Genomic DNA, 288358 nt, shown 5'->3' with positions numbered 1-288358 from the left:
CATAAGTGGCTTGCACGGAACTTTTACAACACTAAAGTGGTGGCGCAAGCTCTGCACAATTTAGGACGCTTGCAAAGGACCCTAGGGGCACCCTAAACTACCGCACTAAAGCAGGGCTAACATGTCAGTCGCTATGAACCGTGTAGCGAAGATTCGTGGTCGGCATCAACTGTACCTCGCAATACTAACAACGTCTCATTTTTTTTTATGCTGTGGGTGCCGTACGTTTTGTGCTTTTCGTTAGCAACATCTCTCAAAATGATCGCCGCGCGAGGTGCCTCTCACCGGCACTGCCGGTGGCGATAATTTCCCAATCATCGAGCAATTCGAGACATACTTTGGGCCACAGGCTTTATTTTATTTAACGAAAGTAAGGCAACAAGTGACCTAACGCGTTCTTGCAGCTACAATGATATTACAATACCTTATTTTGGTTCTACAAACTGTTTACGTGCGACGGCAGAAGCAGACGACAATCCAAACATGCCGTGACGCACGACTTTCTGGGATGAACTCCGGAAGTGCTCTTTCCACCAATGAGAGCCCCCGAAAACTGCTACTGCTCGTAGCCACGATCCACTTTAGAACACTTTAGGGTGGCCGTCGAAGTGTTCCTGCAAGCCACTTAACTGCAACCCTAAACTCAGTGCACTAACGCGTTAGTGCAACACTTGCCAAGTGTTACACTTAGGAAGGTTTCGTGCAAGCGGGCCCTGAATTATGTTTGTGTACTACGACCGGCGTTCTTTCATGGGGTACCATTATTTGTGAAATGTTTTATAACCTGTTTATGGATCCCTTAAGTATCAGCAGCAGCCACGATGAGAGAAACCACTACATAACTAATTTTCTAACATGCTCGTAAGAGATCACACCATCATACAAAACCGAATTGTTGTTGTTGTCGTTTTCAAGTAATATTACCAACACTGCTGATCGCAGCTGAGGATGCAAGAAAATTGGTGGCAAAATAAAGAAATTCAGCTACTGTTATGGCTTCGGTCACGCTCACAGTGTCACGTGGCAGTTTGATGACTGTGACTCAAATCACACGGCAGATACCCCACCAATTCTTCACCTCTCAAGTGACACGAAATAGTGCAGAGAGACGTTGTGTCAAAAGAAGAAGAAACAACAGAAATTGGTAGGTCCGCGGTAGTTCATAACTAAAAACGCTGAGACCCCAGTGCCAGGTAGCTAAAATGAAATGTTTCTTGGTTCCTCGTACGAAACTGAAAATGGTTGCTGGTTGTCAGTCAGTGGTATGTGGTCGTGTCGTTTTATTTTAGCTCCCCGGCACTCGGCGTTCTAACGTTTTTAACTAAACTGTTCTATCAGTGGTTTCCTTTTCTAAATTGTATATGAATGCTACATCGTATGTCTTATCACGTGCATCATATTCTAAATAGAAACCCAACATTAATAAGGCACAAGGCTTGGTGCAATGGCAGAACACCTCACGCTAAGTTTGGTGTGAGTTGTAGTGCGACACTCTAAAAACAGAACTTCACCATATAGGCCGCTGTGCACCAACGATTGCGAAGAATGACAGGCGTATCACTTCCGATTCGAAGAGAGACGGGGTGTACGGTTTTTGTGGAGATTTTCATATATCCAATTCGTGGCCATGGTTGGTTCACAGCGTGCTATGCGGCGAAGTTCTGTTTTTAGAGTGCACCGGTGGCACTTCCTTCTGACCTTCCCGTCATCTGCCCACACGATCAATGGCTGTGATCAGAACTGTCCTCCTTCGGAACAATGTGGAAATTACGAAAAGAAAATCAGAAAAATGAGAGTGGGAAGCTGACTATACATACTACAAATCACCTTGTTAACTGCTTAGCAGGAGAATCCTTAACGAAACTGTTGTTGTTGTTATTTTGTAATGCCAATAGGATAACATCAAGTACATATACCATGTGCAAGAAAATGGAGCCCTTTGCCCAAATTTGCCCAAGTCTATTATTTACCTGTGTGTCCCTTCCACTGCTCCAGTGCTTTCCTGAACCTCTTCACGTGAAGGGGCTTCCTGGTCATCTCTACCAGATCAACGACTTCTCCGAAAGCTTCATCCGTCAAGTCACAAAGCTGCTGCACATTGTCTGCGCCTAAGAGAAATTTCGACACTGAGATTAAATTCATCTCGGGTTTGACCAACATTGCTTACTCATTGTAAGTCTTGTAGGTGAGGCAAACCGTTGCCCTACCCGGATATTTAAATGGTATTGAGAGAAAGGTCTAAATGCCACTAGGGATACATTGGTAAAAAGCAGCTGAATACCTTACTCGCTACTACACCGCAGGTTCTTGTGGAATTATTTTCAGATCCGGATGAACAAAAAAATATTTTTGGCTTGCTCTGCAGTGCTATATTCGACGTACAAGTCCATGCTTCGCATGCTACCTAAGACATATTTTGCATGATAATGCACAAAGAGTGCATATTTTGTGTTTTCCCGATGGGCGGGCGAGACAGCCTTCTCCTTTTCATGAAGCTTTTCCTGTTCCCGGAAGGGTTTCGGTCTTCTTTTTCGAAATCGCAGCTGAGAAGGAATATTTTGGACGTTCGAGCTGGGGTGTGGATTTTATCCGCCAACATTGCTTCTGCATTGCACGAACTGTGTAGATTCAACATTAAAGCAGTGCCAAGATCACGATATCCACAAATGGTTGAGATCTTCTCCTAGTGCAGCGCTGTAGGGCCCACGTTTGCATGGCATCAGAGGGTGCTCGCGGTGCATTCCTGGCAATGGGCAGTGGTTTGCCTCTCCAAAATCAATGGTGAAGAATCGAACTTTTTGTGCATCGTCCTGGTCACCAAGTGTAGAGTAGGTGGGGATACGTACTCTACGCGAGTTCAACCGGTGCGCCATTGGACACAGGCCTCCGTCATCGCCTCTTCATGGCATACTATCCTCACCGCTAGCCTGGGCTCATGAAGAGGAGCTCCACCTCCTCTACAAGTTATTTGAGCTTCTCTAAATTTCAGCAGAACACTCAACGTATTTGGCTACCACACCAGAGGAGAACATGACAGAGCAACTTCTGTGTGCAACCTACAAGTTTTCAGACCCAGGACCTCGCTCGCTTGGCGAGCTGTCACTCCTCAACCACGTAAACAAAGCCTCTTATTAGCTGTTCTTCTTAACTTTTGCAACTTCTGTTCTTCTATTCACGGCAGAAGAACATTACACATAACTTCTTAACTCTTACAGAACGAACGAAGCCTGGTTTGGCTCACCTATCTCAATGAATTTGTCGTAGTACTCGAGAAGGTCCACGTGTTCAAGGAGTTCATGAAGCTCCCGCTCTGATTTCTTTTGAGGAATGGACGTCATCGCAACTGCAAAGTAAATGAAATTTGAGAGCGTGTTGGTGGTACAGTAAAAATACTACAGTCCAAGTGGGTAAAATAATACACAGTCAAGCTTGTTGAAATGTCGTCAAGAAAAGGAATAACGAAAGAATGAAGCATGAATTCAGGGTAACTGTTTAATAGATGAGCTTTCGGGCAGACTCTGCCCCTCTTCAGACAAAAGCAGCAGTTCAGACATCGCTTATATAAGGTGTGAGATCGGTTTCTCTCTTAATCTTTCGTTCCTTCTCTCACCGATCCCACACCTTATATGAGCAATGTTTTAACTACTGCTTTTCTCGGAAGTAGGGCAGGCTCTGCCCGAAAGCTCATGTATTAAACACTTACTCTGACTTTGTGCTTCGTTATTATTCTTCTTGAGGAAACCTTGAAATCGAATTAGGCGGTAATGTAAGCTGAAATATGCGATGCGGGCATTCATAATGGCCAGCAGCAGTGCTAACATTATGATGTGACTCAAAAGGAACATCTTTCTCCAGTGAATGACATAGTTCGTATCTCGATCGTTACCAACAGTCATTATCTTCGCTTGACTTACGGATATTGGTTAGTCCAATGGTAACATGTCAATACCTAGCAAGTCATCGATCCCCCTTTTTGTCTTTTGCAGCGAGACATACAGTATGTTGCAACCTTTGCCTACGTTTCTTTGCATTTCTTGCTAGCCGTTCTGTATTTTTTTCTGTGCCGGTTGCCTGGTAATTATTCCCATAGAAGCAAGGCTCCTAGGACTGTCTCCAACGATATTTTCCGTTTGCTTGCGGCCATCCTGAAGTCACGCTGTCACCGCCACTCAACTCGCGATAACAAGTTTCTGTCACTGTGACAACTGTCTTTAGAGCCACACGTTGGTATCACATGATATCTTTAAGAGCTCCTCCGTTGTCCCGAGAGCGTAATTCGAATACTCTACCTTGTACAACAAATTACGCTGTGTCTAGCTGTACAGGGTGATAGCTGATCGTCTGGCGACCTGCGTTACTACGGCAACAACGAGACGGTCCTCCATTCTGAGCGGTTTCAAATATCCCTATAGAAAAAGGAGGCAGATAGCTTTTCCATGTGAAATCTTGTCAGCTTGTCCTTTCCAGACGTTTGATTCCTTTGCGTACCCCGTTTTTGTAATTCCACGGCTCGGCTTACTGAGATAATCGATCGTGATACGTGGAACTGTGAGCATTAAGTGCGTGGCATTGTGTCTATCCCTTTCAAAACGAATGAGTTTTCCGATAGATGTGCTTCGCTGAATGGTCATTCGACGAATGACCATGCAAAGTATAAGATGACACGTTGCGAGTGGCGTGAAAAGAGACATAGTCAAAATGGCGCATCCTGCTGGTCTACCACTTCGGACTCAGAGCTTCGGAACCGTTGTGGTCTCTTTATTATTATTATTATTATATTTTTGTTTAATTTCATTACAAAATAGATCGCGTGCTATCTGTACGAAACTGAACATGTTCACCGCCTACAGACGAAAGTCGTACACTTAAAGGGAGACTCCGGGATAATCCGAAACTATTATAATGGCAGTGTAAATAAGTTCGATATATTCTTCCGCAATGAGAAATACAGCTGGTTTGGCAATAGGGGACTCATTAGTTGTCAAAAGAGCTGGGAAGTTCAAAACGAAACCGAAACTTCAGAAGGGTCCTTCTACTCCCTCCTGTACCATGCGTGACGTCACCGGTAGTCTCGTGTGGCCCACCGGCTGTTTTTCGGGCACGCGCTTTCTTACTTCTTCGTGTAGCGCGGATGACAAGTCGTCTACTTCCTCGATTTCGTTCTAAGATATTCGCCAGCGGTAACAGCAAAACCTACAGATAGCCGTACACGAGGAATACCGGTGAGGTGAAGCACAGTGTTGCTGGACTGCTTTTCCGTGGAGGAGCGCCTAATCACTCGAAGGAAAATATTCGTTTTCTAATCATCTGGGCCACTTGGGGTTGTGAAATTGTATTCACTGAAATATCATACGGTACGGATTGATGTCGCACTGTTACCTCTACACGGTTTTGGTGCGGAGTCTCCCTTTAACTGTACCTCAGATATATTTGACAACTAGTTTCTAGAACAACAGTGAAACTTACGTCGGTGCTTCTTATGACGGTCCAGAGATGAAGCAGAGTTTTGCTGAACGACCCTGAGCTGGAAATTACAGCTGCTGCATATGTACCCTTTGTGCGATATGAAATCGTTGATGACTTCATCGGTGAACTCATTTTCATTTCATGAGGAAGCGTGTCCATGACAGGCAAGCCTGAGTGATGGGCAAGACACGTAAACAAACACAAACACGAGGACTCAAAACCAGCAAGGCGTTTCAGCACTCGTGTTTGTGGTTGTTTACGTGTCTTGCCCATCGCTCAGGATTGCCTATCATGGAATTTATCTACCAGCTAGCCTGCATTTACGCCATTCTGTCGAGGAAACGTGTCCTTTGTATCGTAATTCAGTTCTCCTGCCCATCGTCTTGACCGTTGTCTTTTTTTATGCATGGACCTTGTATTTACGATATAGTGATCTAGTAATATAACTCTGATGTAATGTCATATGTATAACATAGAGAAAAATATTCGCGGGTCCTGACATGCTGCTACCACCTCACTTCGATGAAAACGCTCGCACTACGGACACCACGAGTCTCCACAGCTCCGAGCGTCTCCAAGGCACGCCACGTTTTTCTCACAATTCAATTCGATCATCAATGAACGCGAAAACGCAACCTTCGAGGAACTATGCGTTTCTTGTATCCGACCTTAGTAGTATCAAGCCGATTGGTTAACTGCTCTCTCCCCACTCTAAGAAGAAGTGTGCTTCTGTTCATCGTGAGTCACAGGGCCCTGATTTAACACAGTCAGTCTGTTGAGAAGGCTCCACATTGTCAGTGTCCGCAATTTAACGCACCTTACATCAAGTTCGGCGTCAGCAGGGGATGGGTACGCCCACAAAATGTCCACGCATTCTTTCCTTCAAAGGTATTTGAAACTACCAGAGAGCTGCGCCATGTACAGGAGCACGCAGAAGGCCGTAGCGTCTCCGCATCGCCACGGCGACGTAGGTTGCCAGAGCATCACATATCATTCTCTAAGACTAAAGGTAGGGCTACCTGCTGTACTGGGTAGTGTGGTTTGCAATTACACGGTCTGAGATAAGAATTTCTCAGGACAGATGATGTCGGAAAGAGGGAAATCTTACCTCTGTCACTTGGTCCCCTTGTGTGAGTTATGACTTGTCTGACATGAGTCTACCATGAACACGAAGGTGCCGCTAAAGTGGATAGTGTCCTCAGCGGGTTGTCCTTGGGTTATCGCCTTCAGTTGAATGGTATGAGACGATTTGGAGTGAGTCTGCCTGGCAGGACTTCCATGCTGATGTCCTAACGGCGATGTGTTCTGGGTGGTCTGCATGAAAACAGATGTCGAAAAGTGAAACATCCTGGAAACTGGATGTGTAGACCAGCACCTTGAAGCAACCATCGTGCGCCACGAAGTACACATTCCCCTAAATCACAATCGTTCAAATTCTTGTCCATCCCATTTATTAGGAATGCATGATTACTGTATTTCCAACACCCCATGAATTGCATCGGGTGCCGATGCCCTATCTCACGCAAGTCGTAGTCTTGGGTACAAAAGACTCCCCATGCCGCACTCAATGGGTTGCTATTTTAGAGTATGGCAATTACTGAATTCTTCCCCAAAGGGTGCCGGGTGCACGCCGCTAGGAGTCTATGATGTGGTAAACCACTTCGCTCATTCTTGATGTCATAGTTGTTAAAGCGTTCCCCTAATTCCTCACGGACTTTACACTTTTAAATCGAGTTAAATTGATAACTTACGCGTAAATGGTCGTTTTGAAATGTAAGAAAGGCAATAAGCGTTTAGTGTAAGATGTACCCACAGCAGTATAAGTGCAATAGTTCCTGCGAAAACACGCGATGTTGTCAGGGTTATCGCATGTCAGAACAACATCCCCCTGTCCTGATCAAGAAAACGAAACAGTGAAAGAACTACAGAGTAGACAAAGGAAACGGCGATCAGATAAATCAAGTAGTTAAACACAAAAATGGTCAATATTCGAGCCGCACAAAGCCAAACCTTGGTTTAATATGATGTTAACATTTCTCCAAGTACCGTGTTCGTGCTGAAATCATCATTCACTCTACTCAAGCGTTCCTTGACGTTGCAGCGTTGTACCTTTGTTGGACCTGCAAGTGTTGCAACTTGCAAGGGACCTCTATGACTTTCCCCCACTTGAAGTCACAGGTGACTCATCCATGTTTTGGAAAAACATCCAAATGAATTCAGTGCTTGTCCTATATCTTGTATAACATAGTCCTTCTATGTGAAGGGAAGTGCCTCAAGAAAAGAGCCAACGATATTTCGAACAGGAAATGTTCTTCTTCTGGGTCACAGACTGTTCTGATTCTCCCACAGGAAGTAGAACAGTCTCTGTTCGAAATATCGGCTGCTCTCTTCCTGAGGCACTTCCCTTCATATTTTGTTACCCGCTCGCTGGATTTCCTACACGTCATAGTCCTTCTATAGCAGTGTATAGCAGTTTCCCAAACTGTGAACCCCGAACCCCATGGGAGTCGTTACCGATTCAGCGTGGCGTCGCTAATCGGTGCAGGAACTATAAAGAAGAGGTGTCCAGAGATTCATTTTATTCGTTGGAGAACACTCTGCGCCGAAAAACTAAAATTATTTTGGGGTCACCTCGTTGCTCTGTTAGACCTAAGAGCTCAAGGGGTGCCGTAATTCCCCGGCAGGTTTTCCAAATGTGTTACCTATTACCTCGTTATCACGTGATACCTAGCCACCAATGAGGGACGTGTTGCGGAGTTGTAGTAGCGTGGCCTGGAATCGACTCTTTACTGTACGAGATTCTGGGGCACAAATACCAGTACAAGCAGCGGAGGGGCTCTCCCAGTGGGAGCCAGCCAGCGGTGTAGCTCGACATTCGTAGATTTCGCTAAAAATATACGCTGTGCAAGCGCGTCTCTACACATGAGAGGAGGCAGTGAGAGGGAAGAGGGAGGGCGCCGCCGTAGCCAATCAGGCTTTTCGAGTGGAGTAAGAGGGAGAGGAGATATGCGCAGAACGCTGGATTACTTGCAGAGCATATATAACCGTGAATTCCCTTAGTGGTGCATCCGTAGTGTATTAGCTTTTTTCTTCTTAAGAGTTTCCCTTCTTCAACACTGCATGGGCCTCGAACTTGACCCGACGATGAAACATTGTTGTCCGATTCGCGCGTCCTTCTGACACAAAGAGACGACATCTCTGTGCTCTCCTTGCTTGCAGTTACCTGGTGCGAAGGGTGGACCAATGTTCCCGAAGGGCATACGGTGGGATAACAAATCTGGTGGCGTGGTGACAGCTTAAAGGATTGGAGCGCGTTTGGGAAAAGTCCACGATTAACATTGGTATCCTCGTAGGAGCCCGTGATTGTTTCACGAGGTCAGCTTCACGTAAAGATATGAAGCTGACCTGCATTTCTTGTTTAACTGATCGAGCGAGAAGACATCGAGCATTCGTAAAAATATGACACTTTTGAGGCTGTGTCCTCAAGTACCCGGGGCGGCATCGTGCCATTTGTAGAACAGGTCCCCAGTTGAACGTATCTACAGTTGAATTTTTTGATAACCGAGAAAATAATCGTCACCGTACCGTGCTGTTCTTCATTCGTTTGTTGACGTATTTTAGGAGGTAAAACATGATGCCTTTGTGGCTATCTCCTGTTCCATTCTGAAAATTTACCAGTAATGGGGTAGCGTGTCGCCTCCGGATGTGCAACTCCCTAGTCATCGTCGTAGAATAAAGTTGTCGCTGATCCGCACTCGAAAGGGTCGTTGCAAGCTTTCCCCATGACTGTCAACCTTTTGCACGGTACTGCCAACGCCGTCTCTTTTGACCACGGGATGAGGCAAAAATGTGATGTAGCATTCAAGCCAAAGTCACTGCTTGTTTACGCACAGAATAAGCAGTCCTACTTTCTGTTTCTTTGTCGCGACGTAGACAAGAGTAGAGCGATCAGACAAGTAGTAAATTTTCGCACGATGCTCAATAAACAAGTGACAAATCGCGTCTACCGCAACATTGTCGTGAGCCAGGCAATTAAAAACGACGACGACGACGATGCTAGGATACAGCTGCTGCGAATACTGGCGGTACAACTTGTAGAACAGTAGAAGGTGAACTTCCTTCAATTAGTGATAATCCTACCTTACACGCAAGATGTGAATGCGCTGACGATTTTTTTTTTCTCGATTAAGAAACAAATGGGCATGCAAACCTGTAATATGTTATGCGACGAGGTGTCTTCCACAAAGGCACATGTTTTTTAACTTCCTAGACAACCTCAACTATAGAAGAAGCTGCAGCTGAGAATGGTGACGAAATTTTGTTTTCTCGCGTAGGAAAAATGCACCTATAGATTTTCAAAATAAAAAGGAGAGGGTCTCTTTTCACGGGAGACGGTAAAAAAAAAAGAAAAGAAGAAGAAGCGCATTTTACTTGGCAAACGACTTCAATTAACGAGTGAGTTGCAGCGGAGTGTAGTGACGACTTTTTCTATTTTTTTTTTAATTTATCTGCTTAGGGCCTCGTTCGGGATCGCCAACCTTCGCCTGGTGGTTATGCCTGATGCCTTCGTGCGTTCTTATCGTCTTATCAGTTGTTTACTCGACCGCGGGATACGCCAGATGACCTTTCGTAGTGAAGAGACCGTTACGCATATATGGGACTTCGTAATCGATTCCGACAAAACCCCATCACGGCAGAATAAAAACAACAACTGTTTCTGCAACCACCTTATGAGACCATAGAATGAAGAGCGAACTGAGACTGCTCTACCACCGCTAATACTTCCTGTTACGTAGGTTACCGACCACGGGAGGAGAACTACGTCCATGTCTAGCAATAGGAAACGTAGTCGGAGTGATTTGCTTTTTTTATCAAATACTCCTGGAAAATGAATAGGATATTCGAGAAACAGGTGGCAGATTTCGTCGAGACATTTAGCGGGAATGCTGCTTCATATACATCAAATGAAGACAACACAGTGCCTAAGGAACACTTATGGGACCTGCACGCATTGTTTACTGCTTATGAGTATCAATATGGCATCATATAGTAGCACTGTCAGCCGTCAATGAGATGTGGGACGATGAAAGGTCGCCACAATCCAAACTCATTACTGAAAATACGCTGTATCATTCCTGAACAGCAATCATGAGACTGCGCTAATAGGAAAAAAAAACACATACCAAATGCATACGAGGATAGTTCGCACTCGAATCTCACCTCACTTTTCGTCCTCCATTGCCACTTAGACGGGGCTGAGATCGAGATGAACCGGTCACCTGAAGGAGACTGGAGCGACGCTTACGTGAAACATGCTTATGTGAGATGCAGATAAGCGTTATCATTCACTGTGCACTTGTGCACTGTCCAAGTAAGCGTCGCCTTTTCGTCAGAGAAATGTGGGCGTCAGCTCAGAATGGAGGAATTCAGAACGTGTAATTGTTAAATGAGCAGTGACGCAACATTTGACACTTTTCACTGGTAAAGCTGTTTATCAGGAGTCGCCATGTAATGTTGTGCGTGCGCTGCATTGTCAATCTGCCATCCAATATATTTACTTACACATGTATAATTATGGGTAACTGGGTACAGATGGACGCGAAAAAGATGTAGACTACAAGTAATGAAGAGACTTGGGAAGCCGTATAAGGATTAAATACAGCTGCTGCTTTTATTACATTAATAATGAAGGGGTACTAGAAAATGATTTACAGTTAGTGGTCGACGTTTCGGCAGTGAGCTTTGCCCTCAACATGACTAAACTTAGAAATAGGTGGTTATATAAAAGGGAAAGGTGGAATATGAGAGGGGAACAGTACACGTGGACCCGCTTTGGCTACGTTGCAGGAGGATAGTTGCTTATAGTCCATTGAGCAGTTGCAGAGGCGTTGGCTGTCTTCCAGGAGAGTTCTCCCTGGTCGCCCGATAAACCTGAAATGATAAAAAGAAAGACAGCAGAAGCAACTGAAGAGGATTGGGTTGGGGAGGAGGGGGGGGGGGGGTGAGTTAAAGCTGCGAACTGTAGACAATATGCAGGAGTCCTCGTTTATCGTGGACTGGAATTTGTGGATTAGGAATGATTCACGCTGTTGTCTGCTGCGGTCTGAGGGGAAACCAGATTGTAAGATGATCACACTGATGTCCTTGAATGAGTGGCCTGTTTCATTGAAATGACGGGACACAGGGAGATTTTTTTTAAACTATTGGATCTCTGATTATTAAAACGAATTCGGAATGATGTTGTAGTTTGGGCAACATATTGTGCTTTGCATGTGTTGCATTCCAATAGATATATTAAGTTGGACGAGATGCATTCGGAAGCACTTTTGATTTTTGCTTGGAAGTGGATGTTTGTGCTTCGTACAGTGTCTGCGGTCTGCATTACAGTACACATTTGACGTATTCGTCCTTTGCATGGGTGGCAGCCTTCGGTCGTAGGAGGTAGCTTATTTTATTTTTGCGCTGACTAAGTGCTCTTGTAGGTTCCTTGCACGACGATATGCTATGCGAGGCTGTTCTGGGAATATTTCTCCAAGGCGCTCCGACTGTGTTAAAATTGAGCGAGGGCATTTGTATGTTTTTAAGGTTAGGGATCGCGCCATTGAAGGTGACCGTAAGATTAACCGTTAACCGGCGTTCGGGCCGTTCTGAGTTTTTTAGAAGTTCACTGCAATTACTACGGCAGGCTCTACCTATCGCGTCCTGCACAAGATCATGTTGGTGTTCCTGCTTACCAGCGTGTTTTGAATATCGTTAAGGTTTGCGTCCAGCTCTTCATCTTGGGAACAAATGTGCCGGTAGCGGAGGGCCTGGCTGTAGGGAATGGCCAACTTCACGCGTCGGGGATGGCAGCTGTGAAATGATAGGTACTGTAGGAGTCAGTCGGTTTTCGGTTAAGATTTGTTACGAGGGCGCCATAGGAGATGCGTATATGGACGTCTAGAAAATCTGTGCTATCCACAGAATAAGCGTGAGTGAATTTTATAGTGGGGTGAACGTTACCGAAATTTTCAATAAAGGACAAAAGGGAGTCTTTGGAATGTGGCCATAGCATGAATATGTCGTCTAAAACACGCTTAAAAATTAGGGGTTCAAGTTGACAAGGTGTCAAGAAACTGTCCTTCTAGATCGCCAATGAAGAAATTTGCATAATTTGTGGCCATCTTAGTGCCCATAGCTGTGGTGTTAATTTGAATGTAATGCATGTTGTCAAATTCAAAAATAATTACATGTTAGCATTAGCGAAATTAGTGTTTCTACGAGAGCAGCGAAGTAACGGTTTTTCGGATTTCTTTTTCATATGCTACGATAGTGGCATGGATGCCGTCATCGTGGGGAATATTTGTGTACAATGAGGTAACATCGAGGGTTACAAGCTAGGGAACTGGTCGGGACTTCGATATCCGAAATTATTTGGAGGAAATTGTTCGTATCCTTTATGTATGAAGGGAATTTTGGTGGATAGGCCTTGAGAAGGTGGTCGACGAACGCGAAAATATTTTTCGGCTGATGGTGCCATTGGAAGATACCATGGGGCGACTGGGATTTCCTGGTTTATGAATTTTAGGCAGCGTGTAGAATAGACCTGGCTTGGGGTCCTGCGGCAGGAGGTATTCAAATAGGTTAACATAGGTTAACGATTTTTTTACGGGTCTTTTATTTGTTTAAAGTTTTTGTGATCTTGGTGCTAATGTCATTAGTGGGGTCGTTTTCTAGGGGCCTGTAGAATATGTTTGGCAACTGAGCTGCCACATTCCTTCTGCGATACAGGTTTCTTTTGTCCATGATTGCTAGGGCATCATTCATCCACCATTCACCATTCGTTCTTCCTAGTCATATATTATTACTTAATTTGATAGTGAGGATGTACCGTTGGTCACCATTAAGCTCGTTCCATTAGCAACTGACTTCTGAATTATTGTAGTGGTGGCAACGCAACATGTTGGATCCCATTAAATCAATTGGAAAGCAGTTTCTCATTGATACAAATTAGGCCAGTTCCTCATTTTTTCTATTGGCGCGGTCTGTAACAGACGACACTCATGTCTTAGGATGTCACTAAATCAATTGCAAATGAACATTTCTCATTGACGGGCACTAAAACAATTCGTTGAGTTGGTTCCTTGCTTCGTTGATGTGGTGTTCGCCGCCCAACACGACGGAGCCGGTTTACGCAAGAGCAGCTTCCCTGCTTAACTTCCAATTCAGTCAATAAGAAAGAGTCGGCTTACGCACGTTGAACGAATTGTCAGTCTCATTTGTCATTGAATATCATTAAAATTTCGTGAAGAAATGAATGAGATCGTGCCTACTATTTCCAGCAGGGCATCATTCAGTGAACGTTCAGATTCCAGCCTCAGTCAATTTCCATGTCTTTCTCTGAGCAAGCTGAATCGTCTGCTTGAAATAATATAGCATGTACTTAACATCTCCAACATTTATTTTCAGATGGCATGCCACTTTACACTGAAGTTTTCACTGACCTACCAAAAGAAACGAAGCAAAAGCTAGTCAGCGAATCCTTCCAGATTTCCGTACAGAGATGTTGCCGGGCAAGGCAAAATAAAAAAGTAAAAACGCATAAGTGACGTAGTAAAGAAAAACATCTGGGAATAGTGAGTGTGTTCCTCCGCATTTCTCTATCTACACCACCATGCATGCAGATTAAGACCACACCGCACTGCTTTTCTACCTCTCAGGCAACGACATTGCATGCAGAAGAGGTTTAGCAAAACCCGCTGGGCGCACACCTATGTGACCACACCGAATTCTCCAGTAAAACCAGTGTCCACACTGTACGCTCCGGTAAGGCCAATGCCCATGCACTGTGCAGTAACACCAGTGCCAACACTGGGTTATCCAGTAACACCACTATCCAGAGTGGGTCTGTAATCCGGCCTGACGTTCGGTACTGGTTCCCAGTGTGTCCCGAACGCTTTTTCCTTTTTCTAAACGAGTAAAACCCTAAAAACTAAAACACACACACAGACAGAGAGAGGAGAGTACACGCGCGGCACCAGAGCACGACCACGGGGTTAGCGGTGTGCTGTTTGTTTTTCTCTAAGCGTTGAAAACTATGCACAACTTTTAGAGCACACTGGGGCTGCTGAGGAGCAAAGTACCTCGCGGGATCGAATGCGTGAAAAAGCAAACTGTTCAATAGTCGAGCGTCAGAAAACACCATGAAGGTATCCTGGTTTGCACCATGCAGGCAAGAGTGTGCAGCATTGAACCAACACGCATTGCCTGTTATTCAGTTATTAAAGCTGCTTGTCCAGTGTGGACCCCACGTTCAAACTCCCTGCCTATGGTGCTTTCGCGCAGAATTCGGGTGTCATGGGTGCTTCCTAGGGTGCCCCTAGGACCAGCGTCCTGAATTGCGCGGAGCTAGCGCCACCACTTCAGCGTTGTAAAAGTTTCGTCTAAGCCACTTACGGCTCCGGCTCTGCACTAAGTGGGGAACTCGTTAAGTATTACACTAAGTATATTTTGTGCAAGATGGCCGTGAGGTGGCGTCGACGCCTTCACTACCGCCAAGGCCGCCATGAGAGTGGCGAGGAACAAGGAATGTCACGTGCGAGTGCGTAAGCGCGTGCGGCAAGGGCGCGGGGGAGTTGAGCTCGTGCCTGGTGTCGGCTAGGGAGGTTGGACGGGTTGCTGCGGCTTCTTACGCGCATGGAAGATCCCTAGTGTCGGCGCGCCCTTCGAGCCACCTCCTGCTCGGCGACGGTGTTTCGTCGTTTTTACTCAAAAAGTACTGAAAAAGACAGATACAAGTTACTGAAAAAAGTAATCAAGTTACAGTTAGAGGTACATCACTGCACGGACCGACTTTTCCGGGCCCGACCCGGCCCGGGCGCATCGAAAAATGGCCCGGCCCGACCCGGGCCCGGACCTTCATATTTTTATGCGGCCCGGCCCGGCCCGGCCCGGTGACCCAGTGACTAGAGCCCGGCCCGGCCCGGCGTCTAAGCAAATAAGGCCCGGCCCGGCCCGGCCCGGTGACCCGGCGAGTAGATCCCGGCCTAGTATTTCCAGCCGCGACGTACGCGTTTCTGGCGATTATCAAACAAATTTATAAGTAAATTTATAAGGAGAGAAGACAAACATACGAGTGATGGCGGTTTAACACCGTAACCGCACGAGACCAAATTAAATCCAGAACGCACGGGGCGTTATCGTTACACTGTCAAGATTTTGCGGAGATAGAGCATGCTGTCGACAAACTGCTTCTCCCAGTCCCTATCCCTCTCACCAAGCTTTGCCAGAGTGATTGTGAAATATGTGAGGAGTGAGGAGCAATGTAAAGTGGCTTGGAGAATGTTCTAGACGGTCGAATCATATGCATAATGCAGTACCCTTTGCTTGTCTTTACAAAATATGCACAGGAATGACGCAAGCGCATGATGATATGAACTAATGCATCTCCAATGTGTGGGATTAGCTGCGTGGCCCGGCCGGGCCTGACTCTTGGGAACATATTTGTCGGCCCGGGCCCGGCCCGGCCCGTGGTGCTGGCGTATTTTGTCGGCCCGGGCTCGGCCCGGCCCGGAGCACACAGCCAATAACAAGCCCAGCCCGGCCCGCGGGCCGGGTCGGGGGCCCGGGCCCGTGCAGTGAGGTGCGTATTTGAAAATGTATCTAATATTTCCTCAAGATACACAAAAAGTATCTAAGTACACGCGTACTCAGATACTTTTACTAAGTTACTTAACAACCCTGCACAGAAGTTGTCATGCTACCTGAACGGAGCTGACCTTGTTTCTGTAACTCCGGTTACAAAAACATAGCCCACTGACCTGGTTAAGGCAGATGTTAAAAAATATCCCACGACTTCACAGGTGGAGCCTGGTCTTGGAGCAATACAATTTTGAAGTGAAAAGTGTCCCTCCCTTGTAAAAAGGAAAAGCCAAATGTGAATGTTGATTGCCTTAGTCGCATCTAACTTGCGATGTTCAATACCGTCCGGCCTAACCCTAAATTCGTAACAAACAAAGAAAACCATATTGCAACGCACAGAACCCAACGCTGCGGAGATGTGGAATTGCAGCACTTCTCGAGAGGCTCTGCTGCTCTCCTTTACGAAATGGCGAACTGAAAACATCATAATAAGGTGAGGGGGTGCTGGAATGCAACAAGTTAGCGCTCCTGGCTAAGTGGCGATGAGATGTAGCCACTGCGATGTTGTCATACTGTGTTTTGTGGTGTCTTCTACCGTCGTACGGGTCACCGTGTTGGAGTGTGTCACCAACAGTTAACCCAGCTGGTCCACACCTGTTGCTTGAAGAAGTTCACCTTTGGAAACTGCCTAGCGAAGTCCTGAGAATCCATGCTACTGTTTCAGTCCCTGTGAGAAGAGTGACAGTCATCTAGGAAACACCAAGCAGCGCAAACAGCAAAAGGGCGACATAATGACAAGCCTAGACTGACACTTCGATATTAGAGGTCTAAGGTACCAACCATTTTCGTCCACTACACCCGCGTCGACCAAGAAAGTCAGTCCTCGTCAGTCGTCCACTGTTGGACTCCAGCGCCTTCCAAGGTCAACCCGGCCGGGCGACGGGCTGTTACGATAAATGCTGCTAGTCATCTTGGTCATCTTACCGGACCCAGGAAGCCATCTTCCCCAACGCTCAAGCCACACCTTCAAGAGGGTATGGAAAGGCGGCCAAGGTTCGCTTCGCAGAAAAGTCTACGGCGATCGACCTCGTTCTCACGACGGCTGGCTATTTAAGCGGCCACAGTGCATCTACTGCGTTCTCTCTTCCCAATGTAACGAATGTAAATATACGCCGCTTCTCTGCGTCTTCTGCTAGCCTCGTTCTTGCCAGGGTCTTGGTATTCGGTAACACGGCTGGATACTATCGGTAACATATCCTTGAATAGGCGGTCACCGCGAGGCCTCTCACAGACACAACAAAAAAGGGGTAAAGTGTATCCCAAAAGTGTATCCTGGACAGAAGACCTACAACGCGTCTTCGATGCACTGAAGAAAGTACTTTACAGCATCCCTCTCTTGTGGTTGCCCGACTTTCGGCGTCCATTCAAGTTACGGACAGTCGGGTCCAGCACGTGAAGGACTAATTGCTTGAATTCGAACATGTATTAAGAGCATTCATCCATAATAAGCAGTTTAGCATCGAGGAGAAAGAGTTACTTCAAATGCAAAAAAAAAAAAAAAAAGAATTGCCTCCCTATCGTTCGCCATAAAATCTTCCTAATTAACAAACTCGGACAAAGCATTCGTGCGGTATGGTCGCGTGTCCTTGTGCTGTTATTATTATCTGGTTTCAACAAGGGCAGACGGGAAACAATAAAATACGGAAATCGTTGCCAGCCACGTGTTCCGTGCCAGCCATGATGCTGGTTACTCCTTATTGAAACGACTTTGCTTTTCTTCAATTCTTTCTGCATAAAAAAAAAAGGTGTTCGTATGTTCTCCATACGTGCGCAGATCACGTGCACTTTGATGGAAGAATACCCGAAACCCATAAAATGTAGGTTTAGTTGCTTGAAGTATGAACTGTTAAGAGCATTCACGCTTAACGAGCAGTTTAACATGCAGAAGAAAAAGCCGTTTTCCCGTGCGCACGGCATAAGACCATCCTAATTAAGAAACATAAACAAAGCATCCGTGCCGTTTGTTTACCTGTTTACGTTTTTACAGCTGGTCATAGTTAATGGCTTAAAATAATCACGACTCGTTCAGAACAAGGGGACAAGCTTTAATGGGACGCCATTTTGAGATACACTGTACCAGATACAAGCCTGTTCTGTGAGTGACGCTCATTTTGCGCTATTCAACATCCACTGAAGTCATGGGGTTCTTCCTGCTGAGGATGTTTTTCTTTCTGATTGGCGACCTGGACCGTGCATTTAAAGGAGTCTCAGCGCTCGGTAGGTGGCCGTTTTATCAAATTATCGTAAATGTACCATGTGTGTGTTTCTCACTCGTGCAACTCTCATCTCTCCTCATGATAACTGCCTACCGCAGAGTGGCACTAGATTAGAAAATGTTTCAGCGTCACTAAGGCTGAAAACGAAGTTCTCCACGCAAGTCGTGACTCCGTATGAGTAGGACCTTCTAATGGCTATTTTATCCTGTTTCAGACTTTGTTCCCGTTCAAGACACGAATCCCCACAGCACAATGCACCTTTGGCGACCAATTAGCGTCTTCTTCGTTGGCGACGAACGGTTCCGGACGCTACAAGACACAGCCGTAATGCCAGACAACGTCACGGAGTTTTATCTATACTCACAGAGCATGCTAAATATCGTAAGTACCAAGAACTGCATGAACGTTTTCCCGTCATATAATACTTCGTTTAATTTATTTCTAAGTGCTTTCCCCAAAAACACGGTACAGATTCCTACTAATATGATGCAAAAATCACGGCATCATGCCCAATTAATTAAAACAACACCTAAAATATCCTGCGGGGAGCAACAAGAGGGCATTGGACATTACTCCAAACCCTGTCTCATCCCTCAAGCCATAACATTCATGTCATTCACATTCACTTAATTACGGAGTGCCCATGCAAAATATTTTGGCTGTGGCCTGCACTGCTACCACGCAATCAAATTTAGACCACCAAAAAGGAGTACACGGTTCCATATAGCGCACTGACAAACGTGTACACAATGCGACACAATTTCAGTAGGCGTAGGTGTATGATCCTTGACAGTACATTTTGCGTGGTGGAGCAACGGAAAGCACGACTATACAGGGTGTCCCAGAAAACGTGTCATTGAATTATAATAAAAAAACTACACCACCTTGAGTCATGCGGTCAACGGCATTTGTTCTTACTGGGTTTTTGCCACCTCCTCATGTGAATGTCGTGTAACGTTAGTTTAATTATGTAAATTTTTGCGAGCTTAAGTCGGAAATTTGCCTAGTAAAGGTCACTTTTTTACCCCACCAATGTGAAGAGCGTGTCTAATTTAGTCAAATTAATGATGATTGACAGGGATATTCAGGGGCTATCCCATTGGAAAAAATAGCCGAACATCATGCTCTACGGAGGTCGCACAGAATAGCGCACGATGAATTTTTCAGCGCAATCTTTGTCAGTCCGACGAAAGGAGGTTGGAAACCCAGCCCTCCCCGACATCGCAGAAAGAGATAAAACAGGCACGGCTTATCACGTCCGATTTCAGCTGGGATAATGCTTTCCTTCTCCCAATTTTAGGAACTGTTGCTTTTTCTACTATCACTCTGTGGGCTGGCTTCGGAACCTCCTTTCGTCGCACTGAGAGCGATCGCGCTCAAAAAGTCATCGCGCGCTATGTTCCGGTGCTCCGAAAAGCATGATATTCGGCTATTTTTTCCGATGGGATAGCTCGTGAATATCACTGTGAATTATGACGAATTTGAGTGAAGTCGGCACGCTCTTCATATTGGTGGCGTAAAGAAGTGACCTTTACTTGGCAAATTTCCGAGTTCAGTTCGCAAATATTTACATAATTAAACTTGGAGTACATTACATTCGCATTAGGAGGTGGCAAAAACCTAACAAGAACAAATGCTGTTGACCGCATGCTTCTAGGTGGCGTAGTTTTTTTATTATAATTCAATGACACGTTTTCTGGGACACCCTGTATAGGCTGCCATGGTTCTCGAATCATGGGCCTCGAAGCACGGCAGTCGCACGGCAAATGCGTTCACTTCCTTTTAAGTTATGCACTGTATTTTTCGGTGCGCCTTACGTGACCCAGTGTAATGAGGTACGCTTTGTCGGACGCAGCTTACGAACCCATCACGTCTGCATCTACCGCAGCAATGGCGGCGTATCAGTGACAACGAGCTGTACACTTGCGTGAACGCTAAGCGCCACCCCGCTTTTCGATTTCAATTTAAATTTCAGTTTATTTTTCCTTAACGGAGGGAGGAGGGGCAAAAAGCCAGTGAGGCTTGACAGAGGCTCCTCCACCTTTTACGTTGTGCAGCTATTATAGGAATAACACACTGGTATTCTTTCGATACTATGTGTATGCAAGTGCTGACGAACAATATATGAAACAACGTAATTAGGATACAACAGCAACAATTGCATAGGTAGTGATAAGTTTGATAATCATTACGTACACACACACACAATCTTAACTCTTTCGCTTTTGTAAATTCTACAAAATAAAGACAACAGTAGAAATATTAGTTATACAGGGTGTTACCCTATAAAAGTCTACCCGCACCGGCATGCCGTGATCGCCAATTACTCAATGCAGGCGGTACAATGTGTTGCCTACGTATAAAACTCATAAGGACATTTCATCATGGTAAATATCGATGTGAATGAGCACCGTAACGCAAAGTTATAGCGCGAAACGTGAGATTCCTGTAGTCAAAACAGCCAAGATGGCGCCTCTCAGTTAGCAGACGACATCCCTTTTGGGTGTCGTCTGCTGAGTATGCGTCGGCATTTTTCGTTCCTCACGTTGCTTACTTCTGACCGAAATACGACAGTTACACGAAAGCGAAATGAAAACTGCAGTTCCATCCGGCTGGCAGGATATGCGACACGTTGTCGTGTGGGGAGCAGCATGTCAAGTGCTCTTCTCAACGCCGCCATCTTGTTTGTTTTGACTATGGGAATTGCACGTTTCGAGTTATTACTTCGTGCTGCGGCACTCAATCACTTTGAAATTTACCAAGATTAAATGTCCTTATGAGCTTTATATAAAGATCGCACAATGTGCCACCTGCATTGAGTAATTTGCGAATACGGCAGGGCGGCACGGGTAGACTTTTATAGGGTAACACCCTGTATATCAAGAAGAATTTAGAAAGTTCCCTTTTGGTGATCAGAGATGGGTTAATGTTTCGTTCAGTATAGTGGTTAAGCAATGAGGACGTGGTGCACCTTAGTGATTGTCTGTCGTAATTTGTCCGGCAAAAGGAATAGCTTTGTATGCCTAAACCCCGTAATTCCAAAAGGGGAGAAGCGACCGCCGAAAAAGTACTGTAACTTCGCGGGGCAATATGCCATCACACGAATGACTCAAAATCACGTATAAGAAAAACTACTATAGTGCAGACAAACTACCAGCTGTATACATACCTAGTGAAATAACTTAGCAACCGGACCCGAGTCCTCTAGATGCAATGAACATCCACCTGCTGCTGGAAGCACACTTGCAAAGACGTGAACACTAAACTGATGATGCATTAGTTCGAAGTTCACAGCTGGCTATAAAATCTTATAAGTTCTTCATAAGCGCACAAGGAAAGCTTTCGAGGAGTGATGGGCCTGTCTTCATTATCTTGTCACATTTAGTTCATGATGTCTTGCGCAAAACTTTTCCCAGAGTTTTCAAGGATTTTTTCATGTCAACAAGGAGTTCTAAGGCGCCTTGCTCAAAACCTCAAATTATACAAGATAGCATATGTCATAAAAGCTGCCCTATGCAAGTAGAATGGGGCCCTTACTCTGAGCTCTTCCCAATAAAATGGCGTCGCACAGGAACGACATTTTGGAAGAAGCATCAGGCTCTAAACACTGACAACGATCACAAACGTACATGAATGCACAATAATGACTTCAAGCGCAAGTCATATGGACCTAAGATCATATAAAAAGTAATAGCGGTGGTGCAGTTCCGTGTCGGGACCAGTCGTTTTCACAAACTACTGAAAGCGTTTGGAAGGTAAATATTGCGTAGGTGTGAAAGTTCATATACTCAACCTGAAAAGGTAAGAATTAGAAAATTCTGTGGAGTACAATTTTCTTACATGCGTTTCACCAACCCCATATAATGCACTTCTAGCAGAATGCTATGCCTAATGTGTTGGAGGCTTGCCATCTTCCAAAAGTTAGGGGTGAAGCATTGCGTTGTACCACCTCACTCTAGTGAGGTTAGTGCAGGTCGAGTTTAACAGATTGGGGGTCTGGGGGCGCACCCCCACCCCCCCACCCCCGTAGGCATGCAGTTGGAGCCGCGGGCGTGAGTCCGTCCTGTCGGAACGTCCAGAGTAAAGATGGCGGATAGCGTTCAGGAAACGAACGACAAAATTTAATCTCTATACGTTCTGCGAAATATGCGAGGAACATTGCTGTTTAATTTCGTTCCTAATTAGTTTCTATTTTACGTAAACGCGTTGGATTTCTGCTTTCATTGCTTTTTCTTTTAAACAAGTCAGTGATCTTCATAAGTCCAAATGGGAGTTCCATCGACGTCGTCGATGCTGCGACACCGCGTCACCGTGTCGACGTCGTCACTGCGACACCGTGTCTACACTATACCACAAGGATAATCCTATTTAACTGGAAAAACCTTTGCGCGTGTCGATAAAACCCACCTTCTTTGCATCATCCACCGGCTCCATCAGCAGGTTAGCTTGGGAGAGATCAAGCTTTGAGAAACTAAAGCCTCCATTTAGTTTAACCAGTTCCCGTGGCATAGCGGATAGGATGATCACTTTCCACGCCGAAACTGGCAGGTGGCACGCGTTCGAATCCTGTCACCGGCTGAGCTGTTTCAGGTTTTCCCTGCGTCTTCTGTAGACTTTCCAGACGAATGTCCGCAGAGTTTCTCTGAAGTAGGCCCAAGTCACATACTAATTAACCACTCTGTTCCCCACTCCTTCCTACTGCCCTCTTTCCATCTGTCCGCGTGTGTACGCTGCTCATAGCCACAGTTGCTTCGCTGCGATAACACGGCGTGGCGGCCCGTGGACGACGATGAAGACGTGCCTGTTCTGGCACGCGCCTGCGCGCCTGCGAACCAGTTTCACCGGCACCGTCCTTGCATGATGATTCGACCATCTGTCCGCGAGGACATTCCATCACCTCCGGTCAGGACTCGTGTGAAGGAAGACCATCGTCCTCTAGATTTGGTGACCCGAACGCATGTTCGGCGAAATTCGGCACAGTGATATCCGAAATATCTGGAAGACCACATTCAAAGCCATCACTGAAGGTTCGGTGCACCGTTCTACCGACAAACGGCTAAGCGACGACATCAATTCACCGCGGCTCCCTCAACGTACTTGACCGCAAAACCCAGCCGCTCAACACCATGGTTCTACCCAGCTCACGTCGCCAGGGTCTCACACTCTGCGTCACGTCGCCACACGCTTCGCGATGGACCTCCTCGGGCTTCCACCAGTGCCACCTTCAAGAGGATCACGCTCCCTTACCGGTCGCGGTACGCCGCTGGCGACTGCAAGGCCACCATGCGCATCGCCATCTCAACCCCAAGGGCCCTGCCCGCCTACTGACACGATACCTACTCGATACTGACAACTCATCCAGATGCGGTCAAGAGGCAAAGGGACGAACGCTCCACCGGGGACACGGACGAATCACAGCGAGTTTCACTTCCTGTCTGCCCGTGCTTCACGATGGCCATCCCGCACTCTCTCCTCGGCGACAACACTACGATCCCAGCTCTCACGAACCGGTCGCGGTTCTCTCACTCTTCTCTGGATCACATCGGCGTACGAGCCTTCACTCCGCCCCTGGAACCCGCCCGGTCAGCGCGTGCCCGCACTAACCATTCTGCAGCTACTGCGCTTTCTGAACAAGACGCCAAGCCCGGCCGTTCCTATTCCACGTGTCGCCCCTCTTGTTCCTCTTCACGTATGGACGCGGACATCATCTGCCAGCTCTGCACCGCTCCGCACCCGAGAGGAAGAGTGATGTGGCCACTCGTAGATGTCGTCGGAGACGTGCCTGTGCTGGCGCGGCTGTCAGTCAGTTGTACGGGAACCGTCCTATCGTGAGGCCACGACCATCTGCGGGCTGGGACATTTCATTGGAGGAAAGAACGACGAGACAACCTTTATTGGCAAAGATGAGAAGAGAAGTGACTCAGGTTTATTCGCGCCTTGGTGGCGATGGCACTAGGCCGCCACAGGATCCCCCCCCCCCTCCTTCTAGCGAGCATGCGAAGCGATGGAGCGGATGTTTTCCAAGACCGGTACAAAGTGGAGTTGAGCGCGCAGCTTGGCAGGTGCAGAATCTGGAGAGGGAATGGACAATGGAAATGGGTTGAAGCGGGAAGTATGGAAGACTCCATTTAGTCGAGCTTCAGCCGATCGATGGAAATCTGGTCGCGTTTGCCGTTGTTGACGAGGGTGCAAAATTTAGGTGTGCGACTCACGACGGGGCCGTTGTAGGGTGGCTGGAGCGGCTTGCGTACGCTACCGACACGTACGAAAGCGTGCGTGCAGGTACGGAGGTCTTGATGGACCTCGTATTGGCTCGTATGGCTATGGACATCGTATTGGCTTAGCCGAAGAGCCATGGCGGGAAGGCACGGGCACTATGGTGTCGAAGATGGTCCTAAGACGGCTGACGAAGTTTGTGGCGTCCGGTACACCCCAGGTCTTGCTGGGGGATATAAAGTCGCCGGGAAGCCGAAGCGTAGTCCCGCACACAAGTTCGGATGACGTGCACCCCAGGTCATGCTTGCAAGCGGACTGGAGGCCAAGAACAACGACTGGGAGGGCAGAGATTGAGCTGGTGGTGGAACCTCTCCACCAAATCATTTGCTGCCGGGTGGTGGGCAGTTGTGCGATGCGGTGCGTACCCACTAGAGTGGTCAGAGCACCAAAAAGCGCTGACTCAAATTGCTGTCCACGGTGAGTCCCCACGGTGGACGGAACTCCAAAATGGGCAATCCACGTGCTCATGAAGGCAGAGGAAAAGGTGGTCGCGGCTATGTCTGGGATGGGCGTTGCATCGGGTCATCGGGTGAAACGATCGACGTCATTCATGCATGACGTCATTGGGCGTAGAGGCGCCCTCCATTAAACACAGTTCCTAACGACCGGTTCCCGTGGCTCCGTGGTTAGCGTGCTGGCCATGTCACGTCGAGACTGGGAGGTACCCGGGTTCGAATCCCGGTGCCAGCTGTGCTGGCAGGGGTTGTTCTTGGGTTTTCCTCAGACGCTTTCAGACATATGTCTGTACAGTTCTCTTACAAGTCGGCCCAGGACGCACATCCCCCCAGGGCGTCAGTTGCGACGTTGCCCACATCTGTGATACCAACAGCGGCGAGCCCTTCCACCACCGCCATCATCACCACAGTTCCAAGCGCGCGCGTAACGTTGTCTGACGTCAGAGCGGACGTGCATGTGACGTTAGAGATCGCTCCCAGATAGTGTTTCCTATACTACTTTCGGCGTCTTCAACGTTATCTCCAAGAACACGTAGTTGCTCACTGAGAGATTCCAGACGTTGCATGTATTGAGAGTTGCATGTTCCCTGGTGTTTCCACTTGGGTAGGTCAGGTTCTCGCCATAGACTCAATTTGTTTCCGAGGGTTCATCCTCCATTTACTCGTTCCCAACAATCGCAGGCGTCTTTCGCCGTCGTCTGGTTAATAGCGTACTAAGTCTAACCGCTGGGAAGCGTCTGAGCAATAGTATTGAAAGCTTCCTGATCTTTCCGGTGCCACTCACGGCGTACATCTGCAATAATGGTGGATCACCTTCAATTGGTTCCATAGGCCTCGCGTTTTTCAATGAAGTGATACTTTCAAACTCCAGGTTGGGTAGTTCCAGCTTCTCGATCTCGATGTGGCCAGTCTTGGAGAAGTATCAATAATCTCTTGTAGACTGCAAGTTACCTTTTAATAATAGGGGGTTTTCATACGTAGGCGCCATCTGGTTTAAGGCCAGCCAACTATGCTCTGGCCGCGCGCGTCCGCCATATTTTGGTCAAGGGTGGAAGCGTTGCCCGCGCGCGGACGGTATGGCTCTGTTTGAACAGCGCGTCTGGGGTGATCTTTTGGTCACTTGGTCTGCTTCCTCATCGAAGCATCGCTCTTCTCATGAGTGGATCGTCCGTCTGCATTTATAATGTCAGTCTGTTGTTGCGTGCCCTTCTGCAGCCAGCGTGGGGCGAGAAACGCCGAAGGAAACAAGGCGCGTGCGCAAACTATTTGGCGGTTAAAGTTCATATGATACATGGCTTTCAAAGCACCTCTCGTCAGAAGCGTTCTGTTGCCATTCTAAATGGACGAACTATAAATACCTTGCAGGCGAAAGCGTTGAATATATAGTAGGAAGCATCGGCGAAAGCATGCAACACGGTAAGGTCCCACATTCAAAATACATAAAATACACGACTGGTCTTGAAATGTGCATAGGAAATACAATACAACATGCAAAATATGGTGTACTGTATCTGAAAGTCCGCAAGGCGACAGGGATGGAAGTAGAATCCATATATGACACGCATAATAACTGTTCTCGCTAGCGCGGCCAGTCGTGCCAGATGCACTATATGTTCACAAAAGGCGTCCACACGTCTTTGGGAAAGCCCATCTGGTATGTTGGTCAAGTCTCTCGAGTATTGAATATACTCGTTCGCCGTCGCGCGCTCGCTTAGCATACACGGCACCACATGTACGACGTGCCAAAGATATGGCCGAATATCGTCGGCTAGAAGGTGGCCAGACTGATTCTTGAAAAGAGTCTATTCCGGGGAGGTCTGTATGCTTCATAGAACTCGGACCCTTCTGTTCCCACAACCAATGTAGGAATGTCAGAGAATAATCCAGACACCGCAGTGCGCTCTTCGCTGGCTGCTTCCCAAGTGAACGAACGAAAAGCAGCGCGGGCATTGCTGCAGCCAGCCGTTTATTTAAAGCTCAGCTCCGCCGATTTTCGACTGCGACAGAATGGAGCCATGCTTGGGCTGTGCGTTCGTTTCCGCACAGGGAGCATACATGTGAAAATTTTTCACCCATTTGTTTGTAGTTTTTAAGAAAACAATTTTTAAATTTTCCTGGCACGGCGGTCCTGTGGTCGGCAAACCCTGACCAATCCCGGCTTCGTCCTGGCTTAGCCGCGCTCGTGGCTTGGCTAACGCCAAATCGTCGATGCGATGGCGGAGATCAATGGGCGAAGGTGAATGTTTTGGGTGCGTTCCGTGATAATTGCTGTCGTTAATAGCCTCAAAGATAGTTTTGCCGGTCTTCTGTAACAAGCCTTGCAGGATGGCCTCGTTGTGCAACGACGGCCGTCGTGAGCGGACATTCTGTGCCCGCACTGTGCTTCATGCTACCAACAAGACCCAACACCTAACGTGTGACGTACACTTACGCATTCTCAACACCTTTGGCAGCGCACTATGCGCGGACTTGCTGCGCGTGCAGAAAGCACCACCAAAGCTATTGAGAACGAGAACGTGCTCGAAGACGAAGTATTCCTTATAAGAAACATGATAAAACGGTGCGGTGGTCCCCGATAGCTCGTGACAGCTGTTTCAGCACGATACAGCGGCCATGACGGAGTGTAAACACAAACTGGTTGCCAGGCAGAGCTGGCTAGGTGTGGCTATCCAATCCGCGCAGTTCCAAGTATGACGTCACAAGTGGAACCGCCGCCCGGTAGTTTTTCTCAAATTTCTCACGAAGGAGTATGGAAATTTTGAAAGCAATGTGCGTTTATGAATGAAGTTGGGACCACGGTTCTGAATATCACAACGTCTTCATACTTTCGGAACAGCAGCGGAGCTGCACTTTAAGCAACCGAAACGATTGCGTAAATGAGGATGATGAGTGTGATGCCAGAAGAACCTATGGCAAATATATCAATATACCATGTGGTAGGCTAGTAAGTACATTCTGCTCCAGAAATTGCATGAAATTACAGCAGAGTGTGATAACACGGTGATAAGAGCTGTGCATGAAGACACTGTTTAATCACACGTTATGTGGACCATTGTCGTAGAAAAAACGGGAAGAAAGGAAGGGAAGACGTTCCGCGAAGACGTGGCCACGGTTCTCAGACATTGCTCTGTCCGTGCGCTGAGTGAATGAGAGAAGAATACTTATTGTCCTGTAACTGCGTTTTTTTCGCTGCGGTTTCAGCTGGCTTTCAAGTACCGACAAGAGTTCCCACGGTGTGATATAAAGTTGAAAACCAGCGGAACATATGCGGTACGTGTAGTTTTCCCCCGTGTATTTTTTATTCAATACATATTTCATTGCGGATTTTAGATGAATGACAAGGAAACAGACAAGTATATCCCTAAGAGACCCAGTTGGTTTGATGAGATATCTGACGATGACTTTATCGACGCCCATGACCTAGGTAGCTTGGAAGACTTCGTGGAGCAGAACACTGCCGCGAGTTCTGCTGACATTGTTGTTGCGCTGATTCGGTGAGTTATTTTCGCTTTTGTGTTTTGTAAGTAGCGGTATTTTGTGGACCAGTAGAAAACGATCAATATCAATAGAGCTGTTCTCTTTCCTGCCTGACGAGGAAGCAAGCAATGTTGTTCCTCTGTTTTCCTGATGGTGATGGCCGTGTGTTGGAGAAGAAACTGAGTGTGTGTGCGGGGACATACCTTTATGTCTAGTTTATTGAATATGGATGATGTTTTGGAAAGACAAATTTGGACCAGAAGACCCTAAACCAGAAGACCAGGCCACACATTACTGACCAGGCCTGACACGCATGTTTCAGGATGCACGAGTTCCCCCGAGTGGGCACTAATGCTGTTATTTTGTATTATAATGCTAACACACTATCATTCTCAGAAATCAGTTCTGTAACGCTAATATGCGTAATACACAAGTAATACCTGTAATACACAGAGTCTTGGATGGAGGGGTTTTCAAGAAAGAGAAAAAATACGTATTTTTAAGTGTTTCCTTATTTATTGAGACAGTCATTCTCAAACCAGATTTTATTTCAGGAGCTTACATTTTAACATGTTTTCAGGGCGTAACCCTCTGGTAGGTAAGTTTCGAGCACAGTGGCCACCTGCTGTCAGCATGTCAGTGTCTTGATTTCGATGAAACCGCCGGACGATAACAAATGGACGACCCAAAATTTCACGATGGTACATGCTGGAAGCGCTTAGAAGATTTACTGAATTGGATGAGTTATTCTAGACGATGAGGACCTCGTTAATGGAATGATTCATCGTCAGAGCCGCTGAGCTACAAATTATGCGAGGAAGCCTTGAGAGCAACAAGCGTAGAATGGCATTGAAGCACGAATAAACCCGCGAAGACATTTCTATCAAGTGTTTTGTTGATTACACACCAATAAAACATGAAACACAGCAGGATGCCGTGTCGGCCGTGGAGTCTTGAAATATCAGGCGCCATCAATCACGCTATCCGCACTATTTGTTCCCGTGCCCAGCATGGAGAGCGCCATATTGGGTGGAAAGTGGATTGAATGGAATTGGAATGGACACCTCTCGCAGAATACCAATCTACAGAACTAGTGGATTTTTGGTGCAAATCTGATGTACGCCGCCTAGGGAGCGAAAGGCACGTGGGAGTTGTCGTATGTTTAAGTCGTTGCACCGGCAGAACAATCTACTGGGACACATTCTGTCGTCGGTATGATTTTTCAACAAATCTACGTGAATACTAAAACTGTGGGAGGATTTAGGGAATAAAAACGAACAGATTATCATTCCTATTCTGCACAGGATATCAACAACATCATAAATACCCTTCTGTCCCTGTTTGCTCGTCGCTGCCTCGGAGTTCCAAGAATGGCAGAAACACGGCAAGTACTGGCTGAAGCTGGTGAACTCCCAACTCCCGAATGAGGTTATACGTGAACGTGAAACGGCCCGGCACTTCCTCCGTTTGCATGCTCACATTCCCCGTCACCTGCTCTTCGGGAAAATTGGATACCGCCCTGAAAGCGACATCTATGAAGTAGCGCAGAGGACTCGCCTTACTCTAACTCGCTTCATAGCTAAGGACATTATACCGCTGGAAGCCCCCTGGTTTTTGCCGGTACCGCCCACTTTTGTACGCCTTCCAAACCTTCTGGAAAGAAGAGATCAGGTCTCCCCTCAAGTTCTCCTAGCCCATTTTCATGCTCTGGTAGACGAGAAGTTTTCTACGTTAACGGCAGCATATACCGATGGCGCATCCCAAAACAACAAGTCCGCCTCAGCATCCGTCATACCATCCGAAGCCGTAGTACACGAATGACGCCTTTCACATCCAACCTCCTCCACAGCTGCGGAACTCTCCTTTCTTTGCCATCCTTTTCTTTCTACAACATATCGCTGATTTTACACCGCGGGAATGGGCAATCTTCACAGACTCCAAATCTGCACTCCATGCAATTGAAAATTCCGGCATAGGAGGCCCATCTTCACCCGTAGTCACAGATGTGTTAATGCGTTACCACACTATCTACGCCACAGGCTAGTTCTACAGTGGGTTCCGGCCCATTGTGGTGTCGTGGGGAACGAGCAGGTCGACAGCGCCGCAGAAGCAGCACTGTCGTATCGGAAACGGACCAGTATTGTTCTGCTGAGAGGAGACCGCCGTTCCATTCTGCGACGCATCGTGACACCCCTGTCTTCCCGTCAATGGACAACCGACGTTCTCCGCCCTCCTCTATGTTGAGCAGAGTTGATGCAACGCTCGCTTTCCGCATGCCACGAAACACCTCTCGTCAAGATGCTGCATTAATCCACCGAATGCGGCTCGATGTGGCCTTTACAGCTCAGTGGCGTTACCGCTTGGGACAAGTTGATTGTCACTCCTGCTGCCACTGTGGTGCTCTTGAGGATCTGGAGCATACTCTTCTTCATTGCCCCCACTACCAACCCTCCGGAACCGCACTCTCCGAGTCTCTTCGTCAGCTGGACTCTCGCCCCTTCTCGCTATCGAAATTGCTTGCTCCCTGGCCCAATCCAGCCCAGCAACGATCTGCGCTCAAAGCTCTTTGGACATTTCTGGACACCATCGGACCTCGATCGTTATTGTGAAGGGGTTCATTATTTCATTCCTCACATCCCCACCAGCAATGGGGTAGAGTATCGCATCTGGCGATGAACCTCCCCACTCTCCAAAGTCAAAATAAAGCTGCTGTTGTTGTTCTCTGCGTACTTGGGCCAGCTAAACTTATACAAAGACGCCTAAACATAACACAGCAACAACAACGGTTATGATGGTTTGTGAGAATGATGTGTATGCGGCAGCTATGTGTGGCTCTGAAAGCAATTATTGGCTCTTTATGAATCAGTGCATTACACTGGTGAGAAAATTAAGTGAGTACACTTGAGCTCATTCACTGGAAGCTAAGGCAACATATCCCTCAGTCTTGGCAACCAAATACAAAGACACAAACAAAGTGGAGGATCTCCTCCTCTTTCATCCAGCTGTTTTGTGCCTCGGGGTCTGGTTCCTCAGCATCAGGGAAGTGGTTCGTTGTGCTGCTCATCAAATCTAACATTGCATACGCACGACAAAAAGCTTTAGTTGGAAAGCAACGTTATCGTTACAGCGCTGTCTTGAACTACCGATCCTAACGCTATACACGCAGCTTTTAGCAAAAAGAAAAAAAAGCAGAAGCACAAGCAGGCAACCGGTGCTAAATGCTTAAAATACGTAGTACTTTAAAGTACGAACTGCCACGGCGACGCGATCCGACGTGCCTCTCCACTCGCCAGTCTAGACTGTTTGAAACGGCGGTTGGAGAATGTCGATGGCGATAAGGCAGACGTGGTTGCGCTGGGCTCGCGCTTGTTGGGAAATTGATTTCTTGTTATATTCCTCTACCTCCCTGACTGATCATAATAATGTCGTGGAAAAGGTAAAATATTTTTCGTCATTGTTTACTGAATACGTGCGATTGGTGATGAGTCGTTTACAAACATATGGTCAAAAAGTGTATGGCGATGAGGGTATAAAATAAATAAATATTATTATTAATGGCAGCATGAGTGATATAAATACCACGTCATACAGGATTTACTCTACACGTGACCGGTAGAATAGAATGTAGGAATAAAATACAGTGCGAAACAACTGGATGCGCACTGAAGAAGAAACGACTTTTCCACTCTTGATAAAGGTTGACAATATGTTGAAGGTACAATGTAAAATCAGCGAAAATATTTGCTGCGTATATCTACAGTTGAGTGGCTCATGGCTTTACGTTCAATAATTCGCCATTGACCAGGTACTGTTGAAACACCGTTGATTCAGCGTTATGATTCTACATTCAACATTGTTCAACATTAGTCAACATTAGACAACGTTGATTCTACGTTCCACCAACAGTCGGTGTTGACTGGGTACTTTGGGAGGCGTTCTTCGTCTCAGTTTGGAGTAGAATCTTTCATTTTGACGTCCCTTGCTGGACATTTTTTGGGGGACCTTAGCGTTTCGTAGATATTTGCAAGCAGAGACGTACGTCCAGCCGTTACTCCGTAGAAGAAAAGCGAAAAAGCCAAGGTTGGTCATGCAAAAAATTGTGGTTCTAGAGGCGCGATTTTGGTATCAAAATGTCGTAGGGGTTTCATCCGTTCGTCCGGGCATGGACATTTTCTGGCAACACTGGGTTTATTGAGATACAAGAGAAAGGTGTGGTGCAATTCATTGCACCTATGGGATATGCAGGTATAGCCGAATTTAGGGAGAGTGTTCCGCGATTCTCGGAATGATGAAGCTTTATTTCTTACTTTTAGCGAATGCTCCCTCAGACGATCATTTCAGCAACGTTTTGTCTGGCCAAAATAACAGAAACCACAAGCTAGTGGGTCTGATAAACAACGTTTGAAGAACAGGGGACGAATTTGTTCCTGTGATTCTTGCACGTAACTTCAGGTTTCGCGAAAGGCATGAGGCGAGCAAGACGGAAGTTGTTCTTGAAAACAAGGTTGACTCGAAATTTCTCCGCGACGGTCAACAAGCTGTGAGAGGGCTTTTGAGAGAGATCCTTGCATAACCTCTTGTGGGAACTGCGTCAGCAACGCATCCGCAATCCTCGGTCCAGCCGTGAGCAGACTTCTCGTTCTCCCGAACTGACCTCATATTTTGTCCTCAGATGGTTGTCCTCTTTCCTCTGTTTGTGTATATAATTCTATATAATTGTGAAGTAAAATCTGCAGCTGTGTTTGAGACTTCGTGTTGCGTCTGTCCTTTCGTGTTCCCTAGTCTCAGGGTTTTACATTAAGCATGAACCATGTTCCGCGAAGAAACGCCCTTCTGAGTACTATTAAAATAAAGTGTTTCTTGTTTGTTTCATTCTGTTGGCGAAAATGTTCCATTGTGAGTGATAGTGGAAGCTCCGGAAGGCTCGTTAACAAGAAGATTTAGTCTAGATTAAAAAGACTACGTCGGGGAAACAGGAGCATGGCTAACAATGTTTATTGCCGAAAAATGCACATGATAGACTTACGGTCTCGATACATACAACCCAAATATCATCGTGATATAGTTACAGATCATTATTATGATGTTATTATAATATTATGAATTCTATATTCGTACTGCTGATATCACACTGCGAGATGGTTAAACGCTATGATCTCGTGAATCTGGCTCCATTCAGGCGCTGTTTCACCAGCAAGGGTTATGCCATCAGTAATTAAACGTTGTTAGGACCAAGAGCGTGGTTTATTCAGGTTGTTGCTAAATAATTTGCAAGCAACACAACAGAGATCGCGTTGGACACATTAACATCCGCTGCAAGATGTCACATTAATAAGCAGGAAAATGGTGCAGGACATCGGAGAAGTAAAGATGATACCACAAGAAACGGTAGCACCCAAGAATGGCACCACAGTACTATAAAGCTTATTTAGTTTCACGAGCAGATGTGAGCTCCAATAGAGGAAGACGATCATTTGCCAGCCTGGTGCGGCAGATCGCCACGTTTTATGACGCTACCACCACCGGTACGACAAAGACAGACAAGGCGCGCGTAAACAGCATTGACCAATGAATGGCGCTGCACGGTTTTCAAATGGTCAAAGTTCCCAGCATTATAGGGTTATGCATGGCAGTCTTTTCCTCCAGGGAGCAAATCGAGACATCGATATATGCGGGCGTAACATCTTCATCGCCTCAATGTTGATGGCGCTCCCGTCGTGTGGCAGAACCCGATCTGCACGCAGTGTGCCGGAGTTCGAGTGGAGGATAAGCAGCTTTAATACTTTCTTATCTTCGAAGTTCATTTCGACATTCCGTTTATTTTCTGCCTGCGATGACTCTGAGGTGGCACTTGACACCTTGGAAGCACTCAGCAGTAACGACTTGTTCTGACTGATGTCGCTATCACGTGTTTCTGCGTAAGGCAGAAAGAGCCGCACCGTTGCCCAGTGACCTCGGTACACACTTTGAAGCCACAGCGTCGATTCCATTGTTGTACGAAAGTTCAGGTCAACATGGGGCAGAAACAATTTCGTCACAGCAGCGGCCCATGTCTGTATGGTTACATGAATATGTAGCAGAAGCATATTCCACAATACCGCGATATCTTCGTCACTCACACACTCCCTAAGGCTGGCTTGAGCAAGAAGATGCCGCAATTTCATCAAACTTTCATACAGTGCTCCGATGCCTTTAGCCAACGTACTGCAAAGGCTACGTTTCAAGGAGTGCGGGAGGAGCAACTTAACAATGTCATATGCCCCTGCAAGTTTACATGAGATCCATGGCAGGACCACAGGGGGTGAGACAACATGAACTACTGTAAGGGGAAGCAGCAGCTTCGCCACTCTCGAGTATCCATGAGAGCAGCAGTGATCGAGCGGCGTGTATCCATTTTCATCCCGAGCATTAATACGAGTGCAAGTGATCACATAGTCTAGAACACCCTGCTCTTCAATGCTTGCAAGGCACTCGATGAACTCTGCTACGCTTATACTACGAGAAGCGGGTGGCGAATGAGGAAATACGAGCTTATTCACAGATGAATGCGAGCAGAGAGACTTCATTAAGTGAAGATTGACGACGCTCCCTCCTTGTGGCAGAGCCCGATCTGCGTCCCATCCACCGAAATCAGAGTGCAGGATCAGCAGCTTTAATATTTGGATCCCTTCATTGTTCATTTTCACATTTCGTTTATCTTCTGCCTCCGATGATTCTCTAATGGCACTTGACATTTCCATAGCACTCAACACTAACGGCGTGTTCTGACTGATGTCGCTATCACGCGTTTCTGTGTAAGGCAGAAAGATCTGCACCAGTGGCCAGTGACCTTGACATACACTTTCAAGCCACATCGTCATTTTCTCGGTTGTACGAACGTTTACATCAACATGGGGCAGAAACATTTTCGTCGCAGCCGTGATTGCTTGCTTCACCGTAGCAGCCATCTTTCTCCGAACCCACACATCAGGAGAGTCCGTCAAGAAATCCCACACATTCTCGATCTCTGTAACGCTCTTAGCCGTCACTGCTTTATAAAGGCTGGCTTGACCGTGGGTCTGACTAAATTCCGTCAGAATTTTATACCATGATGCGATGTAAAAAGCCAACGTACCATAAACGCTACGTTTCAAGGAATGCGGGAGCAGCAACTCAACAATGCCATATTCCCATGCCGACATCCCTAAAATTAATGACCTGGCCATCATCAATGAGCCGAAATCGGCTGCTGTAAGGGGAAGCAGCAGCTTCGCCGCTCTCAAGTATCCATGAGAGCAGCAATGAGCGAGTGGCGTACTTTCATTCTCATCGTGAGCGTTAATCCGAGTGTAAGGGATAAGAGAGTTTAAGATATCCTCCTCTCCTGCTTTTGCAACATAATGGACTGACATTACTTGACTTATAGAACGACACGTGACTAACATGTAAAGAAGCACTTGCTTAAAAACGGGAAAGTTGTCTTTACACTTTATACACATCCTCAGAGCCGTCTTGCCGTCCATGTCAAGAAAGTCGATGTCACAATAAAGAATTAGCAGTTTCGCGATGTCAACATCACACGTTCGATGTCTGTCCCATGAAACTATGTCGTCAGCAGTTATGCGAAGCGTAGTTGTACCACGTTCGTCACTTCCATCCAAGTCAGTGTAAGGAAGCATTAGTCTCACGACATCTATGTCAGCACAGCCAACGCATGCTTGGAAAGTCGGTCTGCCGTAGGGCATATAACGACCACTTGCATCAGTGTGAGGAAGAATAGCCTTCGTCACTCCATCGTTCCCTGAAACAACATTCTCATACAACAGGCCCTCTTTAATAGATGTTCGGGTCAAGAAATGAGGGATTAGAAGTTCTGCAGCATCAGGATTCCCTACGTATAAAGCTGCCCACTTTTGTTCTGAAACCGTGTTGTCAGATACGTACCAATCATGGGCTGACGCTAGAGGAAGTAGATGCCTCAGGACGTTTGTATGACCGACATAAGCGCAACTCTGAAACACAGTCATGCCATAAATGTCGCGTACGTTTAGTGAGGAATACGGCAGAAGTACCTCGACAATATCAAGTTCGCCAACCCTGACAGCGACATGCAAGGGGGTACGCTGCTCCTTATCCCTAATGCGATCAATATCCATCGGGATATGTACGGTGGCTGCTGAAGGGCGCACGTTTTTTGTGGAATGTTGAATCTCTCTCTTGGGGCAAGTCTCGGTAGGGCACATCTTATTTTTGCAAAACATTTTAAGCAGCACAGATAAAAGCCCCTTAAGACGCTTGCCGATTACGATCATTAAAACTGATCTCGAAAGCTCGGTTTCAGTCGTAATGTTGCTGGCCGCTGTTGGAATTTCATCAGACCAGTTCGTAGCAGAAGTACCAATACGAGCACAGAAGATGTCTAGTGTTTCCCATGAACGCATCTGGTCAGCATACCTGAGAGGTGTCATCCCCAGCATATCTCTCTGTGTTAGCACTTCGTTAAAAGCAAGAAGCTTTAAGATATCTTGATTAGCATGCAGCGCAGCGACATGGAGAGGTGTTCTCTCGATATCGTCTAGATGGGACCAATTTGGTGCAGATGCTTTAAGATTTTCAATGTCGTTATTCATAATACTGCAATGCACTGCGTGTCCCTCCGCTGCGAATCCATCCAAGAAGGTCAACATGCCGTCATGGGTAGAATCACCGTACATGCCGGAAACGATGAGTTCCACGTCTTCGTCCCCTTTATCATTCGCCTGTTTTACCCTCTTGAAGATCGAATATGCTGCGAAAAACTCGGCGAAGATGTGGTGCACAAAACGTGGGAGACCATTCCTCAGCTCCTGTATTAGGCCGTGTTTTTGCTTGTTCTCTTTGACCTCCATCGTTAGTCGCCCTCTGTCTTCCAGGAGACTGCTTTCACTTTCACTTAGAAGTCTCGTGAGATCGTCCTTGGAAAGAACAGCCTTCAGTGCTAGGAGCTCGTGATCGTGGTAAAATATCTTCTTCAACCTCTCGTCATCAACTTTGTTTGCGTCTTTTGTTATATCTTCACACTTTTTTTCTTTGCGATACCGCAGGTATGTGTACTCGATGAACAATCTGTACACCAACAGAGGGGTATAGCAATCACGGCAGCTGCACGTACGCTGCACCAATTCGCAGTAATCGGAGTCAGAAGCTATTCCTTGCTCCACCTCAGTCACCATCTTGAGAATGAGAGGATTTCCTAAAAGGTAGTCAGCTTTTGCCCTAACGTGATAAAGGATCCCTTGGGAAGTCTTGTCATCGATCATTATGTTCGGCACAGATGGTTGTATTTGACGAGCGTATTTCTCATATTTGTTCTGAAACTGAGCTTGATCTTCGCCGGAGAACGGAATCATACGGAAAGCTACCGAGTGCATTTCGTCTTCAGTAGGATTTCTACAGATAGTGCGTGTGAAAAGCAATACCTTAAATAGTCTTGCTTGCGCCAAAAGCTTCGTGAAATCAATAATCGTTTTCCTACTTGCCTCATGAATTTCGTCAAGGGCGTCGAAAATGACCCAGACGTTAAACGGACTTCCTTTAGTGACACTTTGTTGGAACAGTTGAAACTCTTCTCCGCTTGTCTTCACGCAACATAACTTCGCGAATTGCTTGAAGTTGATGCCACCAGTTCCTTTATTAAACATTTCAATCGCTTCTTGCGTGTTCGGGTAATTACTGACGTAAAGTACCCATGCTTTCTTGTCCGCTTTCTTGATTTCTCTGCAAAGTTGCGTTGCCAGGACGGTTTTCCCCATTCCTGGGTCTCCAGACACAAGGATGACTTTTTCATTTGTTTTAAGCAGGGAATTCGCGGAGTAAATTTCTTCCCCGGTCATGGGAAGGTGGCTTACAGCACCGTTTGATTTTTTCCATATAAACCGTTGTTCCTGAAATTCTAGGAGGTGGATTGTCCTCCCCGTGTAGTGTTCATGCTCAACAAGGAGATCGTATTCACGGTCACTCTCCAGAATTACAATTTGTTGGAACTTGTCCAAGTCGCTCATTCGTTTCACAGTAAGACCCGCAGGTAGAAATGAGTGGAGATTTTCCTTGGAACAGCCGAAGACAGCGAAAGCGTCGTCCTGACAACGACCTGTGATCTTGTGCAAGTCAACTTCAACAGACTTTCCACACTTTTGCTCAATGTAGCACTCACTTATATTTTTGGGAAGTTCTTGTAGTCGCGGCCCTAAAAATAAGACTTTTTCCCTGCAGAGTGTCAGAAACGTGTCCTCCTGACAAATTTTCAGGAAGCTATCGATATCCAGAATGCGATGAATGTATGTCTGTGCGTTCGAAGACTGAAGAGCTATCTGTGAATTCCGAATAACATCACTCTTGCACTTGGAAGTGACGTTCTCAAAAGTGGCGCTGTGTATAACGTCAATGTAAAGTTTGCTGTCATGTGATGAGGTCTTTTCAACTTCTTGGAAACAGTGCTCCAGGTTGCCCTCTGACGTCAGCAGAATTATTTTCGTGCCAGTGACGTCATGCAGCTCTTCCCAGAATTGGAGAATCCTCCTGAGGTCACCTTTGCTGTCACACGGTACAAGCAAAACTTCGCACTTATTCAGGCGTAGTACGTCCTTCGTTCTCTCCCCCAAACGCGATGCCTCGAGAAATAGGTACGAAACTGTTGCACATCTCAGGAGGTCGTTCACCATTACCTCGAGCAAAGTTATATTTGATGCTATAAGGATAAGGAGCGGCTCGCGTTGTAGAATAGACTCATCAAGGCCCGCCTCAAATTCTATTCCAAGTTGCTCCGTCGAGGATGCCTTCCCTAATCTTCCATTTTCTTCCTTGATGATCTCAATGTCCTTTATGGGACAGCCGTTTCGTATGCACTGCTTCATATCTTCGACGACCTTGTCCTTGTAGAATTCGTAGAGCTTCTGGACTTGCTGCTCCAGAACAGTGTTGGCTTCAGCAGGAAGAAGAGCAAGAATATGGGGTATTCGAACTATTAATTCTTCTTCGACATTCTCATGAAGTGCCAATTGTAAGATTTTATGTAAGTCGCCCTTTCTTCCTCTGACATCGTTGACGATGTCTGCGTAGCGCTCTCTGCTCACTGTATCCGTGCTCCGGTACGGCTTTCCTTCATTTCCGTATACAAGAAAAACAGCCAAATGACACAGTTCGTGGATTAGTGTCCCTGCGACTTCCTTCGCGCGATCTTTCGAGGCGCCTGATGGTTCAAGTTCATTGGCTCCGATATAGACGATTTGTTTTTCTTGACGAGTTAAGCCAAGGACATCTTTTAAGCCGCCTGCCATGCACTGGACATGCTTTTGCTCAAAGTCGAAGCGAATACTCAAATAAGGGGCCCTTGAAGCTACTTTCAAAACAGGCTTGAGTAAATCAATGCTGTCGAGGGCACGATACAAGTTGTCCAGAATATCGTCAAATCCGTCACAATCGGCTATGCTCTTCGACTTGCTCTTGAGGTACTTGATATGAGATCCTGTGGGTTCGATTGCGAAATTTTCTTGTCGCTCGAGTTCGGATATATGGAGCGGATTCAAACAGCAAAGACAATCGCTTTCGGCAGTGCTCTTGAATTTGCACTTCTGCGACAGCAGCAACGCATAGATCTGAAACGCGTTATTCTCCACTGCTCGATGCATAGCTGACTCTTTTGTCTCTGGATGAAGCCACATCTTCAGTCGCGGTTCTGCTTGCAGACACTCTGTCACTCGGTCCACATCTCTCCTGTCAATGGAACGATGCATCTCAGTCCTGATATTCTCAGTCTCAGGAGATTTCTCCACCGCTATTGAGTGGTCGTCTTGCGCTGACTTCTGCGCGGGTGTGCCAGAATCGCATGTACCTGAAAAGTGACAGGACGGCAGCGATAAATTACAGCAAGGTTACCATGGTTTTGTTTCGGTTCTGCCGTGTCAGATAGTTTGGTAACGTGTCTGTCTACGTTGAAGATTAGAAACTATGGATCGAAATAAACGACTTGGCAGAGTACAAGTGGACTAGACACGCTCTATTCGCGGTGCACGGCGATGTATTTTCTGAGCGTTTAAATATGTCCTTTGTGTTTGATGTGCTTTAGGTAACGCGTGTTCGCACGCACATGTAGGTTCCTATTCTGTCGTGGATAATTGCAGACGCGGCATATGCGATGGTGATGATATTGTAACTGCATTTTCACTATCGGAAGCCTAAGAATGCGTATTACTTTACTGTACTACTGAGGATCAAGTTCTTACGTATGAAACATTCTCAGGCTCGTCAGTGTTACGTCCTCAAAGCACTCCAAAAGGAAGGAATCGTCAAATATGGGCACGTCTCGGCTTGAGTGATCCTACCTTCTACCCGCGTCTACTTGACTAGGAACTCAACTATATTTGAGAATAATTTGCTACCATGTCTGCATAATGTTCTCTAGACTATTAACTGTAATATGCCTGAGGACGACATAAATTTAACGGCGTGAGCTGCGTAGGCACCCGGCTATATACTGTATGGTATGACCTCAGATCACGCCAACGAAAACTAAGGCCAATAAAATCAATTCGCGATTTCTTGCAGACAGTTTTTCGTTCGCATTGCACACACAATGTTTGCTGCATATATGCTATGTAGAGTGGGTTTGTGCTTACCAACTTCCTCGAAAGCAACGCAGGTCGGTTTACGTTGATATTGCAGAAAGGTATTCAAATGTGCTAGTTCGCTTTGAGCTTTATAACCTCAAAAAGTTGGCTCAGCCGGAGCTGTTTCTCATCTCTCACTTTATCTTTAAAAAAATCTGCAGAAGCCCTCAGCATCAAAAGGACCGAAGCACTGTTGCATTGGCTGAAACACACGATAGTGAGGCAGTTATTCAATGACTACTGACGCTCGCTTCTGACTTTTTGCGTGACCTGCCTGCACTTTTCATGAAGGTGATAGATGCGGGTGTCACTGAGCTAATCGTTCCCCGATACTGCGATGTTCTTGACATGTACGACAACCACTATCAGAATATCCGAGGTTTAAAAAGAGTGCTATCACTTTCGAATCAACGAAGAAAGATTTACCGGCCTGGCCTGTGCTGTTACGCGCATCGCTGTGAAAAATAACGCGGAGTGGGCCGAAATGGGGTCCTTCCCCGCGTTTGCAGATTTTTCATTTACCTGCATGCTGTACCCACTGTTCCAGTGCTCTCTTGAATCGGTTCACGTGAAAGCGCTTCCTGGCCATCCCTACCTGGCGGACAACATCTTGAGAGTCTTCTTTCGTGGAGTAGTAAAGCTGGTACACATTGTCCCCGCCTAAGGGTAATTCCAATACTACAATTAAAGACGCACTAAAGTGTAAATATTTCACCTCGCGAAATGAATGCTGCCGTTACCTTGGCTTCAGGAGGTCACGTAACACGTGATTCCTCTCATCAAGGTGAGCTAACTCATCACTGAGAGCCCAGTGCAAAGCCAGTGAAGTATACTAGGGAAAAAAATAGGCAGAGCTCTTTGGCTGCACGTATAGCATATGTTTGTAAGTCAAACGCCGCCACGCCAGTACTGGACAGCTGTTTCCACTTTCTTGGGGCTTCTCAGCAGTATGCAGGCAACGTTTGAGCAGATGGCGTCAGAAGGACATGTAACACGTGATTTCTCCAGTCAGGGTGAGCTAACTCATCACTGAAAGCCCAGTGCAAAGCCAGTGAAGTATACTAGGGAAACATATAGGCAGAGCTCTTTGACTGCACCTATAGCATATGTTTGTAAGTCAAACGTCGCCATGCCAGTACTGGACAGCTGTTTCGACCTTGTTGGGCTGAGGAGGCCCAAGAAGGTGGAAACAGCTGTCCAGTACTATGTAGAGGAACGCTATCTTCACAGAAAGCCTTGGCTCCTTAGTCACTATCTTTCGTGTTTCCAACGTGCCAAATACATCTGAGAATAGGTTCTTTAGGAAAGCCAATGATCTTGTCCCGCGACAACAGCCTAGAGCGATGTACGTTGGCGTTCGGTATCAGGTGCACCAGGACTATCCACTCTCACCTATTTCGATGAACCTGCCGTAGTAGGAGAGAAGCTTCGCCCGTTCAAGGAGGTCGTGAAGCTCACGTTGTGATTCGTTTAGCGGAGCATACGGCGTTGCGCCTGTAAATGACGTTCATTTTTAGGAATTGCTCGGAATATTAAAAAAGAAAAAGTAAGATTATGGAAATGCTGACTGAGATCGGGTACCAATAACCCGCGAAATAACGCCGTGAGAATAAAGACCGTTGTGTTTGTTAAAGGCACCATTAGAGAGGCCCTGCGACATATCCCCAGAGTTCGAGGTAACTCGTTACTGTAACTAAGTTCTTTTTTTTTTTTTTGTAACTTAACTCGGTACTTTTGCGCCGTGGTAACTTTCAGAGGAACTCGTTACTTCTTTAGGTAACTTTGCCAAAGTAAGTTAAGTTCCAAGTTACTTTTAATTCCTTTTCACTCGCGTCCACATATTTTCTGGCTTTTTCTCCAGTTCCTTCATGATTTTTTTTTGTCATAAAACGTGACATTCAATCAATGACTGTATGGTATTCAGGAAGAAAGCTGTCATTGAAATGAAACTGAACCATTGCGCGCCTACAGGGAGTAAGATGCAAAGCGCTCAAATAGACTTCAACCACAACCAGAGAAACGTCATCACAACGTTGGTAGATCGACTGAAACCGAAACAAATCGGAAGGAGAGGGCTGGGTTCCACGAACGGGCACTTGTTCGCTGCTTCCCATTGAAAGAAAAGTAGGACCGAAGTTTGCCTCCCTTCCAGGACTGAGAGCGCAAGAAACACGGACAGAGAACGGGGAAACAGACATGAAGGGGGGGGGGGGGGGCGCTAACTACGTTTATTGAAGAAAATCAGCAAAAAGAAACCACCTTCATAGCACACGTGCCACCGTTCTGGGCGCACCGTTTCTGGGCGCACCGTTTCTGGGCACACCGGTTCTGAGGAAGAGCAGTTCCTTTTCGGTTAAAGATATAGAAGGTGTGCTTACGCTCGCATCTTGATGGCTACTTAGCTGGTGTATAAGTTACCACTCACTTGTGGAAAATGCTATACAGGTCAAACAGGGCGATGCAGTAATGATGGCTTGCGTGAATACTGAAATCATGTAAACAACAAGAAAAAAGAGGGTGGTTGGCTTATCATTGTAACACTCATGGATGTGAACCCATCTATCGAAACTGCCATATCATCGCAAGAAACAAGACTAAACTAACGAGGGAAATAATAGAAGCAGAAAATATGAAGTACCCATTAAGATGCGTGCGTAAGCACATCTTGTGTACCTTCAACCGAAAAGGAACTGATCTTCTTCAGAACCGGTGTGCTCAGAACTGGTGAACGGTGACACGTGTGCTATGAAGGTGGTTTCTTTTTTGCTAATTTTCTTCCATAAACGTAGTTACTGCCCGTCCTGTTTGTTCATCCGTTCTCTGTCCGTGTTTCTTGCTCTCTAAGTTCAGATGTCTCAATACCAACTAGCCCAATCCTCAACTCTTTCAGGACCATCGTAATGACCTCAAGATCGTGGCTTTCCGGCGCGACCTTGTTCAATTCTATATTCTAGCGTAGTTGAACTCTACCAAATATGTGCTGCTGTCGGACACTATGACGTCATTTGTTTACAAACATTGAGAGGTCTATTGTTGGACATAAACAAAAACGATCTAATCGTGTTGCACCCCTCCACAGGCAACTCAGGGTCTAACTCAACTGCTTACGCCCACCGCACCTGCGTAATACTATTTTGTGTCAGAAGTAACTTGGAAGTAACTTGTAAGTAATTTGAATTGTATTGAAAAAAAATGAAAGTAACTCTTCTTTTTTTTTAAAGTAACTCAGTAACTTCCACTTACGTTTCAGGCTGAGGAACTTCGTTATTAATGCACGTGTAGTTACATTTTTCACACGGTAACTTATCTTGTAACGAGTTCTTTTTGACGGGTAACTTCTCACTCTATGCTTATCACCTCAGCACAGATGAAGGTTGTGTGCATCACTTGTGCCTTCAAGTTCCTTCTACAGGACGACTTCTTCTAACGGGACGACTATTATTGGCACGATTGCAGATTTTCGACATCGTTACCACAGTGAAAACATAGTCTCGCACTCGTTGCCTGGTTCTCTGCTGGTTGCGTGTGACAGGAAACGAGCAACTTCCTCTTCCTCATCAAAGGGAGTACCCATCCACTACTGTAGCCTTGTGAATCGTGCTTACGGTGCCGTCGTGCGCGCGTCGCAGGCTGTGACGTCTTAGCGCATCATATACCCAAAACTGATGCAGGATCCACATCGCGCACAATGGTGATTAGGCACCGATTGTGATCTCCCTCAGTGGCGGACAAAGCGAGTCTGGGCGACAGAGATCGACAACACAGACACTTGTCCCCCGTTCGCGAACATAATCACACACTTCAAGGAAGGTTGGCGCAGGCGCCAGTGGCTTCTTTTCACCGTCGCCTTCTCGCTTCTCGCACTGCAGGCTCCGGGTTGGCGAGATGGCGGCGATGACGGTGTCCCGCACGAAGAAAACAACATCGACAAATGCCGAAACAGATGAAGTCGTATTTGCATTAATGTGAATTTCTTTCAAGTAGGCATCCCGAACCAATGTTTTCCTTTAATTTCAAATTTCAGGGGGTATTGTGCAAATGAAAACTAAAATCACTAACGTGAAGTGCGGACGGCCCAGCGTCGACCAGTATTGGGGACCGATCCAGATTGTGTGTGACATTGCGTTTTGGGTATTAGCGCTTGTGGATCCGACCCCAGATGCCCCTCTTTCGTGCGACAGACGAGCTGTGGTCGCCGCTCGGCTTTCTTTGTTGCACAGCATGCCCCAGACAAAGACCGGAAAAGGGCGTATTCGGGCACCTGGGCGCCTTCTCGATGTCTCATATGAGACCGCTTCTTGGTTTGAGATCGTTAGTGAAGAGGACCTGGATCAATGAGCTAAATATGGAACCTCACGTGAACAGCACATATCAAATGCTACCAAGATATTATGGACTGCTTTGCATATTTCTTCTGGATCAAACGTTACCGGCTGTTTCTGTGCTATTATACTCCTGCGTGAACAATACCGTGGTATGCCATGGAGTGTGCGTGTGATCATGGTGTCATCTTTCCAGATTTAGTGATATATCGTTTACCTGCATCATTTTTCCATCGTTCCAGTGCATTCTTGAACCTCTTCACGTGAAGCGGCTTTCTGGTCATGCCTACCCGGTCTGTGGCCTCCTGGAATTCTCGGTGGTCGTGAAGCTCCTGCACTTTCTCCCTGCCTAAGGGCAATTGAGGCACTTTGGTTAAACATCTGTGACGCTTTTCAAGAGTCGTCATACACACGCATTGTACATGACGAAAGGTCATTTTTCGACAGCCAGCCTCCATGGAGCGACTGTGCGACGAAAGGCGACAAATTTCGCCCGGCATCAAAAAGGTCGGCATTCGCTGGCAAGCTGGTCAACCCTGCTATTTTATTCTGGGATTGGGAAATGTCATCTGCGAATCATAGAGTTAATAGCGAAGAGTCTAGAAAGCGGACTGTACCTATGTAAAAAAATGCTGTGACAGTAACATTGGTGCCATTATTGACTGGCTGTCGGATTACGTGGCCAGTCGGACGTCCTGCTTCCTTCTCGTATACTTCTTGAACGCGGCAACCCCGCACATTTTGGCTCACTCACCTATCTCGATGAACTTCTCGTGGTAGGAAAGCAAATCCGCTTGTCGAAGTAGTTGGTGAAGTTCCCCTTCTGTCTCCTTTGCCGTAATGGACATCTTTGAGACTGTAAAATAAGTTCCCTCTTACGTAACGGTGGCGACGATACTGAAACTATTCCCTGTCCGGCAAAACTAAAATGGCAGGGTACTGTGTCGGAGGACAACGAAGACGTCACCCGCTAGAACAGCAGCCTTAAGGGACTAGTCGAACGAAAGCGAAACAGACGAGAACTGGTTAAAGCGGCACTGAAATGCAAAAATAACTTGCTTTCAAATGAAAGTATGTGTTTCAATTAGTACAACTCGAACAAGATTAGTTCACGTAACGCTACCGTTTACAAGAAAACGCAATGAAAACAGAGGCGTCTCATCGGCAACGAATGGGAACCCAGGAGGATCCTCTTGCACGAGCTGAAGCTTAGGGCCGAAGCAAGAAAGGGATCTGTAGAATTTCAATTGTAGCTCCGTAACGGAATCAAAGTTTTGAATTATAATAACAAGTACGCACCTAACATAGCATGTAACTTATCTTGAAGTGTACTTGTTTTTGCATTTTAGTGCTCCTTTAAAGTTTAGGCTGCGACGTTTCAAACTGCCTCGAAAATGTACATCCAAATCATTAGGTAGCTGGCATCATTGGTGCTTGAAATACAGTTCCACGTACCACATTATAATCTTACTTATATTAAAGTAACATTACTGGCAAAATTTTCGAAGCACAAGTAAAGTATATTTATAAAGTATAAAGTTTGCGTCGCTCCACGTTCATGTTTGCAAAATTGGTTTTCGAGTCCATTGCGACAAAAAGGCAGAAAGGAATTAAGCAATCCATCGACGTTTTACGAATGCAAGACATGGTGACCTCGTTGTTTACTCATAGCTATGAACTGAAATGAACAAGTTATATTTGAATTCCTGTGCTGCCTCTCGCAGTCTATGGGTGGGAACTTTGAACTACCCAGCGTTTTCTTCTTCTGAAATGGCTGATACCGATGCAAAAGTTATTTACCGTCATTTCCTTCGCTTTTCTGCATGGCCACCTCCGCACTTCAGTGCCTTACTGTACAAATATACAGGACCTTACCCTGTAAAAGTCTACTCACGCCGGTAGCTCAATTTACTTACTGGCTCATTACTCAATGCAGGTGGTATTCAATCATGGTAAATATCGAAGTGATTGAGCACCGCAACCCAATCTTATAGCGCCATATGTGCGATTCCCCTAGTAAAAACAGCCAAGATGGCGGTGCTGCGAAGCGCAGTGCTGTCGCAGCTCCCCAGACGGCGACGTGTCGCTTTGGCACGTAGTGATACCTCCGCGAAATGGGATTTCACTGCCTTTCAATATAAGCAGACGATATCCCTTGTGGTTGTCGTCTGCTAATTATTTCGGCAATTTCGTTCCTCGCCTCTGGTAGCACGTATTCTGGCCTCATGGTTGCAGCAATGTTGCGAATGTTGTCCAATGTGGCGCAAACTTTCAGCAACATTTCATAATGTTCCTGCAACACGATGAAAAGTGGACTAACATTACTTGACACTCAGCAATGTTCAAGGAACGTAGCGGGGTGACGATTGAGCAAAGTTGCGGCCGAACGCGCCTGCAGCATTTTTAGAACTTAGCGCAACATTTCTTGACATTCACCGATGTTCAGGCAACGTTGCACAGCAACGCTGGAACATTGGGAACATTGCCTCTCCACATTTCCTGAAAGTTGTGTATTGACTTTCCAGTAATATTACACTGCGTAATACACTTACGACCACACTCCTACCCACAGACGAAACGTACTGGTTTTACAGCTCCAAACAGTAGGTGATTACATCAGAGACGAAAGCCTGAATTAAACAATCAGTACATGACAGAAAGGGATGCCAATAATCTTGTTGAGTGCACTTGACTTTTGCAGATGGAAGAACTACCTTCAAAGATGCATCCTGTTCGCCGCTGCAAACGTTGTAGCCCCTGCTACACTCAATGAGCATGCCCGAACACTTTGTCCTTTAGGATGTGCTCCATCCTGCTCGCAAATAGAGGTTCCTGTATATTCATACCGGATACCGAAGCAGTCTCCTCTAGCCCCGCGACAGTAAGTTAACCGGAGGTTTGCGGAGCTCAAGTCGGCTCCCTACGGCGTACGAGCGCTACCAGTCTGCGTGCATCTGTGTTCCGAAGCAAAAAAAAAAATAAAGGAAGAAGTAAACAGCGCGCAAATAAATCCGCCAGCCTCTTGCCAATATTGCCTAAATGTCGCCATAACGTTGCCCCTATGTCGAAAGTTGCGGTTTTCATGTTGCAGTCATGTTGTGCGAATATTTTCAAGCAGCGTTGCTAGAATGTGGCCTGTAGAGGATATTAGCGCTTTTAAATCTACATAATGTGGTACCTGAGCATTTGGTACTTCAACTACTACACATCACTTGGTAAGCTTTAGGTTCAACTTCTTTCAACTCAACCGACTGGCTCTATATCTTCTTGCGGCAGCGTGAGACATTGTTTAAGTGGCTATGACAACCCAAACACCATGTTATACTGGACACCTGACCTTGGATTGGCACCTTTCGCATTGCAAAATACCGGCAAGAGGAAAGCCTTTGGCCTTTGCCTAAGTTCAGTAGTTCTTAATTTACCATCGCGTCCTGTCCACAGTTCCAGGGCTTTCTTCAATCTCATCTCCTGAACTTGATCTCCGGCCATGGCAACAAGATCCATGAACTCCTGGAACTCTTCTTCCGTTGAGTCGAACAACTGCTGCACACTGTCTCCGCCTACGGGCAATTCCAACACTTCGGTTAAACGTCCCCAACGTCTCGCGGAGACGCTGGAAGAATGGCTAAGTAGCAAGCGAGGTGCTTACTACACTGATGTAAAACCACGATGTAGAAAAGAGAAGTAGTCTATGGACACGACCAAAACGGGCCATGCGCACACGAAGTGGCCGCCATTGTTCTGTCACTAACGTAAATTACCCCCCTTCTCCTGCCCATTCTGCCTGGAACCCTGCACATGTATTCCTTTTATGCAACGGTCTTCCTGCTTTTGATTAACCGCGTAGCTCATATTTAGGCCCTTAATTCGGTATAACAGGCAGACATTTATTATATGAAAACGGACCTGTCTCAATCCTTATCTTACAGCGTTACATGGATGAACGTTTGTTTTGGGAAGATGGTAACCAGCGCTTTTCGCATGCAAAATGGATGAAGAAGAGGCCCTGGTTGACAAGCACATCTCAATCATCTTTGAGACCATGTTCACGTGTTCCTTGCACACACTTCGCCTCCTCCCCCCCACCAAAAAAAAAAGGAAGAAAACATGTGGTGTAACCTAGTGGGTTGCACACGGGTGCGAAATATTTGAACCATCCGTTAGTGTCGTTTCAATATGTTCCAGTGCGCTTGCAGCTTCACCAAGCGATCTTTATGAATCAGTTGGCAAAGCGTCTACTTGCAAAGCTTACGGGTTCGAACCTACCCTAGGAAGCCTCTGATGGCAAGTGATGACTCGCTTTCACTTGCGTAGGGAATTTCAATTCACATGTCCGTGAGTTGATATTTCACCGCATGTTGTGAAGTACCCCTGTGTGGGCATAAGTGTTTCACTCACCAATCTCGATAAACTTGTTGTAGTAGGAGAGTAGATTCGCTCGTCGAAGAAACTCGTGGAGTTCACGCTCTGTTTCGTTTGCAGGAACGGATGTCGCTATTGCTGCAAAGTAAGTTCCCTTTGAGCGGTTCATTCACTTAGGAGAGAAATGATACTTGATGTTGTAGTTGAGATAAGATAAAATTAACGTGCCAGCATAATGCAACCGACGATGAAACTGTCAATAACGAATACGTAAGTTGCTGGATTATCAACAGGAAGAGTACAACAAAGGGGCTGTGACATGTTGACGCATGTTATGAAAGGGCGACGTAAGAAAAGGTTATTACGTATGATGTGTGCCGGCATTGCAATTTCTGTAAAACAGAAAGTATAGACACAACGAACATGGGCTGTGTGAACCTTGAACGAAACTTGAAGGACAGCAGGACGGCTCATCACATAGCTCCACGGCAGCAGTGTGGTGTGCCTTCCTCCTGTCCCTGTGTTTTGCTCCTAGTTTCAAACCTAAATGGAGTTTAGTAAGCGCGCTTGGTGTGTTCAAAATTTATACGACGATCCACGCGTCGGCGCGAGCATGCTGGACAGTAGGAACTAGCTCAAGAACTGGATCCATGAGGATCCACAACGAAATCCAGCCATGGAGACACCTTGCTTCTCAAGCCACCAGTTCACCACATCAGCTTGTCAGGCTCACAGGGCGAAACGATGATAGAGCATTTGGGAACTTCCTCCGGTTTCTGCAATGGAACAACTGTGTTGTAAGTGGTAAAGAGTTTTCTTGACAAGACGTGTTATACGCATGAAGGACAAGTTGGAGTGACCACAGTTCAATGTTTCGCAGTGCGGCATAGGTGATTTTATCTGTTCCCGAGAACGAGCCCACAAGCTTCAACGGCGTATTTAGCTCGATTACAGGGAAGTCACGGGTTATAATATCCGGTGGACTAGGCTAGTCTTGGCGAATTTTACCCGTCAAGCTCTGGACATAACTGCTGTGTACTGGACTGCTCGAGGCTTCCACTCCCGTCGTTAGTACCTCACATAGCTTCGTCGCTGGAGTGTTTTCTTCTACACCCTTATCCATAGCCAAAGGAGGGAGAGGATTCCTTTGAGTGGGAACCTTTTTGTGAGATCGTATTGTCCTTCAGATCTTTTCGGCCCGGTCAAACGGTGAAAGGCGTGGACCAAAGTTATGCTAAAGATCCCGGTCTTCTTTCATAACTTGTTGCGTTACTTCAGCTTTTATCCAACGGTTTGTCGCAATGTCAGTAAGTTGCCCTGTCCGACGAGCCGTTCTTTTTGTTCGGTGACCCGATACTTTGAGGTCGGTAATGGCTGGAGAATGGCCGACGTGTACCATTATCGTTTTAGATATGACCACCGCGTCCTGAATGTCGTAGCTAATGGCTTGCGAGGGATGCTCTAGTGGAATACTGGTGTGTACAGATGTGCGGAGGCATTCACGAAAGAGTCTCCCGTTCCCGAGAGAAATCAGTCCAGTAGCGCAAGAGATTGACAGCCTATGGTGTGAAATGCATAAAGGAGAATAGTCGCTACCTCGGGTGATGTTATACCTGGTTGTTGTACCCTGGTTCCGGTTGGTCATGAGTATGCAACAGACTGTAAGTTAAGAACGTTTATTGAATAGAATACAGCCACGGCCGAAGGATTCCAGAGCCCAGTCATGTCAGACGAGCAAAGAACGTCAGTTGACGCGAGCAGCACGGTTTTGTCCCTTCGCTCCTCGTAACACGATGATCATACAGGTAGTGCTGGCCGTCAGGATGGTGACGATAACATTGGGCATGGCGGTCGTTACAGTGTCTACATCCGTAGCGCACGGCAGGTGGCGAAATATGTCTGTTGAGCACCGCCAAATTCCCAATAGATCGACGGACGTGGTAATCGCATATAAGTTGGCTCAGGTACATGTAAACGTTCTTCATTGCTTTCAACAACCTCCTTCCCTTGCCGTCCGTCCTTGACTTCCCCGGGGCCGTGTGATGAGCATTGAACGCAAGCACCCAGCACGAGCGCCGTAGCTTTCAGTGAATCGACTAACCGTTCAAGGTCACTCGACGGAAGCTGTGCACGTTGAAATAAAATTGATTTCAAATACTCCGAAATAGCTTCTTACCCGCTTAGCATGTCACGTACGAATAAACGGATGACGTGCAACCTGTTACTCTTGTGCGGCTAGTTACCACGAACACACCAACGCCACACTCTAAGGAAAAAAGAAAAAAAAAAGAGGTAGAATGACCTGACCCAAGCTGTTGGCGGCTTCTGTCCTGAGTCTGTCCTGTCTGCCCTGTCTCCCTTCCTACATCTCCACCGGTTCGGTGGATTTCTACCCATCTATGGTAGAACCACAGTACTTCTACCGTTCCGGGCCAATCCATGCGCCACTTCTCCTCCGCGGGTACAAGCGTCGTCGTCTCTTTCCCTTGCTCCTCTCTCTCACGTTTGCTCTATATAAAAAAAGGGTAAAATTTCCTACCCAAGGTGGTAGAACGACAGTTTCTACTCCGTAGTTTGTTTCTACCCTGCAGTAATACCCAATAAGTAAAATTGGTTTGAGTAGAAATGCGGTTGCAATACAGCTCTACCGGAATGGGTAAAAAATTTTACCTTTTTTCCTTAGAGTGCAGTCATTTCCCTAAATCTGGTGGAATTTCATTTACCTGCACTGCTTAGCCGCCGTTTGAGCGCATCCTTGAATCTTTTCACGTGAAGGGGCTTCCCGGCCATGCCGACTCCGTCGATGACTTCTTTCAGGCCTTCTTCCGTTAAGTCATAAAGCCGCTGCACGCTGTCTGCGACTAAAGGCAAATCCAACACTGCGGCTGAACGTCGTTAACACCCGTTTTGAGACACGTTAGACGCAAGCATTATAGAACGCGTAAAGCCATTACCGTACCAACTTTTCGTGAAAGCCTACACAGATCAAGTTAATGTTCACGGGCCTCTTTGGTAAGGGGTTAAAGGTGCGCTAAAGATGAGATTAAACCTGATAGGCAAGAAGTGTGCTATTATTCAACAGAAAGCGGAATAAAGCTACGAGGTCGTGGGGGGTTATTGCCAGGCTGCCGTACACTATAGGAGGGTGTATGTATATGTAATTAGTACGCAAGACGTTTTATTTATTTTTTTTAGTTGCAGGGCATTTTCATAAAAAGAGTAATTGGTTTCGGGTGCTGTCAAAACTTTGTCAAAGACTTACCGTAAAGTTAAATTTGTTTTTGTTTCTTGTGAAAAGCTTACCCGATATGGCGGTCATTCGACAAAAGGTTCTGGTAAGGATTATTTCCGCTGTGAGGTGGTAATTAACAGATATATTTGGTTTTTTTTTTTTTTCTTAATTTGATCTGTCGAGGGAGATGTCACATGGAACTATAGGAGGTGTCTTTCATTTAAAGCTAGTCAGTTTCTTTAAGATACTGAAACGCGCGCCCACATTGAGATATGCGAAATTTGCTACGCAAATTAGCCGAAAGCGAAAAAGAAAAAAAAAAAAGAAGAAAACGTCTCAGGCCACAAGGAGAGTGGTGTTCATTCCACGTCGGAGGGACTCGCGCCTTGGAGCGATTAAGCTCATTGGAGTAGGCGCTGATCTTCTGGCCACATAAAGTGTTCTGCGGCCCAGATGAGCTCCAGTATAGCGCTATATAGAGCTATATACAAGGTGTTTCAGTTAAATTCCCGGGCTACACAACTTGTGAACGGCTGCACTAATCGAAGAACTTTCTTTTTTACAAGTATCTCTCCGATACCATCTACAACATGCGTACCGTGTGAATGAGTGAGGGGCGCTCCTTGTTTAAATAAAAAATTCAAATGAGTCTGCTGAAAAAAAGCACGTAACTTCTAAAGTAGGGCGCAGTCGGCAATAAAATGCGTAACACCCCTTTTCTGACCTACAGTGCACACCTTTTACAGAAAAATATGTCACTTAAGCCGGTCAGCCGTACATGAGCGATCCGTCACCTGTGATTCACGAATGCTGGTCAGTGGAACAAAACTGCCAAACAACGATTGTCCTTAAGCGTTCCAATGTATTTGAAGCACGTTCCTGGTTGAAGTATGCGTTAGCACGAAGTTCCGTTTTGGCTTACCTATCTCTTTGAATTTGTCATAGTAGCAGAGAAGGTGGGCTCCTCGAAGGAATTCGTGAAGCTCCCCCCTCTCTGATTCTTCTGCTGGAATGGACGTCATCCTCACTGAAAAATTAGTCAGTCTTAGTGGGTGATTTAGATGTGGGAAAACTTCGTGAGTGAATGGTCGTTCGAGGTAAAGTAAAGTCTACGACACAACATAGCGCATATGGTAACGATGAAGACATCAGCTGCTAGGCTATGAGAACTAAAAGTGTCCTAAATACAAGGAAGAGAAAGCAGTAGCCGCGCTGAAAAATGGAATTGCGTATACCAAAAGTACCCCCCTCCCATCCCTTCCCAAAGGGACGAGTGCAGCAACGAGGTCATTACGAAAGTATAACGCTGTTCTGCTCTCAGAGCATTGGTGAGATCGCTAGATTGTATAACCATTAACACGATGTGCAGCATCCATGCAATGTTCGCATATAGCTATGAGAAAGAACTTGTTACGTGGGCTGCGAGGATTCCACTACATCGCGATGGCCTTTCTATACAATTCCATCAAGCGCACGTAAAGATAATGCCTCCAATGCCAGGAGCGCTTGAACCTCAGGCAGTTGCGACACGCCAGGAAATGCAGAGACACTTGCCTTGACTACCGTGATAACCGCAGAGAAGAAAAGGGTGTCGGAGAGACAGCTTCGGTGGTTGATTCCAAATGTTGAAGCCACACAGCACATCGGCATTGTTGCAGACTTTAGCTGCCGCTAATTCTACTTGAGTTGAACGGGCATTACGACTGTTGCTCAACCGGTTGACGACATACCAGTTGGAAGGAAGAAAATGCAGCTGTGTTTCTTGTATTTTCGGGTAGAGAACTCCATAGTTTCGATGAGAAGTAAATAGAGAGAATATCAATATAGTTTGTTCTGCAGGTTGGGGCTGAGAAAAGATGCAGTTTAGTAAACGATGTTGATGTGTGGCATAAAAACCTGGTTACGTAGTAATTTATGCGTACTCAGGTAACGCGTGGTGAGCTAGTATGCGTCTAAAAATGCGCTAACTTGAGACTTTAGGGATACCGATAAATTTAGACGTTTCGAAGCCGTCCATACCGCTATACATTATTTAGTCGTCTAAGAAGGGGTGGTCAACGAGACATGGCCGAGATATTTCGCAGTAGCCGTCTACCGTTAGACGTCTAAAAGGGGCTCACATGTTGGCCACATTTAGACTTGCATCACAAATTTATGCAACCGTTTTTACAGAAGATATAACAGAGCGTTGCCTCTGTGCTCTGCGAAAAATTAGTAAAAAGTAGAAAAAAGTAGAAAAAGTAGTTTTTTTCTGCTGCTGTCATGACAGAGCGACTACAAACCGTGTGCCTTGCAACCGTGAGGTTCAACGTGATTAAATTCAATTTTTATTTGCGCTGACCCCATGAGCAACCTAGTCTATACAAAGTTAAAGATCGTTAGAAGCACGCAAAATAAAATACAACTGCATAAGTGTGTTGCAATGTGTTGCAAAATGCGAAGAAGCCCTCGGCCCTCGGTGCGCCAGTTTGGAAACGCTGTAGCGCAACCAAGGGCACGAAACTCGCGAGTTCCGTTGCGAACTAAAGTGAGGCGCTGCGGGATTTCCGCATCATCAAACGTCATGAAACGTCAGAATGCTTACGTCGAAGCGCGACTTCTCAACTGTCACCAGCCCATTGGCTCCTGTGGCCGCTCCCCCGGTATGCGAGCGCTCATTGGTCGGTTTGAAATTATGAACTTTTCTCGGCACTCTCAAGCCTGTGACGCTGTGTCGCCGGAGCCGGAGCAACTTGTCTTGAAGTTTCCAAATGTGGTGTTTGCAGCTAGGACGCAAGCAAAGCATCTATGCCGGTAAGGCTTTGGATGGTTTTTAGTGTCCTTCCCCTGACATGTTGTCGATACCAACTCCGAAAAACTCGGTGCCTTCTGGAAAATTCTACGAGTCAATTCAGTAATAGATAAGTGGAAGGAAGGTCTGCTTCGCTTGCTTGATGCGACAACGGTTCAAGAAGGACCAATACTGCTTTTTTTCCGCTACCTATACTCGCAAGTTAATTGGCATTCCACTCTGCCGCTTAGCATGGCATAGTACCACACCTGCGGCATATAGGCAGCATTTTGGCATTCAGAATTTTTGGTTTTCATGTTTCTGGTCCCTATCTTTCTTGCTTATGTATAAGCAACTCAATACATATCTGCTTCAGAAGAGCATCTGCATGGATGCAGTACAATGGATCAGCCACTCTGAGTGGTTGGAGCATCATCTTTCGGCATACAAGCTGCACAAGTTCCTTTGTGACGGGTCAAACAAACGCCTACACAAGCAGCAAAGGGATATAGACATGCTCGATGTCATGCTGGATCTGCGAATGTGTGTGCCTGTGCAGCCAATATACCGTTGTTCTACTGTGAAACTACAGTTTGTGATTTGGGAATATCTATCCCCGAAAAATAAAGCGCTTTGTGTAACAGAAACAGTCAACGCTTCCGTATTTTTTGTTATTTCATGCTTACTAAACTCTTTGAACAGTCGCTGGGGGTGGGCGAGCTCCCGGATGCGTGGAAAATCGGAAAGGTCATCCCTACTTATAAATCAGGCAACAAATGCACTGCTGCTAACTACCGTCCCATATCACTAACGAGTATACCGTGCAAGATATTGGAACATATCATCTGCAGTCATCTAGTCCATCACCTTGAATCAAACTCTTTCTTTTGTCCTTATCAACATGGTTTTCGTAAACATTTTTCTTGTGAGACTCAGTTGGTATCTTTCATTCATGACATCCATCTCCTTTCGGACAGAGGAACTGATGTTGATTGTATATTTCTTGACTTCAGCAAAGCATTCGATAAGGTCCCCCATAATCTGTTGCTTTTAAAATTATCCTTACTAAATATTGACCCTAATGTATTGTCCTGGATTCAGTCTTTCCTTATTGGGCGGTCACAATTTGTCACAGTAAACAATGTCACCTCTGCCCTAATCCCTGTATCATCCGGCGTCCCCCAGGGTTCCGTCTTGGGCCCGCTACTTTTTCTCATATACATTAATGATTTACCTGGGTGCGTCAGGTCTTCCATTCGGCTTTATGCCGACGACTGTGTAATCTATCGAGCCATAACTAACCCCTCTGACCTTCATATTCTGCAGTCAGATCTAGACTCCGTTCTTGACTGGTGCTCAGCTTGGTGCATGGAAATGAATATTAAGAAATGTAAATGTTTAAGAATCTCGCGCTCACGTAGTCAGCCACCCGCGTTTTCATATAAAATTAACGATGTCCCTCTCGATCAAGTAACTGAATATAAGTATCTCGTGTTCATGTCTCATCTGACCTCTCTTGGAAGTCCCATATCACGCATATTTGTAATTCAGCTAACTGTTCTCTTGGCTTCATCAGACGCTCATTCTACATGGCCCCGTCCAAGGTTAAGCTACAGCTATATAGGTCTCTCGTGCGACCAAAATTAGAGTACGCATCATCGGTATGGGATCCTGGAACAGATAACCTCATCAATATGTTAGAATCGATACAAAACCGAGCCAGCCGCTTTATACTCTCAAACTACCATCGTACATCAAGTGTCAGTACCATGAAAAGGTTTCTGGGTCTACCCTTGTTAGCGTCTCGTCGCAAGAATGCTCGTTTGTCACTTTTCCATAAGGTATTCTATCATAACGATCCCATTCTCTCCTCATACATTTCATCTGCCACTTACACTTCGCACCGCATTGACCATTTTCGTAAAGTACGCATTCCGCATGCATGTACTAATGCCTTCTCTAACTCCTTCTTTGTTCGCACCGCGTTGGAATGGAACAGGTTGCCTCGTACTGTTGCTTCCATCCAGGACTCGCCCACCTTCAGGGACACCTTATCTGATATACTTTGATGACTAACCTTTTTGTGCTATTTTATGTGTCATTATCTCTACAGAGACTGAGACTTGTTCCATGTTGTCCTTTTTTTTTGTTTCGATTTGTTTCCCAATGTTGTACTGCCCCTCCCCTCTTCAGTGCCTCATGGCCCTGAGGGTATGGAAATAAATAAATAAATATATGTATTGTCCCATTTTAGACATTCAGTCTAAAAAAAGGTCTAAGTCAATGGTACAATTATCCGGCTATTAGCTGTATTTTAGCGAAATGCAGTGTAGCTGTATTTTAGCCTAATGCTAGCCGGGCTGGGGAATGGCTAGGGAACGCATACGGAGCAATAGAGCTACTTTGTTAGACGTCTAATAGACATCCCAAAGTCTACATTGACATCTTTTAGACATATACTAGCGCACCATGCGTCTCCTGGGAACGCAATAAAACGCCATGCGCCATATGCTTACTCACAGATAAAATGTTTAACAGAACGTACAGGTGCCGGACACTTTCGTTGTGTATAATCTTCATGAGGGTTCTGCTGCACTTATTCTGGTCTACCTGGAGTTCGTGTTGTCATGATTGGTAGGTTATGCCGTAGACAAAAATAAACACAACTTGCCGTATACAATTCGAGTGCAACATACGCGTATTGCGCCTTATATTTACCATACAATAAGCTGCAGAAGTGTTGTCAACATTTGTAACACTTATTTATTTTTCTTTCTTTTTAGATTCAAGACGTCGCTCTGCCAGGGTAATCAAGGCGAAAGTTGAAACGCTTCTGTGTGACGTCTGACATACTGTGTACAACGTAATCCCAGTTGGAGACAGGGCACACACGTGGTCAACGAGGTTCGTAAAAAGAGTCCGTGAGCTATAGCCTTATCAGAACTTGCATGTAGAATGTGATACAAACACTTTCTTGCTTGTTCGGTTCTTGCAGTACTGATCACATCAAATCACCGCATTAGTGACTCATACAACGGAAAGGGATATAAAATCGCGCTGGTCACTCACCTGAAGAAGAATCAGTAATCCACGGCCGACCTATATTGCCCCCCTCCCCCCTCATATGTGAACACAACATGACACTTTCCCATGTACATCACATACGTGTGTTGAATTCCAATGGCAGATTCGAAGCGCTTCCAAAGCACAGTCCGTTGCTCAACCGGGAGAAAGTCTGTTCTATTTGCAGATCGGGAACAGTGCTGGAGCCAGCGGGAGCTTCGGAGGGGCCTGAGAGCCAAGGTCGCTGCCACGGCAACGCAGACTTCTCCGCCAAAATAGGCAGACTCAACAGTTATTCTCGGTGGCATGTCACTTATCGCTGGCACTTCCTATTTGCTGTCCCTGCTTTGCCTACATTACCGCTACGCAATATGTCTTCGCCGTGACTGATATTTCGCGTCTTACATGTCGGTGATTTTGTTTCTTGAAGAAGCCGGTGTTGTCAGATGCTACCAGCGCAACGTTAGGAAATGAGGAGGACCTTCATGTAACAAAATACAGGATGATTCACGAAGCATGTCATCTGTGGTTTGTCAGGAAAATGTAGAAATATGCGGTCAACGGCTCTTGCGCGGAAATTAAGTGTGCCATCTTCAAAAAATACACTTATCGAATTTCAATTGCAAGAAATTGAAATTTTTCAATCGAACTCTGAAATTTGCCTAGTGAACATAGCCGTTTTTTACAGCGTAAGCAACCGTGTGGCGAACTTAGTCGAATATACCGGAAGCCGAAATGTCTAACGCAACGGCGAGTTCAAAGAAAACAAAAAAGAAACGCAAATGGAAACCGGCTGTCTTTTTGACGCGCGTATTTGAAGGGGGCACGGAATGGGCTCCAAACATGCGATGAGAGGAGGACATTCCCCTGCCGAGATGATAGATAGAAGACAGCAAAAAAAGAAGAAAGAAAAGATAAATAAATAAATAAAAGAAGAAACAAGAGTAAACGGCTAGGAAGAGACATTGCGATTATATCTCCTAAGTGTTAATAAAAGTAACCGAAGCCAGCAGGTCCCCTCTCCTCTTGTTTCTTTTTCTTTCCTTTATTTATTTATTATTATTATTTTATTTTTTTAATGCTCGTTCCATCTTGTGGGCAGGTACATGTCCTCCTCTCATTGCATCTTTGTGGCCATCTCTTGCGCCTTTAAAATATGCGAGTCAGGAAAAGCAAATTCTAACCTTTTTTTCTTTTTTTGTGCAGTCGCTGTAGTGATTTCGTCTTCCGGTGTATTGGACAAAGCTCACCACGGCCTTCCTGACACAGCAAAAAAGAAAAAGAAAGAACAACAACAAGAAACGCCATTTTGTCTATGCAAATTTCAGAGTTCAAATGTGAAATTTCAATCTATTGCAATTGCAACTCGACAAGCGTATTTTTTGAAGATGACAAACTACAGCATGGTTCACACACGTTACATGGTGCGTTCTGCTGCGTGCGGGCGCCTACGTGCGTATGCGTGCGTTGTAAGCAATCCGTTCCGCTGTTCACATACCTGCGTCCGAATGCGTGCGTCACCAAACCGTAAGCCAATGAGCGCCGCCAACGCCTTCCACTCCGGTGGCCGCCATGTTGAAAACACTCTCGCAGAGAAAAACCTACTGCGCACGCTCTGAAGGCAGCCTCCCAATTCGTTCTCCGTTCGCGGGCTGCTGCGTCCGCCGGAAAAAGTTGAGCTCGGGCGAACTGCTTGCGTTCTGCTGCGGGAGGTCCCGCACGTATCTGTTGCCACGGTAACCAGCGCCCGCACGCATCCGTACGCAGCAGAACGCGCTAGTGTGAACCATGCTTTAGTTGCCGCACGGGAGTCTTTGACTGCATATTTTCCCATTCTACCGTTTTCATAGAAACTCCAAACAGCATCGTTCCTGGATCGCCCTGTGTGGCGTTGTAGAGGAACATGAGTACGTTCTTCTTCTTCTTCTTCTTCCTCCGACGTCAACCAAGGGACATTGGCTGGGGCTAAACTCCACGTTGGGCGCATGTGATCCAATCCAGATTCGAATCACTTGCTCTAGGCCAGATCAAACCGCTCTCCCTGCGGACTCCGACTCTGCCATTTGATCTGATCGGTAGAGTCACGGACAGTGATATAAAGAAACAAATCCTTCGGATTGTCCCGAAAAAGTGCCCGAGGGTGAGAAGAAATTGGTTTCGCTTCCTACTGGCATGCCTCCTCTTTTTATACCTGCATGTGGCCATTAGTGTAGGGTTCTCTTTTTATTCGCTGTTAGCGCCGCGAAGCAACTGTGGCTATGAGTGTCGTACAGACATGGACAAATGGAGAGAGGACAGCTGAAGCAGTAGGGACAGGGGAGTTAGTAGGGGTCCTGGGGAAAGCGATCATCTTAACCGCTATGCCACGGGAGCTGTTAGTGTAGAGGTGAAAAGAAAGGGGTCTAAATGATGTCTGAACACTGAGAAAAAGAATGTCTATAGAACGTCTATGCCCTAGCCGTCCGCCGTCCATAAGACGTCAGATATCACGTCTAACCTCATGCCACCTATCCATCTCGCCCTAGACATCCAATGTCTATGTACCTCGCCGGCATTTAGACACGTTTTCGACCAGATGTCTGGTACTTCGTCAGACACCTAACCATGTATTATACACGAGGTCTGCGGCTATACCAATTTTATTCCTTCATTCAGGCGACAGGTCTAGGGTTATACATTTCCTGTACCTTACTTTAGCAACCCTTAGACATACTTTAGACCATGACTAGTCCTGCTACCATCCTGGCACGCATTCAATTGTGATAGAATTGATAGCGAACGTGATTCTCAGCATGAACATTTATTCACACTAAACCGCACACGAAGTCTACAGTCTAAAACTGGACTGACTTTGCTGCCAAACGGGAGTCTTGTGTTTTGAGTGATGAGTGTTGAATTGGCAGGAGGGTGTTGAGGGCTAGAGTCACTAAATAGGAAACAGAGTATCGCATTCCTTTTCCGCGCGGAAGCCGCCGTTCGGTGTCCGCGATTGGGCCGATCGTGTCACGTGGTTTCTCCTTCCAAGAAGCGGTCGTCATGTTGAGTCCCCTGGATCCAAAACCCGTTTCTTCTGCTGCGCGCAGTACACCGGCGGAGAAGGGGGCGGTTGCCCGTCCCATTGCTAGGCGAAGCAGCCGCGCCGGACCCAAGATGGCGGTCTCGCTCGCAGGCGTCGCTTAGCGTCGCTACTCTGCTCCCTATTTAGTGACTCTATTGAGGGCCACCTCATTCCTTTCTTCCATTGAGTGATTGTTGGTGCTGCAGCGCTGCCTCCAATGACTCACTGTGGTAGAAAATAGAACAAAACATGTCAGAAAGTATTATGTAGCCTGCTAATTTATTTAGTGCCCATCCATGACTTGAAAACCCGAGACGAGGTAGGGACGAAAACAGACACACACGTGTGTGCGTCTGTTTTCGTCCCTACCTCGTCTCGGGTTTTCAAATCATGGATCGTCACCACCAGCTCGCTTGCTACCTAACTTTCCTTTCGTTATTATTTAGTGCCTATGCACACTCTTTCACGGGATGCTTGTCTGGACACGTAAGAGCAAAAACGGTCAGCACACACTTCCCATGTGTTTCAATCGGTGACACGAGGCCGAAATACATAAAGGAAACGATATTTCTGTATTGAGCCACGCATCTCTACTACATGTGATCTTGGTGCACACAAACAGGAACATAATTTAATGAAGAGTGAACTCACCCCTGAGACTTGGAAAGCCAGAGAACAAAGGAACGCTGTTCGCCACAGTGTACTCTGGGAGCTCTGCTGCGCTGAATCGTTTTTGTCACTGGACAGCACTGAGTACGTTCTCGCGATGCCCAAAAATTGCGAGAAAAAATGTGCGGGAGATTCAAACTTCCAAAGATTTTCGTAATAACAACCAGTGGAATGCAGTCAAGAACCAACTGTTACCCGTTGTGTGCGACTTTTCAGTTCTAGTTTTGTGTTCTTCCTTTCCTTTAATTTTTTTCTTTCTCTTTTCCTTTTCTTTTTTGTTCTTTGTCTTTTCCTTTTCTTTTATTCCCCATTCTTTTCCTCTCTTACTTCTCTTTCCTTCTTTTTCTTCCCCAATTTTTCATTTTTTGGAATAACAAGCCGACCTCCGTCTGGCTGACCTTTCCTGTCTTTCTTCTTCATAAACATACCCCACCCCCACCCCTCCGTTGCCCTCCGTTGCGCGTCCGGAAAGTTTGACGTTTCAACGGTTGAAACTGAACAAGTTCAAACTGGTTGGATGGATGGATGATGGATGGTGATTGGTTAGACGGGCAGGTGTCATTGCCATTGCTTCAGCTCGTGCTTACTTTTTGCAATGTCCCTTAATTTCCGTGGCCGTTCATTATAATTGACTTGGCGGAGGTTAAATGTTAAATAACACATGTGTCAATCCAGCAGAAGTGACACCAACATCATCATCATTATGCCATCGCCATCGTCGTTGCAGCGATGAGTATCGTATTTGGGTGCTCTGTGTGCGTTGAAGATCGCTGTTCTTTTTGCAAACATTTTATCAGTGCCTTTGCTACTGAGCTGCAGGTGTGCATAATGTTTAGCTTATTGCCTGTTCAGCGGTTTCAAAGAGATACCACGGGCAGTTTCAAGATTTTGAAAGGGTCCTGAAATCCCTGAGTCGCGTCAGATTTCATTTTACTGCCGCAGCTGTGTACTTTGAGGGAAAATGCAATGTGCAGTAAACAAACATCTGCCGCCCACAGTACCGGCAAAGTGCTTCTGTGTTTGCGGAGCAATGGTTTGTATACTGTGTCGGACTTGTCGACAATTTTATTAATATTTCAGTTGTTCGATAATTCAGTTGCTGATTTCTTTAAGTTCGTTTAGCGTAGTATTCTGCAGGGGCGTTACTGACGGGTAAAATTTATTTTTACCAGCAACGATAAAGGCATCCGGAACGCTAGTTCAAGAAATATTTACCCGAACAAATGCGAGCTTTCGCAAAAAAAAAAGAAAGAAAAGAAAAAGAAAAGATACATATTCAGTAAAATAAAATATTACTTTGTGGTAATGTTTGCTAGTTGTGGATGCTTTATATGTGCATGTCAATGAGCCAAAAAACTCGAATCATCACATGTATGGACATTAATTAAATTATCTACGTACCTCAGTCAGACTGCCTTCAATTCATCCTACTGATATTTTGTTACAATATATGGACATACAACTCACATAGCACGAAAGACTACATACTGTACATTTGGTCATAATACAATCGGACAAACTTAATGTGGTCTATTCGTGCATAGTTCCTGAAAATTGTTGCAGAGTCCAGTTTTATTACCTCAGTATGATCATTCGCAAACAGATTGTACTTGCTGCTTCACACATGTGTGATGGAAAGTAAGACAATAAGGAATTTCCTTCATGTATGAGGGTCATCTAACAAATAAGTTTCCCTGTTGTGAACAAAATAATAAATCTATAGCATAACACTGGCTTTACAATTAGTCGCCAATTACCATATGTATACCAGATGTCTTGTACATAACTACTTTTGGATGTCTAAATAATGGTAAGACTTCTAGACGTCTAGTCAACATCTAGTCCTCCGCTCTGCGCAAAGCTCTCCTTCTGTTACGGGCGTGCGCAGGGCCAGCAACGCTATCCCTTACGTACCCAAAAGCGATACCGTTCGATGTACTAAAGCTCTATAATATCGCGAAGATTACCGTTAATACTACTTCAAAAATAAATATTTAATGTACTAATATAATACTTAATTCCCCAGGGAAACGAATAAGGCATCCTAGAATAAGTTATTTATTTTTTTTACAGACCATTGGAAGGAACTGTGCTTCATATTTATGAAAAGAGTAGAATGGAATGCTGAAGTAACCCGAAGATAGGGAAGAAGCAACACGGATTGTCTGCGGTGACGACATATATAACTACAGCGTAATAGTAACACTACTATATGTCTACGAGCATCGGAAGGAGAAGATGTAAGGCAACCTATTGTTAAAAATAATCGTTCAGAAGCAATTGTAGGTTCGCAATTACAGTCAAGGAGAGACAAGATTAATAGAATGCACGCGGGGATGGAAATCTCACCTCAATTGCGACGTCCACTCCCATAGCGGCAGCTGAGGTGGCGATCCATGCTGTTACCTGAAATAGACTGGGGGAGTGCTGCCGAAGCAGCTAGCAGAAAACTCGCTAGAGAGGACTCAAAATGTCGTCAGATGTCGCTAGGTGAATTTGTAGTGTCGCCAGAAAAAGTCGCCAGATATAAAATTACCGCGAACCTATTTGTAACAGCAAGCTTTGCTCTTACAATCCGTCAACATCGGTTTCTTGACATCATTTCCGAAGTTTCTGCTTGGAAGAATAGCACATACGCGGGCGAGCTGGTGGCAGAAATGCATCGTAAGAAAGCTTGAGCATGAGCGAGGAAAAAAACAGAACGCAACTCGAAATTTGAGTTATGTGTGTCGTCTCTGTTTTTTCTGCTTAAATTCAAGCTTTCTTATGATATGAATTTCTGCTTGGTCTCAACTTCCGACATCGAGTGCGGATTCTGCGTGCCTTCCTTTTTGTTTACACAGGGTGTTTCACGAAACATGAGCTACAGTTAAAAAAAAAATCGTTCTGTCAGCGCCACATATGATGCGAGGGGCATCTGACGAGGCTCCTGCACGAAACAGCTCAGACCTAGGAGATCCGCGCAGCCAGAAGTCCGCAAAAATAGAATATTTTAAAATATTTTCACGATAAATAGCACTTTTACAGAGATTTTAAAAGCTTCCAGATGCCCCATGTTGTGTGAGCCCAAGTCGGTAGATTAGTCGCTACGTGCTAGACAAGTATATTTGGCCGCTGAGCTGCCGTGAAAGCCTCTAAATCTGGCGACAAAGTCACTAGAACTGCAACACTGCCAGTACCGTCCTGTACGATATTAGACAACAACCTTTGTCCTTCTTTGAGTGTCTTGTTATATCAAATAATTAAAAAAAATCGTTGTTCAGCGATTCTTGACACCGTATTGACTGCGAGAGCACTCCGCTGACGGAGTCATTCAAGCCTTCGGGCCACCGCGGAGCCCCCTTCACGGCGGGTTTCCCACATTGGAAAAATAAGAGCGTCTCGCTTTGCACCAACAACAACTGCAGTTGAACATTCTTCGAAAGATCTTTCTTGATTCACGACAATCGTGTTTCAGGGTTTTTGGGCAGTGCAGCACCGATTCTGACGTCTAAACAGGCTCCGCCCGTGAAGCGGCAAGAGACAAAAAGATGGCCAAACTCTCTCTGTATATGGCTATGTACCTGACGGAGCGCGAGCACCGCGCAGCTGCCACAATTAAACTCGAGGAATCGCTTCCACGCTTTCTCAACGGCGGCGCGGGAGAGTTCGTTCTGCTGACTTCTCCTCAGTGTGTGAATGTCATATAACGTAAGTTTAATGGCGACAATTTTTGCGAAATGAACTCAAAAACTGCATCAGGCATCAGGAACATAGCGCTAGATGACTTTTTAAGCGCAGCCGTTGCAAGTGCGACAAAAGGAGGTCGCAAACTCAGCCCACAAAGTGATAGTAAAAAAAAAAAAAGCGACAGCTGCAGAAATTGGGAAAGGGTAGGGATGATCCCAGCGAAGCCAGGGGTGCGTTCCAATACCCCGGTTAGTCGACTGCCTATCGGTCTAACCGGAAGTGCCGCCATGTTAAGTCTTGTTCCAAAGCTCGCCAAGTCCGCTATTCAGTCGGCTACCGCCTAGTGTTCATCGATGCAGTCTACTTATACGCCTGACCATCTGACAGCCGGGATGGAGACGCGCGTTGACGGTACCAGCGTGCCCGCTGTTTCTGCTGGCTTTAAATGCAAAGTTGCACATAGTGGTATGTTTTTTAAAACTGCGTAGAGAGTTGCAACACATGTTTAGTTGTGAAGGTGACAGTTTATGTACGATGTCCTACAAACTTAGCGCATTAGTGCTTGCGCCGGACGCATTTCTTCCGTGAGCACAGGCGCCTCGGCTAGGCAAGCCTCTTCCAATAGTGACAAGCAAAGGGGTCTACTCAGCTGCCTAGTCAGGCGGCTTCGCGGGCGCGAGATATTGGAACGCAGCCAGATGCGATACGCCATGAACATGACTGTGTTATCTCTTTCTACCAGGGTGTCGAACCGAAACGTTTTTCGTTCCGGTTTTCGTTCCGGTTACATCATAAACGATCCGGTACCGGTTCTGCTCCGGAGCAAAAAAATAACGGTTCATACCGGTTTTTAACCGGTTCCGCTTATGCTGGGAATATTCATCCCCACAAAAAAAAATCAATGTTACAAAATGTAAACCCGTTTATTCCGCATACATGGTATTTAATATTAATAGACAGCTGTGAAATTGGTAGCTCCTGGTTCCTGTAGGTTAAATTACTGTCTGTTCAAATGGGCTTTCTCCTTTCTTGAAGCGCATGCTACAAACGGACTTGTTTGTCGTGATGTCATACGTAAAGTACTCTCTTGCTGGATTGGAGTGATCGCGTCCCATCCGAATGTCTGTTGCTACTGTCAGGCCAGCAGGCCTGGGCACGATACTTCAAAAAAGTATATTCGATGCCGATGCTCGATACCCTCAAAAATTGTATTTCCGATGCCGATACAAGATACGCAACCGAAATTGATTTTCGATACAGATGTTCGGTACTGTATCGTCGATGCTTCGATACATCACTGAAATCCCGAATATGATAAAGCTGGTAATGCAATTAGGGGAGTAAAAAAAAAATTATTCGTTATTTCTGGAACCTTTGCTGTATTCTTATAGTGCACCCTTTGTGAATGGGCTTAAACGTATCCGATCGCACGGATTTAATGAAGGTGCACTGTCTGAGCAGCTAGTCTTGTTAGGACTTTTGAATGGACTGAAGGCATGGGTACGTTGAAACGATCGCTTCAATAGGCAGTCTAGCAAAAAAAAAAAATACTTTAAGATAATGTTCTTCATGCGTACCGGTCTGTGAGCACCTGACCTACCGACGAGTAAACCTGAAGCTTTTTTCTGTTGCTTTTCGTTTGGTACTGCAGTACTTATCCGGTAGCCTCTGGCTTTGCTTCTGACTTGATTTCCTTAGTTGGCCATTGTGAATTGTGAGCTGTATAACGGGTTACAGCGCTCAGGTTAAGCCGGCGGCTATTCTTTCGGCATGACAGATGTAGAATTCACACTTCAAGATAAGTGGGCGTGCTCCTGTACACTGAGCAGGGGGACATCGGGCAGCGCAGTTCCAGAAGCCGTGAGGTTGGTCCTCTGTAAGGCGGCTATGGATGACGCCGAGCGTTTTCGACGCGCCCGCCGTAGAAAGAGACGCAAGAGATTTTTCTGGAACCTATTTCTGGAAAATTATGGGAAGTTTTCTAGAAGCCATGCCCTGCCCTGGGAGCCGTGCCCTTTGACGCGCTCATGTGCGCACGTCCCGGGGCACAGCCCAGGGCCTCTCCAGGCGACCTTGACGATGGAGCAACGCGCGGACGTAAGCTTGGAGCGAATTTATGGTCGACATGCCTACGCCGCTGCGGCCTGGCTTGTACTACCGCCTGAGCGAGTGCCGCTGAGCCCAAGTCTCACAACAGCCTCAATATTTGCGTCTTTTGTTAGTATCAAGTATCGTTAAAACACACGATACGCTAAAAATGTATTTTCGATACTGATACTCCGATACTCTCATTTTTGGCACGCGATACCGAATACCGATACACAAAATGTATCGAAAGATAGTATCGAAGATACATGTATCTTCGATACTGTCCATGGCTGCTAGCCAGCAAGCACCACCGCACGTGTAGGACGCAAGTCGAGGAACACCTTCACTCACAAACGCGCTCGACGGCTCCGTTTTATTTTCTTCATGTCCTGTCCACAAAAGAGTTGCCACTTCGCACGGGCTTGCCCTCGCGTACACGTAAATGTATTCAACATAGCTGCTCTCAAGCAAGGGACGCGTTGCGCGACATTACCGATAAAGAAGCCGTTATACAGCCCCCTTGGGTGAATGATAAACCATTACAAAGGGAGCCTAAGGGTCATTGTATACCGACATACATTCCACCGTAACCGTAACCCCCGTATAGTATCCATGACATGACTTCAAAGCACACGACGTCTGTTTCATTCGCCTATCCGTATTCCAAACCGGCGAAGTTTTTTCTTGGACCGAAAACCGTTAAATATATTTTTCGGTTTCCCTCCTGAGCGAAAAAAACGTATACGGTTTCGATTCCGTTCCGGTTCGCATCAAAATAGCGGTTTTTTTTTCGGTTTTCGGTTCTGGTTTTCGGTACGCCCCGACACCCTGCTTTCTACTGGCACTCTGTGGGCTGAGTTTGCCACACTCTTTCGTCGGACTGACACCGGTTGGGCTCAAAAAGTGGTCAAGCGCTTGTGCTCCGAAAAGTGTGATGTTCGGCTATTTTTTTCTGATAGGAAAGCTCGTTAGCATCCCCGCCAACTATCATACATTTGGGCAAATTGAGCACGCTCTTCACACTGGTGGTGTAAAAAAAGTACCTTTCCTTCGTAAATTTCCAAGTTCAGTGGGCGAAAATTTACACAGCAAAACTTACGTTAGATGACATTCACATCAGGATGTGGTAAATAAGTGGACTAGTCAGAAGAAATGCCGTTGACCAGATGATTCTAGGTGGCGATGTTCGACAGTCTACCAAGCCAATTTTCCCTCCTATGAAGCGCTTAGATATTAAAGAGACAGTTTTAACCCCAAATGTCATGTAGATAGGCACTATCAGGTGATTCCTGGTACATTTCTGATGGAGTCAGTGGCTTTCAAAAGTCACAGCCGCCGGGGAAAATGCCTGTTCAACATTTCTGCTCTGTTGCTCTGTGGAGAAACGATTCGAGAGATGGAACCCCTATTTTTTCCGTTACCCAGTCAACGACAATCCAGGGGGAAGTAATTTGCTATTGCTTGTTGCCTTACAACACCGCATTGACTTCATGTTTTGCCCAACAGTCACTGTGAATCTCGGACTAAGCTGTCACCGACCATGAAGCGACTATAAAAACTATCATAAAGAAGCTTTGTTTCGACAACGCATCCAAATGGGACAAACGACTTCCAACATTAAATTCCTTTGTTAGCCCACCGAGACAAAGTTCAACGGGTTATTCTCCGCATTTTCTCCTTTTCAGGTTCGAGTCCCGTGGTTGAAGGAACTAGAAATCGGACTGTTTTTAAAGAGATATGTCGACTTAAATTGATTGAAATACTGCACGAAATATGGCAAGAAGCTCGGCATAGCCTGCACAAGTCACGTATCGTCGCAGAAAAAGAAAAAAAGAAGAAGAAAACGCCCTGAAACGGTCAGGGAGGTACCCCGACCTGGTGTGTAGCCAGCACTAGAAAATACGCATGCGCTCAGCGGCCGTCTCTGCCAATCGGTTCTACCGCTGACCACTGAAGCACTTCGCGGAATATTCCGCAAATTCTAGGTAGATTCCGCATACGAACACGTCAGTCTTTCAGCTTTCGATCACTTCCACAAAATTCGAGCTCTGTCTATTTCTACTTTTGCCGAATGAAGGCGTCAAAAGTATCGTAGCGGTATCTTTCTCCGGTTCCCGAAGGCATTTTCAGAGAGCCTGACCTGGCTTCGACCGATTCCTTGCCGCTGTACCATGACGCTACCACCGGTTCCCAGAAACTCCTTATTGATACCGCGAAGAAACACATCGCTGGCACTTTTTCGTGGACACCTTCAACGATATAGCAAAGGCAGCGCGAGGATTCTTTTGCGATGGACATTTTGATGGTCTGATGAGGGTTTCCATCTGAGCCGGATGTGATAAAAGAATGTGCGGGTCGAGAGATGGAGGGTTTTATGCATGAAAAAAACCTGGTACATTCTAGCAAACGTTCTGAATTCAGGACCAATCCTGGTGAAAGATATGGCTCTCGGCCTTGTTTTATGAGCAGTGTTGTTATGTAATGTTTGTTAATGTTTTTCAATGGGTGCACGCGTGGTCTTGTGTTTTATGTTTCTCTGGCGCTGGTGTTTTAGTATTTTTTACAGTGTTAAGCCTGCTTCTTAAATCTCTTCAAGGGAGCTGGAACCTTCAATGACGCTGGACTGCAAAGCCCTGACTCACTGTTCACGATACAGGAGTGTAGCGAATAATGAAGTGTGACAGGTTAAACTCGCCATCATATAATCGGCACATTTTCGGACTTTTTTTTTTGCCACATGTTGTCACACTTGAGATACCTTGTCTTAGTATGCCAATTACACTTTTGAGCCTTGATGCCTTTGAAGCCTTGATGCCAGACGACACGCCGACCTCTTCATACAGCACATCGGCAGCATGGTTAACGACATCAATTTATAAAGTCGTAAGCTATACTGGTTGTTTCACGAAAACCCTAGGCTGAACAATTCGTGCACTCAAATGGCTTTGTCCTTATTGGCCGTCCTTGAGACATCGGGCAAGCAGCAGTGAGCAGCTCATTTGCATATACGCTGGTTAAGTAAATGAAGCTAATCAATTTTCAATTCAACCTTCAGCGAAAAACATTTCGCGAGAAAACCTTCGTCTCCACTACTTAGTACTTTTTAGAACAATTATTTGTTTTCTGTTTGCATATATCTCGCACGGAGCAACGTACCTGTGGCGGCCCGTGGACAACGATGAACGTTTGCCTCGGCTGGCGCGCGCAAATCCGCCTGCCAGCCAGCTCTACCGGCAACGTCCTAGCGCGAGGCCACTACCATCTGCACGCTGGAACATTCCATCATCGCCGGTCAGAACTCATGTAGAGAAGACCATCCTCCTTTACATTTGGTGACCCGAACTATGAACACCACGTTCGGCGTAATTCGGCCCAATACCACCCCAAATTTCTGCGAGCCCGCCTCCAAACCATCTCCCGAGGTACGGTGCATCGTTCCACACAGGAGCCGCTAGGCGACGGCGTCAATAAACCGCGGCTCCACTCACCGCTCAACACCATGGTTCTACCCACCTTACACATTAACCGAGCTCACGTCGCCAGGCTTCCGGATCGCGCTCCTCGTACTTCCACCATCGGCACGGTCCCGAGCATCCGACTCGCGTACCGATCGCGGTACGCCGCTATCGACTGCACCACCGTATCCGTAACGCTAGCGGTCTAAGAACTCTGCCCTCCTTGCCTTCCTACCATGCTTCACTACAGGATGCTGGCAGCTCATCCAGTTGCGGACGAGAAGAATCGGGACCAACGTTACACCGGGGACACGCACTGAGTCCACGGGGAGTTCTACTACCGGTCTTCCCGTGCTTCACGATGGTCCTCCCTGGCACTCTCCTTGGCGAGACTACGAGCTCACCGCTCAAGAACCGGTCGCGGTTCTGTCGCCACACTCTCTTGATCACTTTGGCCTGCCTGCCTGCACACTGCTTCGGACCACCCCTGGGACCCGCACGATCAACGCTTGTCCGCATCTTTGATCCGCAACTTCTGCTCATCGACCACAAGACGCAAGTTCAGCCGTCCCTGTTCCACCATGTCGACCCCCTTTCTCCTCTTCACGTATCGACGCGAACCTCCACCACTAGCACTACACCGCTCCGCGTCTGAGGGGGGGAGTGATGTGGCGGCCCGTGGACGACGATGAAGACTTGCCTCTGATGGCACGCGCCACTGCGTCTGCCAGCCAGTTCTACCGGAACCGTCCAAGCGTGAGGCCACGACCATCTGCCCGCTGGGGCATTCTATAATCCCCGATCAGGACACTTATAGAGGGACACCACCTCCTCTACATACCTATGCGCTCTCACTTCCAGCTGCAAGGCTAGCTGTCACTTGCGTGTTCAAGCAACAATTCAGGAAAAAAAAAATGCTGGCGCCAGCATATGGGGCGGATCCAGATCGGGAAGGGCCCATTAGATCAATCATATTCCATCAGTACATCAGTCCATCAGGATGACGAGGGTACATCCTTGTTTCCAGTTAGGGATGCTACCGTTCGTCACGGCGTCGGCACATTCTTGCGAGATTGTTTGACTTCATTTATTCTGGGCGTTCGAGTTACGCCCTCTGTTGCTTTATAGCGCTTTGAACAATATACAGCCTGCTGCAATGTTAACTTTAGCTCGTCGACACCTGGAAGGGCTGTTGGAAAGCCACCACACTGGCACTAAGTGGAACTACTGAGAGAGTGTGTTGTGAGCTATTCCACCCATGGTTCAGGATGCTTGTGGAGCAGCAGGCTCTCCGCTCCGAGTGCGCGGAGGAGGGGAAGGGGTCTTCTCGACTAACACTTCCGTGCATGAGTGGGATAGCGCACAACGCTCTCTGCTCACAGTACTATTCGCGCACCGATAGGGTGACCAACTACTCCGCAAGTCAGTCGACGCGTTAAAATTAACATTGTAGCAAGCTGTAGCAAACGTCCCAAATTCTCACTCTTGCTAGTGTACATAAATTTACGAATCTGTGATGTCGGGTGTACTTTTTTTTTTCCTTCGTTGAATATTTTCAATAAAAAAGCTGCAAGAACAGCAAAAGTTTTATTTGTACACGCAGGTTATTCGGCAAGCTGGACGTCCCGTAGGCCAGCGTATCTAACAATAAGACGACTAAGCCGAAATTAATCAATTCGCACAGATGCTTTTGGAAAGTGCAAGATAACATAATTAGATCCAGTTGTTACTCAAAGTCATCGTTCTTATGAAACAGTTCGGAAAAGCGAACTTACTTTAGGATATCATTTAGCAACGTTCGTTGTGAAAAATAATCAAAACCAGGACTTTATTTTGTAATAACGGATGCCTACTCACTTTTAGAAATGATATTTTATTGTTTATTGATGGATTTTGCTTCATTAGTTGTCCCGTGGTGACAAACTCGTTCAGTGGCTTATATTCCCTCGACCGCATAACGCGCCTGCACAAAATAGTGACTAAAAAGAGGAACAAGAACAGGCTCTGTACATACGAGGACCATATGTACGATATAGACCTATTTATACCTGAGGAACATATACTTAACAGGTCCAAAATGAGTTAGGTCCCGTATCATAGATATTATTTGAACTTGTGGGAACGTAAGAGCCGGAGCGGCCCCACATTATAGAGGCCGGGGGCATAGGGGGCATATCATTTGCATTGGGGTTCCCCATCACGTAGGTTCTGGGAACGAACGCTTATGGAGCCCGACGTGAATTTTTAGATGCAAGGTGTGGGAATATTATGCTCAAGACAGTCACGGTGGGCGTTCGATTAGGAGGAACCGCGCGACTCCTGCGGAATAACTACCAGTACATTTTCTATACACTGCGCACTGACAGCAGCTCCGTAATCAACCTCTCAGATGGAACGCCTTACAGAAAGCCAGCACAGGCTAAGGCATGTTTTGCCCAAGCTATTCCTCACACAATATCTGCTCATAGACGCCAAGTGTGTTTTTCACACACATTTGTGCTATAATGGCATCAGAGTTGCCATTCAGAACTTAAAATACATGATTTTCAGCTAAAAAAAGATATCCTGTATCTCTAGGCAGTAACATACGTGACTATATTTAATTACAATTTAAATAGTTAATTTATTTATTTATTTAATACTCTTAAGACGTTCATTTTGCCGTATTTCTCTGTGGTATATACAGCAGAACGAAATGTGTGTGTAGACAGTGGCCAACCGAAGGCCATGCATTAGCCGACCAAGGAACCGAACCCACGCGTGAAAGGCGACATTTCGCCAAGCTCGGGAGGGTCATGGCTATCTTGGTTTGCCAAATTTGTACAAACATTGGATCACAGCTGGCTCCATGGATCACTCTATGACTCTACATTACCTCGGCATCAGTTGTCATGAAGAAAACCCTTCTGAACATAAACAAAGTACAATGATTTTTATTTTGGTTCGTAGCATCCAAGTTCCATCATGAGCTACATCTACCCTTCTGGAACGCTCGCAAACATTAATATCCCATCTTCTTAGAAAGACACATCAGAGAGACAACTCAATTGCTGCAAATATTTATTACCGAAAAACGCTAACATTGAATGCGGTATCAATAAACAAACGCGAATACAATTGCAATATTATTGCGGGCACTATATTGTTCTAAATGCTATTATAAATGCGTATGATATCAACTTATAATGAAGTGTGCACCTCACATGAATAGATGGTATGAACTTATGCCATGTCACTTGGAAGTGCCATTTCGTCGCACGTTGATTCCATTCCGTTCGACAGCGCGGTGCAGAACAGATACACTGAGATAATTGTATACAGAATAATGTCCACTGCGAGATGCCACATCAAAAGTCATGAAGGGGCTGCAACCATGGGAGAAGTACAGACGACATTGTAAAAAAGAATATCGATCGAGAACGGCACCGCCGTACAAAAATGGTGAGATTTATTAGAAGAGTAAATGACGACGGCTAGAGCGTGATGATTTAGCAGCTTGGTATGACGACAGAAAGAAAGGCAAAAACGCACAGGTAGAGCGTGATGGAACATCTGTGATCACTATACCGTTAAAAAAAAGTGAATGGCCCAGAAGGAGCTTCAGCACATGGATGTTACCAGCATTACGGGTTTAGGCAGTGTGTCCACAAGCAGAGGCTTCTTAATCTTTGAATGCGGTTGCAGTAACTTCATCATGTGAATGTTTTTGATGCTCCCGTCGAGTGGCAGAGCCCTATCCGCATCCACAATATGGAAGTCCGAGTGGAGGATAAGCAGCTTCAACACTTTGATACGTGGAATTACCCCATTCTCTTCACCATCATCGTCATAATCATAATCATCACACTCTTCCACTTCTTCTCCTCTCCCTCCTTCCTCCTCTTCTTCTTCACCTTCATTTTCATCTTCCCCTTCTTCTTCTTGCTGTTTCGGCGTTTTGCATGCATCCAACAATAACGGTCTGTTCTGGCTGATGTCGCTATCAGGTGCGTTTGTGTAAGGTACAAGGAGCTGCACCGATACCCAGTCACCTCGAAGCACACTTTCATGCCACGACGTCCTTTTCACCACTGTACGAGCGTTCACATCAACATGGGGAAGAAGCAACTTCGTCACACCCGCGTGTCCCCATTCGACGGCATCTGGCAACGCAATGTCACTAGTATGTTTCATGGAGTGGGGGAGAAGCATCTCTACGACATGGCAGTTGCCTCTGCACATACTCACAAACAATGGTTTGTTTAGAGGTTCGTCAATTACGGTGAGAGGAAGGAGAAGCTTCGCCGCTATCAAGTGCCCATTACGGCTACAGTATTTCAGTGGTGTATCTCCGTTTTCATCGGACTTGTTAACTGGGGTGAAGGAAATGAGATACTTCAGTACATCCTCCCTCTTAGTGCTTTCAACACACTCGATGAACTCTGTCACACTTATACTACGAGTCGTGAGTAGCGAATGCGGAATGGATAGCTTTCTCAGCAACGGATGTGGGCAGAATAACTCGATTATGTCAGTGACTGCGACGCTCCCGTCGAGTGGGAGGGCCCGATTTGCATCCGCAATATTGAAGCTCGAGTGGAGGAGAAGCAGCTTAAATATTTTGACATCTCCAACGTTCATTTCCCCAGTATACTTATCGTTTGCGTTCGATGATTCGCGACTGGCTTTCGACTCTTTGCAAGCATTCAACAGCAGTGCCATGTTTATACTCATGTCACTCTCATGTCTATCTGTGTATGGCAGAAAGAGCTGCACCAATGCCCAGTCACCTCGACGCACACTTTTGTGCCACGCTGTCCTTTTCATTACTGTACGAGCGTTCACGTCAGCATGGGGAAGAGCCAATTTTATCGCGTCCGCCCATCCGGGCGTAACGGCAGCTGGCAACACGATGTCGATACTATGTTTGAAGGACTGCGAGAGAAGCATCTCTCCGATACGAGGCTTGCTTCTGAGCACACTGCGCAGCAATGGTCCGCTTTCAAGTCCGCCTAATGCTGTAAGAGGAAGGAGAAGCTTCGTGGCTATCACGTGTCCGTTACGGCTACAGTATCCCAGTGGTGTATCTCCGTTTTCATGGGACTTGTTAATTGGGGTGAAGGAAATGAGATATTTCAGTACATCCTCCCTCTCAGTGCTTTCAACACACTCGATGAACTCTGTCACACTTATACTACGAGTCGTGAGTAGCGAATGCGGAAAGGATAGCTTTCTCAGCAACGGATGCGGGCAGGATAACTCGATTATGTCAGTGACTGCGACGCTCCCGTCGAGTGGGAGGGCCCGATCTGCATCCGCAATATTGAAGCTCGAGTGGAGCAGAAGCAGCTTAAATATTTTGACATCTCCAACGTTCATTTCCCCAGTGTACTTATCGTTTGCGTTCGATGATTCGCGACTGGCTTTCGACACTTTGCAAGCATTCAACAGCAGTGCCATGTTTATACTCATGTCACTGTCATGTCTATCTGTGTACGGCAGAAAGAGCTGCACGAAGCCACCTCGGCGCACACTTTCATGCCACGCCGTCCTTTTCTCCACTGTACGAGCGTTCACATCAACATGGGGAAGAACCAATTTTATCGCGTCCGCCCATCCGAGCGTAACGACAGCTGGCAACTCGATGTCGATACTATGTTTGAACAAGTGGGGGAGAAGCACCTCTCCAATACGACGTTTGCTTCCGAGCACACTGTGCAGCAATGGTACGCTTTCAAGTGTGCCAAATGCTGTAAGAGGAAGGAGAAGCTTCGCCAATGTCAAGTGTCCATTACGGCTGCAGTACTCCAGTGGTGTACGTCTATTTTCATCTACAGTGTTAATTGGAGTGTAAGGAAACAAATACTTTTGGATATCACCCCCTCCGGCCCTTTCAGCATAATGGGCAGAGATTGCTCGTCTTATGGCATTGGACGAGTCTGACAAATGAGGATGAAGGAGTTTGAAAGTGGCAAAGGGGTTTCTACACCTGATGCCAATCCACAGAGCTGTTTTGGCGTCGATGTTAAGGGAGCCGGTGTTCGAATGAAGAATAAGTAGTTTCACAATGGCAATTCGAGTATTACATTCGTAATCGTTCTCCTTCTCGTTTTCTACGTCATCCAACTGCCGTTCCCTGTAGAATCCACTTTTATGCTGCGAATCACTGTCGTCAACATCCATGAGAAGTGGTCTGATATCTTACATGTCCCTTCCGTCAACATCAGTGTGAGAAAGCATCAGTCTCACCGCATCCAAGTAACCAAAGCGCACGCTTGCTTGTAAAGTCGATGTGCCTAGATGCGTACGGCGATCACTTTCATCACTGTGAGGAAGAATAGCTCTCGTCACTTCAGTGCGTCCCAGAGCAATGCTACAAAGCAACAGGTCATGTTTAATAGAGGATCCAATCCATAAATGTGGGAGTAGAACGTCTACAGTATCAGAATTATCCAGAGATACCACGTGGCACAGGCTTATACACCGTGCTCGCCCGGGCTTAATTTTAGAGGTATACCAAGCATTATCTGGTTCTAAAGGGAGTAGATGCTTCAGGATGTCTGTGCAACCCATGAAAGTGCACGTCTCAAACGGTGTATGGCCAACACTATCACGTACGTTAAGTGCGGAATAAGGCAGGAGCAACTGGACAATATCAAGTCTATTCAACATGGCACTTTGGTCTAGGGGGGTACCCTGCCATTCATTCTTAATACGATCAATATCCACAGGGGTATGCACTGCGGCTTCAGAAAGGCTGACGTTTCCGCTGAAGGACTCTGGTGGCCAGGAACACCATTTACTTTTGCAAAACTCTCTAAGCAGGACAGATAAAAGTCCCTTGAGCCTGTGGTAAACGACATCGCGTAAAATAGAACTATCGAAATCAAGTTCAGTGGTAATGTAGTCGTACGCCGTCGGAATTTGATCAAACCAGTTGATAGCCAGACCGACACTACGGGAACACAAAGTGTCTAGCCTTTCCCACGAGCGAGTCTTATCGGCGTACATGAGAGGTGTCATACCTAACATATCCTCTTCTGTCAGTGCTTCGTTAATCGGAAGCCACTTTAGAAAGCCCTGATCACCATGCAGCGCAGCGACGTGTAGAGGTGTTCTTTTGAGACCGTCTGGAGAGCAGTCACATTCTGCAGCTCTTTTACCGCTTTCAGTGTCGTTGTTCATAATACTGCTCTGTAGTGCGTGTTGCTCCGCTCCGAATCCATCCAAGAAAGTCAACATCCCTTCATAGCTCGATTCTCCATACAAGCTGAAGTCATTATACAGCAGCGTATCTGTTGTATACTTTGAAAACCATTCAAGAGTGCTTCTTAGATAGACGCCATGAACTGCAAGGACTTTCGCGATCGTCACACTGGTCCCCCCACATATATTATGTTCTCGGATTTGCACGATTTGTGTGAGTCGGTCCGTGGCAAGTAGGGGAGGCTCGAGCCCCCCCTAGCCCCCCCGTGGCTACGCCACTGGGACATGTCATTGGAGAGTTGACGTAATGTGAAGACCAAGGTACTCATGACATGAACTGCGCTCCTACGTTTCCTTGAAGAAACGCATCTGATTGACATTTTGTGACATTTTCGGGTTCGTCGTTTGTGGCAAGTGTGCCCGCAAGTTCGGGGTGCTCGTCTCCCGTCCCACAACTGCTGTGCTTTCTTCCTTTTTTTTTATATTTAGTTAAACTAACTGCGGCTAAGTGGTCTGGAGTAGCCAGTCTGACTTTGTCGTGACTTGTGTTTTTTTTTTTTTTTCTTATCACATTACATCACATCACGTGGCCCTCGTGCGTGGGTTGCCCGTCGCTTTGTCTGTGCTCGAAAAGTGCGTACTTCTTGTTTCGACTCATTTCGCATGGCAAAATTCGGCAATTTGTATCTCAGGATGCGTTCGTTGTTCAATGTGTTTATAAGGACGATAGATTTGAATAACGACTGCTTCCAATACAGCTATCTCGAGTCTCCCGGAAAACACCTGACTACTAGGTTGATTAACGAACTTTAGCTAATTAGCCGTCCGGTAGCTACATGGTTTTTCCGATAGGACGTCCGCCTAAGCACGTACGCCGCCAACTGTAATGGTGTAACAGAACACGGACTCAACGCGAACGGAGGAGCGGACAGTGACAGTGGACAATTTATGGCCGACCGTTTCGGGACGATCCCCCACGCTCGCTCCTCACTGTAACGCCGTGTATTGTATATACGTGTATCGAGTTTCAGTTCTCTCCCTCTTTGTACAGTCTTTTCGCTTTGTAAATAACGACAGTTCTAACCCAGACCCCAACTGGTAAAGACGCTTCTTGCTTCTGTGCTTCGCGCCAATTAACGAGGCTGCGAGTTTTGCAACAAATGGTATTAATGCTCACATTCATAGCTTAGAAAAAAAGCCTTTGTGCCATAAAAAGAACGATCCTGAATCTGTAGGCAGTAACATACATGATGTCCGAGTATCTTTAATTCGAATGTAATAATTTGTTTATTTTATTTATACTCTCAAGAAGTTAATGTTGCCGTATATGTCTATAGGCATATACAGCAGAAGGACACGTGGGTGTAGACCGTGGCCAACCGAAGGGCATGCATTAGCTGGCCAAGAAACGGATACCACGCCGGAAGGGAGAAGTTTGGCCAAGCTCGGGACGGTCGTGGCTACCTTGGCTTGCAAAATTTGTACTAACATTGGATCACATTTGGCTCCTTGGATCACTCTGTGGCTCTACGGTACCTCAGGATCTGTTGTCACGAAGAAAAACCCTTCTGAACATCAAAATACAGTGATTTTTTTTTCCTGGCATCCCGTTGCAGAAATGTTCTATGATGAGCGATATCTAAGCTTCTGGAACGCTCGCAAACACCAATATCTAAGATGAAAGAAGCAAGTCACTGAAAATGTTAGCCAGCTGTAGGACTCGATCCCACATCTTCTGGATTACCGGTCCAGGGCTCCACCAATTGAGCTAATCTGACACACCTCCTCAGCGACTTCTAAAGGTGCGTCATCTGAAAGGACAAACCAGCCACTCTCTCTCACTCATCCTCCTTTCACTCTTACATTTTTCTCACTCATACACACATTCATGTGACGAGATCGATGCCAGCGGCATCTGTTGAACATGAGACAGCTGACGTTCTGAGGCTGGAACACACACAAAGGACGAATACATACAAAGCCTCAAGTGCCTAATACATTAATGATGAAAGAAGGAATTCACTGAGAAGGCTAACCTTTTCAGTGACTCGATATTTTAATGATTCATTTCTTAGGCACTCGAGGCTTTGTATGCATTTGTCCTTTCTCTGTGTGCCAGCCTCAGAACATAAACAGTCTCATGACCAATATCTAATCTTCATAAAAAAAAGCACATCAGCGAGACAACTCAACTGCCATCAATATTTATTACCGGAAGACATTGAATGCGTGGTCTACGAAGAAGCAGGTATACACTGGCGATGTTATAACGCGTCATTATATTGTTGTTAATACTACTATTATTACGCATGATACCGTTGTGTAGCTGAAGTGTGCCCCTGGGATGGGTAGATGATATAAACTCGGGACAATGTCCCCATGCATGCACTGTGTCTCCAGGAAGTGTCATTTCCTGGCAAGTGGATACTACTCCGTTCGTTAGCGTTGTGGAGAATGGACAGACTGAGATAGCTTTACAACATTAAAGTCCACTGCAAGAGGCCACATGAAAAGTCATCAAGACGACGCAACCGTTGGAGGAAAACGACACTATATAAAAAAAAGAACATCAATCGAGAACGACACCGTGACGCAAAAATTGTCAGATTGATGAGAAGAGTAGATGATCGTTAAAGCGGTAATGATTTTGCAGCATGGTATGACGACAGAAAGAACGGCAAATCGAACAGGTAAAGCGTAATGGAACATCTGTGGTGACTATAAAAACAATGAATATTGCAGAGAGAGTTTCCGCATGCGGCGTACGCTACGCAATGTGTCAACAAGCCGAGGCTCCTTGATCTTCGAATGCGGTTGTAGTAACTTTTTCATGTGAATGTTTTTGATGCTCCCGTCGAGTGGCAGAGCCCGATCCACAATATTGAACCTCGCGTGGAGGATAAGCAGCTTCAATACTTTGACAACTCCAGCGTCCATTTCCCCGGTCTGCTTATGGTTTCCCTTCGATGATTCGTCACTGGGTTTCGACTCTTTGCAAGCATTCAACAGCAGCGCCGTGTTTATGCTCATGTCACTCTCGTGTCTACCTGTGTACGGCAGAAAGAGCTGCACGGATACCCAGTCAACTCGGCGCACGCTATCATGCCACGCCGTCCTTTTCATTACTGTACGGGCGTTCAAATTAACATGGGGAAGAACCAATTTCATGGCATCCGCGCGCCCGAGCGTAACGGCAACTCGCAACACGATGTCGATGCTATGTTTGAAAAAGTGGGGGAGAAGCCCCTCTACGATACGGCACTTGCTTCGGAGCACACTCCCCAGCAATGGTACGCTTTCAATTTCGCCAAATGCTGTAAGAGGACGGAGAAGCATCGCGGCTGTTAAGTATCCCTTAAGGTTGCAGTAAGCCCGTGGTCTATCTCCGTTTTCATCCGAAGTGTTAATTGGGGTGAAGGAAATGATATACCTTAGTACATCCTGCTTTTCAGTGATTGCAACGCACTGCATGAACTCTGCTACACTTATACTTATACTGCGGGTCTTGAGTGGCGAATGTGGCAATATTAGCTTTTTCAGCGAAGAATCCGGGCAGAGCAACTCCATTATGTGAATGTTTGCGACGCTCCGGTCGAATGGCAGAGCCCGATCTGCATCCCCAATATTAAAGCTCGAGTGGAGGATAAGCAGCTTTAATATTTTGATACGTGGAACGTGCATTTCACCATTCTGTTCCTCACTGTCGTCATCATCACTTTCTTCCTCTTCTTCCACTTCTTCTCCTCCCTTCTCCTCTTCTTCATCCTCTTCATCACATTTTTCTTGCTGTTTCGACGTTGTGCAGGCATTCAATAATAATGGTATGTTCTGGTTGATGTCGCTCTCATGTGTGTTCGTGTATGGTAGAAAAAGCTGCATCGAGGCCAAGTCACCTCGTTTCAAAATTCCACGCCACTCAGTCATCATTGCAAGACCGTTCACATCAGCAACTGGTAGGAGTAATTTCATCGTATTCATGTTTGTCATATCAAACGCAATTGGCAAAACTCTGTTACACTGAAATTTGAAGGAGTGGGGGAGAAGCATCTCTACGACACGACGCTCGCTTCCGAGCACACTCCCCAGCAATGGTAAGCTTTCAAGTTCACCAAATGCTGTAAGAGGAATGAGAAGCTTCACCGCTGTCAAGTATCCATTACAGCTGCAGTAAGCCAGTGGTGTATCTCCGTTTTCATCCGAAGTGTTAATTGGGGTGAAGGAAATGATATTCCTTAGTACATCCTGCTTTTCAGTGATTGCAACGCACTGCATGAACACTGCTACACTTATACTGCGGGTCCTGAGTGGCGAATGTGGCAATATTAGCTTTTTCAGTGACGGATCCGCGCAGAGCAACTCCATAATGTGAATGCTTGTAACGCTCCGGTCGAGTGAGAGAGCCCGATCAGCATCCACAATATTAAAGCTCGAGTGGAGGATAAGCAGCTTTAATATTTTGATACGTGGAACGCGCATTTCACCATTCTGTTCCTCACTGTCGTCATCATCACTTTCTTCCTCTTCTTCCACTTCTTCTCCTCCCTTCTCCTCTTCTTCATCCTCTTGATCACCTTTTTCTTGTTGTTTCGACGTTGTGCAGGCATTCAATAATAATGGTATGTTCTGGTTGATGTCGCTCTCATGTGTGTTCGTGTATGGTAGAAAAAGCTGCACCGAGGCCCAGCCACCTCGTTTCACAATTCCACGCCACTCAGTCATCATTGCAAGACCCTTCACATCAGCAACTGGTAGGAGTAATTTCATCGTATTCATGTTTGTCATATCAAACGCAATTGGCAAAACTCTGTTACACTGAAATTTGAAGGAGTGGGGGAGAAGCATCTCTACGACACGACGCTCGCTTCCGAGCACACTCCCCAGCAATGGTAAGCTTTCAAGTTCACCAAATGCTGTAAGAGGAATGAGAAGCTTCACCGCTGTCAAGTATCCATTACAGCTGCAGTAAGCCAGTGGTGTATCTCCGTTTTCATCCCAAGTGTTAATTGGGGTGAAGGAAATGATATACCTTAGAACATCCTGCTTTTCAGTGGTTGCAACGCACTCCATGAACTCTGCTACACTTATACTGCGGGTCCTGAGTGGCGAATGTGGCAATATTAGCTTTTTCAGTGACGGATCCGCGCAGAGCAACTCCATAATGTGAATGCTTGTAACGCTCCGGTCGAGTGAGAGAGCCCGATCAGCATCCACAATATTAAAGCTCGAGTGGAGGATAAGCAGCTTTAATATTTTGATACGTGGAACGCGCATTTCACCATTCTGTTCCTCACTGTCGTCATCATCACTTTCTTCCTCTTCTTCCACTTCTTCTCCTCCCTTCTCCTCTTCTTCATCCTCTTGATCACCTTTTTCTTGTTGTTTCGACGTTGTGCAGGCATTCAATAATAATGGTATGTTCTGACTGATGTCGTTCTCATGTGTGTTCGTGTATGGTAGAAAAAGCTGCACCGAGGTCCAGTCACCTCGTTTCACAATTCCACGCCACTTAGTCATCATTGCAAGACCGTTCACATCAGCAACTGGTAGGAGTAATTTCATCGTATCCATGTTTGTGATATGAATCGCAATTGACAAAGCTCTGTTACACTGATGTTTGAAGGAGTGGGGGAGAAGCATATCTACGACACGACGCTCGCTTCCGAGCACACTCCCCAGCAATGGTAAGCTTTCAAGTTCGCCAAATGCTGTAAGAGGAAGGAGAAGCTTCACCGCTGTCAAGTATCCATTACAACTGCAGTAAGCCAGTGGTGTATCTCTGTTTTCATCCGGAGTGTTAATTGGGGTGATGGAAATGATATACCTTAGTACATCCTGCTTTTCAGTGATTGCAACGCACTGCATGAACTCTGCTACACTTATACTACGGGTCCTGAGTGCCGAATGTGGCAATATTAGCTTTTTCAGCGAAGGATCAGGGCAGAGCAGCTCCATCATCTGAATGCTTGGGACGCTCCGGTCGAGTGGCAGCGCACGGCCTGCATCCACAATATTAAAGTTCGAGTGGAGGATAAGCAGCTTTAATATCGTGATATGTAGATCGCGCATTTCACCATTCTGTTCATCACTGTCGTCATCATCATCTTCTTCCTCTTCTTCCGTTTCTTCTCCCTCCCCCTCTTCTTCATTTTCTTCTTCTTCTCCTTCTTCTGCCCCTGCTTCTTCTTCTTCGTCTTCTTCTTCTTCCTCATCTTTTTCTTGCTCTTTCGACGTTTTGCAGGCACTGAACAATAACCATACGTTCTGGCTGATGTCGCTCTCACGTGTATTCGTGTAAGATAGAAAAAGCTGCACCGATGCCCAGTCACCTCGCTTCACAATTCCACGCCACTTAGTCATCATTGCAAGACCGTTCACATCAGCAACGGGTAGGAGTAATTTCATCGTATTCATGTCTGTCACATCAATCGCCATTGATAAAGCTCTGTTACACTGATGTTTGAAGGAGTGGGGGAGAATCATCTCTACGATATCACACTTGCTTCTGAGCACACTCCCCTGCAGTGGTAAGCTTTCAAGTTCGCCAAATGCTGTAAGAGGAACGAGAAGCTTCGCCGCTGTCAAGTATCCATTACGGCAGCAGGTAGCGAGTGGTGTATATCCATCCTCACCGGGAGTGTTAATCGGAGTGTAAGAAATGAGATACTTTAGGATACCTTGCTCTCCAGCCGTTAAAGGATAATGGGCTGATATTTGTTGTCTTATATCATGGGATGTGCCTGACAGATGAGGAAGAAATAGTTTGAAAGTGGCAAGGGGGTTTCTACACTTGATGCCAATCAGTAGAATTGTTTTGGCGTCAATGTTAAGAGAGACCATGTTCGAGTGAAGAATGAGGAGTTGTGCAATGGCAAATGCGTCATTACTCCCCTTTTTGTCTACCACGTCCTCCAACTGTCGTATCCTACGTAGTATCCGTCTATGCAGTGAATCTCTGTCGTCAACATCCATGAGAAGTGGAGCTAGGACATGCATGTCAATTCCATAAACGTCAGAGTAAGGCAGCATAAGTCTCACCCCACCCAAGTAACCAGAGTTCACGCTTACTTGTAAAGCCGTTTTGCCTCGATGCATATTGCGATCACTTGCATCAGTGTGAGGAAGAATAGCTCTCGTTACTCTATTGTGTCCCATATCAATGCTGTTATGCAAGAGGCCCCGCGTAATAGTGAATTCGGCCAACAAATGTGGGAGTAGAACGTCTACAGTATCAGGTTTACTCTGACATACATCGCGGTACGGTAATACAGGTGTTAAAGGGAGTAGATGCTTCAGCATGTCCGTACGACCGAGGGCAACGCATTCACTGGACGCTGTTTGTTCAAACCTATCACTAAAGTTTAGTGAGGAATAAGGAAGAAGCATCTGGAAAATATCAAGTTCGTCATCATTGATGCTGATATATAAAGGCGTAAAGAAACCGGCAAAATTAATACGGTCAATATCTACAGGGGTATATATCACGTCCTGATCGGGGCAGTCGTTTTCCATGAAGTATCGTGGTGCACTCTCAATGCAGGTGTCACTGGAATATATCTTAATTTTGCAAAACTCTCTAAGCAGCACAGATAACAGTCCCTTACGTCGCGCGTAAACGACGTCTTGTAAAAAGAAACTATTAAGACCTCGTTGAGAGATGAGGTTCGCGAGCACCGTCGGTAGTTGTTCAAACCAATTGAGAGGAAAACCGCCACCACGAGCGCAGAAGGCGTCTAATCTGTCCCAGGATTGAATCTGATCAGCGTACATGAGAGGTGTCATACCTATCATATCTTTCTGTGCCAGCGCTTCATTAACGGGAATATACTTTAAGATATCGTGATCAGCGTGCAGCGCCGCGACGTGCAGAGGCGTTCTTTCGAGGCTGTCTAGAGAGCAATCATTTTCTAGAGCTTCTTTGAAGCTCTCTAGGTCGTTATTCATAATACTGCCGTGTACTACGTGTCGCTCTGCTGCTAAACCATCCAAGAAACTCAACATGCCCTGATAGCTAGATTCTCCATACAACCTGGAGACTATACGTGTCATATTTTCACGGCTTCTAGCATCCACTTTTTGTAGCCTCTTGAAGAGCGAATCTGCTGCGAAAAACTCGGCGAAGCTGTGATGCACAAAGCGAGGCACATCGTTGCTCAATTCCTGTATGAGACCGTGTTTTAGCCTGTTCTCCTTGACGTCCGTCATTAGCGTCCCACTGGGTTCCAAGTCACGCGACTCAGTTTCACTTAGTAGTCCGTTGAGGACGTCCTGGGAGAGAACAGCCTTGACTGCTAGGCGACCATAGTCCTCGTAAAATTTCGGCTTCAACCTCATGTCATCATCTTGGGCGGCGGCTTTTCCTATATCCTCATTCTTTTTTTCTTTGCGATATCGCAGGTAGTTGTACTCGACAAACAACCTGTACACGGATAACAGTAGATAGCAATTATGAGAGTTCAACATGCTTTGTACCAAGCCGCAGTAATCGGGATCAGAGGTTTCCCCTCGCCCCACCTCGGCCATCATTCGGAGAAGAAGAGGATTGCCTAGAATGGAGCTGTAATTGACTGTAACGTGACGAAGTATCTTTTCGAACGTTTTGTCAATGGCCTCAGTATTGGATAGCGAAGATGGCGTTTGATCGGTGTATTTCTGCAGAAATTGCGCTTGGTCGTCCTTGGAGAACGGATTCATGTGGAAAGACACCACGTGCATTTCATCTTGAATCGAATTTGTACATATGGTGCGTGTGAACAGTAGTATCTTAGAAAGCTTTGCTTTCACCAAGACCTTCGTGAGATCAAGGATCATTTTCCGGCTGGTCTCCTGAATTTCGTCAAGGGCGTCGAAAATGACCCACACGTTAAACGGACGTCCCTCAGTGACGCTTTCCTGGAACAGTTCAAACTCTACTCCGCTTGTTGACACGCCACACAACTTCGCGAACGGTATGAAATTAATTACACCAGTTTGTCCACTGTGTATAGTCATAGCCTCTTGCACCTGCGGATAGTTACTGACATGAAGCACCCATGCTTGCTTGTCTGAGTCCTTGATTTTTGTGCAAAGCCAGGTCGCCAACACGGTTTTTCCCATTCCTGAGTCTCCGGACACAACGACGACTTTCTCACTTCTTTCAAGTAGAGAAATTGCTGAGCAGTTTTCTTCACCGATCATGGGAAGGTGACTTAGGGCGCCGTTTGATTTTCTCCACATTAAGCATCCATCACCGAATTCTAGCAGGTGAACTGTCTTCCCCTTGTAGTATTTCATGTCAACAAGATTGTTGTAGTCACCGCCACTGTCCAGAATGACAATTTCCTCGAACTTGTCCAAGGTGCTCATTCGCTTCAGAGCATGCAGTTTTGGTAGAAATGACCGGAGTGTTTCCTCTGTGCATCCGAGGATAGCGAAAGCGTCGTGCCTAGAACGCTCTTCGACCTTTCTCAAATCCACTTCAGTGGACCTTCGACACTTTTGTTCAATGTAGCACTTGCTCACATTTTTGCTAAGTGCCTTCAGCTGTGGGCCAAAATGCAGAACCTTTTCTCTGCACAATGTTAGAAACGTGTTCTCGGGGCAAATTTCCAAAAACCGATCCGTATCTAGGATGCGGTGAATAGAAGACTGGTGGTCGGGAGACTGAAGTGCGATCTGTGACATTTCTATAATTGCTTTCTTGCACACTGGCCTCACATTCTCATAACTAGCACACTGTATGTCTTCGACAACTTCGCTCTCAGATAGTGGTATCTTTTTAACCTCATGGCGACAGTGCTCCAGGTTGGTGTTTGACGTCAGCAGAATGACGTTCGTGCCGGTGATGTCATGCAGTTTTTCTGAGTACTGAAGAATGCCTTGGAGGTCAGTTTTGCCCTCACACGATAGGAGCAAGAACCTGCACTTGTTCTTGTCTAGGATCTTACGTGTTTCCTGCTTCCACTGTGATGCTTCGAGAAACAGATAGGGAACATCTTGTTCTCTCACGAGGTCATTAACCATTGCTTCGAGGAACAACAAATTCGATGCTGCAAGGACAACAAACGGCTTATATACAAGAACGCTCTGCTGAAGCCTTGTCTGAAATGTTATGTTCAGATCCTCTGTTGATGACGCCCTTCCTAATTTTGCGTTGAACTCCCTGATTATTTCGCTTTCCTTTATGGGACAGTCATTCTGTGTGCAAAGTACCATATCATGGATGACGTCCTCTTTGAAGAATTGGTAGAGTCTCGGGACTTGTTTCTCGAGGATTTTGTCGCCTTCCGTAGGATCAAGAGCAAGAATATGAGGAACACGAACAATGAGTTCTGCTTCGGCATCCTCATTTTCGGCTTCCTCATTAAATACCCATTTTAAGATATAATGCAAGTCTTGCTTTCTACCTTTAGCGTCCTCCAGGATACTTGCGTAATGGCCTCTTCTGATTGCATCCCTGTGCCGATAGGGCCTTCCTTTATTTTTGTATACCAGAGATAGAGCCAAATGACATAGCTCGTGGGCCATGGTCCCTGCGACTTCATTTGTGCGATCATTCGTGTCTTGCGTTGGTCCCCCGTGGAGCCCCTTGGCTCCCACAAAGATTCTTTGTTTTTCTAGGAGAGTTAACCCGAGGCATTCACTGCCGTGGCCCGTCATCCAGTGGGTGTGCTCTTGCTCAAAGCCGAAGAGAATACTCAAATGGGGGGCCTCTGATGCCACTTTCAACACGGGCCGGAGTAAGTCGCTGCTGTCGAGAGCACGATACAAGTTATCGAGAATTTCGTCAAATCCTTCACAAGCGGCTTGGCTCTTCGATCTGCTCTTGAGAGCATGGATGTGAGATTCCCGGGACCGGGTTACAAAATGTTCTTGTCGCACGAGTTCTGACCTTTGCAGCTTATTCAAGCGCGACAAACAATAGCTTTCGTCAGTGTCCTTGAATTCACATTTCTCCGACCGCAGAAGGCCATACACTTTAAATGCGTTCTTCTTCACAGCTCGATGTAAAGCCGACTCATCCGTATGTGGATTGAGCCACATCTTTAGCAAAGGGTTATCCTGCATATACTTTCGCACTTGCTCGACGTCTCTCCTGTCGATGGCAGAATGCATCCTAGCTCTGACATCCGCAGTCTCAGAAGATCTCTCGTCCACTGTTGGTGGGCGAACTTGCAATGTGCCTGGAAAACGTGCACCCGAAATGTAGTAAAACGCCACAAGTCAATCACCATAGCGTTTGATATTAGACTATCTCTGAAAATCACTGCATCGCTTGCGACCCCATTGAAAATGTACGAACCCCCCTCGAACGCGCCACAGCCTTGGTGGCAGATGCTAACACACGTCACCCATACGCCGTGGAAGCACGTGTTCATTTTAATCCGGAAGCATTAGGAGTGTGGATTAGGAGGAGGAATGGAAATAGCTGTATGTGTATGGGGAGAGAGTAGGAGAGGTATAAGTGGAGATGTAAAGAGGAGATCATAGGGTTAACCTAAATGAAGGTGAACTATATTGAGTGGAACTAGTTGAAGGCAATTAAGAGTAAGAGGCAATACTAATTAAAGGCAAGCAGACTTGTCGATAGTTTTTAGTGTCCTTCGCCTAACATGTTGTCGATACCGACTCTGAAAAACTCCGAACATCTTGGATTCTTGTGCAGTTCAATTCAGTGACAGATAAGTGGAAGGCAGGTCTGCTTCGCTTGCTTGTTCCGACAAGAAGGATAAATACTGCGTTTTTCCGCTCCCCACTCGATGAGAGGTAGGCCAGTTCCCATTCCATTCTGCCGCTTAGCATAGCATAGCACCGCACCAGTGGCGTAAACGCAGTATCTCGGCTGGTAGAATTTTCAGTTTTCACGTTTCTGATCACTATTCTGAAATTTTTGCTCAGATATGAGCACTAAACTCCTAGCTGCTTCCAAAAAGCATCTGCATGGATACAGTAGAATTGATAAGCCACTCTGAGTGCTTGGACCACCATCTTTCGGCATAGCAGCTGCCCAAGTTGCTTTCTGACGGGTCAACCATAACCCTACACAAGCAGCAAAACATATGGACAGTTTCTCTGCCATGCTGGATCTGTGAATGTGTGTACCAATGCAGCCAATATACTTGTTGTTTTACTGTGAAATCTTCCACTCGAGATATCAGCTATCAGTAAATCCAAATTTGCTTTGGAATACCACTCGAACTTCAGAAACACTGTTTATGTCATATTCGTGTTCGGCGCAGATGCAGCAGACTGCAGATTTATGACTTGTAACTACCTATCCCGACCAATAAGGCACACACACAAATAAGGCACAAATAAGTAAACACGGCGAAACACGTGTCCTCTGGTGCTGTCACATCGTTCCATGAGTATATGTTTCTCTGCGTGTCGCCATTCAAGCCATCTTAATCTGTAATTTTTAATTTCAAATGCAAGTGTCATTTACTTGTTTCTTTAATGGCTTTTTTCCCTCTTTTTCCCTCAGTCACCCTCCCAGGTGTATATCGCTCGCTGAGCGGCCCCTGGTTTGCAAATTCGGAACGATGCGCAGCTTCCCAGAGCTGACGAGCCGCAAACACGGCGAAACACGTGTCCTCTGGTGCCTTCGCATCGTTGCATTGAGGGTAGTTTCATTTTAAATCGAACAACGTATGAAAGTCGTATTTTTTAATTCGCCCAGAAAAAATACATGTTAGAGGACAGTTCAAACGACGCAAATCGCGCCACATGCGATGCTCGTGCGTGTAGTAGTTTCCGCATAGGAGAGGGGGAAAGCCAGAGGCTGCTTGGGCGCGCTTTCTTCTGGACCGACTTTGACGGGATCTAGCACCGCTGACTTTATGCCTCGGAACTGGAGGATTTTTGTGATTATAGGCTGCACCATAGACACTGTCTACAGGCACCCACAGAACTCTGAGAGCCACAGATTTTCTGTTAAAAAATGCCAAACTTCGCGTAAACGTTCAAAGAGGCCAAACTTTGTTACCAATTTTCTTCATGACGGAACGTCTGAGAACATCGAGCTTAGTGCCATTCGATAGGACGTTGAAAGAGCTTTCGTGCTGTATAAAATTTTCTCAGCCCAGTTGTTTCTGCATTATTAGCTTGAGAATCACACATGGTAGGCGAAAATTGCCAATGTTGCATCTCAATTTTCTCAAAAATGCCATCTTCGATTTCCTTGATTATTTTTCAAAAGGTGGCGTCATGTCTCTACTTTAGACGCCAAGTGAGACAAGCTTTTATTTTTGCCTGAGAGACGCGCAGCGATTTTTTTTGTCAGGCAGGGTGCACGAGGCTGCGGCCTTGCGCGCCCCACCCACGAGGACGCGACCTTCAACCTCTTCTTTGCTACATGTGTCCCGCTGACGGAGAAATCAATGACCACACTGCGTGAGCTTGTTGTAGTGTCCCCGGATCATCACTTTACGTTTACCCAATGGTCTCTCAGTTCCGTCAGGCTCATTCAAACCGTGGGAGAGTACATGAGTTGCCTGTGCGCCCTTGACGAGAAGCCCCAGTTCGACAAACATACCGACAAAGCAGTGAGAAGAAACGAAGCGCCTCGTAGAGATCCACTGGTAACATCTTAGCTTTTGTTTCAGGTTGCCGCCAGTCCCTCAGGCAGTGTGAAAGGCACATCCTTTTCATTGGTAAAATAACGAAAACCGAAAGTTTCGAAAAACGTAAAATGTGCCCATTGCGAGACCCCTGCAGGTGGTGGCTGCCACCATTGGATTAGCATCATCCGATAGCTTTGGACATGACCTTTCACATGATATAAAGTGACTGGGTTCAAGCGCATTCTTTGTCCGCCTTGTATCGCAAAACCACGAGTGGTACGCGAAAATTTTGCATGTTCGATCTGCCGGAATATTTTTCACGATTTATTCCACAGGGGCAGAATTATGCCGGTACTTTGCGCTGCTGGTAAAGTACATTTTCTCTTTCTGATTGAGACGTAAGTCTACCTTTCCGCGGAGCGATTTTTCCACACAAAGGCGCTCTTCGTATGTTTACGAGCGCGTTTTGCTTCGTAGTCTTTGCTTTGTAATTTAATGCCCAGATGTTGCATTATGTACTTGTTTTGCACTTATGGTACGTATGTTTATTTTTTCCTTTGGAGACGCACGGCAATACTTTCGTGGGCGACTTGAACTTGCTATTACGCACTTTCATGGGAGTCGCTCGCACGACGTGTGCGTATACGCACGTGCGCATATTCACTATTCTCCCGCACATGTGCTTGAGGCAATGCACATACGCACGCTATGAGGCTGTCGTGCGAGTTAATATTAAGAAGGCAGAACTACGGCCACAGGGGACAGAAAGTTACATCTGAGAATACAAACTTGAGATAACAAGGTCGCGTGGTTGCAGTCGCTTCTTAGCTTGGGCGCAATAAGTGATAGTTCCGAAGGTGTGCATGCTCTCTTTAATTAGTTTTATGCTCCGTAGCGTTATTTCGGAACCACGACGAGTTGTACAAAACCCGTAAGACCGCTGTGATGACAGTTGCTGCTCTCAAGTATAACACGTTCGCCCTCACCGAGATGTGTCAATGTCACCGTGGGAATCAAAATTTCTGACAGAACAACGCACAACTAAAAACCCTCGTTTCCGGTAGCCGTAGGTACCTTAAACCCTCGGTGTGGTCTTCAGTAGTCCTTCTGGCATCCATGCGCTTGAATCCATTCACTTTATATCATGTGAAAGGACATGTGTAAAGCTATCGGATGATGCTAATCCAATGGTGGCAGCCACCACCTGCAGGGGTCTCGCAATGTGCACATTTTACGTTTTTCGAAACTTCCGTTTTTCGTTCTTTTACCAATGAAAAGGATGTGACTTTCACACTTCCTGGGGGACTGGCGGCAACCTGAAACAAAAGCTAAGATGTTACCAGTGGATAAAGATCTCTACGAAGCGCTTCGTTTCTTCTCACTGCTTTATCGGTATGTTCGTCGAACTGGGGCTTCTCGTTAAGGGCGCACATGCAACTCATGTACTCTCCCACGGTTTGAATGAGCCTGACGGAACTGGGAGGCCATTGGGTAAACGTAAAGTGATGCTCTGGGGACACTACAACAGGCTCACGCAGTGTGGTCATTGATTTCTCCGTCAGCGGGACACTTGTAGCAAAGAAGAGGTTGAAGGTCGCGTGCTCGTGGGTGGGGCGCGCAAGGCCGCAGCCTCGTGCACCTTGCCTGACAAAAAAAATCGCTGCGCGTCTCTCAGGCAAAAATAAAAGATTGTCTCACTTGGCGTCTAAAGTAGAGACATGAGGCCACCTTTTGAAAAATAATCAATTAAATCGAAGATGGCATTTTTGAGAAAACTGAGATGCAACATTGGCAATTTTCGCCTACCATGTGTGATTCTCAAGCTAATAACACAGAAACAACTGGGCTGAGAAAAATGAGCTCTATACAGCACGAAAGCGCTTTTAATGTCCTATCGAATGGCACTAAGCTCGATGTTCTCAGAGGTATCGTCATGAAGCAAATTGGTAACAAAGTTTGGCCTTTTTGAACGTTTACGCAAAGTTTGGCATTTTTTAACAGAAAATCTGTGGCTCTCAGAGTTCTGTGGGTAACTGTCGACAGTGTCTATGGTGCAGCCTATAATCACAAAAAAGCTCCAGTTCGTAGACATAAAATTAGCGGTGCTAGGTCCCGTCAAAGTCGGTCCAGAAGAAAGCTTGCTCAAGCAGCATCAGACTTTCCCCCTCTCCTACGCGGAAACTACTACACGCACGAGCGTCGAACGTGGCGCGATTTGCGTCGTTTGAGCTGTCCTCTAACATATATTTTTTCTGGGCGAATTAAAAAATACGACTTTCACACGTTGTTCGATTTAAAATGAAACTACCCATGAGTATATATATATATATATATATATATAGAAAAGTTGGAGTTGGATCGGACGGCTACGTAATTATAGTTGAAATAAATGGGAGACAGAAGACAAAAGTAGGGGAAGTAACAAAAAAAGGGTTTATTAAAACTTAAAAATCATGAAAGTTAGGGAGAATGTCTACGTTACGGCGGAAGCTCCGCCTTCTTCGGGACAAAAGAGCTAAATGTGGCCACGAGGCTGATAATACAATAAGAAGATAATGACAATAAGAAGTCTAACAACCTAGATAAGACCCTGTTGCCTTTTCTCGTTTCAGCCAGATCAAGGTCCCCACTGACCCACAAGGACGATGACCCCACTCCTGGACCTGACACAGAAACGCTCTGGAATTTCCCCAACTGACAACCGCCAGGTGGCGGGAATTTCCCCCAACCGATCACGTCATTCTCAAGCCCCTTATCAGCCTCGTGGCCACATTTAGCTCTTTTGTCCCGAAGAAGGCGGAGCTTCCGCCGTAACGTAGACATTCTCCCTAACTTTCATGATTTTTAAGTTTTAATAAACCCTTTTTTTGTTACTTCCCCTACTTTTGTCTTCTGTCTCCCATTTATTTCAACTATATATATATATATATATATATATATATGTTGTGGCAACCACATCGCAGTCTGATAACGACACCGGAGGGAACCGGTCGGGACCGTGGGGGCGTTCCCCGATGAATTTAAAAGCCGGTCGAAAAGGGAAGAGTGGCAGTTGGTTTTGCTGGGCGTAAGCCGAAGGTCTGATTCTGTCTGAAGGTAAAATAAACCTGTATGTGTTCTGATTGAATCTGTTGTGCTGTTTGTTCCTTCGCGCACGGAACGGACGGGCTGACGCCCCGAGGTTGTGGGAACTTAGGTTTCCACAATGTATATATATGCACAAAATTAGAAAAATAGCATAGGCTCGTTGGCTGCACGTTGAACATACGTTTGTAAGTCCCCAACGCCGCCACACCAGCATTGGACAGCTGTTTCGGCCTTATTGGGCCTTCATCAGTAATGCGTAGTAGCATGCTGGTCAGAATGAAAAGAAGACACCAAACAGATTTCCTTTGTGAATCTCAGATAAAAGTGGAAAAACAGCCTCATAACGTCGTATTTAAGAATGGTCAATGCGTCAAAAGGGGTCGAGCACCCCAGTCGCTGTTACCCACGTCTTTGTTCCACAGACACTTCACTCTAAAGGCAACATGGTAACATGGCGGCTGTCAGTGATAACAAGATAACGGGCCTTTTACATATAGACACCGGACTCAGACTCGCACCTATCCAATCTAATTAATGAAAAGCGCTAAAACCGCAGTGTCAGGGATATAGAATGAGTGAATCCAATTACGATGTAGCTGTTAATCTGTATTCGCGTCTATACACTGGTAATCAATAGTTTCAATGACTTAAATAACTTAAGATAAAGCAGCCGTATTGGTTAACCGTCCCCTTTCTGTACCGCGTAGCAGCTGCAATAGCTACACCGCTTTGCGGCATGCCCTTAGTAATCGCCGTGAAATAACACCCAGTGAGTCAATGAAAGCGCGATTTTTGCCTAGCAAGCACAGCATCGACAGCACCGCCGACGCATCGCTGTTACGTCATGCACTAAAGTGAGTCTACAGGGAATAATATCATTGAGTGTGCAAGTGTGTGCAACACGATGTGCAAGAAAACGGATCCCTTCCCCCAAATTTGGTGGTCATTCAGTTACCTGCGTGCCTCGTCCATTCTTCGAGTACCTTCTTGAGTTTCTTTATATGAATCGGCTTCCTGGACATCTTTACCTGGTCGATGACCTCATGGAACTCTTCGCCAGTCAAGTCGTGAAGCTGCTGCATATAGTCTGCGCCTATGGGAAATTTCAACACTGGGATTAAAATCGTCTGAGGCTTTATGAAGACAACTTATACGAATGCGTCGCATGAGAGTTATTATACCCACATTTGTACGTGTTACCGAAAAAAACCACTACTGCCCTTACTAGTGATCTCCGAAGAAATGAACGAAATGGGTTACTTCGTCAGTCGAGCGTGGACTTTCATGCAAATGAGGGTTTACTTTCTGTCTTCCGGTATGCTTTCGTATCCGGACGTCGAAAAAAGAACACAGTAGATACGCACTAACCAGCAACGCGCACAGCAAGGACCGGACGGGGTGACTGTAACTGTTTTTCTTTGTTTTTTTTTGTTTTTGTTGTTTGCTGGAATGTAGGGTTCAATCAACAACGTGACAGATGGGCCGCACGAACTTCGTAGATTTAGCATCTAAACATTAAAGTCCAAAAAGTAAGAGTCTCTGCAATGTCCGCAAGAAATGTAATCCACTTCATGCCGAACCTTTTTCTTTGTAAATGTCATGAAAACTGTTTTGTGGAGATTTAAGTGCATACGCAATCATGCTGTATTATTTCGTAGTACACAACCCCTGTTATTTACCAGCGCAAAATACAATCGTCTCCGAATCATCGAGTATGAGCGAAATTTTTTTCAGAAATATGATTGATATAAATAAGGGATAAGACATAATATTTCAGGGGTTTACGGTGCGAGACACCTACTTAAGCAATAAGAGCGGTCCCAAGAGTAACCACTGTGGTACACCAGAACCGATATTAACCATGGTAGACTTACTGCCACCAATAGCTTCAAATTGGCGTTTTAACATAACATAATTCGAAATGAAAGACACAATCTGTGGATTATACGATTAGCGTGGAATTTGTGCTATTCGCAAACAATGGGACACTGTGTCGAACGATGTTCTAAATTCTATAAATGCACAGTCCTTTCCTGAAGCAGCGTTGAGCTGGATTAAATAAACATTGTGGTCTACAATACTAGCGTACAATATAGAGGGTGTTGTTAGGCGTCATGAAGGTGCTGAAGCTAATCGAATTACCCATATCAGTGTTCTGCTGTAGGTCTGGCTGTATTAGAGTTGCGTTTTTCCTTTTTTTTTTTTTCGTTTGTAGATGATTTTTGAATTATTATTATTAACCATAAAGTGTATTACGTTATGTGATTTCGTAGAAATGGTACATCCAATATTCCCTGCTGTTCATTTGAATATTAGAAGCATTAACAGCCATTCTGACGATTTTACTGTGTTGATTTCGCAAATTCTGAAGTGTGGTACATCGTTTGTTCCTTTATCTGAAAAGTGGTTATGTGATATGAATGACTCTCACTACACAATACACGGGTGTGTTCCTGAATTTTCACACCTGCACAACGACCGCCATCGTGGAGTTGGCTTATATGTGAGGGATACTGTAGCATACAGAGTTCGGTCAGATATCTCCCTAAATACTCCACTTTGTGAGTGCATTTTCATTGAAATCATAGACAGTACACTCATGTTATCCATGGTGGAATACAGCTATCAGCGTTTCCTTGTCGTCCTTTATTTATTGGTGTTGTATACAGGTTATTTCACGAAAATCCCCGGCTGCATAATTCCGTAAACAGGTGGCGCTGTCGACGAAATTTCTTCTTGGTAAAGATCTTTGGGACATCGATCATAAACCGAGTAGTGAAGGGCTCATTCGCATACGCTCACTACTTAGATAAGCATATTAAGTCTTAACTTTTACTTCGCACGCTTAAGGAACGTCTGTTTTACGCGTCTGCTAATGGGTCTTCAGCGAAAAATATTGCAAGAAAAGAACTGCATCGACGCTTCGCGATTTTTCCGAGTAATTAATCGGTTTCGATTCACATATTTCTTGCGGGGAGCAGATCACCAATGCGCTCTTTGGTCTAGCTATCCGGCTATCAATTTCGTGTTCATCCGCCTGGTTGACACACGGGGTTCACGGAAGATAAGGAACAGCGGCAAGACCGCAGGAGACGCGTTGGTGTTCCGTCTCCTTCTGTACACTCTTAAAAATGAACTTCACCACGTAGCACTAAAAAACACTAAGTGTTGATGCGTTGTTTTTTTCTTGCACTATTTTTCGCTGTAGGTCCCGATGCGTAAAACAGAGGTTCCGTAAGCGTGCGAAGTAAAAGTTACAAGTTAAAATATTTACCTAATTAGTGCATGTATGCAAATGAGCCGCTCATTACTCAGTTCATGGTCGACATCTCAAGGATCTTTACGAAACAGAAATTTCTTCGATAGCGCCACCTGTTCACGAATTATTCAGCCGGGGGATTTTCGTGAAACACCCTCTATAGATAGCCGCTAAGTTCTGTTACCCACTTTTTAGATGATCTGGATCGGGTACTGTTCACATGCTGGTCTCAAAGGTATAATGTAGTCATACTGGAAGGCTTAAACATTGATTTGATGAGCAGCAGTCCTACCTCAAAACATACATATAATGAGATTTGTAGTAACTATGGTTTCCAAGAAATCGTAGGTCATCCTACAAGATTTGGTGGCACCCATCAAAATAACCTTATTGATCATATTATTACAAATCGAAACGAATTATTCTTAACACAAGGTGTGGCTGCTTGCAACATCAGTGACCACGAGCTCACTTATGTAACGTGTAATACGGCTCCGGTCAGCCATTTGGAGACTTCCTTTCGATCGTTTTTGGATTTTGCTCAGGCTGAGCGATATCTGTCTTCACAGATGTATTCGTTTCACGGTTTTTCTGGTGCCCAAGAGAAATTTAGCCAATTTTTGAGTATTTCGCAATCGATTATTACAAAATTAACTCGTCAGACACGTGCTACAAAACGAAATACTAAGAAGAAATCTTGGGTATCTTCTGGTCTCCTCAAATCAATAAAACACAAAAATAATCTGTACAAAATATGTCCCTCTCATCCAACAAACTTTGACTTGCTTACATGATATAAGCGATACAATAATTTGCTTCGAAATCTGCTAGACGTTACAAAGAAACAGTATTTGGCTCAGTCCATTGCTAAATGTGATGGTGACAAAAAAAAAAGTTATGGAATGTGATTAAAAGTGCCTTAAATAAAAATAATAATATCAATCAAAATAAAAATTATAAAAGTAACTAAAAGAAATAATATAAAAAATAAAAATATAAATAGCGATAGGTATTACTAATTTGTCCACCAGATCTAGTGAAGTAACTAAGGACCAAAGACAGAAAGGTACAACGTTTAATGATGACTTTAGCAGCTCTTAAGCAGAACTAAGATAAAGAATAATGCTCCGACTGGGAGCTCACAAGCTTTTATGAACAGCGGCGAACATTGTAGAAAGTGCGCGTTGGTGGAGAGGAGGAAATACAGAAGCCTCTAAAACGTCATCGGCACGTCTTTGAGATTGATGTGAGCGAAGGAGCAGATACTTCCAGAAGGACCGCCTGCCATGTATCGCGAAGTGTCGCGGGCCCCAGCCCGTCGTTCGACGCCTCGTTGCCTGTTGGTGTTGTTGCCCCAAAGATGATACGTGACAATATCTTGCCCTGTGGTGATGTTCCGATTTAATTACCTCAGTCTCATTCCTCCTCATTTATTCTTCAACCAACATGCGCACAAGAAGTTCGGAGCGTAATTCAGTATCTTAAGTTGAAACACTCAAGCAAACGTTCGTGTAATGTTCTTAAAACAATTTAAGTAATATTTATCAGGTGTGCAAGACGGTGTTATCAATGACATTTTTACTGAAAGAATCTTTCCCCAAGAGCTGAAGGTCGCCAAGGTTGTCCCAGCGCATAAGAAGGGCGGTAAGCTTTTGATATCTAACTACTGACCGATAGCGATACTTTCACCGTTGAGTAAAATAATAGACACTCCTCTTAACGGAGGCTTACAGATTATTTTGACAAACACAAACTTTTATCTGAATCTCAGTTTGGCTTTCGAAAGGGCACATCTACTGAAATAGAATTAAGTAACGTTCTTGAGAAAATTGAAAGGTGCATCGATTCTAAGACACTTACTATGAACATTTTTATAGATTGAATGAAAGCTTTCGACCTAATTGACAAGAAACTGTTGCTCCTGAAACTTGAAAGGTATGGGATAAGAGGAGTACCCACTGCGCCTGCTCCGAAATTACTTGACTCGAAGAAACCAGTATGTCTCCATCGGGAAATTCCGATCATATTTGGCTGAGTGCAAAGTAGGTGTGCCGCTATGGTCAATCTTGGGTACCTTCCTGTTTTTAGTTTTTATCAATGACTTGCCTAAGTTCTTAGCCAAAGACTGCACATTGTACGCTGATGACACCAAAATATTCGTACAAGGCAGCATACCTGAGGGCTTGTTTCATGAAGCTAACCTTGTCATTAGGAAACTATCGCTCTGCTTGTCGCCGAGCAGTTAGTTCCGTTAGTTCGCCGCGTTAGTTCCAAATTATACTAAATCAAACTATGTTGTGTTTCACCCTTGCCAACAGTCTTTAAATATAAGTCACTTAACTGTTTTCATCAACTGCACTTAAGAGCCTGTACAGTATAGCCTGTACAGACCAACAACCGCCCTGTGTGTTTTGTGCTGCGCAAGCTGTGCTAACCATTTTGACTCACCTATTTCCATGAATTTCTTCTCGTAACAGCCAAGTCCCGCTTGTTCAAGGAGTTCGCAAATCTCCGGTTGTTTTTGTTTCTTTGCCGGAGTGGGCTCCATTGTGTCTGGAAAATAGGCGATTGGGCGGCACGTTGGAAAAATGATAATTACCTTGCGTGTAACAACAACCTACGATTGCCATTAACATTGAGAATGTATCGGCTCATCTGTAGTAATAGGAGCTTTTCCTAATACCGACATCCAACGAGGTAACAGTCGCAGGAATAGCCAGCGTTCATGAGGCGCAACGTTTTTTGGGCAAATATACTGTCAGTCGGCCGAAACCAGCAACTACCTGCAAGCGGTGCTGCTCGCATTCAGCCCCGAGTGAAACCTCCCGGTCAGTGAAGGGAGAATTGCCACGTGAGTCCCTACGGCGTGATGCGATTTCGTTCGTGGGTTCATGGGCTAAAATACTGCAGCGTCAGCTGAACAATATCTCTTTTTTTGTTTGTTTGTTTTTGCAAACACGTGGCAGCGATTTGTTAAAGGTGATGGTGATCTTTCGGCGTGATATATTTGGTAAGCAACTGCTAAACGAAATACACCATCGGTTGCATTCGAACCAGCAATTTCCGATTGCAGTAAGATTAAGTAATATTCTCTGTGGGTGGAGCTAGCCAGTCGCACGGGCACAGGCGGTCTTCAAGTGGCACATGGGACATTTCGTCATTAAGACGTATCCTTTCGTCATCTTGACGTGAAGCTCCTCGTTACGAACACCTCGCAGTTAGCGCGCATCGAGATGTAGCGCGCACTTGTGAATCCTTCTACGTTGCATTGTCCGTATTCGAAATAATGAACATTGAGTACGTTATACTGAGTGCCCCAGAAAACGCCTCATTGGATTCTAATAAAAAGCTACGCCACCTAGAATCATGCGGTCAACGGTAGGTTTTTGCCGCATCCTGATGTGAATGTCATGTACCGTAAGTTTAACTATGTAAATATTTGCGAACTCAACTCGGAAATTTGCCAAGTAAAGTCACTTTTTAGCCCGACAATATGAAGAGCGTTCCCAATTCACTCAAACTGATGATAATTGACAGTTATATTCACGAGCTATGCCATCGGAAAAAACAGCCGAACATCATGCTTTTCGGAGCAGCGGACCATAACGCGCAATGACTTTTTGAGCACAATCACTCTCAGTCCGACGAAACGAGGCTCGAAAGCCAGCCCAGAGAGCGATAGTAAACAAAGAGTAACAGTTCCTAGAATTTGGACAGAGAGCATTTTCCCAGCCGTTAGTGAGCATGTAATTTCTCAATCAACGAAGAAAAATATATCGACATTCTCTCAATCAACATGTTCGGCGCACGAATGCCAAGATGGAGTACATCAGGACCTAGTGATGTGCCTCAGTTCAATGGTGAGGAGCTCACCTGGGTTCCATGGCCAATGTGCCAGTGCGTTCTCCAATCTCATGACGTGAAATGTGTATTCAGCCATGCCAACACTGTCGACGACCTCTTGAAGCTCTTCTTTCGTCGAGTCAAAAAGCCGCTGCACATTGACCCAGCCTAAGATCAAGTTCAACACTTACGTTAAACACGTGCGAAGTCTCATTAAGTCGATTTACTACTACATGCATTGTAGAGCATGCAAGGCACTGCTGTACGATTGAGATTTACTAAGTTCATTGCTCTACAAGTGAGTGAAATTGCCCCCTTGATTTATTTATGTATTGGTCATTAGTTAGATGATCACTGAGGGGCATTACGTAACGGAGGTGGCACTGGCTAGGCATACACTCATATAACTCCAAAAGGAGACAAATCAACAGGGCGATCTAGGTAATATGAAAACTCAATACAATCAACTATGCAAATTTGGGTATTACAGATTAATACTATAACTTAAAAGCCCGAGACTAGGCGACAAAAAAACGACAAACACAGACAAGGTCTGTGACAAGGTCAGAGACCTTGTCTGTGTTTGGCGTTTTTTTCGCCTAGTCTCGGGTTTTTAAGTTATGGATCTATACCACCAGCTGGCTTGCTACTTCTCTATCCTCTCGTTACAGATTAATTTGCGAAAATTACTGACTGAAACATCGGAAAAGTTGTTAAGCTATATATAAAATACTAAATATACTAATACTATACACATACTGGTCACGTAAACTTAGCAATACAGCAGCACCAAGTCAATATAAAACACTTTATGGTGGTCAAATACAGACGCATCAAACCAACACGAAGCTCTCAAGTGAAACAGTCGGTGGCACGCTACAGAAAAGTCTTGTCACGGAGCTATTAAATCTCGCAGGATCTTGGATAGTGACGATGTTTTGTGGAAGCTCCCTCCAGCACTTGGTCATGGGGCAAAAAAAAAAAGTAAAAACGAGTAAGTAATGTAATCGTGGTTGCAATGTTTTAACTGAACCTTGAAGGTCCAGCCTCGGAGAAACGCATGCTGCTCAACAAGTCTGTGCTCGAGAGACTGCTGTAAAAATTGCGATGGAAGAGACCTCTTTGTTCGCAGAGCTAACGTAGGAAGGGATTGATCGGTTTTCACATCGGAAACACTAGTCTGATTGTTGTAGTAACTGAAGAAGAATCGAGCGGCCCTGTTTTGTGCAGCTTCTGTGGCTTGTCCATAATTAATCTGATGAGGTTCCCATGTCCCAGAAGCCTATTCAAATTTCGGCATAGGAAGTGCATAGTATTAGTATAGTAACATACATAGTATTTTTAACTGATGGTGGGTAATCCGAGGTATTAAGACGCAGATGGGGGTGGGGGATCGTGGCCGAGAATAAAGTATGCGCTCCCGAAAACGTATGAAAGGTGCTTAGTCCAGGAGATGACGTGGCCAGGACAGCCAAATATGCAAACTAATGCAAAGCGCCCACGTGGTTAATAGCTCAAACTCTAGTTTCTTCGTCAAGATTCATGGTGATCTTGATAGACATTGATCCAACGTCATTTGTGCCATTCAGTGCAACGCGTGTCATGCGTAGATCAAACGAGGTACTGTCTTTTCCGATCAGATTCCACAACCACCGGTCGGACGTTAACAAAAAGCCAATTCTTCCTGTTTCTCGTCATTTCAAACAGCCTGGTCGTTCAATAAATGACGTCGCCCTTTTTATTTTTCAAGCGAACAGACCAAGACTTCAGATAAAGCCAGGGAACAACGCGACCTGATTTACAAATTCCAATCAATCATTAACGAAGATCCCGGAGTACATTAAAGCTGAGCTACGCCGATTTCCGAGTGTTACAGAATGAAATGGTACTCACAGGATGTGTTCATAAGGGAACACTGATTATGTGTGCAAAATATTTATCCCAAACTCCTCGCGGTTTTTCGAAAAAGTGAATGTTTAGTTTCACTGCCATTCTGTCTTATAGCCCGCAAACCCTGTGTCGACGACACATTCGTGGTCTGCCCATGCTCCGGCTTGGCATGATATTTGGCTTGGTTTCTTCCGCCGGGCCAGCCAGTTTCTTCTGCCCAGCCGTCTGCTGCGCAGATTCACATTGGGGAAGTGATAATCAGTTCGCTATTAGAGAGCCAGTATATTTCTAGACTTCACTGAACCCACGAGAATGTGCGTTTTGCTTCCTTCGACATCAGAGCATTTGCTAGGCCAGTACAGACTTGCAGGGATTTGCCTCCATTGAAACCACGGACGCGGAAAACGTTCGTGAGAATCTGGCCGTACACGAAGACCTGGTTGAGCCAATGAAAGTATGCCGTGCACAGTTTACTTTATTTTTGTACCTCTTGCCGTAACACGTCTCCAGAATGTCGTAGATCATTAAACTGACTTGGGAATGTAATTCGCGAGACGTAATCATCCTAAGCTCGTCCACAATTTGCCCACCCATCAGTTACATTTGTCACGTTGGGTATCAGCACATGCTTCAAGCTATTTAGCTAAAATCGCATTGGAGGACGAACCGCCCAACGCATATGGACGTCTCATAAGGGTTCGTACCGTTTCAAGCCAGAGACAAAATGGTCGGACGTGTCCATACTACCACTGATCTATTGAGGCTGGCTTCAGAGAAATCGTTCAGAGAATCATTCAGAAACCATTGTTTTTAACCGTTAAAAAACAATGGAAGCATCTGCGGTAACACAAAGTCGCGTTTTGGCTCACCTCTCTCAATGAACTTGTTGTAGTAGGCGAGGAGATCCGCTCGCTGAAGTAGCTCGTAGAGTTCACGCTCCGACTGGTTCCGCCCAATGGACGTCGTTACGGCTGCAAAGTAAGTTCGCAGTAAGCGATACAAAACCAACAGGCGAGGAGTGAGATTTAAAATGGTTCGTCAAGATAAAATAGAGTCAACTTGCCAGCATAAGGGAACTGTCAATAACAGATACGTGAGCTATACTCGACCAGGAATAGGAAGAATACGAGTAAAAGGGCATGTAACATTTCGCCCCATGTTACCCGGAATATATTTAAGAGAAGATTATTCGATACGATGAGGACCTGCGTCCCAAGCTTCACATTGCATTACATAATGAACACTCTGAAAGACACACATGCGTTCATTTTTACATTTTACGTTTTTTTTTAATTTGTCACATGGATTACACTGCTGCAGATAACAGCCGTATTAAAATGACGACTTACATTGTGCTTCATCCTTTTTTACTTTCTTCATATTCTTTTATTAAACATGTCGTATTTCAAAAAGCAGCATGGAACGCCCAGAAATATATAATCTCCGTTGGCCTATACTTTTTCCCTTGAAATTTCCTAGCCTGTTATAGTAGAAGATTAGTACCGGAACACCACACTAGGGGCGGGTGATCTTGGATCAGTCAGGGTATCATAGATATCGCAGCACTGCTGACTGATTACCTCTCCACATGTAACTGCAAATTACGTCATCTGATTAAGCTCATATTCACGGGTTAGCGCGTAACCTAGGACTTTAGAGCATTTGTCAACAATGCTCGCTAACGTTTTGCTAAAAAAGCAAGACACAGGTACTAAACGGTGGCATGCAAAGTGATACAAAATAAAATCGCAACGTGCTTGGTGAATACTTGATGTACTTTGCGTTGCAGTTTACTTGAAGTACATTTGGAATTGGGTATTATGTGCTGTACTGCTGCACAGAATGTCGTGAGTAGGTGTCCAACTACTGGCACCTCTATCTCTCCATCCTTCATATCTATGCAATTTCGCATGCGGAGGTGCGGTACCCCTAAAGGGCTTAGGTGATGGTTGGCTCAATGTGAGGCTTTCTTCAACGCAATTAGATTGATTAGGTATATTGCGGGGATTGGAGAAAATAGCTGGTCAACCGCTTTATGTGCAAGGCAGGATTTGTGAACCAACGACGATACCCTTAACCGGCTTTCAGTGTGCTAGTACTCACCGCTACCGAACGCTAATACGGGGTACACGAAGGTGTTGCCCTGCCTTCAAGTTTAGTTGTTCATTTACCTGACTGTCGTGTCCACTGGCCCAGCGCATTCTTCAATCTCTTGACGTGAAGTTGCTTTTCGGCCATGCCAACAAGTTCAATCACTCGCTGGAATATTTCCGCCGTGCAGTCACAAAGCTGCTGAACATTGTCCACGCCTAAAGACAATTCCAAAAGGAAGGTAAGGGTTTGAAGACACGTGACTCCATGCGTTATAGAGGTGCCACTAAAACAATATCAAAGGGATTACGTGCGGTTACGGGTGGTATGCAGACACTGAAGGGTGAGCGAACCCGAGATATATCCCGAAGAGTAACGTCGACCACGCTACATGGCGGTGCCCGCGCTACAAAATGAGACCCGTGTACACCGTTTTCGCGACAGAAAAACATCGAGTCCCGGGGTAGTAACGTCAGCCCGTCAGAACGCCGCTGAGCCCAACTGCACCCGGCCATTTCTCGCGGTTCCTTGGCCAGCGTCGGTGATGTTCCGTCTTCGGAGCCCCTTACGATGTTCTTAGTCGTGAGAGTCGTGGCCCTACAAACGTTTACGGAACACGCGAGCGGCATATTTCCCCCTCGGTGCGCAACCCTAGCGGCAGGTGAAAGTAGTCTTGTTCACTCGTTCAGACTGGTGGAGAAGTGCGCCGGCAGCGACACCAATTCAAACCACGTTTCGAGCACATTCAAGCGGTACCGAAACTGCCGCAGTGTGTCGCTACCAGGGCACTGACTCACAGCTCTGAACGAGTAAACGAGCCCGTTTCAGCTCGCCGGTAGGGTGTGGCGCCGAGGAGAAAATACACCGCTCGCATGTTCTGTAAGCTTTTGTCGGGACCTGTGTATCGATAGAACCACTAAATAAGCTACGCTTCAGAGTAGCGTCACTGAGGTACTGGAGAGAGCGGGTCGCCATTTTGTTCGCGGGGCGCAGTTGCACCCCCTGACGGCGTCGACAGTGCCATCTGTGGGGTACACATCGAACCTTCGGTGCATCTGTCGATCTGTCTCTCCTACGCCGGCACCGTACTACTTTCTGTTTCTGTCTCGCATTATGTTGATTTCTTTGCTTGTGCTGAAAATTTGTGTGCAAGTGTTGACCGCCGTTATGTCGCGGTGCTGTGCGAAAGGGTGTTCAGTTTCGACTGAATGGCGTCTGCAAGCATGACTCGAGATCGTCGATCGTCACGACGAAGGCTTTCCACCAACTGCCTTTTTTTCTCGCCTGTGCATAGTAAGTATTTCTTTTAAACTCGTTTAACATGATAGAACTAAAGCTTTTGCCGGAGTGGGGTGCTGAATTATTTGCTCTTGTGGTTGTTTGGCCTGTGCTGTTGTGCTTAACTGTCCGAGTATTTCTAGGATCACTTCGCTCCGGAACAGTTCGAGACGCACAGGACGGACGGGCGGTTGCTTCTGAAACTTTTTGCTGTGCCGACATTCAAGACCTCCGAAATTCCCAAAGGCTGTGACAGGTGCAAGATGCTACGATGTGGATGTACTCCGTGATCACAGAGCCACCGCTTTTGGGAGAGAATTGCGCCGCCCATGAGGACAGCCCTGTTGTCGAATGTGTGTATCGTTTTAACTGATTTTCATAAAATGGCGGAGATAACTGAACTTCATGTCCAGTTGCTTGCTTCGTTGTCAGCTCCTACTGTCCTGCTGGAAGTTGAGATACTATCAGACTACGCACCGCAAGAGCATGAGATATATACCACTGATGAAAGTAAGAAAATCTTTAGAAAGGCCCCCGAAACATGACATGACCGTGTCTTGTTGACATTGCAGCGCTTTCGTTCAAATGATCGGCAAGAAGTGGTACCCTGTGATGAAGATGGTGAGCTCTTGAATTTTTTCATTACTCTGTACCTCACGAGGTCTTTGTCATTGTACATCCAGGCACTCAAACCCAACAGACTGCAGCTTTCTCCCCTTGTGATGAAGGACCCCAAATGCCCCTGGCAGCTAATGTCCATGCGGTTGCACAGAGGGAAACAAGCCCACAAGCAGAGGATGTTCATGAAGCTGGTGAGCCAGGAATTGTTGGTGGGTGCCCATTTTCAACTTCCTGTTGTGAAGCATAATTTGGTTGATCTGTAATGCTGTCATTAAAAGCCGTGTATGCTTTCATATGGTGGCTAGCAATGGACCAAGAAGTGACCCAGTCTCAGCAAGTCCAGGAGCTTCAGTCCAGGCTTCACCTTGCAGAGGAGAGGATAGCGGAACAGGAAAAGGAGTTGAATGTCCTACGAAGTAAGGCACTACAGTTGCAAGTGTAGAGCGTATTAATATTTTGTTCCTCTTGCATTTCCAAAGGCATGCGGTCACCAGACCAGCTGGCAAGTCTCGCAAAACTGGATGCTAGGGGAAACCGATGGAATGCTGCAATTATAAAGCGAAGCCTTCGAATCCGACTTGCGTGTGGCAGGAGGGGGTATAATGCCGCTACCTTCTGAGCGCACTCTTCAGAGACGAATTGAAGGAATCAAGTTCAAGCCAGGTGAGGATGCCCCTTTCACATTCTATACGCGGCTTGAACTAAGAAAAATTTTGCCTTTATCTCCATCAATGTAGCTAGATTGTAATACACATGAGAGCTTTCTTGAGTGCACACAAATCTTTTCTGGCATCCTCGAAGATCTGCTGCCTGTACTAGAATGCAAGGTGGCATCGCTGACACCAGCTGAGCGACACTGTCTTATTTGTGGACGAGATGCAGCTTATGACAGGACTTGACTTTGACATGAGCAGGAAGGAAGTGATTGGGATGGCACAATAGCACCAAGCGCAAGCAAAAAGGCCGTGCCTCCCAGCACTATTCCTTTTGCCACGCATGCACTCGTCTTCATGGTCGCAGGTCTGTCAACAAGATGGAAGCAAACTGTTGGTTACCACTTTTCAGGTAAATAGAAGCACACACTGTTCAACAATCCAACTGCCTGTAGAGCTTTCATGGCCACATACTTATTTCAGGCGACTCCGTGTCAGCAGCTGCACTGAAAGATGTTGTGTTTTCACTGATCAAGAAGTACGAGTCTATTGGGCTGATCGTTGATGGTGTCGTCTCCGATATGGGCCCCTGCAACATCGCTTTGTGGAGGCAGTGTGGTATCTGGGCAAACCGTAATGGAAATCCCAGCGTGAGCTGCCCTCATCCTTGTGGCGAAGCGAATGCGACAGGTGGCAGGAACCTATACTTCATCGCAGACGCGCCCCACATTCTCAAGAATATCCGCAACCACCTCGTCAAGGGGCAGACCATCTTACTACCCCAAGATGTTGTGAAAAAGCATGGCCTGCCAGGTGTTTATTTTCCTTGTATATTTATATCTCATACATTGCGTTGTCCTGCGCTGGAATGCTCATATTGCAAAACTTTGTTTCCAGGTGCTTTATAATAATATATGGTACTGTTCACTTTCAGGTTTCAGTTTCTCACACAAAAGAGCTGGCGGAGCTGGACGACAGTCATGACCTGAAGATTGCACCACATTTGAAACTCAAGCGTCTCGACGTGAAACACTATGAGAAAATGAACGTTGCCTCAGCAGTAGCTGTTCTGAACCGTGCGGTTGCAGCAGGAATCCGTCTGGTGTGGAAATGGGGAGACTAGAGAAGGAAGCACTGACAACAGCCTGGTTCGTTGAGCAGGTTCACAAGTGGTTCTGCTTAATCACTTCAAGGAGTTTCTCCACTGCGTTGAGTTCTGCTAAAGCCACAAAGCATGAAGAGGCAGTCAACTTCCTTAGCAGCTTTGTCGAACTGTTCCGGAATGTAAAACCCAGGGGACAAAATCAGAAAGACTGCTTCAAACCGGTTCGAATGGGAGTCCTGTTGACCACCACAAGTGCATTGCAGCTTCAGGAATACTTGAGGAAAGAACATGGTTTTCGCTTTGTGCTTTTAAGCAGGCTTTCACAAGATGTGCTAGAAAACCTGTTCTCCACTGTACGCATGCACAACCCCGTCCCCAGGGCTCTGGAATTCAAGGCTGCTCTTAGGCTCATCACGCTGACGCAGTTTTTTTAATCCCAGCATTTCAGATGTTGAGGAGCAGTCGCTTGCGTACCTAGCCGGTTATGTATGCAAAAGTGTACAGCAGAAATTTGATATGTGCACCGTCTGCACCAGTGCCCTGAGGTTGAACGCAATACAGTAGAATGCCAGGCTGATTGCTCTTAAGTCATACCGACGACAAGAAGAGGAAAATCCACTGATAGTGCCTTCGAAGGACGTTTACACGGTTATAAACCATGCAGAGAAGGTCTTTCTCCAACATAAGAAGCTGTTTCTGTCCCTTCATCGCAGTGCGGTTGGGAAATATCCTGTCCCATTCGCTTGAACGTGTAGTCAGCGTCGCCTTAGCAACTTGTCCGGAGGTTTCACTCACAGGTTGCCATGCCGTACAATCGAAGTTAGTTAATGCCTACATGTTATTGCGACTTCGGATACACCTGAGGAAACTAAATGCAACTCACCTAAAGAAGCAGGTTCAGGACGGCAAAACTGGCAGTAAAAGTGCTGGAATGCGTATCCTGGCAGCAAACGTGAAGTAAAGAAGCTACTTCAAACAAGGGACCACATTCAAGACTGCAGAAAGATTTATATGAAGGAACTTCTGGTGCTTTATCCTCTACCCAGTGAAAGTTGTAGCTCGGGCAGTGAAATTTTAGCCCTTGCTCTGCCACTCACTGCGAAGCCCAAGCAGTGAAAGTGCACCACTCAAGTGAAAGAGACAACATTTAGAAACTGTATGCGGTCGTGTGCAGGATGCTAAGTGAAAGTTTTACCCCAACCGGTGAAATTTTAGCCCTCATGAACATTTCATAATGTACTCTGCCACTCACTGCGAAGTCCAAGCAGTGCAAGTGCACCACTCAAGTGAAAGAGACAACATTTAGGAACTGTATGCGGTCTTGTGCAGGATGCTAAGTGAAAGTTTTACCCCAACCGGTGAAATTTTAGCCCTCATTAACATTTCATAATGTATTTTCCTTGCTCTGCCACTCACTGCGAAGTCCAAGCAGTGCAAGTGCACCACTCAAGTGAAAGAGACAACATTTAGGAACTGTATGCGGTCTTGTGCAGGCCTAGTGAAAGTTTTAGCCCAAATTTTCTCTCTTAGACATTTTCCATGTATCTTTCTGGGTGTGAAAGAGTGCCTGAAGGAACTTGTGCATGCAATGACATTTCAAATGCATCGGTCCTCCATGCACCTCTAACAATAAAGCCACCTTCAATCGAAACGGAAAGAAAAAACAAAGAGCTGGTTACCACACTTGTTTCACAGTAAAGTTGCTGTCGCAGCTAATAAACACTGCCCAAGACAATATGTTGCTCTGCTTTCCATGCAGACGCGCATACGCTGCAATAAGCAAACGGTCCCAACTTTGCGGACATCCTGCCGCAATTTTCCAGTCAAACTGGATATGTGACTGCAAAACTTTGGACCACAGAAGCTGAACGAATTGTACGGTCCATACTTATCACGTACTGCTTGTCCGTACCGATCGGTTTATCTCGCGCATGTCTAGTCTCGACCAGTGGGCTCGCGTGCACCACTGCACGAACTCTACTATACGTATATGCAAAGAAGCAACAAAAAAGCAAAGAAACACGAATCGTAACGTTCCTAGCTGCCTATCCCTAACCCTGCCTATCTACCCGCACTGCGCACCAGATGCTGGATCGCGGGTTCGAAGTGTACCCGACAGATGGTACTGTCGACGCCGTCAGTGGGCGCAAGTGCGCCCCGCGAACAAAATGGCGACCCGCTCTCTCCAGTACCTCAGTGACGCTACTCTGAAGCGTAGCTTATTTAGTGGCTCTATCTATAGAAGATCAACAATTGAAACGCGGCAGTCAAAGAAAAAAAAAAAAAAACGTATCATATACGATTGTCGACGTCGCTTCTGTTGCGATCTCAACTTCATGAGAACGGAGGATCCACACGAAGAGGCAGACAAACAGGGCTCAAAATCCGCTATGAATACATTATTTGGCATCAGTGGGGTCACGTTAAGATAAGGAGACTGGAAATATATCAAGTGCTTCATGCATAGTCAGTTTTAAAGAACGATGCGAAGCTAGGTCTCCCATTTTGTGGAACCGTACTGCTTTCAAAAGTAGAGGGAAGCAACCGTTGCGACAATCAAGGTGTTTTTTTTTTAAATAGGACGACACTTTTCGTTAATTCCACAAATTGCAAACCACCGTGCCCTCCTTTTTCAATCGAAGTTCACAACCGTACTTCGTCGGTACTCCAATTTGCTGATCCACTGCTTTCATTGCCTGTATGCGCCGGAGCGAGCACACAGCTGTGCCAGCGACCCCACCCACCCGGCAGCGATTGGTGAAGACAGCGCGGCACGTCTGTGTGCTATTTGCCTTAAAGAGACAGTAAGATGCAAAAACAAGTTCGCTTCAAATTACGTTACACGGTACGTTAGTTTCGTACTTCCGATCATAATTCAGAACTCGATTTCGTTGTGCAGCTACAATCTTTATTATGCTTCGGCACTATGAAGTCTATCTTGTTTCAACTCGTGAATCGGTGCTTCTAGTCTATGATCCACATACAAGGCCTTGCCACCCCACAGAGCATGACAGTCCCGGTTAAAAACATGTTTTTCAAACACTAACTTTCATTTGATAGCAACTTGTTTTTGAATTTTACTTCCGCCGTAAAGAAGCACATTCACAGTGACATTTGACTCACCTATCCTCATGAACTTGCCGTGGTAGGAGAGCAGACCCGCTCGTCCAAGTAGTTCGTGAAGCTCCCCTTTTGCTTCATCTGCCGCCGTGGACGTTCCTGAGACTGTAAGGTAATGTCGTTTATATTCCTACGTTGACACATACTACGCTGACACATATTTTGATTTTCTGAAACGACAGAGAGGCTCATGTGGCGGTAGCACAACTGTCGATTGAGTCAAGTATCTGGGTAAGAATACAACCGCTCACAATTCTACCTCACTATCCTCCACTTCCCCGTAGTTAGGCATAGAGGGAACTGGGCGTTCCCAGAAGAGCCTATGCGATCGTTGCTACCATTTAGAAGGCTCGTGAACGCAACTAGAATGGTTAGGAATGCCTACGGAGAATACAGAAAACAGCTCGTAAACTGCTCTGCTGGTGAGGCCGGGATTTGAGGCCTGACTCAACGAAGGGACTCTTGCCGGCTTTCTCTACTGTCATTATGTACCACGCACGCATGCCAACACGTGGTACATGAAGATCTTGTCCCATTTCAAAATTTCCTGTTTTCTGTTTATCTGGTTTATGATTTACCTGGCTGTGGTTTCCACTCTTTCAGTGCTTTCTTCAATCTCTTTACGTGAAGTGGCTTTGTGGCCATATGTACCAGGGTGATGACCTCCTGGAAGTCGTCCGGCGTGCAGTCACGAAGCTGCTGCACATTGTCCCCGCCTAAGGGCAGATCAGTAAGTGAGGTTAGAGAGCACTGATATCTTATCAAGACACGAGTCTCCATGCGTTGCAGAAGCACCAGTGTCATTATTCGCCGCCTCCGTCTTCGATAAAGATTTATCTGTATGTGTCCACTGGTATGTTGTCGACTGAACAGTCTCCTTGCTTTTCATTAACGCACTGACATATGAATCCATACTCGAACATGCAAAGTATTAAGACATTTAGGAATATGCGAACGGATTTTCCTGTAAATTCCTTAATTTACATCATGAGGCGAACATACGTTGAACTTGGGAAGATGCGGAGCTTCATGTGAAGCAGCTGCCGCTAGTAATGTAAAGTAATTGTTCTCGAGCTTACAGTTTTTGTTCGAGGACATTTCACCTAACATGAACAAAAAGAAAAGTACGCAAAATCGATATTCCTCAGCATTATGGGGTCAACGCTACGAATATCTGAGGAGGTTTTTCCATTACTTCTGAGGGTGTGCGAGTCTTGCTGTTTTCGGGAGAGAAACATGACCAAGTAAGCTGTAAAGCGGTGCCGAACGTTGCAACATCGACCTCCATCGACATGCTTTCGGACGTGACAGTCCCTTTAAGCGTACGAACTTCTGCTGGCATCGTATAAGGTTTCGAACCCGTGACCCCGAGAGCGGTCACTCCCAATATATTGACGGTGCTTGGCTGACGACAAAAGCGACCTATCCCCGATTGAAATGCGCGGAGACATGAAGTCCCACCGCGATCACCACCCTCATCATGAAGTTCTGTTTTGACTCACCTATATCGATGAACTTGTCGTAATAGGAGAAAAGGTCAGCGTCTTGAAGGAGCTTCTCAAGCTCCGGGTTGGATTCATTTGTCGTAACGGACGTCATCGTCTCTGCAAAGTAAGTCAGTTCTTGAGCGTGCGGTTCACACACGGGAAACACAGCGATTTAAAAGGTCGCCTGTTTCAGGTAAAATTATTGTTGCGAATGATGAAGCCGTGAGCTGTAAATCCATCAGTAGCAAACATGTCTTTAGAATGCCTGTCTTATTGATCTCCCTTTCCGACAAGTTGTACAAAACATAATCAACAAAATGAAAATAAAAGTAATTACATGAGAAAACTGATGTTCTGAGGCATCTTTCATCAAAAATAATTACGCGTGGAAAATTCCTCTGAGAATATTGAAACAAAAGAAGACACCTTCGACAGAGTGGTTGCATCTATACTTTGAGTAAGGCCACTTGTTTACAAAAAAAAAAAGAACAAAAAAAAACAATCAGCATGGCCGAGACTCTCACTTCGCGGATGACAGAGACAGAAACAGCTATTTGCTGAATATGACGCGAATAAACATATTCCAACATCTGTCCACAACCAGAAGATGATGCCGGCATCGTTTTGGTAGGCGTCATCATTCTGCAAGGCGGCTTCACCCAGCGCTCGGGTGCTTAGGTGAGGCCCACTTTACAAGACAAGCAGTATGGCCAGTTTGTATGTACGTTTCTGCCAGAAATGGCGGCACGTAACGCTTCTATAGCAGGTGAAGTCCACCTTACGCAGGAGCTCGTGTTGCTTCGTGTCGACCTCTCCCCTTCGTATTCTTTGTAAAAGTATGTTCATTTCTGGCACGGTTTCTTCGTCTTTCCATGGGCGTCCCATTTATTCAGCATAAGGTAAAGCATTCCAGGAAGGGCGGACAAAAACGTATAACCAAGGGACCCAAGAACATACCACGAGGACAGTCGAATGCTCTGATATGTAGACGGTCGGTCCTCTGATAAGGTTCAAAGTGTTCCACGACATCGAAGTATAATACTCTATATCTCTATATCTGAGAGTGAAGAGCACGGAATTTCCACAAATGAACTCTAGATGGAAGCCACGGTCCCTTTTGTTTCCCGCACTCCCATGGTGTGTACTAACCTCTGTAGGTGACGTGGTGCGACATGCGCATATGGTGTCTGTTATGAAAAACGCTATTTATGTGCCTCGTGAATGCCACCTCGTCTCATGGGGAGGGGTTCTTGTTCGGGAATGACCCGGCAACGTCCACCAGCTACTCCACCAGCGACACCACACGCTGTGAAGGTCTTCAAGGGAAGGAGCATTCTTGGCAACCCGAATGTGAGCGATTAGCTGGACTCCATGAAAAGTCTAAATACCGCAGCGATCAGCAAAAAAAAAAAAAAAACGGAGCTAACAGCGCAGATACGGCCACCTGTACCAACGGATTAGACGATTTTAAAGGAGCATGGAAATGATCGAAATTAAATATGACGGGAAAAGTAGAAATTACGACTCTGAGCCCTGTGATACATATTCGCACAAAAAGTTTGAGCGTAGCGCGCAATCCTGGAGCGCGAGAGAGCTTTGAATCTCGCGGCAGAAATGCCCCCTCGCTCGACTGCCAGCCGCTGACGTCATATGGCCGCGCCGTCCTTTTCTTTCTTTTCTGCGATTTCTCCGGTGTCGCCGCGCCGGCAAGCCGACCGTGCAGGAAGCGTTGTTGTTCATCGGACGTCGTGGAAAGGACAGGTGATGAACTGAACACTCTTTAGGCGACACGTCTGCTCTTCTTGACGAAACGTTTTATGAGTTGGAATCTAAGCTCCGCCAGCTTCGATTTCGCCACACGAATGTACCGGAGGCTGATAAATGATGCTGCTAATTGTGAACGAACATTGGGATTGAAATATGGTGCTTCTTCTTGGTTACAAATGTATAGTCATGAAGACGCGGCCCATTTCTGAAAAGGCTAACCTTTTCAGAAAAGCAAGCGCCACCCGTGGCACGCAAAGGCTTATGGGAACCTCGAGCGCTTTGAAGCATTACGAGACGGCCACAGGCGGAGGTAGAGGAAGAACACCAACATTCACCCGTATTGGTGCTATCCCAAATTATCCTACGTGATACTATATACGCATTCATTAACCTTGGTTAGACGGTAGAGGAAAACGCAGACATGCCGTGCAGAAAATACACCGTCTTGTTCTTGATCGTCTCAGGGAAGTATGTGGCTGTTTTCACCTCAGTTGTTGCTAGTCCAATCGACAAAGCCTATATAGTGCAGCTGTAATGACACTTTACGGACGAAATCACTGTCCTTTTGACAAGAACACAAATGCAAAAATAAAGCAACACGCTACAGCTCGATTACTTTTATAAATCTGTCTTACCGCATTTATTGAAAGCGTTAAGTAGTACATCAGTTTCTGCTGTTCTAATGACAATTCATTTTTCGACTCAAGTTAATGAAGAACAAAAGAGAACCAAGATGGACACTTCTTCTTTAATGGACACTAGCTTTCATGTAGCAGACTATATTTCTTTAGTGTAAAGGTTCTTGGTTCCCCTCATGTACATTATTTTACACCAGGGTGTCGAACCAAAACGTTTTTCGTTCCGGTTTTCGTTCCGGTTACATCATAAACGATCCGGTACCGGTTCTGCTCCGGAGCAAAAAAATAACGGTTCATACCGGTTTTTAACCGGTTCTGCTTCTGCTGGGAATATTCATCCCCACCAAAAAAAAAAAAATCGATGCTACAAAATGTAAACTCGTTTATTCCGCATACATGGTATTTAATATTAATAGACCACTGTGAACTTGGTAGCTCCTGGTTCCTGTAGGTTACCGTCTGTTCAAATGGGCTTTCTCCTTTCTTGAAGCACATGCTACAAATTGACTTGTTTGGCGTGATCTCATAAGTAAAGTACTTTCTTGCTGGGTTGGAGCGATCGCGTCCCATCCGAATGTCTGTTGCTACTGTCTAGCCAGCAAGCACCATCGCACGAGTACGACGCAAATCGAGGAACACCTTCCCTCACAAACGCGCTCGACGGTTCCGTTTTATTTTCTTCGTGTCCTGTCCACAAAAGAGTTGCCACTTCGCACGGGCTTGCCCTCGCGTATACGTAAATGTATTCAACTTAGCTGTTCTCAAACAAGGGACGCGTTGCGCGACATTACCGATAAAGAGCCGTTATGCAGCTTCCTTGGGTCGCTGTTTAGTTGAGGAGAGTTTGCGGGGATCAAATTAAAACGAACGCTACGGCACATTGCTAGAGAGTCACATGTACCTCTAAGTCTGTGTGCGTGCGCGAACGATAAACCATTACAAAGGGAGCCTAAGGGTCATAGTATACCGACATCCAGTCCACCGTAAACCGCAACCCTCGTATAGTATCCATGACATGACTTCAGAGCATACGACGTCTGTTTCATTCGCCTATCCGTAGTCCAAACCGGCGAAGTTTTTTCTTCGACCGAAAACCGTTAAATATATTTTTCGGCTTCCCTCCTGAACGAAAAAAATGTATACGGTTTCGATTCCGTTCCGGTTCGCATCAAAATAGCGTTTTTTTTCGGTTTTCGGTTCCGGTTTTCGGTTCGCTCCGACACCCTGTTTTACACCGTCTGATTTACAGGTTCTGATTTACGCCTGAAGGAATGTAGTCTGCTTTATGAAAGCTAGTGTTCATTACAGAAGAGGTGTCATCGTTGGCTATCTTTTGTATGGCCTCTACTTGGGCGCTGACTGGTTCCACTCATCTACATTCTAGTAACCAAGACCTCGAGACGGTCAGTCTTCTAAAGGGGGCTTCGCCTAATGCTCTCGTACGCTAGGTAAACCCGCTTTGCGCAAGTGTGACGCCTACCAAACCAATGCCTATTTTCCGCTGGGGTTCGTAAAAACAGGGTATATAAACAACGAAGCATATTCCTATCGCACTCAACCGTGCTACAGTGCACGCACTACTTGGTGTTGGAACTTTATCGAGGTTGTAGGAAATCTCTCATGTACTCTTATAACACTGAAATAAATTGATACACCCGGAATTTTCTCTCCCCTAAGAGTTCCGCACAATCTCAGCTGAATCTCGTCGTGTGGCACAACGTATTTGGCTTCCATACCAGAGGAGTACGTGACCGAGCAACATCGGTGGGCGCCCCGAGCAGCACAGTGTACTGAATGTCGAGTGCAATAGGGGTGGACGGGTAAGTTGAACACCTTGAACAGAGTCTTGAAGCTACGAAACACTGCTAAGACACATACCGTCCAACCTTATTCCACTCGACTTTCAGTACACTGTGCTGCTTGGGATAGTATGCATATATCAGGTTTCGAAACCGCTACTTCGCCGTGAGCTATGCGACGCCTCTGTTCCAAGGACGACCCCGCTTAGTTGTAGTACAACACTGTCACAACGATTGTCGTTAACCGTTCCAGGACGTTTGAAGCACGTTCCTGGTCTAAGTATGCGCTAGCACGCACTGCTGTTTTGGCTTACCTATCTCTTTGAATTTGTCGTACTAGGAGTGAATGTCGGCTCCTCGAAGGAATTCGTGAAGCTCCCCCCTCTCTGATTCCTCTGCCGGAATGGACGTCATCGTCACTGAAAAGTTAGTCAGCCTTAGCGGGTGATTGACATATGGGAAAACTTCGTGATTGAAATGGTCGTTTGAGGTTCCCCTAACTCAACCGGGGCGGAACCGCTAACTAAAGTTAGCGACGCAGCGTATCACAAATGGCAACCATGAAGACGTCAGCTGCTAGGTCATAAGAAGTAAAAGTGTCCAAAATAAAAGGAAGAGGAAGCAATAGACGCCCTGAAAAATGGAATTGCGAATGCCGAAAATAAACCAGCCATCACCCTCCCCCTCACCTTCCCAAAGTGGAAACCGCAGAGCATATCCGCATTGTTGCAGACTTTAAGGTGCCGCTAATACGCTTGTTACACGGTCATTCTTAACCGTGGTCCTCAATAACCGCCATCAGCCTACCTAAACGCGGTTATCCTAAACCACCGTTCGCTGCTGTTACACGGCGTGTATCATCACAGTTTGCTGTGGTAACGTGGTTTCATTTCCGCGGATTAATATTTACTAAATTGAGCACTTAGAAATAAAATCAAAAACTGCGGCTACATATAAAATGATTGAATAATATATGCCTAACATACTTTTCCTGTATCGAACTTCTTTTTAAACAACATAGCCAAATATCGGCACGGTTCTGTTCTCACCGCACCGTTCCATCGACATGCTCGCCGCCATTTTCTCGGTTTGGCAGCCTAAGCAGAGGTTGCCTAGCTCCGTTTGCACTAACAGCCGTTAGCGGCGTAACTGCAGTTAGGTCGGCCGTCTAACGGTGTCGAACGGCGGTTATGAGTAACGGCGGTTTGTCTAACCACTGTTAAGGATGACCGTGTAACAAGGATATAACTCTACTTGAGTTGAACGGGCATTACGACTCTTGCTCAATTGGTTGATGGCATACCAGTTGGAAAGAAGAAAATGCAGTCGCGTTTCTTATATTTTGGGGTAGATAATTCCACAGGTTCGGTGAGAAGTAAATACACAGTTTCTTCGGCACTTTGGCACTGAGAGAAGATTCAGGTGAGATGATCGAGTGAATGCAGTGCTAGTATTGCAGACGATTTTGATGTTTGGCATAAAAACCTGGTTGTGCAGTAATTTATGCGTAAGTAATAAAACGTGATGCGTCATATGTTTACTCAGAGATAAAATGATTAATAGAGGGTACAGGTGCCGGACACCTTCGTTGTGTGTGATCTTCATGACGGTTCTGCTGCAGTTATTCTGGTCTACCTGAAGTTCGCGTAGACCAACTACGCTATGCCGTAGACAAGAGTAAACAAGGCTGCCCTCTACTAGTCGAGTGCAACATTCGCGTATTGCGCATACATTTAGCATAAAATAAGCTGCAGAAGTGTCGTCAACATTTGCCACACTCACTTCTTATTGAAGATTCGTGACGTTGCTCTGCGAGTGTAATCGGGGCTAAAATTGCAAGGCGTCAGTGTGACGGCGGACATTCTGCGTACAACGTACAATCCCTGTTGGAGACAGGGCACACACGTGGTCAACGAGGCTCGTAACAAGGCTCCTTGAGCTATAGCCTTATCAGAACTTGCAAGTAGTATGTGATACAAACCAGTTTCTAGCTTGTTCGGTTCTTGCAGTACTGAACACATGAGGTCACCAGTATCAAATCGCGCTGGTTACTTAGTTGAAGAAGAATCAGCTTCACGGCCGACCTATGTTGCCCCCTCCACCAACACAACAGAAAAACACGAAGACCGCCTCTTTCCCCATGCATATCGCATACGTATGTAGAATTCCAATGGAGGATTTGATGCTCTTCCGAAGCAAGTTTTGTTGCACCACCGGGAGCAAGTCTGTTCTATTGGCAGATTGACACAGTACTGGAATCAATGCCAACGGGAGCTTCGTGGTGGCCTTGAAGGAAAGGTTGCTCCAATGGCAAGGTAGGCTGCTCCGCCAAAATAGGCAACAACGGCCCACTTCCATATTCGCGTCGCCCCTGGCGGCGGATTGTCGACCGTCGTGTCCTTCCCCCAATAATGGTGACGCGCTTTTTGGACTGGCACGTTCCGTGGGAAAGTAGCAAGAGAAGATTGGAAGAAGAATACGGAAATAATGTAAGCGCACTGTACTCATTACCATTACAAAGTGAAGCGTAACCGTGAAACCGATTTTCTCCCCCAAATGAACATGACAGTCGCCCGCAGGTGGCTGCGCGTGCCGCGCATGCACATGAATGCCTACCCAGAAAAGTTCCATAGCGATGTTTTCCGCTCAAAGATGGCGGACGCAAGGACCGCGCATGCGCATACAGGAAGGCCGTGGCGAACTTAGTCGAATATACGGGAAGCCGAAATATCTATGCTACAGCGAGTGCAAAATAGAGAAAAAAAATGAAAACAGGCTTTCTTTTTGACGCGCGTATTTCAACGGGGCAGGAAATCGCCCGCAAAGATGCGATGAGAGGAGAACATTCCCCCGCCCAGATGATAGAAAGAACACTGCAAAAAACAAGAGCAAAGGAAAGGAAGAGACATCAGGATAATAATCTGATAAGTGTTAACAAAAGTAACCCAAGCAGTAGCTCCCGTCTCCTCTTGTTCTTTTTTTTTATGCTCGATTCATCATGTAGGCAAGGGCATGTCCTCCTCTCATCGCATATTTGTGGCTGATTTCAAATACGCCTGCGTCGTTCAAATACGCCCGTAAAAAAAAACAGTGGTTCACTTGTTTTTTTGTTTTTTTTTGCACTGGATGTAGCAATCATTGACAGAATGGCGTAAATGCAGGCTAGCTGGTGGATAAATTCCATGATAGGCAAGCCTGAGCGATGGGCAAGACACGTAAACAAACACAAACACGAAGGCTCAAACCAGCAAAACGTTTTGTAGCAATCAGCTCCAAGTTGGCTTGGGACATACGACACAGGGATACTTCTTCATTCGAGTGGCTCCCTGCTAGATACCAGGAAGTGGTCTAGTAAGAAACGTGTAACTAGCTATTGTATTCATCCTCAAGTATTAATTTTTTTCTAGAATACTACCCAGCCATCAGTTGAGGCCCAAGGCAGAGCATGCAGAATGAAGAACAAAGGGACACAACAATTCATGTGGCTCACACAGAGCCTAAAATAAAGAAAAAGTACAAAACAACAAGTGATCACCTATTTTAGCACGCTTAGTTGATCCATAACTGCTTTAGAAAAAGCTGTGGAGCTAGGAATGCTCGAAAGGTATGGTAGTAACTGGTTCCATTCGTAGTATGTGTGTCCACTGCAGTTTCCAGCAAGGATGTTGCTCCAATGGGGAAATATTACACCGCGGTGTTCCGTAACCAGATGGAATGACACGGTGACATTGTTCCACCGCAGCCAATGCTCCGTTGCGTAGGTCATACATCCCGAAAGGTCAACAACGCGGAATGTCGAGCAATACCAGTCATTACAGAGTTTGAGTTCATCGTACTTGAAGGCGATAGCGTAGTAATAGATAGCGGTTGTAGTCCTCCGCACTGCGCAAAGCTCTCTTTGTGTTAGTGGCGTGCGCAGAACCAGCAACGCTATCCCTTACGTATTCAAAAAGCTATACTGTTCGATGTACTAAAGCTCTATATTATCGCGAGGATTACAGTTAATACTACTTCTAATACAAATACAGGGTCGGCCACACTTAAGAGTATCGCGGGAGCGCATGATCTGCAAGTACGCCAGTGCCGCGTAATGGATGCTCCTGGGTTTGAGACCTCGTGCCTGGCGAACGTTCGCCACCTCTCCGTTGGGTCCGTCATTGCTCTCGTAGCACTAGCGGGCGGGGAGACCCACCTGCTGTTGCTATTCAATCTCTGCTGGGGATGTTTTGATCAGTGCGTGGCTTGGCGTAATCTTTTACTATTCTTCACAATTTTGATAACACAGAGATTACGTCGCGCCACGCACTGATCAAAACATCGCCAGCTGAGATTGAATAGCAACAGCATGTGGTTCACCCCGCCCGCCAGTGTTACGAGAGCAATGACGGACCAAACCGAGAGGTGGCGAACGTTCGCCAGGCGCAAGGTCTCAGAATCAGGAGCATTCGTTACGCGACGCTGGGATACTTGCAGGTCATGCGCTCCCGCGATACTTTTAAGTGTGGCCGACCCTGTACTATTTAATACTCCAGGGGAACCAATAGGGTATCTTAGAATAAGTTTTTCTTTTTCTCTTTTTTTTTCACAAACCATTCGAGGGAACTGTGCTTCATATCCATGAAATGAGTAGAACGGAATGCTGAAGAAAGGCCATAGATAGGGAAGAAGCAGCACAGATTGTCTGCAGTGATGACATAGTAACACTACGATCTGTCTATGAGCAGCGGAAGCAGATGATGTAGAGGTTGACACAAAGACACACTGATTGTTAAAAATAATTGTTCAGAAGCAATTATAGGTTTCCAATTACAGTCGAGGAGAGACGAGATTAATAAAATGCACGCGGGGATGGGAATCTCACCTCACTTGCGACGTCCACTCCCACAGCGGCAGTTGAGGTGGCGATTCATCTGTCAAACGAAGGAGTCTGGAGCAAGTACGCTTCTGAGGGCGGACCGATAAGCATTGTCTTTCACTGCGCACTTCTGTGCCGCCCAAGTAGGTTTCGCCTTCTCTTTTGGGAAATGTTGACTTCAGCTGAGAACGGAGGAATAGACCTACAAGAGCAACAGGTAGCGTGTGGACGTTAAAGGGGCAGTGCGCTGACATACAGGGTGTCCCAGAAAACGTCTCATTGAATTGTAACGAAAAAAAAAAAAAACTCCACCTAGAATGATGCGGTCAACTGAATTTGTTCTTACTAGGTCTTGGCTACATCCTGATGTGAATGTCATGTAACGTAAGTTTATTTTTTGCGAAATGAAGTCGAAAATTGTCAAGTGTAGGTCACTTTTTTACTCCACTAATGTGAAGAGCGTGCCGAATTTACTCCACTTGATAATCAACATGATAATTAACAGAGAAATTAAGGATGTATAATATCGAAAAAAAAAAGCCGAACATCATGCTTCTCGGGACACCAATAGCATAGCGCTTGATTACTTCTTAAGTGCAAAGCGCGACAAAAGCAGGTCGCAAATCCCGCCCACAAAGTGATAGTAAAAAAAAAGCGACAGTTGCTGTAATTGGGAAATGGAAGGCATGATCCCAGCGGAAGCCAGATGCGATACGCCATGACTGTGTTATCCCTTTCTACTGTCACTCTGTGGGCTGACTTTGCCACATTCTTTCGTCGGACTGACAACGATTGGGGTGAAAAAGTCAGGATTAGGACCGCTCTGTCTTTCTCTGCTGTTTTTTCCGTCCTCACGCGGTCCTTATACCCGCTTGACCTGTGGGTACTCTCTCTATCATAAGTAAGGGGAACAGGCTACGTCACGACGTACCCTCAGTCTTCCTTCACTCTGCGAAACGCTGTTTTTTAGAACGAACGGATCTCATGAACATGACGTCATGAACCACATGTATGAAAGTGTCCCAACCCCTTTGAGTGGCATATAATTAATAGCGCAGAATGGGAAAAATCCCTACCACTACAGTAGTCTCCAAGCAACTGTTCCCAATTGCTTAAATGTATTATTTCTGTCAGGCACGTGGTTAAAAATAAATAAATAAGCGATACCAGAATGTGTGGCGTCATTCAACAGTCTACCAAGTCAATTTTCTCTCCCGTGAAGCGTTTTGATATTAAAGGGACAGTTTTGACCCCAAAAATCATGCAAAGACGCATTATCAGATGACTCCAAATACAGTTCTGATGGAATCAGTGGTTTCCAAAAGTCACAGCCCCCGGGGAAAATGCCTGTTCAACATTTCTGCTCTGTTGCTTGGTGGAGAAACGATTCGAGAGATGGAACGCCTTCGTTTTTTCGTTACTCGGTCAACGGCAATCGAGAGGGAAGCACTTTGCTATTGCTTGTTCCCGTACAACACCGCATTCACTTCGTGTTTTGTCCAACAGTCACTGTTAATCACGGACTACGCTGTGGCCGACCGTGAAGCGACTATAAAAACTATCGTAAAGAAGCACTGTTTCGACGACACATCTAAACGGGACAAACGACTTCCAACGTTAAATTCCTCTGTTAACGCACCGAGACACAGTTCAACAGGTTATTCTCAGCACTTTCTCCTTTTCGGCTTTTACTCCCGTGTTTGGAAGGAACTAGAAATCGGACTAGGAAGGGAGTTGCCTAAGGGCAGGAGCCGCCGATATTTCGAACAGAGACTGTCCTTCTTCGCCCAGAAGAAGAACAGTCTCTGTTCGAAATATCGGCGGCTCCTGTCCTGAGGCAACTCCCTTCCTACATCTCTACCGGTTCGCTAGATTTTTACCCATCTAGAAATCGGACTGTTCTTTCAGACATATATCCACTTAATTGGGATCACTCTGGTTTACACTTCGCAAAATAAGCTTCGAGAATACACTCCTCGAAATAAATCACGAAAAAAACCCACAGTGTAAAGATAAAGCCGTAAAAGTCAACTTTTGCGATAGAAATGCTTCAGATTCAAACTTTCAAAATAAATCGTCTCTGATTGGTCGACAGGCACGACAGCCTCAGAGCAGCAAGGCTTTTGGCTCCCGCGTCTCAAAATAGTTCCCCTCAGGGTGAGGCTTTTTGCGGTGGGCTGGGAACGAAAGTACCGAGTCTGGACGGCGATCAGTTTTCTGTTGACACTGCAGTTAATGATTTGTTCTGCTGCTCGCCTGTCAAATTTGAGTATGTGGAGCTCTGAATTCGTGTCGTGTCACCAAATGAGTAACCGGTGTTGGTTCCAGCTATGGTGGACACCTGCTATATTATGAACATTTTCGCGAACATCGCCATTCTCCTGCAGGGCTGCCTTGGTCGTGAAATCGTAGAGTTGAAAAGTGACGATCGACGAAAAAGCCTGATTCCGATACCGTGTGTTGTGTTTGTCCGTCTGTATGTGTTTGTGTGTGTTCCAGCCTCAGAACCGTAGAATCGTGAAATCGGAACCTGCCTGTGGTTTTCTGTGAGCCTACGTTCTGATAATTGCAGGGATCTGGATAGACTCTCGAAATGCATTTCTGCAAATAAGCTGCATATGAATGTGAAGAAGTTGTTGTTTGTTTGCAAGAAAAAAATATTTTCTCTCGGATGAATAGGTTGAGTCAGCAGAGGTGCCCTAATTTTTTGTAACCAGCATACGGTTATCTCAAAGTGCAACGAAATAAGATTCTAATTTCAGGAACATCCACATTGATTCGCGCACCTTCCTAGACAACGATTTGCCATGCAAAAGCTGCAAGAGATGTATCTAGACATAATACTTCAAGCACTTTGTTTTCACTGGTCTTTGAATACCCTGGAACCTAAGAATGCCATTTTCAAGGTCTTAAAAACCATGGAATTTTCTCGCAGAAATCTTTTTTATTCGCGTGGATATATAGTGCAAATTCTGGTTATCAGATGTCGGAACTGAAGAAAACCAAGCGCAATAAGTAACTGAAATCAGAAGTGTGAGAAGTGAATGTTGTATTTGTTTGCCTTCCTTTCTCTCCTATGATCTTCACATTCAGAAATCCCCAAGTATGTTTATTAGCAGGTCACTCTTTATGCCAAGCACCCATGCCAAGAAGAGGTCTAAAATTTACAGTACCAGCTTCTTCATTGTATGGTACCCTTGCACCTTTTTTTACAGCTTATAAATATTGTGCTGAAATATGAAATCGCTGTAGAACTTGCATCCTGCACGACATTACATTAAATGTGCTGCTTGTAGATCTGCAGCGTTGTTTCTTCCTCACGTTCAAGTGAAAAGGCAAAAAGAACGCTCCGAGACTGACTCTCACACAACCATTATTTCGGGGCCATGTCCTCGCACTAAATGGTCACGAGCATACTTTTGAAAACTGTAGCGGCACATAGGGAAACCGACGTTGCATTTGTACCGACCTTCTATTTCCAATAATTAAACGAGATCCTAATTACTACATCCACTTCGGATGTAGAACACGTTGTCATCCCTTATAACTGCAAAAATATGATTTCTCTAAGAATAAAAAAATCAAACTGGTATTTGTGTTTTATGTAATGTATGGCCCACATTTTCTTTTTGACCAGCTATGCCAGTGTGAGAGCTCCTACGCCAGACTAGCTAATTCCTCCTCTTTGTCCTCCATGCGGTCACATATATGTTAAACTACAAGGAAGCTAGCTGGTATCACAGTACCAAACAGGTGAATTAACATGAACACCATCACATAGTAGAGTGAATAACAACCACCATTATTGACTTAGTTTGCTTGGTCGAATGCAACTGAAGGTGGCATATTTATTTCCTCAGATTTTTTTTATTTGTTTGTTCCAGCTAAAAACAGAAGCCGTACACTGAGCAGCAGGGCATAATAAAACCCTTCATAAGCATCGCTTTGCCTCTTTGGCTTTGGCAAGCATGGCTTTGCCTCCACAAGCATGGTGTGAGGAAGGAAATAATGTTCCATGGAGTCCAAAATTGCCAAACGAGCTTTGAGAGCAGGCATTCGTGGGCTCGATTTAGCCATAGGCCAAGCAATTTTAGAGAGAGGGGCAGGAGTTCAGATTATTGAGACATCTGAAAATGGCAGTTTGGAAAGCTCGGTAGCATGGGCAATGACAAAGAATATACTCTGGGTCTTCTACAGCACTGCAGTGACAGTGTCTGAGAGAGTCAACTTGCCTCAGGTGGTAATGACACTGAGCTGTAAATGCCCCATTGAGTCACAGCCCATGAGTCACAGTGCACCATCTCGGCGAGAAATGTTTTGTGGCATCCAGAAACCAAGCTCTGGGTCAACATTGCTCAGTATAGACGGGAGGAAAATGTCAGTTGTCCATTGACAGCAAGACTATTTATACAATCTATTGATGTGTTGGTGAACGAGATCTGCTGTTTACATGACCAGTAACAGTCATTTGCTATCTTTCACTGTGATTTAATTAAACACCTCCCTCATGTGACGGTGTTCCCGGCACAGTTTTACCTTGCTGAACTACTTTTCGCGGCTCTTATCAAACATAACGTTAGCGGTTCTTCGTAGGCTGAGGCCGAGGAACGCAAGAGACGTTTACATGATGTTTACGTGATTACCGTCGTGACAAATGGTCGACACAACAGTTTTGCGGTACGTTTTATATGTTGCTCATCCTGGACATTTTTCGCTACCCGATTTCCTGTCCAAAACAGCTACGACTGCATCAATGTCACTTCACCCATGAATTCCTTCATGAGTTGCACGCGCGTGTTAGTCGTTACACCAAGTCGTTACACGTCTGAAAAATACCTGACTAAATCGGCAGAAGAAACATACGCTTTATTAGAGCTTGCAGTGATTATCCTTTTGATGCAGCACATCCCGCAACACCATACGGCTCCGTCGTTACTCCAATTTCTCAAATAGCCTCGTCCCCAATGGTAGCCGAACGGCCGAACCGCTGAAGCGTTGTTTTCCTAGTATTCCTTCACTGGAAGTCGCAAATTAAAGGCGCCCATCCGATTGACCAGAGTTCGAAGCGGCAGGTGACGCCTCCAGTGCAGTGGGTAAAGCATGAAGCTCCATGCAGTGCTTCTCCCATGCCTCACATAACAACTTCCCTTTTCTAAATCCACTCGTCCGACTAGGCATATGTGTAACAGTGAGTACAGAGACAACGGCGATTGCTCCAGAGCCGCGTTCCAGTCGAGGAGTAAGACGAATGTCAAAACTCTTCCCCTTGAAGTCGGCCCAGGACGCATATTAACCCCCCCTTGTCCCCACCCTTTCTCGACGTCCTTTCTCCGTCTGTCCACATTTGTACGCCACTAATACCCACCGTTGCTTCACGGCGTTAACAAAGAATTAAAAAAGGATTAAAGCTAGTTAATATATGGGGATATATAGGGGACATACAGGGTATATAGGGTAGATAATATGTGGGGCACCGGGAAATCGTTAAACTGTGTCGAATATCGTTATGGCTGTCATTACCATATTGACGTGCCCACCGCGAGAACAAATAACATATTTTCAACGATTTTGAATTGGTTGCGCATTAACCCGTGTTAATGTACATAGCGTATCGTCAGCTTGATATTCGAATTAGAGCCATTGCTGCTGATTCCTCAGAGCTGGTCAGCGTGTGGTGGAGAAGACAGAAGCGCGGAGTATCGGAGAGAGTGACAGAGGAGGGAATCCTATATCGGGCATACACATTTTATTCCAGGGAGGACGTGCATTTTTGGGCGGCCCTTATGCCTCCTTTCGTTTCCCGTTCCTCGTTCGCTCCTGGAAGTCACGTGGTTAGCAGTGGCGGTCATTTTATTAGGCAAACTGCGAATGACCGTGCCTTGCATAACAAAAAAAAAAAAAAGAAGGAAGAAGAAGAAAACTGTAGGAAGCAGACGGGGCCAAGTTTTTGAAACAGAACAGCTTCTTTTTGTTTTCACTATGCAAGGGCATCAACTCCAAGGCTTCGCCCCATCGGAGACGCTTCACCTACTGACAGCTGGATACGAGGCCGCGAGACAGAAGCTTCCAGTACTATTTTCACCTCTGGGCGATCGAATCGCGCGAAAGCAACGAATAATGGCCGCTGACATTTCTATGAGTCACAGCTGTTTAACCCATGGAGGAAGGAAACACAGGAGCGGCCCTTCCAAATTTTTGCCATTGGGACGTGCGTGCCCGCCTTCGCATTGCATTCTGGGATGCTCCTGTCTACCATGTGACCGCTCACGTGACCCCAAGAGCATGCGCAGGCCAGCTCCCAAAGCAGACGACGGGAGTCGTGATTGTCTTGCAGTTCAGATATCTGCATTGTGATGAACGCCGCGCGTCCAGTTTTATTTGTGTGTTCGGAGACTCTCGGTTTACCCTTCTACTACAAGGCCAGTCACGATCTGCAGGACGAGCAGGCAAGGACTAAAAACATCATTCGTGGCAGCGATGACGACGTGGACACGTTTTGTGTGTTTGTTGCTGAAGTGGTAAAGCCTGCCAGTAACCAAACTTGTACAACAATGGAGGAAATCAAATGAATCTGCAGCTGTAGCACAGCGCCAGCTTGCAAACGAACGATTCAAGATGACTCTCTCACAGACAGGGGTACGAAAAACCGATCAAGTACGTACTTACGAATGAAGCGTTATTCCCGTGACAGAGCTGCTTTCTGTTGAACGACAGCCGCAACCGCGGTAAGAACACGTTAACAAAACGTTGTTTCCACAATGGTGCTCACATTTTAAGAGTAAATGACTTTGGAAGAGCATAAAAGCACGGAAAGCAGCGCGAGCAACAAAGCGTTGCTAAACTGAAACTTTAGAGAGGATCACGTGGTGGACAGAAAGTAATGGCGGTTTTAACAGGAGCGACCGCCAGAGGGGTCCTACGGAAATCTGTTCGAAACGGCCGCTCCTGTGTTTGCTTCCTCCATGGTTTAACCTCTCTGACGGTCTATAGAGGTGACGTAATGAACATTTTCCACGACACTTCTGCGCATGCTCTATGACCGTGACGGCGCCAAAGAAGTCTATAGATGGCGCCGATATGGCGCCGGCTATAGGTTACCTTTAGAGCCGTATATTAAAAGGGAGTCTGGCCATTAATCGGTCATGCCTATACCTGAAGCTCCACCCACTTTTTCAGCTCTCCTTCCAATGAAGTCTCGAAATATGGGGCGCTATCAATCAGCCCATCCTCACTATTTCCCCCCTATCCAACATGGGCAGCGCCATTTTGGGTGGCACGTGGATTGGATGTGATGGAAATGGATACCTCTCGTAATCTGCAAAGGATAGTGGATTGTTGGTGTAAATTGATTAGCGCCACCTAGAGAGCGGACGACGCGTCGGGAATTGTCGACTGCTCCTGTTGTTTTACCGCTGCCTGCAGAACCACCTGCTGGGACACATTCTGTTTAGGGCAATATTTTTGAACATATCTGCGTGAATAGTTAGAATATAAGATGCAAGAATGTTCATATTCATGAAATCCAGCGATTAAATATAAGATTGTACAGCACAGAGCAGTTTTTGTTATGATTTCGTTATGATCGCCGTGTTGACTAGGCCTAGCAGCGCCGACTAAACGAGTTATTTTCAGTTAGATGTCGATGGATGATCATAAGTTGAAACTGATTTCCGAGAAACCTATATTAGGATGTGCATTTGCAGCGTAAAATCGGGTTAGTCTGTGAATTTTTTTTTTCTCACGAAATCCCCGCTTCACTGTGTTTGTTTTCGTCGCCATTTGGGGTGGCAGTATGGTGTCACGGCGACCCCTTGGTCAAAAGCAAACCAATGAGAGGAACGAAACTGTGAATGACAGGTCGAGACTTTGTGACTTCCTTTTAATATACGGCTCTGGGTGCCTCAACATCTGCGCCCTCTTTCCAAACAGAGCGCAAGTAGCATAAGCCTCTGTGCGCAAGTCTGTGCTTTGCGCACGTCGATCGTGTTTCGTTGGACAGCCTCTTGGATACAACGCAGTGTGAAAAAGTACCATTGTTTAAAGCGCGTTGAAAACTATTTTGTAATTCTTCGCAAGTGTGTTACGTAGCACTTCACTATCACGTTCAACCATGTTCCCCGTGGCGGAAATTTGTGGACGCTGCGATAGACGGGACTCTTTGAAATTCATTATTAAGAATGGAGAAATGGTATTATGGAGAAATTGTATTGCGGCTCGTAAGTGGTGTGTAAGGGACACTGGTACTCCGCCGTCGTTCTGAAATCATCATCAATATGCGTTGAGTACCCAAGTGATAAGCCTGAAGTGGACTCCTCGCGTGACGTCTTCGTCTATTTTTATCGTCTTATCAGTTGTTTATGCGGCAGCGGGCGACCCAAGGTGACCTTTTTACATCTTTTTTTTTTTACTGAACAGACCATGAAACGTAGGGTCCCTTAACGACATCGACAAACTGTTTAACAGCAGGACAATTACAGCATCTGTTTGTCCAACCACTCCCTGATACCGGATGGAATGGAGCAGTGAGATTTTTCTCCACCGCCAACGCTACCTGCTGCGTAGATCACTAAGGGTGGGAGGTGAACTACGCGGACGCATGGCGATACCAGCCATTATCGCGAAGATTAGCATTAATAAGGAAAACTCCGGTGAAAAGAATAATAGATTGTAGAAGAAGGTCTGGGTGTGGGGTTTCCCAGACACCCTTGGTGAGAATTCTGCTGCATATTCACGAAATGAGGAGAACGGAATGCTGAGGTAACGCCCATGATAGGGAAGAAGCGCATTATATGCGGTCACGATCTATAAATAGTATAATAGTAAAGCAGCATAGTCGAAATACTACGATCCGTAGGGGAGCATGAACCGTATGAGCATAGGGAGCCGAAGGGGTAGAGGTTCACACAAAGACAGGTGATTGGTAAGGTGTTATATTGGTACTATTACCTGTAATGTTGATCAGAAGCAATTCCAATTTTGCAATAACAAAGAAGGAGGCAACATTGATAATATACGTGCAGGGATTAGAATCTCACCTCTTTTCCGATGTCCACTCCTATAGCCGCAGTTGAGCTGAGGATCCGTCGGGCGCCCGATGGAGTCTGGAGCGACGCCTGCGTGAAATACGCCTATATCAGAGACCGACCAGCATTATCTTTCACCGCGCACTTGTTCACCGTCCACTTAAGCGTCGCCGTGCCGTGTGCAAATGTGGACTTCGGGTTAAAACGGACAGGCGAGTCTGTCCATCTGCCGGGGTTCACGTGATCATGTCCTCCATTACCTAGACTCCTCTTCGTGCGCGGACGTATGGGAGAGATCAGATCGCTGGATGACTCTCAGAGGAGGTAATTTCCGAACATTTCTCGTGTCTACAGAGGAGGAAAGAGTAAAAACAACGGCGACTCCTCTAGGCGAGTGACGGACGGTTTTTACTTCCGTTTCGCGGAATATTTAATAATTTATCGTTCTATTTTTTTCTCAGATGTTTGCCACGGACACAGTGTTGCCGTTTAAACTGTGACGTTGCAGCTCCGCACTTTAAAGGATACGTTAATGTTCGGCGTAATTGCGCACTCTACTTGGTCTAGTTTCTTTTCCTAAAACTTATTATATTGTATTAATTAATCAATTGACGTTTCTTATTCAATAAACGACTTTTAAAGATTGTGACTCCTCCTTGCAGTTAAGCCAGAATGACGTAATCTGGGCACTCCAATGCGACCGCAGCGCAGTTGCGTCCGGGGTCTGCTTCGCGCTCGCAATACCACGTTCGCACGCCGACTTTCGCTTACCAGTGTGAGTAATGACGCGACCATGCTCCGTGGAAAACAGTGTTACTCTCGCGGCTGTGCAAACACGTACCGCGCAAACGAGAAACGGAATTCCACGAACGGATCTCAGACCTTTCCGGGACCTGCCGACGCCGTCCATCACTCTCACCCGACGATAGGACGCCAATATATATATGTGCCGCTCCTTCATTGGCCTTGTTCGCGCCAAAGGGCGCTCACTGACTGGCCTTGCCGAAGTGACGTTTCCAGAAAGGGTATTCCGGAGTGCTCTCAGCATCAGTCATCTGCTCTTGCCATGCATTACGTCGAATTGCGCAGAAAGAACTCCACCAATCCCCGTAGCACTTTCGGCGCCATTGTCGGTGATGATCGAGGGGTAAAATCGCAATGCAGTTTCGCAATCGAACGCGATGGATCCGATGGTTATACTCGCGCGTATCATGTTGACTCACTGTTGCCGCCTACGTTCAGGGCTACCGAATAAGTACAATGAGTTACGTCATTGGGATTAATTACCTTCGGAATAATCTTCCTTTTCCATGACACTCGAAATAGATGCGTCAGTGACTGTAATTTAATAACATAATAGCTGCAATAGCTGTCGTGGCGCTCCATGGTCAAAGTTGGCTTTGCGCCATTAAAATCCTAATCATCATCATCATCATAATAGCTCCAATAGGCGGAGAGTTTTCAATGTGCCGAAGGTGTCGTGGCACAACTGTGGTCACCACAACAGGTGGAGTTACCGACTGGTGACATGGTATCTCGATGGCAACCGGGACGTTGGCATCTTGTCAACAGTAGAACCAAGGATTCATCAGAAACAAACCCCATCCCATTGTAACCACCGGACCGAACCGGTTATACTCATTTGCTCCTCTGAACGTTTATATCTTTTGCGTTTTATGCTTTGGCTGATGATACCTCCGTGATGGTAGGTAAGCGCTCTTTTTGTCTGCATTTGCCTTGTGGTCGACTATTCTATCGTATTCCTCTGTACTGCAAACCTCGTTCACTGTAAATTAGTAGCTGGATCCGTCAACCTCTCGGTTCTGTGTGTCTATCTTTGCTGTTTTAGGTAGCATATTACTATGAAGCAAAATCTATGTTCAGAAATGTGGCTGGAGTTTTCCATAGGTTTTACTCAACTTGTTGGTTCCTGTTCGGAGCCACCCCTTCCACATCGCTACGCCCATGCAGTCGTGACCACACTCACGAGGCAATTTCAAAGTAGTTTCCTCAGAATATCTTTCATAGTGCCTGTTGTAGTGTCTGAACCGGTATGCGCGTATCGGAGCTGAAAAGTTCTCGTGTCACCGGTATGGAAACTGGAGCAGAAAGCTTCGGTTTGGTACGTTGGCTGCCAGTGCAATGCCGCGAGCATCATAAGCAGTGTAGAACATGCAGTATGCATACTTCTTCTTTCGTATATTTACGCGCTATCTACATCCGCTCAGCTGACGAGATCTCGGTATGGTACAGCTCTCAAGTGCCGGCACTGCAATGGCTGAGCTGCAAATGTCATTGTGGCTTCTTCTTTCATTTAACGTTTCAAATAACATTATTGTTCCCACCCGGATCACCACAAATTCAGCGACTCTTCTAGATGTTATACTAACAAATACAATCACCAAAGTGAACGTAGCAGGCACAATATCCACGGGCATTAGTGACCACTTGCCAGTGTTCGCTCTGTGTACGCAAACACTTAATAAGAGAACAAAAACAGAAAGCATAATCTCTCAACCCATTACGGAACAATCCCTCGAGTCATGTCGACGTGAAGTTACTTCGGAAGATTGGACATCGGTATTTAATGAAAGTGATCCAAATTGTTGTTATGGCTTGTTTATTAACAAGTTTATAAACATATATAAAAAACACTTTCCGTTCGTTAAGAAATGTTTTTCTAAGAAAAATAGGAAGCCGTGGGTAACATCAACACTTTGCAAAATGATAAAAGAGAAAAATCGAATGTTTGTAGCCTTCCTGAAAACACGGGAGAGTAAACAAATGGAAGAATTCAGAAGATTTCGAAATAAGGTGACATCCGCCTTAAGAAAGGCTAAAATGCAGTATTATTTAAAAATGTTTGATGAAGCTTCCACAAGAAGCGATGAAATATGGAAAAATTTAAACGACATCTTAAATAGAAAACCTCGTCAAAGACCAGTTGGTAGTATTGAAAAAAATGGCATTGTATTTTCTGGTAAGGAGTTGGCAACAGAGTTTAACGATTTCTTTGTGAATATAGCCCCTGAACTCCCGAAACCTGGTGCTAAAGATTTTTTGAGAAAGCATGTTAACGACACGATTTTCTTGTATCCGACAGATGTCTACGAAATAATTAGCAATTATCTGCTGTTTAATAATACGAAAAGTTGCGATATCTCTGGACTTCAAATAACACCTATTAAGCATGTCATCGACATAATCGCCCCTCCTCTTGCTCACATTTATAACTCGTCATTAAACTCGCACTCTCTGCACTCGCCTTACAAAATTTTTAAGCAAACACAACGTTATCATTAATGAACAGTTTGGCTTTCAAAAAAATAAGTTGAAGCTGAAACGGCATTACTGAAACAAAAAGAGATACTATTGCAAAATCTTGAGGAAAAGCGACTAACATTAGGGGACTTCATAGATTTCCGGAAGGCATTCGATTGCATAAATCATAACATATTAATTGATAAATTGAAGTGGTATGGAATTCCGGGCACTGCATCAAAGCTTCTAAAATCTTACCTGTCGTCCAGAAAGCAAGCCGTAATTCTTAACAATATTTCATCTGACCTCGGATATGTAAAATCAGGAGTGCCTCAAGGTAGCATATTAGGACCTCTGCTCTTTAACATTTATATAAATGATATTGTTAATGTGTCCTCTGCAGTAAACAGGTCAGTCAAATTAGATTTTATAATATATGCCGACGACACCACACTTCTTTTTTCTGCATTTTCGATAACGGAAATAGAAAGGTTTGCAAACTACGTAATGCAAAAACTACAGGTATGGTCGGACTGTAACTCTTTAAGTGTTAACACAGATAAAACCAAAATGATGTTGTTTCGACCACGGAACAAGACTGTTCTTACAGATATTAATATCTATTTCGCGAATAGAAAGCTCCAATTAGTACCCTCCTTTAAAAGCCTAGACGTTGTTTTCTCAGAGTGTCTAAACTGGAATATACATATTAGGGATGTTGCAAAAAAACTAGTTGCCATAAATGGTATGTTAGGTACCGATATTTCTTGCCGGAAAAGGTAAAATTACAAGTTTACAATGCATTGTTCGTCTCGAAATATAGTTACTCCTTTCTTATATGGGGCACGACTACACTAGGTAATATAGAGATGTTATTCAGTTTGCAAACGAGAGCACTTAGGGTTATTGCTGGAACTCGCCGTTTCTCCCAGATTCCAGATTTATTTAGATACTACAACAATATCCCTATACAGAAGTTCCTACATTACAGACTTGCACTGACATACTCTGTGAGCACTCGGCAAGACAACACAGCGTTTTTGCAACTTTGTAACATTCAAAAACGCCCCTCTCCTTATCAGTTTCGTGCCGAACAGTTTTATACACGGCGATGTCGAACAAATTATGGCAAACAATCATTGCAATATCTGCTACCTACTGTTCTTAATAAATACATTCGTATCTTTTCCGATTTCCTGCTAATGTCTAAAAATAGACTTGTTTCCTTTTTCCTAGATATGGAATAGTGTGCCCGTTTTTTGTGCGTTTGTTCTTGATATGTATAACATTTTGTTTGTTAGCATGTGACTGCTGCTGTACGTTGTTATGGGAGCGGGATCTCTGTCAAGCCTAATGGCTTTTTATCCCGACTTCCATCCGCAAAGGAGAAATAAACTGAAACTGAAACTGAAATCGACCAAGGACCGCCGATGACATATTTTGATTTCAGCGAAAAAAAATATATGTTCGAAACGACATCGAGTGAAGACGAAAGCAGGATCCCGGAGCTTCCTACGATCAGCCAGTCCATTTATGGAGAGGGGGTAGGGTGGCGCCGTCTTCGCGACGTGATTTTTTCTCGCGCCTTTGCAGCCTCACTGATGCTATGTCATTCGCGTCACAGACCTCATCGCGAGCACACGTAAAGTCTGGGCACTCTAGTATACCTGTACGGTGTGAAAACACTGTCACTTTAAAGGGTCGCTGAAGAAAAAATGCCAAAGTGAGAAGATATGACAAAAATTTCACATATTTTAGCGCTCATAGCTCCAGGACGGCAGGTCAGATATCCGTAAATGAAGTATGCTTTTAATGTGCAATCTTTCTTCTATCGTTCAGTATATGGAAAACCATTCTAACTCGTTTGGTTGCCTAAAGAGATGTCAGTGAAATTAGGCGACATCCGAAAATTGCAGATGTTTGGTATGACATACCCCCAGCCACTGCAATACTTATTCCTATACTTTTGCGGTTACTGAAAGGCGAACGTATCCCCTAAATCCAGCTGCAAAAATATGTTGCACTATTTTAGTAGGGTGTAGGCATTTTTTCTGTGCCCATGTCTCGCCGTTGCAGCTCTGGACTCCGACTCCACTTCCGAGTGGCACGCCGTTGCGCGTGTCCCACTTCACCGGGCCTCCGGTCTCCCTAATGCTGCACTGATTTCCTCCGCTGGCACTTATTTGTGGACATGTCCACGTCTGCATTCTTATTTACGTGCAAACCTTTGAGATGCCGTTGCGAGACGAACAGATGACGTCTGTCTATTATGCCGCAGTGACTGAGAGTGGAGTACTGACTGACAATTTGTAGCTGAGTATAGCAACAACTTTTGAAACAGTTTTGCTAATGCTGCACAGGGTGTGCGCTAACAAAAATGTACAGGGAAGTGATATACCAGGTGGCTCATTGCTGGAGGTGCTGTCTTTATTGCAGCCGCAAGAAGAAGTAACAAAAAACTGTCATTAGATTAACTTACATTACATTAACTTGCCTAAAGCATTAACTTACATTACATATGTAGCATATGCATCCCCTGAGCCCCGATATTATTTGGTTAATTATGCAGGATTCCTCAATAAGAGGAAGGTTGCACCAAGCCAGACCAGGCGAACCCTTGTCGGTAGAATGCGCCCTTCATTATTTTTTATTAATATATGTCACAAATAGACGTCACGGTAAGATTTCCATCGCAGAAAGGCATGGTACCTATGCAATGTAGGCTGATAGTTTTTGTCACCTCTTTTTGCGGCTGTAATGAAGACGGCACCTCCAGCAAACAGCCACTGGGAGAGCTTTCCAGTACAGAATTTAATTAAAAAAATTAACACCTTGTGCGGTATTAACAAAAGTTGTTGCTATACTCGGCTACTCCTGTCAGTACTCCACTGTCAGTTTCTGCGGCATAATAGACAGACGCCATCTGTCGGTCTCGCAACGGCATATAAAATGGTTGCTCCTAATTAAGAACGCCGAAGTGGACATGTCCACAAACAAGTGCCTGCAGCGGGAATCAATGCAACATCAGGAAGATCGAAGACAAGTGCAATTCAAAACGCGCGATGGTGTGCCACATCCAAAGTGGAGTCGCAGTGCAAGTCCACAACGGCGAAACCTGGGCACAGAGAAGAATTCGCTGCGTTCACACTACTAACATAGTGCAACATATTTTTGCAGCTGGATTTAGGGGATACGTTGGCCTTTATGTAACCGCAAAATTATTGGAATAACTACTGCAGCAGCTGAAGTATGCCCATTTACCGCTGAGTCGCCGCTGACTTTTTTTTTGTTCGATGCGATAGGTCCACAACATCCGTGTCAACAATAATGAACACGAGTAAATTCGGCACACGCTTTGCATTGGTGGTCTAAAAAAGCGACGGTTACTTGCCATCCTTTTTTTTTTTGCTTTTTAAAAGCTGACAACATAAATATTCAGTTAGATGACATTCACACCAGGGAGTGTCAAAAATCAAGTCAGAAGAAATCCCATTCATTATCTCAAAATAAAGTAGTTGTTTTTGAATCCATGACCCCGAAACTAACATGTTGTGTAAAGAAATCAACACATTGAACGGATCAGTAGAAATAGTTACACGCAGGAAAAAAAAAACTAAAAAAGAAAACTGCCCTTGGGAATACCTTAATGTCTGTTCTGTGCCTCCGACAATGCATGCAGGCACACCGTGAACCCTAGAAAAAATATTTTTTTTCTCTCTGTCTCTCCGCTGTGCATACCCGCAGTATGGGGCATGTTATTACGAGTGTCATCAATCTTCATAGGTGGCATGTGCGTCATACATGAATGTATTCTTAGAACGCTCAAGAGGAGGCGATAACCCTCGAGAGGTTTGTTTTCTGATGCCTCCAGCATTCATATCGTCCTATCAGTTGCTTTTGCGCCAGCAGTCTCGATTACACCAATAGCTGTCATCAGGAACGTCTCTTTGCGCCCGTGCGAGTTTACTGCTTAGACTATTAAAAATATTGTTTCCGCAGAAGGAAAAATGTGCCCCGAAAGGCAACACGGATTCAAAGGGATGACGCAGTAGGAGTGTTGAGCCACCGCGAATCAAAGATCCCTGTCACTCGGCAAAGTGAACGGAGTTTCCAGAGATTAACATTCACACTGAATATCCCTGCCACACGGGAACACATGTTGACACTTTACGAAAAGAAATGGTGTGCACTTAACTAATCAGCTTGAGGAACACATTCGTTTTTACTTTCACAGGAACTGAATACTCTCGATGGCAGAGTGACAGAAAAAGAAGAAGAAGAAAGGGGACGGGCGGCGTCAAATGGTTTCAACAACAACAACAATTTTATTTGAAGCCGTCACATCGCCTCTGACCACGCGATGAGGCAAAAATGTGATGTAGCATTCAAGCCAAGGTCACGCTTGTTTACGCACAGAATAGCAGTTCTACTTTGCGAACAGAGCGCAAGTAGCATAAGCATCTGTGCGCAAGTCTGTGCTTTGCGCACGTCGATCGTGTTTCGTTGGACAGCCTCTTGGATACAACGCAGTGTGAAAAATGTCCATTGTTTAAGGCGCGTTGAAGACTATTTTTTAATTCTTCGCAAGTGTGTTACGTAGTACTTCACTATCACGTTGAACCTACCCACCAGTGAGGGGGCCAAAACACTGGTCCCCGTGGCGGCCTCTTTGAAATTTATTATGTAAAGTACGGAGAGCTGACACGTAATAGCTAATGGTGTACGTCATACCATGGGAGGGTGTTCAAATTACCTTTGGGGTCAATGTTTGCAGGGGTTAACCCGTCGGACTCCTTTTTTGAATATGTAATTTGAACGGAATATTTTAATATAATGTCATTTTGAATATAATACGTCATCCAACAACATTGAAGGAATGGTATTGCGGCTCGTAAGTGGTGTGTAAGGGATATTGGTACTCAGCCAATATACATTCTGCGCCGTCGTTCTGGAATCATCATCAATACGCGTTCAGTACCCAAGTGATATGCTTTGAGTGGTCTTCACGTGACGCCTCCGTATATTTTTACCGTCTTATCAGTTGTTTATGGGACAGCGGGCGACCCAATGTGACCTCTTTTTTTTACTGAACATACCATGAAACGTAGAGTCACTTAACGAAATCGACAAACTGTTTAACAGCAGGACAATTACAGCATATGTTTGTCCAACCACCACCTGATACCGGAAGGAATGGAGCAGTGAGATTTTTCTCCACCGCCAACCTGCTACTACCTGCTGCGTAGATCACTAAGGATGGAAGGTGAACTACGCGGACGCACAGCGATACCAGCCATTATCGCGAAGATTAGCATTAATAAGGAAAACTCCGGTGAAATAAATAATAGATGGTACAAGAAGGTGTGGATATGGGGTTTCCCAGAGGCCCTTGGTGAGAATTCTGCTGCATATCCACGAAATGAGGAGAACAGAATGCTGAAGTAACGCCAATGATAGGGAAGAAGCGCATTGTATGCGGTCGTGATCTATAAATAATATTATAGTAACGCAGCATAATCGTAATACTACGATCCGTCTATAGGCATAGGGAGCCGAAGGGGTAGAGGTTCACGGAAAGACAGCTCTTTCGGAAGGTGTTATATTGGTACTATTGCCTGTAATGTTGATTAAAAGCAATTCCAATTTTGTAATAAATATGAAGGAGGTAACGTTGATAATATACGTGCGGGGATTAGAATCTCAACTCTCTTCCGACGTCCACTCCTATAGCCGCAGTTGAGCTGAGGATCTGTCGGCTCCCGAAGGAGTCTGGGGCAACGCCTGTGTGAAATACGCTTATATCAGAGACCGACCAGCATTACCTTTCACCGCGCACTTTTTCCCCGTTCAAGTAAGCGTCGCCGTGCCGTGTACAAATGTGGACTTCGGACTAAAACGGACAAGCGAGTCGGTCCATCTGCCGGGGTTCACGTGACCATGTCTTCCATTTCCTGGACTCCTCTGCGCGGGCGAACGTATGGGAGAGATCAGATCGCTGGATGACTCTCAGAGGAGGTAATTTCCGGCAGAACATTTCTCGTGTCTACAAAGGAGGAAAGTGTAAGAAGAAAGGCGACTTCTCTAGGCGAGTGACGGACTGTTTTTACTTCGGTTTCGTGAAATATTTAATAATTCATCGTTCTATTTTTTTATGAGAGGTGTGCCACGGACACAACGTTGCCGTTTAAACTGTGACGTTGCAGCTCCGCACTTTAAAGGGACTATCGCATCCGGAAAATGCTCTATGAAACTGATACGCTAACGTTCTGTATAATTTCACACTCTGCTTGGCCATGTTTCTTTTCGGAAAACTTAGTATTATTATTATTAATTCATAAATTAATATTACTTATTAAATAAACGACTTTTAAAGATTGTGACTCCTCGTTGCAGCTGAGCCAGAACGGCAAGAAATCTAGCCGTCTACATGAGCTAAACTTTCTTCCGTTCTGTTTCTTTTCTGTCTCTTTATTTTTTCTTAGCAAAGTTTGAAGCAGTGCTCACTCTGCCCCGGAATTTTCCCCAAAGCGGACAGTAACCTACGGCGAATGAGATCACGCCCGGACTTGACCTTCTAGAATCTTCCCGAATCTGACTCACTGACAAACGACTGTGGCGTGCCCGTACTGATTATGACATCATGTACCAAACCTATTTAACTAATGTCTAACCAGCTACGCATCTTCTGTCCTGACGAAGACAGTGCCACTGTCGAAACGTCGACCCTTTGCCCATTTTACTTTTTAGCGTCTCTCCTATGTAAGAAACTAGTGCTTGTAACTTCCCTAAAATGTGTTTCCGCGTCTTTTTTTGAACTTCTGTAAAACGTCGTGTCCGTTTGATAGTCCTTTTACCTCATCCTATATAAATATATATTATAAGTAAAAACAAAAAAAATTTCAAAACGTAAAAACAAGCTTCCCTATCGTTCCCTATAAAATCTTCCTAATTAACAAACACGGGCAAAGCATTCGTGCAGTACTGTCGCGTGTTCTTATGCTGTTATAATTCTAACGCTTCAACAAGGGCAGACGGGGAACAAGAAAATACTGAAAGCGTTGCCAGCACCGGGTTCAATGCCAGCCATGAAGCTGGTTACTCCTTATTGGAACGACCTTGCTTTTCTTCATTTCTTTCTGCATAAACAAAAAAAAAAAAACACTTGTCCGTATGTTCTCCATCCGTGCGCAGATCATATGCACTTTGATGGAAGAATACCCGGAACCGATAAAATGAAGGTTTAGTTGAAGTATGAACTGTTAAGAGCATTCACGCTTAACGAGCAGTTTAACGTGCAGAGAAAAAAGCCGTTTCCCCTGCGCACGGCAGAAGACCTTTCTAATTAAGAAACACGAACGAAGCATCCGTGCGCTTTGATAACCTGTTTACGTCTTTACAACTGGTCATATTTAATGGCCTAAGATAATCACGACTCGTTCATGACATGGGTAACAAGCGTTCATCGGACGCCATTTTGAGATACACTGTACCAAATACAAGCCTGCTCTGTGAGCGACGCTCATTTTGGGCTATTCAAAATCAACTGAAGTCATGGAGTTCTTCCTGCTGAGGATGTTTTTCATTCTGATTTGCGACCTGGACCGTGCATTTAAAGGAGTCTCAGCGCTCGGTAGGTGGCCGTTTTATCAAATTATCACAAAGGTGCCATGTGTGTCTTTCTTTCTCGCGCACCTCTCATCTGTCCTTATCATGCCTGCCTAGCGCAGACTGGCACTACATTCTAAGAAAAAAAGAGGACTTTTACTCCTTTTGCGGAGTAAATGCATTGCCACAAGAAATAGTCCCTTTCAGGAGTAAATGCGCGGGAGTAAATGAATGTCACAGAGTTGAGACTGCATTTCACGCGCTATTGTAAGAGTACCAGGTACATAATTCGTGTGCACGCACGAATATACTTTGAAGCGAGCCGTCAACCGTGATATATCGAGGGATATAAAACCTTGCACCATACATAGAGCATAAAATTTGCGAAGAAAGATGCGCTAACTGTTTCTTACAATGTATGGCTGGAAGATTGTTACTTTGGCTGATTTATAAAGCCTTCTGCCGTTCAAATTGACCAGGGGCACATATTTACGTAGACTGTTGCATTCAGGAGACCATTGGCGAAGTTCAGTGACAATTTGTAGTCCCGGGGAGCATATATCGGGACTAAATGTCAGGTTAGGGGACTAAAATGGGGAGTAATTGCTGTCCAGGGGAATAGAAGCCGCAATTACTCCCCGTTTTACTTCTTCTTTTTTTTCTTAGAGTGTAGATTAAAAAATGTATCGGCGTCACTAAGGCTGAAAGCAAAGTTCTCCAGCACGTCGTGACACCATATGAGTAGGACCCTCTAATGGCTCTTTTATGCTGTTTCAGACTTTGTTCCCGTTCAAGACACGAATCCCCACAGCACAATGCACCTTTGGCGTCCAATTAGCGTCTTCTTCGTTGGTGACGAACAGTTCCGGACACTACAAGACACAGTCGTAATGCCAGACAACGTCACGGAGTTTTATCTATACTCACAGAGCATGCTAAATATCGTACGTACCAAGAACTGTATGCACGTTTTCCCTTCATATAGTACTTCGTTTAATTTATTTTTAAGTGCTCTGCCTAAGAACATGGTACAGATTCCTACTAATATGATGCAAAAATCACGACATCATGCCCAATGAATTGAAACAACACCTAAAATATCCTGCGGGGAGCAACAAGAGGGCATTGGACATTACTCCAAACCCTGTCTCATCCCTCAAGCCACGCATCCGGAGTTCCCACGGAAAATATATTGGCTGTGGCCTGGACTGTCACCACGCAATCAAATTTACACCACCAAAAATGAGTACACGGTTCCATATGGCGCACTGACAAACGTGTACACAATGCGACACAATTTCAGTAGACGTAGGTGGATGATCCTTGACAGTACATTTTGCGTGGTGGAGCAACGGAAAGCACGACTATAGGCTGCCATGGTTCTCGAATCATGGGCATCGGAGCACGCAAATGCGTTCACTTTCTTTTAAGTTATGCACTGTATTTCTCGGTGTGCCTTACGTGGCCCAGTGTAATGAGGCACGCTTTGTCGGACGCAGCGTACGAACCCATCACGTCTGCATCTTCCGCGGCAATGGCGGCGTATCAGCGACAAGCAGCTGTACACTTGCGTGAACCCTAAGCGCCACACCGCTTTTCAATTTTCATTTTCAGTTTCTGTTTATTTTTCCTTAACGGAGGGAGGAGGGGCAAAAACTAAGTGAGGCTTGACAGAGGCTCCTCCATCAACTTTTTTACGTTGTGCAGCCATTATAGGAATGACACACTGGCATTCTTTTGATACTATGTGTATGCAAGTGCTGAAGAACAATATATGAAACAGCCTAATTAGGATACAACAGCAACAATTGCATAGGTAGTGACAAGTTTGGTAACTATTATGTACACACACACACACACACACAATCATAATGCTTTCTACAAAATAACGACAACAGTAGAAATATTAGTTATATATCAAGAGGAATTTAGAAAGTTCCCTTTTGGTGATCAGAACTGGGTTAACGTTTTGTTCAGTATAGTGGTTAAGTAATGACGATGTGGTGTATCTTAGTGATTGTCTGCCGTAATTTGTCCGGCAAAAGGGATAGCTTTGTGTACCTAAACCCCGTAACTCCAAAAGGGAGAAGCGACCGCTGAAAAAGTACGGTTACTCTAACGAAAGGCTGACAATCACGTATAAGAAAAACAACTATAATGCAGACAAACTACCTGCTGTACATACCTCGTCAAATAACATGCCAATGGGACCAGAGTCCTTTAGATGCAATGAACGTCCATCTGCTGCTGGAAGCACACTTGCAAAGACGTGAACACTAAACTGACGATGCATTAGTTCGCAATTCACAGCTGGCAATAAAATCGTATAAGTCCTTCATAAGCGCACAGGAAACGCTTTGGAGGAGTGATGGGCCTGTCTTCATTCTCTTGTCTCATTTAGCCTGCTCTGTACATGCTGCCGTAGCCGTCTCTCTCGTGGATGTTCCTGAACCACATGTGCCTGAAATGTAATAAGGCCACATCAGTCAGTTACGAGAACGTCGGAGGAAAGGTCTTCCGCGCGCTGGTTTCGAAACGCCATCGTCGGAAGCAACAATCACCGTCGGGGGGGGGGGGGGGGGGGCGCAACCAGCTTAACGGTCAGTGTTGTCTCAGGACAGAATCCGCCGATATTTCGAACAGAGACTGCTCTTCTTCTGGGCACCGTCCTCATAATTGGCATGGTATTTAAATGGTTAGATGTGACATGTTTAAAGGTTCATGCGAATTGTGGGTCAACAGCCCGGAGGGAAGAAAGGGTCCGTACGGGCTTCTACGGCCGGAGTGAATGGCCGCTTTGTTAGAGTGTGGAGGGGATTATGTGAACGAAGTGATCTAGGCTGCTTACCGGTTACAGAAATATGGGAGGTTCACAAACACATGGGCGAAACGGGACAACAGGCAAGAATTGGCAAACATAGCGAAAGATAAGGAGGTTACCGGTTACGTGGGGAAAATTCCAGAAGGAGCAAAGTTTTTTATTAATATTTGTAATACAAAGTTGTGGCATGCAATAAAGAAAGCAGAAGCAGCGGTCATGCAGAACATAACAGTTGATAATGGAGATAAAAGGGAAAAGCATATTTTATTTGTGAAGTGTTTCTTGGGTGCCTTGTGATTTGTTGATAACAGACGGGTGAAGACCACTCAACTTGTATATGAGATAAGACTCCCTATCACGTCTGTCACGTGTGGGTCTAAATTCTGGAATATATAGTTTAATGTTGCCAAAATTGTGACCAGGAACGTTAAAGTGTTCGGCGACTGCTTCGGAGAGTTTGTTGGACGTGTCCGTTCTGTGTCCGGTGTGGCGGTTGTTCATTTGATGGCCGGGTTCATGAATGTATTGCATACATTCATGAACCCGGTCATGAACCATACATACATTCATGAATGTATTGCATTCATGGGTTCATTGGGTTCATGAATGTATTGCATACATTCATGAACCCGGAGCAATCGCCGCATTCAATGCAGTGTATGACATTGGAGCCTGTGCATGTGAATGCGTGGTTAACAGGGTGGGTGTAATTGCTCGCAGTGCTTTTGATGGAGTTAGCGTGTTGAACGTGCTTGCATGTTTTGCAGCGCGGGAGTTTGCAGGGTCGTGTACCGGAACACGATCCTGCAACCTCCCGCGCTGCAAAACATGCAAGCACGTTCAACACGCTAACTCTATCAAAGGCACTGCGATCAATTAGACCCACCCCGTTAACCACGCATTCAAATGCTTCCAAATGCTCATATGCACTGAAAGGCGGGTGACCACAAAGGCCGTGTTTTCCTATCCCGCGTATGGAACAAGGCCGTACGATGACAAAGGTGGAATGAATGGAGACTACCAAGACCGCTTAATATGTCAGTTTTAAGTCCACGTAATGGCTTGGTCCTGCTTGTATGTAGCCAGAACCAATAGCCTTATTTCCATAAATATTAAGAGAGCCTAGGACAAAAGACTTAATTATTGCTCGGGAGGAACTCAGGTCCCATGGGTGTTGCAACAAAGAACGTGACCCCATCCGAACATATGTCCGAAGCCACTTACAACGCAGAAACTAGAATGCGGTATTTAGGTAGGGGTCATATTACATAAATATGCCTACAGTGAACATTTACTGATTACGCTTTTTTTAGCCTTGGTCTTTGCAAGTTGGCTACTCAATGCCTAGTAACCCGGTAATCCTTGACTTCAAATTCAGTCACTGCACTGGTTGACTGCAAACTCAGAACGCCTGACATCTCCCGTGGTTGAGCGCAGGATATTCTTGATCGATCAGGTCCATTGCGCTGAAGCTCATTTTAGCACCAGCAACTGTAACTGAGCAGTTACAGTTGCTGGTGCTGAGATTAGCCACAGTGCTGTGGTCGGAAAACAGAATCCTGATGCAAATGCAAGAATTCGAATATATCTCCTGGAGGCTTTCTTGTATGTGTACGTTAAACAATGTTTGGCGTGTCTTTCTTTGACGTCCTCTCTTTTTGTCAATGATATACAACGATATTCCATTATGAGTTCATTGGTATGAAAGCCCAGCATCTTTATTTCAAAACTGCTTCAAGCTGTTAGCGTTTTACAAACAACTTTTACCACTCCACGAGTTCGTCAGGCCGCGACTAAACAGAAGATATGGCCTGATCAGTGAGAATAAGAAAGAACTGCGATTTTAATTTTCGTTCTGCAGGAAGACCGTTCTTACTCTTATTTTATTGTTGTTCTTGTTGTTGCTTTTAGGAGCCCTCTCCCCCTTTTCCTTGAGGGGCCTCCATTGGTCGGATGGAACAGAGGGATATGCTCAATATCGTTCGAAAAGAAAAAGAAGTCAAAGTATCACAGACAAATAAGAAATTACTTATATCATTGTGGTTTCGTGCCGTATTACTTAATATAGTATATATACTTGAGGCTGGCTCTACCTGGCTGCCCGAGTAGACATATATGTAGAGCAACAAAGTATAGTAATAGTTTAACGTCAGTAGGAGGAGACGAATTCAGCATACTCATCTTCGAACATTTAGAAGCGATAACGTTCACTTGTTTATTGTATGAAAGCGTTCCCTAAAATAGGCCCAAAACAATTTATTCACTTTATAAAGTGAGCTGAAGCGTAGACGTCGTACATATGGTTCTTCAAAGCTGAACAAGGTGGAGAACTTGACTAGAGATTGCGACGCACAGGAAAGGGGACAACACACACGGTTCTAAGAACATGTTGAGACCCAACAAACAAGTGTAAGAAAAAATGGTCCCGGAAAATAGGGTGCCTGATTCTATGGGCGGAAAGCAATGGGCCCGTAGAAACGGAGCACTCCACCTCGCAGCTGAGGATGAAGCCTGCTTAGTGGCTGGTAATTTAAAAACGTAATGTTTGGAGCTCGGGCCCCCGATTGGACGGCAAAAGACTACGTAGCCTGTGATATATGTGGGGTGGAGAGAGGCACTCTAGTTACACATCTTTGAAAGCAGTTATATGGGTCACTGAGCCAGCACCAGCCAAACAGGGCCCGCTTGCACGAAACAAACTTAGTGTAATACGTTACGAGTTTCCCACTTAGTGTAGGGCCGGAGCCATAAGTGGCTTGCACGTAACTTTTACAACACTAAAGTGGTGGCGCTAGCTCTGCGCAATTTAGGACGCTTGCCCAGGGGCCTTGGAGCACCCTAAACTACCGCACTAAAGCTTAGGACTAACATGTCAGTCGCTATGAACCGTGTAGCGAAGATTCGTCGTCGGCATCAACTGTATCTCGCAATACAGTACGCATTTTCCTCGCAATACTAACAACGTCTAATTTTTTTTTATGCTGTGGGTTTCGTACGTTTTGTGCTTTTCGTTAGCGACATCTCTCAAAATGATCGCCGCGCGAGGTGCCTTTCACCGGCACTGCCGGTGGCGATAATTTCCCAATCATCGAGCAATTCGAGACATATTTTGGGCCACAGGCTTTATTTTATTTAACGAAAGTAGGCAACAAGTGACCTAACGCGTTCTTGCAGCTACAATGATATTACAATACCTTATTTTGGTTCTACAAACTGTTTACGTGCGACGGCAGAAGCAGACGACAATCCAAACATGCCGTGACGCACGACTTCCTGGGATGAACTCCGGAAGTCCTCTTTCTACCAATGAGAGCCTCCGAAAACTGCTACTGCTCGTAGCCACGATCCACTTTAGAACACTTTAGGGTGGCCGTCGAAGTGTTCCTGCAAGTCACTTAACTGCAACCCTAAACTTAGTGCACTAACGCGTTAGTGCAACACTTGCCAAGTGTTACACTAAGGAAAGTTTCGTGCAAGCGGGCCCTGAATAATGTTTGTGTACTACGACCGGCGTTCTTTCATGGGGTACCATTATTTGTGAAATGTTTTATAACCTGTTTATGGATCTCGTAAGTATCAGCAACAGCCACGATGAGAGAGACCACTACATAACTAATTTTCTAACATGCTCGTAAGAGATCACACCATCATACAAAATCGAATAGTTGTTGTTGTCGTTTTCAAGTAATATTACCAACACTGCTGATAGCAGCTGAGGATGCAAGAAAATTGGTGGCAAAATAAAGAAATTCAGCTACTGTTATGGCTTCGGTCACGTTCACAGTGTCACGTGGCAATTTGATGACTGTGACTCAAATCACACGGCAGATACTACACCAATTCTTCACCTCCCAAGCGACACGAAATAGTGCAGAGAGACGTTGTGTCAGAAGAAGAAGAAACAACAAAAATTGGTAGGTTCGCGGTAGTTCATAACTAAAATCGCTGAGACCCCAGTGCCAGGTAGCTAAAATGAAATGTTTCTTGGTTCCTCGTACAAAACTGTGAAAATGGTTGTTGGTTGTCAGTCAGTGGTATGTGGTCGTGTCGTTTTATTTTAGCTCCCCGGCACTCGGCCTTTTAACGTTTTTAACTAAACTGTTCCACCAGTGGTTTCCTTTTCTAAATTGTAGATGAATGCTACATGGTATGTCTTATCACGTGCATCATGTTCTAAATAGAAACCCAACATTAACAAGGCACAAGGCTTGGTGCAATGGCAGAACACCTCAAGCTAAGTTTGGTGTGAGTTGTAGTGCGACACTCTAAAAACAGAACTTCACCATATAGGACGCTGTGCACCAACCATTGCAAAGAATGATAGGCGTATCACTTCCGATTCGAAGAGACACGGGGCATACGGTTTTTGTGGAGATTTTCATATATCCAATTGGTGGCCATGGTTGGTTCACAGCGTGCTATGCGGCGAAGTTCTGTTTTTAGAGTGCACCGGTGGCACTTCTTTCGGACCTTCCCGTCATCTGCCCACACGATCAATGGCTGTGATCGGAACTGTCCTCCTTCGGAACAATGTGGAAATTACGAAAAGGAAATCAGAAAAATGAGAGTGGGAAGCTGACTATACATACTACAAATCACCTTGTTAACTGCTTAGCAGGAGAATCCTTAACGAAACTATTGTTGTTATTTTGTAATGCCAATAGGATAACATGAAGTACATATACCATGTGCAAGAAAATGGAGCCCTTTGCCCAAATTTGAGTCTTGCCCAAATTTGCCCAAGTCTATTATTTACCTGTGTGTCCCTTCCACTGCTCCAGTGCTTTCCTGAACCTCTTCACGTGAAGGGGCTTCCTGGTCATCTCTACCAGATCAGCGACTTCTCCAAACGCTTCATCCGTCAAGTCACAAAGCTGCTGCACATTGTCTGCGCCTAAGAGAAATTTCGACACTGAGGTTAAATTCATCTCTGGTTTGATCAACATTGCTTACTCATTGTAAGTCTTGTAGGTGAGGCAAACCGTGGCCCTACCCAGATTTTTAAATGGTAGTGAGAGAAAGGTCTAAATGCCACTAGGGATACATTGGTATAAAAAAAAGCATCTGAATACCTTACTCGCTACTACACCGCAGGTTCTTGTGGAATTATTTTCAGATCCGGATGAACAAAAACTATTTTTGGCTTGCTCCGCAGTGTTATATTCGACGTACAAGTCCATGCTTCGCACGCTACCTAAGACATATTTTGCATGATAATGCACAAAGAGTGCATATTTTGTGTTTTCCCGATGGGCGGGTGAGACAGCCTTCTCCTTTTCATGAAGCTTTTCCTGTTCCCGGAAGGGTTTCGGTCTTCTTTTTCGAAAACGCAGCTGAGAAAGGAATATTTTGGACGTTCGGGCTGGGGTGTGGATTTTATCCGCCAACATTGCTTCTGCATTGCACGAACTGTGTAGATTCAACATTAAAGCAGTGCCAAGATCACGATATCTACAAATGGTTGAGATCTTCTACTAGTGCAGCGCTGTAGGGCCCACATTTGCATGGCGTCAGAGGGTGCTCGCGGTGCATTCCTGGCGATGGGCAGTGGTTTGCCTCTCCAAAATCAGTGGTGAAGAGTCGAACTTTTTCTGCATCGTCCTGGTCACCAAGTGTAGAGTAGGTGGGGATACGCACTCTACGCGAGTTCAACCGGTGCGCCATTGGACACAGGCCTCCGTCATCACCTCTTCATGGCATACTATCCTCACCGCTAGCCTGGGCTCATGAAGAGGAGCTCCACCTCCTCTACAAGTTATTTGAGCTTCTCTAAATTTCAGCAGAACACTCAACGTATTTGGCTACCACACCAGAGGAGAACATGACTGAGCAACTTCTGTGTGCAACCCACAAGTTTTCAGACCCACGGCCTCGCTCGCTTGGCGAGCTGTCACACCTCAACAACGTAAACAAAGCCTCTTATTAGCTGTTCTTCTTAACTTTTGCAACTTCTGTTCTTCTATTCACGGCAGAAGAACATTACACATAACTTCTTAACTCTTACAGAACGAACGAAGCACGCTGGCGCGCGAAGTTCTGGTTTGGCTCACCTATCTCAATGAATTTGTCGTAGTACTCGAGAAGGTCCACGTGTTCAAGGAGTTCATGCAGCTCCCGCTCTGATTTCTTTTGAGGAATGGACGTCATCGCCACTGCAAAGTAAATGAAATTTGAGAGCATGTTGGTGGTACAGTAAAAATACTAGAGTCCATGTGGGTAAAATAATACACAGTCAAGCTTATTGAAATGTCGTCAAGAAAAGGAATAACGAAAGAATGAATCATGAATTCAGGGTTACTGTTTAATAGATGAGCTTTCGGGCAGACTCTGCCCCTCTTCAGACAAAAGCAGCAGTTCAAGCATTGATTATATAAGGTGTGACATCGGTTTCTCTCTTAATGTTTCGTTCCTTCTCTCACCGATTCCACACCTTATATGAGCAATGTTTTAACTACTGCTTTTCTGGGAAGTAGGGCAGGCTTTGCCCGAAAGCTCACGTATTAAACACTTACTCTCACTTTGTGCTTCGTTATTATTCTTCTTGAGGAAAACTTGAAATCGAATTAGGCGCTAATGTATGCGATGCGGGTATTCACAATGGCCAGCAGCAGCGCTAACATGATGATGTGACTCAAAAGGAACATCTTTCACCAGTGAATGACATAGTTCGTATCTCGATCGTTACCAACAGTCATTATCTTCGCTTGACTTACGGATATTGATTAGTCCAATGGTAACATGTCAATACCTAGCAAGTCATCGATCCCCCTTTTTGTCTTTTGCAGCGAGACATACAGTATGTCGCAACCTTTGCCTACGTTTCTTTGCATTTCTTGCTAGCAGTTCTGTATTTTTTTCTGTGCCGGTTGCCTGGTAATTATTCCCATAGAAGCAAGGCTCCTAGGACTGTCTCCAACGATATTTTCCGTTTGCTTGCGACCATCCCGAAGTCACGCTGTCACCGCCACTCAACTCGCGATAACAAGTTTCTGTCACTGTGACAACGCTCTTTAGAGCCACACGTTGGTATCACATGATATCTTTAGGAGCTCCTCAGTTGCTCCGGGAGCGTAATTCGAATACTCTACCTTGTACAACAAATTACGCTGTGTCTAGCTTTACAGGGTGATAGCTGATCGTCTGGCGACCTGCGTTACTACGGCAACAACGAGACGGTCCTCCATTCTGAGCGGTTTCAAATATCCCTGTAGGAAAAGAAGGCAGATAGCTTTTTCATGTGCAATCTTGTCAGCTTGTCCTTTCGAGACGTTTGATTCCTTTGCGTACCCCGTTTTTGTAATTCCACGGCTCGGCTTACTGAGATAATCGATCGTGATACGTAGAACTGCGAGCATTAAGTGCGTGGCATTGTGTCTATCCCTTTCAAAACGAATGAGTTTTCCGATAGATGTGCTTCGCTGAATGGTCATTCGACGAATGACCATGCAAAGTATAAGATGAGACGTCGCCAGTGGCGTGAAAAGAGACATAGTCAAAATGGCGCATCCTGCTGGTCCACCACTTCGGACTCAGAGCTTCGGAACCGTTGTGGTCTCTTTATTATTATTATATTTTTGTTTAATTTCATTACAAAATAGATCGCGTGCTATCTGTACGAAACTGAACATGTTCACCGCCTACAGACTAAATTCGTACACTTAACTGTACGTCAGATATATTTGACAACTAGTTTCTAGAGGAACAGTGAAACTTACGTCGGCGCTTCTTATTACGGCCCAGCGATGACGAACATTTTTGCTGGACGACACTGAGCTGGAAATTACAGCTGCTGCATATGTACCCTTTGTGCGATATGAAATCGTTGATGACTTCATCGGTGAACTCACTTTCATTTCAGAAGGAGACCTGTCCTTTGGATCCTGATTCAGTTCTGTCCATCGCGCTTAGCGTTGTCTTTTCCTATGCATGGACCTTGTATTTACGATAGTGATGCAGTAATATAAATCTGATGCACATGTCATGCATATAACATAGAGAAAACAATTCGCGGGTGCTGACATGCTGCTTTCACCTCAGTTCCATGAAAACCATCACACTTCGAGACACAACGAGTCTCCACAGCTCCGAGCGTCTCCAACGCACGCCACGTTTTTCTCACAATTCAATTCAATCATCAATGAACGCGAAAACGCTACCTTCGAGTAACTGTGCATTGCTTGTATCTAAGTTTAGTAGTATCAAGCCGATTGGTTAACTGCTCTCTCCCCACTCTAAGAAGAAGTGTGCTTCTGTTCATCGTGAGTCACAGGGCCCTGATTTAACACAGTCAGTCTATTGGGAAGGCTCCACGTTGTCAGTGTCCGCAATTTAACGCAGCTTACATCAAGTTCGGCGTCAGCAGGGGAAGGGTACGCTCACGAAAGGTCCATGCATTCTTTCCTTGATATTTAAAAGTACCAGAGAACTGCGCCATATTTACTCCAGCACGAAGAAGGCCGTGGCGTCTCCGCATCGCCACGGCGACGTAGGCTGCCAGAGCATAGCCTATCATTCTCTAAGACCAAAGAAAGGGCGGTCTGATGTACTGAGTAGTGTGGTTTGCAATTACGTGTTCGGAGATCAGAATTACTCAGGACAGATGATGTCGGAAAGAGGGAAATCGTACCAGTGTCAGTTGGTCCCCTTGTGTGAGTTATGACTTGTCTGACACGAGTCTACCATGAATACGAAGGTGTCGCTAAAGTCGGCTGTGTCCTCAGCGATGTGTCCTTGGGTTATCGCCTTCAGTTGAATGGTATCAGGCGATTTGGACTGAGCCTGCCTGGCAGGACTTCCATGTCCTAACGGCGATGTGTTCTGGGTGGCCTGCATAGGAACAGATGTGGAAAAGTGAAACATCCTGTAAACTCGATGTGCAGGCCAGCACCTTGAAGCAACCATCGTGCGCGAAGTACACATTCCCCTAAAACGCAATCGTTCAAATTCTTGTTAATCCAATTTATTAGGAACGCATGATTACTGTATTTCCAACACCCCATGAATTGCATCAGGTGCCGATGCCTTATACGACGCAAGTCGTAGTCTTGGATACATAAGACTCCCTATGTCGCACGCAATGGGTTGCTATTTTTGACTATGGCAGTTACTGAATTCTTCCCCAAAGGGTGCCGTGTGCACGCCGCTAGGTGTCTGTGATGTAGTAAACCACTTCGCTCATTCTTGATGTCATTGTTGTTAAAGCGTTCCCCTAATTCCTCACGGACTTTACACTTTTAAATCGAGTTAAATTGATAACTTACGCGTAAATGGTCGTTTTGAAATGTAAGAAAGGCAATACGCGTTTAGTGTGAGATGTACCCACAGCAGTTTAAGTGCAATAGTTCCTGCGAAAACACGCGATGTTACCAGGGTTATCGGATGTCAGAACAACATCCCCCTGTCCTGATCAAGAAAATGAAACAGTGAAAGAAGTACAGAGTAGACAAAGGAAACGGCGATCAGATACATCAAGTAGTTAAACGCAAAAATGGTCAATATTCGAGCCGCACAAAGCCAAACCTTGGTTTAATATGATGTTAACATTTCACCAAGTACCGCGTTCGTGCTGAAATCATCATTCACTCTACTCAAGCGTTGCTTGACGTTGCAGCGTTGTACCTTTGTTGGGCCTGTAAGTGTGTTGCAACTTGCAAGGGACCTCTATGACTTTTCCCCACTTGAAGTCACAGGTGACTCATCCATGTTTTGGAAAAACATCCAAATGAATTCAGTGCTTGTCCTATATCTTGTATAACATAGTCCTTCTATGTGAAGGGAAGTGCCTCAAGAAAAGAGCCAACGATATTTCGAACAGGAAATGTTCGAAGACAAAGACGGTGTTCTTCTTCTGGGTCACAGACTGTTCTGATTCTCCCACAGGAAGAAGAACAGTCTCTGTTCGAAATATCGGCTGCTCTCTTCCTGAGGCACTTCCCTTGATATTTTGTTACCCTCTCGCTGGATTTCCTACACGTCATAGTCCTTCTATAGCAGTGTTTCCCAAACTGTGAACCCCGAACCCCATGGGAGTCGTTACCGATTCAGCGTGGGGTCGCTAATCGGTGCAGGAACTATAAAGAAGAGGTGTCCAGAGACTCATTTTATTCGTTGGAGAACACTCTGCGCCGAAAAACTAAAATTATTTTGGGGTCACCTCGTTGCTCTGTTAGACCTAAGAGCTCAAGGGGTGCCGTAATTCCCCGCAGGTTTTCCAAATGCGTTACCTATTACCTGGTTATCACGTGATACCTAGCCACCAATGAGGGACGTGTTGCGGAGTTGTAGTAGCGTGGCCTGGAATCGACTCTTTACAGTACGATATTATGGGACACAAATACCACTACAAGCAGCAGAGGGGCTCTTCCGGTGAGGTGTAGCGCCAGCGGTGTAGCTCGACATTCCTAGGTTTCGCTAAAAATGCGCTGTGCAAGTGCGTCTCTACGCATGAGAGGAGGCAGTGAGAGGGAAGAGGGAGGGCGCCGTCGTAGCCAATGGCGCTGTCCGAGTGGAGTAACAGGGAGAGGAGATATTCGCAAAACGCTCGGTTACTTGCAGAGTGTATATAATCGTGCATTCCCTTAGTGGTGCATGCGTAGTGTATCAGCTTTTTTCTTCTTAAGAGCTTCCCTTCTTCAACAGTGCATGGGCCTCGAACTTGACCCAACGATGAAACATTGTTGTCCGATTTGCGCGTCCTTCTGACACAAAGAGACGACATCTCTGTGCTCTCCTTGCTTGCTCTTACCTGGTGCGAAGGGTGGACCTATGTTCCCGAAGCGCATACGGTGGGATAACAAATCTGGCGGCGTGGTGAGAGCTTAAAGGAATGGAGCGCATTTCGGAAAAAAGTCCACGATTAACTTTAGGCAGATTAGTATCCTCGTAGGAGCCCGGGATTGTTTCACGAGGTCAGCTTCACGTAAAGATATGAAGCTGACCTGCATTCATTGTTTAACTGATCGAGCGAGAAGACATCGAGCATTCGTAAAAATATGACACTTTTGAGGTTGTGTTCTCACGTACCCCGGGCGGCATCGTGCCATTTGTAGAACAGGTCCCCAGTTGAACGTATCTACAGTTGAATTTTTTGATAACCGAGAAAATAATCGTCACCGCACCGTGCTGTTCTTCATTTGTTTGTTGACGTCTTTTAGGAGGTAAAACATGATGCCTGTGTGGCTATCTCCTTTTCCATTTTGAAAATTTACCAGTAATGGGGTAGCGTATCGCCTCCGGATGTGCAACTCCCTAGTCATCGTCTTAGAATAAAGTTGTCGCTGATCCGCACTCGAAAGGGTCGTTGCAAGCTTTCCCCATGACTGCCAACCTTTTGGACGGTACTGCCAACGCCGTCTCATCTCTTTTGACCACGGGATGAGGCAAAGATGTGATGTAGCATTCAAGCCAAAGTCATTGCTTGTTTACGCACAGAATAGCAGTTCTACTTTCCGTTTCTCTGTCGCGACGTAGACAAGAGTAGAGCCATCAGACAAGTAGTACATTTTCGCACGATGCTCAATAATCAACTGACAAACCGCGTCTACCGCAACAGTGTTGTGAACCAGGCAATCAAAAACGACGACGACAATGCTAGGATACAGCTGCTGCGAATACTGGCGGTACAACTTGTAGAACAGTAGAAGGTGAACTTCCTTCAATTAGTGATAATGGTACCTTACACGAAAGATGTGAATGCGCTGACTATTTCTTTTCTCGTCTAAGAAAAAAATACACATGCAAACTTGTAATATGTTATGCGACGAGGTGTCTTCCACAAAGGCACATGTTTTTTAACTTCCAAGACAACCTCAAGTATAGAAGAAGCTGCAGCTGAGTATGGTGACGAAATTTTGTTTTCTCGCGTAAGAAAAATGCACCTATAGATTTTCAAAATAAAAAGGAGAGGGTCTCTTTTCACGGGAGAAGGTAAAAAAAAAAAAAAAAAGAAGAAGCGCGTTTTACTTGGCAAACGACTTCAATTAACGAGTGAGTTGCAGCGGAGTGTAGTGACGACTTTTTCTTTTTTATTTTTTCTTTGTTCTAGTTTATCTGCTTAGGGCCTTGTTCGGGATCGCCAAGATTCGGCTGGTGGTTATGCCTGACGCCTTCGTGCGTTCTTATCGTCTTATCAGTTGTTTACTCGACCGCGGGATACGCCAGATGACCTTTCCTAGTGAAGACACCCTTAAACATATATGGGACTTCGTAATCGATTGCGACAAAACCCGATCACGGCAGAATAAAAACAACAACTGTTTCTGCAACCACCTTATGAGACCATAGAATGAAGAGCGAACTGAGACTGCTCTACCACCGCTAATACTTCCTCTTACGTAGGTTACCGACCACGGGAGGAGAAGTACGTCCATGTCTAGCAATAGGAAACGTAGTCGGAGGGATTTGCTTTCGTTATCAAATACTCCTGGAAAATGAATAGGATATTCGAGAAACAGGTGGCAGATTTCGTCGAGATATTTAGCGAGAATGCTGCTTCATATACATCAAATGAGGACAACACAGTACCTAAGGAACACTTATGGGACCTGCACGCATTGTTTACTGCTTATGAGTATCATTATGGCATCATATAGTAGCACTGCCAGCCGTCAATGAGATGTGGGACGATGAAAGGTCGTCACAATCCAAAGCCATTACTGAAAATACGCTGTATCATTCCTGAACAGCAATCATGAGACTGCGCTAATAGGAAAAAAAAAAAAAACATACGAAATGCATACGAGGATAGTTCGCACTCGAATCTCACCTCACTTTGGGTCCTCCATTGCCACTTAGACGAGGCTGAGATCGAGATGAACCGGTCACCTGAAGGAGACTGGAGCGACGCTTACGTGAAACATGCTTATGTGAGATGCAGATAAGCGTTATCATTCACTGTGCACTTGTGCACTGTCCAAGTAAGCGTCGCCTTTTCGTCAGAGAAATGTGGGCGTCAGCTCAGAATGGAGGAATTCAGAACGTGTAATTGTTAAATGAGCAGTGACGCAACATTTGACACTTTTCACTCGTAAAGCTGTTTATCAGGAGTCGCCATGCAATGTTGTGCGTGCGCTGCATTGTCAATGTTCAATCCAATTTATTTACTTACACATTATGGGTAACTGGGTGCAGATGGACGCGAAAAAGACTACAAGTAATGAAGAGACTTGGGAAGCCGTATAAGGATTAAATACAGCTGCTACTTTTATTACATTAATAATGAAGAAGACTAGAAATAGATTTGCAGTTAGTGGTCGACGTTTCGGCATGAGCTTTGCCCTCAACATGACTAAACTTAGAAATAGGTGGTTATATAAAAGGGAAAGGTGGAATATGAGAGGGGAACAGTACACGTGGACCCGCGTTGGCTACGTTGCAGGAGGATAGTTGCTTATAGTCCATTGAGCAGTTGCAGAGGCGTTGGCTGTCTTCCAGTAGAGTTCTCCCTGGTCGCCCGATAAACCTGAAATGGTAAAAAGAAAGACAGCAGAAAGAACTGAAAAGGATTGGGTTGGGGGGGGATGAGTTAAAGCAGCGAACTGTAGACAATATGCAGGAGTCCTCGTTTATCGTGGACTGGAATTTGTGGATTAGGAATGATTCACGCTGTTGTCTGCTGCGGTCTGAGGGGAAACCAGATTGTAAGATGTTCACACTGATGTCCTTGAATTATTGGCCTGTTTCACTGAAATGACGGGACACAGGGAGATTTTTTTTAAACTATTGGATCTCTGATTATTAAAACGAATTCGGAATGATGTTGTAGTTTGGGCAACATATTGTGCTTTGCATGTGTTGCATTCCAATTGATATATTAAGTTGGACGAGATGCATTCGGAAGCACTTTTGACTTTTACTTGGAAGTTGATGTTAGTGCTTCGTACAGTGTCTGCAGTCTGCATTACAGTACACATTTGGCATATTCGTCCTTTGCATGGGTGGCAGCCTTCGGTCGTAGGAGGTAGCTTATTTTATTTTTGCGCTGACTAAGTGGGCCGCGTCAGCACTGCACATATATGCTGTGCTTAGTTCCACAAGTCATATGATACGCCTCTCCTGTCCCCTGAAAGCTTGTCCAGAGCCCTTCAGCGGAATAGAAAGAAAAAGAAGGCACAGGCTAGTTGCTGCGCATAAACCATGACGTTATGGTGGGTGTGCAATGGGTTCGCTGGCCCCGCACAGCCCTGAGCAGCGAACAAAACTTATATAATTTGTTCAGTAAAGATTGCAGTCTTCAACGCGTGCAAAACGCTCTGATCTCTGTTTGGTCTCGTGCTGCTGTTTAAACTGTAGTATCCGACCACCGAAGGTGGTGAGGCAGCCTTGCCCAACGGAACCACTCCAGCACAGAAGTAGTGCTGAGCAGCGAGCAGAACAAGATGAAGAGTGTTTATTCATGATGCCGCTTCAAGAACGTTCACAACCAGACTGGAACAGAACTGCGGTTACCACACGAGATGGAGTTATCGATTGGTGACACGGTATCTCGATAGCAAACACGGTGTTGGTATCTTGATAAAAGATCCCTATCTTTTGTACATTGGTAGCTGGTTTCATCAACCTCTCGGTTTTGTAATTCTATCTTTGCTGTATGCAGTAGCATATCACTGTGAAGCAAAACCTATGTTCAGAAATGTGGCTGGAGTTTACCTTAGGTCTCAGTAATGTTGCGGACACCTCGTGACAAAATTCGAGGAGTTCGAAGACTATCACACCCATTCCACACAGCTGCGCCCATCCGGTTGTGAGGACACGGACAGCACAATCCGAAAGTTGTTTCCAGAGACTATCGTTGATAGGACATGTAATAACATTAAGGCTGAGCCCCTATGGACGCTGCCTCTTTATTCCACAGCTTAAAAGTTTTCGTGGCACCGTATGAAAACTGAAACGAAACGCCTTCCGTGTGTCGCGTTGGATGCTTGTCTAATGCTATCCGCTTCGTATATCCATGTCATGCGGAATAATGATTTACCGTCACTTTCGTGCAGGACACTGCGGCCGGCGAATGTCACTCTCTCTGAGTGGTAGCTACACGGCTTATGTGATTGTAACTTATAAGTGGGAATAACGATAGATTAGAATAAGCGTCTGCAAAATGTTTAAGCGTGCGTCAGAGTACCTACCTTTTCCTTCGATTTAGACACATCTCCTGTTAATCTTCTTCCAACATTAAAGATATTGGCTTCAAAGGTGTGTCACAACAAAAATGGCCGCTTCCAGATCGCCGAGACCACGAAGCTCTCTTAGGCTGTTAACGAGAGTAATATTGTTTTTCTTTTTGCCTTTTTTGCCCTTATATAAACTAAACACGCTGTTTTGGTGTCGCCCCCCCCCCCCCTGGGTTTTCCTCAATATTTTACCTGTGCCAGAAAGCCTGCCGTCGAGGCTATACACTTTGTCAGCCGATAGAAGCGAAGTAGTTTGAGGAACTCACTAAATCTTTAGTGCACTCTCTGTCGAGTGCCACTAAAAGATGTCGTGTGACAGCTACCCGGATGACACTAAGTGCAAGCGTCACTCGCTGAAACTGACACTAAATTAGTCCGCGTGATAGTGCATTGTGCAGTGCAGTGTATGCAGTGTAGAACCTGGATTATACAAATTTGTTATTCTTAATATTTGTTACGTTCAAGCGCTATCAACGCCCTTCGCGCAGCTGACGAGATCTCAGCAGGGTGCAGGTCTCCAGTGTCGGCACTGCAATGGCTGTGTTGTTAAATTCATTGTTCATGGCACACTGTAGTAGTTACATTGTACGGTTAGTCGTACGTGTATCAGGCCGGTTTTCACTCTCTCAACTCGCGTCCGGCGTAAAAGTATAGCCCGTATACATGCGACTTCAGCTTGTTTGACGTCATCTTGAGGACGCATTTCATTGGAGGATACTCAGCAGAGGAGCTTCCCTTGTTTGGTTGCTAGTGAGCGCTTATCGCAACTGCGGTCGAAACTTGCATGACGGAGAACCCAAGCCCGGAGCTTCTCAGCTACCTTTCTGGGATCGCTTAGAGGAAAATTATGTTACGCGCGAAGGAGTTCGGGAAACGTTGCTTTCGAAACGTCGTCAATGCTGCAAACGCAAACCCAAGAACAAGTTATACAAACAACGGACACAGATGATTCAAACGCCGTCGGTCGCCTGATTTCGACACAATTGTAAGTCAACTTTTTAGCACACATTTGTGGGACGCGTAAAGGTTTTCGGTAGACTACATGCGCTCATATTTACTCGCGCAGTTACTGCTTTAGGTGCCGGTATGGTTCGTACGCCATAATACCGGCAGATATCAAATATGTCTATTCTTTGAGGAGCTCCAGAAGACTGCAGTGACAGTGCATAACGATACACGATGACTTCAAACTTGTATCCCTCAACCAGGGTTGCGTAGTTGCCACTCCGAGGTTGGAATGATACCGGAATGATTCCAGATGTATCAGAGCCCGGAATGGAATTGAAATGGAATGGCGGAAACTGTTATAGGAATGGAATGGGAATGGTCTGGGTGCCACACGGGTCAATGGCGAAATAACTTTGTCTTTTCCATGCTGGGCAATGTCAATCTTCTTTAGTACTGCTGGGCTAGCCAGTACGGCTACCAGTCCCTTTTCTTGTATTCGTGGAATTAAAGGAACGGAATGAGGTTGCCAAGCCATTCCAAGAGCGGAAATTGACCGTACCTTTTCATTCCGAGGAATTGAAAGGAATGGAATTATCAGAAATTTCCATTCCTCTGAATGGAATTGGAATGGAATGGGTGAACCCATTCCGCGACCCTCGTAGAAACAAGAATGTTCTGAAAGTTGCGTACTGTCAACTCAGTGAACAGTGCGAATCCATGAGTACTCACACTCACAGGTAAGTTTCAAACGTTATTCCACACTGATTGCACGATTTAGTTGATTGATTTAGATCATTGATTTCTAGAACAGTCCAGCGTACTTAATATGCTGTGCCGAGCTACATACTTACCTAAACTGGAAAATGTTGAACATGCGGTAAGTTGGAAATTTCCTTCCTGTATCTCTATTCATGTAGGACACATGATGAAAGTCCTTCTCTTTTTCAAAATTACACCAGGTAATCCTGATGGCAGATGCTGTGTTACCCTCGGTGAGGCATAACCACCAAGTACAACATCGCGCATGTGGCGAAGAGAGATACTTCTGTCAAGCAATGTTTGTAAAAACTCTGTCTACGAATAATCACCAGGGCAAGTCCATTTTGACAAAAGTGTTCCCAGATTCCCACTAGTTGGGCTACCTCATTCAGTATGTTTAGCACGTATACAATCCCTTAGCATAGCCGTATTGTTCATCTAGAACATCTAGCATCTACGCGTAACGACTAGAAGCGTGAAACTCATCTATGACGACGAAGCCTGTGCTTGGCCGCAACAACACGACGGAACGTAACACAACACACATGCCTTCGTTGCGTTGTATCATGTTAGTTGATCTTCTTGTTGTGCCGAAGGTCGAATGTTGTCGACCAGCTTTTCTATGTGTATTCTATTTTATGAGAACATAATGAAAGATGAAAAGAAAAGAGGCACCAGGACATCTATGGAGCACATTGCTGATACTTGTTTGGGACTGTGAGGAACAAGTTTGCTTTTCTTATCACATTTCTTTTCTGGAGACAAAGACCTTCCAAGGTGTGTGTTATGGAACCGTGGATGTAATACATGTAAGCCTGTATCGTTCTGGGAGATGTGCTTCATGTCAAGGCAATATTTATTTCCTTTTTCGTCTTTATGTACACTTTCTGCAATAATCATCTGATGCTGCAAGAAAGGCCTTCATCAGTAAACCTTGGAGGGCAAAGGACCGGGAACGAAAATTACCCTCTTCTCTCTTCGCGATAATGAAAGAGAGAGGGAGATCACATCGGGGTTAGACGTTTCTGTACATAGCAATACGTGAGACATTAATAAGCCATTCAGACTGACACCCAGGGACACCTTGTGTTTAACTTACTTGAGGTTTGTTGGGATTACCTGGGACACCCTGTAGGCAGCAGTAGCTTCAAGATTGTCGTAAATAGCATCAAGACCACAGGGGTGGCATTGCTCTGAGCGTCAAAGCGTGCTGGGCGAACGCAATGCATCATGGCCAGGTCTTGGTCGCACGTCACAGCAAACGTCAACGGACACGTGACCTTAAAGATGGCGGCGCCCGTGATCGGCGGTCAAACCGCTTGTAAACAATGAGGTTGTTGTTTCTGCGCGACGTTTTGGCTGTCCTTCGGTCAAGGCAATTATTTTTATCCGGTAATATCGCACTAAAACGTGCTGTTCTACATATGGCGGACTCGTACTGTTGACGACTTCCAAGGATGTGCTGACGACCGCGCGTTAAGACCCACTGAACCGATACGAAGTACTTAAATCAAGGAGAAATGGGCGACTTGTCTTGTATGTAGTATTCATGACCAAAGATTAACACGTGGTATGTACCATATGTCGTGAAAGAACGGCCTTCTGAATACAATTACAATAAAATATTTTTGATATGTTGCGTTCTGTTGCGGAAATGTTCCGCGGTGAACGATAGTGGAGCATACGAAAGACTCGTTAATAAGATTTAATCTAGATGAAAAAGACCACACCGGGGAAACAGTATCATAGCTAACAAGATTTATTGCCGAAAAATGCACATGATGGACTCACGGTCTGCATATATACAACTCAAATATATCGTCTTGATATTGTTACACATCATTATTATGTTGTTGTTATTAATATTATTAATGCTATTATGAGTACTGCTGATATCACACGGCGAGAAGGTTAAATGCTATATAACTCGTGACACTGGCCCCATGCGGGCGCTGTTTCACTAGCAGGGGTCATGCCACCAGTAATTAAATGTTGTTAGGACCAACAGCTTGGTTTAGTCAGGTTGTTGCTAAATAATTTGCAAGCTACACAACAGAGATCGCGATGGCCCCATTGACATCCCCTGCAAGATGTCCCCTTTATAAGTAAGAAAATGACGCAGGGCATGGGATAAGTACAGATGATACAACAAGGAACGGTAGCAAACAAGAATGGCACCACAGTATTATGAAGCTTACTGAGTTTCACGAACAGAGGTGAGCTCCACTAGAGGAAGACGATCATTTGACAGCGTGGTACGGCAGATCGCCACGTTTTATGACGCTACCACCACCGGTACGACAAAGACAGGCGCGCGTATACGGCATTGCCCAATGAATGGCGCAGCACGTTTTCCAAAAGGTCAAGGTGTCCAGCATTATTGGGCTATGCATGGCAGTCTTTTCGTGTACGAAGCAAATCGAGACATCGATAGATGCGGGTGTAAGATCTTCATCGCCTGAATGTTGGTGGCGCTCCCAACGTGTGGCAGAGCCCGATGTGCACGCAGTGTGCCGGAGTTCGAGTGGAGGATAAGAAGCTTTAATATTCGAATCTTTTCAATACTCATTTTGACATTCCGTTGATCTTCTGCCTGCGATGATTCTGTATTGGCACTTGACATTTTCGTAGCACTCAACAGTAACGGTGTGTTCTGACTGATGTCACTATCACGTGTTTCTGTGTAAGGCAGAAACAGCTGCACCAATACCCAGCAACCTTGGCACACACTTTCATGCCACATCGTCCTTTTCATGGTTGTACGAACGTTAACGTCAACATGAGGCAGAGACATAGTCACAGTCGCGATTGCATCATTCTCTCTGCAAACCTGCAACAGACCCTCGATCCCTCTCTGCAACAGATCCTTGATCGCTTCAAGGCTGTAAGCCATCAGCGCTCTACAAAGACTGGCTTCACTAGAGCTCCCACACAATACTGTCAGAATTTGATACCATGACTCGACGCATAGAGCCAACGAATGACAGATGCTACGTTTCAAGGAATGCGGGAGGAGCAACTCCACAATGCCGTATTCCCGTTCACCGAAACCTCCACTGAATGCGGCGAAGATCACGGACAAGCCGAAATCGACTACTGTAAGGGGAAGCAGCAGCTTCGCCACACTCACGTATCCATGAGAGCAGCAGTGAGCGAGTGGCGTATCTCTATTTTCATCCAGACCGTTGATGCGAGTGTAAGGTATCACATACATTACAATCGGAATATCCTGCTCTTCAATGCTTGCAAGGCACTCGATGAACTCTGCTACGCTTATAATACGAGAAGCGGGTGAAGAATGAGGAAATACGAGCTTATTCACCGATGAACACGAGCTGTAAAACTTCACTATGTGAAGATTGATGGCGCTTCCGCCGTGTGGCACAGCCCGATCTGCGTGCAGTGCACCGAAGTCTGAGTGCAGGATAAGCAGCTTTAATATTCTGATCTGTTCAATGTTCATTTTCAGATTTCGTTGATCTTCTGCTTGCGATGGTTCTGTAGTGGCACTTGACATTTTCCAAACACTCAACAGTAACTGCGTGTTCTGAGTAACGTCACATTCACGTGTTTCTGTGTAAGGAAGAAGGAGCTGCACCAAAGCCCAGCAACCTAGGCACACACTTTCAAGCCACATCGTCCTTTTCATGGTTGTGCAATCGTTAACATCAACATGGGGCAGATACAATTTAGTCACAGTCGCGATTGCTCCATTCTCTCTGCCATCCCGCACAGCAGGAGAGTTCATCACGGGATCCAACAGATCCTCGATCCCTTTAACGCTCTTAACCGTCAGTGCTCTATGAAGACTGGCTTGACCAGGGCTCTCACAGAATTTCGGCGGCAATTTATACCATGATGCGATGCAGTCTGCCAACGTATCACAAACGCTACGTTTCAAGGAATGCGGGAGGAGCAATTCAACACTGCCATATTCCCCTGCAACCAGCCCTCGAATGAATGACGGGATCATCATGGATGAGACGAAGTCGACTAATGTAAGGGGCAGCAGCAGCTTCGCCGCTCTCAAGCATGTATAATAGCCGCAGTAAGCGAGTGGCGTACGTCCTTTCGCATCGTGAGCGTTAATGCGAGTGTAAGGGATCAGATACTTTAGGATCAGGATATCCTGCTCTTCAATGGTTGCAAGGCACTCGATGAACTCTGCTACACTTATACTACGAGAAGCGGGTGGCGAATGAGGAAAAGGAAATATGAGTTTATTCACCGATGAATGCGAGCAGAGAAACTTCATTAAGTGAAGATTGATGACGCCCCCTCCGTGTGGCAGAACCCGATCTGCGCCCCATACATCGAAGTCTGAGTGCAGGATAAGCAGCTTTAATATTCTCATCTCTTCAATGTGCATTTCGACGTTCTGCTTGTCTTCTGCATGCGATGATTCTGTAGTGGCACTTGACATTTTCGTAGCACTCAACAGTAACGGCGTGTTCTGAGTGACGTCACATTCACGTGTTTCTGTGTAAGGAAGAAGGAGTTGCACCAGAGCCCAGCAACCTAGGCACACACTTTCAAGCCACATCGTCCTTTTCATGGTTGTACAATCGTTAACATCAACATGGGGCAGATACAATTTAGTCACAGTCGCGATTGCTCCATTCTCTCTGCCATCCCACACATCAGGAGAGTTCATCAAGGGATCCCACAGATCCTCGATCCCTTTAACGCTCTTAGCCGTCACCGCTCTATGAAGACTGGCTTGACCAGGGCTCTCACAGAATTTCGGCGGCAATTTATACCATGACGCGATGCAGTTTGCCAACGTATCACAAACGCTACGTTTCAAGGAATGCGGGAGGAGCAATTCAACACTGCCATATTCCCCTGCAACCAGCCCTCGAATGAATGAGACGATCATCAAGGACAAGCCAAAATCGACTACCGCAAGGGGAACCAGCAGCTTCGCCGCTCTCAAGTATCCATAACCGCAGCAGTAAGCGAGTGCCGTACTCTCACCGAGAGTGTTAATGCGAGTGTAAGGGATCAGATACTTTAGGATCAGGATATCCTGCTCTTCTATGCTTTCAATGCACTCAATGAACTCTGCTACACCTATAATTCGAGAAGCGGGTGAATAATGAGGAAATACGAGCTTATTCGCCGATGAACACGAGCTGAGAAACTTCATTATGTGAAGATTGATGGCGCTTCCGCCGTGTGGCACAGTCCGATCTGCGTGCAGTACACCGAAGTCTGAGTGCAGGATAAGCAGCTTTAATATTCTGATCTGTTCAATGTTCATTTTCAGATTTCGTTGATCTTCTGCTTGCGATGGTTCTGTAGTGGCACTTGACATTTTCGAAACACTCAACAGTAACGGCGTGTTCTGAGTGACGTCACTATCACGTCTTTCTGTGTAAGGAAGAAGGAGCTGCACCAACGCCCAGCAACCTTGGCACACACTTTCAAGCCACATCGTCCTTTTCATTGTTGTACGACCGTTAATGTCAACATGAGGCAGATACATTTTCGTCACAGCCGCAATCGCTTGAATAGTTTCCGCTGCCCTTTTTCTGCAAGCCCACCAATAACACATCCAATAGACCTGGGATATAACCCATTGCTTCCCAGCCTCGGTCGGTTCACCCTTCAGAGCTTCTATGGTTTCACTATATTTCGCATCAACAAGGCCAGACAATAATTCCGTGAAAGCTGCGACCAGTTTGGCTGCGATCTGTTTGCCACTGAAAACTGACTTCCAAGAAAGCTGACTGAAACTACCAAGTCGGGCTTGAACACGGGGCTGACAAAATTTCGTCATAGCACTATCCCCTGTTTTGATGGCCGCAGCCAACGTAACATGACAGCTACTTTCCAAGGAGTGAGGGAGGAGCAACTCAACAATGCCATATTCCCCTGCAAGCACCCTTGGAATCAATGAACTGATCATCGTGAATGAGCCGAAATCGACTACTGTAAGGGGAAGCAGCAGCTTCGCCGCTCTCAGGTATCCATGAGAGCAGCAGTGAGCGAGTGGCGTATATCCATTTTCATCCTGAGCGTTAATGCGAGTGACAGAGATCAGATATTTTAAGATATCCTCCTCTACTGCTTTTGCAACATAATGGACTGACATAACTTGACTTATAGAAGGACACGTGACTAACATGTAAAGAAGCACTTGCTTAAAAACCGGAAAGTTGTTTGTACACGTTATACACATTCTCAGAGCCGTCTTGCCGTCCATGTCAAGAGAGTCGATGTCGCAATGAAGAATTAGCAGTTTCGCGATGTCAACATCACACGTTCGATGTCTGTCCCATGAAACTATGTCGTCAGCAGTTATGCGAAGCGTAGTTGTACCTCGTTCGTCACTTCCATCCAAGTTAGCGTAAGGAAGCATTAGTCTCACGACATCTATGTCAGCACAGCCAACGCATGCTTGGAAAGTCGTTCTGCCGTAGGGCATATAACGACCACTTGCATCAGTATGAGGAAGAATAGCTTTCGTCACTCCATCGTTCCCTGAAACAACACTCACATACAACAGGTCCTCTTTAATAGCTGTTCGGGTCAAGAAATGAGGGATTAGAAGTTCTGCAGCATCACGATTCCCTACGTCTAAAGCTGCCAACTTTTGTTCTGGACCCGTGTTGTCAGATATGTACCAATCATGGGGTGACGCTAGAGGAAGTAGATGCCTCAGGACGTTCGTGTGGCCGACGAGAGCGCATGCCTGAAATACGGTCCTGTCAGTCACATCGCGGATGTCTAGTGAGGAATATGGCAGAAGTACCTGGACAATATCAAGTTTGCCTAGACCGACAGCGAAATGCAAAGGGGTACGCTGGTCCTGCACCCTAATGCGATCAATATCCATCAGGATATGTACAGTGGCTGCTGAAGAGCGCACGTTTTTCGTGGAATGTTGTATCTCTCTCTTGGGGCAAGTCTCGGTAGGACACATCTTATTTTTGCAAAACATTTTAAGCAACACAGATAAAAGCCCCTTAAGTCGCTTGCCGATTACGATCATTAAAATTGATCTCGAAAGCTTAGTTTCAGTCGTAATGTTTCTGGCCGCTGTTGGAATTTCATCGAACCAGTTAATAGCAGAACTACCTCTGCGAGCACAGAAGACGTCTAGTGTTTCCCACGAACGAATCTGGTCAGCATACCTGAGAGGTGTCATCCCTAGCATATCTCTCTGTGTTAGCACTTCGTTAGAATCAAGAAGCTTTAAGACATCTTGATGGGCATGCAGTGCAGCGACATGCAGAGGTGTTCTGTGGATGTCGTCTAGAGCGGAACCATTTGCTGCAGATGCTTTAAGATTTTCAATGTCGTTATTCATAATACTGCAATGCACTGCGTGTCCCTCCGCTGCGAATCCATCCAAGAAGGTCAACATGCCGTCATAGGCAGAATCACCGTACATGTTGGAAACGATTATTATCACGTCTTCGTCGCCTTTATCATGCGCCTTCTTTACCCTCTTGAAGATCGAATATGCTGCTAAAAACTCGGCGAAGCTGTGGTGCAGAAAACGAGGGGCGCCATTCCTCAGCTCCTGTATTAGACCGTGTTTGTGCTTGTTCTCTTTGACCTCCATCGTTAGTCGCCCTCCGTTTTCGAGGAGACTTCGTTCACTTTCACTTAGGAGTCTCGTGAGATCGTCCTTGGAAAGAACAGCCTTCAGTGCTAGGAGCTCGTGATCGTGGTAAAATATCTCCTTCAATCTCTCGTGATCATCTTTGTTTGCGGCTTTTGTTAATACTTCACACTTTTTTTCTTTGCGATATCGCAGGTATTTGTACTCTACGAACAATCTGTACACCAATAGACGTGTATAGCAGTCACCGCAGTTGCACATGCGTTGCATTAATTCCCAGTAGTCAGAGTCACACGCTTTCCCTTGCTCCAGCTCAGTCACCATTGTGAGAAAGAGAGGATTTCCTAGAAGGTAGTTAGCTTTTACCCTAACGTGATGAAGGATGCTTTGGGACGTCTTGTCATCGATCTTTGTATTCGGTTCATGCGGTGGCATTCGATAAGCGTATTCCTTATATTTCTTCTGAAATTGAGCTTGATCTCCCTCAGAGAATGGAATCATGCAGAAGGCCACCGAGTGGATTTCCTCTTCTGTCGGTTTTCTAAGCAGCGTGCGTGTAAAAATCAAGATCTTAAATACTTTTCCTTGCGTTAAACGCTTCGCTAAATCAAGGATGGTTTTTCGACTAGTCTCCTGAATTTCGTCAAGGGCGTCGAAAATGACCCAGACGTTAAACGGACTTCCCTCGGTGACACTTTGTTGGAACAGTTGAAACTCCTCTCCGCTTGTCTTCACGCCACACAACTTCGCGAACAGCTTGAAATTAGTGCCACCAGTTTCTTCAATCAACATTTTAGTCGCTTCTTGCGTGTTCGGGTAATTACTGACGTAAAGTACCCATGCTTTCCCGTCCGCTTTCTTTATATCTCGGCAAATGTTCGTTGCCAGAACGGTTTTCCCCATTCCTGGGTCTCCAGAGACAACGATGACCTTCTCACTTGTTTTAAGCAGATAATTCGCGGAGTAAATTTCTTGCCCGGTCATGGGAAGGTGACTAACAGCACCATTTGATTTTTTCCACATGAACCGCCGTTCGTGAAATTCTAGAAGGTGGACTGTCTTCCCCTTGTAGTGTTCATGCTCAATAAGGGGCTCGTACTCACTGTCACTCTCCAGAATGACAATTTGTTGGAATTTGTCCAAGTCGCTCATTCGTTTCACAGTAAGACCCGCAGGTAGAAGTGAGTGGAGGGTCTCTTTGGAACAGCCGAAGACAGCGAAAGCGTCGTTCTGAGGACAACCTGTGATCTTGTGCAAGTCAACCACAACAGACCTTCCACACTTTTGCTCAATGTAGCACTCGCTTATATTTTTCGGAAGTTCTTGTAGTTGTGGCCCTAAAAATAAGGCTTTTGCTCTGCATAGCGCCAGAAATGTGTCCTCCTGACATATTTCTAGGAAGCTACCGACATCCAGAATGTCTTGAATCAATGTCTCTTCGCTGGAAGACTGAAGAGCGATCCGTGATTTCTGGATAATGGCACTCTTGCACTCGGACGTGACGTTCCCAAATGTGGCGCTGTGTATGACGTCAAAGTAAATTCCGCTGACATGTGACGAGGTCCTTTCAACTTCTTGGAGACAGTGCGCCAGGTTGCCCTCCGATGTCAGCAGAACGATTTTCGTGCCGGTGACGCGATGCAGCTCTTTCCACAGTTCAACAATCTCCTTGAGGTCACTTTTACCGTCACACGACACAAGCAAAAAGCTGCACTTATTCTTGACTAGTACGAACTTCGTTCTCTGACACCAACGCGATGCTTCCAGAAACAGGTACGGAACTGTTGCAGATCTTAGGAGGTCGTTGACCATTGCCTCGAGGAAGGTTATATTTGACGCTATGAGGACAACAAGTGGCCCACGTTGTAGAGTAGATTCATCAAGTCCGGCCTCAAATTCTATTCCAAGTTCCTCTGTCGAGGATGCCTTGCCTAATTTTCCGTTTTCTTCCTTCATGATCTCAATGTCCTTGATGGGACAGCCGTTCCGTATGCACTGTTTCATATCTTCGAGGACCTGCGTTTTGTAGAATTGGTAGAGCCTCGGGACTTGCTGTTCCAGAATAGCGTTCGCTTCAGTAGGACAAAGAGCAAGAATATGGGGTATCCGAACTATTAATTCTTGTTCGTCATTCTCTTGAAATGCCAATTGTAAGATTTGATGTAAGTCTCCTTTTCGACCTCTGACATCGTTGACAATGTCCGCGTAGCGTTCTCTGCTAACTGCATCCGTGCTCCGGTACGGCTTTCCTTGGTTTCCGTATACAAGAAAAACAGCCAAGTGACACAATTCATGAATTAGTGTCCCTGCGACTTCTTTCGTGCGATGTTCCGAGGCGTGTGATGGTTCCGCACGAAGTCCTTTCGCTCCGACAAATATATCTTCTTTTTCTGGATCAGTTAAGCCATAGTCAGTTCTGCTGCCCCCCGCCATGCTCTGGATGTCCTCTTGTTCAAAGTCGAAGTGTATGCTCAAATAAGGGGCCATTGAAGCGACTTTCAAAACTGGTTTCACTAAATCGCTGCTGGCGAGGGCGCCATACAAGTTATCCAGAATTTTGTCAAATCCGTCAAAATCGGCTCGGCTCTTTGATCTGCTCTTGAGGAAACTGAGGTGAGATCCTTTATATGCCATTGCAAAATTTTGTTGTCGCGCGAGTTCAGCCTTTTCGAGAGGATTTAGACGATTGAGGCAATCTTGTTCAGCAGGGTCCTTGAATATACATTTCTGTGACCGCAGAAAGACATACAAGTTGAACGCGGCTTGGCTCAGAGCTCGATGCACAGCTGACTCCTTTGTATGTGGATTCATCCATATCTTTAGTCGCGGTTCTGCTTGCAGAGACTCTCGCACTCGCTCGACATCTCTCCTTTCAATGGCAAGATGCATCTCAGACCTGATATTCTCAGTCTCAGGAGATTCCTCCACCGCTATTGGTTGCTCATCTTGCACTGTCGAAAACACCACGACTGACTTGTGCGAAGATGTGCCCGAATGACATGTACCTGAAAAGTGATAGGACGAAGGCAATCAATTACAGCAAGGTTACCATAATTTTGTTTCAGTCCGACCCTGTCGGTTTGGTATGTTGAAGATACGAAACCGTGGATCGACATAAACAACATGGCCGAGTAGAAGCTGATTAGAGACGCCGTATTCGCGGCGGACGGCGATATGTCTATCCTGGCTGTCCTAATATATGCTTTGAGCTGCATGAACTTTCGGTAACGTATGTTGGTACGCACATGCGGGTTGCTAATCTGTCGCGAATATTCGCAGTGGAGGCATAGGCGTCTGAGTTTACTATACCACCGAGAAGAACGTTGTACATGATGAGGCTCGGGGTCGTCAGTCTAATGTCCTAATAACCTCAAAGCGTTCCGAAAGGAAGGAATCTACGAATATGGGCAGCTGTGGGTTTGCCTTACCGTCCTGCTTGACTGAGACCACTCTGCGAACTCAAATATATTTGAGAATCATTTGCCACCATGCCCGCATAATTTCCCCAATGTTGTTGAACGGATCACGGTTGAGGACGATATAAAGTTGGGATATTGGGATCTATACTGGCTGGTAGGATTTCAGGGCAAGTTAAGGAAGCCTCAAGTCGGTAAAATCAATCCAGGGTTTGTTTCACGCAATTTGTCCTTCGCATTGTTCACACAAGTTATGCAGAACAGATAGGTATTTACCGGCTTCCTGGAAAGCGACTCAGACTTGTTTATATCGTTATTGCAGGAAGGCATTAAAATATGCTAGCTCTCTTCGATCTTACATAACCACGTAAAGACAAAACACACAGACGCACACGGGCAGACGCGACAGAGATACAGACGGACGCACGAACAGACGGACCCACGGACAGAACACACATTGAAAACACTAAGGAGTAATGAATAAACCAACGAACCTGGAGCCGTCTGAGTAAAAGTTGAGCACCAGTCTCATACTCATTCTCAATAGCCTTGCCAGCGTTTCTTGCATGCGCACAAAGCGCGTGCTCCATGATGATGATGATGATGCATCACTGTCAAGGCTATTGACAATAAGTCTGAGACTCGTGCTCAACTTCTACGCAAACGGCCCTGGTCTTTTTTCTTTAATGCGAGTTGCGTCTGCGCGCATTTTAAGAAAACGATACAGCGAAACGCATTTCGAGGAGGGTAACACGGCTTTTAAACCTTTCGTTGGTAGAGTATTGCCTCTGGCGATGAACCCCCTCCATTCTACATCTCAAAATAAAGTTGTTGTTGTTAAACCTCGAGTTTTTGTATATGCGCAACCTTCATCTATATTAAATGACAAAAAAAGAAAAAACGAAGGAAAAACGGTGTCCACTGAGTGGTAGATAAGCCCACAGACTACGGCAGATTATTAACGCGTTAGCAATGGAGTCATCGCTAGGCAAGAACCGAGGCGTGTTCTGTCCGTAGCCACTGACGGAGAGACGGGAAGGGAGGAGAAGATACTCCGAGGATCACTCCCCCAGGATACGCAGGTGGATATCCCGACGTGGCGGCAGTGACAGGTACAGCTGTGGTGGTCGACAGTTTCAGATGTGTCTGCGTTGCCGCGCCATATTCTATGAAAGCTGTAGGGAGGACCAGAGACGAAAGAAGGCTGAGGCTGCGAGAGGGCTTCGCGAAGCTGAATAGGAGCAAGCACGTAGGGCCCGACCACCTGCGGATGCTGTCTTGCGTTAGCGTGGTGGAGCGTCTGTTAAGGGTCGCTGAATGGTTGTTTAGCGTCGTGAAGGGGAGTTCAAAAAACGGTTTAAGTTTTAACGCGACGCCGGCAGTTGTGCAGGGTCTTGTAAAGGGTTGTGTAGCGTTGTGAATGGTAGTTCCAAAAGGAATTTCAAGTTTTAAGGGAATTAAGTTAAAAGTTTTAAATAAGACTTTGATAGACGTACTTAATGCGTTGTGCAAGACGTAGTACACACCGTAATATTCAAGTGGTACTCTGCAACAAAACCACCACAAAAGATGTGGTACACCCGTAATCTTTGGGACGTGAGGAACATGTGTACGAAATATCTCGGTCCAAAACTGCGCATATTTTACTCAAACGAATTATTACGGATCGAGCGCTTCGCCTCTGTGAAGCGAGGGGGCGCAGAAAGCAACACAGTGCTGACATCATTCAGCATCCGGCAAGAGAGAAAGAATGCAGGCTTGGAAGCAGACAACAATGCTGGGTGACGTAACGGAATCCTCCCCTGGAAAACCGCCGCCGTATGGAGCTCTGTTTTCCTCCTGTTTTCCTTCCTATTCTGCACAGGATATCAACAACTTCATTAAATACCATTCGGTCCCTGTTTGCTCGAAGCCTTCGTCGATGCCTCGGAGTTCCAAGAATGGCTGAAACACGGCAAGTACTGGCTGAAGCTGGTGAGCTCCCGATTGAAGTTCTCCGTGAACGGGAAACGGCTCGGCACTACCTCCGTTTGCGTGCTCACATTCCCCGCCACCCGCTACTCAGGAAAATTCGATACCGTCCTGAAAGTGACTTCTATCGTGTAGCGCAGAAGACACGCCAGACTCTCACTGGCTTCATAACTAAGGACACTATACCGCCGGAAGCTCCCTGGTCTCTACCGGTACCGCCCACTTTTGTACGCCTCCCAAACCTTCTGGAAAGAAGAGATCAGGTCCCCCCTCAAGTCCTCCGAGCCCATTTTCATGCTCTGGTAGACGAGAAGTTTTCTACGTTTACGGCAGCATATACTGATGGCGCATCCCGAAACAACAAGTCCGCCTCAGCCTTCGTCATTCCATCTGAAGGCGTCGTGCACGGAAGACGCCTTTCACATCCAACCTCCTCCACAGCTGCGGAACTCTATGCCATCCTTTTCTTTCTACAACACATCGCTGATTTTCCACCCCGGGAATGGGCAGTCTTTACAGACTCCAAATCTGAACTTCAAGCAATTGAAAATTCCGGCATGCGAGGCCCATCCGCACCCCTAGTCACAGACGTGGTAATGGCTTACCACACTATCTACGCCGCAGGCCACAGGCTAGTTCTCCAGTGGGTTCCAGCCCATTGTGGTGTCGTGGGGAACGAGCAGGCCGACAGCGCCGCAGAAGCAGCACTCTCGTATCGGAAACGGACCCGTATTGTTCTGCTGAGAGGAGACCGCCGTTCAATTCTGCGCCGCCTAGTGACACCCCTGGCTTCCCGCCAACGGACAACCGACATTCTTCCCCCCTCTATGTTGAACAGAGTTGATCCCACGCTCGCTTTCCGCATGCCACGAAACACCTCTCGTCAAGATGCTGCAATCATCGAATCATCGAGAAAATCATATTGGCATTATCTACGCCATTACGTTCCCCGCGAATATACGATGAATACGTATACGATGAATCCACGATGAATATAGGAAGACCGAATCCTTTGCCTCAGTTCAGTGGTGCGTAGCTCACCTGGGCGCCCTCTCCACTGTTCCAGCGCTTTCTTCAATTCCGTGACGTGAAGTGAGTTTCGAGCCATGCCAACAATGTCGATGAACTCTTGGAACTCTTCTTCCGTCGAGTCAAGAAGCTGCTGCACATTGTCCCCGCCTAAGGTCAATTTAAACAGTCACGTTCAACAGATGCAGTCTCATGCCTCCTGAAGACGATTTACTAAGTGCATTTTAGAGCATGCAAGGCACTGCTATACGAGTGACATAAATTGTCCTCTTGATTTATTTATTTATTGGTTATTAGTTAGAGGCCCGCTTACGGGCATCACGTAACAGAGGTGGCACTGGCACGCATACACTCATAAAACTCTGGAAGAAGGCAAATCCATAATGCAATGTAGTGTAATAGGAAATATCAGGATAATCAAATATACAAGTAACAGTGAGCAGGTATAACCTGGACAATACAACAGCTCCAAGGCAATACACAGCACTAGATAGTGGTGAGATGCAGACACACCGACGCAATACAATGAACTGCATTGAAACAGTGGGTGGCACGGTGAAGAAAAGGCTAATTATGTCATTTCTAATTTCCAGTTGATCTCGAGTAGTGAAGATGCTTTGTGGAAGCTCGTTCCAGCACTTAGCCATGCGGCAACAAAAGGAATAAAGAAAATAATCGTGGTTGCAGTGTTTTAACTTGACCTTGAGGGAATTATCAAGACTCAGAGATACGAATGCGGCTCAACATATCCGTACTCGAGCGACAATTATAAAAAATGCAATGGAGGGGGAAGACACCGAATATCTTTCTTCGCAGAAGAAGTGTAAATAGGGATCAATCGGTTTTCATAGCGTAAACACTACTCTCTTTGTTATAGTAACTTAAAATGAATGGAGCGGCTTTGTTTTGTATAGCTTCTATCATTGGTTTATAAGTCGGACAGGGTGGCCCACTTCAGGGTGCCCTTACGTCATGTGGCTGTTTTCTTTAGGCGACTGGCCTAAAAGACTCATTGTTACCCTGACAGCGCTCTCGGACATTCCCACCATAACGATCAGGATCTCCATCGCCGCTCCGATCATCACGTCATATCGCATCATCGCCATCACTCCATCATCAGTGTCACCACTTATATTAGGCCCCCTAGTACGGGGTAGCGTTCGACTCCTGGAGTGGAAAATCTACCCACTTCACCGTCAGAATATAATTGTGGTTGAGCAGTATATGTTGTTGTTGGGCTAGTTGATGCATTGCAGTACAGAGGAATGCGCCAGAATAGACAACCATAAGGTAGATGCAGACAGGACGAGCGCTTACTTACAACTAATTTTAATTGGTCAAAGCCGAAGATATAAAGGTTCAAGCGAGCAAATGAGTATAACAGGTTCAGTTCGGTGATTACAATCGAGTAACAAATAATAAGGTTATCTCTCGGAAGATCGTGTGCAAGTATATCGAAGTGTTGTTAGCACATTTTTCACTTAGTTTTCATATATGATAGGCTTCTACTATCTCCCGTGCTGTCGCATCCCTGCTCATGCACAATATTTTTGACTCCTTTAAAATCGGTTTCCACGTGCAGCTTTTACAGTGGGCTGGCAGATGTACTAGGGAGGTATTTTATACGGACAGTTCATGTTCACGTAACCTTTGATTCACACACCGGCTGATCCTTCCTACATATACCCTACTACAGGTGACGGGTATAAGACACACAACTCCCACCGCGCACTTCACGTACACATTCTGGTGAGTCTTGCCACATCCCTCATTTGTTTGTTATTTTTTTCTCCCGGAATATGCGAGTAGATAGCCTGCCCAACTTTGAAGGGCTTGAGCACAGTACCGGAATACCGTGTCTGTTGGCCACCTTCTTCCAATTGTGTGATGACTTGTGCACATATGGTAGAATCCCTGGACTTTTTCTATGATTGATTTCTTGTCTTTTTCTCTCCCTCTCGCCTAATACTTCTTTACTAAAGACTCCGCGCTTCCCATCATCAGCACAGATGGAGGGTATCCCGCCCCCTTCAGTCTGTCAAGCTGTTGATTGAAACATTCACGAGGGCGGGAGTTTTTTAGGGAGGACTCTATGCAGTTAGTAGCTATGGCTCGCTTCACCGTCTTGGAGTGCGAAGAGTCATAGGGCAACAGTCCTTTGTTAGTTCTATGTGAGTAGTGCCAGCACAAGTGTGGTAATGTCTTCTCTTCATATTAATTTATTTATAAATCTGTATGTTAAGCGCTAGGAACGCGGAAGTCAGTCCTGGAAATGGGAGGCAGCGCTGATTCGCTGATTCAGGGCTCTATTCGTCAGTGCCACGAGAAGAAAGACGCTTACTATTATCAGTCTGAGGAGGCCGTCATGTTCTGTGTCAAACATGCGCATTGGTGGGTAGTTATAACACGGTGCACAGGGTACGTGAGACATCTACATATTCAGTTGTTAAGACTGAGGTAAAATACGTACTCGGCACAGAAGTGTTATTAGATGGATATATCGTGCGAATATATGATGTATTATGTGGGCGAGATCGAACTCTAAAACCTTCTGGAGTTGCTTCGTAATATCGACTGTAGGGTTCCTCAGTAAAATGCAGATATATCGGTTTCCAAAGCAAACGCAAACTCCTGTTCCGCTTTACAGTGATGTTGCCACACCAGGGGAGAGCGTCTTTGTATTTGCACTTGGTTATGTATTCGCTGCAAGATCGAACTATAGGGGGCGACAGCGTCACCTCTTTAGTGTAGATAACACCGCGACCGATGTTCGGAGTTGGTGGTTCTTTTCCCTAATTCACCGGGAGATCACTTGGGCTGCGATGGTACGATACGGTTCGGTTCCCCAATGCTCCACCTACCGCGCTGAATGCGGAAAATAAACGTGTAAAAGCAGACGACGCGAGGGAGCTACCCACTCTACGGTAGTTCGTCGTCCCTCCGCAGTGCGCCGACACTAGCGATCCGTTCAGTCTTGGGGCGCATATGTGCAGCTACTTATTCCATAAGAAAGTGATCTGCCCCGTTCCGTACATATGGTATTTATTTTGATTTCGTGTTAGCGCCGCGAAGCAACTGTGACTATGAACGGCCTAAAGAACTGGGTGGTCGGAGAGAGGACAGCAGGAAGGAGTGGGGGTCACGGGAGGTTAGTGTGCGTCCTGGACCGACTTCAAGGGTAACAGTGCCGACATTCGTCTCACTAGACATCGTGAAGTGAAGTGAACTAACGTTTATTATTGGGTTTTGCGACTTAGGGTTTTTCGCACGCAACATGCGTGTGCATTGATAAGCCTGAGGCTCCGCGTGATAAGCAGCTCTCAATTATGCTCCACAAGATGTCCTCGTGACTAAACACACTCGTGTGGTGTCCTTGCACACAGACTCAAAAATGCGAAGCTGTAATCTATAGGGCTAAACTTAGTGACACAAATTTGAACCTCCAGACGGATTCACGTGGTTACAAAGCGCTTCCTGCTCCAGAGACCGACCTTGGTGAGTCATTGGTAACACATCAACTTCCTTGCGGGTTCGAACCCAGCCAAGTACTCCACCAATTTCATGTGAAGTTTCTTGATCCCGTTCCACTGCTTGGGGCTTGAGATACGAATTCCGAAAGCACATATTCCAACTCAAGTCATCAGAGGTCCGATCTCTGTTTTGTGTGGATCATATCATCGTTGTATGGCGACGTAGCACCCTAATTGATTCAATTATTGTTGTATAGGGAATAGGAAGGACATATGTGGTTGTCCTAAGCGTATACGCGTGTGCTAGGTTAGAGTTAGTTTTGCAACATATTATTACACTGGACAGTTACATTTGTCACGCGTTGTTGCAATACCACTTACACAGCGTTACAGATTCTATATTTAGATATTTCTACTTTAATAAAGATATGCGCTCTTCCCGAGACTAGGAAACGAAGAGATGCGCACACATACAGAAGTCTCCACTTAACTCAAACAAACACGTGCCTCCCTTTTTGTTTCCACAGTGTTAGGGCTGTTTGTCAGGCAAGGGTATGTGCTATCAGACACGCTATAGAACGCCTCCTAGATAGTCGAAGGCCTGCGCACTGCCCAATTCACGGAGGCCTGCGTGAGCTTTGCGAGCTGCTTCGAGCTTTTCTCTTGTTCGTTCTTGCAGTGACGTCATAGCAGCATCCACAGCGAACCTTCGTGTGTGACGCTATGTCACGTGGGGCGCGGGCCTGATGCTATCTAGGAGGTGTTGTATCAGCTCGCTTCGTTTTTATCTATTTTATCGTGTTGCTTACGTTCTGTACACCGTACACGTAGACTTGTTGACACCGTGAGCGTGCGCCGTGCAAATTTTCCATCGTGTTTCCAGATAGTCGCAGATTATTCAAATAGGTCACGGATGTAATCTGCGAGGCAACTATGATCCTAAACTCGCTCACAATTTCACCCACCCATCAGTTAAGTTTCCCCCGTTGGATTTCAGCCCGAGCTTCAAGCTATTCAGCTAAAATCGCAATGGAGGACGTGCCGGGCGGCGCGTACGGGCGTCGTATAAGGATTCGTGCCGTTTCAGATCCGAAGCAAAGTTGTCGGATGTGCCCACAGTTCCACTGATTCATTGGGGCTAGCGTCAGAAAAAATCATTCAGCGAACCGTTCAGCAACCATTGTTTTTAACCGTTACAAAACAACCGAAGTACCTGCACGCTTGCTATGTGCGGTGACACGAAATCGCACTTTGATTCACCTTTCTCAATGAAGGTGTCGTAGTAGACGAGGAGATCCGCTTGCTGAAGCAGTTCGTAAAGTTGACGCTCCGATTCGTTTCTCGGAATGGACGTCGTTATGGCTGCAAAGTAAGTTAAGTTCACAGTAAGCGATGCACAAGCAAATGTGCGAAGAGTGAGGTTTTAAACTGTTCGTTAAGATGATATAAAATCAAAATGCCAGCATAATAGAACTGTCAATAACGGACATGTATGCTACTGAACCAGAAAGAGGAAGAATATTAGTAGCAGAGGACGTAACACTTGGCCCCATGTTGCGCGGAATACAGGGAAACGTGTCATTGAATTTTAATAATAAGAAAACGCCACATAGGATCATGCAATCAACGGCATTTGCTCTTAACAGGTTTTTGCCACCTCCTGATGTGAATGTCATGTAACCTAAGTTTCATTATGTAAATTTTCGCGAAGTGAACTCAGAAATTTTCCAAGTAAATGTCACTTTTTACGCCACCAACATGAAGAGCGTGCCGAATTAAGCTTACATGCACATTAAGGTCATATTAGCTGCACGTCACGAGGTAGCAAAAACCTAGTAAGAACAAATGCCGTTGATCTTATGATCGTAGGTGGCGTAGTTTTTTTTTTAAATTAGAATTCAATGACACGTTTTCTGGGGCATTCTGTATACATATAAGAGAAGGTTCTCCAATACGATGAGGACATGCATTCCAAGTTTAACAACGAAAGAGAAATAGACACGTAGAACATCATCCGTGCGAATCCCGAAACGCACCTAGCTCGGAAATGCGGGAGGCACGTCGGTCAACGGCGTTTGCGGGTCAGCATCTCTCGCGACTGAGGTCACGTGCTTAAGGCAGCCTGTAGAAACTGCCGAGGGTCGTGCTCATATGAAGTCAGAGGTGGACGTGAGATGATATGTAACATTTGCGATCACTGATTCACTGACTTTCCACCCATCAATGAATTTGTTTTTCGAAGCTCCAGATAAGCACTCGGTCATAAAAGGGCACAAGGACTAATATAACTGGAGCCCACCCGAGATGGGAGTCAGGCGTAGGTTGAAGATATGCACCTTACACTCTTTTCCAATCTCTCTGTGCGAGCAGTTCTCAACACCTTTTTGCTCAAGTATGCACCTGTTTTGCCGTTCATCAAGGCGTTATCCCCTACTCATACTAGCTCCAAAGCGAGACGCGCATAAATGTTGACGTATCTTATTGCTTTCTCAGCATTTCTTGAAAGTATTACTTGTAGAACAAGACAGGTTGACTCTCCCACATGCTGCCACTGTGGTGCTCTTAAGAATATGGAGCGCATTCTTCTTCATTGCCCCCACTACCAAACTTCCACTCTCCGAGAATTGCACTCTCTGAGTCCCTTAGTCAGTTCTACTCTCACCCCTTCTCCATATCCAAATTGCTTGGTCCCTGGGCGAATCCAGTCCAGCAACGATCTGTGTTCCAAGCTCTTTTGACATTTCTGGACACCATCGGACTTCGATCGTTATTGTGAAGGGACTCATTATTTGACTCCCCACATCCCCACCAGCAATGGGGTAGAGTATCGCCTCTGACGATGAGCCTTCCTACTCTCCATCTCAAAATGAAGTAGTTGTTGTTTACTTGTAGCGAGGGCCCTACCACTTGCGCCGAGAAGGCATGTCCATCTAGAAACTGCCATGAACTACCCGTGATGCCTCCTTGGTGAGGGAGATGTCCTGCTAATGATGCACTACGCAAGTGCGAGCAAGTGGCGATCGGAAGTGAATGCTGCGGTGTCGTTTCCCCATTTCAATCCCAAATTCAGGGACACCTTATCTGATTTATTTGATGAGTACCTTTTGTGCTATTTTATGTGTCACTATCTCTACAGAGTCTGTGGACTGCCCTATGTTGCCTTTTTCCCCTTTTTTTCTAATTTGCTTCCCAATGTTGTACAGCCCCTCCCCTCTTCATGGGTATGAAAATTAATTAATTAATTATTTAATTATTCCTCCAAGTAGAAAATATCTGATGAGGCACATGCCTTTACTAACCTCAACCTGTGCATGCTCAGAAAGGTGAATGACATCTTTTGTGGATCGTGCGCTGTTCCCGAGCATGACTAAAACAGTTAAAAGCATTGTGGAGATTGAAGTAAAGTAAAATACAACTATTTTAAAATGCCACATAACACCTTCTTGCTAGGTACTCAGCATACGACCTGGGAATCGATGGATAGCGCGCGTGCAACCGAAATCCCCTTGGCCATTATGGATCGCGTATGAATAATACCATGGAGTGTGAGGAGCATGTACACGAAAAATGAATCATTTTACCACAACTCGGGATTTTTTCAATTACCTGCATGGCCTGACCGCTGTATGAGTGCGGTCTTCAATCTTTTCACGTGAAGGGGCTTCCTGGTCATGTCTACCTGGTCGGTGAGTGCCTGGAACTCTTCGTCGGTTGAGTCACAAAGCCGCTGCACATTGTCTGCGGCTGGGAACAAATCCAACACCGAGGTTAAAAATTGTTGAGACACATTTCTGTCGTACAATTTCCTGCTCGATCTGAAAAACTAATCTTTTGCCTTTGTCTCGCATTAAATAGTTTTATAATGGCCTATTGCAGGGCTCGGCAACCTCTGCAATCCCAAAGGTCCCATTTTCACTCCTTCTGGTCGTTTCTCTTCCGGGGACGAAAAATATTTAAACCCATTCTAAAATAAGTATTCTTAAAATTCCTTCTTAAAATGTCAAGTAAAACTATGTGAGGGAACACAGAATGACATGACTAAAAAGGATGAGACCAACACAGCTTTCTGGTCATTTCATTTTGTGTTCCCTTCCACTGGCAGCTTTAGAGGCTTTAAGTGGGCACTAAAATGCAAAAACAGCTTGCACTCAACTGAAAGTCTTTGTTTCAATTAGTGTAACGCAAGCAAAATTAGTTTACACACCGCTACCGCTTAGAAGGAAAACGCAATGAAAACAGATCCATCTTTGGCGGCAATGAATGGGATTCACAGGAGGCAACGATTGGTGGCATCCAATGAGACAGCAGGAGAAGAGCGGGTTTACCTATCATGGTTGTATGGATTTGGATCCACACGACCATGATACGTAAGATGATCCACATGATCCACACGACTGCAATCGTTGATCCCGCTAGTATTCGATGCACACAGTTACACTACATGTTTTTGGCTCACCTAGCTCGATGAAGTTGTCGTAGTAGGAGAGAAGGTCCGCTCGTCTAAGTAATTCGTAAAGTTCCCCTTGTGATTTGTCGGACGGTGTGGACGTTACCGCGACTGTAAATCAATGTCATTTTTATCAATAGATCGACATGTACACAAAGTCGGAGTTGAAGTTGTCACTGTAATGTAAATTGAAACTCCTGTCAGTTTCTTGATTTAACAATGCTCAGAAACAAGACGGCAGAGTGGTTGATGTGGCGACAGCACATGTGAAAATCGAGTAAGGCGTGGGTAGGTGTCGTCACTATACTACTGGCACCAGAGCCGTATATTAAAAGGGAGTCTGGCCATTGGGAGGAGTCACAAAAAGAGGCTCGACCTGTCAATCACAGTTTCGGTCCTCTGATTGGTTTCCTTTTTATCAAGGGGGTCGCCATGACACCTTACCGCCACCCAAAATGGCGACGAAAACAAACGCAGTGAAGCGGGGATTTCGTGACAAAAAATTTCCACAGACTACTCTGATTTCACGCCGCAAATGTACATCCTCATATACGTTTCTCGGAAATCAGTTTCAACTTACGCTCATCCGCCGATATCTAACGGAAAATAATACGTTTTGTCGCCGGTGTTAGGCCTAGTGAACACGGCGATCATAATGAAATCATAACAAAAACGGCAGTGTGCTGTACAATCTGATATTTAATAGCTGGATTTCATGGATATAAACATTCTTGCCTCTTATATTCCAACTATTCATGTAGATTTGTTTAAAAATCATACCGACAGCAGAATGTGTCCCAGCAGGTGGTTCTGCCGGCAGCGGTACAACGACGGAAGCAGACGACAATTCCCAACGTGCCTTACGCTCCCTAGGTGGCGCTCATCAAATTTGCACCAACATTCCACTACTTTTGCAGATTGCGAGAGGTATCCATTTCAATCCCATCCAATCCACTTGCCACCCAAAATGGCGCTGCCCATGTTGGATATGGGGACAAATAGTGAGGATACGTTGATTGATAGCGCCCCATATTTCAGAACTCTATTGGTCGCAAAGCTGAAAAAGTGGGTGGAGCTTCTGGTATAGGCATGACCCATTAATGGCCAGACTCCCTTTTAATATACGGCTCTGACTGGCACCTCTATCTCTCTATTCTACATTTCTATGCAGATGTGCATGTGGAGTTCCGTTACCCCCAAAGGACCTATATGTGATTATTTGCGTCAATGTGAGACATTCTTCAACGCAATTACATTGATTAAGTGATTGCAGAAAATAGGATAGGTCCTCAACTGGTTTGTGTGTAAGGCTGGATTTTTGAACCGACGAAGGCAGCTTCCCGGCTTTCAGTGTGCCGTAATATACCGCTACCTAACGCTAATATGGGGTACACGAAGATTGAGTCCTTTTCCCAAGTTTGGTTCTTCATTTGGGGAAAAGGGGGAACTGGTGTACCGAAGAGGGAAGCAAAGAAATGGGGGCGCCGTTTCGAGCGAAAGCTCTTCTTCAGACTAGAAGTGCTTCTTCAGACTAGAGACATTCTAATCTGAAGAAGAGCTTTCGATCGAAACGCCCCCCCCCATTTCTTTACTCCCTTCTTCGGTACACCAGTTCCTCCTTTTTTTCTCCCTGTGTATGTGTACCTGGCAGCTCTTTTAGATTTTGGTTTTTCATTTACCTGACTGCTGTGTCCACTGTGTCAGTGTTTTCTTCAATCTCTTGACGTGAAGTGGCTTTCTGGCCATGTCAACAAGATCAATCACTTCTTGGAAGTCATCCACCGTAGAGTCATAAAGCTGCTGAACATTGTCCCCACCTAAAGACAATTCAAAAAGTTTATTTTTTAATTATTACTGCTGCAATTATTCTTATTTAATTATTAATTATTAATATTTAATTACTACTACAAAAACTACTGCTTCCCATTTTCTCCTCACGACAATTTGGTCGTCTACTGTTTTCATTGCCTGTCCACGCCGGTGCGCAAAGACCCATCTGGAAGCGATTGGTCAAGACAAAGGCGTCACATACACCCTTCGACTTAATCACCTGTTCATCCTACACATAAGTCAAACAGGCCTATTGTTTTCGGAACCGAGAGGCAACCCTAGGGCCCTCGACATTTTTCCGTCGAGAAAACGTCTGGAAAACGTCGTATGCGAGTCGGCGTTGACAGAGAGAACGTGACAATCGTTTTCTGAACCGGCTTCTCTCGATGCTGTCACACTGGTTGTGACGTCTTTGTCTCGCGGCACCTCCTGCGAACCATGCGTAAGTTAAGTTATGCATTGCATGGTAAGCAGCGTCCCTTTTAAGCGTGTTAGCATTAGCAGTGTCAAAATAAAAACAGCAAAGAAAAGCTGTTGGGGGGGGGGGTGAGATGGTGAAGCCTCAACGAGTAAACGTAAACGTAAATGAAGGCAAATGATATGACATTGAAGTAGTTGAAGGCAATTACAAGTAAGGTAGAAAAGTAATTAGGGGTAAATAAAGCAAAAAAGTTGAGTTTAACGAAAATGATGTAGTGATAGCTGTACTTAAGAGAAAGTATGAATGAAATTAGAGACTACCGCAAAGGTAACCCAGGGTTAACGGGGGTAATTAAATGTAGTTAAAGGCAATTCATGGGAATTAAAGCAAATTTTAGACAAATTAAGGCAAGTCATTCTAATTACGAGGATTTAAATGAAATTCAAGGTTACCTCAGGCAGTTGCCTCCGGTTGCAAAAAGGTAATGAAAGTAAATGAGACTAATTAAATATTAGTTAAATCGACTTACATAGAGTAACTGAAAGTGACAAACTACAAGTTAAGTATGTACCAGTGGTGTACAACCGGAAGTGGAGAAACGGAAGTCGAGTTGGACAGGAGGTGGATATGTGGAAGTGAAGACTGCAGCCAAAAACGCGCTTGCTGACGAATTTCTCTCGCATCTAGCGCTAAATCGCCACACACTGTTTTATATTTTTTCCGTATCTTTCTGACTCCAAGACGGCTTAATAGGTCGTGAGTACGCTCTGGGTGATACGGCCACCATCCGTTTTCCTCACATATGTACGTATTTAACTGTCTTCCGTCAGTATTCCACGTACCGAGCGATACGGCCTATTTTGGCTCACCTATCTGCATGAACTTGTCGTGGTAGGAGATAAGATCCGCTCGTCGAAGTAGTGCGTGAAGCTCCCCTTCTGTTCCATCTGCTGCAGTGGACGTTCCTGCGACTGTAAAGTAATGCCGTTTTTATTGCCAGATTGACGCATTCGTTTTGATTGGCAATTCTACCTTACTGTCCCGCACTTCTGGAAAATTATGCATACGGAGAGCAAGACGTTCACCCAAAGGCTGATGCGATCGTTACTTCCACGAGGAACGTTCGTTAACGCGATTGGAATGATTAGGAAGACTTACGGATATTGCAGAAAATAGCTCGTTAACTGATCTGATTGTGAGGCTGGACTTTGAGGCCTAATTCAATGAACTGCCAGCTTTTTGTAGGCCATTCTGTACCGCGCACGCATGCCAACACGCGGTACATGCAGATTCCTTTCTTGTCAATGCGCCGTTAAACGCCCAATAATCGTCATGAACACATGAAGATTCAGCCCTTTCTCCAATTTGGGTGTTCGATTTACCTGGCTGTGGTGTCCATTGTGTCAGTGCTTTCTTCAATCTCTTGACGTGAAGTGGCTTTCTGGCCATATCTACCAGGCGAATCACCTCCTGGAAATCGTCACGAAGCTGCTGGACATTGTCTCCACCTAAGGACAGATCCATAAGTGAGGTCAGTGAGCACAGATGTCTTATTAAGACACGTGACTCCGTGCATTGTAGCAGTTCCGTTCTCATTATTTGTGGCCTTCCTCTCCCCTCAAAGATTTATCTGCATGTTTCCACTGGTATGTTTTCGACGGCACAGTGGCCTTTCTTTTGTTTAACGCATTGACGTATGGCCCATACTCGAACATGCATAATATTGATTTACATATCAATATAGCAACATATTCTCTTTCAAGTCCTTATCATGAGGCGAACATATGTTGAGCTTGAGAAGGTGCATAGCGGCATGTAATGTAGCTACTCTTAGTAATGTAAAGTAATTGTTCTCAGGGTTTGGGGCTTCTGTTGTAGGGTCTTTCGCCTAACATGAAAAAAAGAAAGAAAAACTGTGCGAAAAATCGATTTTTCTGAACATTATGGGGTCGACGCAATTCATATCACAGGAGATTTTACCATAACGTCTGAGGGCTGTTTTCGAGAGAGAAACGTGACCATGTAGACTGTAAAGGGGTGCCGAACATAACACTAACGATCTCATGCGCACGCAAATGGTCGAGACAGCCCCTTGAAGTGGGCGGCGTCCTAAGCACGTCTGCGGTTGCTGGGTTAATGTTGACTTTGAAATATATTTTTGCAAACGAGTTACATCAAGATGAACATATCCCTTACTGTAGACAACCGTGGTGGCATGCACACGATATTTTGTACTGGATGATTCGCCTCGTCACGGTTCCAGAAAGAAAGGAACTATGTACTCTAATACCTTTCGGGTTTGCCTCGAACAGGAACTCAATTCGACCTATATCGAGAGTTAGTTTACATTCGCTAAATCCCATCACACGGGACAGAGTACTACAAATGGCTACAATCTCGGAAGAGGGCATGGCCGAACTTCTGCTGGTATCGTATAAGGTTTTGAACCCGCGATCTTCGACGCTCCTTGGTTGACGACGAAAGCGTCACGTCGCTGATTGAAATGCGCGGTGATATGTAGTTCCACCGCAAGCACCACTATCACCACCATCATCATGAAGTTACGTTTTGGCTCACCTATCTCGATGAATTTGTCGTAGTAGGAGAGAAGGTCTGCTCCTTGAAGGAGTGTGCGAAGCTCCAGCTCTGACTCATTTCTGGTAACGGACGCCATCTCTCTGCAAAGGACGTTAGCTTTTAGCGAACAGCGTGGTAAACATGCAGGAAAAATGGCGAATCAAATGGTCGCCTATCTGAGGTAAAATTTGCGCTGCAGATGGTAGTGATCAAAACGCAAGCTGCTAATCTGTCAGTAGCAAACATATCTTTCAACTGGCTGTGTTATGTATTCCCTTTTCAAACAAGTCGTACAAAAATACGCTGACGATTCACAGTGAGAATACCGAAATTAAACCAGCCGTCACATCACTAAGAATGCATTCGACGACGTGGTTGCATCTTCTTCGGGCATGGTCAGGTGTTTACAAAAATTAATCAGCATGGCCAAACTTCCGAGATTTCGCAGATGTCCCGAAACAGTTGTTTGCTGAACATGAAGTGAAGGAACATATTCGAACATCTGTATATTCGTGCATCTTGAATGAGTTACCACTTTCAATGTTACTTTGTGGTTGGCCCTACCCAACACAGTAACATGGCCGCAGCGTTATCCACGTTCCTCAGGGAAACCCAATTTCTAGGCAGGCTGCGGTGGCTCCAATCGGCAGTGAGAGAACAGCGCCACTTATTCTTATTGTTCAGGTAGTTTTTATTATCTTTTTCGTTTCCTCTATCCGTTTTTTAAGGGATTGAAAACAGTGGAATCCCACAATACCTGTAATACATGCATGCCAACAAATGCTGACCTGTCGTAATCTCTACCTAAGTTTAAAGTGTACTACAAGCGTTTTTCATCTGTATGATGACATGTCAGTTCCGGATAAAATAACGAACATTGTTTTGGGTAGGACATATAACGATAGAAGCTCTGCCTACCTTACTTTCGCTGTTCTTGTTAGTAGATTTGTATTATGCTGCGCTGTTCCTCTGCTTACTTTCCCTATGGCAGCAAAGCCCGTGAGGAACTTTGGCATACACTTCTCATCATCACGGGTTGATGCTCTCGCCGCCACGATCCTAGCGGAATGAAATAGGGTGAAGGGTGAATAAGATACCAACAACAACAATACGACCAACAAGTTTATTTCAAGATGATGAACCGGGATGAATAGGATGCAGCTCCGTTATTGCTTTGACAGTGGCGATGGGGAAGGGGGGGGGGGGGGGGGTAATGACTGGAAGGGCTCGCCGTTGTTGACCACAGAGAAGTGGGCGTCATCACGACTAAAGCAAAAGAAAAAAAGAGAAGCATGCAGGATAGAGATTAAAGTTTGGAGACGCGTAGAGGGTGCATGAATTCGTCGGGGGAACGAAGTGCTGTATGGGTCGTCGAGTAAGAGCTGCCTTCTGCGGAAAGAGAATTGTGTTTTTTTATTTTAGCGGAACGTTCGGGAGGAGAACCACTGAGGAGGAGGCGTTTTATGTATAAACAAATCTCGGCCTCGTCATCAAGCAACCTCGCAATAAAGTTGTTGTTATCTAACGGAACCTGCTGGGACGGAGCTACGCCACACTTCTGAAACTGGACTGAACAGAACTGAACTTAGGAAGCAGTATAGTGTTGATATTTTAGGGTTTGCACATATTGAAGTTCTTATTTTTCTTTTTTTTTCTCTCTCTCGCTCTCTGCTTCAATCAAACAATGCAACCGCACCATATTAAGTGATTTTGTGAGTCTTGGAGTGACACTTACTGCTACTTCACAGTGATTTACTTCCTGTATTTTGAAATGCGTGACTTCTTATTTAGCACGATCCGATTTATTTATCCAAATAAATAAATAAAGAGGATGATGCTATTGTAGCGCAATTGCTGGTAATAAACGTAAGCAAAAATAAGCAAATAAAATACTATTCCTCTCCCTAATAACGGCATTTACAGCGACATGCTCGGACGTGGCAGGATGCTTCGGTGTTTGGGACAGAGCGTATCGGAAAATAAAGAAATGCCACGGTACCAGTGTCAGTTGTTCCGCTGTTGTGGGGCATGACTGTACTACTGAGGCGTGTCTCTGGCGAAGGCGACGGTGTCGTTCAGGTGGGCTGCGTCCTCACCGAGTTGACTTTGCGATGCGGTATTCAGTTCAATCTTATGAGGCGACTTGGAGTGCGTCTGGCTGACAGGGCTTCCATGTCTTATGTCCTAACCGCGTTGCATTATGGGTCGCCTGAGAAAAAACGTTGAAAAGTGTAGAACCTCAAGTGAATGTCCAGAAGTTAAATCTTTGCAACTCGATACGCATATGATACAAAGAACAGCACTATGATGCAGCAACAATGAACACGTAACGCGATATACATTTCTCTAAAGTGCATCTACCAAGAATCGTTTTAGTGAGTTTGTTTTAACCGAATGGATTCAAAAGGCGAAATTGCTGTACGACGTCTATTTCCAACACCTCCCGAACCCTGTAAAAACGTTCCGTCTGACTGACGCAAGTCGGGAACTGGGATACATCACTCTCCGACATCCCATGTCGCGGGCCTTGATCAGGGGTAGCTGTCCTTGACGAAAGCGATTATCGAACACCGTCCCAGAGGTGATGTCTTTAGATTTGGTGCTGATAAACCACTTTGCCTTTCCCCCTGCTTCGTACATCATGGACTAAACCATCCCTAAATTAAATTATAGTCGTAGACTATAACTGTATAAGACTATATAAGACTATAACTGTATAAGACTATATAAGACTATAACTGTATAAGACTGTAACTTCAGAAAGAACATCGTTTCGCAGAATTATAGAAGTCAGTAAGTAATGGGAGCCAGACGTATCTCTAGCAGTACAACAGTAACTGTTCACGCGGGCGCTCGCTATGTTGGCAGGTATCGGGTGTCTCAAGTGATCCGTGCTGTTCTTGGAAAAACTATCAAATGACTACAGGCTAGTCCAAAGGCAGAGTGATCAACTACCCCAAGTGGGTGAACGCCGAAATGGCCTATATTCGATCCGTACAACGCTTGCGTAGCATGACGTTACACTTCTTCATGTAACACGTCGCTCATGTACCTTGAGCATCATACTCTCGACCCATCCTTTCCCTGGGCCGCAAAACACTTTCCTTGTGACCGGTCTCGATGTTGCTGCGTCGTGCCTTTGTTAAACCTTCACTGGAAGTCGCAAATTAAAGGCGCCCGTCTGATTGACCAGAGGTGACGCCTCCAGTGCAGTGGGTAAAGCATGAGGCTCCATGCAGTGCTTCTCTCATGCCTCACATAAGAACTTCCCTTTTCTAAATTCACTCGTCTGACTAGGGATATGTGTAACAGTGAGTACAGAGACGACCGCGATTGCTCCAGAGCCGCGTTCCAGTCGACGAGTAAGACGAATGTCGAAACTCTTACCCATGAAGTCGGCCCAGGACGCACATTAACCCCACTTGTCCCCACCCTTTCCCGACGTCCTTTCTCCGTCTGTCCACATTTGTACGCCGCTAATACCCACCATTGCTTCGCCGCGTTAACAAGGAATTAAAAAAAGTATTAAAGCTATATATCCATAGCTTAAAAACCCGAGACTAGGCGACAAAAAAACGACAAACACAGACAAGGTGAGACCTTGTCTGTGTTTGTCGTTTTTTTGTCGCCTAGTCTCGGGTTTTTAAGTTATGCATCTATACCACCAGCTTGCTTGCTACCTCTCTATCCTCTCGTATTAAAGCTAGTTAATATATGGGGATGTATAGAATGGATCTACATACATATAGGTTAGATAATACATGGGGCACCGGGAAATCGTTAAGCTGTGTCGAATATCCTTATGGCTATCATGCACCTATTGACGTGCACCGCGAGAACAAATAAAGTATTTTTCAACGATTTTGAATTGGTTGCGCATTAACTTGTGTTAATGTACATAGCGTATCGTCAGTTTGATATTCGAATTAGAGCCATTGCTGCTCATTCCTCTGAGTTGGTCAGCGTGTTGTCGAGAAGATAGAGGTACGGAGTATCGGAGACAGTGACAGAGGAGGGAATTCTATAGCGGGCATACACATTTGATTCCAGGGAGGACGTGCATTTTTGAGCGGCCCTTATGCCCCATTTCATTCCCCGTTCCCCGTTCGCTACGGAAAGTCACGTGGTTCGCAGTGACGGCCATTTTATTAGGCAAACTGCGAATGACCGTGCCTTGCTTAGGAAAATATAAATAGAATAAAAAGAAGAAGAAGAAAACAGTAGAAAGCAGACTGGGCCAAGTATTTGAAACATAACAGTTTCTTTTTCTTTTCATTATGCAAGGGCATCAACTCCAAGGCTTCGCCCCATCGGAGACGCTTCATCTACTGACAGCTGGATACGAGGCCTCTCACGCAGCACTGAGAGAAACGCTTCCAGCACTATTTTCACCTCTGGGCGGTCGAATCGCGCGAAAGCAACGAATAATGGCCGCTGACATTCCTATGAGCCACAGCTGTTTAACCTCTCTGACGGTCTATAGAGGTGCCGTAATGAACATTTTCCACGACGCTTCTGCGCATGCTCTGTGACCTTGACGGCGCCGAAGAAGTCTATAGTTGGCGCCAATATGGCCCCTGCTATAGGGCACCTCCAGTTCCGTATATTAAAAGGGAGACTGGCCACTAATGGATCATGCCTATACCTGAAGCTCCACCCACGTTTACAGCTCTCCGACCAATGAAGTCTTGAAATATGGGGCGCTATCAATCAGCCCATCCTCACTATTTTCCCCCCTATCCAACATGGGCAGCTCCATTTTGGATGGCACATGGATTGGATTGGATTGAAATGGATACCTCTCGCAATCTTGGTTGTTGGCGCAAATTGATGAGCGCTACCTAGGGAGCGTACGGCGCGTCGGGAATTGTCGTCTGCTATCTGTCGTCTGCTGCAGAACCTGCTGGGACACATTCTGTTGTCGGCAAGATTTTTAAACAAATCTACGTGAATAGTTGGAATATAAGAGGAATAATGTTTATATCCATGAAATCCAGCGATTAAATATAAGATTGTACAGTACAGAGCGGTTTTTCTTATGATTTCGTTGTGATCTCCGTGTTCACAAGGCCTAACACCGGCGGCAAACGTGTTATTTTCAGTTAGATATCGTAACAGGTTAGTCTGTGAATTTCTCACGAAATCCCCGCTTCACTGTGTTTGTTTTCGTCGCCATTTGGGGTGGCAGTATGGTGCCATGGCGACCCCCTTGGTAAAAAGCAAACCAATCAGAGGAGCGAAACTGTGATTGACAGGTCGATACTTTTTTGCAGAGTTCGAGGTAACTCGTTACAAGTAACTCGTTACTGTAACTAAGTTCCTTTTTTTGGTAACTTGTAACGTAACTCGGTACTTTTGCGCCGTGGTAACTTTCAGAGGAACTAGCTCCTTTTTTTGGTAACTTTGCCAAAGTAACTTAAGTTAAGTTCCAAGTTACTTTTAACTCGCTTTTCACTCGCTTTTGACTCACGTCCACACATTTTCTTGCTTTCTCTCCGGTTCCTTCATGGCATATTTTGCCATAGAACGTGATATTCAATGGGTGACAGTATTTTATTCAGGAAATAAGAACTGCTGCCATTGAAATAAAGCTGAACCATTGTGCGCCCACATGGGGTAAGATGCAAAGCGTTCGAATAGGCCTCTACCAGAAAAACGACATCATGACATATTGGTAGACAGACTGAAACCGAAACAAAGCGGAGGGACGGCTGGGTTCCATGAACGGGCACTTGTTCGCTGTCTCCCATTGAAAGAAAAGTAGGACCGAGGGTCTCGTCCATTGAAGGGGTCATGTCGTAATCCCCTCAAGACTGTGACTTTCGGTCGCGACCTTGTTCACCTCTAGCTTCAAGCGTAGTTCAATTCTACCAAATTTTGGCGCCGTCGAACACTATGACGTCATTTATTTACAAACAGTGAGAGGTCTATTGTGGGGCATAAAGGAAAACGATCTAAGCGTGTTGCACTCCTCCGCAGGCAACTCAAGGTCTAACTCAACTGCTCGCGCGCTGCACCTGCGTAATGCTATTTTGTGTCCGGAGTAACTTGGAAGTAACTCGTTCTTTTTGTTAAGTAACTCAGTAACTGCGAGTTAGATTTCATGCTGAAGAACTTCGTTATTAACTTAGTTACATTTAGCACGCGGTAACTTAACTTCTAACGAGTTCTTTTTGACGGGTAACTTCTCAATCTATGCTTTTTTGTGACTCCTCCCAATGGCCAGACTCCCTTTTAATATACGGCTCTGGGTGCCTCAATATCTGCGCCCTCTTTGCAAACAGAGCGCAAGTAGCATAAGCATCTGTGCGCAAGTCTGTGCTTTGCGCACGTCGATCGTGTTTCGTTGGACAGCCTCTTGGATACAACGCAGTGCGAAAAAAAAAACATTGTTTAACGCGCGTTGAAAACTATTTTGTAATTCTTCGCAAGTGTGTTACGTAGTACTTCACTATCACGTTCAACCTACCCACCAGTGAGCGGGCAAAAACACTGTTCCCCGTGGCGGAAATTTGTGGACGATGCAATCGACGGGATGCCCTCTTTGAAATTCATTATTATGTAAAGTACGGAGAACTGACACATAATACCTAATGGTGTACGTCACACCATGGGAGGGTGGTGCACGGTGGTATATATTGCCATGGTGTTTCTGTTCTACCCTATGGTTCAAATTACCTTTGTGGTCAATGTTTGCAGGGGTTACCATGTCGGATTCCCTTTTTGAATATGTATATGAACGGAATTTTTAATATAATACCATTTTGAATATAATACGTAATCCAACAAGACTGGAGAAATGGTATTGCGGCTCGTAAGTGGTGTGTAAGGGATATTGGTACTCAGCCAATATACATTCTGCGCCGTCGTTCTGGAATCATCATCAATATGCGTTAAGTACCCAAGTGATAAGCTTCAAGTGGACTCTTCGCGTGATGCCTTCGTATATTTTTATCGTCTTATCAGTTGTTGATGCGACAGCGGGCGACCCAAGGTGACCTTTCTTCTTCTTCTTTTTTTTTTTTTTACTGGACCGACCATGAAACGTAGAGTCCCTTAACGACATCGACAAACTGTTTAGCAGCAGGTCAAGTACAGCATCTGTTTGTCCAACCACTACCTGATACCGGATGGAATGGAGCAGTGAGATTTTTCTCCACCGCCAACGCTACCTGATGCGTAGATCACCAAGTGTGGGAGGTGAACTACGCGGACGCATAGCGATACCAGCCATTATCGCAAAGATTAGCATTAATAAAGAAAACTCCGGTGAAATAAATAATACGTTGAACAATAAGGTGTGGATATGGGGTTTCCCAGAGGCCCTTGGTAAGAATTCCGCTGCATATTCACGAAATGAGGAGAACGGAATGCTGAAGTAACGCCGATGACAGGGAAGAAGCGCATTGTATGCGGTCACGATCTATAAATAATATTATAGTAACGTAATAATTGTAACGTAATAATAACGTAATAACGCATAATTGTAATACTACGATCTGTCTATGAGCACAGGGAGCCGAATAGCTAGAGGTTCACACGAAGACAGCTCATTGGGAAGGTGTTATATTGGTACTATTACCTATAATGTTGATCAATTCCAATTTTCCAATAACAATGAACGAGACAGCATTAATAATATACGTGCGGGGATTAGAATCTCACCTGCCTTCCGATGTCCCCTCCTAGACTCGCAGTTGGGCTGAGGATCGGGGCGACGCCTGCGTGAAATACGCTTATATCAGAGACGGACCAGCATTATCTTTCACCGCGCACTTGTTCCCCGTCCACTTAAGCGTCGCCGTGCCGTGTGCAGATGTGGACTTCGGGTTCAAACGGACAGGCGAGTCTGTCTACCTGTCGGGGTTCACGTGATCATGTCGTCCATTTCCTAGACTTCTCTGCGCGCGCAGACGTATCTGAGAAATCAGATCGCTGGATGACTGTTAGAGGAGGTAATTTCCGGCGGAACATTTCTCATGTCTACTGAGGAAGAAAGAGTAAAAAAAAAAGGTGACTTCTCTAGGCGAGTGACGGAGTCTTTTTACTTCGGTTTCGCGGAATATTTAAGAATTTACCGTTCTATTTTTTTCTCAGATGTGTGCCACCGACACAATGTTGCCGTTTGAACTGTGACGTTGCAGCTTCGCACTTTAAAGGGACTATCGCATCCGAAAAATGCTGTATGAGTCTGATACGTTAATGTTCGGCATAATTTCACACTCTACTTGGCCTAGTTTCTTTTCCTAAAAGCTATTAATATTGTTATTAATTAATGAATTAACGTTTCTTATTCAATAAACGACTTTTAAACATTGTGACTCCTCCTTGCAGCTGAGCCAGCATGATGTAATCTGGGCACTCCAATGGGAGCGCAGCGTCCGGGGTCTGCTTCGCGGTCGCACCGCCACATTCGCACGCCGACTTTCGCTTACCAGTGTGAGTAATGACGCGACCATGTTCCGTGGAAAACAGTGTTACTCTCCCGGCTGTGCAAACACGTACCGCGCTAACGAGAAACAGAATTCCACGAACGGATCTCAGACCTTTCCAGGACCTGCCGACGCCGTTCATCATTCTCGCCCGACGATAGGACGCCAAGATATATGTGCCGCTCCTTGACTGGCCTTGTCCGCGCCAAAGGGCGCTTCTCTTCATATTTTGTTACCGGTTCGCTGGATTTCCTACACGTCATAGTCATTCTGTAGCAGCGTTTCCGCCACTGTGGATCCCGAACCCCAGTGGGGTCGTGACCGGCTCAGCGTGGGGCCGCTAATCGGTGCAGGAACTACAAACAAGAGGTGTCCAGAGACTCATTTTATTCGTTGGAGAACACTCTGCGCTGAAAAACTGGGGTCACCTCGGTGCTCCTTTAAACCTAACAGCTCAAGGGGTGCCGTCATTCCCCAAGGCAGGTTTTCGAAATGCATTACCAATTACCGCATTATCACGTGATACCAAGCCACCAATGAGGGACGTGTTGCGGAGTTGTAGTAGCGTGGCCTGGAATCGCCTCTTTAGTGTGCGATATTCTGGGACACAAACACCAGTACAGGCAGCAGAGGGGCTCTTCCAGTGGAAACCAGCTGGAACACTAGAAAAACAAATTTCAGGGTACCGTAAACGGCTTGGCTTGACTTGGATTCACCTAACGTAACCAGGCAACGTCGCCATTTCCCTTCCACGCAGATTGGGCCAGCTGTGTCGACGCTCTGCGACAAATGCAATTTTATGTAAACTAGCCTGAGATTGCCTATGCCAGACGACCCTAGATGGTACATAAACTAATGTGTGTACAGATATACGGGCATAGCCAATTTCAATGGGAAAAAGGAACTCCTAGGTAGGGACACTATAATATCAGTTAAACAATAATTTGATTTAGAAACACAGACGTCACAGTGTAGTTTTTTTTACCACCAGGGTCAGTGATCTATGGGAGCATTACATGTACAAGAGCTAACCAAATGAATAAATAAATTGAAGTGATATAGTGGATAACGGTCACGTGAGTAGATTCGGCCAATAACCGGCATTCGGCCAATTCGGCATTCCTAGATATCACTAAAAATATAAGCTCTGCAAGCGCGTCTGTACGCAGAGAGGACGCAGTGAGAGGGAAGAGGGAGGGCGCCGCCGTAGCCAATGGTGCTTTCTTAGTGGAGTAACAGAGAGAGAGAGAGAGAGAGGAGATACGGGCAGAACGCTAGGTTAGTTGCAGAGCGTATACCTATAACAGTGCATTCCCTTAGAGGTGTTCCCTTCTTCAACAGTGCGTGGGCCTCGAACTTGACCCAAACATGAAAAATTGTTGTCTGTTTCGCGCGTCCTTCTGACACAAACAAAAGACAGTTCTGTGCTTTCCTTGACTGCTGTTAGGTGGGAACGGTTGACCTATGTTCCCGAAGCGCATACGGGGGGTTATCAGATCTGGTGACGTGGTGAGAGCTTAAAGGGACAGTCTGGACCCCAGATGTGAAGTAAATAGGCCTTATCAGATGATTACTTATATTTTTCCGAGCCACCATGCAAAATATTTGGTTTATATTCAGCTCCGAGAATTTGTAATGCAATTTTCAACTTGCATCTTTTACCTCCGACTGTAAAACGCATTTTGACAGTCGTGACGCCAGGAGCGTTCCCTTCCGGCCTTTGCGGCGTCTGCTCGGCTCCTCTCGGCGGGCTGTGTGTTCTTTGGGCAAAGCCGTTCTTGGCTTCCGTACTTTCAATACGCATGGCATTCCTGCTTTGTATTAACTGTCACTGGGTACTGCATATGTGACGGTATTGTTGAGCGATAAAGCGCAGGTGTTCCTTAGTGCATCGTGAGAACAAGAATGAAAACACAACGTGCGTGTCATTTTTCGGGTTCGCGGAGACCGAACCCCCAAAACAGTTGGGTGTAGCCAGTATTCACCGTCCTGGATAAAAGCCCACTGCAGTACCAATGCCTTTTGAAAAGACAAGTACGTGTTGTTAAGTTCCAAGCCCGTTCCCGTCACACATTTGGCATACACAGGATAAACATTTCGTCAGGCGAGTCTCCGTGAGTTACACCACCAACACCCGCATAGAAAATGTTACAAGCCACATAGTTACAAGAAGTAGCAACTTATTGTTACAAGTTACAAGCTACATATGAATAGCATAAGTTATTGAACAAATCGCCAATCATAACTGCGTAAAGTCTCACCTGAAAATCTCACTTTGCACCTCAAACAAGCGCCGAGTGTTGTTGTGTCGTCTTCTGCAATTGTGACGTCGGGAACAACAGTGACGTCACGGGGAAACCGAAACCGAATATGGGTTAACCGTAGTATTTAATTCATTTTCTCTAAAACGGGAATGCTTTCACGTTTTCTATTTTACGTGCGCAGCACAATCTAATGGAGTCGCAATCCGAATACCCTCCGGAGGTCCAGACTGTCCCTTTAAAGGAATGGAGCGCATTTCGGGAAAAGTGCACGATTAACTTTCGGTAGATTAGTATTCTCGTAGGAGCCCGGGATTATTTAGGCTCAGAAACTACCGCATGGAGGTTAGCCTCACGTAAAAATATGAAGCTGATCTGCATTGATTGTTTAACTGATCGAGCGAGAATGTATCGATCATTCGTAAAAAATGGCACCTTTGAGGTTGTATTTTCACGTACGTGGGCCGGTATCGTGCCATTTGTACAACAGATCCTCAGTTGAACATATCTACAGTTGAATTTTTTGATAACCGAGAATAATAATCGTCACCGGAAAGTGCTGCTCTTCATTGGTTAGTTGACGTCTTTTGGGAGGTAAAACGTGATGTCTTTGTGGCTGTCTCCTTTTCCATTTTGAAAATTTACCAGTAATGGGGTAGCGTATCGGCCTCCGGATGTGGAACTCCCTAGTGATCGTCGTAGAATAAAGTTGGCGCTGATCTGCACTCGAAAGGGTCGTTGGAAGCTAGCCCTGTGATTGTCAACCTTTTAGACTGTACTGCCAAAGCCTCTGACCACGGGATGAGGGAAAACTGTAATGTAGCATTCAAGCCAAAGTCACGCTTGTTTACGCACAGAATAGCAGTTCTACTTTCTGTTTCTCTGTCGCGACGTAGACAAGAGTAGCGCCGTCAGACAAGTACTACATTTTCGGACGATGCTCAATAAACAAGTGGCAACATTGTCCACCGCAATATTGTCGTGCACCAGGCAATCAAATACGACGACGACGATACGTATACTTGTAGAACGGTAGAACAGTAGAAGGTGAACTTCCTTCAATTAGTGATAATGGCACCTTACACATAAGATGTGAATGCGCTGACGATTTTTTCTCCTCGATTAGCAAAAAAAAAAAAAACACACACATGTAAACTTGTCATCATGTCATGTCACCATGTCATGCGACAGGGTGTCTTCCACACAGGCACTTTTTTTTTCAAACTTCCTAGACAACATCAACTATAGCGTTCTTGTCGTCTTATCAGTTGTTTACTCGACTGCTGGCTACGCCAGATGACCTTTCCTAGTGAAGATACCGTTAAAAGTATATGACTTTGTAATCGATTGCGACAAAACCTCATAACGGCAGGATAAAAACAACAGCTGTTTCTCACAACCACCGCTAGAGACCATTGAACGAATGGGCTACTGAGACTGTTCCACCACCGCTAATACTTCCTGTTGCGTAGGCTACCGACCATGGGAGGAGAACTACGTCCGTGTCTAGCAATAGGAACCGTAATAGGAGGAATTTGCTTTCGTTATCAAATACTCCTGCAAAATGAATAGGATATTCGAGAAACAGGTGGCAGATTTCGTCGAGACATTTAGCGAGAATGCTGCTTCATATACATCAAATGAGGACAACACAGTGCCTAAGGGACACTTACGGGACCTGCACGCATTATTTACTGCTTATGAGTATCAATATGACATAATAGTAGCACTGCCAGCCGTTAATGAGATGTGGGACGATGAAAGGCCGTCACAATCCAAACGCATTACTGAAAATACGCTGTATCATTCCTGAACAGCAATCATGAGACTGCGCTAAAAGTAAAAATAAATAAATAAATAAAAATAACGAATGCATAAGAGGATAGTTCGCACTGGATTCTCATCTCACTTTTTGTCGTCGATTGCCACTCAGACGGGGCTGAGATGGAGATGTATCGGTCACCTGAAGAACACTGAAGCAACGCTTATGTGAAACATGCTTACGTGAGATGCAGATAAGCGTTATCATTTATGATTCACTGCGCACTTGTGCACCGTCAAAGTAAGCGCTGCCGTTTCGTTAGGGAAATGTGGCCGTCATCTCAGAATGGAGGAATTCAGAACGTGTAAATGTTAAACGAGCAGTGAGGCGACATTTAACATTTTTCACTCGTGAAGCTGTCTACCACGAGTCACCATGCAATGCATTTGTTGCTGTGCGCTGCATTGTCAATGGGCTATCCAATACTATATATCTAAAGAGCCGGAAAAAGCAGTAGCGATGGTCCTGCACGATCATCACGTGACAAGTTCCCTCACCTTTCTTCCTTGTGTCTTTCGTCCCGGCTTCGTCCCAAGCAGCACAATATACTGAAAGAACATAGGGGTGGACGGCATGTGTCTTATCAAAGTTGTGTACTTTCACGAGTCTGTTCAAGGCCGTCCACCTACCCGTCCACCCCCATATTGCACTCGACTTTCAGTACATTGTGCTGCTTGGGATCTGTGGCCGCTCTACATTAAGGCGCACGTGCGCGGGTAACAATCGACATGACGGCGTATCCTCCTCCTTCCTCCATTTTCGATACGCTGTTCGTCAGACGGGGGATATTTTTTTTTTAATCCATGGTGTAAGAGGAAGGTATGTCCGAAAGGTGTCTTGTATACGGAAGGCCTCATGACGGCGACTCAGGGTTCCTGTACTTAGGGTGCCTCAATAATAGCCCCCTCTTCATAGCGTGAACACAACACCGTCGTCTGCTACGAATTTCCTCCATCTTGACTTCCACATGGAACTCGCGATTCGCTCACAAAAGTATAATCACGCGCTTGGTGGCATGCTACATTTTAGAGTTGAATAATTGCGTAAAGAGGATGTTCGAAAAAGTGGGTGAAATCGGGACACAGCATTCATTTATGGTAAGCGTGGGCCGGTAATATCAGTTGTCAAATATGACATCCCAATAGGTATCTCGCAGGAACGCCCGCCTGTAGATTACCGAACTAAAGAAGACCTCCACCTCAGAAGAAAAAAAAGCGTCCCTGTTGGAAATATCGGCGGATGTCATCCTTAGGCACCTCCCTTATTCATAAAATATTGTTTGTCTGTAGCATCCTCTTGCAGAAATGGACCATGGTGCGGGATAGTTAAGCCTCCGGCATGCTCGCTAGTACCAAGATTTCTGCCGGATGACCATACAGAGTGCCATCAACCAGACCAGAACATCAACACAGTGTAATTGGTAACGATATTTATTATTTCAAAATGCGCATGTCGATATGACGGTCTGGAAACAACTGAAGCACGCCCTCGCGATATTGTTACAGGATATGATATTGCTATTAATGTGATCAACGTTATTGTGACACCAACGATAGTTCATCAAGGTACTATCTTATGAACAAGTAACTGTCCCCATACAGGCAGAGTGTCACCAGCATACATCATGTTATAGGTCACCAATAGTATCCCACACTGACAGTTGATAAAGTTCGTGCTGAAGAACCTGTAATCGACAGACAGACATCGCCACAGTCGCATCAGGGTCCACTGCAAGACGTCACATCAACCAGTGTAAAGACGGTACAACCATGGGAGAAGAAACGATGCGTCAAAAAACCTAGAAAAAAGGAGAACAGAAAAGCCTATACAACGCAGAACGGCCTTTTGCCTGCGTTTCTTCATCGACGAATGCGGCTGTAGTAACTTCAACACGTGATTGTTCGTGACCCTCCAGTCGATCGTCAAAGGCCGATCCACAATATCAAAGTTGAAGTGAAGGAGAAGCAGCTTCAATATTTTGATATCTCTGACGTTCTCTTCCAGGTTCCGTTCATATTCCGGCCCCGATAACTCTGGAGTGGCTACCGGCCGCATGCAAGCGCTCACCAGCACCCGTGTGTTGCGAATGACGTCACTATCACGCGTTCTCGTGTAAGGCAGACAGAGCCGCACCAAGGTCCAGTCTCCTAGCTCCGTAGTTTTACTCCACGTACGAGTGTTCACACCAACATGAGGGAGAAGCAATTTCGTCGCATCACCGTACCTCCTAACAACAGCATTTATCAACTCGATTTCGCTATGACGTTTCAAGGAGTGGGGGAGAAGCATCTGCAGAAAATCGCGCTTGTCTTCGACCACGCACAAAAACAATGGTTCGCTTCTATCTTCGTCAACGACCGTAAGAGGAAGCAGAAGTTTCGCCGCTCTCAGGTATCCATGCCTGACACAGCGAAGTAGGGGCGTTAGTTTGTCTTCATCTGGTGTGTTAATTGGCATGTAAGGTATCTGACTTTGGACGTCTTCTTCACTATTGATGGTCTCTGCTCCAATTTCGCTATAAGAGGTGAATGACGAATGTGGAAACATTAGCTTCTTCGCCGATGGTTGGACGCAGAATAAGGTCCCCGCATCAAAGATTGCGATGCTCTCGTCGATTGGAAGAGCCCGATCTGCATCCTCTACGTTCAAGTTCGAGTGGAGGAGAAGCAGTTTAAAAATTTTGACATCTGTAGCGCTCATTCCGCTATTCCGTTCGCCCTCTGTATTCAGTGACTTCTGAGAGGCTGTCGGCTCTTTGCAAGCATTTACTAGTAACGATGATTCCTGTCTGATGTCACTATCACGTGTTGCCGTATAAGGCAGAATGAGTTGTACCTGTGCCCAGTCTCCTAGTTTTACACTTTGACGCAACGCCGTCATTTTCCCTGTAGCAACGTTCACGCAAACATGAGGCAGAAGTAATTTAGTTACATCGTCGTGTCTCGTATAAGCGTCAGTTATCAACTCGGCATCACAGGTACGCATCAAGGAGTGGGGGAGAAGCAGCTGAACAATATCGCCATTGTCTTGAAGCACACTCCCAATCAATGGTATGCTTCTACATTCGTCAACCACTGTAAGAGGAAGGAGTAGCTTCGCCGCTGTCATGTTTCCACAAGCGATGCAGCAAAGGAGTGGTGTTAATCCATCTTCAACTGGAGCGTTAATTGGAGTGTAAGGAATCAGATACTCTAGGATATCTTGATACTCAGTGTTTGCAGCGAATAGAATAAACTCTAAACCACTCATACATGGCGAAGTGATTGACGAATGAGGAGACATTACATCACTCACCGATGGATGCGGGCAGAGCAACCTCGTCACGCGATTGTCTGTGAGACACGTATTGGCTAGCAGAGTCTGATCCGTATCTCTCAATTTCGAGTGGAGCTGGAGTAGCTTTAATACTTCGATAGCTATTGGATCATTCCCACCGCGTGAATTCCAATTCTGTTCATCGTCTGCCTTTGATGACTCGAGAGCGCTTCTCGATCCTTTGCGATCATTTAACAAGAACGGTGTGTCGTGACTAATGCCACTATCAAGTGTTCCCGTGTAAGGCAGAAGGAGCGTCACCGATGTCCAGTCTCCTCGGTCCACACTCTTGCGCCACACCGTCGTTTCCCCCGTAGTACAATCATTCACATCCACGTGGGGCAGAAACCATTTCGTCATAACCACAAATCCTTTATGAATGGCAACCGCCAACGTATCACCACAACTACGCTTCGAAGAGTGGGGCAGGAGCAACTCCACAATGTCCGGGATGCACAGAAAAACACTCACGTACAATGGTGTGCGGGTAATCGGTGAATCGACATCGCAGAGTGTAAGGGGGAGCAGAAGCTTTGCCGCTCTCAGGTTTCTATAAATGCAGCAGTAGTATAGCGTCTTCACTCCGTTTTCATCTCGAGCGTTGATTGGAATGTAAGGAATCAGATAAGTTAACATATCCTGCTCTCCAGCGTCAGTACCATAACAGGTCGACATTGCTTGACTTATGGTACGAGACGTGACTGACAAATGAGGAAGGAGTAGCTTGAAAGCGGTCAAAGGGATTCTACACCTGACGCTGATCTCCGCAACCCTTTGGCCATCTACGTTAAGAGAGTGTATGTTTGAATGAATAATCAACAACTTCACAATGAAAATGTCAGGGTGATTGCCATTTTCGCTTTGCACGTCATCTGGTACTGGTTTAGTGTGCGTTGGATTTCCATATATGGAAGCCATGCCAACAACGGCCATAAGGACTGCATCGATGATGTCTTTATCCCTTCCATGCATATCAGTGTAAGGAATCATTAGTCTCACAGTATCCAAGCAACCAGAGCGTATGCTTGCGTGCCAATTCGTTGTGGCTCGGTGCGCACAGCTGCCACTTGCATCAGTGTGAGGAAGAAGAGCTTTCGCCACTCCGGTGTAACCCTGCAGAACGCTCTCATCGAACAGGTACTGCTTGACCGAGGATGGAGTTTCGAAATGGGGGAGTAGCAACTGTAATGCATCACAATTTTGCAGATACACAGCGGAGAACGCTACTTTGTGAGACGTTTCATAGATGTTTTCATAGATGTACCAATCCTGAGCTGAAGCTAAAGGAAGCAAAAACCTCAGAATGTCAGTATAGCCGTGAAATATGCATCCCTGAAGCGGTGTCATACCAAAAGCATCACGTACGTTTTGCGATGAATAAGGCAAAAGCGTATGGACAATATTAAGTTCACCTTGAAGAACACTGATGTGCAAGGGGGTACGCTGGTGGTTATCCCTAATATGATCAACATCCATAGAGATATGTACGGCGTCTTCAGAGGAGCTGACGCTTTCCCTCAAGTACTCTGGTGCACTCCCAATGCAGATCTCACTCGAACGCATCTTATTTTTGCAGAACACTCTGAGCAACACAGATAAAAGAGCATTGAGGCGCCCGTAAATCGCGTCGGACAAAATCGAACTATGGAATTCTCGTTTAGTCGTAATGTTCTTGACCACCGTAGGTAGCTGGTTGAGCCAGTCAATAGCACAACCAGCACTACGCGCACAGAGACAATCTAGTCTTTTCCACGCGTGAATCTTGTCAGCGTACATGAGAGGCGTCATACCTAACATATCTTCCTGCGTTAGTACTTCGTTAATAGAAAGACATTCTAAGATATCTTGATTAGCATGCAGCGCAGCGACATGCAGAGGTGTTCTTTCGAGGGCGTCTTGGGAGTAAGTGTGTTCCGTAGCCGCTTTAACGTTTACAATATCGTTATTCATGATACTGCTCTGTATTGCGTGTCGCTCCGCTGCAAATCCATCCAAGAAGGTCAACATGCCGACATAGCTAGGTTCTCCATACAAGCCAGAAATTATACGTGCCACCCCTACATCGCCTCTGGCATTCGCCTCTTTCACCCTCTTGAATATCAAATCTGCCGCGAAAAACTCGGCGAAGCTATGATGCACAAAATGAGGAGCGTCATTTGTCAGGCACAGTATTATGCCCTGTTTTAGCTTGTTCTCCTTGACAGCCATTATCAAACGGCCCTTTGATTTTAGGTCGTTGTATTCACTTTCGCTTACGAGTTCCTTGAGGGCGTCCTCGGGCAGAAGCAATTTTAGGGCTAAAAGAGCGTGGTTACTCTGAAATATCGGCTTCAGCGTCTCGTCATCATCTTCGTTTGCGGCTCTCATTCTGTCCTCTTTCTTTTTTTCGATCCGATATAGAAGGTATTTGTACTCGACAAACAATCTGTACAGGGAGAGAAGCGTAAAGCAATCCTGGGAGCTGTACATGCTTTGCACCAATTCACGGTAGTGAGGGTCAGAAGCTTCGCCTTGGTCAACCTCCGCCACCATTCGGAGAATTAGAGGATTTCCTAGAAGAGAGCTGTCTTTCTCCTTAACACAAGTAACAATGCTCTTGAATGTCTTCTTATCAGTCATCGGATTCTGTAGAGATTTCTGATATTTCTGCAGAAACTCATCTTGTTCTTCCTTCGAGAACGCAGCCATGTCGAAAGGCACAAGGTGCATTTCATCTTGAATTGCATTCCGGCATATCGTGCGTGTGAATATCAATATTTTCAACAGTTTTTCTCGAGCCAAAACCTTCGTAAACTCAAGGATATATTTCCGCGTCATCTCCAGGGTTTCGTCAAGGGCATCGAAAATGACCCACACGTGAAACGGACTTCCCTTGGTGACAGTTTGCTGAAACAGTTCAAACTCTTGTCCAGTTGTTTTCACGCAACACAACTTTGCGAACTGGTTGAAGTTGATGTCTCCAGTTTCTTCATTAAGCAATTTCATTGCTTCTTGCCTCTTTGGGTAGGTACTGACGTAAAGTACCCATGCTTTCTCGTCTGCTTTCTTGATTTCAGTGCAAAGCCGCGTGGCCAGCACGGTTTTTCCCGATCCTGGGTCTCCGGAAACAACGAGGACTTTCTCTCTTACATCAAGGAGGAAATTCGCCGAGTGGATTTCTATCCCGGTCATGGGAAGGTGACTTAAAGCACCATTTGATTTTTTCCACACGTAACGTCCTTCATGGAATTCAAGTAGGTGAACTGTCTTTCCCTTGTAGTGTTCCGTTGCGACAAGGCGGTCGTAGTCACTGTTCTGCTCCAGGAGGACAATTTGCTCGAAACTGTCCAAGATGCTCATTCGCTTCGCAGAAAGGCCTTTGGGCAAAGATGACTGGAGTGTTTCCTCCGAGCACCCGAGGAAAGCGAAAGCATCGTCTTTAGGACGCTCTCTAATCTTCCTCAAGTCAACTTCAACGGACCTACTGCACTTTTGGTTAATGTAGCACTCGCTTACGTCTTCCTGGAGTTCCTTGAGTTCAGGGCCAAAAAATAGCACTCCTTCTCTGCACAGTGTCAATAACGTCTCCTCCTGGCAGGTTTTCGAAAAGCTGTCGATGTCGAGGATATCTTTAATAAAACACTGCTGGTTGGGAGACTGAAGAGCGATCCGTGACCTCTTGATAATTTTATTCTTGCATTTGGCGGTGACGTTCTGAAAAGAAGCATTGTGCACAGTGTCCAGGTAAATTTTGATATCATGTAACATACTCTCTTTAATTCCTTGGAGACAATGTTGAAGGTTCTGCTTTGACGTTAGCAGAATTGTCTTGGTGCCAGTGACGTCATGAAGCTCTTTTGAGAGATTGAGAATTATTCGGAGGTTCTCTCTTCCCTCGCAAGATAAGAGCAAGAAGCTGCACTTATTTCCGAGCAGGATGTCATAGGTTCTGTCCCCCCACTGCGATGTCTCGAGAAATAGGTATGGTACTCTAGCAGATCTCACGAGGTCGTTCACCATTACTTCGAGGAATGTTAAATTTGATGCTACAAGGACAACAGGTGGGTCACGCCTCATAACACAGTCATCGAGCCTCGCCACGAATTCGATTCCTAGTTCCTCTGTGGAGGACGCCCTCCCCAATTTTCCATTTTCTTCTCTGATGTCTTCAGTCTCTCTTCCCAGACAACCGTCCTGTATGTACTGCGTCATATCCTCGACGACGTGTTGTTTGAAAAACTGGAAGAGCCTCGGGACTTGTTCCTCCAGAATAGTGTTTCCTTCCGTAGGGCAAAGAGCGAGAATGTGCGGTATTCGAACTATAAGTTCAGCTTCGTCATTCCCGTGAAAGGCCCATTTTAAGATGTCGTGTAAACCGTGCTGTCGGCCCCTTGCGTCCTCGAGGATACCTGCGTAATGTTCTTTTCTGCTTTCATCTGTGCACAAATATGGCTTTCCTTCATTTCCGTATACCAGGTTGAGAGCCAAATGGCACAACTCGTGCACCAGGGTTCCTTCGACTTCTTTGGTGCGACGTTCTGCGGCATCTGTTCGTTCCCCGTGAAGTCCCGTGGCTCCAATGAAGACGCCTTGTTTTTCTGGTTCAGTCATGCCAAGGTTAGTCCTGTACCCACCCACCATGCATTGAGTGTGGATTCGCTCGAAGTCGAAGCGAATGCTCAAATGAGGTGCCATTGAAGCGACTTTCAACACAGGCTTAAGTAAGTCGTTACTGTCGAGAGAACGATACATGTCATCTAAAATTCTCTGAAAACCTGCACACTCGGCTAGGCTGGTCGATCTACCCTTGAGCACACTAATGTAGGATCCTTCGTACCCAGCTACGAAGTATCGTTGTCGCGCGAGTTCGGACTTTTGGAGAGGATTCAAGTGCTGGAGGCAATCACCTTCTCTAGCGTTCTTGAATTTACATTTCTGTGATAACAGAAGGCCAAACGCCTTGAATGCGTTTGTCGTCACAGCTCTATACATGGCCGACTCTTCGGTAAGTGGATCGAGCCACATCTTTAGTTGTGGTTCTGCTTGCAGACACTCTCTCACTTGCGCGACGTCTCTCCTGTCAATGGCATGGTGCATGTCAGCCCTGATGTCCGCAGTCTCAGTAGATCTCTCGTCCACTCGTTGGCCAGCCTGCTCTGTACATGCTGCCGTAGCTGTCTCTCTCGTGGATGTTCCTGAATCACATGTGCCTGAAATATAATAAGGCAACATCAGTCAGTTACGAGAACATTCGCGGAAAGGTCTTCAGCGCGCTGGTTTCGAAACGGCATTTTCGGAAGCAACAATCACCGGCGGGGGGCGCTACCAGCTTAACGGTCAGTGTTACAGTGTAGGTAGGGAGTTGCCTCTGGACAGAAGCCGTCGATATTTCGAACAGAGACTGTTCTTCTTCTGGGCACCGTCCTCATCATTGGCATGGTATTTAAAGGGTTAGGTATGACGTGTTTAAAGGTTCATGCGAATTGTGGGTCAACAGCCCGGAGGGAAGAAAGGGTCCGTACGGGCTTCTACAGCCGGAGTGAATGACCGGTTTGTTAGAGTGTGGAGGGGATTATGTGAACGAAGTGATCTAGGCTCCTGACCGGTTACAGAAAAATGTGAGGTTCACAAACACGTGGACGAAACAGGACAACGGGCAAGAATTGGCAAACATAGTGAAAGATAAGGGGGTTAGCGGCTACGTGAGGAAAATTCCAGAAGGAGCAAAGTATTCTTTATTAATATTTGTAATACAAAGTTGTGGCATGCAATAAAGAAAGCAGAAAGCAGTGGTCATGCAGAACATAACAGATGATAATGGAGATAGAAGGGAAAAAGCATATTTTATTTGTGAAGTGTTTCTAGGGTGGCTTGTGATGTGTTGATACCGGACGGGTGAAGAGCGCTGAACTTGTATATGAGATAAGACTCCCTAACACGTCTGTCACGTGTGGATAGAAACCCGGTTTCTGGAATATATAGTTTAATGTTCCCAAATCATGACCAGGAACGTTAAAATGTTCGATGACTGATTTGGGGAGTTTGTTGTACGTGTCTGTTCTGTGTGCGATAAGGTGGTTGTTCATTTGTTGGCAGGTTTCACCTATGTATTGCATAGAGCAGCCGCTGCATTCAATGCCGTATATGACATTGGAGCCTGTGCATGTGGATGCGCGGTTAACGGGGTGGGTGTATTTGCTCGCAGTGCTTTTAATGGAGTTAGCGTGTTGAACGTGCTTGGATGTTTTGCAGCGTGGGAGGTTGCAGGGTCGTGTACCGGAACACGACCCGATTACTGGATCCGACCACAAGTAATTACAAGGTAAGGCGATTACATTTGTTGTTGTGGCAATCAACATGCATTTTGTAGACCTGGTAAGGCCATTTCATTCGAGCTTGAGAGTGAGCAGAACGTTTTTCACTGTGAGTAGAACGTTGCTGTGTTGTGTGGTAATGACACGCTCTAGACCGCAAAGACTACATAATCCAAGGTGCATATTGAAACGAATATGTTGCGATATAAACCTGATGAAAAGGTGGATGAAGGATAACATGCACGGTTTACTATCGGCAGTTTAATGATGTGAGCCGTCACTTTCGATCATCGATAAATAGTGCAGGTTTTTATTGGACCTAGGTTATAGCTTTGTGGGTTTTGTATTAGCTTTGGTTATGTGCTTTGAATCTGTGGGATTACAGCTGTATTATTGTAGTGCACTTTTTGTTTTGTTTTTTTCATCTGCATTGCTTCCCGTCCCAGCTGTTTATCAACGGATTTTATTGCGTATATTTTTGTGCGTCGGTTCATTCCAAATTCCTTGTAACAAACAGAGATAAGTCATGGTTGGATAGGAGTACAAACTTTTATGTTCACTTTTGGTGATTAAACTGTTAGCAGCCGAGCGTGTATGTTGTCCTCGTTCCTCATTCATGTCTTTTCATCCCTGGTTTATATCGCTAATACCATGTGCGAACTTCATATATCATTCTGTCAAATAATAATCTGCGTTGTCCCTGATAATGTAACAATCAACCAATGTAGTGCCAGTTTTTATTTTTATAGTGTGCTGAGATGAGTGAATGACCTTTTGCATAAACGCTACTTTAGCGAGCATTGAGTTGTAAAATAAATTTTCTTTTACTGCCCTTTCTACCTAGACAGAAAGCCTAACACTCTGGGCTGGCCTGAACAAGAAAATGATTGCCAGAAGGAAGACAAGCGTCAAGAGCAGTTAACCAGATGTGTAAGCTTCATTATTTGGTGTACCAAGATTGTTAAGCTCTGTAATGTTTCAAGTTTAGCTGCATTCTTGTTTCCTTTGATGCCATAAGTTCCTGCTCTGTTTGCAACAAATAAAAGTGTGCCCTGTGTTGGCATGCAATGCCCATTACTAAGGACAGGTGAATATTTTGTCCAAAGCTCGTTCACCCTAAACTTACACTTCAAACTTGATTGCAATTGAAGTGACTTAAAGCAAGACTTCGCAAGGATTTGAGAAAAATTAGGTGAGCATCATACCGAGCACGAACCACCCCTCGATACCGAATACAATGCTCGCATTCATGTTGCACGAGTAATTAGTTTCTAAATGATGACATTTGCAAGCCGAAAACAATTGCAAAGAGCAGAAAACAGAGCTCCATACTACGGTGGTTCGTCCAGAGGAGGAGACCGTGACGTCACCCAGCATTGTTGTCTGCTTGAAAACCTGCATTCTGCCTTGCCAGATGATGTCAGCAGTGTGTTGCTTTCAGTGCCTTCTCGCTTAAGAGAGGCGAAGCACTTGCTTCATAATAAATTTGTTTGAATAAAATCTATGTAGTTCTGGAACGAGAGCTATGCCGTACACATGTTCCTGACATCCCAAGCGCTACGGATACACCATAACCTTTGTGGTGATTTTGTTGCGGAATCCTACTTTAAAAATACATGTCTATCCAACAAATACGCATGTGCACACAGTAATTGATACACTTTTATAGGTCGCCACCATGTAATCTTTGCTTGAAAGATTTGTGGTGACATGTCGTGTTATTTTGATGGGCATTTTTTTGTAGCTCCATGCACAAACTGTATTGCGCACCATACTCATATTCAACTTAAGAAGGGAAAGGAAATCTAGTCCGTCAGCTCTCCAAATATGAGTGCGCCTCGGATAGAAAGGCTGGACACAGTGAGGCCACGCTCCCTGATTGCGCAAGATAATTTAATCCATCATGCTCAATACACTGCAGTGTTTCTCCTGGCACAGTATTGCTTTTCATTATATCCAACGGTGTATGCAGTTGACAGACTAGATTCATTTTCCTTCTTATGTTGAACACTGCTGTAGAGTGTGGAGGGCAACACATCTTTTCTACTTTTTTATGTGGCATTCTTGGCGAGATTAAGCCCTTCAATACATGTACCTGTCGGGCTCTGACTGCACTTCGGTCACTGCTGTCTGTTAGCATGTGACTTCTCTCACGCTTCCTCATTGGCAGAAATGCTTACCGTGACGTGCATTTGATATTTTGCCATGACAGCTTGAAATGAATTGTTGCAGTTCATTTAGTATCTGTTTCTGTCTTTGTACTTCAGTGCTGTTTTACATTGCTTCAAAACCCGCTTGGACCTTGCTTGGACCCGTGTCCAAATGAGAAATAAAAGTGATATGCAGTTAAATAGGCATCTGTGGCTGACTATAAGTGGGCTACGGAAGTGGAACCACCTGCAAGTGGTTCTCCAAAGTGGGAAAGGTTTCATAAATCACTTGCAAGTGATCCACTTGCAGAAAATATCCGACTGGGATGTCACACGGCTACGTAGCCGTGCGACATATGCGTGGTGCCAGAGAGGCGCTCTGGGTACTCGTCTTTGAAAGCAGTTATATGGGTCACTGAGCCAGCAGGAGCCAAACAGAATGTATATTTGTGTACTATGACCGGCGTCCTTTCATGGGGTACCATTATTTGTGAAATGTTTTATGACCTGTTTATGGCTCCTCAGCAGCAGCCAACAGTAGCCACGATGAAAGAATCCAGTACATAACTTAGAACACGTCATCATTCATAATCGAATTGTTGTCGTTGTCAAGTTATTCCCAACACTGCTGATCGCAGCTGAGGATCCAAGAAAATTGGTGGGAAAATAAAGAAACTCAGCTACTGTTACGGCTTCGGTCACGCCCACTCACAGTGTTACGTGGCAATTTCATGACTGCGACTCAAATCACACGGCAGATACTGCACCAATGGACTCCAAATGGCGCCCTTTGCCCAAATTTGAGTCTTGCCCAAATTTGCCCACGTCTAATATTTACCTTTCTGTCCCGTCCACTTCTCCAGAGCTTTCCTGAACCTCTTCACGTGGAGGGGCTTCCTGATCATCTCTACTTGGTCAATGACTTCTCCAAGCTCTTCATCCGTCAAGTCACGAAGCTGCTGCACATTGTCTGCGCCTGAGAGAAATTTCAACACTGAGGTTAAATTCATGTCGGTGTTTATCAACATTGCTTGCTCATTGTAAGTCTTGTAGATGAGGCAAACTGTCGCCTTGCCCAGATATTTAAATGGTATTGAGAGAAATGTCTAAATTCCGTTAGCAGTTACATTGGTAAAAAAAGCAGCTGAATACATTTGTCGCTACTACACCGCAGGTTCTTGAGGGAATACTCTCAGATCCGGATGAAGAAAAAATCTTTTTGGCTTGCGCTGCAGTGTTATATTCGACGTACAAGTCTATGCTTCGCACGCTACCTATGCATATTTTGCATGATAATGCACAAAGAGTGCATATTTTGCTATTTTCCCGATGGGCAGGTGAGACAGCATGCTGGTTTTCATGAAGGTTTTGCTGTTCGTGTAGGCTTTGGACCTTTTTTCTAAAACCCAGCTAAAAAGAAATATTTTGGACGTTTCGGTTGGGGTGTGGATTTCATCCGCCAACATAGCTTCTGCATTGCACGAACTGCGTAGATTCAACGTTAAAGCAGCGCCAGGATCACGATATCCACATATGGTTGAGATCTTCTCCTAGTGCGGCGCTGAACGGTCCTACGTTTGCATGGCGTCAGAGGGTGCTCGCGGTGCATTCCTGGCGATGAGCAGTGGTTTGACTCTCCAAAATTTAACATGGACTGTAGCACAGTGCCGAAAGCAAAGGCTTTACCTGCATGCTTTATGTCTGTCGCGCGAGCCTTACTTGTTGTATGCTCTTGAACAATGCAGCTTTATTTTAGAGGTGACTCCTAATCAAACTCTTTCCTTAAATATGCATTCCATTAAATTGTTTCATACTCAGAACAATGATAAGCAGTCTGTATCTTCAGTTTTTACAGCATATTTCGAAGAGTTTGAGTGCATAGGCACGCTCCTGGTCCCTAAAACAAAATCACTGCGTTGACCGTTCAACGTAGCTAACGACTCTTCGACTACGTTTCAATGATTCTCCAAGGACAGAAGCTGTAAAAGCAACATGACATTATTCTGATGAGAGTTTTATGTTGAATTGTTCTTGAGCGATAACCTGTCAGAACGTGCAGGTTGCCTTGGATTGCTCTATCATATGAACGTCCACGGGTCTTAGGAGTATGAGCAGCAGCACGTATAGCGGTGTTGCCGCACTACTGCGATGGAACTTCTTTAGCGTCTGTGTATATCTCCCACATTCGTTTCACATTTGCGTCTGCATCTTTGCAAAAGCTATTTCTCAAGAGATGCTTCATAATCCCACCACACCTGGCTACACAGCAGATCTAGTGCCCTCCTATCACAAAGCGTATGTCACTTAGTGTCGTCCTGCCCAAAGGTTTCACTTCTTCAGAGCACGCGTTCACCGTTTGCAAAGGGTATAATTCGTGGGTGCTTTGACGCACAGATTGCCGTGCGATGCACATCGCCTCGAAGTGTAGTCTCCACCATCGCGTTCCACCTGTTCTGCTGTTTGCATCATCTACTTTGAGATACTGTTTTGGGAGATATGGGTCCCGATCGAGTAACAGCTGGGTCATTCCACGGGGAATGGTCCAAGGTTGTCAATCGACCATCATCAATATGTTTTTAAAAAAATAGAGTGTGTGGGGGACACTGTCAGATTAATCGTACCGAATGTCCCGACTCGAAATATTGATTCCATGTGTTTTTAGAGCACCTCAGAGTTTGCGCCTGGCGAGAAAACCATACCACAGGTTTTCGTCCTCTTTTCGCGCGTGCTTGCTTCTATATACGAACCAATGTGGTTTTTATGTCATCCGAGGATTATGCAGCATAAGTTAAGCAGGGCATGCGAAAGAGCTCTCTTCCTCGCCCTCTAAAGTCGGGCCCAAATGTCGCCCTTTTGTGCAACTTTTGTGATTTTATTCCGCGTTCCCTACTTACCTTGTTGGAAAAGTAGGTACGGCTCCCTGTTTACTAGCACATGGGGAACGCTAACAAAAATTTTCGCATGTCTGGGATATACACTTGTTCTGTGAGGACCGTTGGAAAGAGACACACATCAAAACTTTGCATTTTACAGAAGAAGATTTCGGAATGTGGCACACTACTTAAAAATCGCCAACCTACGTCATTCGATAGCACAATGCTTCAGCTACAACATATCAAAAATCTGGAGAATTACTTTTTGACAAAAGCGAGAAATGAATTTTTTTCTCGGCCATGGTTTGCTTGTCATTGGGCGCGGAGAAGCACCCTTCCAGGCACATTCTGCTCGACGCGTCGTTAAGCAGAGACCCTTTAACAGGTTCGTTTTATATGCTTGGTACTACTGTCTTCCTGGGTTTTTCGTCGGTTCGTCTTTTGCTTACACTTGTGACTTGGGAAAGCTTTCCTCTCAGAAGAAAACGCGATTCTGCCCTCAGAAATTGGTTCCAAGTGGTGAAACTTCCTTGTCCCAGGCAATGCAATGCAGCGGCTGTGTCTTTCGACAAGGATGGTCCTTTCGCTGAGCGCTTGCTGGAACTTCTACGCAACATCACACGGCAAGGGGCCGTGCGACGGAGTAGGAGGAACTGTTAAAAGGCTCGCTGCCAAAGCCAGTCTCCAGCGGCCGCAGGAGGGGCAGATCCTAACACCAAGGGACTTGTATATGTGGGCAAAGGACGCGCTGAGCATAAATTGCCTGTGGGAAGTTGCAGCAGAAAGGACCATCCTTGCCGAAAGACACAGCCGCTGCATTGCATTGCCTGGGACAAGGACGTTTCACCACTTCGAACCAATTTCTGAGGGCATAATCGCGTTTTCTTCTGAGAGGAGAGCTTTCCCGGTATGCAAGAGGCCTAAGAACAACAATAGCGGTGCTGAGCGTTAATTTTCAACAGGGCGTGTTTTGGGCAGGACACCTTGTGGTTTTACTTTTTGCCTCTGTTAGTGTGACGCGGAAGTATACACGTCACAGGTGTAAGCAGAAGACGAACCGCCGAAAAACCCAGGAAGACAGTAGTACCAAGCATATAAAACGAACCTGTAAAAGGGTCTCTGCTTAACAACGCGTCAGACCAGAATGTGCCTGGAAGGGTGCTTCTCCGCGCCCAATGACAAGCTAACCATGGCCGAGAAAAAAATTCATTTCTCGCTTTTGTCAAAAAGTAATTCTCCAGATTTTTGATATGTTGTAGCTGAAGCATTGTGCTATCGAATGACGTAGGTCGGCGATTTTTAAGTAGTGTGCCACATTCCGAAATCTTCTTCTGTAAAATGCAAAGTTTTGATGTGTGTCTCTTTCCAACGGTTCTCACAGAACAAGTGTATATCCCAGACATGCGAAAATTTTTGTTAGCGTTCCCCATGTGCTAGTAAACAGGGAGCCGTACCTACTTTTCCAACAAGGTAAGCAGGGAACGCGGAATAAAATCACAAAACTTGCACAAACGGCGACATTTGGGCCCGACTTTAGAGGGCGAGGGAGAGAGTTCTTTCCCATGCCCTGCTTAACTTATGCTGCATAATCCTCGGATGACATAAAAACCACATTGGTTCGTATATAGAAGCAAGCACACGCGAAAAGAGGACGAAAACCTGTGGTATGGTTTTCTCGCCTGGCGCAAACTCTGAGGTGCTCTAAAAACACATGGAATCAATATTTCGAGTTGGGACATTCGGTACGATTAATCTGACAGTGTACCCACCATACCCTATTTTTTAAAAAAATATTGGTGATGGTCGATTGACAACCTTGGACCATTCCCCGGGGAATGACCCAGCTGACATGAAACAGAAGTGACGAAACCACATGAAGAAAACGTGCAAGAAGAGAAGATGCGGCACGGTTGTTATGACAACGGCCAACATTCCTTGCGTCGCTCCGTCTGGAAACTGAACTCACCGAAGACATACGCGCGTTGCTTTCCAAGGGCTTTCGGCTGTCAATCACAGGGACGCATGGAAACGCAATAGTGCAGAGAGGCCGAAGTAAGAAAAAAAAACGAAAAAAAAGCTGGGTTCATCTTAAAGACATCTTTACCCTGGGGTCACACGGGGTGCACATAGGATGCACAAGATCATGAAGGAAGTATGATATAAACATCGAACTTTCAGCAACTCTCACGCAAAGGATTTCGCATGGGAAGCACAAATTTCCTGAGAAAACAAGTTTCTAAGAATACGTGCAGCGGCGACGAATCAGCCCATGCTCCCGGCATGCGGTGCCGTCAGGTTCTGTCGGCGCTTTTTATTGGGTGCCGAATAATCGTCTGCTAGCAAAATCGACCAGTCAACACATGGGACAGACGGGGAAGAAATGCAACTGTAAAACAAATGAAGAGGCCGCGCGCCTCATTATTCGCCGGATGATGTGACGTCACGGAGTGACAGCTGACGGAGAGGGGCACTTCTCAAATGCGAGAATGAAAACTGTCTTGTTCGCCACGATCGCATACTGTTACACAGTTTCTGTGAATCATGTCTCAGGGGTATTACTCCTAATTTCTACTACTCCATATTTTCTACTATACGACATATTTTTGCTAAAGTTGTTCCACATTGCCTTAACAAAATCCATTACAATCCTGGACTGCCACACTTCATTCATCTACCTTCGGTTGGATATATATCCGTAGTGCGGTTCTGATAGGGAGATCCTCTGTGCTAATAACTCGGGGTTCCTGTGTCAAGAGGGAACTGTGATTGCAAAATAGGCCATAATTCGCCCGACTTAAGAGTCTGTAGAGGAGGTTGTGTCCCTCGACATGAGCCCCGACCCGCGGTGATACGACGATCAGGGAGAGGCAATGTTAGTCGTCTGTCTCCATGGCCGCGCCGGTGGAGCTGAAGCGGATGCTTCAGGCGCGTGGCCATTGTCATCGGCCCGCTACAGTGTTCTACTTCCACAGACATGGAGAACTGAGAAAGAAGAACCACGGGGGGTCTACTCACGAGTAGGAGAGCAAAAGCGACGCGCACCGCTGGCCGTGTTCACGGCACGGCATAGCACGCGTTGGGGGAGACGATGAATGAGCTGGGCGGAAGCGGCGAGATGAGGTTTGCTGTAAATGAGTGGTGAAGTCGTCAGGGCGTTGTGGCCTGGGGTGCTGCAAACGGCACGGAAGCGAGAGCTTGCAGGGTCGATCCCAGGAACAGTCGGGCCGAGACGCGAGCTGAAGCGTGCCGTGGCGTCGGTTGCCACGACTGCCGGAACTGGCAGGGAACACGTTGCTCTGACGTCGCGGCCGGCAGCGGATGACCGACGCGCTTCGGCATGCGCGATGAAGGAGTGGGTCATCAGTGTATCTCTGACCGTGGATGGGTTGGCGAGAGCACTCGGGTCATTACATGGTCGGTCTGATCCGTAGCGCCTACTACCTAGCGGATATCTATCATCATCGCCAGCCTGGACTCATGTAGAGAACTCCACCTCCTCTTCAAGTTATTTAAACTTCTCCAAATCTCAGCAGAACACTCAAGGTATTTGGCTACCATACCAGGGGAGGACATGACTGAGCAACTTCTGTGTGCAACCTACAAGTTTTCCGACCCGCGGCCTCGCTCGCTCCGCGAGCTGTCACACCTGAACAACGTCAACACGGCTTCTTATAAGCTGTTCTTCTTAACTTCTGCAACTTCTGTTCTTCTATTCACGGCAGAAGAGCATTACACTTGACTTCTTAACTCTTACATAACGAACCAAGCACGCCGGCGCTCAAAGTTTGCTCACCTATCTCGATGAATTTGTCGTAGTACTCGAGAAGGTCCGCCTGTTCAAGGAGTTCATGAAGCTCCCGCTCTGATTTCTTTTGAGGAATGGACGTCATCGCCACTGCAAAGTAAATGAAATTTCAGAGCGTATTCGTCGTAGAGGAAAAATAGTAGAGACCAACAGGGTAAAATAATACACAGTCAGCTTGCTGAAATGTCGTCAAGAAAAATAATAGCGAAAAAATGAAGCACGAAGTCAGGGTAACTGTTTAATACGTGAGCTTTCGGGCAGAGCCTGCCCTTCTTCAGACAAAAGCAGCAGTTAGAACATTGCTTATGTAACGTGTGGGATCCATGAGAGAAGGAACCAAAGATTAAGAGAGAAATCGATCCCACACCTTATATAACCGATCCCGTACCTCATATAATCAATGATTGAATTGCTTCTTTTGTCTGATGAAGACAGGCTGTGCCCGGAAGCTCACGTATTAAACAGTTACTCTGACTTCGTGCTTGATTATTTCGTTATCATTTTTCTTGAGGAAAAGTAGTAATCGAAGTAGGCGGTGACGTAAGCTAACATTTGTGTTACGGGTATTCACAACAGTCAGCAGCAGTGCTAACATGGTGGTGTGACTCAGCAAGAACATGTTTCTCCAGCGAAAGACGTAGTTCGTAACTCCATCCTTACCAACTGTCCTTATCTTCGCTCGGCTTGCTTATATTGGTTAGTCCAATGGTAACATGTCAATAGCGGTCAATACCGAGTCATCGAACTTTTTTTTTGCAACGAGACATACAGTGTGCTACGACCTTTGCCTACGTTTCTTTACATTTCTTGCTAGTCCATCGGTATTTGTTCTGTGCCGGTTGCCTGATAATTATTCGCATAGAAGCAAGGATCTCAGGACGGTCTCCGAGGATATTTTACACTCACTTGCGTCCATCCCGAAGTCACGCTGTCACCGCCACGCAACTCGTGATAACAAATTTCTGTCACCGTGACAACGCTCTTTAGAGCCACACGTTGTTATCGCATGATATCTTTAAGAGCTGCTCAGTTGCCCCGGGAGCGTAATTCGAAAACTCTACCTTGTACAACAAATTACGCTGTGTCTAGCTTTACAGGGTGATAGGTGATCGTCTGGCGACCTGCGTTACCATGGCAACAACGAGATGCTCCTCCATTCTGAGCGGTTTGAAATATCGCGGTAGGAAAAGAAGGCAGATAGCTTTTTCATGTGAAATCTTGTCAGCTTATCCTTTCGAGACGTTTGATTCCTCTGAGTACCACGTGTTTGTAATTCCACGGCTCCGGCTTACTGTGATGAACTGTGAGCATTAAGTCTGTGGCATTGTGTCTATCCCTTTCGAAACGAATTGGTTTTAGAAAATGTTCTTCGCTGAATGGTCATTCACCGAATGACCATCAGCGAAGAACATTTTGCGAAACTCGTTCATGCAAAGAAACAGCTAAGACGTCCCATCATGCAACGTTGTGTGTTGTGCGAAAACCTGCATCGTGAAAATGGCGTATCCTGCTGATCCACCACCTCGGGCGTAGAGCTTCGGAACCGTTATGGTCTTATTATTTTGTGTATTTTTTGTTTTATTTCAATAGTCGAGTGCTATCTATACAAAACTGAACATGTTCACCGACTACAGACTAAATTCGTAGACTTAATTGTACCTCAGATATATTTGACAACTAGTTGCTAGAGCAACAGTGAAACTTACGTCGGCGCTTCTGATGACGGTCCAGAGATGACGAACATTTTTTGCTGCACGACCCTGAACTGGTAATTACAACTGCTGCATATGTACCCTTTGTGCGATATGAAATCGTTGATGACTTCATCGCTGAACTCGTTTTCATTTCAGGAGGAAACGTGTCCATGACAGGCAAGCCTGAGCGATGGGCAAGACACGTAAACAAACACAAACACGAGGACTCAAAACCAGCAAGACGTTTCAGCTCTCGTGTTCGTGTTTGTTTACATGTCTTGCCCATCGCTAAGGATTGCCTATCATGAATTTATCCGCAAGCTAGCCTGCATTTACGCCATTCTGTTGAGGAAACGTGTCCTTTGTATCGTAATTCAGTTCTCCTGCCCATCGCCTTGAGCGTTCTCTTTTCTTATGCATGGACCTTGTATTTACGATATAGTGATCACAGCCCTGCACGGGCCGACTTTTCCCGGCCCGACCCGGCCCGGGCGCATCGAAAAATGGCCCGGCCCGACCCGGGCCCGGACCTTCATATTTTTATGCGACCCGACCCGGCACGGCACGGTGACCCAGTGACTAGAGCCCGGCCTGGCCCGGATTCTAACCAAATAGTGCCCGGCCCGGCCCGGTGACCAGCGAGTAGATCCCGGCATAGTATTCCCAGCCGCGACGTACGCGTTTCTGGCGATTATCAAACAAATTTATCAGTAAATTTATAAGGAGAGAGGGCAAACATGCAAGTGATGGCGGTTTAACACCATAACCGCGGAAGACCAAATTAAACCCAGAACGTACGCGGGCATGGGCGTTATCATTACACTGTCAAGATTTTGCGGAGGTAGAGGATGATGTCGACAAACTCCTTCTCCCAGTCCATACCCCTCTCACCAAGCTTTGCCAAGTGCTTGTGAAATACGTGAGGAGTGAGGAGCAATGTAAAGTGGCTTTCAGAATGTTCTAGAGGGTCAAATCATATGCCTAACGCGGTGTCCCTTGCTTGTCTCTGCAAAATATGCACAGGAATGACGCAAGCGCATGATGATATGAACTAATGCACCTCCATTGCGTGGAATTAGCTGCGTGACCCGTGCCGGGCCTGACTCTCGGAAACATATTTCTCGGCACCGGCCTGGCCCGGCCCGCGGTGCTAGCATATTTTGTCGGCTCGGGCTCGGCACGGCCCGGAGCACACAGCCAATAACAAGCCCGGCTCGGCCCGCGGGCCGGGTCGGGGGCCCGGGCCCGGGGTGCAGGGCTTTAATAGTGATCCAATAATATAAATGTAATGTCATGCATATAACATCGAGAAAAATATTCGCGGGTCCTGACATGCTGCTACCACCTCACTTCGATGAAAACCACCACACTATAGACACCACGAGTCTCCACAGCTTTGAGTGTCCCCAACGCACGCCACGTTTTTCAAACAATTCAATTCAATCATCAATGAACGCGAAAACGCTACTTTCGACGAACTGTGCATTGCTTGTGTCCAACTTTAAGAGTATCAAGCGGATTTGTTAACTGCTCTCTCCCACACTAAGAAGAAGTGTGCTTCTGTTCATCGTGAATCACAGGTCCCGATTTAACACAGTGAGTCTGTTGAGAAGGCTCCACATTGTCAGTGTCCGCAATTTAACGCCGCTTACATCAAGTTCGGTGTCAGCAGGGGAAGGGTACGCTCACGAAATGTCCATGCATTCTTTCCTTCAAACATATTTGAAACTACCAGAGAGCTGCGCCATATCTACTCCAGCACGAACAAGGCCGTGGCGTCTGCGCGTCGCCACGGCAGCGTAGGCTGCCAGAGCATCACATATCAATCTCTAAGACCAAAGAAACGGCGGTCTGATGTACTGGATAGTGTGGTTCGTAATTACACGGTCCGAGATAAGAATTTTGCAGGACAGATGATGTCGGAAAGAGGGAAATCTTACCTATGTCACTTGGTCCCCTTGTGTGTGTTATGACTTGTCTGACACGAGTGTACCATGAACACGAAGGGGTCGCTAAAGTGGGCAGTGTCCTCAGCGAATTGTCCTTGGGTTATCACCTTCAGTTGAATGGTATGAGGCGACTTGGAGTGAGTCTGCCTGGCAGGACTCCCATGCTGATGTCCTAACGGCGATGTGTTGTGGGTGGCCTGAATAGGAACAGATGTGGAAAAGTGAAACATCCTGTAAACTGGATGTGCAGACCAGCACCTTGAAGCAACCATCGTGCGCCGCGAAGTACACATTCCCTTAAAGCGCAATCGTTCAAATTCGTGTTCATCCCATTTATTAGGAATGCATGATTACTGTATTTCCAACACCCCATGAATTGCATCGGGTGCCGATGCCCTATCTGACGCAAGTCGTAGTCTTGGATACATAAGACTCCCCGTGTCGAACGCAATGGGTTGCTATTTTTGACTCGGGCAATTACTGAATTCCTCCCCAAAGGGTGCCGGCTGCACGCCGCTAGGAGTCTGTGATGTGGTAAACCACTCCGCTCATTCTTGATGTCCTTGTTGTTAAAGCGTTCCCTTAATTCCTCACGGACTTTACACTTTTAAATCGAGTTAAATTGATAACTTACGCGTAAATGGCCGTTCTGAAATGTAAGAAAGGCAATAAGCGCTTAGGGTAAGATGTACCCACAGCAGTACAAGTGCAATACTTCCTGCGAAAACTCGCTTTGTTGTCGGGATTATCGGATGTCCGAACAACACCCTCCTGTCCTGATAAAAAAAAGGAAACAGTGAGGAACTACAGAATAGAGCAAGCAAACGGCGATCAGATAAATCAAGTAGTTCAACACAGCAAAGATTAATATTCGAGCCGCACCAAACCAAACCTTGGTTTCATATGACGTCAACATTTCTCCAAGTACCGCGTTCGTGCTGAAATCAGCATTCACCGTACTCAACTTTTCCTTGACGTTGCGGCATTGTACCTTTGTTGGACCTGCAAGTGTGTTGCGACTTGCAAGGATTGAAACCACAGGTGATTCATCCGTGTCTTTGAAAAACATCCAAATCAATTCAGTGTTTGTCCTATGTTCTGTATAACATAGTCATTCTGTGTCAAGGGAAGTGCCTCGGGATAAGAGCCGCCGATATTTGGAACAGGGAGTGTTCTTCTTCTGGGTCGTAGACTGTTCTGCTTCTCCTACAAGAAGAAGAACAGTCGCTGTTCGAAATATCCGCTGTTCTCGTCCTCAGGCACTTCCCTTCATATTTTGGTTTGCGGGATTTCCTACACGTCATAGTCCTTCTATTGGAATGTTTCCCGAACTGCCGATCCCAACCCCCACGGGGGTCGTGACCGATTCAGCGTGGGGTCGCTAATCGGTGCAGGAACCATAAAGGAGAGGTATCCAGGGACTCATTTTATTCGTTGGAGAACACTCTGCACCGAATATATAAAATTATGTTGGGGTCACCTTGGTGCTCCGTTAAACGTCAGGGCTCATCGGGTGCTGTAATTCCCCAAGGCAGGTTTTCCAAATGCGTTACCAATTACCTCATTATCACGTGATACCTGGCCACCAGTGAGGGACGTGTTGCGGAGTTGTATTAGCGTGGCCTGGAATCGACTCTTTACTGTACGAGATTCTGGGACACAAATACCAGTACAAGCAGCAGAGGGGCTCTTCGAGTGAGAACTAGCCAGCGGTGTAGCACGACATTCCTAGATTTCGCTAAAAATATACGCTGTGTAAGCGCGTCTATACGCATGAGAGGAGGCAGTCAGAGGGAAGAGGGAAGGCGCCGTCGTAGCCAATGGGGCTTTCCTAGCGGACTAGCAGAGAGAGAGAGGAGACATGCGCAGAAGGCTCGGTGACTTGCAGAGCGTATATAACAGCGCATTCCTTGAGTGGTGCATCCGTAGTGCATCAGCTTCTTTATTCTTAAGAGTTTCCATTCCTCAACACTGGATGGGCCCCGAACTGGACTCAAACATGACAAATTATTGTCTGTTTCGCGCGTCCTTCTGACAGAAGCAGAAGACAGTTCTGTGCTTTCGTTGACTTCTGTTAGATGGGAAGGGTGGACCAATGTTCCCGGAGGGCATACGCTGGGACAACAAATCCGGTGACGTTGTGACAGTTTAAAGGAATGGAGCGCATTTCGGGAAAAGTCCACGATTAGCTTTCGGTAGATTAGTATTCTTGTAGGAGCCCTGGATTATTTAGGCTTATACGCTACTGTATAAAGATTAGCTTCACGTAAAAATATGAAGCTGAAGCTTCATTCGTTGTTTAACTGATCGATCGAGAATATATCGACCATTCGTAAAAATGGCACTTTTGAGGTTGTGTTTTCACGAACCTGGTGCGGTATCGTGCCATTTGTACAACAGATCCTCAGTTGAACATATCTACAGTTGAAGTTTTTGATAACCGAGAAAATAATCGACACCGCACCGTGCTGTTCTTCATTCGTTAGTTGACGTCTTTTTGGAGGTAATACATGACGCCTTTGTGGCTATCTCCTGTTCCATTTTGAAAATTTACCAGCAATGGGGTAGCGTATCGGCCTCCGGATGGGGAACTCCCTAGTCATCGTCGTAAAATAAAGTTGTCGCTGATCTGCAATCAATATGGCCGTTCCAAGCTGGCCCTATGGCTGCTAACCTTTTAAACGGTGCTGCCAACGCCGTCACATCTCATTTGGCCACGAGATGAGGCAAACATGTGATGTAGCATTCAAGCCAACGTCATTGCTTGTTTACGCACCGAATAGCAGTTCTACTTTCTGTTTCTCTGTCGCGACGTAGGGAAGAGTAGAGCCATCAGACAAGTAGTGCATTTTCGGACGATGCTCAATAAACAAGTGGCAAACGCGTCTACCGCAACATTCTCGTGAACCAGGCAATCAAACACGACGACAACGATACTAGGACTTGCAGAACAGTAGAAGGTGAACTTCCTTCAATTCGTGATAATGGTACCTTTCACACAAGATGTGAATGCGCTGACGATTTTTTCTCCTCGATTAAGAAAAAAATACACATGTAAACTTGCAATATGTCATGCGACAGGGTGTCTTCCACACAGGCACATATTTTATATATTTTTTTTTCAAACTTCCAAGACAACCTCAACTATAGAAGAATTCGCAGCTGAGTATGGTGACGAAATTTTGTTTTCTCGTGTAAGAAAACTGCACCTATAGATTTTCTAAATGAAAAGGAGAGGGCTTCTTTTCACGGGAGATGGTAACATCGCATTTTACTTCGCAATGGACTTCAATTAACGAGTGAGTTGCAGCGGAGTGTGATGACGATTTTTATTTTTATTCGTTTTCTAGTTTATCTGCTCAGGGTCTCGTTTAGGATCTCCAAGCTTCGCGTGGTGGTTTCGCCTAATGCCTTCGTGCGTTCTTGTCGTCTTATCAGTTGTTTACTGGACTGCGGGCAACATCAGATGACCTTTCCTAGTGAAGAGACCTTTAAACTTCTATGACTTCGTGATCGATTGTGACAAAACCCCATAACGGCAGGATAAAAACAAATGTTTCTGCAACCAGCACATGAGACCATAGAAGGAATAGTGTACTGAGACCGTTCCACCACCGCTAATACTTCTTTTTGCGTTAACGACCACGGGCGGAGGATTACGCCGATATCTAGCAATAGGAACCGCAATCGGAGGGAAAATGCTTTCGTTATCAAATACTCCTGGAAAATAAATAAGGTATTCGAGAAACGGGTGATTTCATCGAGACATTTGCTTCATATACATCAAATGAGGACAACACAGTGCCTAAGGGACACTTATGGGACCTGCACGCATTGTCTGCTGCTTATGAGTATCAATATGGCATCATATAGTAGCACTGCCAGCCGTCAATGAGGCGTGGGACGATGAAAGGTTGACACACTGAAAACTCATTATTGAAAATACGATAAATTATTGCGGAACAGCAATCATAAGACTGCAATAACAGTAAAATGAAAGAAAAAAAAAAGGAGTGCATTCGGAGATAGTTCGCACTGTAATCTCACCTCACTTTCGGTCGTCCATTGCCACTCAGACGGGGCTGAGATGGAGATGTATCGGTGGTCACCTGAAGGAGACTGATGGCGGCGCTTATGTGAAACATGCATACGTGAGACACTGATAAGCGTTATCATTCACTGCGCACTTGTGCATTGTCCAAGTAATCTTTGCCCTTTCGACAGGGAAATGTGGGCGTCAGCTCACAATGGAGGAAGTCAGAACGTGTAAATGTTAAATGAGTAGCGACGCAACATTCAACATTTTTCACTCGTTCTCTATCACGAGTCACCGTGCAATATATTTTTTTCCTGTGCGCTGCATCGTCAATGGGTTATCCAGTTTATAAAAAGAAGACACCGATAAAGCACTAACGGAGGGCCTGCACGATCATCGCGTGACAGACGACAAGCTCTGTTGCCCTTCTTCCTTGTTTCTCTCGTCCCAGCTCACGCGCTGTTTATTCCCCTTTCACCTGCGGCCACTCTACATCACGGGGCCCGTGCGAGGGGAAAATGCTACGTCACGATGTACCCTCCTCCTTCCCCCATTCTCCGATACCCTGTTTGTCAGACTCAGACAGGAAGATCTTTATCCGTGGTGTAAGAGGAAGATGCTAGACATGGTGTGTGGTACACAGAGGGCCTCCTGAACGCGATACAGGGTACATGTAATTAGTGATTAGGGTGCCTCAATAAGTACCTCCTGTGTATCGTGGTGTATCATAGTTTAGTGCGTTCTGGGTACCTGCGTTGTCACAGTATTATCATTCTTCGTATTATCGTAGTTTAGCGCATTGTGGTTACCTGTGTAATAGCCCAGCGCAAAGTGACTTCTCTGTCGATTATTTACTCTCTATCTACTCTCTATTGATTCTCTAGTTTGTGCTCTTTTACTTACTGATTGCTACCTGTACTGTCACGATTTCATTCAACTGCATAAATTCACTCAATGTCTATTTACGAGTACTGACTGTGCCCTATTGGATTGTGGTGTACGGTGTAACGGTATTGCGTTGTGTTGTACGTAATAATGGGCGTTTTGGATGTGCTTGCCGTATTTGCCACTGTGTCGTAATTGCTGTTTCTCTGCTTCTCCTTATGTGCGCGAACTGCAAGGCCCATGTGGCTGTTCTTGGGCACGAATGAATGAATAAATGAATCATTAGCTCCGTCTGCACAGAGTTAACACAATCCCGTCGTCTGCTACTATTTTCCGCCATCTTGGCGTCCACGCGCAGCTCGCCGCGAATCGCTCACAAAAGTATAGGTGGGGTGCATTGACTTGCGCTGGTTCACCAGAAAGAGGGAAAACGCACGGGTAAAGCTATGGTGTGACGTCATATGCACGCCACCTATAGCTATACGATTAGCGACTAACTACATTTTGGAGTCGAGTAAATACGTACAGAGGAGGTTTGAAAAAGTAGGTGAAATCGGAACACATTATTCATGCATGGGTAAGCGTGGGAGTCAATACGGTGGCTTCGCGGCATTAGTTTCTACAAAGGGTTACTCCGCTCTACACATAGTGAGCTAGTATTCAGGCACCCTACCTGTATTCGTAGGTTTCTCGCCGAACATGACGCGGCAGAAAAACAAAAAAAAAAAAACATAAACGACGACGAATACTGAGTGGTCACTTCTGTTGTCCATGATGTAAAACCTAATATTAGTGGGTTACGCGGTGTTAAGAACAAATACTGCAGAATGCTGTAAGTTCATACCGCGACTTTCGTCCGAATGAAACTCCTGCAAATACCAAGTGATGGTTTATCGTCGCTTCATAAAGAGGACATTGCTGAACCAGTTTCGGAAAGTGTTTCGCTTAAAAAACAAGAAAAAGAAAACAATTTCTAGAACCGGGACATTTTCAGCCGCACTTTTTTTATTACCTGTTAGCACCTGTAATGATTACATATTAGAGTTGCAGCACAACTGTGGTTATGTCAGCCGTAGTGACGTAGATAGACGGAGAGGAGAGACAGGAAGAAGAGGGAAGACAAGGAGGCGGCCTGGGCCGACTTCAGTAGGAACTGCGGACATCCGTCTGCATGGTTTGCCGTGAAAACCCGGGGAACGGCTACAGACAGCACAGGCTGTGGTATGACTCGAACTCACCACCTAACAGTCTACAACTATCCCACGAAGAAACCCAAAAAGTGAGTGGATGCTTCTATCCACTCAGCCATTCAGGTGCTCTTTCAGTCATAGCTGAGCGTGGTCATATGAGGGGAGATGCTCCCAAATAAATACCACCAATATGAAGTTTGGGCATTGAACATGACCCGGACTACCATGTGAAGAAGTCATTTTCAACGACAGAAAGATGTCACATATATGTATATATCGATCGAGAACTGTTCATTTGTGTTTTGACGATTCTTCCGCACCTCTAGTCACGGATGTGTTAAAGACTTACCCTCATGTTTAAGAAACAGGACACAGGCTGGTTCCCCAGTGGGTTCCAGCCCACTGTGGTGTGGTGGGGAATGAGCAGGCGGACAGCGTCGGATAATCAACTCTCTCGTATCGGGAGTGGACCGGTATTGCACTGCTGCGAGGAGACCGTCGCTCCATTCATCGACGCCTCGTGACACCCTTGGCTTCCCGTCAGTGAACAACTGACATTCTCCCCCCATCTATACTGAATGCTGCTTCCCAATTCCTGCCTGTTGTCCCGTTTCGTCGCCGTACGCTTGAACCTCCCATTTCTGTAACCTGTCTGCAGCCAAGATCACTTAGTTCACATAATCCCCTCCACAATCTAACAAAGCACCCATTCAATGTGGCCGTAAATACCTGTACGGACCCTTTCTTCCCTACCAGGCTGTTGACCCACAATCCGCATGAAGTTTTAATGAGTCACACCTAACCCTTTAAATACCATGCCAATGATGAAGACGGTGCCCAGAACAAGAACAGTCTCTGTTCGAAATATCGGCTGCTCCTGTCCTGAGGCAACTCCCTTCGTACTTCTGTACCGGTTCGCTGGATTTCCACCAATCTACGCTGAACCAAGTCGATCAACGCTCGCTTTTCGCGTGACACGAAACACCTTTTATGAATATGCTGCAACATGTCATCGTCAAAATTCATCGAATGCGACTCGACGTGTCTTTTATAGCTCAGTGAAGTTATCGCTTGAGACGAGTTGACTCTCCAAGATGACGTCAATGTGGTGCTCTAGAGGATCTGGAGTATATTCTTCTCCATTGCACACCCTGTCAACCTTCCCGAACCGCACCCTCCGGATTTCTCAATCACTCTCGCCCGCCAGCTCCCTGTATGAAAACTAAAATTGCTTGACCCTGACCAAATCCGGCCCACCAACGCTCTGCGCTGAAAGCTCTTTTGACCTTCCTGAACACAATCGGACTTCGATCATTATTGTGAAGGGGCTCATTATTTTATTCGCTACATCACCACCAACAAACGGACAGAGCATCGCCCCTGGCGATGAATCTCCCAATTCGTCATCTTCAAATCAAATTGTTGTTGTTGCTGTTGTAACCGTTTGTCGTCGCCCGTCCCCCTTTTTCGTCTTCTTTTTCTGTCACTCTGCCATCGAGAGTATGCAGTTCCTGTGAAAGTAAAAACGAATGTGTTTCTCAAGCTGATGAGTTTCATCGCACACCATTTCTTTTCGTAAAGTGTCAACATGTGTTTTCGTGTGGCTAGGACATTCAGTGTGAATGTAAATCGCTGGAAATGCCGTTTACTTTGCCGAGTGACAGGGACCTTTCTTTGGCGGTCGTTCAACCGTCCAACTGCGTCATCCCTTCGAGTCCGTGTTGTCGAGTCCCGTCGAGCCCATGGTTGCCCAACCTGTTGTTGTTTTCACCCTTTCGCGGCACATTTTTCCTTCTGCAGAAACAATATTTTCAATAGTCTGAGCAGTAAACTCGCACGGGCGCAAAGAGGCGTTCCTGATTAGAGCTATTGGTGTAATCTAGACTGCTGGCACAAAAGCAACTGATACGACGATATGAATGCTGGAAGCATCAGAAAAACATACCTCTTGATGATTATCGCCTCCTCTTGAGCGAAAACAAATGCGTCCATCTATGACCCACATGCCACATGTACATGGGAGAACAATGCATCCATGTATGACGCACGTGCCACTCATGGGAAATTGATAAGATTCGTAACAACATGCCGCATACTGCGGGTTTGCACAGCGGAGAGACAGAGACAAAAAAATATTTTTCTAGGGTCCACTGTGTGCCTGCATGCATTGTCTTAAGCACAGAACAGGCATTTAGGTATTCCCAAGAGCAGTTTTCTTTTTTAGGTTTTTTCCCCTGAGTGTAACTATTTCTATTGATCCGTTCAGTGTCTTGATTTCTATGCAAAACATATTGATTTCGGGGTCATGCATTCAAAAACAACTACTTTATTTTGAGATGATGAATGGGACTTCATCCGACTTGATTTTTGCCACTTCCTGATGTGAATGTCATCTAACTGAATATTTATTTTGTCAGCTTTTAAGACAAAAAAATATGGCAAGTAACGGTCGCTGTTTTAGACCACCAATACAAAGCGTGTGTCGAATTTACTCGTGTTCATTATTATTGACACGGATATTGTGGAGCTATCGCATCGAGAAAAAAAAAATCAGTGGCGATTCAACGGTAAATGGGTGAAGAATACTTTAGCATTAAGCGCCTTTTCCGGTCTAAACAAACTCCGTGTTGTCCACTACCTGGCGTAACACGACTTCCGGGTTTCTACGTCCTGTTTGTACCCGACTTCCGGTTGTCCACTCCCGTGAACGAAGCAAACTCAATCAAGCTTTGAACATATCCTCAGCGTTATGGCTCTGGTTAGGCGAGAACTGTACACGATGGGAAGTACCTGCTCTGAGGCTGAATCACGTAACAGGCGCTCTCATCCCAGGCATCTAAGGCAAAGTCAAGGCATATAAGAATCTTCGACAGATGTAGGATTTTCATGAGTGGGGTGTCCGCTCCGGAAGTGCAACGTGGATGCTGGGATTGGTCTACTGAACCCTACGTCCAAGTATGAAATTGAGGGGTTCCGGACATAGAGGACGAAATTCAGGGGGTCCTTCACACGTAACAGAATTTTCCTCTCGCGTTCGCAGAAAGGTCACTGAGAAATTACAGGCTATGGGTGTCCGCCGTGCAAGTTAAAACGACAGTTATGGAGACCACTCACTAACAAACAAACAACCGAACATCTAGGGCGGGGTATCCTCCAATGAAATGCATCCCCAAGATGTCGTCAAACAAGCGAGAGTCGCGTAGGATACGGGCTAAATTTTTGCGCCGAGCGCGACTTACCTGACACACTTATGGCTCGCACTAAAATGTCATTGCTACGCTGTGACATGAACACTAAAATTTACAGCTCAGCCATTGCAGTGCCGGCACTTGAGAGCTGCACCATACTGAGATCTCGTCAGCTGAGCGGATGTAGATAGGGCGTGAACAAACGAAAGAAGAAGTATGCATACTGCATGTTCTACACTACTTAAAACGCTCGGGGCATTGCACTGGCAGCCGTCGCGCCAAACCGGAGCCTTTCGCTCCAGTTTCCATACCGGTGCCACGAGAACTTTTCAGCTCCGGTACGCGCATACCGGTTCGGACACTACAACAGGCATTATCAAAGATATTCTGAGGAAACTACTTTGAGGTTGCCCCGTGAGTGTGGTCACGATTGCATGGGCGTAACGATATGGAAGTGGTGGCTCCGAACAGGAACCAACAAGTTGAGTAAAACCAATGGAAAACTCCAGGGTAATTGCATTTTAAATCGACCAAGGTCCGCCGATGACGTTTTTTGATTTCAGTGAAATATATATATATATATATATTGGAGGCGACCTTAAGTGAAGACGAAAGCAGGTACCCGGAACTTCCTACGTTCAACCAGTCCACAGATGGAGAGGGGGTAAGGTGTCGCCGTCTTCGCGAATTGATTTTTTTTCTCGCGACTTTGCAGCCTTAATTACCGATGACATTCCATTCGCGTCACAGCCCTCATAGGTAACACACGTAAAGTCTGGGCACTCTAGTATACCTATACGAAGTGAAAATAGTGTCACTTTAAAGGGACGCTGAAGAAAAAACGCCAAAATCAGCAGATATGACAAAAATTGAACATTTTTTAGCGCTCATAGCGCGTGGGCGGCAGGAGAAGTATGCTTCTAATGCGCAACCTTTTTTTCTATCGTTCAATATATAGAAAACTATTCCATCTTGTTTCGTTGCCGAAAGATATGTCAGTAAATTTTGGTGAGAGCATAAAATTGCCAATATTTGGTATGGAATACCTCAGCTGCTGCAATACTTGTTCCAGTAATCTTGCGGTTACATAAAGGCGAACGTATCCCCTAAATCCACCTGCAAAAATATGTTGCACTATTTTAGTAGTGTGAACGCAGCGAATTTTTCTCTGTGTCCAGGTTTCGCCGTTGTGTCCTTGCACTCCGACTCCACTTTTGAGTGGCACACCATCGCGCGTTTTGAATTGCACTTGTCTTCGGTCTTCCTGATGTTGCATTATTTCCCGCTGCAGGCACTTGTTTGGGGACATGTCCACTTCGGCTTTCTTAATTACGAGGAACCATTTTATATGCAATTGCGAGACAAACAGATGGCGTCTGTCTATTATGCCGCACAAACTGACAGTGGAGTACTGACAGGAGTAGCCGAGTATAGCAACAACGTTTGTCAATACCGCACAAGGTGTTATTTTTTTAAATTAAATTATTTACTGGGAAGCGCTACCAGTGGCTGTTTGCTGGAGGTGCCGTCCTCATTACAGCCGCAAAAAGAAGTAACAAAAACTGTCAGCATACATTGCATAGGTACCGTGCCTTTCTGCGAATGAAATCTCATCGTGACATCTATTTGTGACATATATTCATAAAAATAATGAGGGGAGCATTCTACCGACAAGCGTTCGCCTGGTCTGACTTGGTGCAACCTTCCTCTTATTGACCGAATCCTGCCTAATTCACCAAATAATATAGGGGCTCAGGGGATGCATATGCTACCTATGTAATGTAGGTTAATGCTTTACGTAAGTTATTATGTAAGGTATGCTAATGACTTGTTACTTCTTGCGGCTGCAATAAAGACAGCACCTCCAGCAATGAGCCACCTAGTATATCACTTCCCTGTACATTTTTTTAGCGCACACCCTGCGCAGTATTAGCAAAACTGTTTCAAAAGTTGTTGCTATACTCAGCTACAAATTGTCAGTCAGTACTCCACTCTCAGTCACTGCGGCATAATAGACAGACGTCATCTGTTCCTCTCGCAACGGCATCTGAAAGGTTTGCACGTAAATAAGAATGCAGACGTGGACATGTCCACAAATAAGTGCCAGCGGCGGAAATCAGTGCTGCATTAGGGAGACCGAAGGCTCTGTGAAATGAGAAACGCGCGACGGCGCGCCACTCGAAAGTGGGGTCGGAGTCCAAAGCTGCAACGGCGAGACATGGGCACAGAAAAAAAATCTTATCTCTCCCATACGTCCGCGCGCGAAGAGGAGTCTAGGAAATGGAAGACATGGTCACGTGAACCCCGGCAGATGGACAGACTCGCCTGTTCGTTTTAACCCGAAGTCCACATTTGCACACGGCACGGCGACGCTTACCTGGACGGGGCCCAAGTGCGCGATGAAAGATAATGCTGGTCGGTCTCTGATATAAGCGTATTTCACACAGGCGTTGCGCCAGACTCCATCGGGCAACTGACGGATCCTCAGCTCAACTGCGGCTATAGGAGTGGACGTCGGAAGAGAGGTGAGATTCTAATCACCACACGTATATTATCAATGTTGCCACCTTCATTGTTATTTTCAAAACTGGAATTGCTTTTGATCAACATTACAGGTAATAGTACCAATATAACACCTTCCCAACGAGCTGCCTTTGTGTGAACCTCTACCCCTTCGGCTCCCTATGCCCGTAGACGGATCGTAGTATTACGATTATTCTGCGTTACTATAATATAATTCATAGATCGTGACCGCATACAATGCGCTTCTTCACTATCATGGGCGTTACTTCAGCATCCCGTTCTCCTCATTTCATGCCCCATTTCAAACCCCACACCCAGACCTTCTACACTGTATTATTCTTTTCATCGGAGTTTTCCTTATTAATGCTAATCTTCACGATAATGGCTGGTATCGCTATGCGTCCGCGTAGTTCACCTCCCATCTTTAGTGATATACGCAGCAGGTAGCGTTGGCGGTGGAGAAAAATCTCACTGCTCCATTCCATCCGGTATCAGGGAGTGGTCGGACAAACAGATGCTGTACTTGTCCTGCTGTTAAACAGTTTGTCCGATGTCGTTAAGGGACTCTACGTTTCATGGTCTGTTCAGTAAAAAAAAAAAGATGAAGAAAGGTCACCTTGGGTCGCCCGCTGTCGCATAAAGAACTGATAAGACGATAAAAATATACGAAGACATCACGCGAAGAGTCCACTTGAAGCTTATCACTTGGGTACTCAACGCATATTGATGATGATTCCAGAACGACGGCGGAGAATGTATAAGAGATAAACTGATGTTCTGAGGCTGGAACGACATAAAAGGGACAGATACAAACAAAGCCTCAAATTGCCTAAGAAATCAACGATGAAAGATGAAAGTCACTGAAAAGGTTAGCCAGCTGTAGGGATCGAACCCACATCTTCTGGATCTGGAGTGGCTGGTTTGTCGTCCCTTCAGATGACTCACCCCGAAAAGTCAATGGAGAGGCGTGTTAGCTTAGCTCAATTGGTAGAGCCCTGGACCGGCAATCCAGAAGATGTGGGTTCGATCCCTACAGCTGGCTAACCTTTTCAGTGACTTTCATCTTTCATCGTTGATTTCTTAGGCAATTTGAGGCTTTGTTTGTATCTGTCCCTTCTATGTCGTTCCAGCCTCAGAACATCAGTTTATCTCTTGCTCAACAGGTGCCGCTTGCGTCGATTTCCGTCGTTTGAATGTGTGTATGAGTGAGCAAAAATGTAAGAGTGAAAGGAGGGAGAGTGAGTGGCTGGTTTGTCGTCCCTTCAGATGACGCACCCCGAAAAGTCACTGGAGAGGCGTGTTAGCTTAGCTCAATTGGTAGAGCCCTGGACCGGCAATCCAGAAGATGTGGGTTCGATCCCTACAGCTGGCTAACCTTTTCAGTGACTTTCATCTTTGATTTCTTAGGCAATTTGAGGCTTTGTTTGTATCTGTCCCTTCTATGTCGTTCCAGCCTCAGAACATCAGTTTATCTCTTGCTCAACAGGTGCCGCTTGCGTCGATTTCCGTCGTTTGAATGTGTGTATGAGTGAGCAAAAATGTAAGAGTGAAAGGAGGGAGAGTGAGTGGCTGGTTTGTCGTCCCTTCAGATGACGCACCCCGAAAAGTCACTGGAGAGGCGTGTTAGCTTAGCTCAATTGGTAGAGCCCTGGACCGGCAATCCAGAAGATGTGGGTTCGATCCCTACAGCTGGCTAACCTTTTCAGTGACTTTCATCTTTCATCGTTGATTTCTTAGGCAATTTGAGGCTTTGTTTGTATCTGTCCCTTCTATGTCGTTCCAGCCTCAGAACATCAGTTTATCTCTTGCTCAACAGGTGCCGCTTGCGTCGATTTCCGTCGTTTGAAAGTGTGTATGAGTGAGCAAAAATGTAAGAGTGAAAGGAGGGAGAGTGAGTGGCTGGTTTGTCGTCCCTTCAGATGACGCACCCCGAAAAGTCACTGGAGAGGCGTGTTAGCTTAGCTCAATTGGTAGAGCCCTGGACCGGCAATCCAGAAGATGTGGGTTCGATCCCTACAGCTGACTAACCTTTTCAGTGACTTTCATCTTTCATCGTTGATTTCTTAGGCAATTTGAGGCTTTGTTTGTATCTGTCCCTTCTATGTCGTTCCAGCCTCAGAACATCAGTTTATCTCTTGCTCAACAGGTGCCGCTTGCGTCGATTTCCGTCGTATGAATGTGTGTATGAGTGAGCAAAAATGTAAGAGTGAAAGGAGGGAGAGTGAGTGGCTGGTTTGTCGTCCCTTCAGATGACGCACCCCGAAAAGTCACTGGAGAGGCGTGTTAGCTTAGCTCAATTGGTAGAGCCCTGGACCGGCAATCCAGAAGATGTGGGTTCGATCCCTACAGCTGGCTAACCTTTTCAGTGACTTTCATTTTTCATCGGAGAATGTATATTGGCTGAGTACCAATATCCCTTACACACCACTTACGAGCCGCAATACCATTTCTCCAATCTTGTTAGATTACGTATTACATTCAAAATGGCATTATATTAAAAATTACTTTCAAATTACATATTTAAAAAGGGAATCCGACATGGTAAACCCTGCAAACATTGACCACAAAGGTAATTTGAACCATAGGGTAGAACAGAAACACCATGGCAGTATATACCACCCTGCACCACCCTCCCATGGTATGACGTGCACCATTAGCTATTATGTGTCAGTTACCCGTACTTTACATAATAATGAATTTCAAAGAGGGCATCCCGTCGATTGCATCGTCCACAAATTTCCGCCACGGGGAACAGTGTGTTTGCCCGCTCACTGGTGGGTAGGTTGAATGTGATAGTGAAGTACTACGTAACACACTTGCGAAGAATTACAAAATAGTTTTCAACGCGCCTTAAACAATGTTTTTTTTTTTCACACTGCGTTGTATCCAAGAGGCTGTCCAACGAAACACGATCGACGTGCGCAAAGCACAGACTTGCGCACAGTTGCTTATGCTACTTGCGCTCTGTTTGCAAAGAGGGCGCAGATAATGAGGCACCCAGAGCCGTATATTAAAAGGGAGTCTGGCCATTGGGAGGAGTCACAAAAAAGTATCGACCTGTCAATCACAGTTTCGCTCCTCTGATTGGTTTGCTTTTTACCAAGGGGGTCGCCATGGCACCATACTGCCACCCCAAATGGCGACGAAAACAAACACAGTGAAGCGGGGATTTCGTGAGAAATTCACAGACTAACCTGTTACGATATCTAACTGAAAATAACACGTTTGCCGCCGGTGTTAGGCCTTGTGAACACGGAGATCACAACGAAATCATAAGAAAAACCGCTCTGTACTGTACAATCTTATATTTAATCGCTAGATTTCATGGATATAAACATTATTCCTCTTATATTCCAACTATTCACGTAGATTTGTTTAAAAATCTTGCCGACAACAGAATGTGTCCGAGCAGGTTCTGCAGCAGACGACAGATAGCAGACGACGATTCCCGACGCGCCGTACGCTCCCTAGGTAGCGCTCATCAATTTGCGCCAACAACCAAGTATCCTTTGCAGATTGCGAGAGGTATCCATTTCAATCCAATCCAATCCATGTGCCATCCAAAATGGAGCTGCCCATGTTGGATAGGGGGGAAAATAGTGAGGATGGGCTGATTGATAGCGCCCCATATTTCAAGACTTCATTGGTCGGAGAGCTGTAAACGTGGGTGGAGCTTCAGGTATAGGCATGATCCATTAGTGGCCAGTCTCCCTTTTAATAAACGGCACTGGAGGTACCCTATAGCAGGGGCCATATTGGCGCCAACTATAGACTTCTTCGGCGCCGTCAAGGTCACAGAGCATGCGCAGAAGCGTCGTGGAAAATGTTCATTACGGCACCTCTATAGACCGTCAGAGAGGTTAAACAGCTGTGGCTCATAGGAATGTCAGCGGCCATTATTCGTTGCTTTCGCGCGATTCGACCGTCCAGAGGTGAAAATAGTGCTGGAAGCGTTTCTCTCAGTGCTGCGTGAGAGGCCTCGTATCCAGCTGTCAGTAGATGAAGCGTCTCCGACGGGGCGAAGCCTTGGAGTTGATGCCCTTGCATAATGAAAAGAAAAAGAAACTGTTATGTTTCAAATACTTTGCCCAGTCTGCTTTCTACTGTTTTCTTCTTCTTCTTTTTATTCTATTTATTTTTTCCTAAGCAAGGCACGGTCATTCGCAGTTTGCCTAATAAAATGGCCGTCACTGCGAAACACGTGACTTTCCGTAGCGAACGGGGAACGGGGAATGAAATGGGGCATAAGGGCCGCTCAAAAATGCACGTCCTCCCTGGAATCAAATGTGTATGCCCGCTATAGAATTCCCTCCTCTGTCACTGTCTCCGATACTCCGTACCTCTATCTTCTCGACAACACGCTGACCAACTCAGAGGAATGAGCAGCAATGGCTCTAATTCGAATATCAAACTGACGATACGCTATGTACATTAACACAAGTTAATGCGCAACCAATTCAAAATCGTTTAAAAATACTTTATTTGTTCTCGCGGTGCACGTCAATAGGTGCATGATAGCCATAAGGATATTCGACACAGCTTAACGATTTCCCGGTGCCCCATATATTATCTAACCTATATGTATGTAGATCCATTCTATACATCCCCATATATTAACTAGCTTTAATACGAGAGGATAGAGAGGTAGCAAGCAAGCTGGTGGTATAGATGCATAACTTAAAAACCCGAGACTAGGCGACAAAAAAACGACAAACACAGACAAGGTCTCACATTGTCTGTGTTTGTCGTTTTTTTGTCGCCTAGTCTCGGGTTTTTAAGCTATGGATTTATAGCTTTAATACTTTTTTTAATTCCTTGTTAACGCGGCGAAGCAACGGTGGGTATTAGCGGCGTACAAATGTGGACAGACGGAGAAAGGACGTCGGGAAAGGGTGGGGACAAGTGGGGTTAATGTGCGTCCTGGGCCGACTTCATGGGTAAGAGTTTCGACATTCGTCTTACTCGTCGACTGGAACGCGGCTCTGGAGCAATCGCGGTCGTCTCTGTACTCACTGTTACACATATCCCTAGTCAGACGAGTGAATTTAGAAAAGGGAAGTTCTTATGTGAGGCATGAGAGAAGCACTGCATGGAGCTTCATGCTTTACCCACTGCACTGGAGGCGTCACCTCTGGTCAATCAGACGGGCGCCTTTAATTTGCGACTTCCAGTGAAGGATTAACAAAGGCACGACGCAGCAACATCGAGACCGGTCACAAGGAAAGTGTTTTGCGGCCCAGGGAAAGGATGGGTCGAGAGTATGATGCTTAAGGTACATGAGCGACGTGTTACATGAAGAAGTGTAACGTCATGCTACGCAAGCGTTGTACGGATCGAATATAGGCCATTTCGGCGTTCACCCACTTGGGGTAGTTGATCACTCTGCCTTTGGACTAGCCTGTAGTCATTTGATAGTTTTTCCAAGAACAGCACGGATCACTTGAGACACCCGATACCTGCCAACATAGCGAGCGCCCGTGTGAACAGTCACTGTTGTACTGCTAGAGATAGGTGTGGCTCCCATTACTTACTGGCTTCTATAATTCTGCGAAACGATGTTCTTTCTGAAGTTACAGTCTTATACAGTTATAGTCTTATATAGTCTTATACAGTTATAGTCTACAGCTATAATCTAATTTAGGGATGGTTTAGTCCATGATGTACGAAGCAGGGGGAAAGGCAAAGTGGTTTATCAGCACCAAATCTAAAGACATCACCTCTGGGACGGTGTTCGATAATCGCCTTCGTCAAGGACAGCGACCCCTGATCAAGGCCCGCTACATGGGAAGTCGGAGAGTGATGTATCCCAGTTCCCGACTTGCGTCAGTCAGACGGAACGTTTTTTACGGGGTTCGGGAGGTGTTGGAAATAGACTCTGTACAGTAATTTCGCCTTTTGAATCTATTCGGTTAAAACAAACTCACTAAAACGATTTTGGTAGATGCACTTTAGAGAAATATGTATATCGCGTTACGTGTTCATTGCTGCGGCATCATAGTGCTGTTCTTTGTATCATATGCGTGTCGAGTTGCAAAGATTTAACTTCTGGACATTTACTTCAGGCTCTACACTTTTCAAAATTTTTTCTCGGGCCACCTATAATGCATTGCGGTTAGGACATAAGGCATGGAAGCCCTGTCAGCCAGACGCACTCCAAGTCGCCTCATAAGACTGAACTGAACACGGCAACGCAAAGTCAACTCGGTGAGGACGCAGCCCACCTGAACGACACCATTGCCTTCGCCAGAGACAGGCCTCAGTAGTACAGTCATGCCTCACAACAGCGGAACAACTGATACTGGTACCGTGGCATTTCTTTATTTTCTGATACGCTCTGTCCCAATAAATGCTGAGCCAACGCCGAAGCATCCTGTCACTCGGCCCATGGACGCAGCTATCCTCCCCCCGAGCGGATTCCGCTCGGTCTTCCACTTCACCCTTTCCTCTCCTCCTCTCCACCACCTTTCCCTTCCCGAGAAACATGCCGCCTAATCAGGCAGGCAGACCTCTCGGGTTCCTCCCAACGACAGTCCTCCTCCTTCCTCCTCCATCCTGTCACGTCAGAGCATGTCGCTGTAAATGCCGTTATTAGGGAGAGGAATAGTATTTTATTTGCTTATTTTTGTTTACGTTTACTACCAGCCATTAGGCTACAACAGCATCATCCTATTTATCCTATGGTGCTAAATACGAAAACACGCGTTTTCAAATACTTGGAAGTAAATCACGGTACAATAGCAGTATGTGTCACTCCAAGACTCGCAAACTGGCTTAACATGGTGCGGTTCTGTTCGTTGATTGAAAACAAAGAGAGAGAGAGAAAAATAAATAAAAATAACAACCACAATCTGTGCAAACCCTAAAGTACCAACACTAAAGTGTTTCATAAGTTCAGTTGTGTTCAGTGCTGTTTCATAAGTGTTGCGTAGACCCGTTCCAGCAGATTGCGTTAGATAACAACAGCTTGATTGCGAGATGATGGGGCTTATGGGGCCGAGATTTTTTTATATATAAAACGCCTAGGCCTCTGTTGTTCTGCACTCAAAGCGCTTTTGACATTTCTCGACACCATCGGACTTCGATAGTTATTGTGAAGGGGCTCATTATTTCATTCGCCACATCCCCACCATCAATGGGGTAGAGTATCGCCTCTGGCGAGCGATGAGACTCCCCACTTTGCAAAGTCAAAAGAAAGTTGTTGTTGTTGCTGTTCTCCGGAAGTTCCGCTGAAGCAAAAATCAAGCACCTCTTGCTCGACGACCCAATTAACACTTCTTTCTTCTTTCGCTTTAGTCATGATAACGCCCACGTTTGTGTGACCAACAACGGCGAGCCGGTCCTGTCATTACCCCCCCCCCCCCCCACGCCCCACACCGCCTCTGTCGAAGCAAAAAACGGAGCTTGATCCTTTTCATCCCCACTCATTATCTTGAAATAAAGTTGTTGGTCGTATTGTTGTTGTTGTTATCGTATTTAACCTTTACCCTACTTCGTACCGCTAGGGTCGTGGCGGCGAGAGGGTGAATTCGGGATGATCAGAAGTGTGCGGCAAGGTTCCTCGCGGTCTTCGCTGCCATAGGGATAGTCAGCAGAAGAACAGCACAGCATAATACAAATCTGCTAACAAGAGCAGAAAAAGAAAGGTAGGCAGACCTTTTATGGTATATGTCCTGCCGAAACAATGTTCGCTAATTTGCCCGCAACCGAAATGTTATCATACAGATGAAGAACTCTTCTAGTTCCCTTTAAACTTAAGTAAAGATACAGCGATACAGCGAGAGATACAGCGACAGGTCAGCACTTATCGGCATGTATGTTTTACAGGTACTGGGGGATTCCACTGTTTTCTATTCCCTTAACAAATGAATAGAGAAATCGGAAAAGAGAATGAAAACTACCTGAACAATAAGAATAAGTGGCGCTGCTCTCTCACTGCCGATTGGAGCCACCACAGGTTGCCTAGAAATTGGGTTTCCCTGAGAAACGTGGGTAACGCTGCGTCCATGTTACTGTGTTGGGTAGGGCCAACTACAAAGTAACATTGAAAGTGGTGTTTCATTCAAGGTGCCCGAATATACAGATGTTCGAGTATGTTTCTTCACTTCATCATCAGCATACAACTGTTTCGGGACATCTGGGAAATCTGAGAAGCTCGGCCATGCTGATGAGTTTTTGTAAACACGTGACCATGCCCGAAGCATACGCAACCACGTCGTCGAATGCGTTCTTAGTGATGTCACGGCTGGTTTAGTCTCGGTATTCTCAGTGTGAATCGTCAGCGTGTTTTTGTACGACTTGTTTGAAAGAGAAATACATAACACAGCCAGTTGAAAGATATGTTTGCTACTGACAGATTAGCAGCTTGCGTTTTGATCACTACCATCTGCAGCGCAAATTTTACCTCACATAGGCGACCATTTGATTCGCCATTTTTCCTGCGTGTTTACCACGCTGTTCGCTAAAAGCTAACGTCCTTTGCAGAGACGATGGCGTCCGTTACCAGAAATGAGTCGGAGCTGGAGCTTCGCACACTCCTTCAACGAGTAGACCTTGTCTCCTACTACGAGAAATTCATCGAGATAGGTGAGCCAGAACGGAACTTCATGATGATGGTGGTGATAGTGGTGCTTGCGCTGGAACTACATATCACCGCGCATTTCAATCAGCGACGTGACGCTTTCGTCGTCAACCAAGGAGCGTCGAGGATCGCGGGTTCAAAACCTTATACGATACCAGCAGAAGATCGGTCATGCCCTCTTCCGAGATTGTAGCCAATTGAAGTGCTCTGTCCCGTGTGATGGGATTTAGCGAATGTCAACTAACTCTCGATATAGGTCGAATTGAGTTCCTGTTCGAGGCAAACCCGGAAGCTATTAGAGTACATAGTTCCTTTCTTTCTGGAACCGTGACGAGGCGAAGCATCCAGTACAAAATATCGTGTGCATGCCACCACGGTTGTCTACAGTAAGGGAAAAGTTCATCTTGATGTAACTCGTTTGCAAAAATATATTTCAAAGTCAACTTTAACCCAGCAACCGCAGACGTGCTTAGGACGTCGCCCACTTCAAGGGGCTGTCTCGACCATTTGCGTGCGCATGAGATCGTTAGTGTTATGTTCGGCACCCCTTTACAGTCTACATGGTCACGTTTCTCTCTCGAAAACAGCCCTCAGACGTAATGGTAAAATCTCCTGTGATATGAATTGCGTCGACCCCATAACGTTCAGAAAAATCGATTTTTCGCACAGTTTTTTTTTTTTTTTCATGTTAGGCGAAAGACCCTACAACAGAAGCCCCAAACCCTGAGAACAATTACTTTACATTACTAAGAGTAGCTACATTACATGCGGCTATGCACCTTCTCAAGCTCAACATATATTCGCCTCATGATAAGGACTTGAAAGAGATTATGTTGCTATATTGATAAGTAAATCAATATTATGCATGTTCGAGTATGGGCCCATGCGTCAATGCGTTAAACAAAAGAGAGGCCACTGTGCCGTCGAAAACATACCAGTGGAAACATGGAGATAAATCTTTGAGGGGAGAGGAAGGCCACAAATAATGAGAACGGAACTGCTACAATGCACGGAGTCACGTGTCTTAATAAGACATCTGTGCTCACTGACCTCACTTATGGATTTGTCCTTAGGTGGAGACAATGTCCAGCAGCTTCGTGACGATTTCCAGGAGGTGATTCGCCTGGTAGATATGGCCAGAAAGCCACTTCACGTCAAGAGATTGAAGAAAGCACTGACACAATGGACACCACAGCCAGGTAAACCGAACACCCAAATTGGAGAAAGGGCTGAATCTTCATGTGTTCATGGTGATTATTGGGTGTTTAACGGGGCATTGACAACAAAGGAATCTGCATGTACCGCGTGTTGGCATGCGTGAGCGGTACATAATGGCCTACAGAAAGCCGGCACTTCGTTGAATTAGGCCTCAAAGTCCAGCCTCACAATCAGATCAGTTCACGAGCTATTTTCTGTAATCTCCGTAAGTCTTCCCAATCATTCCAAACGCGTTAACGAACGTTCCTCATGGAAGTAACGATCGCATCAGCTTTTGGGTGAACGTCTTGCTCTCCGTATTCATAATTTTCCAGAAGTGACGGACAGTAAGATAGATTTGCCAATCAAAACGGATGTGCCAATCTGGGAATAAAAACGATATTCCTTTACAGTCGCAGGAACGTCCACTGCAGCAGATAGTTCAGAAGGAGAGCTTCACGAACTACTTCGACGAGCGGATCTTATCTCCTACCACGACAAGTTCATGGAGATAGGTAAGCCAAAATAGGCCGTTTCCTTGGGTACGTGGAATACTGACGGAAGACAGTTAAACGCGTACATATGTGCGGAAAACGAATGGTGGCCATATCACCCGGAGCGTGCTCACGACCTATTAAGCTGGCTTGGAGTCAGAAAGATACGAAAGCAATATAAAACAGTCTGTGGCGATTTAGTGCTAGATGCGAGAGAAATTCGTTAGCAAGCGCGTTTTCGGGTGCATTCTTGACTTCCGCGTATCCACCTCCTGTTCAACTCGACTTCCGTTTCTCCACTTCCGATTGTGCACCACTGGTGCATACTTAACTTGCAGTTTGACACTTTCAATTACTCTATGTAAGTCAATTTAATTAAACATTCATTAGCCTCATTTACTTTCATTACCTTTTCGCAACCGGAGGCAACTCCCTGAGGTAAGCTTGAATTTCATTTAAATCCTCTTAATTACGTTTACTTGCGTTAATTTGTCTAAATTTCGCTTTAATTTGCATGAATTTCCTTTAACATTTCATTCAATTACCTCCGTTAACCCTGGGTTACCTTCGCGGCAGTCTCTAATTTCATGCATACTTTTCTTAACTACAGCTATCATTACACTCATTTCCGTTAAACTCAACTTTCTTGCTTTAATTACCCCTAATGACCCCTAATTACTCTTCTACCTTACTCGTAATTGCCTTCAACTACTTCAATTTCATATCATTTGCCTTCATTTACGTTTATCCTTTTACCTCTCCTTTTCATCTCCACTTGTAACTCTGCCTGAGTGAGGCTTCACCATCTCATATACTTACAGCTTTTCTTTTCTTCTTTTTCATTTTGCACTGCTAATGTTGACGCACTTAAAAGGGACGCTGCTTAACTTCAGTGCACTTCATGCACGCAATGCATAACTTCACTCACGCATGGTTCGCAGGAGATGCCGCGAGACATAGACGTCACAGCCAGCGTGACGGCACCGAGAGAAGCTGGTACAGAAAACGATTGTCACGTTCTCTCTGTAAACGCCGACTCCCACACAACGTCCTCCGGACGTTTTCTCGCCAGGAAAAAATCGCGTCGATTACTTTTTTTTAAATATCAAGTAGCAACGTAATCGTGTGAAACAGGCCCCATGATGTGCCTTTGCCTCAGGCCCCGCACAACCCTAGCGATGGCCCTGGGCGGGATACAGACAGTTTGTTGCATTCGCAGAGGTCTTGGTCCAAACATTCACTGGGAGCATATTCCAGGATACATTAGCCTTGTTCGGAGTGAGGAAGATACTGAAGAGACTAATACAACTGAAAAGCTGCCTATCACGCAATGGATATTTTGTCACACTATCACGTTCCCAGTCAATGACTTCTGCCATGACGTCGCGTTTTGCTCGAGGGCGTCTACAGACATTGGGTGACGACTGTCGTGATCTCACCTCACTGCTATGTACCAGGGCTCACTTTGTTCTTCCGAGTATTCCCTGAGCCAATCCCCTTTGAATGACTGCTAGTAGCAATGACACCTCTGAATGGCTCATTCGTAGACGCCTGCAGTCCGCCCTGAGTTCGACACATTTGATGCCCGTTAATTTCTACCTTTAACGCTGTCCACGACACGAACATCAGGGCACCAAGAAAGGAGGAGGCGACGGAGGAAAAACCAGAAGATGTGGCCTGCACTTGGTCATCTCATTGGCCAGGAGAACATGGGTCACATGATTTCTTTCGCATGTGATTCTTCTTTCATCTTCTTCGTTTTTCTTTTTCTCGACGCATCCCTTCTCACAATGAGTGGCATGCACACCTGTTTCCGTCGACCAATAGCAACGTCCAAACGCCTGTCACAAAGGGAACTGAGTGTTGTTGAGATCGTTCAAGCGTTCAACAAATCCAGTCTTAGCATGCTCTTCGTACCCAACAGTCATGCGTTTAGAGGGAAAATTAACTCCCTAACATAACCGAAATACGTGTACCTTACTGGAACCTTACCCTCTGAGGCAGCACGCTGTCACATTGCTTGAGGGGAGAAGATGGTTAATGAGTGGTGATGTTGATAATGGTGATCTTGGCGGTGGTGATGGAATAATGGGTTTCCTCAGAGTAAGGAAAAAAGTGTTACGGTAGTCTATCTATAGACGTGAGATGTGCTTGCAGCGCAGAGCGTTCGTTGGCTGAATTTTGCCCACTAAAACATCTCTCCTGTGAGGCCTATAGATCGAAACCGACGCTCGTCCAGAATGGTGCCCGTTTTGTGGGATCCGCACACGCTGATAGGGGAAGGCGGAAGAATCTCTCCATCGAGACACCTCTCGCACACCTCCACATGTATTCTCTTCCATCTTATGTAAATAATTCTGCAGCACAAGGCATGACGGAAAGTGATTGCACTAGCGTCGACTGGCGTCACTGGCAAAACATGTCGACTGGCAAAATCTGGACAGCAGAATGAGAGACTATCCTAGTTGAAACCCATTCCACTTTTAAAAAATCGAGAAATGCGCATATGCGTTCGCTGCAAATCACGTGGCCTTCTGACGTGAAATGAAGGCTGTACCCCTGCGTTCCTGGTCCCCACGGTTTCGGTTTCAGCTCATTTGCATATTGTTAGGCAGAAAACTGAGACAGATGTAGCTGATGGAGGAGGGTTTTTTAATAATAGCCGGAGAGAACGGAAGCCGTGACCAGAATGAATTGGGCGCGGTCTCGCGTGATGGTCAGAGCTATGGGGATGATTGCAATCCGTGATCTTCTTCACAATATCACATTAGCGGGTGGATACCTTGTGTCACGTGCATGTGCAAATGTCACGTGCATTTTTCAAGATTTTTTGAAGGTGGAATGACTTTCAACTAGGGTGGTCTCTCATTCTGATATCCCGCTTTTCCCTGAAATTCTCTAATTAGTCATATCGTAGTTGCATACTTTCTTCAAGTAGATGTCAGCCTGGCCATGGAATTCAACTGCAAAATCGACATCTATCCCGTTCGCGTGGCTTTTTTTAAATAAAAATTCTGTATCGAATAACAATACACCCTGTATACATTTCTTCACGAAAACTGAAAAACTGATTCTTTTCTTCTCTCTTTTTTTTGCCCACATTCTGGCGGAGAGCGTTTACCAGCGGTTGGCTTGGTTGTGAAACGTGGTGGTGGTGGTGGTGATGGTGAAAGGGCTTGCCGTTGTCGGCCTCACGTAAGTGGGCAACGTCACGACTGACGCCCTGGGGAAATGTGCGTCCTGGGCCGACTTCTAGGGGAACTGTGCCGACATGGTTGTGAAACGTGAAATATGAGATAACAATGTTGGACCCAATCATCATTTAACCCTGTCCCGAATACTAGTGGTTCTTCATGCGCTAAATTTCCGCTTTTACATCTCTTCACTTAAATTTAAGAGAGTGTTCTGCTGATTCGCCATGCATATAATAAATCAGTTTGTTTGTTTTTATTCACTTTTATTTTTGCGGACATTCTGGCAGACAGTGTGTATCGGCGGCGCCGGTGGTGGTGAAGCGTGAAATATGGGAAAATAGGGTTGAAGCCAATCATCATTTAACGCCGTTCCGAATGCAAGTTTTTCTTCCTTCGCTGATTCCTGAGCGCTAAATTTCAGCTCGTAGATGTGTATGAGCGCGCTGCAAAAATTCCATTCGTCGGTGATTGGCAGATGGCGCGGCATGGCAGGTGAGTACCTCAAGCAAAAGGGACCTCAAGGTGTTTTTCCTATACGACATTATTATTAATCATTATTATTCGACATTATTATTAATTATTATTAATCCTAACAATTATTATTACGAAGCAATCCTGTTCTGCCCATTAATAATTTCGGCATGATAAGCTAAGACTGAAGATGTTAGGATGACAGTCTGGTCGGTCATGTATTTCTTAAAGGGGCACTAAAATTTAAAAAAATGTTCAGTTTAAATTACTTTCCACGCTGTATTAATTTCGTACTTGCTATCATAATTCGAAGCTTTGACTCCGTTGTCGAAATTATGCCGGCCTAACCAGTGAACCTTAGTTTTTCAGCTCGTGCATGCGTGTTTTTAGTCCTCGTTGGGCGTGCACCGCGTGCCACACCATGGAGCAGTCCCAGTGAAAAACGTAGTGCGGGTTGTGAAGCGGCCTGGCGTCGCCGTCGGAAGGACGTGAAGATAAATGTTGTCAGTGGAACATTCGCGATAACTATTGTGGGCTACAAATGATGTGAATCGGTATTGGAAAATGCAGCATGTCGCGTATATACGGAACACTATGATGAGACCCGTTCCAAATCCACACGACCACGATAGGTAAGCCCGCGCTTCTCCTGCTGTGTCATTGGATGCCGCCAATGTTTGCCTCCTGTGGATCCTATTCACTGGCGCCAGAGAAGGATCTGTTTTGCGTTTTCTTTCTAAACGGTAGCGTTGTGTAAACTAATTTTGCTTGCGTTACACTAATTCAAACACAGACTTTCATTTGAGTGCAAGTTGTTTTTGGATTTTAGTATCCCATTAAAGCCTCTAAAACTGCCAGTGGAAGGGAACACAAAACGAAATGACCAGAAAGCTGTGTTGGTCTCATCCTTTTTAGTCATGTCGTTTCGTGTTCCCTCACATAGGTTTACTTGACATTTTAAGAAGTAATTGAAGAATACTTATTTTAGAATGGGTTTAAATATTTTTCGTTCCCTGAAGAAAAACTACGAAAAGGAGTGAAAATGGGACCTTTGGGATTGCAGAGGTTGCCGAGCCCTGCTACAGGCCATCATAAAACTATTTAATGCGAGACAAAGGCAAAAGATTCGTTTTTCGTACCGGGCAGGGACTTCTACGACAGAGATGCGTCTATCGCGTCCGGGGCATTAACGATTTTTAACCTCGGTGTTCGATTTGTTCTCAGGTGCACACAATGTGCAGCTGCTTTGTGACTCAACCGACGAAGAGTTCCAGGCACTCACCGACCAGGTAAACATGACCAGGAAGCCCCTTCACGTGAAAAGATTGAAGACCGCACTCAGACAGCGGTCAGGCCATGCAGGTAATTGAAGATATCCCGGGCTGTGGTAAAACCATTCATTTTTCGTGTACATGCTCCTCACACTCCATGGTATTATTCATACGCGATCCATAATGGCCAAGGGCATGTCGGTTGCACGTGCGTTATCCGTCGATTCCCAGGTCGTATGCTGAGCACATAGTAAGAAGATATTATGTGGCATTTTAAAACAGTTGTATTTTGCTTTACGTTTCATTTACTTCAATCTCCGCGATGCTTTTAATTGTTTTAGTCGTGCTCACCAACAACCCACGATCCACAAAAGATGTCATTGACCTTTCGGAGCACGCACAGGTTGAGGTTAGTAAGGGCATGTGCCTCAGCAGATATTTTCTACTTGGGGGATGAATTAATTTATTTATTTATTTCGATACCCTCATGGCCATGAAACATTGAAGAGGGGAGGCGCTGTACATCATTGGGAAGCAAATCAGAACAAAAGGGAAAAAAGGCAACATAGAACAATCCACAGACTCTGTAGAGATAGTGACAGATAAGATAGCACAAAGGTTACTCATGAAATAAATCAGATAAGGTGTCCCTGAATTTGGGATTGAAATGGGGACACGACACCACAGCATTCACTTCCAATCGCCACCTGCTCGCACTTGCGTAGTGCATCATTAGCAGGACATCTCCCTCACCAAGGACGCATCACGGGTAGTTCATGGCAGTTTCTAGATGGACATGTCTTCTCGGCGCGAGCGGTAGGGCACTCGCTACAAGTAAACAACAACAACTTTATTTCGAGATGGAGAGTGGGGAGGCTCATCGCCAGAGGCGATACTCTACCCCATTGCTCGTGGGGATGTGGGGAATGAAATAATGAGCCCCTTCACAATAACGATCGAAGTCCGACGGTGTCCAGAAATGCCAAAAGAGCTTTGAGCACAGATCGTTGCTGGACTAGATTCAGCCAGGGACCAAGCAATTTCGATAGGGAGAAGGGGCGAGAGTCCAGCTGACTAAGGGACTCGGAGAGTGCAGTTCGGGAAGGTTGGTAGTGGGTTCAATGAAGAAGAAAGTGCTCCAGATTCTCGAGAGCACCACAGTGGCCGCAGGTGGGAGAGTCAACTTGTCTTGTTCTATAAGTAATACTTACTTATAATACGCTGAAAAAGCAATAAGATACCTCAACATTTATGCGCGTATCGCTTTGGAGCTAATATGAGTAGGGGATAACGCCTTGATGGACAGTAAAACGGGTGCATACGTGAGCAAAAGGGTGTTGAGAACCGCTCGCGCAGAGAAATCGCAAAGGAGTGTAAGGTGCATATCTCCAACATACTCCTGACTCCCTTCTCGGGTGGGCTCAAGATATATTAGTCCTTGTGCCCTTTTATGACCGAGTGCTTCTCTGGAGCTTCGAACAACAAATTCACTGATGGGTGGAAAGTCAGTGAATCAGTGATCGCAAATGTTGCATATCATCTCACGTCCAGTTCTGACGTCATAAGAGCACGACCCTGAGCAGTTTCTACAGGCTGCCTTAAGCACGTGACCTCAGTCGCGAGAGATACACATGGTGACCCGCAAACGCCTTTGACCGCCATGCCTCCCCCATTTCCTAGCTAGGTGCGTTTCGAGATTCGCACCGATGATGTTCTACGTGTCTATTTCTCTTTCGTTGTTAAACTTGGAATGCAGGTCCTCATAGTATTGGAGAACCTTCTCTGATAAACACAGAATGCCCCAGAAAACGTGTCATTGAATTCTAATAAAAAAAAAAAAAACTACGCCACCTAGGGTCATAAGGTCAACGGCATTTGTTCTTACTAGGTTTTTGCTACCTCGTGACTTGCATCTAATGTGAGCTTAATGTGCATGTAAGCTTAATTCGGCACGCTCTTCATATTGGTGGCGTAAAAAGTGACATTTTCTTGGAAAATTTCCGAGTTCACTTCGCGAAAAGTTACATAATTAAACTTAGGTTACATGACATGCACATCAGGAGGTGGCAAAAACCTGTTAAGAGCAAATGTCGTTGACCGCACGATTTTATGAAGAGTTACGTCCTCTTCTACTCATATTCTTCCTCTTTCTGATTCAGTAGCTTACGTATTCATTATTGACAGTTATTTTATGCTGACATTTTGATTTTATCTTATCTTAACGAACAATTTAAAATCTCACTCTTCTCACATTTGCTTGTGTATCGCTCACTGTGAACTTACTTTGCAGCCGTAATGACGTCCATTCCGAGAAACGAATCGGAGCGTGAAGTTTACGAACTGCTTCAGCGAGCGGATCTCCTCGCCTACTACGACAAGTTCATCGAGGAAGGTGAGCCAAAATGCGACCTCGTGTCACCGCACATAGCAAGCGCACAGGTACTTCGGTTGTTTTGTAACGGTTAAAAACAATGCGTGCTGAACGGTTCGCCGAACGATTTTTTTCTGACGCCGGCCTCGATGAATCAGTGGAACTGTGGGCACGTCCGACAACTTTGCCTCGGATCTGAAACGGCACGAACTCTTCTACGACACCCGTATGCGTCGCCCGGCACGTCGTCCATTGCGATTTTAGCTGAATAGCTTGAAGCACGTGCTGAAATCCAACGAGGGAAACGCAACTGATGGGTGGGCAAAATTGTGAGCGAGTTTAGGATCATAGTTGCCTCGCAGATTACACCCCCAATTTATTTGAATAATCTGCGACTATCTGGAAACATAATGGAAACTGTGCAGGGCGTACTCTCACGGTGTCAACAAGTCGACGTGTACGGTGTACAGAACGTAAGGAACTCGATAAAATAGATAAAAAGGAAGCGAGCTGATACAACACCTCCTAGATAGCATCAGGCCCGCGCCCCACGTGACATAGCGTTACACATCAAGGCTTGCTGTGGATGCTGCTATGACGTCATTGAAAGAACGAACAAGAGAGAAGCTCGAAGCAGCTCGCAAAGCTCACGCAGGCCTCCGTGAATAGGGCAGTGCGCAGGCCTTCTACTATCTAGGAGGCGTTCTATAGCGTTTTTGATAGTACATACCCTTGCCTGACAAACAGCCCTAACCCAAGCAGCACGATGTACTGAAAGTCGGGTGGACGGGTAGGTGGAAGGCCTTGAACAGACTCCCGAAACTAAAGACCACCCCTATTGCACTCGACTTTCAGTACATTGTGCTGCCTGAGAAGACTGTGGAAACAAAAAAGGACAAATGTAACCGTACAGTGTAATAATATGTTGCAAAACTAACTCTAACCTAGCACACGCGTATACGCTTAGGACAACCACATATGCCCTTCCTATTCCGTATACAACAATAATTGAATCATTTTAATAATAATAATAATAATAATTGGGTGTTGAAGTCGCGAGACAACTGAGATCATGAGCGACGCCACAGTGGTCGCTCTATGGATTGCTTTTGCCCACGTGAGGGTTCTTTAACGTGCGATGAAAGCTCATCACACGGCACCCCTTATTTAACGTCCCTCGCGGAAGACGGCGTGTCAAAGCAACTTGTACCCTTCCACCGAGTTGCTGGCGTCCTCGGCTGGGTTCGAACCCGCGATCTCGAGATCAGAAGGCTTACACGCTACCGACTGAACCACCGAGGCCGGTAATTGCATAATTTAATATGCTACGTCGCCATACAACCATGATGTGATCCTCACAAACGGAGATCGGACCTCAGATGACTTGAGTTCGAATATGTGCTTTCGGACATTCATGCCCCTAGCAGTGGAACAGGATCAAGCAACTCCCCATCAAATTGGTGGCGTAGTTGGCTTGGTTCGACCCCGCAAGCAAGTTGATGTGTTACCAATGACTCACCAGGGCGGTCTCTTGGAGCAGGAAGGGCTTTGTAACCACGTGGATCCGTCGGGTGGTTCAAATTTTTGCCACAAAATTTAGCCCTATAGATTACAGCTTCGCATTTTTTAGCCTATGTGCAAGGACACCACACAAGTGCGTTTAGTCACGAGCACATCTTCTGAAGCATAATTGAGAGCTGCTTATCACGCGGAGCCTCAGGCTTATCAATGCACACGCATGTTGCGTGCGAAAAACCCTAAGTCGCAAAACCCAATAATAAACGTTAGTTCACTTCACTTCACGATGTATAGTGAGACGAATGTCGGCACTGTTACCCTTGAAGTCGGTCCAGGACGCACACTAACCTCCCGTGACCCCCACTCCTTCCTGCTGTCCTCTCTCCGACCACCCAGTTCTTTAGGCCGTTCATAGTCACAGTTGCTTCGCGGCGCTAACACGAAATCAAAATAAATACCATATGTACGGAACGGGGCAGATCACTTTCTTATGGAATAAGTAGCTGCACATATGCGCCCCAAGACTGAACGGATCGCTAGTGTCGGCGCACTGCGGAGGAACGACGAACTACCGTAGAGTGGGTAGCTCCCTCGCGTCGTCTGCTTTTACACGTTTATTTTCCGCATTCAGCGCTGTAGGTTGAGCATTGGGGAACCGAACCGTATCGTACATCGCAGCCCAAGTGATCTCCCGGTGAATATAAGCAATAATTAGGGAAAAGAACCATCAACTCCGAACATCGGTCGGAGTGTTGTCCACACTAAAGAGGTGACGCTGTCGCCCCCTATAGGTCGATCTCGCAGCGAATACATAATCAAGTGCAAATACAAAGACACTCTCCCCTGGTGTGGCAACATCACTGTAAAGCGGAACAGGAGGTTGTGGTTGCTTTGCAAACCGATAAATCTGTATTTTATTGACCAGCCTTACAGTCAATATTACGAAGCAACCCCAGAAGGTTTTAGAGTTCGATCTCGCCCGCATAATACATCAGATATTCGCACGATATATCCATCTAATGGCACTTCTGTGCCGAGTTATGAATGTGTTAATGTGCTGAGTACGTATTTTACCTCAGTCTTAACAACTGAAGACGTAGATGTCTCACGTACCCTGTGCACCGTGTTATAACTACCCACCAATGCGCATGTTTGACACAGAACATGACGGCCTCCTCAGACTGATAATAGTAAGCGTCTTTCTTCTCGTGGCACTGACGAATAGAGCCCTGAATCAGCGAATCAGCGCTGCCTCCCATTTCCAGGACTGACTTCCGCGTTCCTAGCGCTTAACATACAGATTTATAAATAAATTAATATGAAGAGAAGACATTACCACACTTGTGCTGGCACTACTGACCTAGGACTAACAAAGGACTGTTGCCCTATGACTCTTCGCACTCCGAGACGGTGAAGCGAGCCATAGCTACTAACTGCATAGAGTCCTCCCTCAAAAACTCCTGCCCTCGTGGCATGGAGGAATGTTTCAATTAACAGTTTGACAGACTGAAGGGGGCGGGATACTCTCCATCTGTGCTGATGGTAAGCGCGGAGTCTTTAGCAAAGAAGTATTAGGCGAGAGGGAGAGAAAAAGACAAGAAATCAATCATAGAAAAAGTCCAGGGATTCTACCATATGTGCACAAGTCATCACACAATTGGAAGAAGGTGGCCAACAGACACGGTATTCCGGTAGTGTCCTCAACCCCTTCATAGTTGGGCAGGCTATGTGCTCGCATATTTGGGGAGAAAAAACAACAAAAAAAATGAGGGATGCGGCAAGAATCACCACAATGTGTACGCGAAGTGCGCGGTGGGAGTTGTGTGTCTTATACCCGTCACCTGTAGTAGGGTATATGTAGGACGGACCGGCCGGTGTGTGAATCAAAGGTTACGTGAACATGAACTGTCCGTATAAAATACCTCCCTAGTACATCTGCCAGCCCACTGTAAAAGCTGCACGTGGAAACCGATTTGAAAGGAGTCAAAAATATTGTGCATGAGCAGGGATGCGACAGCACGGGAGATAGTAGAAGCCTATCATATAAGGAAACTAAGTGAAAAATGTGCTAACAACACTTCGATATACTTGCACATGATCTTCCGAGAGATAACCTTGTTACTTGTTACTCGATTGTAATCACTGAACTGAACCGGTTATACTCTTTTGCTTCCTTCAACCTGTATATCTTCGGCTGATACCAATTAAAATTAGTTGTAAGTAAGCGCTCGTCCTGTCTGCATCTACCTTATGGTCGTCTATTCTAGCGCATTCCTCTGTACTGCAATGCACCAACTAGCCCAACAACCATATACTGCTCAACAACAATTATATTCTCACGATGAAGTGGGGAGATCTTCCACTCCAGGAGTGGAACGCTACCCCGTACTATATAGGGGGCCTAATATGATCGAGTGATGGCGATGATGAGATATGACGTGAAAATCGGAGGGGCGATGGCGATCCTGGTCGTTATGGTGAGAATGTCCGAGAGCGCTGTCATGGTTACAATGAGTCTTTTAGGCCAGTCGCATGACATAAGGCCGCCCTGAAGTGGGACACGCTGTCCGACTTATAAACCAATGATAGAAGCTATACAAAACAAAGCCGCTCGATTCATTTTAAGTTACTATAACAAAGAGAGTAGTGTTTCCGCTATGAAAACCGATCGATCCCTATTTACCTTTCTTCAGCGAAAAAGATATCCGGTATCTGCCGCCTCCATCGCACTTTTTATAATTGTCGCTCGAGTACGGATATGTTGAGCCGCATTCGTATCTCCGAGTCTAGATCATTCCCTCAAGGTCAAGTTAAAACACTGCAACCGCAATTATTTTCTTTATTCCTTTTGTTGCCGCATGGCGAAGTGCTGGAACGAGCATCCACAAAGCGTCTTCGCTACTCGAGATCAACTGGAAATTAGAAATGCCATAATTAGTCTTTCCTTCACCATGCCACCCACTGTTTCACTGCAGTTCGTTGTATTGACTCGGTGTGTCTCCATCTCACCACTATCTAGTGCTTTGTATTGGCATGATGCTGTTGTATTGTCCGGTCTATACCTGATCACTATTACTTGTATATTTGATTACCCTGAGATTTCCTATTACACTGCATTGCATTGTGGATTTGCCTTCTTGCAGAGTTTTATGAGTGTATGCGTGCCACCTCTGTTATGTGATGCCCGTAAGCGGGCCTCTAACTAATAACCAATAAATCAATAAATCAAGAGGTCAATTTATGTCACTCGTAGAGCAGTGCCTTTCATGCTCTACAGTGCACTTAGTAAATCGTCTTCATGAGACATGAGATTGCACCTGTTTAACGTAAGTGTTGAAATTGACCTTAGGCGGGGACAATGTGCAGCAGCTTCTTGACGCGACGGAAGAAGAGTTCCAAGAGTTCATCGACATTGTTGGCATGGCTCGAAACTCACTTCACGTCACGGAATTGAAGAAAGCGCTGGAACAGTGGAAAGGGCGCAAAGGTGAGCTACACACCATTGAACTGAGGCAAAGGATTCGGTCTTCGTATATTCATCGTTAGCATTCGTGCGTGGAACGTAATGGCGTAGATAATGCCAATATGATTTTCTCGATGATTCAGAAGTTACATTTTAAGCAGGTCACAGACTACTTTATTTTTCTAATCTCGGCAATGCACCTAATGTCATGTTTACTAATCATGCAGAATGAACGACCGTGTGAACAGTCGGATGAACACACATACACAATTCTGTTATTCCTGAAAGGGAGACTTCGCAAGGATTCGAGAAAGAGATTAGATGAGTATCATAGCGAACACGACCAACCCTCTTGATACCGAATACAACATTCGCCTTCATTTTGCGCGAGTAATTAATTCGTAAATGATGACAATTGCAAACTGAAACCGAAATGCCAAGAGCGGAAAACAGAGCTCCATACGGAGACGGATTTTCCTGGGGAGGATTCCGTTACGTCACCTAGCATTGTTGTCTGCTTCCAAGCCTGGATTCTTTCTCCATTGCAGGATGCTGAATGATGTCAGCACTGTGTTGCTTTCTGCGCCCCCTCGCTTCACAAAGGCGAAGCGCTCGATCCGTAATAATTCGTTTGAGTTTTTTGCAGTTTCGCAGTTTTGCACCGAGATATTTCGTACACATGTTCCTGACGTCCCAAAGATTACGGGTGTACCACATCTTTTGTGGTGGTTTAGTTGCAGAGTACCGCTTGAATACTACGGTGTGTACTACGTCGTGCACAACGCATTAATTACGTCTATCAAAGTCGAGCAACTGCTTTAGTTACGTAGATTAAAAAAATATATGGTCGGTCCACTAGTAGATACGACGGAAATTCGTTCGCATTAAAACTTGAAATCCCTTTTGCAACTACCATTCACAACGCTACACGACCCTGCACAACTCTAACCCGAAATTGCATATTGAGGTTTAAAAGTTTTTCTTTTTTTTTTTTTTTGTCAGTCAGCGCTTCGTCTGTTTTGTCTGTCTGGGTCCCCTGTACTGGGGTTTTATCGCTTTTTGAGCATACTTAGGCACACGAGCCTTTCGGACTTGCTCCTATTCAGCTTGGCGGCGCCGTCTGGCAGCCTCAGCCTTGTTTCGCGGACAATCATCCGCACAACTTTTATAGTCCATGGCACGCTGACGCAGACACATCTGAAAGTGTCGAACACCACAGCTGCACCTGCACTGCCGGCGTCGCGTTAAAACTTAAACCCTATTTTGAACTCCCCTTCACAATGCTACACATCCATTCAGCGACCCTCAGCAGACGCTCCACCACGCTAACGCAAGACAGCGTCCGTAGGCGATCGGGCCGTTCGTGCTTGGTCCTATTTAGCTTTGCGTTCCCGAATGCCAGCCTCAACCTTCTTTCGTCTCTGGTCCTCCCTACAGCTTTCATAGAACATGGCGCGCCAACGTAGACACACCTGAAACTGTCGACCACCACAGCTGCACCTGTCACTGCCACTACGTCGGGATATCCACTTGGGCATCCTCGGGGTATGATCCTCGAGGTATACTCTACTCCTCTCCCGTCTCTCCGTCAGTGGCTACGGACAGAACACGCCGCGGTTCTTGCCTAGCGATGACTCCATTGCTAATGCATTAATAATCTGCCGTAGTCTGTGGGCTTATCTACCACTCGGTGGACACCGTTTTTTCTTCTTCTTTTTTTTTGTCATTTAATATAGATGAAGGTAGCACATATACAAAAACTCGAGGTTTAACAACAGCAACTTTATTTTGAGATGAAGAGTGGAGGGGGTTCATCGCCAGAGGCAATACTCTACCAACGAAAGGTTTAAAAGCCGCGTTACCCTCCCCAAAATGCGTTTCCCTGTCTGGTTTTGTTAAAATGCGCGCAGACGCAACTCGCATTTAAAAAAAAAAGACCAGGGCCTTTTGCGAAGAACTTGAGCACAAGTCTCAGACTAATTGTCAATAGCCTTGGCAGTGATTCATCATCATCATCATCATCATGGAGCACGCGCTTGGTGCGCATGCAAGAAACGCTGGCAAGGCTATTGAGAATCAGTATGAGACTGGTGCTCAACTTTTACTCAGACGGCCCCAGGTTCGTTGGTTTATCCATTACACCTTAGTGTTTTCAATGTGTGTTCTGTCCATGTGTCCGTCTGTTCGTGCGTCCGTCTGTATCTCTGTCGCGTCTGCCCGTGTGCGTCTGTGTGTTTTGTCTTTACGTGGTTATAGAAGATAGAAGAAAGCTAGCATATTTTAATGCCTTCCTGCAATAACGATATAAACAAATCTGCGTCGCTTTCCAGGAAGCCGGTAAATACCTATCTGTTCTGCATAACTTGTGTGAACAATGCGAAGGACAAATTGCGTGAAACAAACCCTCGATTGATTTTACCGACTTGAGGCTTCCTTAACTTGCCCTGAAATCATACCAGCCAGTATATATCCCATTATCCCAACTTTATATCGTCCTCAACTGTGATCCGTTCAACAACCTTGGGAAAATTACGCGGGCATGGTGGTAGATGATTCTCAAATATATTTGAGTTCGCAGAGTGGTCTCAGTCAAGCAGGACGGTAAGGCAAACCCACAGCTGCCCATATTCGTAGATTCCTTCCTTTGGGAACGCTTTCAGGTTATTAGGACATTAGACCGACGACAGCGAGCCTCATCATGTACAACGTTCTTCTCGGAAGTATAGTAAAGTCAGACGCCTATGCCTCCACTGCGAATATTCGCGACACGTTAGCAACCCGCATGTGCGTACCAACATACGTTACCGAAAGTGCATGCAGCTGAAAGCATGTATTTGGACGGCCAGGATATACATATCGCCGTCCGCCGCGAATACGGCGTCTCTAATCAGCTTCTACTCCGCCAAGTTGTTTATGTTGATCCACGGTTTCGTATCTTCAACATAGCACGACACGCTACCAACCCATGTGACACTGCCGGACTGAAAGAAAATTATGGTAACCTTGCTGTAATTGATTGCTTTCGTCCTATCACTTTTCAGGTACATGTGGTTCAGGCACATCTGCGCACAAGTCAGCCGCGATGTTTTTGACAGGGCAAGATGGACAATCAATAGCGTTAGAGGAATCTCCTGAGACTGAGGCTATTAGGACTGAGATGCACGGTGCCATTGAGAGGAGAGATGTCGAGCGAGTGCGAGAGTGTCTGCGAGCAGAACCACGACTAAAGATATGGATGAATCCACATACAAAGCAGTCAGCTATGTATAGAGCTCTGAGCCAAACCGCGTTCAACTTGTATGTCTTACTGCGGTCGCAGAAATGCATATTCAGGCACCGTGCTGAACAACATTACCTCGAAAACCTGAATCCTCTCGAAAAGAGCGAACTCGTGCGACAACAAAATTTTGCAATGGCATCCAGAGGATCTCACCTCAGTTTCCTCAAGAGCAGATCGAAGAGCCTAGCCGATTTTGACGGATTTGGCAAAATTCTGGATAACTTGTATGGTGCCCTCGACAGCAGCGATTTACTCACGCCTGTTTTGAACGTAGCTTCAATGGCCCCTTATTTGAGCATTCACTTCGACTTTGAACAAGTACACATCCAGTGCATGGCGGGGGGCAGCAGAACTGAGTATGGCTTAACTGATCCAGAAAAAGAAGACATCTTAGTCGGAGCCAAAGGACTTCGGGCGGAACCATCACACGTCTCGGAAGATCGCACGAAAGAAGTTGCAGGGACACTAATTCATGAACTGTGTCATTTGGCTGTTTTTCTTGTATACGGAAATGAAGCAAAGCCGTACCGGAGTTCGGATGCGATGAGCAGAGAGCGCTACGCAGACATCGTCAACGATGTCAGAGGTCGAAAGGGAGACTTACATGAAATCTTACAATTGGCATTTCAAGGGAATGACGAACCAGAATTAATAGTTCGAGTACCCCATATTCTTGCTCTGTGTCCTACTGAAGCGAACGCTATTCTGGAACAGCAAGTCCCGAGGCTCTACCAATTCTACAAAACGCAGGTCCTCGAAGATATGGAACAGTGCATACGGAACGGCTGTCCCATCAAGGACATTGAGATCATCAAGGAAGAAAACGGAAAATTAGGCAAGGCATCCTCGACAGAGGAACTTGGAATAGAATTTGAGGCCGGACTTGATGAATCTACTCTACAACGTGGGCCACTTGTTGTCCTCATAGCGTCAAATATAACCTTCCTCGAGGCAATGGTCAACGACCTCTTAAGATCTGCAACAGTTCCGTACCTGTTTCTCGAAGCATCGCGTTGGTGTCAGAGAACGAAGTTCGTACTAGTCAAGAATAAGTGCAGCTTTTTGCTTGTGTCGTGTGACGGTAAAAGTGACCTCAAAGAGATTCTTGAACTGTGGAAAGAGCTGCATCGCGTCACCGGCACGAAAATTGTTCTGCTGACATCGGAGAGCAACCTGGAGCACTGTCTCCAAGAAGTTGAGAGGACCTCGTCACATGTCAGCGGAATTTACTTTGACGTCATACACAGCGCCACATTTGGGAACGTCACGTCCGAGTGTAAGAGTGCCATTATCCAGAAATCACGGATCTCTCTTCAGTCTTCCAGCGAAGAGACATTGATTCAAGACATTCTGGATGTCAGTAGCTTCCTGGAAATATGTCAGGAGGATACATTTCTGACGCTATGCAGAGGAAAAGCCTTATTTTTAGGGCCACAACTACAAGAACTTCCGAAAAATATAAGCGAGTGCTACATTGAGCAAAAGTGTGGAAGGTCTGTTGTGGTTGACTTGCACAAGATCACAGGTCGTCCTCAGGACGACGCTTTCGCTGTCTTCGGCTGTTCCAAGGAGACACTCCACTCACTTCTACCTGCGGGTCTTACTGTGAAACGAATGAGCGACTTGGACAAGTTCCAAGAAATTGTCATTCTGGAGAGTGACAGTGAGTACGAGGCCCTTGTTGAGCATGAATACTACAAGGGGAAGACAGTCCACCTCCTAAAATTTCACGAAGAACGGTTCATATGGAAAAAGTCAAATGGTGCTGTAAGTCACCTTCCCATGACTGGGAAAGAAATTTACTCCGCGAATTCTCTGCTTAAAACAAGTGGGAAGGTCATCGTTGTCTCTGGAGACCCAGGAATGGGGAAAACCGTTCTGGCAACGAAACTTTGCGGAGAAATAAAGAAAGCGGACGAGAAAGGATGGGTACTTTATGTCAGTAATTACCCGAACACGCAAGAAGCGACTACAATGTTGATTGAAGAAACTGGTGGCACCAATTTCAAGCAGTTTGCGAAGTTGTGTGGCGTGAAGACAAGCGGAGAAGAGTTTCAACTGTTCCAACAAAGTGTCACCAAGGGAAGTCCGTTTAACATCTGGGTCATTTTCGACGCCGTTGACGAAATTCAGGAGACTAGTCGAAAAATCATCCTTGATTTCGCGAAGCGTTTAACGCAAGGAAACGTGTTTAAGATCTTGATTTTTACACGCACGCTGCATAGAAAACCGGCAGAAGACGAAATCCACTCGGTAGCCTTCTGCATGATTCCGTTCTCTGAGGAAGATCAAGCTGAATTCAAGCAGAAATATAAGGAATACGCTGATCAAATACCACCGTATGAACCGAATACAAAGATCAATGACAAGACGTCCCAAAGCATCCTTCGTCATATTAGAGTAAAAGCTAACTACCTTCTAGGAAATCCTCTCTTTCTCAGACTGGTAACTGAGCTGGAGGAAGGCAAAGCGTATGACCTTGACTACTGGGAATTGATGCAACGCATGTGCAACTGCGGTGACTGCTATACACGTCTATTGGTGTACAGATTGTTCGTAGAGTACAAATACCTGCGATATCGCAAAGAAAAAAAGTGTGAAGTATTAACAAAAGCCGCAAACAAAGATGATAACGAGAGGTTGAAGGAGATATTTTACCACGATCACGAGCTACTAGCACTGAAGGCTGTTCTTTCCGAGGACGATCTCACGAGACTCCTGAGTGAAAGTGAATGCAGTCTCCTCGAAAACGAGGGACGACTAACCATGGAGGTCAAAGTGAACAAGCAGAAACACGGCCTAATACAGGAACTGAGGAATGGTGCCCCTCGTTTTGTGCACCACAGCTTCGCCGAGTTTTTAGCAGCATATTCGATCTTCAAGAGGTTAAAGAAGGCGCATGATAAAGGCGACGAAGACGTGAGAACTATCGTTTCGAACATGTACGGTGATTCTGCCTATGACGGCATGTTGACCTTCTTGGATGGATTCGCAGCGGAAGGACACTCAGTGCATTGCAGTATTATGAATAACGACATTGAAAATCTTAAAGCATCTGCAGCAAATGGTTTCGCTCTAGACGACTTCCAAAGAACACTTCTGCATGTCGCTGCACTGCATGGTAATCAAGACGTCTTAAAGTGTCTTGCTTTTAACGAAGTGCTGACACAGAGAGATATGCTGGGGATGACACCTCTCAGGTATGCTGACCAGATTCGTTCATGGGAAACACTAGACGTCTTCTGTGCTCGTATTGGTACTTCTACTATTAACTGGTCTGATGAAATTCCAACAGCGGCCAGCAACATTACGACTGAAACTGAGCTTTCGAGATCAATTTTAATGATCGTAATCGACAAGCGACTTAAGGGGCTTTTATCTGTGCTGCTTAAAATGTTTTGCAAAAATAAGATGTGCCCTACCGAGACTTGCCCCAAGAGAGAGATAAAACATTCCACGAAAAACGTGCGCTCTTCAGCAGCCACTGTACATATCCCGATGGATATTGATTGTATTAGGCATAATAACAAGCGTACACCCTTGCATGTCGCTGTCAGGGTTGGCGAACTTGACATTGTCGAGGTACTTCTGCCGTATTCCTCACTAAACGTACGCGACATTTATGGTATGACTGTGTTTCAGAGTTGCGCTTATGTCGGTCATACAAACGTCCTGAGGCATCTACTTCCTCTAGCGTCGGTCCATGATTGGTGGATATTTGACAACTCGGGTCCAGAATTAACGACGGCAGCTTTAGACGTGAAGAATTCTGATGACGCAGAACTTCTACTCCCCCATCTCTTGACCCGCCCCTCTATTAAGGCGAACCTCTTGTATCAGAGTGTTGTTTCGAGGCGCGCTGGAGTGACGAAATCTTTTCTTCCTCACACTGATACCAATGATCCTCGTAGGCATTACGGCAGAACGACTTTCCAAGCATGCGTAGGCTGTGCGGACTTAGATGTAGTGAGACTAATGCTTCCTTACACTGACATGGATGGAAGTGACGAACGCGGTACGACTACGCTTCGCATAACAGTGAACGACATAGTTTCACAGGACAGACGTCGAACGTGTGATGTTGACATAGCGAAACTGCTAATTCTTCATTGCGGCATCGACTCTCTTGACATGGACGGCAAGGCTGCTCTGATGATGTGTATAAAGCGTACAGACAACTTTACCGTTTTTAAGGAAGTGCTTCTTTACATGTTAGTCACGTGTCGTTCTATAAGTGAAGTAATGTCAGTCCATTATGTTGCAAAAGCAGAAGAGGAGGATATCTTAAAGTATCTGATCTCTCGCACTCGCATTAACGCTCCGGATAAAAATGGCTATACGCCACTCGCTCACTCCTGCAATGCTAGATACTTGAGAGCGGCGAAGCTGCTGCTTCCCCTTACAGTAGTCGATATCGGCTCATTGATGAGGATCAGATACTTCCCTTCAGTAATGCGTGAAGGGGGATATGCCATTGTTGATTTGCTCGTCCCGCATTCATCGAAAAGTACCATTTGTCGTGTGTTTGCTAACGGCATCGCATTATGGTATGAAACTAAGACACAATTTTGTCAGCCCCTTCGTCAAGCCAGTTTTTATAAAGCGCTGATGGATGAGCATATTACAGAGAGTGAGCATTTTCTGCATTCGTTGAGGATTTCTCCTGATGTGTGGTTTCGCTGGAATATCGCTGCTGTGGCGAACCCAGGAATCGCGGCTGTGACTAAACGTTCTCTGCCCCATGTTGATGTGAACGGTCGTACAAGAAAGAAAAAGACTATATGGCTTGAAAGTGTGCGCCTAGGTTGCTGGGCATTGGTGCAGCTCCTTCTGCCTTACACAGAAGCACGTGATGTTGATGTCAGTCAGAACACGCCGTTAGTGCTGAGTACTTCGAATTGGTTAAGTTCTACTACAGAATCATCGCAGACAGAAGATATACGGAATGCGAAAATGAACATTGAAGAGATCAAAATAGTAAAGCTGCTCATCCTGCACTCACACTTCGGTGTATGGGACGCAGGTCGGACTCTGTCACACGGCGGGAGCGTCATCAACCTTCACATAATGAAGTTTCTCTGCTCGCATTCAGCGGTGAATAAGCTCGTATTTCCTCATTCGCCACCCGCTTCTCGTAGTATAAGTGTAGCAGAGTTCATCGAGTGCCTTGAAAGCATTGAAGAGCAGGATAATCTGATTCTAAAGTATGTGATACCTTACACTCGCATCAACGGTCTGGATGAAGATGGAGATACGCCACTCGCTCACTGCTGCTGTCATGGATACTTGAGAGCGGCGAAGCTGCTGCTTCCCCTTACAGTAGGCGATTTCGGTTTGGTCATGATGATTCGGTCATTCGGTCTAGAGCTGCTTGCAGGGGAATATGGCATTGTTGAGTTGCTCCTCCCGCATTCCTTGAAACGTAGCATTTCTCTTACGTTGGCTGCGTGCATCGAATCATGGGATGAATTTCTGACGGAATTTTGTCAGACCACCGGTAAAGCCAGCCTTCGTAAAGTGCTCATGGCTAAGAGCCGTAAAGGGATCGAGGATGTGTGGGATTCGTTGCCGAACCCTCCTGATGTGTGGGTTGACAGAGAGAATGAAGCAATCGCGACTCTGACTAAATTGTGTCTGCCTCAGGTTGGTGTTAAGGGTCGTACAACGATGAAAGGGACGATGTGGCTTCAAAGTGTGTGCCAAGGTTGCTGGGCATTGGTGCAGCTCTTTCTGCCTTACACAGAAACACGTGATAGTGACATCAGTCAGAACACGCCGTTACTGTTGAGTGCTACGAAAATGTCAAGTGCCACTACAGAATCATCGCAGGCAGAAGATCAACGGAATGTGAAAATGAACACTGAAGGGATCCAAATATTAAAGCTGCTTATCCTGCACTCAGACTTTGGTGTATGGGACGCAGATCGGACTCTGTCACAAGGAGGGTGCGTCATCAACTTTCACATAATGAAGTTTCTCTGCTTGCATTCATCGGTGAATAAGCTCATATTTCCTCATTCGCCACCCGCTTCTCGTATTATAAGTGTAGCAGAGTTCATCGAGTGCCTTGAAAGCATTGAAGAGCAGGATATTCTGATTCTAAAGCATGTGATACCTTACACTCGCATCAACGGTCTGGATGAAGATGGAGATACGCCACTCGCTCACTGCTGCTGTCATGGATACTTGAGAGCGGCGAAGCTGCTGCTTCCCCTTACAGTAGGCGATTTCGGTTTGGTCATGATGATTCGGTCATTCGGTCTAGAGCTGCTTGCAGGGGAATATGGCATTGTTGAGTTGCTCCTCCCGCATTCCTTGAAACGTAGCATTTCTCTTACGTTGGCTGCGTGCATCGAATCATGGGATGAATTTCTGACGGAATTTTGTCAGACCACCGGTAAAGCCAGCCTTCGTAAAGTGCTCATGGCTAAGAGCCGTAAAGGGATCGATGATGTGTGGGATTCGTTGCCGAACCCTCCTGATGTGTGGGTTGACAGAGCGAATGAAGCAATCGCGACTCTGACTAAATTGTGTCTGCCTCATGTTGGTGTTAAGGGTCGTACAACGATGAAAGGGACGATGTGGCTTCAAAGTGTGTGCCAAGGTTGCTGGGCATTGGTGCAGCTCTTTCTGCCTTACACAGAAACACGTGATAGTGACATCAGTCAGAACACGCCGTTACTGTTGAGTGCTACGAAAATGTCAAGTGCCACTACAGAATCATCGCAGGCAGAAGATCAACGGAATGTGAAAATGAACACTGAAGGGATCCAAATATTAAAGCTGCTTATCCTGCACTCAGACTTTGGTGTATGGGACGCAGATCGGACTCTGTCACAAGGAGGGTGCGTCATCAACTTTCACATAATGAAGTTTCTCTGCTTGCATTCATCGGTGAATAAGCTCATATTTCCTCATTCGCCACCCGCTTCTCGTATTATAAGTGTAGCAGAGTTCATCGAGTGCCTTGAAAGCATTGAAGAGCAGGATATTCTGATTCTAAAGCATGTGATACCTTACACTCGCATCAACGGTCTGGATGAAGATGGAGATACGCCACTCGCTCACTGCTGCTGTCATGGATACTTGAGAGCGGCGAAGCTGCTGCTTCCCCTTACAGTAGGCGATTTCGGTTTGGTCATGATGATTCGGTCATTCGGTCTAGAGCTGCTTGCAGGGGAATATGGCATTGTTGAGTTGCTCCTCCCGCATTCCTTGAAACGTAGCATTTCTCTTACGTTGGCTGCGTGCATCGAATCATGGGATGAATTTCTGACGGAATTTTGTCAGACCACCGGTAAAGCCAGCCTTCGTAAAGTGCTCATGGCTAAGAGCCGTAAAGGGATCGAGGATGTGTGGGATTCGTTGCCGAACCCTCCTGATGTGTGGGTTGACAGAGCGAATGAAGCAATCGCGACTCTGACTAAATTGTGTCTGCCTCATGTTGGTGTTAAGGGTCGTACAACGATGAAAGGGACGATGTGGCTTCAAAGTGTGTGCCAAGGTTGCTGGGCATTGGTGCAGCTCTTTCTGCCTTACACAGAAACACGTGATAGTGACATCAGTCAGAACACGCCGTTACTGTTGAGTGCTACGAAAATGTCAAGTGCCACTACAGAATCATCGCAGGCAGAAGATCAACGGAATGTGAAAATGAACACTGAAGGGATCCAAATATTAAAGCTGCTTATCCTGCACTCAGACTTTGGTGTATGGGACGCAGATCGGACTCTGTCACAAGGAGGGTGCGTCATCAACTTTCACATAATGAAGTTTCTCTGCTTGCATTCATCAGTGAATAAGCTCATATTTCCTCATTCGCCACCCGCTTCTCGTATTATAAGTGTAGCAGAGTTCATCGAGTGCCTTGAAAGCATTGAAGAGCAGGATATTCTGATTCTAAAGTATGTGATACCTTACACTCGCATCAACGGTCTGCATGAAGATGGAGATACGCCACTCGCTCACTGCTGCTCTCATGGATACTTGAGAGCGGCGAAGCTGCTGCTTCCCCTTACAGTAGGCGATTTCGGTTTGGTCATGATGATTCGGTCATTCGGTCTAGAGCTGCTTGCAGGGGAATATGGCATTGTTGAGTTGCTCCTCCCGCATTCCTTGAAACGTAGCATTTCTCTTACGTTGGCTGCGTGCATCGAATCATGGGATGAATTTCTGACGGAATTTTGTCAGACCACCGGTAAAGCCAGCCTTCGTAAAGTGATCATGGCTAAGAGCCGTAAAGGGATCGAGGATGTGTGGGATTCGTTGCCGAACCCTCCTGATGTGTGGGTTGACAGAGCGAATGAAGCAATCGCGACTCTGACTAAATTGTGTCTGCCTCATGTTGGTGTTGAGGGTCGTACAACGATGAAAGGGACGATGTGGCTTGAAAGTGTGTGCCAAGGTTGCTGGGCATTGGTGCAGCTCTTTCTGCCTTACACAGAAACACGTGATAGTGACATCAGTCAGAACACGCCGTTACTGTTGAGCGCTACGAAAATGTCAAGTGCCACTACAGAATCATCGCAGGCAGAAGATCAACGGAATGTCAAAATGAATATTGAAAAGATTCGAATATTAAAGCTTCTTATCCTCCACTCGAACTCCGGCACACTGCGTGCAGATCGGGCTCTGACACACCGCGGGAGCGCCACCAACATTCAGATGATGAAAATAATACGCCCGCATCTATCCATGTCTTGATTTGCTTCTTGGGGGATAAGACTGCCATGCATAACCCAATAACGCTGGGCACTTTCATACTGTGGTGCCATTCTTGTTTGCTACCGTTCTTTGTTGTATCATCCATACTTCTCCCATGCCCTGCGGCATTTTCTTACTTATAAAGGCGACATCTTGCAGGGGGTGTTAATGGGGCCATCGCGATCTATGTTGTGTAGCTTGCAAATTATTTAGCAACAACCTGACTAAACCAAGCTGTTGTTCCTAACAACCTTTAATTACTGGTGGCATGACCCCTGCTAGTGAAACAGCGCCCGCATGGGGCCGGTGTCACGAGTTATATAGCATTTAACCTTCTCGCCGTGTGATATGACAGTACTCATAATAGCATTAATAATATTAATAACAACAAGATACTAATGATGTGTAACAATATCAAGAAGATATATTTGGGTTGTATGTATGCAGACCGTGAGTCCATCATGTGCATTTTTCGGCAATAAATCTTGTTAGCTATGATACTGTTTCCCCGGTGTGGTCATTTTCATCTAGATTAAATCTTATTAACGAGTCTTTCGGATGCTCCACTATCGTTCACCGCGGAACATTTCCGCAACAGAACGCAACATATCAAAAATATTTTATTGTAATTGTATTCAGAAGGCCGTTTTTTGGCGACATATGGTAATACCACGTGTTAATCTTTGGTCATGAATACTACATAGAAGACAAGTAGGCCATTTCTCCTTGATTTAAGTACTTCGCATCGGCTCAGTGGGTCTTAACGTGCGGTCGTCAGCACATCCTTGGAAGTCGTCAAGAGTACGAGTCCGCCATATGTAGAACAGCACGTTTTAGTGCGATATTACCGGATAAAAATAATTGCCTTGACCGAAGGACAGCCAAAACGTCGCGCAGAAACAACAACCTAAATTGTTTACAAGCGGTTTGACGATCACGGGCGCCGCCATCTTTAAGGTCACGTGTCCCTTGACGTTTGCTGTGACGTGCGAGCAAGACCTGGCCATGATGCATTGCGTTCGCACAGCACGCTTTGATGCTCAGAGCAATGCCACCCCTGTGGTCTTGACGCTATTTACGACAATCTTGAAGTTGCTGCTGCCTACAGGGTGTCCCAGGTAATTCCAACTAACCTCAAGTAAGTTAAACGCGGGGTGTCCCTGTGTGTCAGTCTGAATGTCTAATTAACGTCTCACGTATTGCCATGGAGGAAAACGGCTAACCCCGATGTGTTCTCCCTCTCCCTTTCATTATCGCGAAGAGACAAGGGGGTAATTTTCGTTCCTGCTCCTTTGCCCTTCAAGGTTTTCTGCAGACTCATGAAGGCCTTTCTTGCAGCGCCAGATGATTATTGCAGAAAGTATACATAAAGACGAAAAAGGAAATAAATATTTTAGCCTTGACATGAAGCATTGCTCCCAGAACGATACTGGCATACATGTATGACATCCACGGTTCCATGACACACACTTTGGAAGTTCTTAGTCTCCAGAAAAGAAATGTGATAAGAAAAGCAAACTCATTCCTCACAATAATAAAAAAGAACAGCAGTATTTCCCAAACAAGTCTCAGCAATGTGCTCCATAGATGTCCTGGTGCCTCTTTTCTTTTCATCTTTCATTATGTTCTCATAAAATAGAATACACATAGAAAAGCTGGTCGACAACATTCGACCTTCGGCACAACAAGAACATCAACTAACACGATACAACGCAACGAAGGCATGTGTGTTGTATTACGTTCCGTCGTGTTGTTGCGGCCAAGCACAGGCTTCGTCCTCATAGATGAGTTTCACGCTTCTAGTCGTTAAGCGCGGACCCCATAACAAGCGACACGCGACGCGCTGCAGAATTTGTCGCTGTCGCGTCTGGTCATGGCGCGACTTCCTGGTCCATTTGAGCAGCGACATTTCGTCGCCGAGAAATGATTTTTTTGGAGAAGCAATGCTTATTTTATTCTAGCTAAGTTGTAAATTGCCATAAATATACCAAAAATAGTATTTCATTGATCAAAACGAGGGGAACTTGTAATAAAGGTGCTATGTAATATTCGCCGTAACGCAGTGGCGCTGCGGTTGAAGTTACGCCCCGCCCACTTCTTCGTCTGCTACTTTTGTTGGTTGCCCTCTCCACCATTTCCCTTGCCCACGCGTTCAGTTCTTGTTTCACGCCGCCAAATCTAGCTGGTTTTGTCAAACAACAGGCAACGAACTCAGCGACATGCTACAAATATCTACTGGGAGTAGATGCAGAAATATTCAGCCGCGACAAAGCTTTTTTGACGCTCGTGTGGTGGCAGTGACGTCGATTTTGTCGCGTCTCGCATGTATCTGCCGCGTGTCGCTTGTTATGGGATTCGGGCTTTACGCGTAGATGCTAGATGTTCTAGATGAACAATACGGCTATGCTAAGGGATTGTATACGTGCTAAACATACTGAATGAGGTAGCCCAACTAGTGGGAATCTGGGAACACTTTTGTCAAAATGGACTTGCCCAGGTGATTATTCGTAGACAGAGTTTTTACAAACATTGCTTGACAGAAGTATCTCTCTTCGCCACATGCGCGATGTTGTACTTGGTGGTTATGCCTCACCGAGGGTAACACAGCATCTGCCATCAAGATTACCTGGTGTAATTTTGAAAAAGGGAAGGACATTCATCATGTGTCCTACATGAATAGAGATATGGGAAGGAAATTTCCAACTTAGCGCATGTTCAACATTTTCCAGTTTAGGTAAGTATGTAACTCGGCGCAGCATATTAAGTACGCTGGACTGTTCTACAAATCAATGACCTAAATCAATCAACTAAATCGTGCAATCAGTGTGGAATAACGTTTGAAACTTACCTGTGAGTGTGAGTACTCATGGATTCGCACTGTTCACTGAGTTGAAAGTACGCAACTTTCAGAACATTCTTGTTTTTACCATCCTCGCGGAATGGGGTCACCCATTCCATTCCAATTCCATTCCGAGGAATGGAAATTTTGATAAATCCATTCCTTTCAATTCCTCGGAATGAAAAGGTACGGTCAATTTCCGCTCTTGGAATGGCTTGGCAACCTCATTCCATTCCTTTAATTCCACGAATACAAGAAAAGGGACTGGTAGCCGTACTGGCTAGCCCAGGAGTACCAAAGAAGATTGACATTGCCCAGCATGGAAAAGACAAAGTTATTTCGCCATTGACCCGTGTGGCACCCAGACCATTCCCATTCCATTCCTATAACAGTTTCCGCCATTCCATTTCAATTCCATTCCGGGCTCTGATACATCTGGAATCATTCCGGAATCATTCCAACCTCGGAGTGGCAACTACGCAACACTGGTTGAGAGATACAAGTTTGAAGTCATCGTGTATCGTTATGCACTGTCACTGCAGCCTTCTGGAGCTCCTCAAAGCATAGCCATATTTGATTTCTGCCGGTATTATGGCGCACGAACCATACCGGCACCTAAAGCAGTAACTGCGCGAGTGAATATGAGCGCATGTAGTCTACAGAAAATCTTTACGCGTCCAACAAATGTGTGCTAAAAAGTTGATTTACAATTGTGTCGAAATCAGGCGACTGACGGCGTTTGAATCATCTGTGTCCGTTGTTTGTAGAACTTGTTCTTGGGTTTGCGTTTGCAGCATTGACGACGTTTCGAAAGCAACGTTTCCGAACTCCTTCGCGCGTAACATAATTTTCCTCTAAACGATCCCAGAAAGGTAGCTGAGAAGCTCCGGGCTTGGGTTCTCCGTCATGCAAGTTTCGACCACAGTTGCGATAAGCGCTCACTAGCAACCAAACAAGGGAACCTCCTCTGCTGAGTATCCTCCAATGAAATGCGTCCTCAAGATGACGTCAAACAAGCTGAAGTCGCATATATACGGGATATACTTTTACTCCGGACGTGAGTTGAGAGAGTGAAAACCGACCTGATATACGTGCGACCAACAGTACAATGTAACTACTACAGTGTGCCACGAACAATGAAATTTACAACACAGCCATTGCAGTGCCGACACTGGAGACCTGCACCGTACTGAGATCTCGTCAACTGCGCGTAGGGCGTTGATAGTGCTTGAACGTAACAAATATTAAGAATAACAAATTTGTATAATCCAGGTTCTACACTGCATACACTGCACTGCACAATGCACTATCATGCGGACTAATTTATTGTTAGTTTCAGCGAGTGAGGTTTGCACTTAGTGTCATTTGGGTAGCTGTCACACGACCTCTTTTAGCGACACTCGGCAGAAAGTGCACCAATGACTTAGTGAGTTGCTCAAACTTACTTCGCTTCTATTCGGTTGACAAAGTGTATAGCCTCGACGGCAGGCTTTCGAACTTTCGGCAGGCAGAACTTCGCGGTCTCGGCGATCTGGAATCGGCCATTTTTGTTGTGGCAAAGGTAGCAAAAGCCCAGTAGGAACAAATGCCATTGACCGCATGACTGTAAGTGGTGTAGTTTTTTTATTATTATAATTCAATGACAAGTGCATCGTGTGATGATGGCAAAAAAGGAAAAAAATCAACACAATATTACTCTCGTTAACAGCCTAAGAGAACTTCGTGGTCTCTGCTATCTGGAAGGGGCCATTTTTGTTGTGGCACATCTTTGAAGCCAATTTCTTTAATGTTGGAAGATGATTAACAGGAGATGTGCCTAAACCGAAGGAAAAGGGATGTACTCTGACGTGTCCCCGTAAAAATTTGGCCGACGCTTATTCTAATCTATCCTTGTTCCCACTTATAAGTAACAATCACATAAGCCGTGTAGCTACCCCGTAGAGCGAGTGACATTCGCCGGCTGCAGTGTCCTGCACGAAAGTGACAGTAAATCATTCCGAGTGACATGGATATACGAAGCGGATAGCATTACACAAGCATCCAACGTGACAAACGGAAGGCGTTTCGTTTCAGTTTTCATACGGTGCCACGAAAACTTTTAAGCTCTGGAATAAAGAGGCAGCATCCATAGCGGCTCAGCCTTAATGTTATTACATGTCCTTTCAACGATAGTCTCTGGAAACAACGTTCAGATTGCTCTGTCCGTGTGCTCACAACCGGATGGGCACAGCTGTGTGAAATGGGTGTGACAGTCTCCGAACTCATCGAATTTTGTCACGAGGTGTCCGCAACATTACTGAGACCGAACGTAAACTCCAGCCACATTTCTGAACATTGGTTTTGCTTCACAGTGATATGCTACTGCATACAGCAAAGATAGAATTACAAAACCGAGAGGTTGATGAAACCAGCTACCAATGTACAAAGGATAGGGATCTTTTATCAAGATACCAACACCGTGTTTGCTATCGAGATACCATGTCACCAGTCGATAACTCCATCTCGTGTGGTAACCGCAGTTCTGTTCCGGTTTGGTTGTGAACGTTCTTGAAGCGGCATCATGAATAAACACTCTCCATCTTGTTCTGCTCGCTGTTGAGCACTACTTCTGTGCTGGAGTGGTTCCGTTGGGCAAGGCTGCCTCAGCACCTTCGGCGGTTGGATACTACAGTTTAAAGAGCAGCACGAAACCAAACAGAGATCAGAGCGTTTTGCACACGTTGAAGCCTGCAATATTTGCTGAACAAATTATACAGGGTGTCCCAGAAAACGTGTCATTGAATTATAATAAAAAACTACACCACCTAGAGTCATGCGGTCAATGGCATTTGTTCTTACTGGGTTTTTGCCACCTCCTCATATGAATGTCGTGTAACGTAAGTTTAATTATGTAAATGTTTGCGAGCTTAAGTCGGAAATTTGCCTAGTAAAGGTCACTTTTTTACCCCACCAATGTGAAGAGCGTGTCTAATTTAGTCAAATTAATGATAATTGACAAGGATATTCAGGAGCCATCCCGTCAGAAAAGATAGCCGAACATCATGCTCTACGGAGGTCGCACAGAATAGCGCACGATGAATTTTTCAGCGAAATCTTTGTCTGTCCGACGAAGGGAGGTTGGAAACCCAGCCCTCCCCGACGTCCCAGAAAGAGATAAAACAGGCACGGCTTATCACGTCCAACTTTCGCTGGGATAATACTTTCCCTCTCCCAATTTTAGGAACTGTTACTTTTTCTACTATCACTCTGTGGGCTGGCTTCGGAACCTCCTTTCGTCGCACTGAGAGCGATTGCGCTCAAAAAGTCATCGCGCGCTATGGTCCGGTGCTCCGAAAAGCATGATATTCGGCTATTTTTCCGATGGGATAGCTCGTGAATATCACTGTGAATTTTGATGAATTTGAATGAATTCGGCACGCTCTTCATATTGGTGGGGTAAAAGAGTGACCGTTACTTGGCAGATTTCCGAGTTGAGTTCGCAAATATTTACATAACTAAACTTCTAGTACATGACATTCACATTACGAGGTGGCAAAAACCTAATAAGAACAAATGCTGTTGACCGCATGATTCTAGGTGGCGTAGTTTTTTTTATTGTAATTCAATGACACGTTTTCTGGGACACCCTGTATAAGTTGTGTTGGCAGCACAGGACTATGCGGGGCACGTAAACCCGGAGCACACCCACCATAACGTCATGGTTTATGCGCAGCAAATAGCCTGTGCCTTGTTTATCTTTCTATTCAACCGAAGGGTTCTGGACAAGCTTTCAGGGAACAGGAGGAAGCGCATATCATATGACTTGTGGAACTAAGCACAGCATATTTGTGCAGCGCAGATGAGGTTCCAATGAGCAGCTGTACAGTGTTCTGAATGCAACATATGAGCGGTGAACTCCAGCTTTATGCACCGTCAAATGCTGGAGCTCCTTTCATTCGAAACAAAAACATGAACATTAGTCATGCATCGTAATATCACCACATGCAAACTGTTCATCTCACATAACTGAGCACTGTCATGATACAGTGGGACATTCGCCGCTGTCACCTGGCAGATGTCACCGACGTCGGGGGCATAAGCAAGCTCCTGCTTCAAGAAAATCTGCACTAAATGTAAGGCAATGACAGCAGCCATTACAATAGGGGGGGGGGGGGAAAGTGCTTATACAATAGAGCACATGCAACATGTGTCCTGCCCGCCCAGTGAACTTAAGGTGCTGCGATTACAAAATCAAAACCTGCTGAAAAATTGACAACTGTAGACTGGGAGTAATTAGCTTAATAGAGACGCAAGTTTTGACTTGGTCCATTTTAAGTGAGCGATATGCCACTATGGCGGCACACAGCTGTGCGCAAGTGCTGCTACACAAATGTGTATATGCTTTATTTACACACACACACCGCTAATACCGACTAGTTGCCAATAATTTTCGAGTCTGGATTGGGAAACAAAAGCTTACCTGTACATGTCACGGTGTGTTGAGTGGAATCATGGCAGTGTCCTCCATCATGTAGTCATCTGCACTGCCTCCAGCAACATCTCAAGCCCTTGCTATGTGATTGATATATATTAACGCAGGTCCACGAACAGCGTCAACAACACAGATGCAGTATATTAACTTAGCAGAAATGCAATCTGCATTGGGGAAAACGCAGACAAAACCTGTATTAACCATGTGTGGAAGAATAGGCTGCCGGTCTGTTGCACCCAAACTCAAGGGGAGTATTGAGGTGAGACGCCAGGTCATTGTTCTCTGGTTTTTGTCGGAGCAGCTCGGGGACGTCGCCAGGGGGTCCAGGCCCCGTCCGAGAAGTCAACCAAGTGGGCACTCAAGATTAACGTTTCGAATGGTATCGCAAGAATCGCGTGCTTGGTGTGAGTGAACATGCCAATACTGTAACAATTTGCCTCACGACGTCAGAATACGGAATCCCTGGCACCCTGCCTAACCAATGTGTACGAAAAAAAAGAAGAAAAAAGAGATAGAACGAGAGACGTAGGGGACTGTGCCCCGACCCCCTCCGGAACATTGAATAATCTTCGCCCATTACAGCTAATATGTAATTAAATTACTGTTACTGATACATCCATTTCGAGTGTCTTGGAAAAGAAAAATAATTCCGAAAGTAATTAAGTCCCTTAACGCATGTCCTTTTACTTAATCGGTTGTTCAGAACGTGGGCGGCGACAGCAATTCTAACGAATACGTGGGAGTGCAACTTAAAGGGACCATCGGATCCGTCCCGATGGATTTCGAAACCGCACGGCCATTTTACTCCTCTTTTATCACTGACAATGACGCCGAAAATGCGACGACAATCGGTGGAATTCTTTCTGTGCAATTTGGTGTAATGCATGGCAAGAGCAGATGTATGATGCTAAGAGCATTCCCTGGTACCCTCTCTGTAAATGTCACTTGGACAAGGCAAATCGGTGAGCGCCCTATGGCGCGTACAAGGTCACTTAAGGAGCGGCACAGAGACCTGGGCGTTGGACAGCAGGCAGGGAGTGATCGATGGCGTCGGCAGGTCGCGGAAAGGTCTGAGATCGCCTCGTGGAATTATGCATAGATTGAGAAGCTGCCCGTCAAAAAGAACTCGTTACAAGTTACCGTGTGAAAAATGTAACTATGTTTGTAACGAAGTTCTTCAGCCTGACACGCAACTCGCATTTACTGAGTTACTTTAAAAAAAGAACGGGTTACTTCCAAGTTACTAAAGACTCAAAACAGCATTATACGCAGGTTCAGCTCGCATGATCAGTTAAGTTGGACCTTGAGTTGCCTGCGGAGGATTGCGACACGTTTAGACCGTTTTCATTTATATCTAACAACAGACATCTGCCTGTTTCTAAACGAATGACGTCATAGTGTTCGACAGCGCCACAACTGCATTTATGCGTATATTTGAACTAAGCTCGATGCTAGAGGTGAGCAATGGCGCGCCCGAAAGCCACGGTGCTCAGGGGATTACGAAGGTCCCTGAAAGGGACGCGACCTTCGGTTCTACTTTTGTTTCAAGAGAAGGCAGCGAACATGTTGCTCTTCGTGGAACTCAGCCCTCTCCTTCCGCTTTGTTTCGGTTGCAGTCTGTCTGCCAACATCATGACGACGTTTCCCTGGTAGATGTCTGTTCGAACGCTTTGCATCTTACTCCCTGTGAGCGCACAATGGTTCAACTTCATTTCAATGGCAGCGGTTCTTACTTCCTGAATAAAATACTGTCCCTGATTCAACATCACGTTTTGTGGCAAAAAATGTCATGAAGGAACCGGAAAGGAAGCAAGAAAATGTGTGCACGTGAGTCAAAACAACTTAAAAGTAACTTGGAACTTAAGTTACTCTGGCAAAGTTACCTGAAGAAGAAACGAGTTCTTCTGAAAGCTACTTCGGCGAAAAAGTACCGGGTTAAGTTATAAGTTACAACAACAAAAAAAGGAACTTAGTTACACTAACAAGTTACTTGTAACGAGTTACCTCAAACTCTAGAGTTATGTCTTTCCTTAGCGCCGTACGTGTTTGCACAGCCAGGAGCGTATGACGCCGTTTTCCACGGTACATGGTCATGTCATTACTCGCCCTGGTAAGCGAACATGGCGGTGCGAATTCGAAGCAGACCTCGGACACAACTGCGCCTCGCTTCTATTCGTGCGCTTGGCTTACGTCATTCTGGCTTATCTGCGGAGGGAGTGCGAATCTCTAGAACTCGCTTATTGAAAAAAAGTGGGCTGTTTTCTGTAGATAAACTTAGCGAAGTAGAACATTAACGTATCGATCTCATACGCCCCTTTCCGGATGCGAGAGCCCCTTAAGGTGCTGAACTACAACGGCACAGCTTTAAGCGACATTGTGCGCGTGATACGCATCTGAGTAAAAAATTGAACAGAAATAATTAATGATTCCGCGAAATCAAAGCAAAAGTAGTCGGCCAGTCGCCTAGACGAGGCGCTACTTAGTTTTTAATTTTCCTCCTAAGCATCGAATACAGGGGAACATTCCAGGAACCATGACAGATAAATTGCTGCACATGCTCAGCTTAAGATTCCAACATGCGAAGCAGGGTTTCCTTTAATGCTCTTCTAATATTTGTATTTGCTATGGTTGGATGACTTGCTACCACACTGAGTGTTCCAGGGTCAATCCTTTCGTCCCGGATCAGGTGCGCTGTTCGGAATCACATTCTTCTGCCATTGTAGGTGTCTCACCGCACTTGTAAGCGTTTTAGGGACGTGATCGTCACGTCAAGTAGAATATCGGTCACCCTCCTTTAGTTCTTTACTAGAGAGGTTACCACAGTACATACACCTTCCCTTTCCACATACGGCAGTCCTGTCTTTCTGTGGCACCCGACATGGGAAGAAAAAGGAAAAACGCCTCGGACTGCGTTTGCGAACATAAAGATTTTGAACTCTCAGGCAACGAAGATATTGTCATATGCGAGTATTGTCGCGACAGTTAATATGGGCTGTGGAAGAAGTGTGGCGCGCATATCGGAACATGTGCAATCGTGGCGTCACGTGAATCTGAAGAATCCTCGTAACGAACAAGGTGAGCAAACGCTTTCCTGTCATTTCTTGCAGCATCGAACATGCAGAACTCGATCAGGTATTTGGTAAAACTGCTTCTGGTAAAACTGGTAATTCGCATTGGTTGTTCTTAGGGTTAGACGCGCACAGCACTGAAATTACATTGTAGTTGCTATTCGCCGATAAGTGCCGGGTAAACCATGTGCACGCACGGAAAAACATCGAAAGACTCGATTTCGCGAAAATCAATAAACAACGTTCGGCAAAACGCTTGGGTAGGACGCGATAAATACGACCGAGCACTCGTCAAATGGCCCCGGTCGTCCTCTTTCACTTGGGAGTACCAGCTTTTCCACGACTTGATAGGTTGACGCTGAGGAGGTTAACGACAAACTGCCAGCAGATAACGGCGAGCCCGAGGCGGTGACAGTGGATGATCCTCGTCTCATTTTAGGCAGACGTGTTGCCCGCCTACTGGAGCACTTCAGAACCCAGGAATATGAGTACGGCTACAAAGTAAACCCGGGAGCCTGCTCCTAGACGTTCGGCAAAACGGGCCTTGGGTAGGACGGCCAAAAATAGGAACGAGCACTCGTCTGATGGCCCGGGCCGTCCTCTTTCACTTGGTAGTGCTAGGTTTTCGGCGACTTGATATGTTGACGCTGGAGAGGCTAACAACCAACTGCCAGCAGATAACGGAGGAGGTGATGGGGGATGATCCTCGTCACATTTTACTGAGCCGAGTTTCCCGCCGACTGGAGCACTTCAGAAGCCAGGAATTTGAGCACGGCTACGGCGTAAACCCGAGTGCCTGCTCCCAGACGTTCGGCAAAATAGGTCTTGGGGAGGAAGCGAAAAATACGACCGAGCACTCGTCTGATTGCTCGGGTCGTCCTCTTTCACTTGGTAGTGCTAGGTTTTCGGCGACTTGATATGTTGACGCTGGAGAGGCTAACAACCAGCTGCCAGCAGATAACGGAGGAGGTGATGGGGGATGATCCTCGTCACATTTTACTGAGCCGAGTTTCCCGCCGACTGGAGCACTTCAGAAGCCAGGAATTTGAGCACGGCTACGGCGTAAACCCGAGTGCCTGCTCCCAGACGTTCGGCAAAATAGGTCTTGGGGAGGAAGCGAAAAATACGACCGAGCACTCGTCTGATTGCTCGGGTCGTCCTCTTTCACTTGGTAGTGCTAGGTTTTCGGCGACTTGATATGTTGACGCTGGAGAGGCTAACAACCAACTGCCAGCAGATAACGGAGGAGGTGATGGGGGATGATCCTCGTCACATTTTACTGAGCCGAGTTTCCCGCCGACTGGAGCACTTCAGAAGCCAGGAATTTGAGCACGGCTACGGCGTAAACCCGAGTGCCTGCTCCCAGACGTTCGGCAAAATAGGTCTTGGGGAGGAAGCGAAAAATACGACCGAGCACTCGTCTGATTGCTCGGGTCGTCCTCTTTCACTTGGTAGTGCTAGGTTTTCGGCGACTTGATATGTTGACGCTGGAGAGGCTAACAACCAACTGCCAGCAGATAACGGAGGAGGTGATGGGGGATGATCCTCGTCACATTTTACTGAGCCGAGTTTCCCGCCGACTGGAGCACTTCAGAAGCCAGGAATTTGAGCACGGCTACGGCGTAAACCCGAGTGCCTGCTCCCAGACGTTCGGCAAAATAGGTCTTGGGGAGGAAGCGAAAAATACGACCGAGCACTCGTCTGATTGCTCGGGTCGTCCTCTTTCACTTGGTAGTGCTAGGTTTTCGGCGACTTGATATGTTGACGCTGGAGAGGCTAACAACCAACTGCCAGCAGATAACGGAGGAGGTGATGGGGGATGATCCTCATCACATTTTACTGAGCCGAGTTTCCCGCCGACTGGAGCACTTCAGAAGCCAGGAATTTGAGCACGGCTACGGCGTAAACCCGAGTGCCTGCTCCCAGACGTTCGGCAAAATAGGTCTTGGGGAGGAAGCGAAAAATACGACCGAGCACTCGTCTGATTGCTCGGGTCGTCCTCTTTCACTTGGTAGTGCTAGGTTTTCGGCGACTTGATATGTTGACGCTGGAGAGGCTAACAACCAACTGCCAGCAGATAACGGAGGAGGTGATGGGGGATGATCCTCATCACATTTTACTGAGCCGAGTTTCCCGCCGACTGGAGCACTTCAGAAGCCAGGAATTTGAGCACGGCTACGGCGTAAACCCGAGTGCCTGCTCCCAGACGTTCGGCAAAATAGGTCTTGGGGAGGAAGCGAAAAATACGACCGAGCACTCGTCTGATTGCTCGGGTCGTCCTCTTTCACTTGGTAGTGCTAGGTTTTCGGCGACTTGATATGTTGACGCTGGAGAGGCTAACAACCAACTGCCAGCAGATAACGGAGGAGGTGATGGGGGATGATCCTCATCACATTTTACTGAGCCGAGTTTCCCGCCGACTGGAGCACTTCAGAAGCCAGGAATTTGAGCACGGCTACGGCGTAAACCCGAGTGCCTGCTCCCAGACGTTCGGCAAAATAGGTCTTGGGGAGGAAGCGAAAAATACGACCGAGCACTCGTCTGATTGCTCGGGTCGTCCTCTTTCACTTGGTAGTGCTAGGTTTTCTGCAACTTGATATGTTGACGCTGGAGAGGTGAACGTCTTTATGGAATTCACTCCAATAGTGAAGTCGATGACTGCTTTGTTTTCCAGTTGAAAGCCCTACCCCAGAATGACATCACGTGGGCAGTTCGGGAGTACGACGAAGCTGACGAGGTGACGCATCCTGGGGATGAACTTTCTACTGGAAAACAAAGCGGTCATCGACTTCACCAAGAGAGTGAATTCCTGGAAAACGCAAGAAGAAGAAGACGTACGTAATAATTATTTAATTTAAAAAAAAACATAATTTGAGGACACGTGGACAGTCACAAGGACGACGAAGGTGACGACGCACAGGATGCCTCGTACTTGTACGGCTGCGTGCATCGGCCAGTCAGGGTTACGACGTGTCCACCAGCAGTCCTGATGCAGCTCATTCCACTTCGTTTGCACTTTGCGAAGCTTCGTATTAAACGAAGCACTTATAACATAGTCGTCGGCGCCGGTATCGATGAACCCAGTTGTCTCGTGGCCGTCTATGAGTATGCGCAGTTCGCTGGTAAAGTTGGCCGCACTCAGTTGGCAAAAGTTGGTCCATTCGGTTGCTGCCTTACAGTTAGGGGTCGACGATTCGGCAGTCAACCCTGCCTTCAACAGGAGTGAACCTGGAAATTGGTGACAAGGGCTTATATACCAGGGAAAGGGGGAAAATGAAAGGAGATCAGTACACGTAGAGCGGCGTTGGTGGTGTTGCAGGAGCATTATTGCTTGTAGTTCATTGAACACATGCAGGGGCATTGGCTGTCTTCCAGGAGAGTTTTCCCTGTCCTGTCCAAACGGTGACCTATACAAGGAATACCAGCTTCATGTGGATTGAGATAACTTCGCAAGACAGTTGCGCCCCAGGGAATATTTTCATGATAAAGGCAGCTCATCGCGAAACCAGTTCGGAGCCCCGTCAGAATTCACTCCTGATTCGAACAGTTAAAAAAGCTTTAAATATGTACATGAAAGCTGTTGAAAAGCATATCCTGCGGGTCTATCAAAATTGTGACCGCGGTGCAGTGAAACCTAGAGCAGAGCGAGACAGTATCTCAGGCTTAAACCAGCGGAGTGATATAGCAATCAAAAAAGGAGACAAAGGTGGTGCCCTAGTAATCATGAACAAAAGAAACCTATACCGCAGAAGGAATGGAGCAAGAGCATAAGAAAATCGATGATAACCTATTCGAATACCTCCTACTGCACGACCCCAAGCCAGGCCGATCTTATACGCCCACTAAAATTCATAAACCAGGATATCCCCGTCGCCCCATGGTATCTTCCAACGGCACATCAACTGAAAGAAATAAAAGGCCAGTAAGAAAATAGATGATAACCTATTCGAGTATCTCCTACCGCACGACCCCAAGCGAGGTCGATATTACGCGCTCCCTAAAATTCATATATCAGGAAATTTCGGTCGCCCCATAGTATCTTCCAATGGCACATAAAAACTGAAAATGTCTCCACTTTCGTCGACCACCTTCTCAAGGCCTTCCCACCAAAATTCCCGTCATACATAAAGGATACGGACCATTTCCTGCAAATAATTCCGGATATCGAAGTCTCGACTGGTTCCCTACTTGTAACCCTCGATGTTACCTCACTGTACACCAATATTCCCCACGATGACGGCGTCCGTGCCACTATCGTAGCATATGAAACATTTTCCGAAAAACCGTTACTTCGCTGCTCTCGTAGAAACACTAATTTCGCTAATAGTAACACGTAATAATTTTTGAATTTGACAACAGGCATTACATTCAAATTAATGGCACAGCTGTGGGAACTAAGATGGTCCCAAATTATGCAAATATCTTCTTGGGCGATCTAGATGGATGGTTTATTGACACCTTGTCAACTTTAACCCCTAATTTTTAAGCGTCTTTTAGACGACATATTCATGCCACATTCCTGAGACTCCCTTTTGTGCTTTAGTGAAAACTACGGTAACGTTCACCCCACTATAAAATTCACCCACGCTTATTCTGGGGATAGCATATATTTTCTAGACGTCCATATACGCATCTCCAATGGCACCCTCGTAACATATATTTACCGAAAACCGGCCTACTCCCTACGGTACCTATCATTTCACAGCTGCCATCCCCGGCATACAAAGTTGGCCATCCCCTACAGTCAGGCTCTCCGCTACCGGCACCTTTGTTCCCAAGATGACGAGCTGGACGCAAACCTTAACGACATTCAAAACACGCTGGTCAGAAGGAACACCCACATCATCTTGTGCCGGACGCGATAGGTAGAGGCCGCCGTACTAATTGCAGTGAACTCCTAAAAAGCTCAGCATGGCCCGGACGCCCCAAGCGGGTTAATCTTACGGTCGCCTTCAACGATCCCTAACCTTACAAACATAATAAAACGTCGTCACTTAATTTCAGCGCAGTCTGAGCGCCTTGGAGAAATATTTCCAGAACAGCCGTGCATATAGCATATCATGGTGTAAATAATTTACAGGACCACTTAGTCAGCGCGAAAATCAGTAATCCACCTCTTACAACCGAAGGCTGCCACCCATGCAATGGACGAACAATATGCCAATATGCCAAATGTTTACTGTAATACAGACCGCAGACACAGTACGAATCACAAACAGCAACTTCCAAGTAAAAGTCAAAAGTGCTTCCGACTGCAACTCACCCAACGTACTATATCTGCTGGAATGCAACACATGCAAAGCACACTATGTTGGACAAACTACAACATCATTCCGAATTCGTTTTAACAATCACAGATCCAATATTACTAAAACAAAAAAAACTCCCTGTGTCCCGTCATTTCAATCAAACAGGCCACTCATTCAAGGACATCAGTGTGCACGTCTTACAATCTGGTTTCCCCTCAGACCGCAGCAGACAACAGCGTGAATCATTCCTAATCCACAGATTCCAGTCCACAATAAACGAGGATCCCGGCATATTGTCTACAGTTCCCTGCTTTAACTCATACCCCCCCCCCCCCAATCCTCTTCAGTTCTTTCCGCTGTCTTTCTTTTTATAATTTCATGTTTATGGGGCGACCAGGGAGAACTCTCCTGGAAGACAGCCAACGCCCCTGCAACTGCTCAATATACTATAAGCAACTATCCTCCTGCAACGTAGCCAATGCTGCTCCACGTGTACTGTTTCCCTCTCGTATTCCACCTTCCCCTTTTATATAAACCCTTGTCACCTATTTCTACGTTTAGACATGTTGAGGGCAAAGTTCACTGCCGAAACGTCGACCTAGGGTTGCCACCAGGCCGGTATTATACCGGTACGGCCGGTTATTTGCTCGTTGTGCCGGTTGCCGGTATAGGAAGGTGATACCGGCAGCCTTTTGCCGGTATTTGTGGCTCAATACCTTCCGCAGGGTCTTTTGCGAGGCTTTCTCTTCAATATTCCACGATAGCACGAATAAATCTGGAGCACAGACCCAACTCCGCAGTCACCAGTCGTTGTCTTAGTTATTAGAGAGTTTCAGTATACCGCTACCGGTGCCCGGTAGGCTACCGCGGCTACCGGTGGACTTGCTTACTGCAGTCCCCGGCTCCGGTATAACAGGCTCGTTTAGTATAGCGCGACTCTACCGGGACATTTCACCGGTAGCGACGCACGGAGACGGGAAGGAGAGCGGCGGCGCTGCTGTCGATCTCGCCGGTGAAGCGAGCGGTACGCTGGCGGTAGGCTGAGCGGTATTTCGCCCCTCCGACCGGCGGCCAGTACGACCGGGAGGCCGGTATTCCGCTCGCGGTTGCGCAGAGAAGGAATGACATCAATACCGGCCCCACCGGTAGCCTATGGCCGGTATACTAAAACTCTCTATTGATTATTATTATCATTATTAATATATTATTATTATTATCATCATCATCATCATTGTTATTCATTAAGTCTTGCATTCGGAGGGGCCAAGATCAGTGGTTGTGTCGAGGCAGCTAGAAGTACTTAGGGCGTATACAATCATCATGAGATGTCCGCCTGCAAGAAGGGTTTGTGGGCATCGAT

The 288358-nt window shown here is 45.7% G+C and overlaps 7 protein-coding genes, 1 long non-coding RNA gene and 1 other non-coding gene across 20 annotated transcripts; 4 read left to right on the top strand and 5 right to left on the bottom strand.

Moving 5' to 3' along the window:
• Nucleotides 1-18210: 18210 nt before the first annotated feature.
• LOC135379093 (uncharacterized) lies at nucleotides 18211-59445 on the top strand. Of its 3 annotated transcripts, XR_010418709.1 has the most exons (7): nucleotides 18211-18363; nucleotides 18577-18743; nucleotides 28295-28363; nucleotides 28424-28587; nucleotides 49998-50022; nucleotides 58663-58783; nucleotides 59130-59445. XR_010418709.1 is itself a non-coding variant. In XM_064612347.1 (6 exons), the coding sequence occupies exons 1-6, from the start codon at nucleotides 18285-18287 to the stop codon at nucleotides 58687-58689; spliced, it is 531 nt and encodes a 176-aa protein (XP_064468417.1). In that variant the 5' UTR covers nucleotides 18211-18284; the 3' UTR covers nucleotides 58690-59445. The 3 variants fall into 3 exon arrangements, 2 of the variants coding, with proteins under 2 accessions (XP_064468417.1, XP_064468418.1); XM_064612347.1 differs by having other exon boundaries at nucleotides 58663-59445; XM_064612348.1 differs by lacking the exons at nucleotides 49998-50022; nucleotides 58663-58783; nucleotides 59130-59445 and adding an exon at nucleotides 29151-29392 and having other exon boundaries at nucleotides 18212-18363.
• LOC135379092 (uncharacterized) lies at nucleotides 33550-65173 on the bottom strand. Of its 4 annotated transcripts, none has more exons than XM_064612344.1 (10): nucleotides 65019-65173; nucleotides 54032-54136; nucleotides 52601-52738; nucleotides 49914-50015; nucleotides 48938-49075; nucleotides 46270-46371; nucleotides 45733-45864; nucleotides 42586-42687; nucleotides 41716-41853; nucleotides 33550-40418 (listed from the first exon to the last, which is right to left on the bottom strand). In XM_064612344.1, exons 2-10 carry the CDS (start codon nucleotides 54129-54131, stop codon nucleotides 34183-34185), a joined length of 7188 nt encoding a protein of 2395 aa, XP_064468414.1. In that variant the 5' UTR covers nucleotides 54132-54136; nucleotides 65019-65173; the 3' UTR covers nucleotides 33550-34182. The 4 variants fall into 4 exon arrangements, with proteins under 4 accessions (XP_064468414.1, XP_064468415.1, XP_064468413.1 ...); XM_064612345.1 differs by lacking the exon at nucleotides 65019-65173 and adding an exon at nucleotides 58949-59114 and having other exon boundaries at nucleotides 54032-58876; XM_064612343.1 differs by lacking the exon at nucleotides 65019-65173 and adding an exon at nucleotides 58949-59114.
• Nucleotides 65174-81254: 16081 nt separating this feature from the next.
• On the bottom strand, nucleotides 81255-133245 carry LOC135379095 (uncharacterized). Of its 2 annotated transcripts, XM_064612349.1 has the most exons (12): nucleotides 133133-133245; nucleotides 124104-124299; nucleotides 119557-119661; nucleotides 115054-115155; nucleotides 114130-114267; nucleotides 113555-113656; nucleotides 106855-106992; nucleotides 105553-105654; nucleotides 102824-102961; nucleotides 101399-101503; nucleotides 96647-96784; nucleotides 81255-90225 (listed from the first exon to the last, which is right to left on the bottom strand). In XM_064612349.1, exons 4-12 carry the CDS (start codon nucleotides 115148-115150, stop codon nucleotides 81785-81787), a joined length of 9399 nt encoding a protein of 3132 aa, XP_064468419.1. In that variant the 5' UTR covers nucleotides 115151-115155; nucleotides 119557-119661; nucleotides 124104-124299; nucleotides 133133-133245; the 3' UTR covers nucleotides 81255-81784. The 2 variants fall into 2 exon arrangements, with proteins under 2 accessions (XP_064468419.1, XP_064468420.1); XM_064612350.1 differs by lacking the exon at nucleotides 119557-119661.
• A 10525-nt stretch (nucleotides 133246-143770) lies between these two features.
• Nucleotides 143771-151654, top strand: LOC135379091 (uncharacterized). Of its 2 annotated transcripts, none has more exons than XR_010418708.1 (3): nucleotides 143771-144011; nucleotides 144764-144930; nucleotides 151589-151654. It is a non-coding gene; the product is annotated as an uncharacterized LOC135379091 (long non-coding RNA). The 2 variants fall into 2 exon arrangements; XR_010418707.1 differs by lacking the exon at nucleotides 151589-151654 and adding an exon at nucleotides 148719-148821.
• On the bottom strand, nucleotides 144962-159617 carry LOC135379090 (NGFI-A-binding protein 1-like). Its single transcript, XM_064612342.1, has 5 exons — nucleotides 159571-159617; nucleotides 155434-155633; nucleotides 152858-152959; nucleotides 151564-151701; nucleotides 144962-146447 (listed from the first exon to the last, which is right to left on the bottom strand). Exons 3-5 carry the CDS (start codon nucleotides 152952-152954, stop codon nucleotides 146380-146382), a joined length of 303 nt encoding a protein of 100 aa, XP_064468412.1. The 5' UTR covers nucleotides 152955-152959; nucleotides 155434-155633; nucleotides 159571-159617; the 3' UTR covers nucleotides 144962-146379.
• Nucleotides 159618-165424: 5807 nt separating this feature from the next.
• Nucleotides 165425-198220, bottom strand: LOC135379088 (uncharacterized). Its single transcript, XM_064612340.1, has 12 exons — nucleotides 198081-198220; nucleotides 192415-192624; nucleotides 191334-191474; nucleotides 190416-190516; nucleotides 189221-189346; nucleotides 188708-188809; nucleotides 187267-187404; nucleotides 185597-185698; nucleotides 184747-184884; nucleotides 182401-182502; nucleotides 177683-177820; nucleotides 165425-174259 (listed from the first exon to the last, which is right to left on the bottom strand). Exons 3-12 carry the CDS (start codon nucleotides 191429-191431, stop codon nucleotides 166059-166061), a joined length of 9246 nt encoding a protein of 3081 aa, XP_064468410.1. The 5' UTR covers nucleotides 191432-191474; nucleotides 192415-192624; nucleotides 198081-198220; the 3' UTR covers nucleotides 165425-166058.
• A 6130-nt stretch (nucleotides 198221-204350) lies between these two features.
• On the bottom strand, nucleotides 204351-229158 carry LOC135379089 (uncharacterized). The gene is made up of 5 exons (XM_064612341.1): nucleotides 229057-229158; nucleotides 225001-225206; nucleotides 221355-221456; nucleotides 215527-215664; nucleotides 204351-211434 (listed from the first exon to the last, which is right to left on the bottom strand). Exons 3-5 carry the CDS (start codon nucleotides 221449-221451, stop codon nucleotides 204674-204676), a joined length of 6996 nt encoding a protein of 2331 aa, XP_064468411.1. The 5' UTR covers nucleotides 221452-221456; nucleotides 225001-225206; nucleotides 229057-229158; the 3' UTR covers nucleotides 204351-204673.
• Nucleotides 229159-236752: 7594 nt separating this feature from the next.
• On the top strand, nucleotides 236753-271869 carry LOC135379086 (uncharacterized). 5 transcript variants are annotated; one of them, XM_064612335.1, is made up of 10 exons: nucleotides 236753-236833; nucleotides 242894-243132; nucleotides 244334-244474; nucleotides 245313-245414; nucleotides 246483-246608; nucleotides 247020-247121; nucleotides 251990-252127; nucleotides 254327-254428; nucleotides 259275-259412; nucleotides 262430-271869. In XM_064612335.1, exons 4-10 carry the CDS (start codon nucleotides 245318-245320, stop codon nucleotides 271369-271371), a joined length of 9645 nt encoding a protein of 3214 aa, XP_064468405.1. In that variant the 5' UTR covers nucleotides 236753-236833; nucleotides 242894-243132; nucleotides 244334-244474; nucleotides 245313-245317; the 3' UTR covers nucleotides 271372-271869. The 5 variants fall into 5 exon arrangements, with proteins under 5 accessions (XP_064468405.1, XP_064468408.1, XP_064468407.1 ...); XM_064612338.1 differs by having other exon boundaries at nucleotides 236754-236833; nucleotides 242956-243132; XM_064612337.1 differs by having other exon boundaries at nucleotides 236754-236833; nucleotides 242948-243132.
• On the top strand, nucleotides 238784-238856 carry Trnaa-ggc (transfer RNA alanine (anticodon GGC)). The gene has a single exon. It is a non-coding gene; the product is annotated as a tRNA-Ala (tRNA).
• Nucleotides 271870-288358: the final 16489 nt, after the last annotated feature.

This window comes from Ornithodoros turicata, chromosome 1 (assembly GCF_037126465.1).
Source record: "Ornithodoros turicata isolate Travis chromosome 1, ASM3712646v1, whole genome shotgun sequence".
Taxonomy (NCBI): Eukaryota; Metazoa; Arthropoda; class Arachnida; order Ixodida; family Argasidae; genus Ornithodoros; species Ornithodoros turicata.
This window is presented reverse-complemented; position numbering and strand designations above follow the sequence as displayed.

Coding starts and splice junctions, on each gene's coding strand:
- LOC135379093 (XM_064612347.1), top strand. CDS start 18,285: ATGGGGTTCTTCCTGCTGAGGATGTTTTTCTTTCTGATTGGCGACCTG. Junction 18,364..18,576: donor TAAAGGAGTCTCAGCGCTCG/GTAGGTGGCCGT, acceptor ATCCTGTTTCAG/ACTTTGTTCCCGTTCAAGAC. Junction 28,588..49,997: donor ATTGTTGTTGCGCTGATTCG/GTGAGTTATTTT, acceptor TTTCGTTTGCAG/GAACGGATGTCGCTATTGCT.
- LOC135379092 (XM_064612343.1), bottom strand. CDS start 59,018: ATGTTGTGTTCACATATGAGGGGGGAGGGGGGCAATATAGGTCGGCCG. Junction 45,865..46,269: donor CGAGAAGTTCATCGAGATAG/GTGAGTGAGCCA, acceptor AATTGCCCTTAG/GCAGGGAGAAAGTGCAGGAG. Junction 41,854..42,585: donor CGGCAGGTTCATCGAAATAG/GTGAGAGTGGAT, acceptor AATTACCCTTAG/GCGGGGACAATGTGTACCAG.
- LOC135379095 (XM_064612349.1), bottom strand. CDS start 115,150: ATGACGTCCGTTACGACAAATGAATCCAACCCGGAGCTTGAGAAGCTC. Junction 114,268..115,053: donor CGACAAGTTCATCGATATAG/GTGAGTCAAAAC, acceptor ATCTGCCCTTAG/GCGGGGACAATGTGCAGCAG. Junction 90,226..96,646: donor AGAATGGACGAGGCACGCAG/GTAACTGAATGA, acceptor CACGTTTTCCAG/GCACATTGCAAGTTCGCCCA.
- LOC135379090 (XM_064612342.1), bottom strand. CDS start 152,954: ATGACGTCCATTCCTCAAAAGAAATCAGAGCGGGAGCTGCATGAACTC. Junction 151,702..152,857: donor CGACAAATTCATTGAGATAG/GTGAGCCAAACC, acceptor AATTTCTCTTAG/GCGCAGACAATGTGCAGCAG. Junction 146,448..151,563: donor GCAGTGGAAGGGACACACAG/GTAAATAATAGA, acceptor ATTACATTTCAG/GCACATGTGGTTCAGGAACA.
- LOC135379088 (XM_064612340.1), bottom strand. CDS start 191,431: ATGCCAAAGTTCCTCACGGGCTTTGCTGCCATAGGGAAAGTAAGCAGA. Junction 190,517..191,333: donor ACAAGAACAGCGAAAGTAAG/GTAGGCAGAGCT, acceptor CGTCCTTTGCAG/AGAGATGGCGTCCGTTACCA. Junction 182,503..184,746: donor ACAGCGGTCAGGCCATGCAG/GTAATTGAAAAA, acceptor CTTACTTTGCAG/CCATAACGACGTCCATTCCG.
- LOC135379089 (XM_064612341.1), bottom strand. CDS start 221,451: ATGACGTCCATTCCTCAAAAGAAATCAGAGCGGGAGCTTCATGAACTC. Junction 215,665..221,354: donor CGACAAATTCATCGAGATAG/GTGAGCAAACTT, acceptor AATTTCTCTCAG/GCGCAGACAATGTGCAGCAG. Junction 211,435..215,526: donor GAAGTGGACGGGACAGAAAG/GTAAATATTAGA, acceptor ATTATATTTCAG/GCACATGTGATTCAGGAACA.
- LOC135379086 (XM_064612335.1), top strand. CDS start 245,318: ATGGCGTCCGTTACCAGAAATGAGTCGGAGCTGGAGCTTCGCACACTC. Junction 245,415..246,482: donor CGAGAAATTCATCGAGATAG/GTGAGCCAGAAC, acceptor ATTTGTCCTTAG/GTGGAGACAATGTCCAGCAG. Junction 246,609..247,019: donor ACAATGGACACCACAGCCAG/GTAAACCGAACA, acceptor ATTCCTTTACAG/TCGCAGGAACGTCCACTGCA.